At 41.1% G+C, this 288,358-nt stretch overlaps 2 protein-coding genes, 2 long non-coding RNA genes and 1 pseudogene across 9 annotated transcripts; 2 read left to right on the forward strand and 3 right to left on the reverse strand.

Moving 5' to 3' along the window:
• Positions 1–11,603: 11,603 nt before the first annotated feature.
• Positions 11,604–13,913, reverse strand: LOC127446068 (uncharacterized). Its single transcript, XR_007898139.1, has 3 exons — positions 12,785–13,913; positions 11,895–12,035; positions 11,604–11,744 (listed from the first exon to the last, which is right to left on the reverse strand). It is a non-coding gene; the product is annotated as an uncharacterized LOC127446068 (long non-coding RNA).
• A 10,207-nt stretch (positions 13,914–24,120) lies between these two features.
• Positions 24,121–56,661, forward strand: si:dkey-156n14.3 (zinc finger protein ZXDC). Its single transcript, XM_051706668.1, has 9 exons — positions 24,121–26,026; positions 26,158–26,310; positions 26,409–26,487; positions 26,585–26,715; positions 27,379–27,549; positions 38,078–38,949; positions 39,849–40,100; positions 48,382–48,483; positions 55,631–56,661. Exons 1-9 carry the CDS (start codon positions 24,217–24,219, stop codon positions 55,715–55,717), a joined length of 3,657 nt encoding a protein of 1,218 aa, XP_051562628.1. The 5' UTR covers positions 24,121–24,216; the 3' UTR covers positions 55,718–56,661.
• A 10,126-nt stretch (positions 56,662–66,787) lies between these two features.
• On the reverse strand, positions 66,788–196,923 carry cfap100 (cilia and flagella associated protein 100). Its single transcript, XM_051705903.1, has 12 exons — positions 196,719–196,923; positions 196,529–196,596; positions 196,191–196,354; positions 195,876–195,956; positions 195,558–195,772; positions 195,295–195,391; positions 180,141–180,174; positions 178,953–179,107; positions 178,739–178,868; positions 134,894–135,096; positions 134,717–134,810; positions 66,788–67,027 (listed from the first exon to the last, which is right to left on the reverse strand). The coding sequence occupies exons 1-12, from the start codon at positions 196,921–196,923 to the stop codon at positions 66,914–66,916; spliced, it is 1,560 nt and encodes a 519-aa protein (XP_051561863.1). The 3' UTR covers positions 66,788–66,913.
• LOC127445924 (F-box only protein 3-like) lies at positions 109,931–113,047 on the reverse strand (annotated as a pseudogene).
• A 69,855-nt stretch (positions 196,924–266,778) lies between the features above and the next one.
• LOC127446063 (uncharacterized) lies at positions 266,779–282,968 on the forward strand. 6 transcript variants are annotated; one of them, XR_007898127.1, is made up of 9 exons: positions 266,938–267,422; positions 267,522–267,564; positions 267,674–267,706; positions 267,807–267,846; positions 267,940–267,988; positions 268,092–268,130; positions 268,230–268,262; positions 268,368–268,501; positions 278,944–282,968. It is a non-coding gene; the product is annotated as an uncharacterized LOC127446063 (long non-coding RNA). The 6 variants fall into 6 exon arrangements; XR_007898128.1 differs by lacking the exon at positions 267,522–267,564; XR_007898129.1 differs by lacking the exons at positions 267,674–267,706; positions 267,807–267,846; positions 267,940–267,988; positions 268,092–268,130.
• The last annotated feature ends 5,390 nt before the right edge of the window (positions 282,969–288,358 follow it).

A 288,358-nucleotide genomic window follows, 5' to 3' on the forward strand; every position in this document is an offset into this window, starting at 1 on the left:
TTTTAATGAAGAAATCTGAAATTCAACTCAGATATGTGCCAACATCATTAAACAGATCTCACAGGCCCAAATGTATCTTTCTAAGCTTAGAAAAATATTTGGAGTTATTTCTCATCAGAATATACAGCATAATTTTTTAACAAAATAATACTATTCAGTAATTTAACTCATTGTCAGCTATGCATTAAAGAAGAAAGTATTAAAAAAGTCTAAATGCATTCATCCATGCTTGCATGCATGATAAGACATAGCCATTTTCATGAAGAAATCTGAACGTCAGCACAGAACTGTGCAATTTTCATTAAACAGACGATAAAGGGCCAAAAGAACAAGATTTAGCTATGAAATTCACTTATTTTTAACATGACTTTTCTCTAAATTCACTCATTGGCAAACATGCATTTCAAAAGAAAGCATTACAAGACAAGATACATCATAACATTATGTTAGCATGCATGATTATACAAAAACAATTATTTTAATGAAGAAATCTGAAATTGAACTCAGATATGTGCCAACATCATTAAACATATCTCATAGGCCCAAAAGTATCTTTCTAAGCTTAGAAAGCTGTTTGGAGTTATTTCTCATCAGAATATACAGCATTATTTTTTTTACGAAATATTACTATTCAATAATTTAACTCATTGGCAGCTATGAATTTTAAGAAGAAAGCATTAAAAAAATCTAAAAGCATTCATACATTTTTGCGTGCATGTACGAAAAAATCTGAATGTCAAACAGAACTCTGCAAATGTCATTAAACAGCACATAAAGGGCCAAAAGAATCTATTTTAGCTATGAAATTCACTTAGTTTTCAAAGAAACATGACTTTTTATGAATTCACTCATTGGCAAACATGCGTTTCAAAAGAAAGCATTGCAATACAAAATATATCATTACAACATGTTTGCATGCATGATAAGACATAGTCAGTTTAATGAAAAAATCTGAATGTCAACACAGAACTGTGCAATTTTCATGAAACAGCACATAAAGGGCCAATAGAAGCTGTATTACCTATGAAATTCACTTATATTTCAAAGAAACATGACTTTTCTCTAAAGTCACTCCTTAGCAAACATGCATTTCAGAATAAGGCATTAAAAAATCTAAATGCATTCATACAGCATGTTTGCATGCATGATAAGACAGTCATTTTAATGAAGAAATTTGAATGTCAACACAGGATTGTGCAATTTTCATTAAACAGATGATAAAGGGCCAAAAGAAGAAGATTTAGCTAAGAAATTCACTTATATTTAACATGACTTTTCTCTAACTTCACTCACTGGCAAACATGCATTTCAAAAGAAAGCATTACAAGACAAGATACATCATTACATCATGTTAGAATGCATGATAAAACATAGTCATTTTAATGAAGAAATCTGAATGTCAACACAGAACTGTGCAATTTTCAATTTTAATTAAACATCTGATAAAGGGACAAAAAATCTGTTTTAGCTGTGATATTCACTTATTTTTCAAGAAACATGACTTTTCTCTAAAGTCACTCCTTAGCAAACATGCATATCAGAATAAGGCATTAAAAAATCTAAATGCATTCATACAGCATGTTTGCATGCATAAGACATAGTCATTTTAACAAAGAAAACTGAATGTCAACACAGGACTGTGCAATTTTAATTAAACAGCACATAAAGGGCCAATAGAAGCAGTATTAGCTGTGATATTCACTTATATCTCAAGAAACCTGACTTTTCTCTAAATTCACTCATTGGCAAACATGCATTTCAAAAGAAAGCATTACAAGACAAGATACATCATTACATCATGTTAGCATGCATGATAAGACAAAAACAATTATTTTAATGAAGAAATCTGATATTCAACTCAGATATGTGCCAACATCATTAAACATATCTCAAAGGCCCAAAAGTATCTTTCTAAGCTTAGAAAGCTGTTTGGCATTATTTCTCATCAGAATGTACAGCATTATTTTTTACAAAATAATACTATTCAATAATTTAACTCATTGGCAGCTATGCATTTAAGAAGAAAGCATTTAAAAAATCTAAATGCATCCATACATGCTTGCATGCATGTACGAAAAATCTGAATGTCAAACAGAACTCTGCAGATTTCATTAAACAGCACATAAAAGGCCAAAAGAATCTATTTTAGCTATGAAATTCACTTTTTTTTTAAAGAAACATGACTTTTTCTAAATTCACTTATTGGCAAACATGCGTTTCAAAAAAAAGCATTGCAAGACTAAATATATCATTACAAAATGTTTTTATGCATGATAAGACATAGTCATTTTAATGAAGAAATCTGAATGTCAACACAGAACTGTGCAATTTTCATGAAACAGCTCATAAAGGGCCAGAAGAAGCTGTTTTAGCTAGAAATTCACTTATTTATCAAAGAAACATGACTTTTCTCTAAAGTCACTCTTTAGCAAACATGCATTTCAGAATAAGGCATTAAAAAATCTAAATGCATTCATACAGCATGTTTGCATGCATGATAAGACATAGTCATTTTAATGAAGAAATCTGAATGTCAACACAGGATTGTGCAATTTTCTTTAAACAGATGATAAAGGGCCAAAAGAAGAAGATTTAGCTAAGAAATTCACTTATATTTAACATGACTTTTCTCTAACTTCACTCATTGGCAAACATGCATTTCAAAAGAAAGCATTACAAGACAAGATACATCATGTTAGCATGCATGATAAGACAAAAACATTTATTTTAATGAAGAAATCTGAAATTCAACTCAGATATGTGCCATCATCATTAAACAGATCTCACAGGCCCAAAAGTATCTTTCTAAGCTTAGAAAGCTGTTTGGATTTATTTTACATCGGTATATACAGCATTATTTTTTACGAAATATCACTAATTTAACTCATTGGCATCTATGCATTTCAGAAGAAAGCATTAAAAAATCTAAATGCATTCATACAACATGTTTGAATGCATTCTTGACAGTCATTTTATTGAAAAATTCTGAATGTCAACACAGAACTGTGCAATATTCATTAAACAGCTCATACAGGGCCAAAAGAAGCTGTTTTAGCAATGAAATTCACTTATTTTTCAAAGAAACATGAATTTTTTTATAAATTCATTCATTGGCAAACATGCATTTCAAAAGACAGCATTACAAGACAAAATACATCATTACAACATGTTTGCATGCACGATAACTCAAAAACAATCATTTTAATGAAGAAATCTGAAATTCACACAAAACTGGACAAACTTACTGAAACAGCTCTCAAAGGCCCAAAACCATCTTTCTGAGCTTAGCAAGTTGTTTGGAGTCATTTTTCTCCCAAATTCACTTATTTTACTCTGAAACATGAATTTGCTATAATTTCACTCATTGGCAGCCATGCATTTCAAAAGCATTACAATACAATATTCATTATTACAATGTGTTTGCATGCATGATAAGACAAAAACAATCATTTTAAAGAAGAAATCTGAAATTCAACTCTGAAATGTGCCAACTTCATGAAACAAATCTCAAAGGTGCAAAAGCATCTTTCTAAGGTTAGAAAGCTGTTTGGAGTCATTTCTCTTCAGAATATACAGCATTATTTTTTACGAAAAATTACTATTCACTAATTTCACTCATTGGCAGCTATGCATTTCAAAAGAAAGCATTAAAAAAATCTAAATGTATTAATACAACATGTTTACATGATAAGACAATAGTCATTTTAATGAAGAAATCTGAATGTCAACACAGAATTGTGCAGTCTTCATTAAACAGTACCTGAAGGCCCAAAAGAAGCTGTTTTATCTAAGAAATTCACTTATTATTCAAAGAAACATGACTTTTCTCTAACTTCACTCATTAGCAAACATGCATTTCAAAAGAAAGCATTACAAGACAAAATACATCATTACAACATGTTTGTATGCATGACAAGACACAACAGTCATTTTAATGAAGAAATCTGAATGTCAATGCAAAACTGGGAAAACGTACTGAACAAGATCTCAAAGAGCCAAAACCATCTTTCTAAGCTTAGAAAGCTGTTAGGAGTCATTTTTCTTCCAAATTCATTTAATTTTACTCTGAAACATGACTTTTCTCTAATTTCACTCATTGGCAGCCATGCATTTCAGAAGAAATCAAAATGCATTAATGCAAAATGTTTGCATGCATGATAAGACATAGTCCTTTTAATGAAGAAATCTGAATGTCAACACAGAACTGAGCAATATTCATTAAACCGCACATGAAGGCCCAAAAGAAACGGTCTTAACTCAGAAAGCTGTTTGGATCCATTTTTCATTAGAATTCACTTATTTTTCAATAAAACTTACATTTATTCTAATTTCACTCACAGGTAGCTGTGCATTGAAAAAGAAAGCATTACAAGCCAAAATACATCATCACCACATGTATGCATGATAAGACAAAAACCATCATTTTAATGAAGAACTCTTAAATTCACACAAAACTGAACAAACTTACTGAAATAGATCTCAATGGCCCAAAACCTTCTTTCTAAGCTTAGAAAGCTGTTTGGAGTCATTTTTCGCCCAAATTCACTTAATTTACTCTGATTTTTCTATAATTTCACTCATTGGCAACTATGCATTTCAGAAGAAAGCATTAAAAAATCTAAATGCATTAATACAACATGTTTGCATGCATGATAAGTCATAGTCCTTTTAATGAAGAAATATGAATGTCAACACAGAACTGTGCAATCTTCATTAAACAGCACATGAAGGCCTAAAAGAAACTGTCTTAACTCAGAAAGCTTTTTGGATCCATTTTTCATCAGAATTCACTTATTTTTCAATGAAACATGAATTTTTTCTAATTTAATTCATAGGCAACTGTGCATTGCAAAATACATCATTACAACATGTTTGCATGCATGATAAGACAAAAACAATCATTTTAATGAAGAAATCGTCCTGTTTACTTTCGTAACCTCCTTTCATTGATGGAGGGAACGAGACGTTGTGTCGATGTAGTGACACTAGGGGTCACTCTTGGGAGCCCGAAACACCTCTGGTCTTTGAAAAAAGGCCAATTAATACTGACGCGTTGTATTTGCATACCACTCCCCCGAACATACGGGTATAAAAGGAGCTGGTATGCAACCACTCATTCAGGTTTTGTGCTGAGGAGCCGAGACAAGGTCCCAGCCATTTCAGCGGGTAGTCCAGCATTGTGGCAGGAGGGACACAACGTCTCGTTCCCTCCATCAGGGAACAGAGGTTGCGAAAGTAACCAGGACGTTCCCTATCTGTCACTCACTCGACGTTGTGTCGATGTAGTGACACTAGGGGTCCCCATACGAAATGCCACAACTAGCTGAACTTTGTTACGTGAACTGGCGGTGTGTGACAGGCAGACCACTGTGTGCCTCGTAGCCAGCGCACCAGGCCAACATGTAACCTCCCCCAATGTTGTGTTGAACGGCCCTTCGGGAACAAGTCGACTGCCTGTTGCATGGGGTTACCTATGGGGAACCAACACATGTGGAGCACCTACCCCAGTACAGGGCTTAGTTAGCACATGTACTGAGCTGGAGGAAGTCGGGCTCGGAGGAAGTCATCCAGTGAACACAGTTTGTGAACACTACTGGGAGTCAACAGCACATGTCTTCAGCTCAGGGGAGGTGAAAGGCGCTATGTGCAAGTGATACACACGGCCAGCTCTCCCGGACTTACCTGCTTGTGCCTGCCACTACACGGGAGAAAACCGGCTCCACCCGGAGATTGTAGAACCTCGCAAAGGTGTTGGGTGTTGCCCAGCCCACTGTTCTGCAAATGTCTGTTAGAGAGGCGCCACTGGTCAAGGCCCAGGAGGCCCCAGGTAGAATGGGCTCGTAGCCCTACTGGGGCGGCACGTCTTGAACGTGATATGCCATTGCTATGGTGTCAATGACCCAGTGGGCGATGCTCTGCTTGGAGACAGCGCTTCCTTTCCGCTGTCCACCAAAGCAGACAAAGAGCTGCTCATACACTCTAAAGCTCTGCGTACGATCCAAATAGATGCGTAAAGCGTGCACCGGACACAGCAACATCAGGCCTGTGTCTGCCTCCTCCTGAGGCAGCGCTTGCAGATTCACCACCTGATCCCTAAATGGGGTCGTGGGAACCTTGGGCACATAGCCCGGTCGGGGTCTCAGGATCACGTGATAGTAGCCCGGACCGAACTCCAGGCACGTTTCGCTGACAGAGAACGCTTGAAGGTCTCCTACCCTCTTGATGGAAGTGAGCGCAGTCAGGAAAGCAGTCTTTAAAGAGAGTGCCTTAAGCTCAACTGACTGCAGGGGCTCAAAGGGGGCTCCCCATAGACCCTGAAGAACTACAGAGAGGTCCCATGAGGGAATGAGGTGCGATCTGGAGGGATTCAATCTCCTGGCGCCTCTCAGGAACCTGATGATCAGATCATGCTTCCCTAAGGACTTACCGTCCACTGTGTCTTGGTGTGCCGCTATAGCGGCTACATACACCTGCAAGGTGGAGGGAGACAGCCGCCCTTCCAACCTCTCCTGCAGGAAGGAAAGCACCGACCCGACTGCGCATCTCTGGGGGTCTTCGTGTTGGGAAGTATGGCCAAACAAACACCAGTTCAAGGCATACAGGTGCCTCATAGAGGGGGCCCTAGCCTGAGTGATTGTGTCTACCACCGTGGGTGCAAACCGCAGGAAGCATCTATGTCGAGGTAGAATCGAGACGTGGAAGTACGCGTCCTTCAGGTCTACCACCGCAAACCAATCTTGATGCAGGACACTCGCTAGAATGCATTTTTGCATCAGCATCTTGAACTGGAGTCTGTGTAAAGCCCGGTTCAGTACTCGCAGGTCCAAAATTGGCTGCAACCCACCGCCTTTCTTCAGTAAAATTAAGTAGGGACTGTAAAGCCCCTTCTTCATCTCGGCCGGAGGGACAGGCTCTATCGCACCCTTCTGTAGGCTGACTGTAGGTAGAGATTTCCACGCGCAAGGTAGTGGTGTTCTCGCCCTTCACCGAGGTGAAGTGGACGTCGCTGAACCTGGGCAGATGCCTGGCGAACTGAATCGCATAGCTGAGTCAGACGGTCCGGACTAGCCATTGTGACGAGTTGGAAAGCGCAAGCCACGCGTCCAAGCTCCGGGCGAGGGGGACCAAGGGGGAAATCTTGTCGGACGTACAAGGTGGGTGGGGCCTCGCGGCGGGGCAGAGCCTGAGGTGCCACGTCGTGCCGTGGCCATGCTGAGTTCAGGGACATCAAAGCACTTGCCTGGCTCCTTGTGACCACCCCCGGAACAGCCTGGGACGGGGCAGGAAGAGGCTTATCCTCGTGACCCTTGGAGACCGTCACATTGGGGCGGATTTGTGGCACAGCTTTCTTTTTGGTGCGCAGGTGCGGGGAGACCGGCGCTGGAGCGCCAAACCTGCCGAAATGGAATGGTGGACGGTGGTCGTGATAACGGCCGTGTGCACTGGGTATGTGACCCAGGGAATAAGGAAACCGCTCTTTTGATAAACTCTTGGGTACCGCAGCCACTTGGGCATGCAGCAAAATTAAATGAAAAGGTAACAAAAGATTCTCCTCCCAGCCCTCCACAGGGGGATGGAGTGGTCTGCTTACCAGCTCCAGAGCAGTGGGTTTCTGCGTCCCTGGGTCGCCCATCTCAGGGGCGCTTCAAAGCCTTTCTCGGGTTCTTGGCGGCCGGTCGTGAGTCAGGTGGCATCTGCTTCCTGCAGTGGGGTCCACGCCGGGGCCGGGCTGAGGGGGCGGGCTGTGGCGGAGCCGGTGCAGTCACCACAGGAGGACACCCTTGGTGAAAAGCAGTGTGGGATCTTGAGCCGCTCCAGGGCAGGATGTGTTGGATAGCTTCCGTCTGCTGCTTCACCGGCAAGAACCTCGACGTGTCGCCGAACAGGCCAACCTGGGAAATGGGGACATAAGGAACCGTGCCTTGTCGGTCTCTCCCATCTCGACCAGGTTGAGCCAAAGGTGGCGCTCCTGGACCACCAAGGTGCACATCGCCCGCCCAAGAGTCCGTGATTTGACCTTCATCACCCGGAGGACGAGGTCGGTCAACGAGCGTAGTTCCTGCATCAATCCCGGGGTGAAACTACCCTCGTGCAGTTCCTTTAGCGCCTTGGCTTGGTGGACTTGCAGGAGAGCCATGGTGTTCAGGGCGGAGGCGGCTTGTCCAGCGGAACCATAGGCCTTGGCCATCAGGGATGACGTAAACCTACAGGCCTTGCATGGGAGCTTCGGGCACCTGCGCCACTAGGGGATCGCCGAATACCCCTTGGCCGCCCCACCATTGAGGGTAGTCAGGGCGGGGGAGCTGAAAGATCGGGACCGGGCAGTAAAAGGTGCCTCCCACAACCTTGTCAGCTCCTTGTGCACTTCCAGGAAAAAAGGAACTGTGGCGGGGCGTGGCTGTGAGCGGCGCCACGAGCCCAGGAACCAATCAATTAGCCGCGAGGGTTCTGGGGAGAGCGGAGGGTTCCACTCTAGCCCGACACTCGCGGCTGCCCGGGAAAGCATGTCCATCATCTCCATGTCAGCCTGTGACTGGGCGACCGTACCCGAGGGTGGGAACCCAGCTGAGGCTTTCGCGTCCGACTGGACGAGCCCGCTCTCCGATGCTTCGCTCGAGAGCTCATCAGCTTCGTGGGCTCCGAACAAGAGGTCAAACTCGTCATGAGACGAGCCGGCAGACTCATTCGGAAGCCCGATCGGGGCAGACGAGCATACTGGGGAATGGGAGGTCCGTGGGGGGATACCCGGCGGAGGTGGTCCCATTGGGGTCTCCAAATCGCCCCCAGTGCTAGCCGCGCTGGCCTCATACCCGTAGGTAGAAGGACCGAGGCGGGGAGCCGTTGGGGTGGATTGCGGTGCGAGATGGGCAGACTGCTGTGTGCCTCGTAGCCAGTGCACCAGGCCGTCACATAACCTCCCCCAACACCGTTATGAGCGTCGACTGCCTAAAAAATAGGGACAGGCTAGGCATCTTTTCCTCTTTTTTCTCCCCAAAAATAGTGGGATTTTTTTAAACAACTGGGGCCATAAATGTCCATGTCGGGGGGGGGGTGGGGTGTCACTCCGAAGGGGAAGACACTGCGAAGACCACACCCTGTCCTGGGGGGGGGGGGGGGGTATTTTGAGTGGAAATATGTCACATGGTCTTACCGAGTCTCGTCGGAAGTATGTCATGTGGAAAAGTCCCAAGGTAGGTCCTACCCAAGGGGGTAGGAGTTTCTACAAACATGGTGACCGTTGGCAGAGGGGCCTCTGCCAAAGGAAGATGCAGTTTACCAACAGGGAAACGATTTAGCGGAAAATATCACATGGGGTCACCTACGTGGGACCACCACATGTGGAGTACATACCTCTGGGTGCACAGGGGTGGGGTGGCTGCCACTGGAGCGCCAAACCTGCCGAAATGGAATGGTGGACGGTGGTCATGATGACAGCCGTGTGCACCGGATATGTGACCCAAAGAACGAGAAAACTGCTCTTTTGTTGAACTTTTGGATACCGTAGCCTCTTGGGCATGTGGTGAAATTAAATGAAAAGGAAACAAAAGATTCTCTTCCGGGGTGCGGGGTCTTGAGCCACACCGGGGCAGGATATACTGAATGGCCTCCATCTGCTGCTTCACCGCCAAGAACTGCTGGGCAAAGTCTTCGACGGTGTAACCGAACAGGCCAACCTGGGAGATGGGGGTGTCAAGGAACTGTGCCTTGTCAGCCTCTCTCATCTCACCCAGGTTGAGCCAAAGGTGGCATTCCTGGACCACCAGGGTGGACATCGCCTGCCCAAGAGACCGCGCCGTGACCTTCATCGCCTAGAGAGCGAGGTCGGTCACCGAGCGCAGTTCCTGCATCAATCCCGGGTCGGAATTCTCGTGCAGTTCTTTCAGTGTCTTGGCTTGGTGTACCTGCAGGAGAGCCATGGCATGCAGGGCGGAGGCGGCTTGTCCAGCGGCGCCATAGGCCTTAGCCGTCAGAGACGACGTGAACCTACAGGCCCTGGACAGGAGCTTCGGGCACCCGCGCCTTATCCACCTGGGGGATTCCTGAATAGCCCCTGGCCGCCCGACCATAGAAGGTAGTGAGGGCAGGGGAGCTGAGAGACCAGGATCAGGTCGTGAAAGGTGTCCTTCACGATCTTGTCAGCTCCTCATGCACCTCCGGGAAGAAAGGAACCGGGGCCGGGCGCGGCCGTGAGCGGCGGCCGTGAGCGGCGCTCCGAGCCGAGGAACCAATTGTCGAGCCGCTAGGGTTCAGGGGAGAGTGGAGGGTTGCACTCTAACCCGACATTCGCGGCTGCCCGGGCAAGCATGTCAGCCAATTCCACATTGGCCTACGACTTGGCAACCGTACCTGAGGGAGGAAGCCCAGCCGAAGCCTCCACGTCGGACTGAACGAGCCCGCTCTCCGATGCTGCATTCGAGAGCTCATCATCTTTCCGGGCCCCGAATAAGAGATCGAACTCGCCCTGAGACGAGTCAGCGGTCTCATCTGAGAGCCCGACCGAGGCAAGCGAGCGTGCTGAGGAATGGGAGGTCCGTGGGGGGATACCCGGTGGAGGTGCTCCCAATGAGGTCCCCAAATTGCCCCCAGTGCTAACCGCCGCAGCCTCATACCCGTAGGTAGAAGGACCGAGGAGGGGAGCCGTTGGGGTGGCTTGCTTTCTTACGAAGGCAAGCTGTGACCGCAATGTTGCCTTTGGTCATGTTCTCGCAATGAGGACAAGACCCATCCACGAACGATGTCTCCGCGTGGGCAGCGCCCAGACACGTAAGACAACGATCGTGGCTGTCAGAAGCCGAGTTAAACCTTGTTAAAATCCTTAAAATAGCATCTACTTCCACCTTCTTAAAAAAAAACTTAGAAAAAAATAACACTTTATTTCAGTGTCCTTGTCACATATGTTACATGTACTTACTGTTGTAATAACAGTAAATTATGCATAATTACATGCAACTAACCCTAAACCAAACCGTATTCCTAACCCTAACCTTGTAGTAAGTACATGTTGTTAATTAATATTACTCAGAACTTAAATGTATAAGTACACTGTAACAATGACACTAAAATAAAGTGTAACCAAACTTAATATGCAAATATTTTTCATTTCAAAAGTTGAACTGCAGAATGGAAGCTTTTTTCAGTGTAAAATCCATTCTCAGTGTTTATGAGGTTTTAGAGGCTTTAAATGTGGAGGCTTCCAAGTTTCACACTTGTGTACTGTAGGAGTTATGCTTTACCGTGATTGGCTCTAAACTATTTGTGACGGTCAAATCCTCCTCGCAGATACATGCCTTAAACTCAGATTTTAGGTGAGATCAGAGCCTTCTGGCAATACTGAACACTGTTTCAGCTTAAACATCTATATGAAGAAACAATGAGCAAAACAAACTGGAGTGGAGGGGGACTATAAGCTTAAACAAATTAGTTTATATTGGCCTTAAGAATTCTGAAAATATGTCAAGTTTACAAGGATTGAGGGTTTGGCCCTTTCACCCTCTTTTTTTTCATAGCATCCCCACCTACTACCCCATGTATTACCCCATGCCTACCCCATAACATCCATATGTGCTCTTTTTCCCCCCAAGTAAAAATGACACCATGAAAATATGAGAAATATGATAATTTATTTGAACCCTAACATTAACATACAGCTTTATATGAACTAGCAAAATGTGGCATGAACAAATGCAAAACAAACAACAAAAAAAAACTAGAAAACATCAGGACCCTCCTCAAGTAAGTGTACCCTAAAAGAGGGACAGATTGACAGAAAGAGAGAGATAAGAGGGGGCACAGACAATGACACATATGGTTAGTTAGTCAGATAGATCTCAGAAATCTCAGACTGAAGACATGAATGGTAACTCTGTTAAATGGTAACAACATTTGGAACATACCTTAGAAACAATTTGCTTGCTTTAGGGCCCGCTCTCTTCTTCCCCCATCTCTGTCAGATGCAAGCTGCAGCCATCTTTTTATGAACTTTTCAATGTCTCTGTCCGACGCACTGTCAGTACTTGCATTTCTTCGCACAGATTCTTTAAAAAAAAAAAAAGAAAGAAAGAAAGATAGAAAGAAAGAAAAAGAATTGATCGATCAGGTGAATATGGCACAAGTTTGCCTGTTCAAACATGAAGCTGGTTATCCTAACTTAGCATAAAGACTGGAAAAGATGGGAAAAAACTAGAACTTTACAGGGTTATATATAGTCATTTGAGAAAGTAGTCAGACCCCTTCACTTTTGGCAGACTTTATTGTGTTGTAGATTTAATTTTAAATGAATACAATTGACATATTTTATTGTTTCAAAATGACAAAAAAGAAAAGGCCCATAACAAAAGTTTGGGCACCCTGCATGGTCAGTACTTTGGCAAGTATCACAGCCTGTAAATGGGTACAGCTTACAGCTATTTTAGTAATCAAGTATTCTACCGATTATTATATCGATTAACCGAGTAATCTGATAAGAAATACTTTTACTTTATTAAAGAGCTGTGTATATTGTTAGAATTGTATCTTTATTTTATTGATATGCCGTATACGGTTCTTTATTGATACTCTTATTGGTTATTTTTCATTACTAAATTGTTTTTATTATTATTATTTACAAATGTATTATTATTTTACACTGTACTAAGTTAACCATCTCCTAGTTCCAGCTTCATATCTAGTATATAGACATGACAGTGTTATCAATCTTCTCATCTAACTCTCGGCAAGAAAGCGTAAATGTGTTTCCTATAATGCTTAAAATCAATTAACACTATGATACACAAATAAAACTTACTGAGGACAACATCTTTAATGGCAAATGTTTCAAAGCCATACTTCCTATTCACTCCGCGCCTGTTAATTTGCTTCGCCAGTTGGTTCGTCATTAGTTTTGACATTATTCTCCAGACAGTTTCTTTTACAGTCAGACCCCCTGCCAGACCTGAAAGACAATATTGTCTGTTACAAATGGTACAGTGTACTCGACTGCAACAGGGCTCGGAGGAAGTCAACCAGGGAACGTTTGTGAACACTACTGGGAATTAATGGCGCATGTCTTCAGCTCAGAGGGGGTGAAAGGCACTATGTCCAAGCGATACACCCGGCTGGCTATCCCGGGCTTATCCGCTTGTATTGCATGCCACTATGCGTTTTTGAGATGGGGGGCAGCAAGGAACCGTGTCTTGTCGGCCTCACCCATCTCAACCAGGTTGAGCCACAGGTGGCGCTCCTGGACCACTAATGTGGACATCGTCCACCCAAGAGACCGCGCTGTGACCTTCGTCACTCGGAGAGCGCGGTCAGTCGCTGAGCGCAGTTCCTGCATCAAATCTGGGGCGAAAATACCCTCGTGCAGTTCTTTTAGTGCCTTGGCTTGGTGGACCTGCAGGAGAGCCATGGCGTGCAGGGCAGAGGCTGCTTGTCCAGCAGCGCTGTAGGCTTTGGCCGTCAGGGATGATGTGAACCTACAGGGCTTGGACGGGAGCTTTGGGCGTCCACGCCAGGTGGCGGCGCTCTGCGGGCATAGGTGCACCGCAAGCGCCTTATAACCCCTGGCCGCCCCGCCATCGAGGGTATTGAGGGCGGGGGAACTGAGAAATCGGGACCGGGCAGAAAAAGGTGCCTCCCACAATTTTGTCAGCTCCTCGTGCACTTCCAGGAAGAAAGGAACTGGGGCGGGGCGTGGCTGTGAGCGGCGCCGCGAACCCAGGAACCAATCATCGAGCCGAGAGGGTTCAGGGGAGAGCGAAGGGTTCCACTCTAACCCGATGCTCACGGCCGCCCAGGAAAGCATGTCCGTCATCCCTGCATCAGCCTGTGACTGGGCAAACGACCCCGAAGGGGTGAGCCCTGCTGAGGCTTCTGTGTGCGACTGGACAAGCCCGCTCTCTGATGCTGCGCTCGAGAGCTCATCAGCTTCATACAGTATGCCTCATTCATCAAAAAATCCAAAGCACGAGAACTCGTGGAGTTGGAAGAGAATATTAAAAGTACAGAGACAGAACTGAAGCGCCGAATGTCGTCTGATGGCCTCAGATAATTGACCCGATTGAAATACAGATATAATTCTATTTTGTCGCAGAAGGTGGAGTTTGGGTTATTTAGGGCAAGACAGTCATATTTTGAGATGGGGACAAAGCAAGGAAGCTTTTGGCTAGATATATAAAGCAGAGAGAGTCTTTTTCTACCATTCCCTCAGTGAAATCTGCTGGTGGTGAAATTTTTTCATCGGCCATTAACATTAATAATGCTTTTAAAGAATTCTATCTTGATCTTTATAGTTCCATGTCTCCGTCTACTGATGAAGATATTAGATACTTTGTAGAACCATTAGATCTCCCTAAACTGATGACTGAGTAAACAAATTTTCTTGATTCTGAGATAACCTTGGAGGAGCTTGACGAGGTAATTAAGGCCCTGCCTACAGACAAGGCTTTGCCGGCTTTGCCGCTGAATTTTTTAGATCTTATGCTACAGAACTGGCTCCACTTTTGTTAGAAGTTTATACGGAATCACTAAAGGATGGAAAGCTTCCGCCAACCATGTCACAAGCCCGGATCAGTCTGATTTTGAAAAAGGACAAAGATCCAAGCGAGTGTGAAAAATACCGTCCAATTTCCCTCATCCAGCTAGACGTTAAAATTTTGTCACAAATTTTGGCAAACCGATTAAGTAAAGTTATGACATCTCTTATACATACAGATCAGGTGGGGCTCATTCGGGGCCACAGCTCCTCTGATAACATTAGGCGTTTCATCAATATCATGTGGTCAGGTGAATGATCAGATTCCGGTCACTGCGATCTCACTTGACACTGAAAAGGCGTTTGACATGGTAGAATGGGATTATCTTTTTAAGATTTTGGAAATATACAGGTTTGGGAATACTTTTATTGGATGGATTAAGTTACTTTATAGACACCTGGTTGCAGCAGTACAAACAAATGGATTAATTTTAGATTATTTTACTTTGGATAGGGGCACCCGGCAGGCTTGCCCTCTTTCCCCATTATTGTTCTGTCTTGCCCTGGTACCATTAGCAGCCACGATAAGGGAGCTGTGGCGCATAAGATTTTGCTTTACGCAGATGATATTTTATTATTCATCTCCGACCCCACTAGATCAATGCCTTGCCTCCACAGAATTATTAATTCCTTTTCTAAGTTCTCAGGATACAGAGTTAATCGGTCTAAATCCGAAGCTTTGGCTCTGACAGCGAACTGCCCAGTAACGGCTTTCCAGCTGGGTGCCTTCCAGTGGCCCAAACAGGGTACTAAGTATCTGGCCATTTTATTCCCAGCAAATTTGTCTGATTTAGTTAGAGTTAATTTTGATCCCCTAATAAAAACGTTTTCAAGCAATGTGTGCAGGTGGGCTTCATTACATTTATCTATGATTGGAAACGTTAATGTTATTAAAAGGAATTATATTCCAAAATTTAACTACCTGCTACAGTCTCTCCATGTAGATGTCCCCCTCTCTTATTTCAAGCAATTTGATAGCATAGCAAAGTCCTTCATTTGGAATGGTAAGTGTCCCAGGTTAAATTTCAATAAGTTAAGGCTCCATCCCCCAGACTCTGAATTAACAGGGAGTAGTACACTGATGCCTCATGACCTTTTCCAAAAGCTACAATCACCTCTCCCAAAGCAACTGCCTCCTTAGGGGGGTGTGTGCTACTCCCAAAAATAGTACAAAGCAGGTGGCGCAGTTGTAAATACCTATAAAACTAAGGTCTGGGGATCCCAAAATGTTGGACCAAATTTTCAAACGATCTCAACACTCTACTTTCATATAGGTCATCGAGTGTAGCAACCCCCCTCACAATCCACTCTGGCCAGTAAAAAGGGGACTTGCCAATACACAATCTTGGGTTCTACCATATGCTCGAGGCAACATTTAAATAAGTGTCCAATTTAAATAATGTGAGTTGAACAATGTCTGAGACTGAACGCATAGTAATAAAACAAAATCTTGGGTAGGCCTAGCCCACCTTTGTCTATCGGGCTATGTAACTTATTAAAATGCAATCTGGGACGTATTCCGTTCCAAATGAAGGACTTCACTATGCTATCAATTTGCTTGAAATAAGAGAGGGGGACATCTAATGGTTCCACAAAATTTCTAATATCTTCATCAGTAGACAAAGACGTGGAACTATAAAGATCAAGATAGAACTCTTTAAAGGCATTATTAATATCAATGACTGAGGTAACAATTTCACCACCAGCAGATTTCACTGAGGGAATGATAGAAAGAGACTCTCTCTGCTTATAATATCTAGCCAAAAACTTCCCTGATGTGTCACCCAACTCAAAGTGTGACTGTCTGAATAACCAAAACTCCACTTTCTGCGACAAAATAGTATTATATCTATATTTCAGTCGGGTCAATTCTCTGAGGTCATCAGCTGACATATGGCACTTCAGCTCTGCCTCTGCACTTTTAATATTTCCTTCCAACTCCACGAGTTCTCGTGCTTTGGATTTTTTGATGAATGAGACATACTGTATGATCCGACCCCTAAGAACCGCCTTAAGTGCCTTCCAAGCCACACCCACAGAGGATACTGAGGACCAGTTGGTCTCCATATAAACATTGATTTCAGTCTTTAACATTTGTTGGAAATCAGGATTTTGCAAAAGGGACACAGTAAGGCACCAACTATATGATTTCTTTTTCTCTATATGTGGCAACATCTCTAAACTCAGCAGGGCATGATCTGAGACTAAGATCACATCCTGTGAAGCATCAATGTTGCTCTAGGGGGTTTACACACTTTTGATTCACTGTGATCAAGGACTGAGTCCATCAAAAGATTAAAGTCTCCTCCCAATATTATATCATGAGGGGTGCCAGCGGTTTGCAGCATCCCTTCAAGATCTATAAATAAGCCCTGATCATCAGCATTAGGTGCGTATATATTAGCCAAAATCAACCTTTGCCCTTGAATTTCAGCTAAAACAATAATGACTCTCACTAATTTATCTTTAGTCTGTTTGAGACATTTGAATTGTAGATGTTTATTAATCAATATAATCAGCTTCCTGCGGGGAGAGATGTGTTTCTTGAAGAAACACTATATTATATTTCTTACGTTTAAGAAAAGAAATAACCTTCCTTCTTATTATGGGGTGCCCCAACCCATTCACATTCCATGTGGAGAGAGATAGTACACTCTATTAACATCTGACATTTTGATATAGTACAAAAAATATATTGTGTGTCAAAAACAAAATTATACAGACCACATTCCCCATTAGTGAAACAATCAAACTCCGAACTTCCCCCTGAACAAAACAAACAGAAAAAAGAAAAACATGCATATTAACCCCGTGCACGACTGCTCCAACCGGCGACAATCCCTCTAAACTCAAAAGGTCCATGAACGCCCACAAGCCCCCATGAAAACTTTGCCCTTTGGATTGCTCAATTTTGCCTTGTGAGGCAAAATTACATAACAGAAAATACTTTGTAAAATAACCCCAGCCAATAGGAAGATTAAACACAAAGAACGTGTAGATTCATTCACAGAACTCTCTCAAAGGTGTGATCTTCCACAAAATAAATTCCAGCTGATATAAAACCGTTCAGATATGTGCAGTGAGCCGGCTGTTATGAGTTCAACAGATGACGTAATAATTCCGTTGTCCTGTAAAAATACTCAACAAAACAAACTACAGCCAGCAGGAGGAATAAGCACAAATAAATGAACAGATTAATCCACAGCTGTTCCAAAGGAGTGTTATTCAATAGAACAAGCTCCAGCCGCTAGGCGGAACCAATACAAAAAGAAACAAAACCGGCATCCCGGTTCCCCGGATGGTCGAGTCAATTCACTCGGAGGCCGAATGAAAGTATATACCATGACTTACACAATCCGTCAACTTTATAAAAGACATCCTTTGTGTGAGCATGTAGATATTTTGCGGTCATCCATAGTGTTCACTCTCAAACTGGCCAGGAACTTCAATGCAAAAGTAATCTTTCATCAATGCAAAAGTTTCTTTAAGGAAAAGTGTTATTCACAAAACAAGCTCCAGCCGCTCAGCGGAGCCAACGCAAAAAGAAAAAAGAAACCAAAATGATGCCCAGCTTCCTCAAAAGCCAGAGTAAGTACAGCAAGTCGACCCACTCACATGAGAAACACGCAATGGTTTACTCACCCATTGATTCAATAAAAGACATTGCCTGATTGGGACATGTAAATACTTTGCGACCGTCCTTCGTTTCTATTCTCAGCCAGAATCGATCGGGGCCTATCTCCCTAAGCAAATCTGTGAGCTGGGACTCTGTGAGCTCGCTCGATTTCCAGCTTGTGGCCTGTTATGTCGAGCAGACTCGGGAAAAGCTCATCTAGGAATTTCACCATATCTCTGCCCTCCTCATGCTCAGGAATTCCAACGATTCGAACATTATTCCTGCGGCTTTTATTCTCAAGATCTTCAAGCTTTTCAAGATGTTCCAAATCAATTTTGGTCATGGGTGGATTAGCGGTTAATTCCCTCTCCGAACACCAGTCACTCTTGTAACTAACTCGCCGATCGATTGACGTATAACAGCGAGACGCCATGCAAGAAGCAGACATGTGAGCGACGAGCTCTGCGCACTTTGCTAAATTTTTAATTCTTTTCATGTTATAATCTGGTGAAATTTGATACACCCAGTTACACTTTTGCTCTTTGAGGCAAAACATGGCAAGGAAGTCAAAATCCTCAGGCTCTGGAGACATTAAAAGCCCCGACAGGCGTACAGATCAGGGACTCAATTTGGATGGTGCAGCGGAAGAGGTGATCCAGCGTCGGTTGTCCAACATGTCGGTGATGTTGTCGAAGGTTCTTGCTGACTTGGAGGATCTCGCTGTAATACGTTGATCGTTACAGCGATGGAAAAAATTATTTGAGATAGTTACAAGAGTGACTGATGTTGAGAGACAAATCGATTTTGTGGAATCTTCGGAGAAGGAATTAACCGCTCGATTCTGGCCAGATTTCTGAGATCATCCGATAAGGATCTTGTGTTGCGCCAGGCGAGGAGCAAAGGGAAGCTTTCAGAGTTAATTTTGATCCCTTAATAAAAAAGTTTTCGAATAATGTGGACAGGTGGGCTTCATTACTTCACACACTTATCGATGATTGGGAAGGTTAATGTTATTAAAATGAATTGTATTCCAAAATTCAACTACCTGCTACAGTCTCTCCCTGTAGATGTCCCCCTCTCTTATTTCAAGCAATTTGATAGCATAGCAAAGTCCTTCATTTGGAATGGTAAGTGTCCCAGGTTAAATTTCAATAAGTTACATAGGCCGATTGACAAAGGTGGGTTAGGCCTACCCAAGATTTTGTTTTATTATTATGCATTCAGTCTTAGACATTTGGCTCATTGGTCGCTTCCACCTGAGAGAGCCCCTCCCTGGTTTTGTATTGAAAAGGAAGTTCTTGCCCCTATCTTGCCACTGCAAAGCCTTTCGATTAAACTAGCCGGAGAGGTTAAGTCGCACCCAGTTATTTTGCATTTGCACTCGATATGTACAAATGTGTCCAGAGTGTTTAATTCTGATATTTATTTAAACATAGCCTTGAGCATATGGCTGAACCCTAAACTATGTATTAATAAGTCCCCTTTCTGTTTGTCAGATTGGATTGTGAGGGGGGTTAATACACTTGGTGACCGATATGAGAGTGGTGTATTGAGATCTTTTGAAAATTTGATTCAACATTTTGGGATTCCCAGATCTCAATTTTGTAAGTATTTACAGCTGCACCACCTGCTCTGCACTGTTTTTGGGAGTAGCACGCACCCCACTAGAGCGGCAGATACTCTGGGAGTGGTGATTGCTGCTTTTGGGAAGGGTCATGAGGCATCAGTGTATTACCCCCTGCTAATTCAGAGTCTGGAGGACGGAGATTTAAATTCTCTCAAAAGATTATGGGAGGAAGATTTAAATTTGTTATTGGAGGAGGGAGTGTGGGCTAGGATTCTAAAAAACATCAAGTCTGCATCTAGAGATGCAAGGGTTTGCCTTATGCAATTTAAGATTTTACATAGATTTTATTGGACCCCCTCTAAATTGTATAGGCTTGGTCTGAAGGACACGCCCATCTGCTGGCGATGTCATTCTGAAGATGGAGACACCACCCATGTTTTTGGGGGTGTCGTAAGATCCAAGAATTTTGGCTGAAGGTGCAAAGTTTTGTGTGTGATGTTTTGGGCACTCAGGTCTCGTTCTGCCCCAGACTCTGTATTTTGGGAGATGGGGAGGTCATGGATTTGGAGGATAAGTACATGAAGGACTGGGTTTTGACAAGTGTGATGATTGGTAGGCAGGTTATTTTGAGGAGTTGGAAGTCAGATGGAGCACCCTCGTTCCCAGAGTGGTGCGCAGAGATGGGGAGGGTGGCTGCCTTTGAGGAGGGGTTGAGCATAAGGATGGGAGTTAGGGATTTACAATAAGACACGGGGCAATTACTTAGCATTTTTGGGGGAATCTCGAGGAGGGGCGGTGGAGGGAGTAATTTAGAGTTTTTATTTTTTTTATTTTTTATTATTATACTTGATTATTGTATTTTATTGTATTTTTTTGTTGTTGTTTTAGTTTTGTGTTTTTTTTTTTGTCTGTGTGTCTATATTCTATTGACCACAGGGGTGTTCGTGGGGGGGCCAGGATGGGGTGGGAGTTTGGTAGGGGGAGGGGATATAGTGGGGGTTTAATGTTTAAAGTGACTGATTCAACATATATATATATATATATATATATATATATATATATATATATATATATATATATATGTTGTTGTATTTTTTGTGTTAATTTATGAATCAATAAAAATGTTAATAACAAAAACTCACCAGGGCATGATCTGAGACTAAGATGTTTCCAATTGAGCAATCAGCAACAGATGAAATGAGTGACTTAGATATATATATATATATATATATATATATATATATATATATATATATATATAAAATCTATTCTAGAATAAATCTTATGGTATGATAAAAAAAATTTATAGTCCCTACCAGATGGGTTCAAAAGTCTCCAAATATCTATAAGACCAAGATTTTTACACACCCTGTGAAGCATCAATGTTGCTCTAGGGGGCTTACACACTTTTGCTTCATTATGATCAAGGACTGAATCCATCAAAAGATTAAAGTCTCCTCCCAATATTATATAATGAGGGGTGCCAGCAACTTGCAACATCCCTTCAAGACCTATAAAAAAGCCCTGATCATCAGCAAATTGTAGATGTTTACTTATCAATGTAATGACTCCCCTGCTCTTACTCGAGCCAGTACTAAAGAAAACATGTCCACCCCATATCTTCCCAAATTTTTCAGCTTCCTCGGATGGTCAAGTGAATGTTCAGTGAGTCAGATCCACTAGGCTGCAAAGCGAGCGCCACTCAATGACTCACTCATTCCATAGACCCTATGAAGGATATCGCATGTTGGGGACAAGTAAACACTCTACGGCCATCCTTAGCATCTATTCTCAACCTGGCCAGGAACTTCAGTGCAAAGCGACCCTCCGTCGATGCAAAAGTTTCTTGAAGGAGTGTTATTCCACAAAACAGACTCCAGCCGCTAGGCGGAACCAGCACAAAAAGAAATAAAAAAGGTGCCTAGCTTCCTCGGACGGTCAAGTGAATGTTCAGTGAGTCAAGCTCACTTGGCTGCGACGTGAGAAACACATCATGACTTCCTCAGTCCACTGATTTTATGAAAGACATTTCTTGTTGTGGGCATGTAAATATTTTGCGGCCATCCTTAGTATCTATTCTCAATTTAGCCGGGAACATAATTGCAAAAGCGACCTTCCGTTGATGTAAGAGTTTCTTGCATTCCTTGAATCTATCACGTTTCTCTCTTGACGAATTCGCAAAGTCTGGGAACAAGAATATGCTGTGGTTCTTCCGAGAAAGCCTTCCTTTACTCCTCGCCTTGCGTAACATGAGATGTTTATCGGATGATCTCAGAAATTTGGCCAGAATTGATGTCTCCCTCAGCAGATCCCCCAGCTGGAGCTCACTCGATTTCTAGCTTACGACCTGTTATGTCGAGCAGACTCGGGAAGAGCTCGTCTAGGAATTTCACCATATCTTGGCCTTCTTCGTTCTCAGGAATTCCAACAATTCGGACATTGTTTCACCGATTGCAATTCTCAAGGTCTTCCAGTATTTCCCAAACACGTTCCAAATCTACTTTGGTCGCTAGCGGATTAGCAGCTAATTCCCTCTCCGATGACTCCAGATAATCGTTCCGTTTCTCGACGTCCCCATTCTTGTAACCAACTCAGTGAATTTCGTCTCCACGGAAGTGATCGATCGATGTATTACAGCAAGATCCTCTAAGTCTGCTACGACCTTCGCCAGCATCACTGACATACTCGACAGCTGATGCTGAATTTCTCCCACCGCACCGTCCAAACAGAGTCCCTGGTCTGCGACCCTATCAGGGGTATCGGCTTGAGCACATAAGTGTCTTTTAATGTCTCCAGAGCCTGAGGAATTTGAATTCTTTGACATATTGACCTCATAGAACAGTTATGGAACAGCGTGTACTGAATCTCACCGGTTTATGACACAAAAAGAATGAAAAACTAGCAAAGTGTGCAGAGCTCGCTGTTCACACATCCGACCCTTGCATGGCATCACGCGACTCCCCAGCATGTGTGTGTTTACACAACTTTATAGTGAGTGGATTATCTCCCTGTTTGTGCTTGGACGAAGTATCCTTTATCACTTGTGCATCTGTAACGCTATTGCATTGTTTTGTTTTTTATTGTGTGCAGTACATAAAGAATATAAAAAGCCATTTGCTTAGTGACATATTTTTCAAGACGCCATTCTGCAAATGTTTCCACCTTGTGAGCGATATATCCCTCTGTCAGATGGGAATGAGCGCTGTTTTCCATATACTCCTGTGGCAGCTGCAGAGGGTGCGAGGATGGGGCGGATCACGGATATTTAAAGAGGATTTGTTGGCGGTACAGCCTTGCGTGCCTCAGCCAGGGATGGAAGCATGCTGAGACAGAGCTCGCTGAGATTGTTTGTAAGCACATGAAAACTTGAAACGCTTCACTTTCGTTTTCTTCACTGCTACACTTCACTGCATTCATATTAACACAGCTTACTCATCTGCCATCGCCTCGATACGTGTCCTCAATGCCATGGTGGTTTGTTAGAGCGCATGTTCATTAGCTGACACAGCAACACACGTAAAATTACTAACATAGGAACTTAATACATTTTAAAATGCATTCTACTTAATTAATATTATTGTTTTAGCAATAAATGTGTAATCCAAGTAATTTAAGTTTATTCATGTCTGTAACTATAATCAGATTACTTAATTTGGTTAAGTAACGTGGTACATTACTGCATTACCGCAAAATGTAATCAGATTACAGTAACAAATTACTTTGTTACGCGTTACACCCAACACTCATTTTCTTTGGATTGTGTTTCAAATATGGCTGTATTGGAAGGGCTGAACAGTGGGTGTTTACGTTGAAGTCTTAAAGGGCCAGACATCTTAAAACCGAGCATTTCAGACAGAGGGCCAAAGACAGGGTGGAAAATTATTATATATTACTAAATTATTTTTTGTGCAAAATAATATACTAACATTATAAGTGGACCTCAGGGAAGATAATAAAATTATATATATAAGAGTATGTCATGACCTGGAGCATGTGCTTTTAAATTGCACAGCATATGAAAATGAAAGAACACAACTCAGAGAAGAATTAAGAGAAATGGGTATAGAACAGATATCATTGAAAATGTTATTGCACAGCGCCCCAAAGCAGAATAAAGTTTATGATGTTCTCTTAAATTAGATAAGAACAACAGGTGTGATCAATAGAATTTAGAGTGGTATGTATTTGTATATATAGATATGTATGTGTGTGTATATACATGCAAATGTACACCCACCCCCCCCAGAACCCCAACCCACTCCTTTTCCCCCCTTTCCAATTTTAAGGCTTCACACCCCAGATCACTAGGTGGCAGAAATTCATCTTTTGTGGGTTTGCCAACCGCCATAAAACGACAAAGAAGAAGAATATCATGACCCCTATAAGGGCGTAGTAGCTGTAAGTAGGCGAATGGAGACGCAGCCGTTTTGAATGACATAACATCTATAACGGCCTATTAGGATCAGGCTCTCATATGTGCAGGGCGGGCTTTTCACGTGCTGCTGCTACAGGGACACCAAGATGGAAATCCAGGGGCATACTGACACCCAAAACACTCGCTATCAACATGGCGTCCAGCCTCACGCTGAATTCTCTCAGCAGGGTACAGCTTTAGGGACTAATGAGAGCACCCGTGTGACTGAAAATGAGGTCTCAGATCTTTCCGGATCGCTCGGCTTGGAAAGCGACGACAACAACAACCGGGACAGGTCATATCCGCTTCGGCGGGCGGGAAATGGTAGCGGCTGCATTCTGTCTTCTAAAACCAAACAGGTTAAGACACATGATTTTCAGTCTGAAGATGCTGAGCTCAGTGACATGACAGCGCCCAAGAAGATTTTTAATGAATCAGAGCTTCTGCCTTCAGATTTTTACAGGGCTGAAGAAGATGAGGGCAGCGATCGGCAAATGGCGCTTCCCTTCCTGGTGAGCCGTGAACAAAGACATACGCCAGAGAAGACTCTCAACAAAACTGCTGTCTCTAATGGCACGAGCCCGGAGGAACTGTACGTGGTTTTTAACATAGTGCATAAAGAGGATCAAACTAAAGCTGAAGAGAATGAATCATCATCAAAATCGAAGACACAATTTTCTCGATCAGATTCAGATGAGAATTTTAGTAGAACTTCAAGATACGCACACAGCAGTTCAAGTACCAGATCTGAAAGAACACACCAAAGTGTTAGACAAGAGATTTGTCTCGAGGCAGTCAATCGAGACCCTACATTATCCGAAGATTATGTTGGGAGCAGACAAACACCAAAGATCTCCAAAGCAGGAATGACCAGCAATAATTTAGTATCAGCTGAACGCTCAACAGATGAATTGACACAGTGTGTGGTAAAAAATAGCTCTGCCTTTGTAACAGAAAACAAGACTGCTGAAATTAATATCGTAGACTTTGCAAGTCAGGAGTCCAGCAGTAATGAGGATTGCGTTTCTGATGGGAACCCGATGCTTGTGCATGAGACACTCTCCGGGACTATCATGATGAACAATCAGAGCATTATTGTGACTATTGAGAATGGATTATTGACCCTGGCCACCTCACCAGAGGGCTATGCTTACAAGGAGGATGGTATTATAAGCTTAAAAGAACATTTGGGGATGAAAGATGATGATGATCTTGTACTGCTCAACTACGATGGGGGATGTAAATCTATTGGAAAAATGAGCAATGTAAGCACAAGTCCACAAGTTGAGCCTAAAGCTGGACTGGCCAGCAGCGACTCAGTGTTGACTCTAGTTGATGATTGTTCACTGTCAGAAATGGGTGTCACTCTGGACTCTTGCCCACCAATCAAGCAAGAGATAGAAACCGTATGCGCTATAGATAATAGAAATACTATTTGTCAAAATTCAAAAATCAAACCAGTTATATGTGAGGAAGAACTACAGCCAATGAACCATTTAGCTGTGGTAGGTTTGGCCAAGAAAGGTTCAGTTGTAAAGTATAGATGTCCTCAGCCAGGCTGTTCTAACATGTTTGATACTCGGCAAAATCTCAAAATTCATTTGGTTCTGCATGCAGAGGACCAGCGTCCCTTCAAGTGCACAGTGGAGGGCTGCGGTTGGTCCTTCACAACATCATACAAACTGAAACGGCACCTACAGTCTCATGACAAAGTGCGTCCTTATAAATGTGAATGGGAAAACTGTGGTCGCTGTTTCACCACAGTCTATAATCTAAAAGCTCATGTTAGAGCCCATGACCAGGAAAATGCATTTATCTGTGAAGTATGCAGTGAGAGGTTTCGCACTGCCACAAAACTTGCTAATCATCAAAGAACACACTTTGAACCAGAGAGACCACATAAGTGTGAGTTCCCAGGTGAGTTTGAATATATGCTTGATTGCTTTCAACCAAATATGAGTCAGTGTTGACATTAAAGATAAAGATGAACATGTAAACACTAATACCAATTTAAATGTGGAGGTCTCTGTGTTTTTGTGTTTCTTCAGGATGTGAGAAGACCTTCATCACCTTCAGTGCCATGTTCTCCCACAACAGAACCCACTTCAGAGAAATGGGCGAGTTCACCTGCACCTACCCTGACTGTGACAAGAGATATGACAAGGCCTGTAGACTTAAAATACACCTCCGCAGTCACACAGGTATGCAAATGCTGCTCCTTGGAATAAAGTCATGTCATGAGTAATGACTTTATTCATGTCCAGTTTTCTACCAGTCCTCCCCAATTTGATCTTTCCAGGCGAGAGACCTTTTGTTTGTGATTCTGATTCCTGTGGATGGACTTTCACCAGCATGTCAAAATTACTTCGGCACAAACGGTGAGAAGATGAAAGATTAAAAATTATGTTTGACATTTTAAGTGTTTTAGAAGGTCTTGACAGTTTTCTATGTCTCATTTAAACCCTTTGTCTTCAGGAAGCATGATGATGACAGGCGTTTTGCTTGTCCAGAGGAAGGCTGTGGGAAGTCCTTCACACGGGCTGAGCACCTGAAGGGCCACTGTATTACACACCTGGGCACCAAGCCATTTGAATGCCCTGTAGAAGGTCAGCATCTTAGAAATTGGTTAACTTAATCTACTAGCTATAGAAACACTGCAATTATTCTCTTGTTTTTACACTTTGTTTTTCAAATTGTCTAAAATATTTTAAGCTTGAAATTAGTACTTTGAGACAAAGGTAATACATTTATTGTAATGCTCTGATCTGCTATGTATTTTGTAATGATTTTTGTAATTAAATTATTTTTGAAAGGTTACTTTATGGGAATACTGTGTGCTGCAACTTTTAGTGCTCTTATTAAAAAGTGATAAGAATCAGGTAAGGAAACATAGTTTGACAAACAAAAATGTTTCAATTCCTAGTCCTTTAGAAAAGGATATATTTGGTATCTTCCAATATACAGGAGCTACACATCTCTGTCAGAATTGCATAAGACACAGGATTTGATACTGTGTTGTGCAATAAGTGTGTTTTAGAGTCATGGATGCTGTGTTTTGAGATGTTGAATTGCATTGTTGGTTGTATTTTTGTTGAACTGGCAATCAACTTTATCTGTCAATTAAAATATAAAATGCTCCTGGCTTGTAAACATTTTCTTGATGTGACCACCATCCATATGTGTTTTTTTATCCCTCTACTATTAGTAACTTGAGATAAAAAGTTTACATTTGTAATTATATAATAATTTTTGTGTTTGTAAATGCGCAGGTTGTAATGCGAAGTTTTCAGCTCGCAGTAGTCTCTACATCCATTCTAAGAAACACAAGCAGAATGGAGTGAGTCTGAGGAGCCGTTGTCCTGTGGTTGGATGCACCAAACACTTCTCATCACGCAGCAGCCTAAAGACACACATGCTTAAACACCACAACTTCAGCCCAGGTACACATTTTTATATTATAAAAAGAGTTAAGGGCTGTGCAAGATTTTTGGATTAGTGATTTTGGGCTTTACTCACATGTAGGATATAATATCACTATGTCTTGAGCTCTTCAGGTTAAAGGTGCACTCAGAAATTTTTGTTTATGTCATCTTGGACTAAAGCCCAAAGTATACTTCGGTAAGACGCGAACGCTGAGCGTACAGGACACGTGACGCAAATCTTGTCATCAGTAGAGTGCTTGAGCACTGAACGTGTGCAGCCCGATTTTTCTAACCGCACGTCTTTGAACACGCAGACTGCGAATGCTCCTGGAATTATTTGCACAAATTAGTGGATCCACAAGGTGGCAGTACTCACATTTGAGCCATTTCTGTCACGAAGAAATGCTAGAAGACATAATCGTCGGTAAATAACATGAGACGAAGGTAAAAACATCCAGGGATGTGCCGTCCATATAAGCAAGGTAAGCAGTGCTTACCTAACAGAAGGGTGAAAAGAAAAATGACACTGAAATATTTAAATATAATTGTTAATATAAACTACTGTTTTCGTTCAAATTTGTCATCTTTCATCTCAGTTGAGCAGCACAGACAGTTATTCATTAATTCGCTTTGGCGCTACCCTCAGGTATAAGCTCTCTGTTATGCTTTCTCTGATTCAAAGCATTGTTTACCGCCCTTTCATTCAACACTGTATGTTCATTCAAATTGAATCACGCCCGCTACAAATGGCCAAGGTAAGCATGCTTACCAAAATGAGTAAGCCAATCCTTCTTCCTTCAGTCACCCTATCTGATACGCTCGATTTTTGTTTTCAACACATTCAAGTTGAAAAACATGCGTCAATATGTTCAAATTCACGTAACTAATGCGTTAAGCGCTAGGCATCGGCGACCTACCGGAATTTCGCAAAGTTGATTTCAGTGGAATCAAGAAAGAGGCTATCGAAACTTAAAGCAGGCAACTTTTACAACAGTGACTGAGATGTTATTTCGCAAGGAGAGATGCATAATTTTGTGTTCAAGTAAAGGTAAGTTAATATATTTATTAAACATCTGTGTTCTTTATACTAGGTCATAGATACTAGGTAATTGTTTCTGGTCAGTCTGAGGCTGTGAAGTGGTGATCTGCAATCTTGTCCTTCTTGTGTTATGATCTGTCTGCTTTATAGTTCTAATGTTAGGGCGCAGTGTCTGTTTAAAAAATTAAATATTAAGGGATGTCTACATTTTGCCTTGTGCATTCAGGTTAAGATTGTTGTCTTTGGTGGTCAGATTCAGGGGCGGACTGGTCATCGGGAGAACCGGGACTTTTCCCGAAGGGCCGGCCGCGAAACGGGGCCGAATGGGCGTTATGCAGAATGGGCCACAAAATGGCACCGCGATGTGCCGAAGGGAGCAGCGATATGCAGAAAAGGACAGCGACAACAAAACATATAGCCTGCTAGTAACTGGTTATATTTTTCTTTTTGTTGTATGTCAAAACAAGCTCTTCTGGCACTGTTGTTCATTGTATGATTTAATGGACTTAAACATGCTTGGCTCAATATATGACAATCTTTAACTGTGTGATACTGTGACTTAATTGTTTCCATTGACTGGTGGCTTCTAAGGCAACAATTTACATCTATAACATTTCCGCGACATTACACTCAGCTATATAATGTGTTTTGGGCACAGCGTTTAATAATGTGTATTAAAAATCAAAGCCTCAAAGCCCACGGCACGTGCCTGAAAACAAGAACAGTAGATATGCACGTCAAGGAGTGTGTGAGGAGGTCAGGAGATGCCTGCATTTGTATAACTTGAGTGTGAAGGAATTTCACCATATCTCTGCCACACATATCCTCCGACTAGCATCGCCAGCAGGTGGGTTTGTCTTTAAGACCAAGCCTATAAAATCTAGAGGGGGTCCAATAAAATCTATGCAAAATTTTGAAATGCAAAAGACGCACCCTTGCATCTCTAGGTGCATACTTAACGTTTTTAAGAATCCTAGCCCACACTTCCTCCTCCAATACCAAGTTGAAATCTTTCTCACATAGTCTCTTGAGAGAAGTTAAAGCTCCATCCCCCAGACTCTGAATTAAAAGGGAGTAATACACTATTGCTTCATGACATTTTCCAAAAGCAGTAATCACCTCTCCCAGAGTATCTGCCACTTTAGAGGGGTGTGTGCTACTTCCAAAAACAGTACAAAGCAGGTGGCGCAGTTGTAAATACCTATAAAACTGAGATCTGGGGATCCCAAAATGTTGAACCAAATTTTCAAACGATCTCAACACTCCACTCTCATATAGGTCACCGAGTGTAGTAACCCCCCTAACAGTCCACTCTGACCAGCAGAAAGGGGACTTACCAATACTCAATCTTGAATTCTGCCATATGCTCGAGGCAACATTTAAATAAATGTCAGATTTAAACATTCTGGACACTTTTGTCCATACCGAGTGCAAACGTGAAATAACGGGGTGTAACTTAACTTCTCCGCTTAGTTTCGATAGAGAGGCTTTGCAGTGGTGAAATAGGGGCAAGATCTTCTTGTTCAATACCAAACCAGGGAGGGACTCTCTCAGGTGGAAGTGACCAATGAGCCAAATGTCTGAGAATGAACGCATAGTAATAAAACAAAATCTTGGGTAGGCCTAGCCCACCTTTGTCAATCGGCCTATGTAACTTATTGAAATACAATCTGGGACGCTTACCATTCCAAATGAAGGAATTCGCTATGCTGTCAAATTGCTTGAAATAAGAGAGGGGACATTTACAGGGAGAGATTGTAGCAGGTAATTAAAGAGCACCTATTATGGTTTTTCAAATATTACCTTTCATGTAGTGTGTTATATATCTGTTTGTGAATGTAAAAAAGACTGCAAAGTTTCAAAAGTCAAAGTGCATGACAAATGGAATTATTGACACCCAAAAGAAAGAACCGATTCTGAACACCTGAAATGAGCCGTTAGTAATTCCTGTACTAACCTACGTAATTTGGTAACAAAAAACCCACCTCTGGTCTGTTTACATGTACAGCCAGTGCAGGCTGTTAGCCTGTTAGCCTCTGTTAACCGGCTAACTCACGTTATTGTCAAAGTATATATAAACTTACCACAAAGAAACGTCCTGTTCTCATCGTGCTTGCGTTGGTGGTTCGGGTTGATCTTGTAATGTATCGCTATCGGACTCAGGCTCAAACTGGTAAGGTAAAACTGACATTTCTTTCAGACGGAGCTGAAACTCGGATATGGTAGTGGGTGTTTCCTTTCCGACACGCGCTGTAAGCGGTAGACCAATCACAACAGACTAGGCTCCCTGAAAGGAGGAGTTTAGAATGAATCCTTTAGAACGGATCATTGAAGGAGTCGTTTTTGACACTGGGGGAAAAAAAGGTAATGCTGCAATTTAAATGTAAAAATATGACTATCTTGCCCCGAATAACCAAAACTCCACGTTCCACAACAAAATAGTATTATATCTGTATTTCAATCGGGTCAATTCTCTGAGGCCATCAGACGACATTCAGCACTTCAGCTCTGCCTCTGCACTCTTAATATTCCCATCCAACTCCATGAGTTCTCATGCTTTGTATTTTTTGATGAATGAGGCATACTGTATGATCCAACCCCTAAGAACCGCCTTAAGTGCCTCCCAAGCCACGCCCACAGAAGATACTGAAGACCAGTGGTCTCCATATAAACATTGATTTCAGTCTTTATCATTTGTTGGAAATCAGGATTTTGCAAAAGGGATACATTAAAGGGCCAACTATATGATTTATTTTTCTCCGTATGTGGCAACACTTCTAAACTCACCAGTTTGTGATCTGAGACTAAGATGTTTCCAATTGAGCAGTCCACTACAGACGAAATGATGGACTTGGAGATATATATATATATATATAAAAAAAAATCTATTCTAAAATAAATCTTATGGACTGATGAAAAAAAATTTATAGTCCCTACCAGATGGGTTCAGAAGTCGCCAAATATCTGCAAGACCAAGATTTTTACACATCCTGTAATGCGTCAGTGTTGCTCTTAGGGGCTTACACACTTTTGCTTCACTATGATCAAGGACTGAGTCCATCAATAGATTAAAGTCTCCTCCCAGTATTATATCATATCATATAAGGGGTGCCAGCGGCTTGCAACATCCCTTCGTGATCATTAATAAAGCCCTTATCATCAACTTTAGGTGTGTAAATATTAGCCAAAACCAACCTTTGCCCCTGAATTTCTGCTAAAACTATAATGATTCTCCCTAATTTCTTTAATCTGTTTGAGACATTTGACTTGTAGATGTTTACTTATCAATGTAATACAGCCCGACCGATACCGATTTTAAAGAGGGAAAATTCGCCGATTACCGATATTTTGGTTCATTCAGCTGGAATGAAAACAGACCTTTTCTATGTGGATTGTGCACCGATTTTGCATATGACTATGCAAAGGTACTCAGAAGGCTGCTTTCTTAAATATTTTTATCAAAGAACATTTGACATTATTATTATACGTTGTCAACAAATTCTAGAAATGAAAACTGAGAAAATAAAGAATAAATAAAAATACAATAAATAGCTTAATAAACATCAGTACTGTTAGTACAAGTCAATTGCTGACCATTTAAATAAAGAATAAAAATACAATAAATAGCTAAATAAAAATCAGTACTGTATGTTTAGTATCAGTCAAATGCTGACCATTTAAAATAAAGAATAAATAAAAATAAAATAAATAGCTAAATAAACATCAGGGGCCGGTTGCACCAGCTAGACGTACGTTACAACTTAGCCTAGTTGTGACTTAAATGGGCACTATGTCACAATTTACGCTCTACTAAATATCTGAGCGTTGCACCATTACATTTATATAGGACGTAACCCTATGTATAAACTAAATATATACGGCAGCCTCCGACCAGGAATAACTGATGGAATAAAAAAGCAGACTCATTTAATGACATCAATGAACTCAAGTTTTGCATGACAGGCTTCAATCCTTTTGACATATGATGATGTTGGCATTTACACTCATTTACATTTACGAGAGAGAAAAAAAAACATTTAAGTGGCTCTTCAGCATGAAACCATTCTAATGGTGCAGTTTTTGGGGTGCGTCGCCCAATGTCAAGTTTCAACACATTCAAAATATATTTATAAAGGACATTTAAAGAATAAATATCTATTTTTCCAGCCTGTTGTATTAGTATGTATCACCCCTCATTTATTTCAGATACAGTTCCTATATATTATTATTTACAAAGGGTAAATATACTATTTATTAAATCTACTTTTATTAGGTATCCTATTTTAATATCTGGAAAACCAGACTTTTAAATAATACTTTTTATAAATGCAACGACTGGAATTGTTCGGTTGAAGGGGTACCAATCTGTGAATCCTGAACGAAACATTTTGGTGAATACATGTTTACACATTAGCTTCCACTCAGCTGACAAGCAATGAAAGTAGCTACATGATTAGCTAGTTAGCTACAAGCTCGTCATCATGGAGAGTAAAAGATGGACTTTATTTACTTTCCAGCATTATGTCTCACCAACTAGGCAACAGCGAAGCGTGAAATCAACACTCACCACACACAATACACCACCGCACCGTTGTCTGCTGAGCTGCAAAAAGATGCTCTGATGTTTACCTTTCAATCTGCTGCATTACTGACTGCACTGACAAACTGTAGCTGGCTAACAGCAAACAGATGTGATAAACATGAGTGACATGGTTGTCAGGGACAGGGTTAACCTTATATTAGTTATATAAAATGATGGGGTAATTTTTTATTAACTTTCCAGTATGTATTTCACAAACTAGTTAGCAATTTAATGAGAAGAGACTGCTCAAATCCACACGGTTTAACTCCGCCCTGCCTGCAGAACCACGTCAGTTCAGAGTCAGCTCTGTAAACAATGGAGTCGGAGCGTGCTCTGCTGGACAAACTACGCTAAGACACCAATTCTAAAGCATTGCTTTCTGCATTATATGTTCTGAAAAATGCTCTGTTTTTATATTGGCGCATATCGGTAAAATATACGCCGATACCGATATATCGGTGAAAGGCTAATAAACCGATATATCGGTCGGGCACTAAAATGTAATGACTCCCATGCTCTTACTTGAGCCAGCACTAAAGAAAACATGTCCCACCCCATATCTTCCCAAATTTTTCAGCTTCCTGCGGGGAAAGATGTGTTTCTTGAAGAAACACTATATCATATTCCTTACGCTTATGAAAAGAAATAACCTTCCTTCTTTTTATGGGGTGCCCCAACCCATTCACATTCCACGTGGAGACAATAATCTCATATTAACATTTGACATTTTGACATATTAGAAAAAATTGATTGTCAAAAATAGAATTATAAAGACCACATTCCAACATTAGTGCAAACAACCCCCGAACTTCCCCAAGAACAAAAAAACAGAAAAACGTGGGCATTAACCCCACGCACGACAGTGCCAACTGGCGTCCATCCCTCTAAACTCAAACAGTCCATGTACGCCTACGAGAGCCCTCGTGACAACTTTGCCGTCGGATTGCTCAAGGATTACTTCTATACAAATTTTGTGAGACAGAATTACATAACAGAAAATAATCTATAAAACAAACTCCAGCCAATGGGAGGCATAAACGCAAGGAACCTGCAGATTCATCCACAACTGTCCCGAAGGAGTGTTATTCCACAAAACAATCTCCAGCCGCTAGGTGGAACCAGCACAAAAAGAAACAAAAAAGCACTCAGTTTCCTCGGACAGTCAAATGAATGTTCAGTGAGTCTGTCCATTTGGCTGCAATGTGAGTACCACAAAATAACTTACTCCACTGACTTATGGAGGACATCGCTTGCTGGGGACATGTGAATGTTTTATGGCCATCCTTAGCATCTATTCACAATTTGGTCGGGAACATAAGTGCAAGAGCGATTTTTCGTTGATGTAAGAGTTTCTTGCATTCCTTGAATCGATCACGTTTCTCTCTTGTCGAGTTCGCAAAGTCTAGGAACAAGAAAATGCTAAAGTCTTCCTTTACTCCTCGCCTTGCGTAACACAGGATCTGTATCGGATGATCTCAGAATTGATCGGTGCTTGTTTCCCTCAGCGGATCGCCGAGCCAAGGTTCGCCAGATTCGGAAAGAGCCCATCCAGGAATTTCACCATATCCTGACCCTCTTCGGCTTCAGGAATTTCGATGATTCGGACGTTATTCCGCCAGCTATGGTTCTCGATGTCCTCCAACTTCTCCCATACACAGATTAGCAACTAATTCCCTCTCCGATAACTCCAGATAATCGATCCGTTTCTCGACATCCCCTACTCTTGTAACCACCTCAGAGAACTTCGTCTCCGTGGCAGTGATCGATCGACGTATTACAGCAAGATCCAAGTCAGCAATGACCTTCGTCAGCATTGCCGACATGTTCAACATTTCTGGCCGAATTTCCCACATTTCTCCGACCAAATCGACTCTCGGGCTCGGGGCCTTCTCAGGGGTATCAGCTTGAGCACATAAGTGTCTTTTAATGTCTCCTGAGCCTGAGGTTTTTGAATTCTTTGACATATTGTCCCCCTAGAACAGTTATGGAACAGAGTGTATCGAATCTCACCGGTTTATGCCATTAATAGTGTTAAAACTAGCAAACTGCGCAGAGCTCGCCATTCACACGTCCAACCCTCGCATGGCGTCGCGCGATTCCCGCCTTCAGATATTCTTAAAAATTACTTAAATTATTGGAAGCCTACTGATAGGAAAATGATAACTGTTATGGAGTAGGAAAACAATATCTATTATGGAGTAGAAAACAAACATTTTCACTTGGCTGTTACTTGGATTAAGGGAGTAGTATGTCAGGATTATATGACCCGCCGAGGTCGTATGTTTGTAACATAGGATCACACGACCAGCCAAGGTTTTATTTTTTCAATTTACTTTTTTATTTACTACTACAATTTTTAAACCATTTCTAAAGTACAATTTTAACAACTTATATATATTAAAGTATATATTAAATATTAATTTATATATTAATCATAAGATAAATCATGGTGCTGCAACACCATTTCCTTTACTGGCACATTTGCCCCTACTACTACAGAATTTATATTTCCTGCAATTAATAAAACAATTTTAATATTCAATCAATTTTTTTAAACAATTGTATTTGACCACTATAAACCACATATCCATTGACCACTAAGCCTGTTTGAGGAACTCATCCCACTATGGTGTTTCTCTGAATCTCAGAAACATTCTGAATTCAGTGTCTTAAGCACCACTGTTTAGCTCATCCACTGGAAATCGAGCAAGTAGATTCTCACCGAGGGCAAACAGAATAATATCTTGAGTTTTATGGCACATTTAGTGCTCGAAATTTGGCAATAGCAAAGCACACTTCACTCTCATTGTAGGTGTTCTTTGTTCCAGCGCTCTTCCTAGGCAGAAATGACACATATTGCACACGTGCGAAGGAGTGAGTGGTGGTGGCGTAGTGGGCTAAAGCACATAACTGGTAATCAAAGTTGCTGGTTCAATCCCCTCAGCCATCACTATTGTGTCCTTTGAGCAAGGCACTTAACTCCAGGTTGCTCCAGGGGGATTGTCGCTGTAGTAAGTGCACTGTAAGTCACTTTGGATAAAAACGTCTGCCAAATGCAATCAAGAGTTTGAGATGGCATACAAGTAAGTAAATGATGAGAGAGTTATAATTTTTGGGTAAATTATTCCTTTAATGTGTAGGAGTACAGGAGCATGGTATCGGACTCAATAGCAATAAACAATGTTTTTAATACAAAACATATACTTGCAGCTAATTTTGATTTAGTGCTAGAGTTTGCTATGCTCAAACAGGGCCGTACAGTGCAACAATTTTGCTAGCAAACTCTAGCACTAAACTCTCTCATTTACTTGTATGCCATCTCAAACTCTTGATTTTCTTCTGTGGAGCACAAACGAAGATGTTTTGATAGATGTATTATGTTTCTATGTCCATACAATGCAAGTCAATGGGGTCCAAAACTTGTAAGCTCCAAAAAGGTCATAAAGGCAGCATAAAAGTAATCCATATGACTAGTGGTTTAATCTGTGTCTTCTAAAGTGATGCAATCGGTTTTAGGTGAGAAACGGACCACAATTTAAGTCCTTATTTACTTTATATAAATCTTGCCATCAGCAGTCTCCTTGGCATGTTAACACTATAACGCTGTATGTGTCAATTATGATACACAACGTTTGATGGCTGCTGTTTCACTCTCTGTTCAAGCTGACGAGCCAAATAACCTATGGTATGTAAGTTTCACATGTTTAAGGCACCATATAGTGGTTATTTGTGGAAAAAATGTTTTCAATGTTTATCAATCTATTTCAAATGGTGGCAGACTTGTGCGAAAAGTGACTTATGTTGATGAATGACAGCTTATTTTAATTAAGTAAAAATGACAGTAATGATTATATTGTTACTGATATTTTAAAATGAGTATTTGCTGAATATAAGCAACTTTTGTTTGGCTAAAATTTTAAATATATTTTATTGTAAACCCCCCTTTGAAATCCATGTATCAAATATGATACACTAGGCTTTTAAGGCATATCCCGCAATCCATTCCATTCATACCAACCACAAAAAAAAAAAAAATCACGAGCTTTGAAAATTCTGACATATATATTTTAAGTGTGAATTAACATTTATGTGTATTGTTTTTATAAATAACTAATATTTTCTTTATATTATTTTACATTAAAAGCAGATCCAGCGAAAACAGTTTTACAATTTCCCTTTTTTAAATGTCAAAGTGTTTGGTGCATAAAATACATAATGATAAAAATTGTTTATTGAAAAAATATCTTATTCATATTGTATTTGATGTGCTGAATTGAACTGATACATTTCAATCAGTATTTATAGACCAAGGAGAGAAAGTTGGCCAAACATTCAAACATTTGTTATCTCTGAAAAGCCCAGGGAGTCCTCTGAAAATACCTCAAGATTTACCAGTGTAGCATGTATTGGGCTAAGAAAAACTTTAACAAATGTACTTCACAAAAATTAATTGCTGGGCCTAATGTATCAAATATGATACGTAAAATTTTAGTTATTTTTATAGTTTGTCTAATGGTACTAAAACAGTTTAATTAAAAAAAATTCTAATTTTCTTACAATTCTTTTCATATGGTTAATAAGAGAAGCCTGTTCACACTTCCTCACACTTGACTCATGCAGAGCGATATATAACGATACCGATGTGTACTGATCGTATTGCTTCAGAAGACATGGATTAAAACACACGAGTCATATGGATTACTTTCATGCCTTTGTCCTTTTTAAAGCTTGACAGTTTTGGACTATTGACTGTACTGTAATTGAAAATCACAACATGACCTGTATTTTAGTATTGTTCTAATCCTCTGCCTCTTGGCGCAGCTCTAGTGTACACAACACCTCTGTGTAAGTCCAGAGAAATATATTCATTAGCACAGATGCTGTTGATCCAGCCAAGCTGATTGCATCTTTTTCCTCTTTCGCAGATGTATTGAGTCAGTTGGACAGCACAGCCACTCTAACCCCCAGCAACGAGCTGACAGGCACATCACAGGCTGTTAGCACCCCCCCAGGACCTGCAGGAGCAGAGATCAACAGTCTAGACCTGACCTCCCTCTTCTCCAGAGTCCCTGCATGTCCAGCAACTACTGCTGTCTCTTTGGGGTCTGTAGGTAGCTCTGGGCCAGCATCCTTCTCCATGGATCTGTCCCTGGTCAACACTGGAATCCTTACAATAGATTCAGTTTCAGCTGGATCGGCTCTTAATGGGGCAAAGACTGTAGATCCTCTCATTTTAGCACCCGGGCAAGATATGGGGGTACACATATTAGATGCGGGATTGGGCGCTGGAGGAGGTGGAGGGGTTTTACCACAGGCAACATTGCATTTGGATGATGTACAAACTGTCAACCCAGAAGAGCTGGGAACACTAACAGCTCTGGCTATCCAAAGTACTGCATCGTCAGAACAACTTCACACTCTGAGCTCCTGCAGTGCTTTGATAGTAGAATCACCATCTACTCTTATGCCAACACTTTCATCATCGCTCACTCCATCTCTTTCCTCTTTGACATCAGTTCTGCCTTCAGTGCTCGGTTCCTCTCTTGTTCCCTCTCTCTCTGCCCATCTCGCCTCCTCTCTCTCCTCTGCGGGAGCCCCTGTGACAGAGTTGCTTTCTCCGCAGGCCAAGGTGGCAGCCTTTGAGACCGCTGTGGGGCCCTTGCTGAGCAGAGCTGAGGTCATGCCCCCATCAGATGGCAATAAGGGGATGTGCCAGTTTGTGTTCCCCAGACACAGTGGATCCTACTGTGGGCAGAAAAACACAGAGCTGGCATCTGTCACCCCCTGCCCCATTATGGTTAGTTGGAGAGAGAGAGGAGATTTGTGAAATTGTTAGCCTTAACCCTCATGTTTTCTTTGGGGTCTGAGAGACCCAAGCAGTGTTAAGTTACTAAAAAAAAGTAATTCACTACAAATTACAAGTTACTACTGAAAAGTTGTAATTACATCACTGACTTCTGATTACTTAATAAAACGTAATCACATTACTAATTGCTTTTAAAGTTTCTTTCGAAAACAAGTTTTCACAGAAAAGTGGTTATTTTTCCACATTTAACAAATTTAAAATAATCTCTGTTTCCTCCTTGTTAGGGGGTGCATGCCCTTCAGCTGTCACAAAATGTTAAATATTAATGTAATACATGTATTAAATATATTCTACACATTGAATATTATTTGATATGTGTAGCCTAGTTAATTACCTTTATCGAAAGTCAGTCATTTTAATCTGATTACAAGAATTGGAAATGTAAAACGCTACACTACTTTTTGTACTTAAAGTAATTAGATTACAGTAATTGAGATGATAAAGATAATAAAACATGAATAAATTCAATGCATTTTCACATGCTAAGATTTTCTTACTGTTGTATGCACTGTTATGGTACTCTCCTGACAGATGTTTAATTTGATTTCTTGTGTTGTATTTTTCTACAATGTGTTTTGCTGTGGTCTGATTGACCCCTAACAGAAACGTTACCAGTCACATTTCGGAAAGTGCGCAACTGAACTGCAGAAAAACAAGGAAAATGGCTTCAATAATCCGTGCCTTATGAGTCAATCTTAACAGAACATGAGGGTTAAAGTAACATTTAAAATTTTTGGATTTGTTGATTTAAATGGTCCTTTGTTCACTAATTAAAAAACAAATGGACAAAAGTGTAAATATGAAATTAAGTTGATTTGTTCTGGTGTTAGGAGAGCAGTGGATCAGCACGCACAGACTACAGGGCCATCCATCTTGCCAAGAGGAGGAAACAGAAAGGTTCAGGGTCTTCCACATGTGCCTCAGAGACTGACCATAGAAAGACTAAAGGGTCAAAGGGTGCCAGCTCTGCACTGCAGAATACTTCAAGTGCTCATTTTGGAGGAGCTGCTACAGGAAATGGTGACCTACCCATTCGGGATCCAGTGACTGGTGCACAGTTTGTGCAGATTCAGCTGTTACAGGTGAGATTGCCACAGACCTCCCAATTAGATATTACAACAATATTTTGTTGCCGATTCAGTACATGATTTGCATTTTTTATTTATTTTAAGTATTGCGATTCTGTAAGTATTGCAGTTTAATGTTACAATATAATTAGCAGCGTAAAACCATATATTTTCTTACAAAAATGTTTATTGAAGAGCAGATGTGTATGACATGACAGTTTCTGACTAGGCGGTGCGTTGTCTGAGCTATTACTCAACTAGTCCATGTTAAGACACCTATCTATAGGTAGCGTGGCGCCATGCGAGGGTGAGCTCTGCACACTTTGCTAGTTTTTTTAATACTTTTTGTGTCATAAACCGGTGAGATTCGATACACCCTGATTCTTAACTGTCCTAGGAAGACAATATGTCAAAGACTTCAAAATCCTCGGCCTCTGGAGACATTAAAAGACACTTGCGTGCTCAAGCCGATACCCCTGACAGGGCCGCAGACCAGGGACTCAGTTTGGACGGTGCGGCGGGAGATATTCAGCGTCAACTGTCGAGCATGTCGGCAATGCTGGCGAAGGTCGTTGCTGACTTGGAGGATCTTGCTGTAATATGTCGAACGGTCACTGCCATGGAGAAGAAATTCTGAGTTGGTTACAAGAGTTGCGGATGTTGAGAAATGGATTGATTATCTGGAGTCATCGGAGAGGGAATTAGCTGCTAACCCCAAGATAGACTTGGAGCATGTTTTGGAAAAGTTGGTAGACCTTGAGAATCATAGCTGGTGAAACAACGTCAGAATTGTTGGAATTCCTGAGAACGAAGAAGGCCGAGATATGGTGAAAATCCTAGACAAGCTCTTCCCGAGTTTGCTGATCCGCTGAGGGAGACAGGCCCCGATCTATTCTGGCCAAATTTCTGAGATCATCTGATAAAGATCTCGTGTTACGTGAAGAAGAACAACAAAATGTTTTGTTCCAGACTGCTAATTCGACGAGAGAAACATGATCGACTCAAGGAATGCAAGAAACTCTTACGTCAACGGAAGGTCGCATTTGCACTGATGTTACCGGCCAAATTGAGAATAAATACTAAGGATGGCCGCAAAATATTTACATGCCCACAGCAAGCGATGTCCTTCATAAAGTCAATGGAATGAGTAAGTCATTGCGCGATGCTCTTGATGCAGTCGAGTGGACCTGACTCGCTGAACATTCACTCGACTGTCCGAGGAAACTGAGCACCGCCTACGTTTCTTTTTGTGTTGGTTCCACCTAGTGGCTGGAGTTTGTTTTGTGGAATAACACTCCTTTGGGACAGTTTGTGGATGAATCTGCACGTTTTTTGTGCTTATGCCTCCTATTGGATGGAGTTTGTTTAGTGGAATATTTCTTGCAAATCATTAGAGGGATTAGGGCATTTGGTACACTTTTGTAACAGCTGGCTCACTGAACATTCGTTTGACTGCCTGAGGAAACGGAACGTTTTTTTTTTTTTTTGCTGGTTCTGCTAGCGGCTGGAACTCTTTTTGTGGAGGAACACACCTTCTGGACAGTTATGTGGATGAATCTACACATTTTGTGTGCTTATTCTCCCTATTGGCTGGAGTTTGTTTTATAGATTTTCTATTGTGTAATTTTGTCTCACAAAATTTGTACAGAAACACCAGGCTTGAGCAATCCGACGGCAAAGTTGTCACGGGGGCTCTCGTAGGCGTACATGGACTGTTTGAGTTTAGAGGGATGGACGCCAGTTGGCGCTGTCATGCATGGGGTTAATGCACATGTTTTTCTTTTTTCTGTTTTTTTTTTTTTTTTTGTTCTGGGGGAAGTTCAGGGGTTGTTTTTTGCACTAATGTTGGAATTTGGTCTTTATAATTCTATTTTTGACACACAATCTATTTTTTCTAATATGTCAATGTCAAATGTTAATATGAGTAGATTGTCTCCACGTGGAATGTGAATGAGTTGGGGCACACCAAAAAAAGAAGGAAAGTTATTTCTTTTCTTAAACATAAGAAATATGATAGTGTTTCTTCAAGAAGTGCACTTTCCCCGCAGGAAGCTGAAAAATGTGGGAAGATATGGGGTAGACATGTTTTCTTTAGTGCTGGCTCAAGTAAGAGCAGGGGAGTCATTAAATTGTAGACCCCGACCGATATGGGATTTTTGAGACAGATACCGATTTTAGAGAGGGAAAATTCACAGATTGGTGGCCGATATATTAAATTTTCATTCCAGCTCAAACAGACCTTTTCTATGTGGATTTTTCACGGATTTTGCACCGATATGTCTATGCAAAGGTACTCAGAAGGCTGCTTTCTTAAATATGTTTATTATATTTACATTATTATTATACATTGTCAACAAATTCTAGAAATGAACACTGAGAAAATAAAGAATAAATAAAAATTAAATAAATAGCTAAATAAACATCAGTACTGTTTAGTATCAGTCAAATGCAGACCATTAAAATAAAGAATACAAATAAAATAAATAGCTATATAAACATCAGTACTGTTTAGTATCAGTCAAATGCTGACCAAGATTTTAACATTTTTTATTGATTCCAAGACAGACAAAAATACATGTAACCACAAAATTATGCATTAGGAATCAACTTGTAACCCCTCCATGCAACACAAATATAAAATAACTAAATACCCACATATAAACAGACACACAAATTGAAATACATAAGTACATAAAAGACAAAGTTCAACATATAGGGAAAAAAAGTAAAAAATAATTGTCTCCCTCCACTGCCCCACACTAGGACCTCTCCAAATGAGACAAATAACTGCCCCATTTTCTGCCATAACTCGACAGGTTCCCCAGCTATCTGGAAGTCATCTCCTCGAAAGCTGCCACTTGACCCAACTCGGTGCACCACTCACGAAATGAGGGTGCATCAGTTGACTTTCATCCCCTAAGGATTAGCTGTCTGCCAATTATCACGCTGGTTAGGACCCAGCTTTTCATATTTTTATCTCCTGTATTCAGGAGCCCTCCATCACCCAAAATACAAAGTCTGGGGCAAAATGAAAACTGAGTGTCCAGTACGTCACACCCAAAACGCTGGATCCTCAACCAAAATTCCTGAATCTTAATACAACCCCCAAAAAACATGGGTTGTGTTCCCGTCTTCTGACTGGCATCGCCAGCAGGTGGGTGAGTCTTTAAGACTAAGCCTATACAATCTAGAGGGGGTCTAGTAGAACCGATGCCAAATCTTAAATTGCATCAGACGGATCCTTGCATCTCTAGATGCAGACCTGATGATTTTTAGGATCCTAGCCCACTCTCCCTCCTCCAATACCAAGTTTAAATCTTTCTCCCATAATCTCTTGAGAGAAGACGAAGCTCCATCCCCCAGACTCCGAATTAACAGGGAGTAATACACAGAAGCTTCATGACCTTTCCCATAAGCCGTAATCACCATTTCCAAAGTATCTGCCGCTTTAGGGGGGTGTACACCACTCCCAAAAACAGTACAGAGCAGGTGGCGCAGCTGTTAAAACCTGAAGAACTGGGATCTAGGAATCTTAAAATGCTGAACCAAATTATCAAAAGATCTCAGTACTCCACTCTCATATAGGTCACCGAGTGTAGTAGCCCCCCTCCCAGTCCACTCTGACCAACAGAAAGGGTCTTATTAATATGTAATTTAGGGTTCAGCCATATGCTTGAGGCAATATTTAAATAAATGTCTCTGGACACTTTAGTCCAAACCATGTGCAAATGCGAAATAACGGGGTGTGACTTAACTTCTCTGGTTAGTTTGATCGAAAGGCTTTGCAATGGCGAAATAGGGGCAAGAACTTCTTGTTCAATAAGAAACCAGGGAGGGGCCCTCTCAGGTGGAAGTGTCCAGCGAGCCAAATGTCTAAGACTGAACGCATAATAATAAAACGAAATCTTGGGTAGGCCTAGTCCATCCTTGTCAATCGGCCTATGTAACTTATTGAAATGTAACCTGGGACATTTTCCATTCCAAATAAAGGACTTCGCTATGCTATCAAATTGTTTGAAATAAGAGAGGGGGACATCTACAGGGAGAAACTGTAGCAGGAAGTTGAATTTTGGAATACAATTCATTTTAATAACATTAACCTTCCCAATCATAGATAAATGTAATGAAGCCCACCTGCCCACATCGCTTGAAAACCTTTTAATTAAAGGGTCAAAATTAACTAACTAAATCACATAAATTTGCTGGGAATAAAATGCCCAAATACTTAATGCCCTGTTTGGGCCAATGAAAGGTGCCCGGTTGAAAAGCCGTCACTGGGCAGTACGCTGTCAGCGCCAATACTTCGGATTTAGACCAATTAACTCTATCCCCAAAAATTTAGAAAAGGAATTAATAATTCTGTGGAGGCAAGGCATAGATCTAGTAGGGTCGGAGACGAATAATAAAATATCATCTGCGTAAAGCAGAAGCTTATGTGCCACACCTCCTGCCACCACCCCTGGAAAATCACCATCCTTTATCGCGGCTGCTAATGGTTCTAGGGCAAGACAGAACAATAATGGGGAAAGAGGGCAACCCTGCCGAGTGCCCCTATTCAGAGTAAAATAATCTGAAATTAATCAATTTGTTTGTACCGCTGCTACAGGGTGTCTATAAAGTAACTTAATCCATCCAATAAAAGTATTCCCGCACCCATATATTTCCAAAATCTTAAAAAGATAAAACCATTCTACCATATCAAATGCCTTTTTGGCGTCAAGTGAGATGGCAGCGACCGGAGTCTGATCATTCGCTACTGACCACATGATATTGATAAGACACCTGATGTTATCAGAAGAGCTGCGGCCCCGAATAAACCCCACCTGATCTATATGTATAAGAGATGTCATAACTTAATCGGTTTGCCAGAATTTTTGACAAAATGTTTACATCTAGCTGGATAGGGAAATTGGACCGTAACTCTTACACTCACTTGGATCTTTGTCCTTTTTAAGAATCAGACTGATCTGGGCTTGTGTCATGGTTGGGGGAAGCTTTCCATTCTTTAATGATTCCGTATAAACTTCTAGCATAAGTGGAGCCAATTCTGTAGCATAAGATCTAATAAATTCAGTGGCAAAGCCGTCTGGCCCCGGAGCCTTGCCTGTAGGTAAGGCCTTAATTACCTTGTCAATCTCCTCCAAGGTTATTTCAGAATCAAGAGAATTGTTTTGCTCAGTCGTCAGTTTAGGGAGTTCTAATGGTTCCACAAAGTTCCTAATATCTTCATTAGTAGACGAAGACTTGGAAATATAGAGATCAATATAGAACTCTTTAAAGGCATTATTAATGTCAATGGCCGAGGTAAAAATTTCACCACCAGCAGATTTCACTGAGGGAATGGTAGAAAAAGACTCTCTTTGTTTTATATATCTAGCCAAAAGTTTTCTTGCTTTGTCCCCCGAATGAAAATATGACTGTCTTGCCCTGAATAACCAAAACTCCACTTTCCACTACAAAATAGTATTATATCTGTTTTTCAAATTGGTCAGTTCTCTGAGGCCATTAGACGACATTCGGCGCTTCAGCTCTGCCTTGACACTTTTAATATTCTCATCCAATTCCACGAGTTCTTGTGCTTTGGATTTTTTGATGAATGAGGCATACTGTATGATCCGACCCCTAAGAACCGCCTTAAGTGCCTCCCAAGCACGCCTACAGAGGATACTGAGGACTAGTTGGTCTCCATACAAACACTGAATTCAGCCTTTAACATTTGTTGAAAATCAGGATTTTGCAAAAGGGATACATTAAAGCGGCAACTATATGATTTATTTTCTCCGTATGAGGCAACACCTCTAAATTCACCAGGGTGTGATCTGAGACTAAAATGTTTCCAACTGAGCAGTCAACAACAGATGGATTTCAACAACAGCCTTTTCAGCCAGGCGCTTTCCAGTGGCCCAAACAGGGCATTAAATATTTGGGCATTTTATTCCCAGCAAATTTGTTTGATTTAGTTAGTTAATTTTGACCCCTTAATAAAAAAGTTTGAGCGACGTGTGCAGGTGGGCTTCATTACATTTATCTATGATTGGGAAGGTTAATGTTATTAAAATGAATTGTATTCCAAAATTCAACTTCCTGCTACAGTCTCTACCTGTAGATGCCCCCCTCTTTTTTTCAAGCAATTTGATAGCATAGCGAATTCCTTCATTTGTAATGGTAAGCGTCCCAGATTACATTTCAAGAAGTTACATTTGCCGATTGACAAATGTGGGCTAGGCTACCTAAGATTTTGTTTTATTATTATACATTCGATCTTTTGACATTTGGCTCATTGATCGCTTATATACTAATATACACAGGGATGTTTGTTGAGGGTCAGGGTGGGGTTGGGGATTGGGAGGGGTAATTGTGAGGGTTAAATGTTGATTCTGTGAATAAATACTTTGCTTTTCTTCGTTAACTGTTTGAATCAGTAAAAAATTTTAATCAGAAAAAAATTGGCGAGAGACTATGAGTTTTTATGCACACAACTTGATTGTTTCACAATATATTCTTATATATATATATTCTTATATTTGTTCAAGCCAAAAATATATAAAATGTTTTTATATCCAAAAACAGATTAAAGCTTACATGAACAGTCTCTTTATAGATTCTCCAGTGAAGACTCATTACGTGTTTTCTGGGTTGTGATTTTTATTTAGATTCACAAAACAGTTCATTCAGACTGCTTTGTGAATTGATTTAAAAGAATCAAATTGTTCAAAACATTCGATTCAAATTATTTGTTTGTGAATCGCTCATTACTCACTACACTGATCTGCATGTAGGGCCCTACATTTTTTCCTAAATTCCATGTTATTCATAATAATTTTTTTTGATTTCCATGTTTTAATTATATTTTAGTATCAAAACAGTGTAATCAATTGACAATCTTTAATCAAATATAAAAGTAAAAAAATAAAGTAATTTTCAACAAAACAATGGAGTTATTTTTGATCAAATAATGTGCTGCACAACAGCTTCACAGTATAAATGAGAACATTGACATAAAAAATATGTGATTACCTTTGCCACAAGGCTATTATGGATGAATCACATCATGCTAATATTCAGTACACTGTTGCTTGTGTGATGTTGCTTCAATATAATAATTATTGTTATTATTTATATATATATAATATAATTTAATAACTTAAACAACTTGATGTTAAATAAACTAATTATTAGAAGTGTTATTTTTATTAAATTGAATATTACATTTTTCTATACAATAATATATTCCTGTCATAATATCTTCAATTTCACACATCCAGTTGAATCGAGCTTTTATTTTGGTGGGGAACTGAGTGAAGACATTTGGGTGTGTATTTGACAGCAGTTTTTTTTTTTTTTTTTTTTTTTTAGCTCCTCATTCTAAATGAAATATTGGAATGTTCTAGAACTGAACCGAGAGCAGCACCAAAGATTTAATTCGTGTGGAGTGTTAACAGGTGGTCATACACTGAAAACACCACATCATGTACTTCACGCATGTGTGTGTTTGTGTGAGAGTGAAGTAATTTGTTCTGAAGCAGATTCAGAACACATTTTGTTGTTTAATCACACATTAATGTATCACGATTTGAATTTGATTAATTGTCCATTTGTCATCCCAAAATTGTTGAATTCTGTGAAATTCCATGTTTCACTCTTAATTCCATTTTTATAACTCAACTGTGTTTCCATCCACGATTTCCAATCGTGAAAAGCATAGGGCTCTACATTACATTTGATGCTGTTTTTTTTTTTTTTTTTTTTTTTTGCATTCACTAAAGTAATGAAAGGGTGTGGAGAAAAGAATTGCATTTTTGTCCAAATGTGGTTAAGTATTATATTCGAGGAGAGAAATTTAAAATATGTATAAAGTATTTTATAAATTTTTATGCCAGTTGGTGTTAAGCTGGCGCCACACTAGCTGATTTTTCCAGTGATTTTCAGATGTGAGCTGCATTTATATAAATGCCGGCCAGTAGGTGAGAGAAGGAACTACATTAGCATCTGCCAGTGTGAGGTCGTTAATCCCTTGAATGTTGGGACTCCCTGCTGAGTTAATGGTAACAGCGATCGGAAAAAAATGATCCAACATGACTAAAAAAAATGGTTCTGTTGCCGGGGCAGGCTCTTTGTGTTCTCGTCAAGTGACCAATGAGCTGCTTCTTTTACTAAAGAACTGACAAGACATCAAGTTGATCTGAGCATTTTCATTGCACTTAGCTGCATATGACTTTATTTATTTATTTATTTTTATTTTTTTTGGGTCAGTACTTTTGTAATTCAGTACACTGATTTATGTGTTTCTTTGCAGGATGATCCAGCTGCTGATGGAGAATTGGCTTTCCAGTTGAGTTCACAGACCTCATGTTCACACTCGCAGCTCACAGTGGATCTGCCTGTCAACATCCTACAGGTAACTGAAATGCTTTGTATTTTTATGTTCATGGTCTTGCTGAGTGTCAGTGAGCATGTGTATTTTTGAGTTTATTCTTTTTAAATTAGTTATGTGGGATTACTCCATGTCAATCCAAAGGATAAAGGAATAGTTAACCCAACATTTACTCACCCTTATGTCGTTTCAAACTCATATGACTTACTTTCTGCCGTGGAACACTAACTGAGATATTTTAATGGAGATACACTATATTGCCAAAAGTATTCGCTCACCCATCCAAATAATTGAATTCAGGTATTCCAATCACTTCCATGGCCACAGGTGTATAAAATGAAGCACCTAGGCATGCAGACTGCTTCTACAAACATTTGTGAAAGAATGGGCCGCTCTCAGGAGCTCAGTGAATTCCAGCGTGGTACTGTGATAGGATGCCACCTGTGCACCAAGTCCAGTCATGAAATTTCCTCACTACTAAATATTCCACAGTCAACTGTCAGTGGTATTATAACAAAGTGGAAGCGATTGGGAATGACAGCAACTCAGCCATGAAGTGGTAGGCCACGTAAAATGACAGAGCGGGGTCAGTGGATGCTGAGGCGATAGTGCGCAGAGGTCACCAATTTTCTGCAGAGTCAATCGCTACAGACCTCCAAAGATCATGTGGCCTTCAGATTAGCTCAAGAATAGTGCGTAGAGAGCTTCATGGAATGGGTTTCCATGGCCGAGCAGCTGCATCCAAGCCATACATCACCAAGTGCAATGCAAAGCGTCGGATGCAGTGGTGTAAAGCACGCCGCCACTGGACTCTAGAGCAGTGGAGACGCGTTCTCTGGAGTGACGAATCACGCTTCTCCATCTGGCAATCTGATGGACAAGTCTGGGTTTGGCAGTTGCCAGGAGAACGGTACTTGTCTGACTGCATTGTGCCAACTGTGAAGTTTGGTGGAGGGGGGATTATGGTGTGGGGTTGTTTTTCAGGAGCTGGGCTTGGCCCCTTAGTTCCAGTGAAAGGAACTCTGAATGCTTCAGCATACCAAGAGATTTTGGACAATTCCATGCTCCCAACTTTGTGGGAAAAGTTTGGGGATGGCCCCTTCCTGTTCCAACATGACTGCGCACCAGTGCACAAAGCAAGGTCCATAAAGACATGGATGAGCGAGTTTGGTGTGGAAGAACTTGACTGGCCTGCACAGAGTCCTGACCTCAACCCGATAGAGCACCTTTGGGATGAATTAGAGCGAAGACTGCGAGCCAGGCCTTCTCGTCCAACATCAGTGTCTGACCTCACAAATGCGCTTCTGGAAGAATGGTCAAAAATTCCCATAAACGCACTCCTAAACCTTGTGGAAAGCCTTCCCAGAAGAGTTGAAGCTGTTATAGCTGCAAAGGGTGGGCCGACATCATATTAAACCCTATGGATTAAGAATGGGATGTCACTTAAGTTCATATGCGTCTAAAAGCAGATGAGCGAATACTTTTTGCAATATAGTGTATGTTCTTAACAGATGTGGCTAATTTTTTGTTTTCTTATTAAAATCAAACAGAATATTAAAAAGTCACATGACTACTTTAAGCAGATGTTTGTTGTTATTAACAATTATTGATTCCATTCATTAGACAAACACAACATAAAATACAGAATCAATTATATACATTAAACTCCTCCCCCCGAACATCCCCCCTCCCCCCACCCGACACAAACATGCACTACAGTAGTCACCAACAATTGGAACATAAAAATAAAAAACATTTAAAAAATACATACTTTCAAAAACAACAAGAATGCACATACACATCAAACTAGAAATCCCTCTCCACTGCCCCTCCCCGAGAACCCTCCAAAAAAAGCCAAATATTCACCCCACTTCCTATCAAACAAATCTCTTTTTCTCAGCCTTCTAAAAAGCACCTCCTCGAATGCTGCCACCCTGCCGATCTCCCCGCACCATCCCAAAACGAGGGTGCCCCAGCCGACTTCCACTCCATGAGGATGATTTGTCTGCCAATCATAACTCTGTCTAGGACCCAACTTTTTAAATAACTATCCCCAATATTAATGACTGCCCCATTGCTTAAGATACAGAGTCTGGGGCAAAATGAAAATTGAGTGTCCAATACGTCACACACAAAGCTCTGAACCCTCAACCAAATTTCTTGGATCTTAACACATCCTCAAAAAACATGGGTTGTGTCCCCGTCTTCTGATTGGCGTCGCCAGCAGGTGGGTGAGTCTTTAAGACCAAGCCTATACAATCTAGAGGGGGGTCCAATAGACTCTATGTAAAATCTTAAATTGCATCATATGCACCCTTGCATCTCTAGATGTAGACTTGAACTTTTTTTAGAATCCTAACCCACAATCCCTCCTCCAATACCAAGTTGAAGCTCTGTCCCCCAGACACTGAATTAACAGGGAGTAATACACTGATGCATCATGACCTTTTCCAAAAGCAGTAATCACCACTTCCAGAGTATCTGCCGCTTTAGGGGGGTGTATGCTACTCCCAAAAATAGTACAGAGCAGGTGGTGCAGCTGTAAATACCTAAAGAACTGAGATCTGGGAATTCTAAAATGTTGAACCATATTTTCAAAGGATCTCAACACTCCACCGAGCATATTAGCCTCCCTCACACTCCACTCTGATCAGCTGAAAGGGGACTTATTAATACATAATTTTGGGGTCAGCCATATGCTTGAGGCAACATTTAAATAAATGTCCGAATTAAAAACTCTGGCCACTTTTGTCCATACCGCGTGCAGATGCGAGATAACTGGGTGTAACTTAACTTTTCCGGTTAGTTTAATAGAAAGGCTTTGCAATGGCAAAATAGGGGCAAGAGCTTCCTGTTCAATATGAAACCAGGGAGGGGCTCTCTCAGGTGGAAGCGACCAATGAGCCAAATGTCTGAGACCAAATGCATAATAATAAAACAAAATCTTGGGTAGGCCTAGCCCACCTTTGTCAATCAGCCTATGTAACTTGTTGAAATGTAATCTGGGATATTTACCATTCCAAATAAAAGACTTCATTATGCTATCAAATTGCTTGAAATAAGAGAGGGGGACATCTAGAGAGAGATTGTAGCAGGAAGTTGAATTTTGGAATACAATTCATTTTAATAATATTAACCTTCCCAATCATAGATAAATGAAATGAAGCCCACCTACTCGCATCACTCAAACCTTTTTATTAAAGGGTTGAAATTAACTCTAACTAAACTGGGAATAAAATGCCTAAATACTTAATGCTCTGTTTGGGCCACTGGATGGTGCCCAGCTGAAAAGGCGCTACTGGGCAGTATGCTGTCAAAGCCAAAGCTTCAGATTTAGACCAATTGACTCTGTATCCTGAGAACTTAGAAAAGGAATTATGGAGGCAAGGCATAGATCTAGTGGGGTCAGAGACGAATAATAAAATATTATCTGCGGAAAGCAAAAGCTTATGCGCCACACCTCCCACCATCACCCCTGGAAAATCATCCTCCTTTCTTATCGCGGCTGCTAATGGTTCCAGGGCAAGACAGAACAATAATGAGGAAAGAGGGCAACCCTGCCGAGTGCCCCTATTCAGAGTAAAATAATCTGAAATTAATAAATTTGTTTGTACCACCGCTATCGGGTGTCTATAAAATAACTTAATCCATCCCATAAAAGTATTCCCGAACCCATACATTTCCAGAATCTTAAAAAGATAATCCCATTCTACCATATCAAACGCTTTTTCGGCATCAAGTGAGATGGCAGTGACCGGAGTCTGATCTTCACTACTGACCACTTGATACTGATGAAACGCCTAATGTTGTCAGAAGAGCTGCGGCCCTGAATAAACCCCACCTGATCTATATGTATATGAGATGTAATAACTTAATCAATTAGCCAAAATATTTACATCTAACTGGATCAGGGAAATTGGACGTTAACTCTTACACTCGCTTGGATCTTTGTCCTTTTTAAGAATCAGACTGATCCAGGCTTGCGTCATGGTTGGAGGAAGCTTTCCATTCTTTAATGATTCCGTATAAACTTCTAACAAAAGTGGAGCTAGTTCTGTAGGGGGGGTACGTACGTAAGTGTCTTTTAATGTCTCCAGATCCCGAGGATTTTTAATTCTTTGACATATTGTCTTCCTAGAAAAGTTACGTGTCAGGGTGTATCGAATCATGACAAAAAATATTAAAACTAGCAAGGTGCGCAGAGCTTGCCGTTCACACGTCCGAACCTTTACCGTAATTCTTTATTTCCAGAATTACGGTGTGCACATAATAGGAGTGTAAAAATGCATTGATTACGGAATTTAAGAATCGATAAATACTATATTAATACCCAATGTGATACAGATACCATCTCAGATTACACAAGCTGTCTCGCAACAGATGCGAGATTGAAAAGAAAAAAGCGTACTTCAAAATGAAAAAGTTCATGCTGCCGAGTTATGTGGGTAAGGATAAGTGAGTAAATGGATAGATGGATGCTGCCAAGTTTGGCTTTGTGTCATTATTCATTTATTCATCTAACTGTTTTGTTAATTTGACCAAAGTAAATTAAGTTATGATATGTTATCTCCATAAAATGCATTATTTCTCCATTAAATAATTTCACCACATATAGAACACAGCCTAAATAAATCTGAATGAGCGAAAATCACTCACTCATTCACTCACTCTCTTTATAGTGAATTCCACATAGTGCATTATATAGGGAATGGGGAGCGATTTCAGACTGTTCTAAAGGGAACTAACAAGTTAAAAGCTGGATCCCGGTTGATTAAAGTTACCCATGTCAATGACACGTGGCAGCCACGAAAAGATAAAACATTCTCGTGAACATGCACTTGACAAGCAGAGCCGCTTCCGTTCTGCTGTGTCTCCCATTGAAAATGAATAAGGAACGTACAGGTACAACATATCGTGTAAAACCACCTTAATACGCTACTTATAGAGTTTTTAATTCTATGACTTTGCTTGATTTAAACATGGGCCTTATCTGTCTGCATAAGAAACATTTCATTTGTAAATAATGCTGCAATAAATGTTAACGTTATATGATATGCAAATCTATAACACTTCCATGGTTTACATACCGTCTGTTTGTGTGATTTGCATCAATGTTACATTGTTAACCTTTATTAATTTCAGATCAATAATGCATGTAACAGTAGTATTATTTTTCAGTTTATACAGTGCATCCGGAAAGTATTCACAGCGCTTCACTTTTTCCACATTTTGTTATATTACAGCCTTATTCCAAAATGGATTAAATTCATTATTTTCCTCAAAATTCTACAAACAATACCCCATAATGACAACGTGAAAGAAGTTTGTTTGATATCTTTGCAAATTTATTAAAAATAAAAAACAAAAAAAATCACATGTACATAAGTATTCACAGCCTTTGCCATGACACTCAAAATTGAGCTCAGGTGCATCCTGTTTCCACCGATCATCCATGGGATGTTTCTACAACTTGAGTGGAGCCCACCTGTGGTAAATTCAGTTGATTGGACATGATTTGGAAAGGCACACACCTGTCTATATAAGGTCCCGCAGTTAACAGTGCATGTCAGAGCACAAACCAAGCCATGAAGTCCAAGGAATTGTCTGTTGACCTCCGAGACAGGATTGTATCGAGGCACAGATCTGGGGAAGGGTACAGAAAAATTTCTGCAGCATTGAAGGTCCCAATGATCACAGTGGCCTCCATCCGTAAATGGAAGAAGTTTGGAACCACCAGGACTCTTCCTAGAGCTGGCCGCCTGGCCAAACTGAGCGATCGGGGGAGAAGGGCCTTAGTCAGGGAGGTGACCATGAACCCGATGGTCACTCTGACAGAGCTCCAGCATTTCTCTGTGGAGAGAGGAGAACCTTCCAGAAGAACAACCATCTCTGCAGCACTCCACCAATCAGGCCTGTATGGTAGAGTGGCCAGACGAAGCCACTCATCAGTAAAAGGCACATGACAGCCCGCCTGGAGTTTGCCAAAAGGCACCTGAAGGACTCTCAGACCATGAGAAACAAAGATTGAACTCTTTGGCCTGAATGGCAAGCGTCATGTCTGGAGGAAACCAGGCACCGCTCATCACCTGGCCAATACCATCCCTACAGTGAAGCATGGTGGTGACAGCATCATGCTGTGGGGATATTTTTCAGTGGCAGGAACTGGGAGACTAGTCAGGATCGAAGGAAAGATGAATGCAGCAATGTACAGAGACATCCTTGATGAAAACCTGCTCCAGAGCGCTCTGGACCTCAGACTGGGGCGAAGGTTCACAGGACAATGACCCTAAGCATACAGCCAAGATAACAAAGGAGTGGCTCCGGGACAACTCTGTGAATGTCCTTGAGTGGCCCAGCCAGAGCCCAGACTTGAACCCGATTGAACGTCTCTGGAGAGATCTGAAAATGACTGTGCACTGATGCTCCCCATCCAACCTGATGGAGCTTGAGAGGTCCTGCAAAGAAGAATGGGAGCAACTGCCCAAAAATAGGTGTGCCAAGCTTGTAGCATCATACTCAAAAAGACTTAATACTTTGTTGAAGCACCTTTGGCACCAATTACAGTCTTGAGCAAAGGCTGTGAATACTTACGTACATGTGATTTTATTTTATTTTGTTTTATTAATTTGCAAAGATTTCAAACAAACTACTTTCACGTTGTCATTATGGGGTATTATTTGTAGAATTTTGAGGAAAATAATGAATTTAATCCATTTTGGAATAAAGCTGTAACATAACAAAATGTGGAAAAAGTGAAGCGCTGTGAATACTTTCCGGATGCACTGTAAATGCAGCCACACAAAAGGCAAACCTTCTTAGTCCTAAATGCATCTGTGACTTTAGTGCTCAAGTGTGGTGTATGTCTGGGCTGTCTAAATTAAGAATGTTCAGTAAAAACTTTTAAATATTTTTTTCTGCATAATTTTGAAAATTACAAATTGTTCTAAAATAATCATATCGAATCTTGACTAAATTTAAGATTTCATCATGCATCCTAATTGTTAGGAAAAAAATCTTAATCGAATCGTTGTATACACCCATAGCACCTATAAACAATGCTTCTGTTCAATTACTGTTTTTAGTGCAAGAACACCACCTGTGTGAACAGCCCCTTAACACAGTTTGCTATAATCTTTCTTTGGGGGTATAATATAAACATTTTCACCTTTAGGAACCCACAGCCATAGCTGAAGATGAAAATGGATCTGAAAGCTCCCAATTCACTGGCAGCACCATCAACCTACAAGACCTGGAATGACAATAGAACCAGGAAAACCCTTGTGTCTCTTGCTCTCATAATCTTGCATCTTCCCTGAATGTTTCCACTGATGTTGTCATTACCATGTTTAATGCAACAAATCCCTTTCATGCATTCATGTTTAATACAGCAACATTGAGATCTTTTTCAGTAACTTTTTCCAAAAAATAATAACGGTTTCCAGACAAAATGCTAATTTGACGAAACAAATTTGTTTTTTTTGTTTTTTTACAATTTTTGATAACGCAAACTTGCTTGATTTATTTTAACTTATTTTTTTTATTATTGGTCTTTTGTGCGCACACTTATGAAACTAGCAGTAAATATGTCATCATAGATGTCTTGGTTTATGTTCTATTATTGAATGCTGGGCTGATCTGTGACAGAATCAGTTGTGTTATCGTGTTCAGAGTTTATTAGTTTGTAATTAAATTAGAGAATGTTACATGCAGAATAAATATACTATTGTACTATATAAATACTATTGGTGCATAAAAGCACTGCAAAGTGCCACAATAATGCCCCCCTAAATCAAAAATTAAAATTATTTTTAATTATAGTCATACTAAAGACTTTCATAACTAATGCAGACAGGTCACTCTAATTTTGAAACAGCAATTTGATGTGAAGTCTTGGGCATATTTACTATTAATGTGAATGTTCCTGGCAACTGACAACCAATTATGATCTTTTACTGTCTGTGTCATCTTTAGTCTATCTGGTTTTCCTGTCCTGTTTTACAGCTACAAAGTCTGACAGAACAAAATATGTTGTTTTCATGTTTATTTTTTTATGGCTTTGTAAAGTGCAGATACAATTATGTTCTATGTTTGTGAAAACGTTTGTTCTACTTTTTATAAATCATGCAGTTGTAACTTATTTATTAGGTTTGGTTCGAAACAGGTTATTAAAGTTTTACATTTAAATAAAATTCTTGGCTCTTGTTTGTGTCAGCAATTTTTTATTTCCCACAGAAGGTGTTGCGTGCTTTAATTTATATTAATGTCCATTCAAACTTGTTTAAAATCCTCTTTCAAAAGCAGGGAGTGCTATGGGGAGAACAGGCTAGTTTTCACACTTTACTCCAATGAAAATATCTTGGTGTAGATTTATTTTTTGAGTCAAGTCAGTTTCTATATAGCCACATACTTTTTAATCTAAACAATTCATCACTCAGAAAAAGAGAGTTTTTTTTTTTTTTTTTTTTACCTGTCAAAATGACAAAAAGCATTGGAATTATCCGTCAATGTTTTAAAAAATATTTTTTTTTATAAATGACTGAACATTTTGGGTTAATGTAACACCTGGATACAGCTGCCAACTCATTGCATGGCCTCTACTGAAAGTCAATGCTTTAATTGCAGGGAAACTTAGCCATTATTTTCTATGAGATAAAATAGTACCATTTACTGGCATTTGCATTGTTTAGTTGTGGACTTGAAATATTAAATACTTTTCTAGTTATGCTCAGCTCTAAAATATTGTTATAACTTTGCTGTATTCCATGTAGCCTGTATGTACATCTATTTAATGTTTTCTTTCAAGTTACTATTGGTAATAAACAATATTAAGTAGTTTGTCTTTTTCTTGCCAAAGACACATTAGGAAAAGTATTTAAAGAGTACTGTAAAAAATACAGAAACGAATAATTGATCAAATATAATTTAATACGAATCGGTCCGAATTTGGGGAAAACATTTTGTGAATCGAATCAATTTGCTTTCAACCCAAAGATTCACACATCCATTAACCGATAACCCAACAGTTACAGTGGGGGAAATAAGTATTGAACGTGTCAAAAAAAATTTCAGTAAATATATTTTTAATGAGGCAATTCACATGAAATTTTCACCAGACATCAATATTAACTCAAGAAATCCGCAAATGTAAAGAATTCACAACATTAAAGTCCATAAATAAAGTTATGTGTAATAAAGTGGAATGACACAGGAAAAAGTATTGAAGACGCTAAGAAAAAGCAGTTCTCCAAAGCAAGGAACCAGCTGAAATCCGTTAGTAGTTAGAAAGTAATTATACCATCTATCTGTACAAATTAATATTAGCTGTGTTAGTAAATTGATGGTCTATAAAAAGGCTTTTCGTTACCAAGGTGTCACACAAGAAACATCTCATGATGGGTAAAAGCAAAGAGCTCTCCCAAGACCTTTGCAATGTTATTGTTGCGAAACATATTGATGGAATAGGATACAGACGTATTTCAGAATTTCTGAATCTTCCAGTAAGCACCATTGGGGCCATTATCCACAAGTGGAAGCGACATCACTCTGTCATCAACCGGCCACGCACAGGAGCTCCTCGCAAGATTTCTGACCAGGGAGTCAGAAGAGTAGCCCAAGAGCCAAAGGACCACTTGGAAAGCGCTCCAGAAACACTTGGAGGCAGCAGGTACCATCGTCACAGAGAAAACAATAGGCAATGCACTCCACCGCCATGGCCTCTATGCACGCTCTCCCCGCAAGACTCCATTACTAAATAAAAGGCATGTCAAAGCTCGTTTAAAGTTTGCTACAACTCATTTGGACAAGCCTATGAAATACTGGGAGAGTGTAGTCTAGTCAGACAAGAGCAAAATTGAACTTTTTGACTGTCATACTACACACCATGTTTGGAGAAGAAATGACACCGCACATCACCCTAAAAACACTATCAACAGTGAAGTTTGGAGGTGGAAGCATCATGGTGTGGGGCTGTTTTACATCGCATGGTACTGGCAGACTTCATATAATTGAAGGAATGATGAATGGAGCCCTTTACCGGGAGATTCTTAAGAAGAATCTGCTGCCATCCACCAGGATGATGAAGATGAGATGTGGGTGGACCTTCCAGCAGGACAATGATCCAAAGCATACAGCAAAGGAAACTCTCAATTGGTTTCGGAGGAAAAAAATAAAGGTGTTAGAATGGCCCAGTCAATCACCTGATTTGAATCCAATTGAACATTTGTGGAAAGAGCTAAATATCAAGGTTCACAAGAGGGCCTCCCCGGAATCTTCAACAAGACAATATGTTTAGAAGAATGGGCCAAAATCACACCTGAATACTGCGGCCGATTAATTTCTTCATACAGGAAGTGTCTTGAAGCTGTCATTACAAACAAGGGCTTCTCCACTTAGCATTCAATTTCAGTTAGCGTGTTCAATACTTTTTTCCTGTGTCATTCCTCTTTATTACACATAACTTCATTTATGGACTTTAATGTTTGGATTTCTTTATGTGTGTGGATTTCTTGTGTTAATACCAAAGTCTGGTGAAAAGTTCATGTGAATAGCCTCATTGGAAATATATTTACTGAAAAAAATGTTGATGCGTTCAATACTTATTTCCCCCACTGTATTACCAAAATAAGATCATTTCCACCACATCTCAAATTATGTATTGTGTTTGATAATATTCTGTGGTGGAAATGACACACAGAATAGTAAAAATATTTTGTTTACAAATTGTATTTACCTTGATTTTTCTGTTTTCTTTACACATTGTGTCTCAAATTACACATTGTTCGTTGTGGTAGGAAAAAAGTGTGGGATAGTCGAATCTAAAAATATGGCTATAAATCAATTTCACAATAAATATTGAAATGTTTGTTTATTTGACTCTTTGTTTAGATCATCATAGTTTTAAACATGTAATACATTATTTTTTTTATGGATTGCATAGTTTAAGATTGAAAACTGGGATGCACCAATGTACTGGCTGCCTAAATTTATCAGCCAATTATTGAACAAATTAAAATAATTTGTTATAAGCATGAAAATGCAGATATGAAAAATGGATGGTTTATCTATAATTAGTAACGCATGTTGTAAAAACTGTGAATTCAAAAGCACAATCCAGAAATAATAATAGCCACAATATGTAGAAGGGTTGGCACTCCTAAGAACATGTAATACTTCATTTGTATTCTTTCTCGATTTCACATTAATGAAGAAAAACCAGTGTTACAGGTATAACAGTTGTGAAAGCAGCACTGGGCTAGTGGTTCCCAACCCTGTTCCTGGAGGCCCCCAAACACTGCACATTTTGTACATCTCCCTTATCTGTCACACCCAATTCTCTACTAGAGTCAGAGTCTCTACTAACAAGCTAATTAGTTGAATCAGGTGTGTTTGATTAGGGTGATATCCAAAATGTGTAGTGTTGGGGGGCCTCTAGGAACAGGGTTGGGAACCACTGTGCTACATGATGAGGGAAACTATCCAAAATGCCTGAAACCAGCAGACTTTGACTTCCGAGACATCAGTATGATATCCATTTATGCTGCATGATTGACTGAATTAAGACTGAAATTGCAATATGGCCTTGCATGATTACTAAACCTTAAAGGGCTGCATTTGAAAATATAGTATGCATTCAGCACTCCATTCAGCGCTGTATGCGCAAGCAGTGCTCTCTAGCGGTCTGGACGGCATTATCCGTTATACTACTATAATAAAGAATTTAAAACTTTGATTTCCCCTTTGGTTAAAACTTTACATTCTTCCATAATGTGGTTAACATTTCCATGGAATTGCCCATGGATTGCTGAATTTGTAATGTTCTGTGTGTAACTGTATCATATACTGTACATACATGCGAGTTCTGTTGAAGCAGAAAACTAAAAATGTTTTAGAAGTACAAAACCTTTTTGTCATATTTAGGTATTTTTTCTTTTTATCTTCTATTCATGTTTTATTGTCTCTCTTTAAAATTTTGGCATGTCATGTGTTCAACAGTTCCAATTTATGTTCAATGGAAATTATTTATTGTTAGAACAGTGAAAAAGTGTTTGTACCTCTTAGGAATTATGCTTAAAAAATGTACAAAGTAAAACAGTGATCTGATGACAAAATAAGGGGCAAAACATCTGTATCGGAATTGGCCTATAGGTTTTTATTTATATCAGTATCAGCCAAAAGTTTTCATATCGATGCATCCCTAATTGAAAGTCTAACAATCATAGAAGTATGAAAGAATTAAACCAAAACTTTTTATAAAGGCTATTTAAAATATGATATAATGATGAGGGCATGGTAAAATTTTCCTAGACATTTTCATGTGAGTTTTATAAAAATTAACCCCTGGGGAGAAAAATGGACGCCATGCACTTTCTTGGAAGAACCATAATGTTTTCTTGTTCCCAGACTTTGCGATCGGTTCAAGGAATGTAAGAAACTCTTACATCAGAAAAAGATCTCGTTTGCTCTGATGTTTCCTGCCAAACTGAGAATAGAACTGAAAAACGGTCGCAAAGTATTCACGTCCAAATCTGGCAATGTCTTTTATAGAATCAGTGACTGAGTAAACCATTGGATGTTTCTCATGTGAGTGAGCCTGACTCGCTGTACCTAACTCTTGAGGAAGCTGGGTGAAATTTTGGGTTTTTTGCATTGGCTTCGCTGTGCGGCTGGAGCTTGTTTTGTGAATAACACTTTTCCTTAAATAAACTTTCGCACTGATGGAAGATTACATTTGCATTGAAGTTCCCGGCCAGTTTGAGAGTGGACACTACGGATGACCGCAAAATATTTACATGCTCACACAAAGGATGTCTTTTATAAAGCTGACGGATTGTGTAAGTCATGGTATTTACTTTTATGCAGCCTCCGAGTGAATTGACTCAACCATCCGGGGATCCGGGATGCCGGTTTTGTTTCTTTTTGTATTGGTTCCGCCTAGCTGCTGGAGCTTGTTCTGTCGAATAACACTCCTTTGGAACAGCTGTGGATTAATCTGTTCGTTCTTCGTGCTTATTCCTCCTGCTGGCTGTAGTTTGTTTTGATTTTTTTTTTTTTTTTTTTTTACGGAAGATTGGAATGATTACGTCATCCACTGAACTCATAACAGCTGGCTCACGGAACATTCGTATGTCTGTCCGAGGAATCTGAACGGTTTTATATCAGCTGGAATTTGTTTTGTGGAAGATCAAAACCTTGAGACAGTTCCGTGAATGAATATACACATTTTTTGTGTTCATTCTTCCTATTAACTGGGTTTTTTCACAAAGTATTTTCTGTTATGTAATTTTGCCTCACAAATTTGTGAAAACTGAGCAAACCGATGGCAAAGTTGTCGTGGGGATTCGTGTGCGTTCATGGACCTTTTGAGTTTAAAGGGATTGTTGCCGGTTGGAGCTGTCGTGCGTGGGGTTAATGCGCACATTTTTCTTTTTACTGCTTGTTTTGTTCCGGGGGATGTTCGGGGGTTGATTGTTTCACTAATGGGGAATGTGGTCTTCATAATTTTGTTTTTCACACACAATTTTTTTTTTTATTATATCAATATGTCAAATGTTAATATGAGTGTACTATCTCTCTCCACATGGAATGTAAATGGGTTGGGGCACTCCATAAAAAGAAGGAAGGTTATTACTTTTCTTAAACGTAAGAAATATGATATAGTGTTTCTTCAAGAAACACATCTCTCCCCGCAGGAAGCTGAAAAATTCATACAGTATGCCTCATTCATCAAAAAATCCAATGCACGAGAACTTGTGGAGTTGGAAGGAAATATTAAAAGTGCAGAGGCAGAGCTGAAGCGCCGTATGTCAGCTGATGGCCTAAGAGAATTGACCCGATTGAAATATAGATATAATACTATTTTGTCGCGGAAAGTGGAGTTTTGGTTATTCAGGTCAAGACAGTCATACTTTGAGTCGGGTGACAAAGCAGGGAAGCTTTTGGCTAGATATATAAAGCAGAGAGAGTTTCTTTCTATCATTCCCTCAGTGAAATCTGCTGGTGGTGAAATATTTACCTCGGCCATTGATATTAATAATGCCTTTAAAGAATTCTATATTGATCTTTATAGTTCCACGTCTTCATCTACTGATGAAGATATTAGAAACTTTGTGGAACCATTAGATCTTCCTAAACTGACGACTGAGCAAAAAAACTCTCTTGATTCTGAGATAACCTTGGAGGAGCTTAACGAGGTAATTAAGTCCCTACCTACTGGCAAGGCTCCGGGGCCAGATGGTTTTGCCGCAGACTTTTTTAGATCCTATGCTACAGAACTGGCCCCACTTTTGTTAGAAGTTTATACTGAATCGTTAAAGAAGGGAAAACTTCCTCCAACCATGACACAAGCCCGGATCAGTCTGATTCTTAAAAAGGACAAAGATCCAAGTGAGTGTAAAAGTTACCGTCCAATCTCCCTGATCCAACTAGATGTAAAAATATTGTCAAAAATTTTGGCTAACCGATTAAGTAAGGTTATGACATCTCTTATACATATAGATCAGGTGGGGTTTATTCAGGGCCGCAGCTCTTCTGATAACATCAGGCTTCTCATCAATATCATGTGGTCAGTGGCGAATGAACAATCTCCGGTCATTGCCAGCTCACTTGACGCCGAAAAGGCATTTGATATGGTAGAATGGGATTATCTTTTTAAGATTTTGGAAATGTATGGGTTCGGTAGTACATTTATTGGTTGAATTAAGTTACTTTATAGACACCCTGTAGTGGCGGTACAAACAAATGGATTAATTTCAGATTATTTTACTCTGGATAGGGGCACTCGACAGGGTTGCCCACTTTCCCTGTTATTGTTCTGTCTTGCCCTGGAACCATTAGCAGCTGCGATAAGAAAGGAGGATGATTTTCCAGGGGTGACAGCGGGAGGTGCGGCGCATAAGCTTCTGCTTTACGCAGATGATATTTTATTATTTGTCTCTGACCCTACTAGATCTATGCCTTGCCTCCACAGAATTATTAATTCCTTTTCCAAGTTCTCAGGATACAAAGTCAATTGGTCTAAATCCGAAGCTTTGGCGCTGACAGCATACTGCCCAGAAACGGCTTTCCAGCCGGGCGCCTTCCAGTGGCCCAAACAGGGCATTAAGTATTTGGGGATTTTATTCCCAGCAAATTTGTCTGATTTAGTTAGAGTTAATTTTGACCCTTTAATAAAAAGGTTTTCGAGCGATGTCAGCAGGTGGGCTTCATTACATTTATCGATGATTGGGAAGGTTAATGTTATTAAAATGAATTGTATTCCAAAATTCAACTACCTGCTTCAGTCTCTCCCTGTAGATGTCCCCCTCTCTTATTTCAAGCAATTTGATAGCATAGCGAAGTCCTTTATTTGGAATGGTAAGCGCCCCAGGTTAAATTTCAATAAGTTACATAGGCCAATTGACAAAGGAGGGCTAGGCCTACCCAAGATTTTGTTTTATTATTATGCGTTCGGTCTTAGACATTTGGCTCATTGGTCGCTTCCACCTGAGAGAGCCCCTCCCTGGTTTTGTATTGAAAAGGAAGTTCTTGCCCCTATCTCGCCACTGCATAGCCTTTCGATTATACTAGCCGGAGAGGTTAAGTCGCATCCCGTTATTTTGCATTGGCACTCGATATGGACAAAAGTGTCCAGTGTTTAATTCTGATATTTATTTAAATGTTGCCTCGAGCATAAGGCGGAACCCTAAACTATGTATTAATAAGTCCCCTTTTTGTTGGTCAGATTGGATTGTGAGGGGGTTAATGCACTTGGTGACCTATATGAGGGTGGAGTATTGAGATCTTTTGAAAATTTGGTTCAACATTTTGGCATTCCCAGATCTTAGTTTTATAAGTATTTACAGCTCTGCACTATTTTTGGGAGTGGCACGCACCCCCCTAAAGCGGCAGGTGCTTTGGGAGAGGTGATTGCTGCTTTTGGAAAAGGCCATGAAGCATCAGTGTATTACTCCCTACTAATTCAGAGTCTTGACTTCTCTCAAGAGAGTATGGGAAAAAGATTTGAATTTGGTATTGGAGGATGGAGTGTGGACTAAGATTCTTAAAAATGTCAAGTCTGTATCTAGAGATGCAAGAGTTCGCCTTATGCAATTTAAGATTTTACATAGATTTTATTGGACCCCCTCTAGATTATATAGGCTTGATCTTAAAGACACACCCACTTGCTGGCGATGCCATTCAGAAGTTGGAGACACTACCCATGTCTTTTGGGGGTGTGTTAAGATCCAGGAGTTTTGGTTGAGTGTTCAGAGGTATTTGTGCGATGTTTTGAACACTCAGGTTTTGCTTTGTCCCAGACTCTGTATTTTGGGTGATGGGGCAGTCATGCATTTAGGGGACAATCATATAAAAAATTGGGTTATGACCAGTCTCATGATTGGCAGGCAAGTAATTTGGAAGGTTGGGTTTTGTACATTATTGTAATTTGGGGTTGGAAGTCAAATGGAGCTCCCTCTTTTTCGGAGTGGTGTGTGGAAATGGGGAGGGTAGCTGCATTTGAAGAGGCGGTAAGTAGAAGGCTGGGGTTGAGGGACTTATTTGCTAAAAAATGATTCAAATATTTAGTTTTTAGGGGGAATCTCGGGGAGGGGATGTGGAGAGTATAGTTTAATCATGTATGTTTATTATTTTATTTATTTGTGTGTATATATATATATATATATATATATATATATATATATATATATATATAAAATATATTTTATTTTATGTATGTATGTGTATCTGTGTATGTATGTACAGGTGCATCTCAATAAATTAGAATGTCGTGGAAAAGTTCATTTATTTCAGTAATTCAACTCAAATTGTGAAACTCGTGTATTAAATAAATTCAATGCACACAGACTGAAGTAGTTTAAGTCTTTGGTTCTTTTAATTGTGATGATTTTGGCTCACATTTAACAAAAACCCACCAATTCACTATCTCAAAAAATTAGAATATGGTGACATGCCAATCAGCTAATCAACTCAAAACACCTGCAAAGGTTTCCTGAGCCTTCAAAATGGTCTCTCAGTTTGGTTCACTAGGCTACACAATCATGGGGAAGACTGCTGATCTGACAGTTGTCCAGAAGACAATCATTGACACCCTTCACAAGGAGGGTAAGCCACAAACATTCATTGCCAAAGAAGCTGGCTGTTCACAGAGTGCTGTATCCAAGCATGTTAACAGAAAGTTGAGTGGAAGGAAAGTGTGGAAGAGCAAGTTTTGTATTTCATTTGGAAACCAAGGTCCTAGAGTCTGGAGGAAGGGTGGAGAAGCTCATAGCCCAAGTTGCTTGAAGTCCAGTGTTAAGTTTCCACAGTCTGTGATTTGGGGTGCAATGTCATCTGCTGGTGTTGGTCCATTGTGTTTTTTGAAAACCAAAGTCACTGCACCCGTTTACCAAGAAATTTTGGAGCACTTCATGCTTCCTTCTGCTGACCAGCTTTTTAAAGATGCTGATTTCATTTTCCAGCAGGATTTGGCACCTGCCCACACTGCCAAAATCACCAAAAGTTGGTTAAATGACCATGGTGTTGGTGTGCTTGACTGGCCAGCAAACTCACCAGACCTGAACCCCATAGAGAATCTATGGGGTATTGTCAAGAGGAAAATGAGAAACAAGAGACCAAAAAATGCAGATGAGCTGAAGGCCACTGTCAAAGAAACCTGGGCTTCCATACCACCTCAGCAGTGCCACAAACTGATCACCTCCATGCCACGCCGAATTGAGGTAGTAATTAAAGCAAAAGGAGCCCCTACCAAGTATTGAGTACATATACAGTAAATGAACATACTTTCCAGAAGGCCAACAATTCACTAAAAATATTTTTTTTTATTGGTCTTATGATGTATTCTAATTTTGAGATAGTTAATTGGTGGGTTTTTGTTAAATGGAGCCAAAATCATTGTGATTGTGTAGCCTAGTGAACCAAACAGAGACCATTTCGAAGGCTCAGGAAACCTTTGCAGGTGTTTTGAGTTGATTAGCTGATTGGCATGTCACCATATTCAAATTTTTTGAGAGAGTGAATTGGTGGGTTTTTGTTAAATGTGAGCCAAAATCGTCACAATTAAAAGAACCAACGACTTAAACTACTTCAGTCTGTGTGCATTGAATTTATTTAATACACGAGTTTCACAATTTGAGTTGAATTACTGAAATAAATGAACTTTTCCACGACATTCTAATTTATTGAGATGCACCTGTATATGTGTGTGTGTATTTTATTTTTTTTGGATTGTGTGGGTGTTATGTGGGACCACAGGGATGTTTGTTAGGGGTCAGGGTGGGATTGTATTAGTAGGGTTTAAATGTAAAATGTTGATTCATTATGTGTTGAGTTTTTTTTCACTGTCATATGCACATGAATCAATAATGTTAATTACAAAAAAAAACAAACCTGGGATCAAAAACTGCCTTAAGCAAAAGAAATATACACCTGCAATATATACTTTAAGTTATCAACATATAATTTAACTAAAGAAATACAGGAGCTCTTCCTTCTCCTGGGCTGTAATTTCAGTCTTCTTGTTGGTTTGGAGTTTGCAGACAGGTGGCGGAGAGCGTGGCATCATCTTCTTAACAGACTAGAAGGACACAGAAAGCATGTTCTCACTCTTACTTGCTTTGAAATTCAATGGCAGCAATCCTTTAAAGGGGTCATATCACGAAGAATCCAGTTTTCCTTTATCTTTTGAGATAAAAGAGCTTTATGTACTATGAAACTGAGCTGCAAAAACTACTTATTCTGTACTTTTGCAACTTTGTGACCTCAAACAGATGATTGCATCAATGCATGACAACCCACATTAACACACCAGTGATGCCAATTGGGTAATCAAAAACTTGGCCCAACAATGGTGAGATAATAAAGGAAAAAGCAGGATAGATACTATTGTTCCTAAATACCAAAAGATCTAATGATAAAAGTAAATGAGGGAAAGTTCTTTAATCTTCGTGCCGTTCCTGGCTAGGTTTTGCACCTGCCACTCAGCATATATCCTTTCAAAGGATCCCAAGTGCTGTTACAAATCTCACATGCGAAAGGTGCAGCAGAAAAAACCCCAGACCATTTTACATTTGGCAAACACTTTTATCCAAAGCAACTTACAGTACCCCATAAGCAACCTAGAGTTAAGTGCCTTGCTCAAGGACACAATGGTGGTGGCTGTGAGGACCTTCTGCTTACCTGTTCTGTGCTTTAGCCCACTACGCCACCACCACTCCATTTAATTCTAAGGCTCAGAGAGAGGGTGGAAAATTATCATTCAAATCTAAATTATAACAGGTTTAGAAAACTTGACTAATAATTTAAGTGGACCTCAGGGAGGAAAAATCAAATAAAAATAAAGCTGACAGTAGCAATTACGGGGCCAAGCACCTACACTGGTGGCCAAAAGTTTGGAATAATGTACAGCTTTTGCAGTTTTGGAAGGAAATTGGTACTTTAATTCACCAAAGGGGCATTCAACTGATCAGAAAAGTATAGTCAGGACATTATTGATGTAAAAAAACAGCACCATCGCTGTTTGAAAAAGTAATTTTTTATCAAATCTAGTAAGGCCCCATTTCCAGTAGCCATCACTCCATCACCTTATCCTTGAGTAATCATGCTAAATTGCTAATTTGGTACTAGAAAATCAAAAACATAGAAAACCATTACATCAAACACAGCTGAAAGCTATTTGGTTCGTTAAATGAAGCTTAACATTTTCTTTGTGTTTGTTTTTGAGTTGCCACAGTATGCAATAGACTGGCATGTCTTAAGATCAATATTAGGTCAAAAATGGCAAAAAAGAAACAGCTTTCTCTAGAAACTCGTCAGTCAATCATTGTTTTGAGGATAAAAGGCTATACAATGCTTGAAATTGCCAAAAAACTAAAGATTTCAAACAAAGGTGTACACTACAGTCTTCAAAGACAAAGGACAACTGGCTCTATCAAGGACAGAAAGACATGTGGAAGGCCAGATGTACAACTAAACAAGAGGATAAGTACATGAGAGTCTCTAGTTTGAGAAATAGACACCTCACATGTCATCTGCTGACAGCTTCATTGAATTCTACCCGCTCAACACCAGTTTCATGTACAACAGTAAAGAGAAGACTCAGGGGCGCAGGCCTTATGGGAAGAATTGCAAAGAAAATAACACTTTTGAAACAGAAAAACAAAAAGAAAAGGTTAGAGTAGGCAAAGAAACAGACATTGGACAACAGATAATTGGAAAAGAGTGTTATGGATCTTAACCCCATTGAGCTTTTGTTGGATCAGCTTGACTGTAAGGTGCATGAGAAATGCCTGACAAGACAGCCACATCTATGGCAAGTGCTACAGGAAGCGTGGGGTGAAATGTCACCTGAGTATCTAGAAAAACTGACAGCTAGAATACCAAGGATCTGCAAAGCTGTCATTGCTGCACGTGGTGTATTTTTTGATGAGAACTCTTTGAAGTAGTTTGAGAAGTTCTGAATGAAAAAAAAAATTGTAATAGAAATTGTTCATGTTATTAATGTCCTGACTATACATTGTGAACCAGAATGATCTTTACTAACGTGGCGACCCCCGCGGCGGTAAAAACGCACAAGCCACATGTGAAACTCATTCATAACATTGCCCCCAGGAGGTGCAAAGGGACACTTTTTGCACCATAGTTTAATGTGAAGAAAGAGAGTTATTATGGGGCCTGCTGGAACCCTATTGTAATTGTACTGATTTTCTTCTTTTTAGAGGGCGAAGCAGTGAAGATGCTGGAACATTATTGTAATTGTACTGATTTTCTTCTTTTTAGGGGGCCAAGCAGTGAAGCTGCTATTGTAATTGTACTGATTTTCTTCTTCTTTTTCTTCTTTTTTTTCTGCCCTAAAAGTGTCTGGGTGTCAGAGACCACAAGTTGTGGAGACACCAAACTTGGCAGGATGATCCCAAATCCCCCCACTACTCAGGCGCATAAATGGACACCCATCTGACCCTTGATGGTGCTATAATAAACACTTTTATGTTTTGACTCATATCTCTGCAACCATAAGGGCTAGAAAATTATTTTCCCTCTGATTCCTTGAGTAAAGCCCTAGAAAATTTATATCTCCGATTTCATTTCCGTCTATAATGTTTTCCATCTTTTTGAAATTTATGAAAAACCTAGACCGTTTGTCTGATCAGCACATAATTTAATCTACAGACCCCCCTGACAAAAACTTATCAAAAGAATTTCGATACATGAAATCGTTCCAAAGATATTAACAATACATTTCCTTCGGTTTAATGCAATTTGAATAATTGATCAATATCTACTCAATGCAAACTCCAAAATTATCAAAAATCCAAGATGTTTAGGAGATATCAACAAAGTTTCGTACAATTTCACACCTAGGGGGCGCTACAAAAAAAAAAAACTGTAATAACTTTACAGCCGTTTGAGCGACTAGGTTCAAATGAAATATGCATCTTCTTTGGTTCAAATGCTAACATATTCTTAGAAAATAGATTTGACAAATTAAAAAAAATGGCTGCCAATGGCCAATCAACTTTCAGCACCTTATAATACGTATTGGGAATGGCTGAGGGTTATGGAAATTACTATTCACAAGGAGGGTGTAAACTTGAAGCCGCATATCAAATTTTGTTACAATCGGCCACACGATGGTGGTATAATTAGCTAATTCGCATTTTTGCTCATAACTCCAGAACTGTATAGTACAAATTTGTAGCTTCACCAGTGCCCCACAATTTCACTTGAATTTTCATTTCCACAAGAAACTTTCTATTTTAATTAATTAATTAATTAATTAATTAATTTTTTTTCTCTAAGCTCTAAGTCCTCATGGTGGCATAGTGACTTGCCTCAATCTGGGTGGTGGAGGATGAATCTTTGTTGCCTCTGCATCTGAGACCGTCAATCCATGCATCTTATCACCTGGCTTGTTGAGTGCGTTACCACAGAGACATAGCGCGTGTGGAGGCTTTACGCTATTCTCTGCGGCATCCACGCACAATTCACCATGTGCCACACCGAGAGCGAGAACCACTTTATAGCAACCACGAGGAGGTTACTCCATGTGACTACCCTCCCTAGCAACTGGGCCAATTTGGTTGCTTAGGAAGCCTGGCTGGAGTCACTCAGCACACTCTGGGATTCGATCTAGCGAACTAGTGAACTCCAGGGGTGGTAGCCAGCGTATTTTACCACTGAGCTACCCAGGCCCCCACAATTTTGATTTATCAAAAAAACATACTTTTTCAAACTCGTCCTAGGCCGTTTTCCCGATTCTCAGGAAACTTGGTATATATCATCTACAGACCCTCCTGACAAAAAGCTATCAAAAGAATTTTGATGCATCGAATTGTTCCAAAGATATAAGCAAATATATTTTTGGCATGGCCTCTAATGACTAATTAGCCTGTATCTTGTGAGTGCAATTTTCAAATGTAACAAATTTTTAACACGGACAAGAGAACACTCTGAGATAACATAATGAGTTTCTTTCATTTTTGGTGCTAGGGGGCACTATAACTTAAGACAATCCTATTTTTGCAACTGTGCTCAAAGCAGGTGAAATGTCACACCAAAATAGCTGTCCATAGCATCCACAGGATCTCAATTTTGTCAAATTTGTTTGTTTTGGTCATCTCGCAAATAGTCGCTTTTGGCGATATTTGTACTGATTTTCATTTTAGGGGTCCAAGCACTGAAGGTGCAGGAACCTTAATTGTATTTGTTCCAATTTTCTTATTATTTTTCTTATTATGGGTTCAAGCCCGAAGGGCTAGAAACCCTATTGTTTTTGTAAGGATTTTTATTATTAGGGGACCAAGCACTGAAGGTGCAGGAACCCTATTGTATTTGTTCCGATTTTCGTATTATTTTAGTTCTTCTTCTTTGCATTATTATTATTATTAGGGGTCCAAGCAGCGAAGGTGCAGGAACCCTTTTTGTATTTGTTCCGATTTTCTTATTATTTTTAGGGGTGCAAGCACCGAAGGTGCAGGAACCCTATTGTATTTGTTCCTATTTTTTTATTATTTTTCTTATTATTAGGGGCCCAAGCACCAAATGTGCAGGAATCTTATTGTATTTGCTCTGAATTTCTTATTATTTTTAGGAGTCCAAGCACCGAATGTGCAGGAACCCTATTGTATTTTTTTCCAACTTTCTTTTTTTTTTTTTTTTTTTTTATTAAAATGTTTTATTGATTCAAAGAAAATAACACAACAGAGAAAAACACAACATATACACACCGAATCAGCATTTAACTTTTAACCCTCATTAATGTCCCTCCCCAAACATCAACCCCAACCTAACCCAAAGAACACCCCTGTGGTCACATAAAATAATACACACTCACACACAAACAATAAAATAAAAAATAAACAAATAAATAAAATATATAATAAACATGCATAATTAAACTAAACATCTCTCTCCTCATCCCTTCCCCTAGAGTCCCCCAAAACCGCCAAATACTCTAGCCCTAGCCTTCCATATGTCATTTTCTCAAAAGCCGCCGCCGTCCCAATCTCCGCACACCACTCTGGAAATGGAGCCGCTCCGTCTGACTTCCAACCCCTTAAAATAATGTGTCTGCCAATCATCATGCATCATGCCAGTCAGATGCAATTTTTTATATATTTGTCCCCCGAATTTATAACTTCCCAATTGCCCATATACAAAGTCTGAGGCAAAGTAAAATTTGAATGCCCAGAATATCACACAAATAATTCTGAACCTTTAACCAAAAGTCCTGGATCTTAACACATCCCCAACAAACATGGATTGTATCTCCAACTTCTGATTGGCATCGCCAGCAAGTGGGTGTGTCTTTAAGACCAAGCCTATATAATCTAGAGGGGGTCCAATAAAATCTTTGTAAAATCTTAAATTGCATAAGGTGAACCTTTGCATCTCTAGATGCAGACTTGATATTTTTCAGAATCTTAGTCCACACTCCATCCTCCAATACCAAGTTCAAATCTTTCTCACATAATCGCTTATAGAAGTTAAAGCTCCATCTCCCAGACTCTGAATCAGCAGGGAGTAATACATTGATGCCTCATGACCTTTTCCAAAAGCAGTAATCACCTCTCCCAAAGTATTTGTCATTTTAGGGAGTGTGTGCTACTCCCAAAAACAGTACAGAGCATGTGGCGCAGCTGTAAATACCTATAAAACTGAGATCTCGGAATCCCAGAATGATGACCCAATTTCTCAAAAGGTCTCAACACTCCGCTCTCATACAGGTTGCCAAGTGTAGCAACCCCAATCACAATCCACTCTGACCAACAGAAAGGGGACTTGTTAATACATAATTTTGGGTTAAGCCATATGCTCGAGGCAACATTTAAATAAATGCCCGAATTGAATACTCTGGCCACTCTTGTCCAAATCATGTGCAAATGTGAGATAACGGGGTGTAACTTAACTTCTCCAGTTAGTTTGATAGAAATGCTTTGCAATGGCGAAATAGGGGCAAGAACTTCCTGTTCAATAAAAAACCAGGGAGGGGCTCTTTCAGGTGGAAGCGACCAGTAAGCCAGATGCCTGAGACCGAATGCATAATAATAAAACAAAATCTTAGGTAGGCCTAGCCCACCTTTGTCAATCAAGCCTATGTAATTTGATTAAATGTAGTCTGGGATGTTTACCATTCCAAATGAAGTACTCTGCTATGTTATCAGATTGCTTGAAATAAGAGAGGGGTAATCTACAGGGAGAGATTGTAGCAGGTAGTTGAGTTTTGGAATACAGTTCATTTTAATAACATTAACCTTCCCAATCATCGATAAATGTAATGAAGCCCATCTGTCCACATCGCTCGAAAATCTTTTAATTAAAGGGTCAATCTATGTATAAGAGATGTCATAACTTTACTTAATCGGTTAGCCAAAATTTTTGACACAGTTTTCTAGCTGGATCAGGGAAATTGGACATTAACTTTTACACTTACTTGGATCTTTGTCCATTTTAAGAATCAGACTCATCTGGGCTTGCGTCATGGTTGGCGGAAGCTTTCCGTTCTTTAATGATTCTGTATAAACTTCTAACAAAAGTGGAGCCAATTCTATAGCATAAGATCTGAATAATTCAGCGGCAAAACCATCTGGCCCCGGAGCCTTGCCTATAGGTAGGGCCTTAATTACCTCATCAATCTCCTCCAAGGTTATCTCAGAATCAAGAGATTTTTTTGCTCAGTCGTCAATTTAGGAAGTTCTAATGGTTCCACAAAGTTTCTAATATCCTCATCAGTAGATGAAGATATGGAACTATAGAGATCAAGATAGAATTCTTTATTAATATCAATGGCCGATGTAAAAATTTCACCTCCAGCAGATTTCACTGAGGGAATGGTAGAAAAAGACTCTCTCTGTTTTATATATCTAGCCAAAAGCTTCCCTGCTTTGTCCTCCGACTCAAAGTATGACTGTCTTGCCCTGAATAACCAAAACTCCACCTTCCGTGACAAAATAGTATTATATCTGTATTTCAATCGGGGCCATCAGATGACATTTGGCGCTTCAGTTCTGCCTCTGCACTTTTAATATTCTCTTCCAACTCCACGAGTTCTCGTGCTTTGGATTTTTTGATGAATGAGGCATACTGTATGATCCGACCCCTAAGAACAGCCTTACTGTATGTGCCTCCCAAGCCATGCCCACAGAGGATACTGAGGACCAGTTGGTCTCCATATACAGGTGCATCTCAATAAATTAGAATGTCGTGGAAAAGTTCATTTATTTCAGTAATTCAACTCAAATTGTGAAACTCGTGTATTAAATAAATTCAATGCACACAGACTGAAGTAGTTTAAGTCTTTGGTTCTTTTAATTGTGATGATTTTGGCTCACATTTAACAAAAACCCACCAATTCACTATCTCATAAAATTAGAATATGGTGATATGCCAATCAGCTAATCAACTCAAAACACCTGCAAAGGTTTCCTGAGCCTTCAGAATGGTCTCTCAGTTTGGTTCACTAGGCTACACAATCATGGGGAAGACTGCTGATCTGACAGTTGTCCAGAAGACAATCATTGACACCCTTCACAAGGAGGGTAAGCCACAAACATTCATTGCCAAAGAAGCTGGCTGTTCACAGAGTGCTGTATCCAAGCATGTTAACAGAAAGTTGAGTGGAAGGAAAAAGTGTGGAAGAAAAAGATGCACAACCAACCGAGAGAACCGCAGCCTTACGATTGTCAAGCAAAATCGATTCAAGAATTTGGGTGAGCTTCACAAGGAATGGACTGAGGCTGGGGTCAAGGCATCAAGAGCCACCACACACAGACATTTCAAGGAATTTGGCTACAGTTGTCGTATTCCTCTTGTTAAGCCACTCCTGAACCACAGACAACGTCAGAGGCGTCTTACCTGGGCTAAGGAGAAGAAGAACTGGACTGTTGCCCAGTGTTCCAAAGTCCTCTTTTCAGATGAGAGCAAGTTTTGTATTTCATTTGGAAACCAAGGTCCTAGAGTCTGGAGGAAGGGTGGAGAAGCTCATAGCCCAAGTTGCTTGAAGTCCAGTGTTAAGTTTCCACAGTCTGTGATGATCTGGGGTACAATGTCATCTGCTGATGTTGGTCCATTGTGTTTTTTGAAAACCAAAGTCACTGCACCCGTTTACCAAGAAATTTTGGAGCACTTCATGCTTCCTTCTGCTGACCAGCTTTTTAAAGATGCTGATTTCATTTTCCAGCAGGATTTGGCACCTGCCCACACTGCCAAAAGCACCAAAAGTTGGTTAAATGACCATGGTGTTGGTGTGATTGACTGGCCAGCAAACTCACCAGACCTGAACCCCATAGAGAATCTATGGGGTATTGTCAAGAGGAAAATGAGAAACAAGAGACCAAAAAATGCAGATGAGCTGAAGGCCACTGTCAAAGAAACCTGGGCTTCCATACCACCTCAGCAGTGCCACAAACTGATCACCTCCATGCCACGCCGAATTGAGGCAGTAATTAAAGCAAAAGGAGCCCCTACCAAGTATTGAGTACATATACAGTAAATGAACATACTTTCCAGAAGGCCAACAATTCACTAAAAATGTTTTTTATTGGTCTTATGATGTATTCTAATTTTTTGAGATAGTGAATTGGTGGGTTTTTGTTAAATGTGAGCCAAAATCATCACAATTAAAAGAACCAAAGACTTAAACTACTTCAGTCTGTGTGCATTGAATTTATTTAATACACGAGTTTCACAATTTGAGTTGAATTACTGAAATAAATGAACTTTTCCACGACATTCTAATTTATTGAGATGCACCTGTAGACATTGATTTCAGTCTTTAACATATGTTGGAAATCAGGATTTTGCAAAAGGGATACATTAAAGTGCCAACTATATGATTTCCTTTTCCCCATATGTGGCAACACCTCTAAATTCACCAGGGTGTGATCTGAGACTAAAATGTTTCCAATTGTGCAATTGACAACAGATGAAATTAGGGATTTAGATATAAAAAAAAAATCTATTCTAGAATAAATCTTATGAACTGATGAAAAAAATGTATAGTCCCTACCAGATGGGTTCAAAAGACTCCAAATATCTGTAAGACCAAGATTTTTACACATCCTGTGAAGCGTCAATGAGCCAGCACTAAAGAAAACATGTCCACCCCATATCTTCCCAAATTTTTCAGCCTCCTGCGGAGAAAGGTGCGTTTCTTGAATAAACACTATATCATATTTCTTACGTTTAATAAAAGAAATAACATTCCTTATTTTTATGGGGTGCCCCAACCCATTCACATTCCATGTGGAGAGAGATAACCCACTTATACTAACATTTGACATTTTGGTATAATAAAAATAAATTAACTGTGTGTCAAAAACAAGATTACACAGACCACATTCCCCATTAGTGCAACAATCAAACCCCGAACAAAACAAACAGAAAAAAGAAAAACGTGCGCATGAACCCTGCGCACGACAGCACCAACCGGCGTCAATCCCTCTAAACTCAGAAGGTCCATGTATGCACACGAGAGTCCCCGCGACTACTTTGCCATCAGATTGCTCAAGTCCGGTGCTTCTATACAAATTTTGTGAGGCAAAATTACATAACAAAATATACTTTGTAAAACAGACCCCAGCCAACAGGCAGAACAAACACAAAAAACATGTAGATTCTTTCACAGAACTGTCTTGAAGGTGTGTTCCTCCACAAAACAAATTCCAGCTGATATAATGCCATTCAGTTTCCTTGGACAGACAGACAATTGTTCAGTGAGCCAGCCATTATAAGTGCAGCAGATAAAGTATTCATTCTACTGTCCCGTGAAAATAATCCAGAAAAACAAATACAAACTCCAGCCAACAGGAGGCATAAGCACAAAGAGCGAACAGATTCATCCACAACTGTCCCAAAGGAGTGTTATTCCACAAAACAAGCTCCAGCCACTAGGCGGAACTAGCACAAAAAGAGACAAAATAGGCATCCCGGTTCCTCAGATGTTCAAGTGTGTATTGAGCGAGTCAAATTCACTCAGAGGCCGCATAAAAAAAAATTACAAAAAATACACCATGACTTACTCAGTCCGTCAACTTTATAAAAGACGTCCTTTATGTGAGCATGTAGATATTTTGCGGTCATCCATAGTGTCCATTCTCAATCTGGCCGGGAATTTCAGTGTAAAAACGATCTTCCATCAATGCAAAAGTCATTCTACAAAACAAACTCCAGCTGCTAGTTGGAGCCAACGCAAAAAGAAACAAAAAATGGCGCCCAGCTTCCTCAGACAATCGAGTCACTGAACAGCGAGTCAGTCCACTAATATAAGAAACCTCAAATGGCTTAATCACTCCAATGTATTTATGAAGGAGAGTGCCTGTTTTGGACATGTAAATACTTTGCGACCATCCTTCGTTTCTATTCTCAGTTTGGCCGGAAACATCAGTGCAAAAGCGATCTTCCGTTGATGTAAAAGTTTCTTACATTCCCTGAACCGATCGCGTTTCTCTCGTCACATTCGCAAAGTCCAGGAGCAAGAAAATATTGTGATTCTTCCAAGAAAGCTTTCCTTTGCTCCTCGCCTGGCGCAGGAGCAAAGGAATCTTTGCTCCTGCGAGATCTTTATCGGATGATCTCAGAAATTTGGCCAGGATTGACACACGCCTATCTCTCTCAGCAGATCTGCGAGCCGGGACTCTGTGAGCTCGCTCAATTTCCAGCTTATGGCCTGTTATGTCGAGCAGGCTCAGGAAGAGTTCGTCAAGGAATTTCACCATATCTCTGCCCTCTTCATCCTCAGGAATTCCAACAATTTGAATACTGTTCCTTCAGTTCATATTTTCAAGATATTCCAGTTTTTCCAAAATGTGTTCCAAGTCTGTTTTGAACACAGGCGGATTACCGGATAATTCCCTTTCCAAAGACTTCATCACTGAGATGTTGGACAGTTGACGCTGGATTTCATCTCCCGACGTGCTTTCCAAATCGAGTCCCCGGTTCGGAGTCCCGTCAGAGGCCTCAGCTTGAACACGTAAGTGTCTTTTAATGTCTCCAGAGTCTGAGGATTTTTACTTCTTTGCCATGTTTACCTCAGAGAGCAAATATGTAATTGGGTGTATCGAATCTCACTGGATTATAACATGAAAATAATTTAAAAACTAGCAAAGTGCGCAGAGCTCGTGATTCACACGTCTGCTTCTCACATGGTGTCCCCAGCTTCTTTCTTATTATTAGGGGTCCAAGCACAGAAGGTGCAGGAACCCTATTGTATTTGTTCCCATTTTTTTCTTATTTTTTCTTCCCTAAAATTGTCTGGGCATCAGAAACCGTAGGTCTTAGAGACCCCAAACTTGGCAGGATAGTTCCAAATCACCCCCAATACCCAGGCATACAGACACATCCGTCGGACACTAGGTGTCGCTATTGTGAACAAAACAAACAAAAATCACATTTTGGGCCATAAGGGCTAGAAACAAAATTCAAAATTCTTTTTTCCTCTGATTCCTTGCGTTATGCTTTATTTTTGCTCCGCCCCTTTGTTTTCCCGCTATTTTGGATTGTTAAAAACGAACTCGTCCTATGCCTTTTGCCCAATCGGAACCAAACCAGTGCAGAAAGATTCAGCAAAGGAATTTTCTGATTTATCTTCAAATGGTACGCCAAAACGTTCGTAGTGGGTGTGTCTATTTTACTAAAATGGTTATAACTTTTGAACGGATTAAGGTATTCTTACCAAATTTGGTACACGTATGTATAGGCACACCTTTGCCTCTTGGTAGCACTATAATAATAATAAAAATAAAAATGGCTCTAACTAACCATGGAGGAGCTTGACGAGTTAATTAAGGCCTTGCCTACAGGCAAAGCTCCGGGGCCAGATGGTTTTGGCCATTCAGGGTAAGACTGTCATACTTTGAGTCAGGGGACAAAGCAGGGAAGCTTTTTAGCTAGATATATAAAGCAGAGAGAGTCTATTTCTACCATTCCCTCAGTGAAATCTGCTGGTGGTGACATTTTAACCTCAGCCATTGATATTAATAATGCTTTTATAAAGAATTCTGTCATGATCTTTATAGTTCCACATATATTCCAAGATATTAGAAACAGTGTGGAACCATTAGAACTCCCTAACCTAAGCAAAAAAAGTTTCTTGATTCTGAGATAACCTTGGAGGAGCTTGGCGAGGTAATTAAGGCCATGCCTACAGGCAAGGCTCCAGGGCCAGATGGCTTTGCCGCTGAATTTTTTAGATCTTATGCTACAGAACTGGCTCCACTTTTGTTAGAAGTTTATACGGAATCATTAAAGAATGGAAAGCTTCCTCCAACCATGACGCAAGCCTGGATCAGTCTGATTCTTAAAAAGGACAAAGATCCAAGCGAGTGTAAGAGTTAACGTCCAATTTCCCTGATCCAGCTAGATGTAAATATTTTGGCTAATCGATTAAGTAAAGTTATTACATCTCTTATACATATAGATCAGATGGGGTTTATTCAGGGCTGCAGCTCTTCTGACAACATTAGGCATTTCATCAGTATCAAGTGGTCAGTAGTTGATATGGTAGAATGGGATTATCTTTTTAAGATTCTGGAAATGTACGGGTTCGGGAATACTTTTATGGGATGGATTAAGTTACTTTATAGACACCCAATAGCGGTGGTACAAAGAAATGGATTAATTTCAGGTTATTTTACTCTGAGTAGGGGCACTCGGCAGGGTTGCCCTCTTTCCCCATTATTGTTCTGTCTTGCCCTGGAACCATTAGCATCCGCGATAAGAAAGGAGGGCGATTTTCCAGGGGTGGTGGTATGGTGCATAAACTTTTGCTTTACGCAGATGATATTTTATTATTCATCTCTGACCCATGGCCAACATCAACCAATTAGCTTTCAGCAGCTTTTATACAGGGTTAAATAAGGCCGATCGGACTGAAACCTGGAAGGCCTATTTATCTCTTGACCCAAGAGGTCTGTGCAAAATTTGAAAAAAATGGGTCAGCGCTATGCCGTTTTACATGCATGTAAATTATTGTATATACCGCTTTTTTCACAAAGAAACACTTTATTCATACCATACTGTAGATCTCCTAAAAAATGGAGATATTCATACATTTTGTGAGAATCAGCCACAAGGTGGCACTATAATAAGCAAATTTACGTTTGTGTTAATAACTCCGCATCCACTTGGTCCTATGAAATGTATATCTCTGTTTTATTCACATCTCAAAATGTTTTCCATCATTCTAATTTTCTGAAAAACATACTTTTTCTAACTCCTCCTAGGGCGTTTATTGCATCTTTACCAGTTTGGACAAATTTCGCCTATAGCGGGCGCTACAACTAAAAATATGCATGCAAAGTTTCTACCAATTTTGCCTACAGTGGGGGCTACAACTAAAACTGTGTTATGACTGTTATGACTATGTTTTACTGGTCTCCTTATTTTTCTTGGGATGTGCCAAGTGCAACAATACCATATTTGCAATGGTTTGCTCTATGGCTAGTTGGCATTTTGGATTTGGCGTGAAAAATGCTTTAGTGAATAACTTGTAGGCCGTTCACCTGATCGGAATGAAACCATCACCAGAAGATTTATGCTAAGCAAGTTCAATAATATTTTAAGGAAAATGGCAATCAAGTGCCAAAATGCAGTCAATGATTGTAAAAGTCGTCTCCTCTACATGAATGGATATAACTTTCATGGCACTATTATGTTTTACAGCTGTGTTAATGGTTTTATATATCACAGTTTTTATTTATGATTAACATTTTTATTCAAGCACAGAAAATCAAAACATAAATACACAGAATCAACTTTTAACAGTCACTATCACCCCTCCCCCTCCCCATCCCCAACCCCACCCCGACCCTCAACAAACACTGCTGTGATCATACATGAGCACATACACAAGATAACAAAACAAAACAACTAATAATAAAAAATAAAAAAATATATAAAATCACACACATTAATAACTACCCCTCTCTCTCCACTGATCCACCCCGAGAACCCTCCAAGAACGGCAAGTATCTACCCCATTTCCCAACAAACAAATCGAAATTCCCCAGTCTTCTATATGACCCCTCTTCTAAAGCCACCACCCTCCCCATCTCCGAGCACCACACCTGAAATGGGGGCGCTCCAGCCAACTTCCAACCCCTCAAAATCACCTGTCTGGCGACCATAACACTGGATAGGACCCAATCCTCCACATGCTTATTCCCCACATTGATGACCGCCCCATTTCCCAAAATACAGAGTCTGGGGCAGAACGAAACCCTAATCCCCAAGACGTCACATACAAAACTCTGAACCCAAAACCCTTGAATCTTAACACCCCCCCCAAAAATATGGGTTGTGTCTCCATCCTCCGATTGGCATCGCCAGCAGGTGGGTGTGTCTTTAAGACCAAGCCTATACAATCTAGAGGGGGTCCAATAGAATCTGTGAAAAATCTTGAAATGCATAAGGTGAACCCTTGCATCTCTAGATACAGACTTGACATTTTTTAGAATCCTAGCCCACACTCCCTCCTCCAATACCAAGTTTAAATCTTTCTCCATAATCTCTTGATAGAAGTTAGAGCTCCATCCCCCAGACTCTGAATTAACAGGGAGTAATACACTGATGCCTCGTGACCGTTTCCAAATGCAGTAATCACCTCTTCATGAGTATCTGCTGTTTTGGGGGGTGTATGCTACTGCCAAAAACAATAAAGTGCAGGTGGTGCAACTGTAAATACATATAGAACTGAGATCTGGGAATCTCAAAATGTTGAACCAAATTTTCAAAAGATCTCAACACTCCACTCTCATATAGGTCACCGAGTGTAGTAACCCCCCTTACAATCCACTCTGACAAGCAGAAAGGGGACTTATCAGTACATAATTTTGGGTTCAGCCATATGCTCGAGGCAACATTAAGATAAATGTCCAAATTAAACACTCTGGACACTCTAGTCCATACCGAGTGCAAGTGCGAGATAACGGGGTGTGACTTAACTTCTCCAATTAGTTTAATAGGAAGGCTTTGCAATGGCGAAATAGGGGCAAGAACTTCCTGTTCATTACAAAACCAGGGAGGAGCTCTCTCAGGTGGAAACGACTAATGAGCCAAATGTCTGAGACCGAATGCATAATAATAAAACAAAATCTTGGGTAGGCCTAGCCCACCTTTGTCAATCGGCATATGTATTAATAAAATGTAATCTAGGATGCTTACCATCCCAAATGAAGGTCTTCACTATGCTATCAAATTGCTTGAAATAAGAGAGGGGGACATCTACAGGGAGAGATAGTAGCAGGTAGTTAAATTTTGGAATACAATTCATTTTAATAACATTAACCTTCCCATTCATAGATAAATGTAATGAAGCCCACCTGCCCACATCACTCGAAAACCTTTTTATTAAGGGATCAAAATTAACTAACCAAATTAGACAAATTTGCTGGGAATAAAATGCCCAAATACATAATGCCCTGTTTGGGCCACTGGACGGCGCCTGGCTGGAAAGCCATTACTATGCAGTATGCTGTCAGAGCCAAAGCTTCGGATTTAGACCAATTAACTCTGTATCCTGAGAACTTAGAAAAGGAATTAGAACTAGTGGGGTCGGAGATGATAACAAAATATCATCAGCGTAAAGCAAAAGCTTTTGCGCCATACCTCCCACCACCACCCCTGGAAAATCATCTTCCCTTCTTATTGCGGCTGCTAATGGTTCCAGGGCAAGACAGAACAATAATGGGGAAAGAGGGCAACCCTGCTGGGTGCCCCTATCCAGATTAAAATAATCTGAAATTAATGAAATTTTTTTGTACCGCTGCTACCGGGTGTCTATAAAGTAACTTAATCCATCCAATAAAAGCATTCCTGAACCCATATATTTCAAAAATCTTAAAAAGATAATCCCATTCTACCATATCAAACGCCATTTCAGCGTCAAGTGAGATGGCTGCGACCGAAGTCTGATAATTTGCCACTGACCACATGATATTGATGAGACGCCTTGTGTTGTCAGAAGAGCTGCAGCCTCGAATAAACCCTACCTGATCAATATGTATAAGAGATGTTATAACTTTATTAATCAGTTAGCCAAAATTTTTGACAATATTTTAATGTCTAGCTGTATCAGGGAAACTGGACGATAACTCTTACTCTCACTTGGGTCTTTGTCTTTTTTAAGAATCAGACTTATCCGTGAGCAGACGTGTGAGCTGCTAGCTCTGCACACTTTTCTGTTTTTTTTTTATTATTTTCATGTTATAACCGGTGAGATTCGATACACCCAGTTACATATTTATACTCTGAGGTAAACATGGCAAAGAAGTAAAAATCCTCAGACTCTGGAGACATTAAAAGACACTTACATGTTCAAGCTGAGGCCTCTGGCTGGACTGCGAGCCGGGGACTCGATTTGGAAGGCATGTCGAGAGATGAAATCTAGCTTTACTTAATCGGTTAGCCAGAATTGTTGCCAAAATGTTTACATCTAGCTGGATCAGGGAAATTGGACAGTAACTCTTACACTTGCTTGGATCTTTGTCCTTTTTAAGAATCAGACTGATCTGGGCTTGTGTTATGGTTGGCAGAAGCTTTCCATTCTTTAATGATTCCGTATAAACTTCTAACAAAAGTGGAGCTAGTTCTGTAGCATAAGATCTAAAAAATTCAGCGGCAAAGCCATCTGGCCCCAGAGACTTGCCTGTAGACAGGGCCTTAATTACCTCGTCAAGCTCCTCCAAGTTTATCTCAGAATCAAGATATTTTTTTTGCTCAGTCGTCAGTTTAGGGAGATCTAATGGTTCCATAAAATTTCTAATATGAACGTGGAACTATAAAGATAAAGATCAGCATTGCCTCTGCACTTTTGGTGAATGAGGCATACTGTATAATCTGACCCCTAAGAACCGCCTTAAGTGCCTCCCAAGCCATGCCCACAGAGGATACTGAGGACCAGTTTGTCTCCATATAAACATTGATTTCAGACTTTAACATTTGTTGGAAATCAGGATTTTGCAAAAGAGATACATTAAGGCGCCAACTATATGATTTTTTTTCTCCGTATGTGGCAACACTAAACTCACCAGGGCGTGATCTGAGACCAATATATTTCCATTTGAGCAGTCAACAACAGATGAAATGAGGGATTTAGATATAAAAAAATAAAAAAATATATTCTAGAATAAATCTTATGGACTGATGAAAAAAATGTATAGTCCCTACCAGATGGGTTCAAAAGTCTCCAAATATCAGCAAAACCAAGATTTTTACACATCCTGTGAAGCGTCAGTGTTGCTCTAGGTGGCTTACACAATTTTGCTTCACTATGATCAAGGACTGAATCCATCAATAGATTAAAATCTCCTCCCAATATTATATCATGAGGGGTGCCAGCAGCTTGCAACATCCGTTCAAGATCTATATAAAAGCCCTGATCATCAGTGTTAGGTGCGTAAATATTAGCCAAAATCAACCTTTGCTCCTGAATTTCTCCTAAAACAATAATGATTCTAACTAATTTATCTTTAATCTGTTTGAGACATTTGAATTGTAGATGCTTACTTATCAGTGTAATGACTCCCCTGCTCTTACTTGAGCCAGCACTAAAGAAAACATGTCCACCCCATATCTTCCCAAATTTTTCCGCTTCCTGCGGGGAAAGATGTGTTTCTTGAAGAAACACTATATCATATTTTTTACGCTTAAGAAAATAAATAACCTTCCTTCTTTTTATGGGGTGCCCCAACCCATTCACATTCCATTACACCAGTTCCTCGGATGATCAAGAGCCAAACTCACTCGGAGGCCGCATAAAAAAGTACATCATGACTTACTCAGCCTGTCAACTTTATAAAAGACGTCCATTTTGTGAGCATGTAGATATTTTGGGGTTATCCATAGTGTTCATTCTCAATCTGGTCACAAAGTCATGCCACAAAGCAAACTCCAGCTGCTAGGCGGAACCAATGCAAAAAAATAAAATAAATGGTGCCCAGCTTCCTCAGACAATCGAGTCACTGAACAGCGAGTCAGTCTACTAATAAAAGAAACATCAAATGGCTTACTCACTCAAATGTATTTATAAAGGAGAGTGCCTGTTTGGGACACGTAAATACTTTGCTGCCATCCCTGGTATCTATTCTCAGTTTGGCAGGAAACATCAGTGCAAAAGCGATCTTCTGTTGATGTAAGAATTTCTTACACTCCTTGAACCGATCGCGTTTCTCTCTTGTCGAACTCGCAAAATCCGGGAACAAGATAATATTGTGACTCTACCAAGAAAGATTTCCTTTGCTCCTCGCCTGGCGCAACACGAGATCTTTATCGGATGATCTCAGAAATTTGGCCAGAATTGATTGGGGCCTGTCTCCCTCAGCCGATCTCCGAGCCGGGACTCTGTGAGCTTGCTCGATTTCCAGTTTATGGCCTGTTATGTCGAGCAGACTTGGGAAGAGCTCGTCCAGGAATTTCACCATATATCTGCCTTCTTCATGCTCAGGAATTCCAACAATTCGTATGTTATTCCTTCGGCTTATATTTTCGAAATATTCAAGTTTTTCCAAAATGTGTTCCAAGTCTGTTTTGGATAATGGTGGATAATTCCCTTTCCAATGACTCCAGGTAATCAATTAATTTCTCTGTGACCAATTCAGAGAATTTTGTTTCCATCGCCGTAATCGATCGACGTATTACAGCGAGATCCTCCAAGTCAGCAACAACCTTCATCAGCTTCACGAGATGTTGGACAGTTGATGCTGAATATCTTCTCCCGACACGCCATCCAAATCGAGTCCCCGGCTCGCAGTCCCATCAGAGGCCTCAGCTTGAACATGTAAGTGTCTTTTAATGTCTCCAGAGTCTGAGGATTTTGACTACTTTGCCATGTTTACCTCAAAGAGCAAATATGTAACTGGGTGTATCAAATATCACCGGATTATAACATGAAAATAATTTAAAAAACTAGCAAAGTGCGCAGAGCCAGTCACACACACGTCTGCTTCTCGCATGGCATCACCTAAATCCTACAATTCAAATTTCTTAAACAGATTAAAGATAAAATAGGAAGAGTCATTATTGTTTTAGCAGACATTCAGGGGCAAAGGTTGATTTTGGCTAATATTTACGCACATAACGCTGATGATCAAGGCTTTTTTATAGATCTTGAAGGGATGTTGCAAACCGCTAGCACCCCTCATGATATAATATTGGGAGGAGATTTTAATCTATTGATGGATTCAGTCCTTGATCATAGTGAAGCAAAAGTGTGTAAGCCCCCTAGAGCATCAGTGACACTTCACAGGATGTGTAAAAATCTTGGTCTTGCAGATATCTGGTGATTTTTGAACCCATCTGGTAGGGATTATAAATTTTTTTCATTAGTTTATAAGATTTATTGTAGAATAGATTTTTTCCCTCATTCCATCTGATGTTGATTGCTCAATTGGAAATATCTTAGTCTGAGATCACGCCCTGGTGAGTTTAGAGATGTTGCCACATACAGAGAAAAATAAATCATATAGTTGGTGCTGTAATGTATCCCTTTTGCAAAATCCTGATTTCCAACAAATGTTAAAGACTGAAATCAATGTTTATATGGAGACCAACTGGTCCTCAGTATCCTTTGTGGGCGTGGCTTGGGAGGCACTTAAGGCAGTTCTTAGGGGTCAGATCATACAGTGTGCCTCATTCATCAAAAAATCCAAGGCACGAGAACTCGTAGAGTTGGAAGAGAATATTAAAAGTGCCGAGGCAGAGCTGAAGTGCCGAATGTCATCTGATGGCCTCAGAGAATTGACCTGACTGAAATATAGATATAATACTATTTTGTCACAGAAAGTGGAGTTTTGGTTGTTCAGGGCACGACACTCATACTTTGAGTTGGGGGACAAAGCAGGGAAGCTCTGGCTAGATATATAAAACAGGGAGAGTCTTTTTCCACCATTTCTTCAGTGAAATCTGCTGGTGGTGAAATTTTTACCTCAGCCATTGATATTAATAATGCTTTTAAAGAGTTCTATCTTGATCTCTATAGTTCCACATCTTCGTCTCCTGATGAATATATTAGAAAATTTGTGGAACCATTAGAACTCCCTAAATTGACAACTGAGCAAAAAATTTCTCTTGATTCTGAGATAAACCTGGAGGAGCTTGACGAGGTAATTAAGGCCTTGCCTTCAGGCAAAGCTCCAGGGCCAGATGGTTTTGCCACTGAGTTTTTTAGATCTTATGCTACAGAACTGGCTCCACTTTTGTTAGAAGTTTTTACAGAATCATTGAAGAATGGAAAGCTTACGCCAACCATGACACAAGCCTGGATCAGACTGATTCTTAAGAAGGACAAAGATCCAAGCGAGTGTAAGAGTTACCATTCAATTTCCCTGATCCAGCTAGATGTAAATATATTGTCAAAAATTTTGGCTAATCGATTAAGTAAAGTTATGACATCTCTTATACATATACATCAGGTGGGGTTTATTTGGGGCCGCAGCTCTTCTAACAACATTAGGCGTTTCATCAATATCGTGTGGTCAGTGGCGAATAATCATACTCCGGTCACTGACATCTCACTTCGTCGAAAAGGCATTTGATATGGTAGAGTGGGTTCGGGAGTAAATTAATTGGTTGGATTAAGTTACTTTATAGACACCCTGTAGTGGCGGTACAAACAAATGGATTAATTTCAGATTATTTTACTTTGAATAGGGGCACAAGGCAGGGTTGCCCTCTTTCCCCATCATTGTTCTGTCTTGCCCTGGAACCTTTAGCAGCTGCGATAAGAAAGGAGGAGGATTTTCCAGGGGTGGTGGCAGGAGGTGTGGCGCATAAGCTTTTGCTTTACGGAGATAATATTTTATTATTCGTCTCTGACTCTACTAGATCTGTGCCTTGCCTCCACAGAATTATTAATTCCTTTTCTAAGTTTTCAGGATACGAAGTCAATTGGTCTAAATCCGAAGCTTTGGCTTTGACAGCGTACTGCCCAGCGACGGCTTTCCAGCCAGGCACTTTCCAGTGGCCCAAACAGGGCATTAAGTATATGGACATTTTATTCCCACCAAAATTGTGTGATTTAGTTAGAGTTAATTTTGACCCCTTAATAAAACGTTTTTCGAGCGATGTGGGCAGGTGGGCTTCATTGCATTTATCTATGATCGGGAAAGTTAATGTTATTAAATTGAATTGTATTCCAAAATTCAATTACTTGCTGCAGTCTCTCCCTATAGATGTCCCCCACTCTTATTTCAAGCAATTTGATAGCATAGCGAAGTCCTTCATTTGGAATGGTAAGCATCCCAAATTACATTTCAATAAGTTACATAGGCCAATTGACAAAGGTGGGCTAGGCCTACCCAAGATTTTATTTTATTATTTTGCATTCAGTCTCGACATTTGGCTCATTGGTCGCTTCCACCTGAGAGAGCCCCTCCCTGGTTCTGTATAGAACAGGAAGTTCTTGCCCCTATTTCACCATTGCAGAGCCTTTCTATCAAATTAATCGGAGAGGTTTAGTTTCATCCCGTTATCTTGCATTTGAACTCGGTATGGACAAAAGTGTCCAGAGTGTTAAATTCAGACATTTATTTAAATGTTGCCTCGAGCATATGGCTGAACCCCAAATTATGCATCAACAAGTCCCCTTTTTGCTGGTCAGAATGGATTGAGAGGGGGGTTACTACACTCGATGACCTATATGAGAGTGGAGTGCTGAGATCCTTTCAAAATTTGGTTAAACTTATTGGGATTCCCAGATGTTCTGTAAGTATTTACAGTTGCGCCACCTGCTTTGTACTGTTTTTGGGAGTGGTTTACACTCCCCTAAAGTGGCAGATACTCTGGGAGTGGTGATTACTGATTTTGGAAAAGGTCATGAGGCATCAGTGTATTACTCCCTGTTAATTCAGAGTCTGGGGGATGGAGCTCTAACTTCTATCAAGAGATTATGGGAGAAAGATCTAAACTTGGTATTGGAGGAGGGAGTGTGGGCTAGGATTCTAAAAAACATCAAATCTGCATCTAGAGATGCAAGGGTTTGCCTTATGCAATTTAGATTGCATAGGTTTGGTCTTAAAGACACACCCACCTGCTGGCGATGTCAATCAGAAGATGGAGACACAACCCATGTCTTTTGGGGATGTGTTAAGATTCAAGAGTTCTGGTTGAGGATTCAGAGTTTTATGTGTGACGTTTTGGCCTCTCAAATTTTATTCTGCCCTAGACTCTGTATCTTAGGAGATGGGGCAGTCATTAATTTGGAGAACAAACACGTGAAAAACTGAGTCCTAACTAGTATTATGATTGCCAGACAGATCATTCTAAGGAGTTGGAAGTCAGGTGGAGGGCCCCCATTTCAGTAGTGGTGTTCAGAGGTCGCCAGAGTGCCAGCTCTTGAGGAGGGGATATCCAGAACACTGGGGAGTCTAGACCCGTTTTGGATGAAATGGGGCAAATATCTGTATTTTTTGGAGGGCTCTCGGCGAGGGACAGTGGAGAGAGGTGTAGGGGATATGTGTGATTTAGTTTATTATTTATTTTATTTTTATTTATTTATTTATATACTTTTTTGTGTGTGTGTGTGTGTCTGTAATTATGTGACCGCCGGGGTGTTGATTGGGGGTCAGGTGAGGGATTGGGGGATGGGGATAGTTAGGGTAAAATATTGATTCTATTTATATATATGTTTTGCTGTTCCTTTTTAATAGATGAATCAATAAAAATGTTAATCACAAGAATCAGACTTATCCGGGCTTGTGTCATGGTTGGTATAAGCTTTCCATTCTTTAATGATTCTGTATAAACTTCTAACAAAAGCGGAGCCAGTTCTGTAGCATAAGATCTAAAGAACTCAGTGGCAAAGCCAATTAAGGCCTCGCCAAGCTCCTCCAAGGTTATCTCAGAATCAAGATATTTTTTTTGCTCAGTCATCAGTTTAGGGAGTTCTAAAGGTTCCATAGAATATCCTCATCAGTAGACGAAGACTTGGAACTATAGAGGTCAAGATAGAATTCTTTAAAACCATTAATATCAATGGCTGAGGTAAAAATTTCACCACCAGCAGATTTCACTGAGGGAATGGTAGAAAAAGACTCTCTCTGTTTTATATATCTAGCCAAAAAGCTTCCCTGCCTTGTCCCCCAACTCAGAGTATGACTGTCTTGCCCTGAATAACCAAAACTCCACCTTCTGCGACAAAATAGTATTACATCTGTATTTCAATCAGGTCAATTCTCTGAGGTCATCAGACGACATTCAGCGCTTCAGTTTCTGCCTCGGCACTTTTAATATTCCCTTCCAACTCCACGAGTTCTTGTGTTTTGGATTTTTTGATGAATGATGCATACTGTACGATCTGACCCTTAGGAACTGCCTTAAGTGCCTCCAAAGTCACGCCCACAGAGGATACTGAGGACCAGTTGGTCTCCATATAAACACTGATTTCAGCCTTTAACATTTGTTGGAAATCAGGATTTTGCAAAAGGGATACATTAAAGTAAGGGGGCTTACACACTTTTGCTTCACTATGATCAAGGACTGAATCCATAAATAGATTAAAGTCTCCTCCCAATATTATATCATGAGGGGTGCCAACGGCTTGCAACATCCCTTCACAATCTATAAAAAAGCCCTGATCACCAGCGTTAGGTGCATAAATATTAGCCAAAATCAACTTTTGCCCCTGAATTTCTGCTAAAACAATAATGACTCTTCCTAAGTTATCTTTAATCTGTTTAAGACATTTGAATTGTAGATGTTTACTTATCAATATAATGACTCCCCTGCTCTTACTTGAGCCAGCACTAAAGAAAACATGTCCACTCCATATCTTCCCAAATTTTTCAGCTTCCTGCGGGGAAAGATGGGTTTCTTGAAGAAACACATATCATATTTCTTATGTTAAAAAAAGAAATAACCTTCCTTCTTTTTATGGGGTGCTCCAACCCATTCACATTCCACGTGGAGAAAGACAATCCACTCATATTAACATTTGACATTTTGACATATTAGAAAAAATAGATTGTCAAAAATAAAATTATAAAGACCACATTCCAACATTAGTGCAACAGTCAAACCCCGAACTTCCCCCCGAACCAAACAAACAGTAAAAAGAAAAACTTGTGCATTAACCCTGCGCACGACAGCGCCAACCGGTGTCCATCCCTCTAAACTCAAACAGTCCACGCACGCCTACGAGAGTCCCCACGACAACTTTGCTGTCGGATTGCTCAAGTCCGGTGTTTCTATAAAAATGTTGTGAGACAGAATTACATAACAGAAAATCTATAAAATAAACTCCAGCCAATAGACGGAATAAAGACACAGAACCTGTAGATTCATCTGTTCCGAAGGTGTGTTCCTCCACAAAACAAACTCCAGCCACTAGCGGAACCAGCACAAAAAAAAAAATCCCTTTAGTTTCCTCGGACAGTCAAATGAGTGCTCAGTGAGCCGGCTGTTCATGAGTGCAGCAGATGACCTAATCCTTCCAATGTCCTGCAAAAAATACTCCACAAAACAAACTCAAGCCAATAGGAGGCATAAACACAAGGCACGTGCAGATTCATCCACAACTGTCCTGAAGGAGTGCTATTCCACAAAACATACTCCAGCCGCTAGGCGGAGCCAGCAAAAAAAGAGACAAAAAAGGTGCCTAGCTTCCTCGGACGGTCAAGTGAATGTTCAGTGAGTCAAGCTCACTTAGGGGCAATGTGAGAAACACACCATGACGTCCTCAGTCCATTGATTTTATGAAAGACATCACTTGTTGTGGGCATGTAAATATTTTGCGGCCATACTTAGTATCTATTCTCAATTTGGCTGGAAACATCAGTGCAAAAGCGACCTTCTGTTGATGTAAGTGTTTCTTGCATTACGTCGATGCAAAAGTTTCTTGAAGGAGTGTTTTTCCACAAAACAAACTCCAGCCGCTAGGCGGAACCAACACAAAAAGAAACAAAAAGGCACCCAGCTTCCTCAGACAGTCAAGTGTATGGTCAATGAGTCAAGCTCACTTGGGGGCAACATGAAAATCACCAAATGTCTTACTCACCCCATTGTTTCTATGAAAGACAATGCTTGCTATGGGCATGTAAATATTTTGCGGCCATCCTTAGTATCGATTCTCAATTTGGCTGGAAACATCAGTGCAAAAGCGATCTTCCGTTGATGTAAGAGTTTCTTGCATTCCTTGAATTGATCACGTTTCTCTTGTCAAATTCGCAAAGTCAAGGAACAAGAAAATGTTGTGGTTCTTCCAAGAAAGCTTTCCTTTACTCCTCACCTCGCGTAACACGAGATCTTTATGAGATGATCTCAGAAATTTGGCCAGAATTGATCGGGGCTTGTCTCCCTCCACAGATCTCCAATCCGGGACCCTGTGAGCTCGCTTGATTTCCAGCTTATGGCCTGTTATGTCAAGCAGACTCGGGAAGAGCTCATCTAGGAATTTTACCATATCTCGGCCTTCCTCATGCTCAGGAATTTGTATAATACTTTGGTCGCTAGCGGATTAGCAGCTAACTCCCACTCCAATGACTCCAGATAATCAATCTGTTTCTCGACATGCCCGATTCTTGTGACCAACTCAGAGAATTTTGCTTCCATGGAAGTGATCGATCGACATATTACCACAAGATCCTCCAAGTCTGCCACGACCTTCGTCGGCATCACAGACATGCTGGACAGCTGACGTTACATTTCTCCCACCGCACTGTCCAAACTGTCCCTGGTCTGCCGCTCTGTCTGGGTTATCAGCTCGAGCATGTAAGTGTCTTTTAATATCTCCAGAGCCCGAGGATTTTGAATTCTTTGACATGTTGACTTCTTAGAACAGTTATGTAGCAGAGTGTATCGAATCTCACTTAAGACACAAAAATAATTAAAAACTACCAAAGTGCTCAGAGCTTGCCGTTCACACGTCCGACCCCCGCATGGCGCCACGCGACTCCTATATCACAGTTTTTCACAAAACAGCACATCTTAAGTTTCGTATATTTTGTCATTCATACATTCAGTAAATTAAACTTTATTTCAATATTTACTACCAGACCTCACATAATACCACACCTCGTCTTTTTTTGTAGTATTTTCATATTCAAGGTAATGTACACAGTAAATCATGTCACACCAGGCTATATGTCTAAACCTTCAGTGGAGTCAGAAAGACTACATTAAACTAGGATTAACCTACTACTAACACGTCTGCAATAATATGACTATTTGTTCTGTGTTGTATTGTTGCACTGCCATATTACTGTATTATAATTTGTGTAAATTTTATTATATAAGTAAAATCATTTTTGCAGGCTCACATAACATGTAAGCATTCTGCAACAATTAACATTTCATTATGTTCTTCTGATGTGTTTCCTTTTTTCTTTTTTTTTTCTTTTTCCAACATTTGCAATATTGTGAGATAATACCTAGATAGGATCTATATGCAGTGATTATATCAATATGTATACTATATCTACATTGATTTCCATAAAACAATGCTTATGATGCTAAATTCTCTATTGCTCAATTTATAGAGCCTACATTTTCCTTCTGGAGTATCTTAGTACATTTATACAAATTTTAATAAATTATTATATTACCCCTATCAAGCCCCTGACTCCCCAAACCCAGTCTGTGCCCAACAAACATATTATTTTATTCAATTTCATACATTTAATGTCTCTCAGAGTATGTATTAGGTGTTTTATGCACACCAGTAAGCAGTTTCATTTGAGTTAGCAATGTACAAAAATTCAAAAGCTGTGTGTACCCAGTTGAGCTTATAATTTAGATATTAAATTGTTTATTTGGTTGTAGTCTTGTTCTATAAAAATATTGCACATTAGAGGTTAAACACAACAGTTCACAAAATTACATAGTTTTATAAGTTAGAGGGTCACATATGTTTATTATAGAAATACTTATTTGTCTAAAAAAACATGCTTAAGATAAATACTTGTTTTGAACTGCAAATTATGTCTACACATTGGTTACCGAAGGCTCATACATAGTGTATACACAGAATGCACAGTATCTATTCTTTCAAATTTTACTCTTATGGTTCCAAAACCTGCTTGGACCCCGATATTGCCGCTTGTGGCAATATTCTTATTAGGGGATCAAGCCCGAAGGGCTAGAAACCCTATTGTTTTTGTTAGGATTTTTAACCTATTGTGTTTTAGTGTTCTTTTTATTATTATTATTATTCTGCATATGGTTCCTATGGCAGCCCAATGGAATTTTGCACACAGGTCAAGGACAGTCTGAAGTGCTACCATAGCAAATTTGGAGTCTTTATCTCAAACCCTCTAGCGCCACCAACAGTTCAAATTTTCATGTTTGAACTAATAACTTCAAGTAAGTCAATCAAATTTCAGCAGCTAATAACATCAAAGCTGAATGCATTACGAAACTTGAGATATTCATACACTGTGTCAAAATGAGGCTGTGTACCAAGTTTTGTGAGAATTGGCCACAAGGTGGTGCTATAACAAAAAACATTTACGTTTTTGCTAATTACTCCGCATCCAAGCACATTAAAATCAAAATGCTTTTTACCTCTAAATCCTTGCATCAAGTCCTACAAAATGTATATCTTATAAAATGATATCTTATATTTTATAAAATGCTTCTGCCATTCTAATTGCCAATTCGAACTCCTCCTAGGGCGTTAATGAGATCTTCACCAAACTTGGCCTAGGTCAGCGCTAGACCATGCAGGCAAAAAATTATCAAAAGAATTTTGATCCATTCAGTCATCTAGAAGATACAATCCGATATAACTGACTAGTGTGGCCCATTATGACTAATATTCCTGTATCTTGTGAGCACAAATGCCATACTTTACAAAACTGTGTAAATATGGAAAACAGCACATTCTGAGGAATCATAGTAAATTTCATGGATTTATGATGAACGGGGGGGCTAAAAGCTAATTTTAAATAATCAGCCATTTATCTGACCAATGAAAGCTGTAATACAATTTTTTTTTGTCCACCAGAGGGAGCCACAGGATAAGAAATCCTTTTAAGTCTAAGGCTTTCATGAGTGTATGAATGCATATACATTTATTTGAAGAAACGTGGTATACTGACAATGTCTTCTGACTTTTATAATATTAGTTTGCAAATAAATCTGTGATTTCCAAAATGATTATAGATAATCAAATGTCACCTTAATTTTTACATGTCCTAAAAATATTGAAAACATATTTGTCAAGTTGCCAGACATGATTAACTGTCACAGTGTTATATTATAACAGTTACAGTTATATTATGTGTTTATTTTTCCATTATCCCCTTTCTGTCTCGGGAAAACAATTGTTCCCTATCTGTCACTCACTCGACGTTGTGTCAATGTAGTGATATTAAGGGTCACTCTTGGGAGCCCAAAACACCTCTGATTTTGAAAAAAGGCCAATGGGAATTGGTGAGTGGAATTTGCATGCCACTCCCCCGGACATACGGGTATAAAAGGAGCTGGCTCGCAACCACTCATTCAGATTTTCTTTTCGGAGCCAAGCGGTTGCGTTCAGTGCATTAAATTCAATCTCCCTACAATTCACCTCAAACTGCTGGATCTACGGCGCATTTCAGCGGCTTCTCCCCCTCTGCACCCGTGGAGTGCAGAGAACGCCCTTGGGTGCTTCGGCAGAAAAAAAAGTGTATATTCTAAAAGAGTATATTTTTTAACAAAAAGAGTGGTACTCACGGAACGTTTTTTTAAAGATGCCCTTCCGTTTGTGTATTATTCCTGGTTGCGGTCGTTATCTCTCCGCTTCTGACGGCCATGTCTTATGTGTCTGGGCGCTGCCCACGTGGAGACATCGTTCGTGGATGGGTCATGTCCTCATTGGGAGAACATGACTATGGCAACGTTGCGGTCACGGCTTTCCTTCGTAAGAGGGCAAGCCACCCCAATGGCTCCCCGCCTTGGTCCATCTACCTACAGGTACGAGGCCGCGTCGGTTAGCACTGTGGGCGATTTGGGGACTTCAGTCGGAGCACCTCCGCCGTGTAATCCCCCACGGACCTCCAATTCCTCAGCATGCTCGCTTGCCCCGATCGGGCTCGTCTAGTCTGACATGGAGGCTTCGGCTGGGCTTCCTCCTTCGGGTATGGGCACCCAGTCTCAGGCCAACGCGGAGCTGATGGACATGCTTTCCCGGGCGGCCGTGAGCGTCGGGTTAGAGTGGAACCCTCCACTCTCCCCTGAACCCTCGCAGCTTGATGATTGGTTCCTCGGCTCGGAGCGCTGCTCATGGCCACGACCGGCCCCGGTTCCTTTCTACCCGGAGGTGCATGAGGAGCTGGCAAGATCTAGGAGGGCACCTTTCACGACCCGATCCTGGTCTCTCAGCTCAAACTCCCTCAGTACCCTCGATGGTGGGGCGGCCAGGGGCTATTCGGGGATCCCCCAGGTGGATAAGGCGCTTGCGGTGCACTTGTGCCCACAGAACGCCACAACCTGGCATGGGTGCCCGAAGCTCCCGTCCAGGGCCTATAGGTTCATGTCGTCTCTGACAGCTAAGGCCTTCGGCGCCGCTGGACAAGCCACCTCCGCTCTGCATGCCATGGCTCTCCTGCACATACACCAAGCCAAGGCACTGAAAGAACTGCACGAGGTTAGTTCCGACCCGGGATTGATGCAGGAACTGCACTCGGCGACCGACCTCGCTCTCCGGGCGACAGAGGTCACGTCGCGGTCTCTCGGGCGGGCGATATCCACCCTGGTGGTCCAGGAATGCCACCTCTGGCTCAACCTGGTCGAGATGAGGGAGGCTGACAAGGCACGGTTCCTTGACGCCCCCATCTCCCATGTTGGCCTGTTCGGAGACACCGTCGAGGATTTTGCCCAGCAGTTCTCGGCGGTGAAGCAGCAGATGGAGGCCATTCAACATATCCTGCCCCAGCGCGGCTCAAGACCCGCACCCTGTCTGCTCGTCGCCAAGGGCATCCTCCTGCAGCAACAGCACTGGCTCCGCCATAGCACGCCCTCATGGCTCGGCCCCGGCGTGGAGCCCACCGCAGGAAGCAGACGCCACCTGTCTCACGGCTGGCTACCAAGAACCCGAGAAAGGCTTTGAAGCACCCCTGAGACGGGCAACCCAGGGACGAGGAGACCCATTGCTCTGGAGCTGGTGAACAGACCACTCCATCCCCTGGTGGACAGCCAGGAGAAGAATCTTTTGTTTTGTTTTCATTTAATTTCACCGCATGTCCAATAGGCTGTGGTACCCAAAAGTTTAACAAAAGAGCGGTTTTCTTGTTTCCTGGGTCACATATCCGGTGCGCACGGCCATCAACACGATGTCCCTCGACTCAGCACGGCCACGGGGCTCAAGCCCCCTCGATGTGGCGCCTCAGGTTCCGCCCAGCCACGAGGCCCCACCCGCCGGTACGTCCGACGAGATTGTCCCCTTGGTCCCCCTCGCCCGGAGCTTGGAGGAGAGGTTGAAGAGGCGGCTGTCCCCCTCCACCTTGAAGGTGTATGTAGCCACCATTTCGGCACATCACGATGCAGTGGATGGTAAGTATTTGGGGATGCACAACTTGATCATCAGGTTCCTGAGAGGTGCTAGGAGGTTGAACCCCCCCAGACCGTGCCTCATTCCCTCATGGGATCTCTCTGTAGTCTTTCGGGGACTACGGGAGCTCCCTTCGAGCCGTTGGAGTCAGCTGAGCTAAAGGCACTCTCTCTGAAGACTGCCCTCCTGACTGCGCTCACTTTGGGCAGTCGACTTGTTCCTGAAGGACCGTTTGACGCTCATAAGGGCGTTGGGGGAGGTTACGTGATGGCCTGGTGCACTGGCTACGAGGCACACAGTGGTCTGCCCGTCTAACACAGCCAGTCCACGTAACACAGTTCAGCTTATTGTGGCGTTTCGTATAGGGACCCCTAGTGTCACTACATCGACACAACATCGAGTGAGTGACAGATAGGGAACATCCTGTTTACTTTCTAAATGTCCTGGTTTCTTTCGTAACCTCCGTTCCCTAATGGGGGGAATGAGATGTTGTGTCCCTCCTGCCACAATACTGAACTACCCGCTGAAATGACTGGGACTTTGTCTCGGCTCCTCAGCACAAAACCTGAATGAGTGGTTGCATACCAGCTCCTTTTATACCCGTATGTCCGGGGGAGTGGCATGCAAATTCCACTCGCCAATTCCCATTGGCCTTTTTTCAAAGATTAGAGGTGTTTGGGGCTCCCAAGAGTGACCCTTAGTGTCACTACATCGACACAACGTCTTGTTCCATCCATCAGGGAATGGAGGTTACGAAAGTAACCAGGACATCTTCTTGTTCCCTGGGTCACATATCCGGTGCACACGGCCGCCATTCACCGTCCCATTTCAGCAGGTATGGTGCTCCAGCGGTGGGCCTCCCGCCCCTGCACGCCCAGCTGTGGCACAAACACGCCCACACTGGGTTGGTTCTGACGGACTGTGGGGACGATATTCCTCCTCCCCCCTCCCTGGCCAATCTTATAGTGGGTATCAGGAGCCAGGTAAGTGCTTCGATGCCCCTGGACTCAGCACGGCTATGGGGCTCGAGCCCCCTCGATGTGGCGCCTCAGGCTCCGCCCTGCCGCGAGGCCCCACCCGCTGGTATGTCCAATGTGATTGTCCCCTTGGTCCCCCTCGCCCGGAGTTTGGACGTGTGGCTTGCGCTCTCCAACCCCTTGTGATGGCTGACCCGGACCGTCCGACTCAGCTACGCAATTCAGTTCGCCAGGCGCCCGCCCAGGTTCAGCGGCATCCACTTCACTCGGTGAAGGGCGAGAGTGCCGCTACCTTGCATGCAGAGATCGCTACCCTTCTACGGAAGGGTGCGATAGAGCCTGTCCCTCCGGCCGAGATGAAGAAGGGGTTTTACAGCCCCTACTTCATCGTACCGTAGAAAGGCGGTGGGTTGCGGCCAATCTTGGACCTGCGAGTACTGAACCGGGCTTTGCACAAACTCCCGTTCAAGATGCTGACACAAAAAACGCATTCTAGCGAGCATCCGGCATCAAGATTTGGGTAGGACCTACCATGGGACTACTCCACATGACATACTTCCGACAAGACTCGGTAAGACCATGTGACGTATTTCCACTCAAAATACCCCCCACCCTCCAGGCGGGGTGTGGTCTCCGTAGTGTCTTCCCCTTGGGAGTGACACCCCCTCGACGTAGACACTTATGGCCCCCAGCCGGTAAACAAAATTCCAGGCTGGGCTAGCCTGTCCCTATTTGTTGGGCAAGTCGACTTGTTCCCAAAGGACCGTTCAAAGCTCATAAGAGCATTGGGGGAGGTTACATGACGGCTTGGTGTGCTGGCTACGAGGCACACAGTGGTCTGCCCGTCTCGCACCACCAGTCCACGTAACACAGTTCAGCTTATAGTGTTTCGTATAGGGACCCCGACACAACATCGAATGAGTGACAGATAGGGAATGTCCTGGTTACTTTCGTAACCTCGGTTTCCTGATGGAGGGAACGAGACGTTGTGTCCCTCTTGCCGCAATACTGAACAACCCGCTGAAATGGCCGGGACCTTGTCTCGGCTCCTCAGCACAAAACCTGAATGAGTGGTTGCGAGCCAGCTCCTTTTATACCCGTATGTCTGGGGGAGTGGCATGCAAATTCCACTCGCCAATTCCCATTGGCCTTTTTTCAAAATCAGAGGTGTTTGGGGCTCCCAAGTGTGTCTAGTGTCACTACATCGACACAATGTCTCATTCCCTCCATCAGGGAATGGAGGTTACGAAAGTAACCAGGACGTTTCCTACTATGACAAGACAAAGAATTTTGTGGGATCATATCTCCTAATCAGAATGTCATAGAGACATAGGGGTGGGCTCATTTCACTCGGGCTACCAATCAGTCTTTAAATATCATCTTGGAAATGGGGTAGCCACGCCCTAGCAACCATTTAGAGCACCCTAGCAACAAGCCCTATTGACTTCCATTCAAACTAGCTGAGAGTGATATCTTTGGATCAGAATGTCCTAAAGAAATGACAATTGGCTTGTTTTACTTGGGTGAGCAATCAGACTTCAGGTATCATCATAGATACTACGTAGCCATGCACAAGTAACCATTTAGAGCAACCTAGCAATCAAATCCCATTGACTTCCATTCAAAATAGGTTGTTGTACTTTTTGTCCCCCAGAGGGAGCCACACGACAAGAAATCTCTTCAAAGAGTATTAACAGTTAATATTGAAATATTTTGCCATTCAGCCATTCCTTGTAAAACAGACAAATAAATTGTTTGTTTTTTTTGTAATTACATTTTTTTATTAAATCATACAATAACAATGAAATGCAAAACATATACACTATAATGCCAAAAGTATTCCCTCATCTGCCTTTAGACGCATATGAACTTAAGTGACATCCCATTCTTAATCCATAGGGTTTAATATGATGTCGGCCCACCCTTTGCAGCTATAACAGCTTCAACTCTAATGGGAAGGCTTTCCACAAGGTTTAGGAGTGTGTTTATGGGAATTTTTGACCATTCTTCCAGAAGCGCATTTGTGAGGTCAGACACTGATGTTGGACGAGAAGGCCTGGCTCGCAGTCTTCGCTCTAATTCATCCCAAAGGTGCTCTATCGGGTTGAGGTCAGGACTCTGTGCAGGCCAGTCAAGTTCTTCCACACCAAACTCGCTCATCCATGTCTTTATGGACCTTGCTTTGTGCACTGGTGCGCAGTCGTGTTGGAACAGGAAGGGGCCATCCCCAAACTGTTCCCACAAAGTTGGGAGCATGGAATAGTCCAAAATCTCTTGGTATGCTGAAGCATTCAGAGTTCCTTTCACTGGAACTAAGGGGCCAAGCCCAGCTCCTGAAAAACAACCCCACATCATAATCCCCCCTCCACCAAACTTCACAGTTGGCACAATGCAGTCAGACAAGTACCATTCTCCTGGCAACCGCCAAACCCAGACTCGTCCATCAGATTGCCAGATGGAGAAGCGTGATTCGTCACTCCAGAGAACGCGTCTCCACTGCTCTAGAGTCCAGTGGCGGCGTGCTTTACACCACTGCATCTGACGCTTTGCATTGCACTTGGTGATGTATGGCTTGGATTCAGCTGCTCGGCCATGGAAACCCATTCCATGAAGCTCTCTATGCACTGTTCTTGAGCTAATCTGAAGGCCACATGAACTTTGGAGGTCTGTAGCGATTGACTCTGCAGAAAGTTGGCGACCTCTGCGCACTATGCGCCTCAGCATCCGCTGACCCCGCTCTGTCATTTTACGTGGCCTTACGAGTTGCTGTCATTCCCAATCGCTTCCACTTTGTTATAATACCACTGACAGTTGACTGTGGAATATTTAGTAGCGAGAAAATTTCACAACTGGACTTGTTGCACAGGTGGCATCCTATCACAGTACCACATTGGAATTCACTGAGCTCCTGAGAGCGGCCCGTTCTTTCACAAATGTTTGTAGAAGCAGTCTGCATGCCTAGGTGCTTCATTTTATACACCTGTGGCCATGGAAGTGATTGGAACACCTGAATTCAATTATTTGGATGGGTGAGCGAATACTTTTGGCAATATAGTGTATATATATATATATATATATATATATATATATATATATATATATATATATATACACATACATACGTATATATATATATATATATATATATATATATATATATATATATATAAATTAACATTTAAACCCTACAACCCCCCTCCCCCTCCCCAACCCCGCCCCCCCAAAAAACAACCCTGTGGTCAAACATAAGTAAATATATAGAAATAAAAATCAAACAGACACACATATATACACACATATATATACATACATATATATATATATATATATATATATATATATATATATATATATATATATATATATATTACATATACAAACATATACACATACACATATACATACATATACACACATAATAATCATACTAACTATATTACACTACTCTCTCCACACCCCACCCGAGAGCCCTCCAAAAACTCCAAATACCTGCCCCATTTCCATATAAATATATCCAAGCCACCCCGTCTTCCCGATGACACCTCCTCATAAGCTGCCACCCTCCCCACCTCCGTGCACCACTCCGGATATGGGACAAACCAGCTGAACTCCAACCCCTCAAAATAACCTGCCTGGCGATCATCACACAGGTCAGAACCCAGTTCTCTATATGGCCATCCCCCACATCGATGACCGCCCCATCACCCAGAACACAAAGTCTGGGACAAAACGAAACCTGAGTGCCAACCACGTCGCACACCAAATTCTGAACCTTCGACCAGAATTTCTGGATCTAGACACACTACCAAAAAACATGGGCCATGTCTCCATCCTCCAATTGGCATCTCCAGCAGGTGGGTGTGTCTTTAAGACCAAGCCTATCCAGTCTAGAGGGGGTCCAATAAAATCAGTGCAAAATTTGGAATTGTATAAGACACACCCTTGCATCTCCAGATGCAGACTTAACGTTTTTAAGAATCTTAGCCCACACTCCTTCCTCCAATGCCAAGTTGAAATCTTTCTCCCAAACTCTCTTGAGAGAAGTTAAGGCTCCGTCCCCCAGACTCTGAATTAACAGGGAGTAGTACACTGATGCCTCATGACCTTTTCCAAAAGCCGCAGTCACCTCTCCCAAAGCATCTGCCTCCTTAGCGGGGTGTGTGCTACTCCCAAAAATAGTACAAAGCAGGTGGCGCAGTTGTAAATACCTATAAAACTGAGGTCTGGGGATCCCAAAATGTTGGACCAAGTTTTCAAACAATCTCAACACTCCACTTTCATATAGGTCACCAAGTGTAGCAACCCCCCTCACAATCCACTCTGGCCAGCAGAAAGGGGACTTGCCAATACACAATCTTGGGTTCTGCCATATGCTTGAGGCAACATTTAAATGTGTCCAATTTAAACAATCTGGACACTTTAGTCCATACCGAGTGTAAATGCGAAATAACGGGGTGTAACTTAACTTTTCCGATTAGTTTGATAGAGATGCTTTGTAATGGCGAAATAGGGGCAAGAAATGCCTGTTCAATAACAAACCAGGGAGGGGCTCTCTCAGGGGAAGTGACCAATGAGCCAAATGTCTGAGACTGAATGCATAGTAATAAAACAAAATCTTGGGTAGGCCTAGCCCACCTTTGTCTATCGGCCTGTGTAACTTATTAAAATGCAATCTGGGACGTTTACCATTCCAAATGAAGGACTTCACTATGCTATCAAATTGCTTGAAATAAGAGAGGGGGACATCTACAGGGAGAGATTGTAGCAGGTAGTTACATTTTGGAATACAATTAATTTTAATAACATTAACCTTCCCAATCATCGATAAATTTAATGAAGCCCACCTGCCCACATCACTCGAAAAACTTTTTATTAAAGGGTCAAAATTAACACTAACTAAATCAGACAAATTTGCTGGGAATAAAATCCCCAAATACTTAATGCCCTGTTTGGGCCACTGGAAGGCGCCTGGCTGGAAAGCCGTTACTGGGCAGTACGCTGTCAGAACCAAAGCTTTGGATTTAGACCCATTGACTTTGTATCCTGAGAACTTGGAAAAGGAATTAATAATTCTGTGGAGGCAAGGCATAGATCTAGTAGGTTCAGAGACAAATAATAAAATATCATCTGTGTAAAGCAAAAGCTTATGCGCCACACCTCCCGCAACCACCCCTGGAAAATCATCCTCCTTTCTTATCGTGGCTGCTAATGGTTCCAGGGCATGACAGAACAATAATGGGGAAAGAGGGCAACCCTGCCGAGTGCCCCTATCCAGAGTAAAATAATCTGAAATTAATCTATTTGTTTGTACCGCTGCTACAGAATGTCTATAAAGTAACTTAATCCAACCAATAAATGTACTCCCGAACCCATACATTTCCAAAATCTTAAAAAGATAATCCCATTCTACCACATCAAATGCCTTTTTGGTGTCAAGCAAGATGGCAGTGACCGCAGACTGATCATTCGCTACTGACCACATGATGTTGATGAGACGCCAGATGTTAACAGAAGAGCTATGGCCCCAAATAAACCCCACCTGATCTATATGTATAAATGATGTCATAACCTTACTTAATCGGTTAGCCAAAATTTTTACATCTAGTTGGATCAGTGAGATTGGACGGTAACTTTTACACTCGCCTTTTTAAGAATCAGACTGATCCGGGCTTGTGTCATGGTTGGAGGAAGCTTTCCATTCTTTAATGATTCAGTATAAACTTTGAACAAAAGTGGAGCCAGTTCTGTAGCATAGGATCTAAAAAATTCTGCGGCAAAACCATCTGGCCCCGGAGACTTGCATGTAGGTAGGGACTTAATTACCTCATCAAGCTCCTCCAAGGTTATCTCAGAATCAAGAGCATTTTTTTGCTCAGTCTTCAGTTTAGGAAGATCTAATGGTTCCACAAAGTTTCTAATATCTTCATCAGTAGACGAAGATGTGGAACTATAAATATCAAGATAGAATTCTTTAAAAGCATTATTAATATCAATGGCTGAGGTAAAAATTTCACCACCAGCAGATTTGACTGAGGGAAAGATAGAAAGAGACTCTCTCTGCTTTACACATCTAGCCAAAAGCTTCCCTGCTTTGTCCCCCGACTCAAAGTATGACTGTCTTGCCCTGAATAACCAAAACTCTACTTTCTGTGACAAAATAGTATTATATCTATATTTCAATCGGGTCAATTCTCTGAGGCCATCAGATGACATACGGCGCTTCAGCTCTGCCTCTGTACTTTTGATATTTCCTTCCAACTCCACGAGTTCTCGTGCTTTGGGTTATTTGATGAATGAGGCATACTGTATGATCCGACCCCTAAGAACAGCCTTAAGTGCCTCCCAAGCTACGCCCACAGAGGATACCGAGGACCAGTTGGTCTCCATATAAACACTGATTTCAGTCTTTAACATTTGTTGGAAATCAGGATTTTGCAAAAGGGATACATTAAGGCGCCAACTATATGATTTCTTTTTCTCTATACGTGGCAACACCTCTAAACTCACCAGGGTGTTTTCCGAGACTAAAATGTTTCCAATTGAGCAATCAACAACAGATGAAATAAGGGTTTGGATATAAAAAAGAATAAATCTTATGGACTGATGAAAAAAATTTATAGTCTCTACCAGATGGGTTCAAAAGTCTCCAAATATCTGTAAGAACAAGATTTTTACACATCCTGTGAAGCATCAATGTTGCTCTAGGGGGCTTACACACTTTTGCTTCACTATGATCAAGGACCATCAAAAGATTAAAGTCTCCTCCCAAAATTATATCATGAGGGGTGCCAGCAGCTTACAACATCCCTTCAAGATCTATAAAAAAGCCCTGATACTCAGCGTTGGTGCGTAAATATTAGCCAAAATCAGACTTTGCCCCTGAATTTCTGCTAAAACAATAACAATTCTTCCTAATTTATTATTTAACTGTTTGAAATATCTGAATTGTAAATGTTTATTTACCAATATAATGACTCCCTTGCTCTTACTTGAGCCGACACTAAAGAAAACATGTCCACCCCATATCTTCCCAAATTTTTCAGCTTCCTGCAGGGAAAGATGTGTTCCCTGAAGAAACACTATAACATATTTCTTATGTTTACGAAAAGAAATAACCTTCCTTCTTTTTACGGGGTGCCCCAACCCATTCATATTCCATGTGGAGAGAGATAGTACACTCATATTAACATTTGACCTTTTGATATAATAGAAAATATAAATTGTGTGCCAAAAACAAAATTATGAAGACCACATTTCAATATTAATGCAACAATAAAACCCCAAACTTCCCCCCGAACAAAACAAAAAGAAAAAAACGTGCGCATTAACTCTGCGCATGAAAGCGCCAACTGGCGTCAATCCCTCTGAACTCAAAGAGTCCATGTACGCCTACAACAGACCCCGTGACATCTTTGCCATCGGATTGCTCAATTTTGCCTCAAAAATTTGTAAGGCAAAATTACATAACATCAAATATTTTTTAAAACAAACCCCAGCCAATAGGCAGAATAAACATAAAGAACATGTAGACTCATTCACAGAACTGTCTCAAAGGTGTGTTCCTCTACAAAACAAATTCCAGCCGATATAAAGCTTTTCAGTTTCCTCGGTCAGACAAACAAATCTTCAGTGAGCCAGCTGATGAGTGCAGCAGATGACATAATCATTCCAATGTCCCACAAAAATACTCCACAAATCATACTCCAGCCAACAGGAGGCATAAGCACAAGGAACTGACAGATTCATCCATTAACTGTCCCGAAGTAATGTTATTTAACAAACCAAACTCCAGCCGCTCGGCGGAGCCAATGCAAAAAGAAACAAAAATGGTGCACAGCTTTCTCTGAAAGCCAGAGTATGTACAGTGAGTCAATCCACTCACAAGAAAAACACCCAGTGGTTACTCACCCATTGTTTCAATAAAAGACATTGCCTGATTGGGACATGTAAATACTTTGCTGCCGTCCTTGGTGTTTATTCTCAGTCTGGCCGGAAACATCATAGCAAAAGTGATCTTCCGCTGATGTAAGAGTTTCTTTCATTCCTTAAACCGATCGCATTTCTCTTGTCGAATTCGCAAAGTCCGGGAACAAGACAATATTGTAATTCTTCCAAGAAAGCTTTCCTTTGCTCCTCGCCTGGCGCAACATGAGATCGCTCGATTTCCAGCTTGTGGCCTGTTATGTCGAGCAGAATCGGGAAGAGCTCATCAAGGAATTTCACCATATTTCTGCCCTCTTCATGCTCAGGAATTCCAACAATTCGAATGTTATTCCTGCGGCTTCTATTCTCAAGATCTTCAAGCTTTTCAAGAACACGTTCCAGATCAACTTTGGTTGCGGGCGGATTAGCGGCTAATTCCCTCTCTGATGATTCCAAATAATCGATTCATTTTTCAACACCTGTCACTCTTGTGACTAGCTCAGAGAATTTTTTTCCATCGCCGTAACCGATCGACGTATTACAGCGAGATCCTCCAAGTCCGCAAGTACCTTCGTCAACATCACTGACATGTTGGACAGTTGACGCTGGATTCCTTCTCCCGCCACGCCATCCAAATCAAGTCCCCACAGAACCTGTAAGTGTCTTTTAATGCGCAGAGCTGTCTCTCACACGTCTGCTCCTCAGACAAATTAAATTTACAGCTTTTTATTCTTAATTTCTCCTTTAGAAGAATAGCTTCTTTTTGTCAGTTGCTTCTGATAAAAGCATCTGCTTAATGAATAAAGGTAATAACAGGGTTCACACAAGGTCCTTAATGTGCTTATAGTGCTTGAATTTAGCTTTTAGAAATTAGTCTGGAAAACCTGGAAAATCGGCTTGTTTTGTGGAAATGTGTTTAATAGTGCTCGAAATTAAAAATGGAATGTGTATGTGATTTGTTCAAATGATAAAAAAAAGTAATTAAAGTTTATAATTATATTTTCAGTATTTCCCGAAGGCAGGACACAAACCGCCCTTGATTGGAAGGGCTGTGTGACTGACAGTACAGCTGCCTTCTAGCTTGAATTAGTCGTTAACAGTGGAGTCCCCTTCCCCCACCCTTTTACAACTACCACTGTGATGGATGAATTTTATAAAATTTTGTGACATTTTCTTGCTCAGATTCAGCTGATTTTTTGTGCTAATTTTTGCTAATCGGCTAATTTGAACCTTAGTAATGGTCATGGTTTAGATAACTATCATGCCTGGTCAGTGTAAATTCAATTGACACTTTATTATGGTTGGCTCTTGCCAGACACGAGCAATGTACATAGAGCTTGTTGTAAGTTATGCAAAAAAGACTTCGGGCTGTCAATTATGGGGAAGGCCACTGAAGAGCCACATGAAGGGGGCAAAACATTTGGCGGCAGTTTCTCAAGTTGGATCGTCTTCAGTTCATGACTTCGTGGGACCTCCATCACTTTTGAGAGAACAGGTAAGAATACGGAGCAGTTAAGTTAATACTGTGGGTGCAGTAGTAGTGTGACACGTCTATACTCTTAAAGTTGTGCATCTTTGTCAACAAGTAGTGGAGTACCGTAAGTATCAAATTACTACATCATGTTTAAGTGATGTTAATTTATAATGTGTTCCTAGTGTCGGGTTGTTCATGAATGATTAGTTCATTTTGAATGAATCTTTTATGACTCGGAAAAACGAGTAGTCTCAGAGAGTGATTCGTTCATTATTTTGTAGCTGCACATGCGTAAAATCCGTGCTCGTGTTTCTTTCATTTTAAAAACATTTGGGGAAAAAAAACATTCACTTCCATTTAGCTATTTATATTAATACATGAATGGTTGTATTATTTATATGAATTCATCTCATGTTCACATGGATTGTTATTAAAAGTATTTATAATCTGTTCAAGTGCTCTTGTATTTTGCAAGAATTTATTCATGTTGCTATGGATTATTAATATTAGTTGGAGTCCATTTTAAGTGCTCTTTTGTATTTTGCACTAATTCCATGTTGATATGAGGGAGGTAGATATAGACAGGGAACTAATGGCGATCAGGTGCCGCTCGTTGGCAGCAAGCTGGCATGATCAGCATTACTATGGAAACAATCACGGCTTCCATGGCAACGCAGATTATGCGAGTCAGCAACACATGAACTCAACAGAGAACATGATGACAAAAATAAAGCAGCGGACTCACCAAGACCGTGACAACAGATTCCTCACATCTCATTTCTACATCCTTTAATGATCATCATGGAAAGTACTTAGCCACACCCTAGCAACCATTTTGAGCACCCTAGCAACCAAACCCCATTGACTTCCATTCAAAAAGGCTGAGAGGGATATATTTGCATCAGGATGTCCTAGAGAAAAGACAGTTGGCTTGTTTTACTTGGGTGAGCAATCAGACTTAAGGTATCATCATGGAAACTACTTAGCCACGCCCTAGCAAACATTTAGAGCACCCAAGCAACCAAACCCCATTGACTTCCATTCAAAGTGTCTGAGAGTGATATCTTTGGATCTGAATGTCCTAGAGAAATGACAGTTGGCTTGTTTTACTTGGGTGAGCAATCAGACTTCAGGTATCATCATAGAAACTACTTAGCCACACCCTAGCAACCATTTAGAGCACCCTAGTAATCAAACCTCATTGACTTCCATCAAAATGCTTAGATGGGGATCTCAGGATCAGAATGTCGTAGAGACTTCTGGTTTCGTTCATTGGACTCAGGGTAGCAAGGAGCCTTTTGAGCATCACCTTGGTAACTGTGTAGCAACCAGATGGGGTTACCCTAGCAACCAAGTAACAAATCGCATATCTCTGCACCAGAACACAGGGTTCCGGCTCAGAGATCCACTGAGGTAGACAGGCCACGATCAATTCTGGCCAAATTTCTGAGATCATCTGCTAAAGATCTCGTGTTATGCGAGACGAGGAGTAAAGGAAGGCTTTCTTGGAAGAACCATAGCATTTTCTTGTTCCCAGACTTTGCGAATTCGACAAGAGAGAAATGTGATTGATTCAAGGAATGCAAGAAACTCTTACATCAACGGAAGGTTGCTTTTGCACTGATGTTCCTGGCCAAACTGAGAATAGATGCTAAGGATGTCTGTAAAACATTTACATAAATAAATATAAATATAAACATAAACATAAATTAAATATAAATAATTTATGGAATTATTTCTGAAGACATCCTTACTATGCAACATTTTTCACAAGTGCCTAAAACATTTGCACAGTACTGTACACAATAACTGAGGCCTTGTGGAGGAAATGAGACCGTATGAATGTTTCAATTTATTGTCACTTTTCTGTGCAGTATGCAATCGAACATAATATTCAATATTATATATACATATGTATATATATATATGCACACACACACACACACACACAGTGAGTATACCCAAATCAGCATGTATGTAGTTTTCTTTATTAGAAAACAGTATAAAAATAGTGTCAAACTCTACTCGCTCTCTTGAGGGTTCTGTAATTGTGTGGTCTAGAGCCATCTACTCTCATTCATACAATAAACTACTTTGCTTTCACTCAATAACAAAAACACACTTGCAGACTCAAACACACATTCAATGATTTCACACACATGTGCGCACACACAGCCCACCTAGACACATGCCCTCACAAACTGGAGAGAAATCTCAAGAGGTAACAGGCACAAAGGCACTGTACAATAAACAATGGCTACCTAAAAGCTTTGTTTGACCTCTAGCTCTCCCGTTTGTGTGAATATGTCTGTGTGTTTATGTGTGTGTGTGTTAGTATCTGTGGTGGGTGTTGGCCGGGGCCAACAAAAGTGTATCAGACGCGCCAAGAGCAGCGGGTCAGCCATGTTCATGCCACGCATTTCTCCCTCATCATAGTTATCGTTGTCAGATGAGTTCTCATCAATATGAGCAAACACCTCACTAACTGATGTTGGGCCTCATGTGTTCAGATAGAAGACAAAGGCAGGCCTAACAGTCATAAAAACATAACTCAAGCCCCCACCTTCTAAGTCGTAAATTTTACTGATAAAAATCGTGCCAAAATCAAACAAAGGGAGTCCAAAACAGACTACAGATCCATGAAGCCTTGCCCTCTCAACTCCTATCGGATGAGGCACACCACAGAACATCCCTCAAACATGACATCATCAGGACTTCAAATAATTCTGAAATGCTTCCAGAGTTGCTTCCAGCGACTTAGTTCACCGAATACAGACGTAGCTTTTTGCTGCTCTCCGGTGCAGCCTCGTGGCATAAGGAAGTAATGTCCGACTTGAAACTGTAGCCATACAATCTCCATCTCGCTGGACGAGTTGAGATTACTCTGTGTTCAACCGAACACTCTAACGGATCCGAAGGAGACTGCCAAGCAATTCGCATCTTCATCCGTTGGCCTACAGAAGTGAAGAGATTAAAGATTTCTCTTCCATCTTCAATCAAGTCGACATTTCTGAGTTCTCCGCCAGCCCGCCGAGAATCAACAGCCGTACCGCCCTCTGAGAATCAACAGCCGTACCGCCCGCCGACAGCGCGAGGAAACGGCCTCCCGTCATCACACGAGCCTCAAGGAACTGGGTCAAAGTTAAAGGACGGAGGAAAACACATTCTACCTGTGTCCTCATGCGATTCAAGTAAGAGGTTACGTCTGGGCAGAGATAGAATATTATAGCGTGTTATTCTTGTGTTTCAAGGTTTTTTTGCTTGTACAGTTTACGGATCACCATGTCCGCTCATTATTAATACTCAGGCTATTAATTATCACGAATTTGTTTGCTGTATTGTGGTCCAACCAAATTGGATTGGATTGTTGTGCATTACGAGCCCTGCTCGTAAAACCGCGTCTCTGAGTGATGAACACGGCTGCTTTATCTCCAGCTATCGCGAACTCAGCTTTCGGGCTGTCACTGAATAATCTCTCTCTCTCTCTCTCACTAACCACACTGACACACACACACACACACTGTCACACACACACCTTATGTGTTATAGGATTATTTTTATTTCCATATCTAATCATGTCACTGTTTAGTTTGTAGTTGTAAGTCGGACGTTTATTGACTGCATTGTATTAATTATTACTTGATATTACTGCATAAATAAACTTTGTTTATATTACAAAGAGAAGTGTTTTGGTTTGTTTTGCATACGCCTGTGTCATGCTGATGGGATGTCAGTGCTCGGATTCAAACCTTCATTCATTGTTTTTTTCCCGAAAATCGATATTCTTCGGATGTCGATTTTCCTAAGAAAACAATCTAATATTGAGACTGTTTTAATATTCGGTTATTAGTCCCTGATTCCAGGGTGGTGCCCCGTCAATGTTAATCCTTATTAATATTCTATTGACTTGATAATTGATAATTATCTTTGATTGAATTTGAATGATCAATAAGCTAGTGTTAATTTTAATGTTTCATCGATGTTAACAATTAACGATTATCTTTGATAAGTGTTGATTTTAAAGGATTAAAAAAAGCTAACATTGATTCTCATCAATGTTCTATTGATTTTTATAATTAATATTAACAACCAGTAAAGCCCTACACTGAGCTCGACCACACCATAGACTCACAGAATGGTGGACAAACCATGTGGAATCGAGGGATTAAAACATCAAACACATCCTCTTTGTTCTTGAGCCGGTGGAATGTGTAGTGGCCTTCCATGTGCTCGGATGTGGTTGAAAACGTGGTGCAGCTGGCGTACTCCTGAACTTTAGCATGTGTCATCATTGGAAACTCACCCACAACTCTGGGGCCACGGACCTCCTCCACATTTGCATTTGTGATCTTCCATTACTGACTGTCCAGCTGGCATGCATTCTCTGGCAGCGCTGACATTTCCATCTCAATCCTGATTCTATAAGTGAAGAAAAAGTGTGGGTGGAGAAAAAGTGTGATGGACTGGACTGAGTTCTGGCAGGAAGGAGGTAGAGACAGATATAGTGATGTCACCAGTGGTTGCCACACAACACTTGTCATGCACATACCTGAAAATCTGGTCCCGAATGATGGGGTACTTTCCTGTTACGACATTATCAACATAAGAAGTAAACCATTCAGTAAAGTTAGAGCCCATAATGAACATGTAAATAGCAGATGGATCTTGTGCCAGCTGATCCGGGCATTGATAGAAGATCTCACTGTGTGATCGTCCCTCTGTGCTCTCCAGGGCCATATACTGGCAGAGGCCAGGTCTCAATATCCAACAGGTCCTCTGAGTGATAGTGATTAGACAAAGCCATGCTGCCCATCAACTCAGGGACCACCAGTTTCTGCCCATTATGTATCCTATACGAGCAACATTAGGAAGCTTGCAGCCAATCTGAGCCTCAGTGGTGTCTAGCTTCTCCTCCTTCACTCCCTCTTTCAGTGAAGCTATCATTCGAGGGCATTTCTGAATCAGGTAGTTCTTCAGGTCATACCATGAATTCTTGAGAGTGCTGTAGTAGTCAATGTAATCGCCCAGATCAGTGGAATACTCCCGAAACAGCTCCTTCCAGGTCAGGCCTCTCTGCACTTTATCTGACTCCATAAGGAGCCAGTACTTCTGACAAAGCCTCTTCCATAGCAGGTTATGTCCTGTCAGCTCATTGAGTCGATGACTTACAAAACTGCAGCTGATCAGATCCCTGAAGTCCAGAAATGACAGCACTAGCATTAAAGGATCCAACAGTAAATTGTTCAGGCTTAGCGTTCGAACGGCCATTTAAAAATTTGTTTTTTATATATATATTCTTTTTGTGTGTGTGTGTGTGTGTATGTGTGTGTGCTTGTTCTGCTAGAGGCTGGAGTTTGCTTTGTGGAGGAACACACCTTCGGGACAGTTATGTGGATGAATCTACAAGTTCTTTGTGTAAAACAGAATTACACAACAGAAGATAATCTGGAGTTTGTTTTATAGATTATCTTCTGTTGTGTAATTCTGTTTTACAAATTTTGTACAGAAACACCGGATTTGAGCAATCCGATGGCAAAGTTGTCGTGTGGACTCTCATAGGCGTACATGGACTTTTTGAGTTTAGAGGGATAGATGCCAGTTGGTGCTGTCGTGTGTGGGGTTAATGCGCACGTTTTTCTTTTTTCTGTTTTTTTTGTTCTGGGGAACTTTCGGAGTTTGACTGTTGCACTAATGTTGTATGTGGTCTTTATAATTTTATTTTTGACACACAATCTATTTTTTTTCATATGTCAAAATGTCAGATGTTAATATGAGTGGATTATCTCTCTCCACGTGGAATGTGAATGGGTTGGGGCACCCCATAAAAAGAAGGAAGGATATTTATTTTCTTAAACAAAGGACATTTAATATAGTGTTTCTTCAAGAAACGCATCTTTCCCCGCAGGAAGCTGAAAATTTGGGAAGATATGGGGTGGACATGTTTTCTTTAGTGCTGGGGAGTCATTACATTGATAAGTAAACGTCTACAATTCAAATGTCTCAAACAGATTAAAGATAAATTAGGAAGAGTCATTGTTGTTTTAGCAGAAATTTAGGGGCAAAGTCTGGTTTTGGCTAATATTTATGCACCTAACGCTGATGATCAGGGATTTTTTATAGATCTTGAACGGATACTGCAAGCCGCTGGCACCCCTCATGATATAATACTGGGAGGAGACTTTAATCTTTTGATGGACTCAGTCCTCGATCATAGTGAAGCAAAAGTGTGTAAGCCCCCTAGTGCAACACTGACACATCACAGGATGTGTAAAAATCTTGTTCTTACAGATATTTGGAGACTTTTGAACCCATCTGGTAGGGACTATACATTTTTTTCATCAGTCCATAAGATTTATTCTAGAATAGATTTTTTATATCTAAGTCCCTCATTTCATCTGTTGTTGATTGCTCAATTGGAAACATCTTTGTCTCAGATCCCGCCCTGGTGAGTTTAGAGGTGTTGCCACATATGGAGAAAAGGAAATCATATAGTTGGCGCTTTAATCCCTTTTGCAAAATCCTGAATTCCAACAAATGTTAAAGGCTGAAATCAATGTTTATATGGAGACCAACTAGTCCTCAGTATCCTCTGTGGGCATGGCTTGGGAGGCACTTAAGGCGGTTCTTAGGGGCCGGATCATACAGTATGCCTCATTCATCAAAAAATCCAAAGAATGAGAACTCGTGGAGTTGGAAGGGACAGAGGCAGAGCTGAAGCACCGAATGTTGTCTGATGGCCTCAGAGAATTGACCCGATTAAAATACAGATATAATACTATTTTGTCACGGAAGGTGGAGTTTTGGCTATTCAGGGCAAGACAGTCATACTTTGAGTCGGGGGACAAAGCAGGGAAGCTTTTTAGCTAGATACATAAAGCAGAGAGAGACTTTTTCTACCATTCCCTTCGTGAAATCTGCTGGTGGTGAAATTTTTACCTCAGCCTTTGATATTAATAATGCTTTTATAAAGAATTATATCTTGATCTTTATAGTTCCACATATATTCCAAGATATTAGAAACTTTGTTTCCATTTAAATGGCATTTACCAATAAAATGGTGTGCATCACGATGTCATTCTTAAAAAAAAAACACACCTTGTCGCATAAGTTTTGGTTTAGCGCAAAGGAAATCTGCACTTGAGCTGTTTCCACACAGAATTTTGTTTATCGCAAGTGTCCCAGATGTCCCCACATTTGTTAAAATGGAGAGAATATTGAGACAACTTATTGAAATTGGCCAGCTTACTGTCATCTGAATTTCACATAATTGCAATAGTAAGAAATATAGCCCCAAGCAGCAATCATCGGCGTCCAAGCACATGTGAAGAAATAAACAAAATAATCCAAATTGACAGAAATTATCCAGTGGATGCCAAATAATACAAATTGACTATATAAAAGCTGCTGAAAGCTGACCGGTCGATGGCAGCCATGCTTTTCAAAATATACGACTCTCCTCACAGACCTTGATGACACCTTGGACAAATAAACTGCATGCAAAATTTCAAGTCGATCGGACCAACGGTTCTATAGTAAGAGCCATTTCTTTTAACCATTATAGTGCCACCAAGAGGCAGAGGTGTGCAATTTTTGTGTGTCCTCAGAATTACCACATACATAAGTTGTACCAAATTTGGTGATAATATCTCATTCCGTTCAAGAGTTATAACCATTCTAGTAAAAGTGGCCCCGCCCACTATGTACATTCTGGCATACTGTTTGACGATGAATCAATTTCAAAATTCCTTTGATAACTTTTCATACTGGGACATTGCTGAATCTACTGTACCTTCACTGGTTTGGTTCCGGTCAGGTGAATGGCTTTGTACGAGTTCGTTTTGAATTTTTTTCAAACAATCCAAAAAGAAGAAGGGGCAGAGCAAAAACTTGAAGGTCGCAAAACCCTTCGTCATGACACAAGGAATCAAACGAAAAAATAATTTGTTTCTAGCCTTTACGGTTCAGGAGTTATGGACAAAATTGTGATTTTTGTTTGGTTTGTTCACAATAGCACCACCTAGTGTCTGATGGATGTGTGTCTGTATGCCTCAGTAGTGGGGGGGATTTGGAACCATCCTGCCAATTTTGGGGCCTCTACGACCTATGGTCTCTGACGCCCAGACACTTATAGGGCAGAAAAAGTTTTTTTTTTACTAATATAATGCCACCAAGAGGAGGAGATGCACAGTTGTTTTTGTGTGTCCTTAGAAAGACTCTACATATGTGTACCAAATTTGGTGACAATATCTGATTCTGTTAAAGAGTTATAACCATATGATTTGTTTCAAACCAATAGTACTTAGGGCAAAGTTGTTCAGAATGAGGAGGTTACAGCATGGTCTGAATAACATGTTTCTTTTTGAAACACAGCAGTATATACAACAATTTACATGCATGTAAAACACGATAGCGCCTCCTGTTGGCCAATTTGTGTAGAATTTTGCACAGACAAATAGGCCTACCAAGTTTAGTTCAGATCAGCCTTATTTAACCCTATATAAAAGCTGCTGAAAGCTGATTGGTCGATGGCAGCCATGTTTTAAAGAAGTACGACTGACCTCATAGACCTTGATGGCAAATTAGACAAATACACTGAATGCAAAATTTCAAGTCGATCGGAACTACGGTTCCATAGTTAGAGACATTTTTAGTTTTTTAATTATTATAGCGCCACCAAGAGGCAAAGGTGTGCAATTTTTTGTGTGTCCTCAGAATGAGCCCACACATACGTGTACCAAATTTGGTGATATCTCAATCCATTCAAAAGTTATAAATGTTTTAGTAAAATGGACACCCCCACTACAAACATTTTGACATACCGTTTGACGATAAATCAGAATTTCAAAATTCCTTTGATAACGTTTCATAATGGAACTCTGCTGAATCTTTCTGCACTGGTTTGGTTCCGATCGGGCAAATGGCCTAGAACCAGTATGTTTTTTAATTTTTTTTCAGTGAGGCAGTGAAGGATGCATCGAATCTGACTTCAAAAATTGTCCAGATGAAGGTATCTCAGGAGACAGAATGTGTTTCAAACATTGGATTCGGACGTGCCTTGATGCCTTCTTACCTTAGAATTCAGCCTCCGAAGGCAGCATTTTACAGTTTTCGGACGCAGCCATATAGAAATGAGGCGAGACAGAAATGGGGATAATGGAAAAATAAACACATAATATAATTCCAGACATATGTAAACATATCCCTAAAACAATGTGACATTTAATCATGTCTGGCAACTTGACAAATATGTTTTCAATATTTTTAGGATATGTAAAAATCAAGGTGACATTTGATTATCTATAATCATTTTGGAAATCATAGATTTATTTGCAAACTAATATGATAAAAGTCAGAAGACATTGTCAGTGTACCATGTTTCTCCAAATAAATGTATATACATTCATACACTCATGAAAGCCTTAGACTTAAAAGGATTTCTTATCCTGTGGCTCCTTCTGGTGGACAAAAATATTATTATAGCTTTCATTGGTCAGTTGAAATGGCCGATTATTTAAAATTTGCTGTTAGCCTCCCGTTCATCATAAATCCATGAAATTTAGTATGATTCCTAAGAATGTCCCGTTTTCCATATTTACACAGTTTTGTGAAGTTTGACCTTTGTGCACACAAGATACAGGAATATTAGTCATAATGGGCCACACTAGTCAAATATATCGGATTGTATCTTCTAGACGATTTAATGGATCAAAATTCTTTTAACAACTTTTTGCCTGCATGGTCTAGCGCTGACCTGGGCCAAGTTTGGTGAAGATCTGATTAACGCCCTATTAGGAGTTCGAAAAAGTAGAGTTTTCAGAAAATTAGAATGGCAGGAACACATTATAAAATTAAATAAAACTGAGATATACATTTTGTAGGACTGATGCAAGGATTTACAGGTAAAAAGCATTTTGATTTTAATGTGCTTGGATGCGGAGTTATTAGCAAAAACTTAAATGTTCTTGTTATAGCGCCACCTTCTGGCCGATTCTCACAAAACTTGGTACATAGCCTCATTTTGACACTGTGTACTAATATCTCAAGTTTTGTAATGGCTGGCCATTCAGATTTGATGTTATTAGCTGCTGAAATTTAATTGGCTGCTGGCGGCCATGTTTGTTGTTTTTTCCAAATTATATTTGTGTGATATATTTGCCTTTGGGCCATAGAAGATGCATACCAGTTTTCAACATAATTGATCATACAGCTGTGGAGTAATGAGTGTTTTTCAGTTGAAGCGCCCCCTATAGGCGGAATTTGATGCGGCTTGGCATGCAGCCTTAGAATGTCATTTTGTCTAAGTGTATCAAGATTCGTTACATTTGGACTTTTAGTTTGGTAGATATAGGTCAATTTCGATTACATGGACGACACCTGACCAGTTTGTTGGCTTATATCTTCATAACGCTTTGACGAAATAAAATTATTTTTATAACATTTTGTTTCGTGCGAATCGGACATATGGCCTTGGAGGTGTTCGAAAAAGTTAATTTTCCCGAAAATTAAAAATGTCGGAAAAATTTTAAAGGCAAAGGTGCTTATTATAGTGCCACCTAGTGTCCAATGGGTGTGAGTGTGGGTGCCTGAGTAGTAGGGGGGATCTGAGACCATCCTGCCAAGTTTGGGGTCTGTGCAACTTACGGTCTCTGACGCCCAGACTCTTTTAAGGCAGGAAAAGAATAATAAAAAGAAAATCAGTACGAATACAATAGGGTTCCAGCACTTCATGCTTGGACCCATAATAAAAAGAAAATCAGTACAAGACGACATCATAGAAATGGAGAAGTAGCATCTGTATCTGGGATAATTAGAAGAAACTGATTGGAATACCTGGTAAAATACAACAGAACTGGTGGCATTAGCGAGCCTGTAATCCCATATTACACTCTTGAATTAAAAATATGGAAATATCCATTCACATTTTGTAATTTTATTTGTCCCTGCAGAAAATATGTTGTTAAACGCAGGGCTGCAGTGTCTGAAGAACACATAAAAACTCCTCTTCACTCTTTTCAAATTACACAATTACCTGCTTGTGTTCTTTTCTAATTTTTCTAACCAAAAGAAAATGCACTAGCTTCTTTCTCTTTTACATGAGTAAATAAACACTAAAAAGCATGATATGCGTGAGACAAACATGCATTAGTCCATACACAATAGCCAGCGTTATCTGCAGTCCTTTTTTTAAAGACATGTTGGAATTTACATTAAAACTCTGTCCACCTCTTCCAACAAAAATGTAATCAAAACTTTTATTTATTTTGGCACTTCTGTTTAATCTCCTTAGCACTAAATGTTATTTATCTTTTTGATTTTCTGTTCTGAAAACTCTGTTATTGCAATAAAAAAAAAAAAGACGTTTTTTCTGGTGTATTCTAATTGGCCAACATCCACTTCAGACACTCGGAGAACTTAACTTACAGGCTGGACAGTGTAGATTCATTGTTTTGTTTTGTTTTGTTACCAGCATGTCAATTGCACAGGATTAGTATAACCTGGGGTTACTTTTACCAGGCATTTTAGTAAAAGACATCATCTTTACCGGCACGCAAATGCGCAGCCCATAAAAAGTCTGAAAAAACTTAAAGAATGAAGGTAACGTTTAATGAAATTGAGGAAAACGTCATGGTTACTGGTGTAACCTCCGTTCCCTGATGGAGAGAACGAGACGTTGTGTCGATGTAGTGACACTAGGGGTCACTCTTGGGAGCCCGAGACACCTCTGGTCTTTGATAGAAGGCCAATGAAAATTGGCGAGTGGTATTTGCATGCCACTCCCCCGGACATACAAAAGTACATATAAAAGTAGCTGGTATGCAACCACTCATTCAGGTTTTATGCTGAGGAGCCGATATAAGGTCCGGCCATTTCAGCGGGTAGTTCAGCATTGTGGCAGGAAGGACACAACGTCTCGTTCCCTCCATCAGGGAATGGAAGTTACACCAGTAACCATGACGTTCCCTATCTGTCACTCACTGGACGTTGTGTCGATGTAGTGACACTAGGGGCCCCTATACGAAACAGCACAACTGGCTGAACTGTGTTACGTGAACTGGCGGTGTGTGGTGGGCAGACTGATGTGTGCCTCATAGCCAGCACACCAGGTCGACACGTAACCTCCCCCAACATAGTTATGAGTGTCGAACGGCCCTTTTTGGGGACAAGTCGACTACCCAAAGATAGAGACAGGCTTAACCCAGTCGTGGTCTCTTTTCCCCTTCTCTTTTTCCACTCCCTAAAAAAGAAGGGGGATTATCCGACTGGGCCGCCAGGTCTAGTCGGGGGGTGTCCCTCCCAAGGGGAAGACACCGCGGAGACCACACCTCGCCCAAAGAGAGGGGGGGATATTTAAGTGGAAGAATACGTCGCACAGTCTTTCCAACCATGTGGAGAGCCTTCAAGGTAGATCCTGCCCAATGGGGAGGAGTTACTACAAACATGGAGACTGGGGCTCTGCCCAAGGAAGACGCAGTTTTCCAGTAGGGAAACGAACTAGCGGAAGATATATATCGCATGGGGTTAGCCTTACAGGGAACCGCCACATGCGAAGCACCTACCCCAGAACAGGGCTCTTAGTTAGCGCGTGTACTGGGCCGGCAGCGAGTCTCTCCGAAAACTCGACTGCCACAGGGCTCAGAGGAAGTCAACCAGGGAACAAAGTTTGTGAACACTACTGGGAATTAATGGTGCACGTCTTCAGCTCCAAGGGAGGTGGAAGGCGCTATGCGCAAGCGATACACCCGGCCAGCTATCCCGGGCTTGTCCGCTTGTGTTGCGTGCCACTACCTGGGACGAAACCGGTTCCACCCGGAGGTTGTAGAACCTTGCACAGGTGTTGGGTGTTGCCCAGCCTGCTGCTCTGCAAATGTCTGTTAGAGAGGCACCCCTGGCCAGGGCCCAGGGAGCCGCTACACCCCTGGTAGAATGGGCTGGTAGCCCTACCGGGGGCAGCATGTCCTAGGTGACATATGCCATAGTTATGGCATCAATGAGCCAGTGGGCAATCCTCTGCTTGGAGACAGCACTTCCTTTCCGCTGTGCACCAAAGCAGACAAAGAGCTGCTCAGAGATCCTAAAGCTCTGCGTGCGATCCAAATAGATGCGTAAAGCGCGCACCGGACACAGCAACGACAGGGCTGGGTCTGCCTCCTCCTGAGGCAGCGCTTGCAGGTTCACCACCTGGTCCCTAAAGGGGTGGTGGGAACCTTGGGCACATAGCCCGGTCAGGGTCTCAGGATCATGTGAGAGTAACTTGGACCGAACTCCAGGCACATTTCGCTGACAGAGAACGCTTGCAGTTCACCTACCCTCTTGATGGAATTGAGCGCAGTCAGGAGGGCAGTCTTCAAGGAGAATGCCTAAAGCTTGGCTGACTGCAAAGGCTCAAAGGGGGTTCTCTGTAGACCCTGAAGAACTACAGAGGTCCGATGAGGGAACGAGGCGCGGTCTGGAGGGATTCAGCCTCCTGGCGCCTCTTAGGAACCTGATGATCAGGTCGTGCTTCCCTATGGACTTTCCGTCGACTGCGTTGTGGTGTGCTATGGCGGCAATGTACACCTTCAAGGTGGAAGGGGACAGCCTCCCTTCCAACCTCTTCTGCAGGAAGGAAAGCAATGATCTGACTGCACATCTCTGGGGGTCTTCCCGACGGGAAGAACACCACTTAGTGAACAGACGCCACTTCAAGGCATACAGGCACCTCGTAGAGGGGGCCCTAGCCTGAGTGATTGTATCTACCATCGCAGGTGGTCTTCCGCGTCCCATCCAGGGACCAGACATGGAGATTCCAGAGGTCTGGGTGCGGGTGCCAGATGGTGCCCCGTCCCTGAGAAAGAAGGTCCTTCCTCAGGGGAATTCGCCAGGGGGGAGCTGTCACGAGGAGCGTGAGGTCCAAGCACCACGTCTGGGTGGGCCAGTAGGGTGCTACCAGGACGACCTGCTCCTCATCCTCCCTGACTTTGTACAGGGTCTGTGCAAGCAGGCTCACTGGGGGAAACGCATATTTGCGCATGCCAGGGGGCCAGCTGTGTGCCAGCGCGTCTATGCCGAGGGGGGCCTCGGTCAGGGCGTACCAGAGCGGGCAGTGGGGAGGCTTCTTGGGAGGCAAACAGGTGCACCTGTGCTTGTCAAATCAACTCCAAATCAGCTGGACCACCTGAAGGTGGAGTCTCCAGTATCTCCTGAGGGTAACCTGTCGTGACAGCGCGTCCGCTGTAATGTTGAGGTTGCCTGGGATGTGAGTGGCTTGCAGTGACTTGAAGTGCTGCTGACTCCAGAGGAGGAGACATACATACGAGTTGTGACATACAACGAGAGCGCAAACCGCCTTGACGGTTAACATATGCTACCATTGTCATGTTGTCTGTCTGAACTAACACATGCTTGCCCTGGATCAATGGCCGAAACCTCCGCAGGGTGAGCAGAACTGCCAACAACTCGAGGCAGTTGATGTGCCAATGCAATCGCGGACCCGTCCAGAGGCCGGCGGCTGCATGCCCATTGCAAACAGTGCCCCAGCCCATTTTGGAGGCATCTGTCGTGACCACGACGCGCCTGGGGACCAGTTCTAGAGGAACGCCTGCCCGTAGAAACGAGAGGTCGGTCCAAGGGCTGAAAAGACGGTAACAGACCGGCGTGATGACCACGCAACGTGTCCCGTAGCGCCATGCCCAACTCGGGACTCGAGTCTGGAGCCAGTGCTGAAGCGGCCTCATATGCATCAACCCAAGCGGGGTGGCCACCGCCGAGGATGCCATATGCCCCAGGAGCCTCTGAAAATGTTTCAGTGGAACCGCTGTTTTCTGTTTGAACGCCTTCAAACAGGCCAACACCGACTGGGTGCGCTCATTCGTAAGGCGCGCCATCAAGGAGACTGAGTCCAACTCCAAACCGAGAAAAGAGATGCTCTGAACTGCTCTTTTCCTAGTTGACCTGAAGCCCTAGTCGGCTGAGGTGTGAGAGCACCAGGTCCCTGTGTGCGCATGACATGTCTCGAGAATGAGCTAGGATTAGCCAGTCATCGAGATAGTTGAGAACGCGAATGCCCACCTCCCTTAACGGGGCAAGGGCAGCCTCTGTGACCTCCGTAAAGACGCGAGGAGACAGGGACAGGCCGAAAGGGAGGACTTTGTACTGATACGCATGACTCTCGGATGCAAACCACAGGAAGGGTCTGTGTCGAGGAAGGATCGAGACATGGAAGTATGTATCCTTCGGGTCTACCACCATGAACCAATCTTGATGCCGGGCACTCACCAGAATGCGTTTTTGCATCAGCATCTTGAACGGGAGTCTAGTGTAAAGCCTAGTTCAGAACTCACAAGTCCAAGATTGGCCTCAACTCACCGCCTTTTTTCGGTACAATGAAGTAGGGGATGAAAAACCCCTTCTTCATCTCGGCTAGAGGGACAGGTTCTATCGCGCCCTTCCGTAGGAGGGTAGCGATCTCCGCGCAAGGTAGCAGCGTTTTCGTCTTTCACCAAGGTGAAGTGGACACCGCTGAACCTGGGCGGATGCCCGGCAAAGTGAATCGCGCAGCCGAGTTGGACGGTCCGGACCAGCCCTCGCGACGGATTGGAAAGCGCAAGCCAAGTTCTGCGCAAGGGGGACCAAAGGGACAACGTTATCAGACGTACCGGCAGGTGGGGCCTCGCGGCGGGGCGGAGCTCGAGGTGCCACACCACGTCGTGGCCGTGCTGAGTCTAAGGACATCGAAGCACTTACCTGGCTCCTTGTGACCACCCCGGAACAGCCTGGGATGGGGGAGGAAGAGGCCTGTCCTCGTGACCCGTGGAGACTGTCACATCGGGGACGGATCTGTGCCACAGCTGGACGCTCAGGGCCGGGAGACCGCTGCTGGAGAGCCAAACCTGCCAAATAGAGTGGTGGACGGTGGTCGTGATGACGGCCGTGCACACTGGATACGTGACCCAGGGAACAAGGAAACTGCTCTTGCTGAGCTCTTGAGTACTGCAGCCACTTGGGCATGCAGCGCAATTAAATGCAAAAGGTAACAAAAAGATGGAGATCTGCTTACCAGCTACAGAGCAGTGGGTTTCGTTGTCCCTGGGTCGCCCATCTCAAGGGCGCTTTGAAGCCTTTCACGGGTTCTGGGCGGCTGCGAGACGGGTGGCGTCTGCTTCCTGCGGTGGGCTCCACGCCGGGACCGGGCCAAAGGGGCGGGCTGCGGCGGAGCCGGTGCAGTCACCGCAGGGGGACGCCCATGGCAATGAGTAGACGGGGTGCGGGATCTTGAGCCGCGCCGGGGCAGGATATGCCGGCTAGCATCCATCTACTGCTTTAGAACCTGTGGGTAAAAGGACCGAGGCGGTAGCCTCTGGGGTGGCTCGCTTTCTTACGAAGGCGAGCTGTGACCGCAATGTTGCCATGGACATATTGTCTCAATGAGAACATGACCATCCACGAACGTTGTCTCCACGTGAGTAGTGCCCAGACATGAAAGACAATGATTGTGACCGTCAGAAGGCGAGAGATAACGAGCACAACCAGGAATAACACACAATTGGAAAGCATCTTTAAAAAGATGCGTCTTTAAAAAGACGTTCCGTGTGTGCTGCTCTTTTAGAGAAATATACTCTTTTAGAGAAATATACTCTTTTATTTCTGCCGAAGCGCCCAGGGGCATTCTCTGCAGTGCACCAGTGCAGAGGGGGGAGAAGCCGCTGAAATGCGCCGTCAGATCCAGCAGAGGTGAATGAACAGTAGCATTCAGCTCAGTGAGCATGACCGTTCGGCTCCGAAGAGAAAATCTGAATGAGTGGTTGCATACCAGCTCCTTTTATACCCATATGTCCGGGGGAGTGGCATGCAAATACCACTCGCCAATTTTCATTGGCCTTTTATCAAAGATCAGAGGTGTCTTGGGCTCCCAAGAGTGACCCCTAGTGTCACTACATCGACACAACGTCGAGTGAGTGACAGATAGGGAACTCTAGTCTCCTCATCAGTCCAAGTGTCCCTCCCTTAATGCCATTTTTCTCGACAAAAAGGGTTTCCAAACTAGTTTTTCACAACCTTTGACATATCGGCATAGGATTTATGCACTAAAGTTAAACAAAAAAGTATACTGTCGAAACGTACTAAATTTCATTGCTTATTTTCATTCCATCAGCTATAACGGTAAACATTTTGATGCGCTAAACCTTTTTTCACTAAAAAATACTTGGAAACTTAGTTAATGTTGGTGGTGTTCTTGTTCTTATTTAGTTTTCTTCTTGTTTTTCTTCTGTTTTATGGCAGTTGGCAAAACAAGCTTAACATGCATTTCTGCCTCCAACTGAGTAGTCATGATGTTGCGAGAAAGAGCTTTGAGGCGCTCAGCTCTGGCCTATTGAAATGTTATAGTTATAGCACTTAGCAGTTTAGAGCTGCTAATGATTAATCCTCATGGTGACTGCGGCAGTACTAGGCCTATTCTGGTTGAGTACCATCTGTAAGTGGTTATGAATTGAAGCAGGTATTATGCAGTGAATTACCATCTACATTGTAGTAAGCACAATACAAAGGCCTCCGGCACAATAGAAAATCTACTGAAAGACTTTCCTAGGTGGGGATCGAACCACAAACCTTTAAAACTGTAGTCCACAGCTTTACACACTGCACCATTCAATTGGCACATCTCAACAATGGCAAAGAGACATCCCAAGTTTATATTCAGCACATAAAAGTGTTAGTTATCTTTTGAACTATAGGTGGCACTGTCTCCAAATTCCAAAAATTCTGTTTGGTCAGTTCTGTGCGGCTCGGTCTGAAGATCATTTGGACAAAGTTTGTTGGATGTGAAACGAAAAAAAAGATAAACATCACAATCAAAGATGGCAAACACTGTAATGGGAAGAGTTTTAATGTAAGGGGTCCATTACAATTAGCAGTAAGAGAGTAATCAAAGGCAAAAAGATTATAGTTTCTAGGCCACATGGTTCAAAAGATACGTGCAAAAGAAAAGTGAATTTTTGAACTGGTGGTGGTGCTATTGAGTTTGTTCTAGAGACCCCTATTTTTGTCAGTGTGCCAAATTCCATAATTTTCCTATGTACAGCCATACACTCGCAGCCAGAATAATGAGAAGAATATAGCAATTGCCTGGGCTAAGCACTTAAATGGCAGAGTAAGCAGCTAAGCAAGCATAGCTGGATAATCCAATGAGTCCAAAATCATCATTTTAAATCAAGCAGTTTGAAGGTTATTTGTAGATATGACTATTTTTTAAAAGGTTTTGACCACTAGGTGCACATCCAGAAACTTCACATGGAATCTCAGGACATGAACATGAGTCAACTGCCAATTTTGGAATAGGTATTATGATTTTACCCCAAAGTATTCAAAAATTATAAGCAAAAATAGCAGTTTTCTAGATTTATGCACCACTAGGTGGTGCTGGGCCCAAACTGCTCAGGTAACCTTAGGTGGTAATGAGGTATACCAAGTTTTGTTTTAATACTTCAAAGTGTTTTAGAGACACAGCTTCATATTTTTTTTCTTTTTTTTTTTTTTGTCGTCATGCCATCTATTTTGTTGATGCGTTATTCGAGAAGCTTTTGATACCTTTTTGTTGTGAGTGTCCTGAGATGAAACATGCCAAATTTTGTGCGAATCTGATTTACGGCCTAGGAGGAGTTGAAAAAAGTAGGTTGTTAATAATATTCAAATTGCCAGAAAGGAAGTATGGCCGACCATGTCAAATTGGGTATCACGTACTTGGCATGACCCAAGGAATCTAAAGAGAGCAGTCACAGGATGATAGACCAAATAAATCAAACGTTATAAGCATTTTTAATGATTTCTTTTTTTTTTTTAACCACAACGTGAAGTTTTGCATATCAAATGTTGTAACGATATGCCATTGCATTTGTAAAATACAGCAGTATATGACCATTCAAAATGGCTGACGCCCAATATGGCCAACCTATGAATATTGGGTATCATTTGAATTTGCATGCACTACGGAATCTAAAGAGATCAGTCTCATGATTTAACGCCAAACTATTCAGAAGTTATAAGCAAAAATAGCAATTTTTCATATCCCTTGACCAATAGGTGTTCCTGCAGATCAAATGGTAGAGCATGGCACTAGCAACGGCAAGATCATGGGTTTGATTCCCAGGGAACATATAAACTTATGCAGTGTATTCCTTAAATGTGAGATGTAAGTAGCTTTAGTTAAAAGCCAAATGCATAAATGTAAATTTAGGTGGTGCTGTGCCAAAAATGTTCCAATACGCCATATACTACAAATTTTGTTTCTAGGCCTTAACGTTCAAAAGTTATAGGCTGAAACATATATGCAACTTTCAACTCTTGGTGGTGCTGGAGAGAGACCCCATATTTGCCATGAGATATGTTGGGACTGGCTTGTTTCTGTGTGGCAAATTTCACAACTCTCCTCTGCATGGTTCTATGGGCTGCCAAAGAATTCAAGGCAGAATAATAATAATAATAATAATAATAATAATAATAATAATAAATTTAGCTGCATGAAGCAATTAAAGGGGTAAAGACATGAGGAATCAAATTTTCCTTGATCTTTTTATATATAAAAGGTCATTGTACTATAAAAACATACTGTACATTTCAGAACTGAAAACTTCCACATAGAAAATGAGCATTTGTAGGGCTTTACTGGTTGTTTAGATCAGTGTTACTATCAGAAATAATTAATAATTATTTCTGTAGTTATTAATTAATATTTAAATTAATCAATTGAATCTAACTCATTAAAACCTCCTATGGGGCTCCAGTAAATGTAGTGTGCTACATTTAGGAGCAAGTTTGGTTATTAGCAATAATTAATAATTATCAAAGATAATTATTAATTATTAAAATCAATAGAACATTGATGAGAATCAATGTTAGCTTTTTTTAATCCTTTAAATCAACAATTATCAAAGATAATCGTTAATTGTTAACATCGATGAAACATTAAAATTAGCACTAGCTTATTGATCATTCAAATTCAACAATCAAAGATAATTATCAATTATCAATAGAATATTAATAAGGATTAACATTGACGGGGCACCACCCTGGAATTAGGGACTAATAACCAGATAGTAAAACAGTCTCAATATTAAATTGTTTTCTTAGGAAAATCGACATACGAAGAATATCGATTTTCGGGAAAAAAAACAATGAATGTAGGTTTGAATCCGAGCACTGACATCCCGTCAGCATGACACAGGTGTATGCAAAACAAACCAAAACACTTCTCTTTGTAATATAAACAAAGTTTATTTATGCAGTAATATCAATTAATAATTAATACAATGCAGTCAATAAACTTCCGACTTACAACTACAAACTAAACAGTGATATGATTAGATATGGAAATCAAAATAATCCTATAACACATAAGGTGTGTGTGTGTATGTGTGTGTGTGTGTGTGTGTGTGTGTGTGATTAGTAAGAGAGAGAGAGAGAGAGATGATTAAGTGACAGCCCTAAAGCTGATTTCGCGATAGTGGGAGAGAAAGCAGCTGTGTTTATCACTCAGAGACGCGGTGGACGGCTCGTAAAAGTCCCGCGTTATTTGACTCTTTAATGGATGAACTCAGTTGCTGTCTCACCCACGATGGTGAAATTGCACAACAGTCCAATTTGGTTGGACCACAATACAGCAAACAAATTCGTGATAATTAATAGCCTGAGTATTAATAATGAGCGGACATGGCGGTCCGTAAACTGTACAAGCAAAAACCTTGAAACACGAGAATAACACACTATAATATTCTATCTCTGCCCAGACATAAACCTCTTACTTGAATCGCATGAGGACACAGGTAGAATGTGTTTTCCTCTGTCCTTTAACTCTGACCCGGTTCCTTGAGGCTCGGGTGATGACGGGAGGCCGTTTCCTCGCTCTGTCGGCGGGCAGTACGGCTGTTGATTCTCGGCAGGCTGGCGGAGAACTCAGAAATGTTGACTTGATTGAAGATGGAAGAGAAATCTTTAATCTCTTCACTTCTGTAGGCAAATGGATGAAGATGCGAATTGCTCGGCAGTCTCCTTCGGATCCGTTAGAGTGTTCGGTTGAACACAGAGTAATCTCAACTCGTCCAGCGAGATGGAGATTGTATGGCCACAGTTTCAAGTCGGACGTTACTTCCTTGTGCCACGAGGTTGCACCTGAGAGCAGCAAAGAGCTACGTCTATATTCGGTGAACAAAGTCGCTGGAAGTAAATTCTGGAAGCATTTCAGAGGTATTTCAACTCCTGATGATGTCATGTTTGAGGGACGTTCTGTTATGTGCCTCATCCAATAGGAGTTGAGAGTTCGATCCTTTAGTGAGCAAGGCTTCATGGATTTGTAGTCTGTTTTGGACTCCCTTTGTTTGATTTTGGCACGATTTTTTATCAGTAAGATTTACGACTTGGAAGGTGGGGGCTTGAGTTAGGTTTTTACGACTGTTAGGCCTGCCTTTGTCTTCTATCTGAATACATGAGGCCCAACACATTTGTTTAAACCAAGCTGCAAAAACGACTCGTTTGGAATTTGTGGAACTTTTGACATCACAAGGACCAAACATATCAGCATATGTCTGCATCTTCAGCAAGATATCAATGCCTATTTTTCGTCATTGCACCCTTGGCCCCTCCCACTGGTGCTCAGTCAGTCACATAGGTGAAGAGGAGAGAGATGGGCCTGTCATGGGTGATTCATCCATAGTGGACTTACACATGACACCTTAATGTGCCTATTTGGATTTAAATGTTTTTCTACACTAGACAGTCGGCTTTGACCTCTATCATACATCTCACGCCACTTTTAAAAGATGAAATGTCAAGTAATAACTCTAAAATGGAGACCCCCACTGTGTTTCATTCAGCTGCGCTGTCATGCTGTTGTGCTGTTTTTAAGGTGTCCTGGACCGTTTTTGCACCCATCTGTGCTATTTTTAATTGTTGGTCTTTTGTAAACACAGACATCTTTGATCGTATTGATGCATTTCCACACAACACCGCCGATGTGCGTCACGTTTTAAGAGTGGTACAAGCACAACTAAAAACGTGTCTCATTCTGCTGCTGCCACTGACTGGGAGAAACACATATGGTCCTGTGGGTAAACAAACAAGAAAGATGTGAGATGTGAAAACCAGCGTCTTTGCTTTGGCCTGTTGAAGCTGGCTTTGGCCCACATCACCGTGGATTGTATTTTGTTTGCGTTTTTAGAACATTTCAGCATGGATTGAATGTTTTCAGCTCATATAAGCATGGATTGCTTGTAAAACAGTCACAGGAACTGTTACTGAAGGATGGGTAAGTAAACAATTTCATTCATGAATATTTCATACCATGACTGTTTGATAGTTTATGGTGCTGCTAGTGTGAACAGTTTAATATATTCAGATGAAATGTGTTGGATGTGGGATATATGTTAATCCTGAAATTTGGTTTTAGAAATGTCTTGTGGAGTTTGTTCAGATTGCGTTTCAAATATGCCCTGTATTGGAAGTGCTGCACAATGTTAGCCAATCACAACAGTGGGCATTTACATTGAAGTCTTAAAGGGCCAGACAGCTTAAAACCGAGTGTTTCAGACAGGGGACCAGAGACAGGGTGGAAAATTATTATATATGACTAAATTATGAATGTTTTTGTGAAAAAAATAAATAAATAAAATAAATAAATAAATAAATACTATCAGAGAAGATAATAAAATGATCAAAATAGAGTGTCATGCACAATTTAAGCATTTTAGAACTTTATGCCATGACCTTTATATATTGTATATTGTATTATATTGTAAAAAGAATTTTGTTTCTAGATGTGAGAAATCAAAAGTTACAAGAATAAAAGAAAATTAAAGAAAAATTGAGCTGATGGTGGCCCTGGCCTAAAGGTTTCATCTGAGGCAGGGCAAATCATTTTATAGAGGCTAAATTTTATAGACGCTTAATCAAATTAAAAGAGCACATTTCGTACTCTATGTTCACAATGATGGTTTTGCTACACAGACTCACTGGCCAATTTTACCTGAACATAGCAATGATGACACAGAGAGGGACTTTTGACATTTAACCCTTTTGCATGCACGATCAAACCAGTGTAATTACACTAGGCTGAGCTCAGAGGCGTATGATCAAATTGGTTTCGACCTGCATTCGTACTGCAGTTTACCAGCAAAGAGGTACTGAAGCGGTTGTCATAATGAACCAACTAATCAAATAGTCTTTTTAACATCACAATATCTTTATTTTTTTATGTTACAAACATTCAATCAATCACTAAATAAAAGTTTAAACAACAAACCTTAGAGCTGATGGCCTATGCCATGGCCATTACCCCTCTGGGCTTATTGCATATAAGGCCTCTCCAGTGCTGGGTCAAGTTGAGAGTACCTTGTCACGCATGGCGGCACGGTCACCTGCTTCTTGTGTTGATGTGCTGCTGTCTAGCCAAGCTGGCCATTTGGAAAACGCCTACATTCTATCAGAAAGGTGTTGCCCTCACTCAAGTGACCAAGCACAAATTTGTCACGACGGACGAATCCAACACAGGCTGGGGAGCCTTGTGTGATACGTGCGACACACTTCCCTGGTTACCTGAACTGGTGCAGATCTGCTGTCGTGACAGGGTGTAATACAAGGGGAGTGGAGACTTCATCCTCACACAGTTCTGATGATTTGGGATCTGTTTGGGGAAGACAAAGTTGACTTGTTTGCCTCCCCGGAGATGACACATTGTCACCTGTATTACTCCCTGGTGCAGGCTCCACTAGGCTTGGATGCCCTAGCTCACAAGTGGTAGGCAAAACTCAAATACGTATTCCCTCTCGTTCATTTCAAGTATAGGAAAACATGGAAACTGTGCAGTTGATTTCGCCGGTGTGACCCAACCGCCCTTGGACCTTTGGCCCAAAGGTCCTTTGGTGTAGTGGGACAATGCTTTGCACATTATGCCACTAAGTTGACATGGCTGAAGGATATTTCAACTGATTTTATTGGTCTGAGTTTAAGGTAGGCAGGGCAAATAATTTTTTAGAGGCTGGATCAGGAAAGAAAAAGATAAGTGACCTGGCAATTTAATATTTCACATTTCTTCACAGGGCAGCATGCTTCCCACACTAAACAAAACTAAAAGATAGCACAGGATGGATATGACATACTGTATATTTCAAATTCTCAATGGTTCACAAGCTGCCCCAAACTGGGCTTGAAACGGCATCCTTTTGATGTGCCACACTGACACAAGTTTGACAGGTGCTAAAGAAAAATACCAACACTGTCACAAGTTTGACAGGTGCTAAAGAAAAATGCCAAGCTAAGTATACCCACCGCTATCAGTGTGCCAAATTTCAGCATTTTCCTACATATAGTTCTATGGGCTCCAATGTGGAATAATAATAATAAGAAGAAAAATGACAAATACAATAGGGGCTTTGCCCCTAATCATAAGAAATGGAACAGATACAACAGGTGCCTGCACACCTTGGTGCTTGGCCCCTTATAACAAAACTAACAGATACAATAGGGGCTACACCCCTCTGGGGCTAATGCCGCATAAAAGCCAGACTAAATTATGCCTGCTCTGACCCATCTCAGCCCCTAGTTTCAAAGGCAGTTCTGATGCTGCTTTGGTTCTGTATAAACAAAATCAGAGCAGCCTGGCTTGGCTGTTGTCATGATAGAGCATATGTTTCATACTCATAATTTTAGATTTAAAACATTATCTCATAACATTATTTATGCAATTGTAATTGCTGTGTAAATGCCACACAACTTCTTGTTCAGCCTGCTGTCATATCTAGACTGGATTACTGCATTGATTTTTTAGCTGGTCTTCCTGCATGCGTAATTACGCCTCTGCAAATGATCCAGAATGCAGCAGCACGTCTGGTCTTCAACGAACCCAAGAGAGTGCATGTTATACCTCCCTTTGTCTCTCTACACTGGCTGCCAGTTGCTGCACGTATCAATTTTAAAGCTCTGATGCTGGCATACAGAACAGTCACTGGCTGCGGCAGTTTACCTTAAATCACTCCTGCAGAGCTACGTTCCCAACAAGGCTGCAATTGAGTGGTGCCTTATGTAACCGACACAAAGAGGCACAAAATCACTTTCCCGTACTTTCAGCTTCACTGAACCTCGATGGTGGAATGACCTTCCCAACTTCATCCATGAAGCACACTCCCTCTCTGTCTTCAGAAAACTTTTTCATGAGCACTTGACCCTAAACTCATAACATATATATGTGTGTGTATATATATATATATAAAGAAAACTTGTTGCACTCTAATCTCTGTTTTGGCTAGTACTTTTCTAATACAGTTGAAACTTTGGAATGCAGCACTTCCAGGGTTCCCACTCTTTTCATGGCACAATTTTCCAGGACAGTTCCAGAACATTTTATGAACTCATTGGATGTAAAATTTAAGCAAAAGCACATGAGAGGTCATGATGTATATTGTGGTTATTGGATGATTATTTTTTCTGAATTCTGTATTCGACAGTTTAATTACATTTTATTATATTACAAAACAGTGTAAATAGAATTACTTTAATTAAAATGCAAAGCACAAAGGGAACATTACTTTGAGCCTGAAAACACGTCCATGACCATATGCTGAAATTTGAGCTTTTGAGATTTCGCCATAGCAAAGTTGACATCAGACTTATTTTACATGTTCTTTGTTGCAGCACTGTTAATAGGCGTCATTTGTGGATTTTCCAAGAGCTAACACTTGTGGCACACGTGCGAATGGGTTAACATTTCTATTAGCTTTTTAATCGCAAATGCGAGCAAAACTGTCGCACTGTACAGCCCTACATCTACTACACGCACACAGAGCGCACGTGATACTAATGAATCTGTTAGTGTTTTAGCGGCAAGCTTCAAACATTCTTTTCAAAGCACACAGCACATGCAGATTATTTATTGATTTAATTCTCACCTTTTTGCGCTTCAATTATCACACAAGAACATTATGCATTCCAATCATACATTTTCGTCCCAATTATGTCAAATTCCGTGACATACAGCGTATTATAGCTAATGCTATTTTTATGACTGAATTCAGTGATTCCGTCCACGTTTTCCACATCGTGGAAATGTGCTAACTGCTATACTTATTGTATAAGCGGTCTCCGATTGTTGAATTATTGAAAATTAATTCATATGTGTAAAGACTTCATCACCATGCTACCACCTTGGGGTGTGAAATTTATTTATTATTATTATTATTATTATTATCGTTTCGACCGTCATCATTGTCTAAAGTTTACAACTCAGATGTTTTTGTTGTTTACACAACAGCAATGTTGGAGTTAAAAAATAATATTTTGCACTTCATCAAAACTTACTTAAACTATTACGTCAGAGCAAAGCAAAGACGACATCAGATGTGCAGAGAATGTACCTGACAGGACTTTGTTCATGACAATCATCCGTTGACAATCATCCGCTTCAAAACGCGCAGCCACCAGCAGTGACAAAGCGATACGAATTAGTGTATTTGACACCTGTCCTGAATTCTGATCATTACCATGTTTTTTGTACATGTAACAAAAACCTTGTTACAGTTTTATTATACTAAAATATTTTCCAGGACAGATTGTTTTGGACATATAGAATTTTTTTCATTTTCAATTATTTTTCCATGACTGGAAAACTGCATTGCAGAATTCCAGGTTTTCCAGGACGCTTGGGAACCCTGTTTTCATGTTACTGTCTCCTTAGGATGAATCGCTTATGTTGTATCCTTCCTCATTTTGGAAGTCGCTTTGGATAAAAGTGTCTGCTAAATGAATAAGTGTAATATGTAAATGAAATGCATTTATGCCACTTCTGAGCAGCAGTAAATACACCTAAATTCTACTTCAGATGCCTTCTGTGCCACCTTTGCGGTGTTAAGATGGCTTTGGACAACATCTAACATAGTAAAACTTTAGCTCATTATCTTCAAAGTCTATTGTTTGCCTCACCATTTTCTTAATCTCAGCATGAGATCTTTCCAGGGCTTTTTTCTGCCTTTCCTCCTGGTGCTTCATCTGTAAAAGTATCTTCTCATCACGCAGTCTAAATAAGGAAATGGAAATAGTAAAACAGATTAGATACAGATGATTCTGTAAATAGTTTAATGTAGATCTAGATGTCGTCACCTGATTCTCCTCTGTTTCTCTTTGACACGTTCAGCTATAGTCATGCAGTTTCTTGAAATCCTATCTGCATTTTCTAGAAGCTCCCCCAATTTGTCCTCAATGGCAGTCAGCATCAGCAAAGTGCTCAGTTTTGCCTCAGTTTCCCCCACACAGCTGTGATATGCTTCCTCTACCTTACGGCTTATTATGTCAAGAGTCTTGTCCTGAGAGAGAGAAAAAGGCTTTTCACTGTGCTTAACAACTATGGAAGCCCAGGAGTGTCATTTATGAATGAAGGAATAAATTATCAATCTATTAATTTGAAAATAAAAATGTGAATAAATAAACCAATTTATAAATTGACATATAAATAGACGCATTTAAATGTGAATAAACCAATTTAAAAATGGACAAATAAATAGACACATTTAAACATTCATGCTTTGAAATGTCATTACATTTAACAATAAAATTGTGCATTAATAAATCATATTTATTTCATCTTTAAAATGTCATTGAATGAAGCAATAAATGAGTACATTAAGGAGTCTTTTAAATGCACTTTTTAATGCTAAACTTTGCTAAACTGTTTCTGTTTATAAAGCTTAATAAAGTGTTATCTTTCGTTTTAGTTCCTTTATTCTTCCTATAGTAAAAGTTTTTAAGTGACTGTGCAGTGAAGGTGTTAAACACTTGTTGGTTATTTGTTTTTTCTCGGAAAATGTCTGGCCTAAATCTTGGACATTTTACTTCAAACATCTTTGACATGTTAATTGCCATTATCTGTGTCAGTTAAATTTTGCCTATAACTTAATCGATTCAGGTACAATTAAAATGTAAATTCATTCAAAATTCAAATTCAAATAGTTACATCCATAAGACCCAACCTACAATTGTAAAAGAGCAATGTGATAAAAGTATGTGTACATTGTGTATTTACTGTGTGTATAGCTCCTGTCAGTCAATAAACACCTTTATGAAGATGAGCACAACAAAAGATGAAGCACAAACCTTATTTGCAATGTTATAAACAGATATACACAGCAGGTATATATATATAATTTTTTTTTATTTATTTATTTTTTTTTGAAAGAGAAACTTTTGTAATACACATAAGTAATACACAACATTAGTTTAAACACTACCATTTGTTCCACAAAAGTCTGTATCCTCATTCCGAGAGTCCACCTTTTCTCAGTCATACACTGGCAATTATTTTAATACAAATAAAATATTTAAAGATGATCATACAGTGTTTTTAAAATGAATATGATATAACTGAAAGGGGATGTGCGTTTTCTTCAGTATAAGTTCTGGAAAGTCCATTGGCTTTCTCCATGCTCACCTCCGTCATGTGTTTCAGTTCAGGGTGTGGGTCGGGAGGCTGGTTCTGTTCACAGCATCACAATTACCAGCTCCCATCCTGAACACATATCAATGTGCACGCTCAGGTAGAGCCGCATTCAGTATTTCACAGTAACAGTGAACGAGCCACCAGATTTTAGGGTCAAGTGCTCATGAAAAAGTTTTTTGAAGACAGAGAGGGAGTGTGCTTCATGGATGGAGTTGGGAAGGTTGTTCCACCATCGAGGTACAGTGAAGCTGAAAGTATGGGAAAGTGATTTTGTGCCTCTTTGTGTCGGTTACATAAGGCACCACTCATTTGCAGACCACAGCCTTCTGTTGGGAACGTAGCTCTGCAGGAGTGATTTAAGGTAAACTGCCGCAGCCAGTGACTGTTCTGTATGCCAGCATCAGAGCTTTATAATTGATACGTGCAGCAACCAGCAGCAAGTTTAGAGAGACAAGGAGAGGTATAACATGCACTCTCTTGGGTTCGTTGAAGACCAGACGTGCTGCTGCATTCTGGATCATTTGCAGAGGCGTAATTACGCATGCAGGAAGACCAGCTAAAAGATCAATGCAGTAATCCAGTCTAGACATTTTTTAAACATTAATTAAATAAACACATTTAAATGTGTCTTTTTATTTGTCCATTTATAAATTGATTAATTTATTCAAGTTTCTATTTTCAAATTAATCGATTGATAATTTTTTCCTTCATTCTTTTTTAAATGGCACCCCTGGGCTTCAGTTCATATGGTCTGACAAATGGTAAAAGAATAACAGTCAAACAATAAAGAAAAGCAATTGGCAAATGGATGAAGAAAAGCAACTGGCAAATTGATGAAGAAAAACAATTGCCAAATGCTTTTTAAAAATGCAATTTAAAAGGTGCATTTAAAAATGACTTATTAATGTGCTGTTTTATTGCTAAATATAAGTACATTTTAAAGCATGAATTAAATAAACATATTTAAATGTGTCTATTTAATTGTCCATTTTTAAATTGGTTTATTTATTCACATTTAAATGAGTCTATTTATTTGTCAATTTATAAATTGGTTTATTTTATTCACATTGCATTTTCAAATTAATATATTGATAATTTATTCCATCATTCTTTTGTAAATGGCACTCTTGGGCTTCCATAAACAACAGGTTACCATTTTTATAAACCCCACTTTTAACCCCAGGTAAAGCAACATTTCACACTTGTAATTTTGAAAAGGAGTTAGCAACGCAGAGTTAGCACCGCTTTTGCGGGGTTAACCCCTCACTGTGCTGCCAAAGGTATACAGAGTGAAAGGATGTGGCGTCAGAATGTTTCAGAAAGTTCTTTAGCAACAGAGTGCTTACTTCATTAAATATTAATGCACTTTGGGGACCTGGGTAGCTAAGTGGTAAAGACACTGGCTACCACCCCTGGCGTTCGCTAGTTCGAATCCCAGGGCGTGCTTAGTGACTCCAGCCAGGTCTCCAAAGCAACCAAATTGGCCCGGTTGCTAGGGAGGGTAGAGTCACATGGGGTAACCTCCTCGTGGTAGCTATAATGTGGTTCGTTCTCAGTGGGGAGCGTAGTGAGTTGAGCGTGGATGCCACGGTGGATGGCGTGAAGCCTCCACACTCTATGTCTCCGTGGCAACACGCTCAACAAGCCGGGTTGACAGTCTCAGATGCAGAGGCAGCTGGGATTCGTCCTCCGCCACCCGGATTGAGGTGAATCACTATGCGACCACGAGGACTTAAAAGCACATTGGGAATTGGGCATTCCAAATTGGGAGAAAAAAAAAAAAAAAAAAAAAATATATATATATATATATATATATATATATATATATATTAATGCAATTTGTACAGTAGCAGAAACATTCACACACTATTTACGTTCTCTGTAAACCGGTAAAGTGTTGAACAGTGATGGCAAATGTGATAACTGCCGTGAAGAAGAGACACTCTTTTTTGCATGTGTTTTCGGGGTATGTTTCAGAAGATGAAAAACAAACAGCTGATTTGCATGCCGACATTTCCACAGAAGAGCTGCTCCATTGTTGGTTGCATGTCTGTCGTGAGCTGTATTTATCCAATCATTGTTACTGACACCGGAAATATGTAAATAAAAATGTTAACCCGGGAAGCACTGAGAGTGCCACCGCTTGTCAGATTTGTTCACAAGAATTTGCCACATTGTCTTAAACGTCTGCTTGTGGCACATACTCTGCAAGATAAAAATATTTTATCTTTTCACTGCCGCTGTCATTGACCAATCTTACATGACTTTAATCAAACGGTATTTAGCTTTTTTGTGGCAAGTTCCCTTCAGAACAGCCTGAAATAGCTCCCTATATAGTGCACTATGTGGCTTTTGCTACAGTATATGTGTAATAGAGAACGAATTAGCAATTTCGGGTACAGCAAATGTCCGCCCTCAAATCACACTTAATTAGACTAAGGTCTATTCGTGGTTAAATTATTTAATAAAGAAATAACACATTTATGGAGAAATAAAAACAACTTTATTGTGTTACCTTTGTTAGTTTTATTAGCTATCACTTTCATGTAGCTTACACAGAATAGCCTACAATATTTATAGTAATCGTCTCATTCAGAGTTACGTTTTTGTTCTCTTTTACTGAAATTTTCGCCATGGTGTATTTTTATCCTATTGTTACGTTTCACCATTATTTTGTATGGAGGTAGCGCGTTAGGATACTTTTGCATTATTATCGAATTAAAAGTGCCTTTTTCTCACGTTTACTTTCCACGCCAAGAAGGTTAAAATGAAAACGGATGTGCTTATTTTAAATGTTACCAATTTAAATGACTAAATAAATGTTTCCAGCAACATAACACAAACAGCAAACTTAAACTAACCTCATTCATCTGAACAATTCCTTTTGAAATTATTCCTTGTGGAATAGTGCTTTTTTTTTTTTTTTTTGACAGAGTGCTGTCCAGTGTTAAAGAATAAGCTGATGAGTAGGAAACAAAGGCCTGCTTCTCTCTATAAATTGTAGTGTGACCATACGAAGATAAGCCTGTCAAGGACCCAAAACAAAACTATAAGGTGAACTTCCTTAACCAAGTGTTCGTTCTGTGGATGAGTGCTACCTGCAGTGGTGCATGGGGACATATTTTGACTTTTATATCACACTGCATACAGAGGTCTCAAGAGTACCCTAAACATAAATGCCGTTTTAACGTTTTTCGGATCAAGAGTGTTTTGCCTACAGCATCATTTGTGTGTGGTAATTTCCCTTCAAAACAGCCTGAAATAGCTCCCTATATAGTGCACTATGTGGCATTTGTTACAGTATATAGGTAATTGATAACGAATGAGCAATTTCAAACCACACTTATTTAGACTAAGTTCTACTCGTGGTTAAATTATTTTATAAAGAAATAACATATTATGGAGAAATAAAAACGTCATGGTTACTGGTGTAACCTCCGTTCCCTGATGGAGGGAACGAGACATTGGTGTCGATGTAGTGACACTAGGGGTCACTCTTGGGAGCCCGAGACACCTCTGGTCTTTGATAAAAGGCCAATGAAAATTGGCGAGTGGTATTTGCATGCCACTCCCCCGAACATACAGGTATAAAAGGAGCTGGTATGCAACCACTCATTCAGGTTTTACGCTGAGGAGCCGATATAAGGTCCGGCCATTTCAGCGGGTAGTTCAGCGTTGTGGCAGGAGGGACCAACATCTCGTTCCCTCCATCAGGGAACGGAGGTTACACCAGTAACCATGACGTTCCCTATCTGTCACTCACTCGACGTTGGTGTTGATGTAGTGACACTAGGGGTCCCTATACAAAACGCCACAAGGCTGAATGGTGTTACGCGAACTGGCGGTGTGCAGTGGGCAGACTTGCTGTGTGCCTCCCAAGGGGAGGACACCGCGGAGACCACACTTCGCCCCAAGAGAGGGGGGGCATATTTAAGTGGAAGAATACATCACATGGTCTTTCCAATCATGTGGAGAGCTTTCAAGGTAGATCCTGCCCAATGGGGGAGGAGTTACTACAACATGGAGACTGGGGCAGAGGAGCTCTGCCCAAGGAAGATGCAGTTTGCCAGCAGGGAAATGAATTAGCGGAAGATATACATCGCATGGGGTTAGCCTTACAGGGAACTGCCACATGCGGAGCACCTACCCCAGAACCGGGCTCTTAGTTAGCGCATGTACTGGGCCGGCAGCGAGTCTCTCCGAAAACTCGACTGCCACAGGGCTCGGAGGAAGTCAACCAGGGAACAACTTTTGTGAACACTACTGGGAATTAACAGCGCACATCTTCAGCTCAAAAGGAGGTGGAAGGCGCTATGTGCAAGCGATACACCCGGCCGGCTATCCTGGGCTTATCCGCTTGTGTTGCTTGCCACTACCTGGGATGAAACCGGTTCCACCCGGAGGTTGTAGAACCTTGCAAAGGTGTTGGGTGTTGCCCAGCCTGCTGCTCTGCAAATGTCTGTTAGAGAGGCACCTCTGGCCAGGGCCCAAGAAGCCGCTACACTACGGGTAGAATGGGCTCGTAGCCCTACTGGGGGCGGCATGTTTTGGGTGAGATATGCCATAGTTATGGCGTCAACGAGCCAGTGGGTGATCCTCTGCTTGGAGACAGCGCTTCCTTTCCGCTGTGCACCAAAAGCAGACAAAGAGCTGCTCAGAGATTCTAAAGCTCTGCGTGCGATCCAAATAGATGTGTAAAGCACGCACCGGACACAGCGACGACAGGGCTGGGTCTGCGTCCTCCTGGGGCAGCACTTGCAGGTTCACCACCTAGTCCCTAAAGGGGTGGTGGGAACCTTGGGCACATAGCCCGGTCAGGGTCTCAAGATCACGTGAGAGTAACCTAGACCGAACTCCAGGCATGTTTCGCTGACAGAGAACGCTTGCAGGTCACCTACCCTCTTGATGGAAGTGAGCGCAGTCAGGAGGGCAGTCTTCAAGGAGAGTGCCTTAAGCTCGGCTGACTGCAAAGGCTCAAAGGGGGCTCTCTGTAGACCCTGAGAACTACAGAGGTCCACTGAGGGAACGAGGCATGGCCTGGAGGGATTCAGCCTCCTGGCGCCTCTTAGGAACCTGATGATCAGATCATGCTTCCCTAAGGACTTACCGTCGACTGCGTCATGGTGTGCTGCTATGGCAGCAATGTACACCTTCAAGGTGGAAGGGGACAGCCTCCCTTCCAACCTTTCTTGCAGGAAGGAAAGCACTGATCTGACTGCGCAAATCTGGGGGTCTTCCCGACGGGAAGAACACCACTTAGCGAACAGACGCCACTTAAAAGGCATACAGGCACCTCATAGAGGGAGCCCTAGCCTGAGTGAACGTGTCTACCATCGCAGGTGGGAGACAGCTTAGGTCTTCTGCGTCCCGTCCAGGGGCCAGACATGGAGATTCCAGAGGTCTGGTTGCGGGTGCCGGATGGTGCCCCTTCCCTGAGAAAGAAGGTCCTTCCTCAGGGGAATTTGCCCGAGGGGAGCTGTTGTGAGGTGCATGAGGTACGAGCACCACGTCTGGGCGGGCCAGTAGGGTGCTTACCAGGACGACCTTCTCCTCATCCTCCCTGACCTTGTACAGGATCTGTGCAAGCAGGCTCACTGGGGGAAAACACATATTTGCGAATGCCAGGAGACCAGCTGTGTGCCAGCGCGTCTATGCTGAGGAAGGCCTCGGTCAGGGCGTACCAGAGCGGGCAGTGGGGAGGATTCTTGGGAGGCGAACAGGTGCACCTGTGCCTGTCAAATCGACTCCAAATCAGCAGGACCACCTGAAGGTGGAGTCTCCACTCTCGACCCAGGAGAGGGGACGCCCTTGGCGATAAGTAGATGGGGTGCGGGATCTTGAGCCGCGCCGGGGCAGGATATGCCGGCTAGCATCCATCTACTGCTCTACCATCGAGAACTGCTGGGCAAAGTCCTCGACGGTGTCGCCGAATAGGCCCGCCTGGGAAATGGGGGCAGCAAGGAATCGTGTCTTGTCGCATGTGGCAAAAAAATGAAACAAAGGATTCTCCTCCCGGCCCTCCACCGGGGGATGGAGTGGTCTTTTCACCAGCTCCAGAGAAGCAGGTCTCCTCTCCTGGGTCGCCCGTCTCAGGAGTGCTTCGAAGCCTTCCTGGGGTTCTTAGCGGCCGGCCGTGAGACAGGTGGCATCTGCTTCCTGTGTTGGGCTCCACGCCGGGGCCGGGCCACGGAGGCGGGCTGCGTCGGAGCCGGTGTTGTTGCTGCAGGAGGACGCCCTTGGCGATGATCAGACAGGGTGCAGGGTCTTGAGCCTCCATCTGCTTCTTCACCGCTGAGAACTGCTGGGCAAAGTCCTGATCGTGCCGTGACCTTCGTCGCCCGGAGAGCGAGGTCGGTCGCCAAGCGCAGTTCCTGCATCAATCCCGGGTCAGAAATACCCTCGTGCAGCTCTTTTAGTGCCTTGGCTTGGTGTACTTGCAGGAGAGCCATGGCATGCAGGGCGGAGATGGCTTGTCCAGCGTCACCGTAGGCCCTAGTCATCAGGGACGATGTAAACCTACAGGCCCTGGACAGGAGCTTCGGATGCCCGTGCCAGGTGGTGGTGCTCTGCGGACACAAGTGCACCACGAGCGCCTTATCCACCTGGTGGATCACCGAATACCCCCTGGCCGCTCCACCATCGAGGATAGTGAAAGCGGGGGAGCTGAAAGACTGGGACCAGGCAGTAAAAGGTGCCTCACACGATCTTGTCAGCTCCTCATGCACTTCCAGAAAGAAAGGAAGCAGGGCAGGGCAGGGCGTGGCCGTGGGTAGTGCCCTGAGCCCAGGAACCAATCGTCGAGCCGCGAGGGTTCAGGGGAGAGTGGAGGGTGGAGGCGACCATTCCCGAAGGAGGAAGCCCAGCCGAAGCCTCTGTGTCCGACTGGACGAGCCCGCTCTCTGATGCTGCGCTCGATAACTCATCGTCTTCCCAGGCTCCGAACAAGAGGTCGAACTCGCCCTGAGACGAGCCGGCGGTCTCGTCCGAGCGCCCGACAGGGGCAAGCAAGCGTGCTGGGGAATGGGAGGTCCATGGGGGGATACCCGGCGGAGATGGTCCCATTGATGTCCTCAAATCACCCCCAGTGCTAACCGACACGGCCTCAAACCCGTAGGTAGAAGGACCAGTGCAGGGAGCCGCTGGAGTGGCTTGCTTTCTTACGAAAGCTACATGGTAACATCGCAATGAGAACATGACCCATCCACAAACGATGTCTCTGCATGGCCAGCGCCCAGACACGTAAGACAGCAATCGTGGCAGTCAGAAGAGGAGAGATAATGACCGCAACCAGGAAAAACTGACATATTTGTGAATGAAAATATACTCTTTTAGAATATACTCTCTTTTTTTCACTCTGCCGAAGCGCCCAGGGGTGTTCTCTGCACTCCACAGGCACAGAGGGGCAGAAGCCGCTGAAACGCGCCGTAAATCCAGCAGTTTTCCGAGGTGAATTGGAGAAATTGCATTCAGTGCACTGAATGCAACCGCTCGGCTCCGAAGAGAAAATCGGAATGAGTGGTTGCATACCAGCTCCTTTTATACCCGTATGCCCGGGGGAGTGGCATGCAAATTCCACTCGCCAATTCCCATTGGCCTTTTTTCAAAAAAGCAGAGCTGTTTAGGGCTCTCAAGAGTGACCCCTAGTGTCACTACATTGACACAACGTCAAGTGAGTGACAGATAGGGAACTCTGAACCCTCAACCCAAATTCTTGGATCTTAACACACCACCAAAAAACAAGGGTTGTGTCCCCCATCTTCTGATTGGCATCGCCAGCAGGTGGGTGTGTTTTTTAGATCAAGCCAATACAATCTACAGGGGGTCCAATAGAATCAATGTAAAATCTTGAATTGCATAAGGCGCACCCTTGCGTCTCTAGATGCAGACTTGACGTTCTTTAGAATCCTAGCCCACTCTCCCTCCTCCAATACCAACTTTAAATCTTTCTCCCATAATCTCTTGAAAGAAGTTGAAGTTGAAGCTCCATCCCCCAGACTGAATTAGTAGGGAGTAATACATTGATGCCTCATGACCTTTTCCAAAAACAGTAATCACCACTGCCAGAGTATCTGCCGCTTTAGGGGGCATGTATGCTACTCCCAAAAATGATACAGAGCAAGTGGTGCAGCTGTAAATACCTAATAAACTGAGATCTGCGGATCCCAAAATGTTTAACCAAATTTTCAAAGGATCTCAACGCTCCGTTCTCATATAGGTCACCAAGCGTATTAACCTCCCTCACAATCCACTCTGACCAGTAGAAAGGGGACTTATTTATACATAATTTGGGGTTCAGCCATAAGCTCGAGGCAACATTTGAATAAATGTCTGACTGCAAATGCGAGATAACGGGGTGTAATTTAACTTCTCCGGTTAGTTTGATAAAAAAGCTTTGCCATGACGAAATAGGGGCAAGAACTTCCTGTTCAATACAAAACCAGGAAGGGGCTCTCTCAGGTGGAAGTGACCAATGAGCCAAATGTCTGAGACCGTAAGCATAATAATAAAACAAAATCTTGGGTAGGCCTAGCCCACCTTTGACAATCGGCCTATGCAGCTTACTGAAATGTAATATGGGATGTTTCCCATTCCAAATGAAGGACTTTGCTATGCTATCAAACTGCTTGAAATAAGACAGTGGGACATCTATAGGGAGAGACTGTAGCAGGTAGTTGAATATTGGAATAATTAATTTGTTTGTACTGCTGCTACCAGGTGTCTATAAAGTAACTTAATCCATCCAGTAAACATACTCCAAAACCCATACATTTCCAAAATCTTAAAAAGATAATCCCATTCTACCATATCAAATGCCTTTTCAGCATCAAGTGAGATGGCAGCGACCGGAGTCTGATCATATGCCACTGACCACATGATATTGATGAAACGCCTAATGTTATCAAAAGAGCTGCAGCCCAGAATAAACCCCACCTGATCTATATGTATAAGAGATGTCATTACTTTACTTAATCGATTAGCCAAAATTTGTGACAATATTTTAAAGTCTAGCTGGATCAGGGAAATTGGACGGTAAATCTTATACTCGCTTGGATCTTTGTCGTTTTTAAGAATCACACTGATCCGGGCTTGCGTCATGGTTGGTGGAAGCTTTCCATTCTTTAATGATTCTGTATAAACTTCGAGCAAAAGTGGAGCCAGTTCTGTAGCATAAGATCTAAAAAACTCAGCAGCAAAGCCATCTGGCCCCGGAGCCTTGCCTGTAGGCAAGGCCTTAATGACCTCGCCAAGCTCCTCCAAAGTTATCTCAGAATCAAGAGAATTTTTTTGCTCAGTCATCAGTTTAGGGAGTTCTAAAGGTTCCACAACATTTCTAATATCTTCATCAATAGACAAAGACGTGGAACTATAAAGATCAAGATAGAATTCTTTAAAAGCATTATTAATATCAATAGCCAAGGTATAGATTTCACCATCAGCAGATTTCACTGAGGGAATGGTAGAAAAAGACTCTCTCTGCTTTATATTGAATATCTAGCCAAAAGCTTCCCTGCTTTGTCTTACAAAGTATGACTGTCTTGCCCTGAATATCCAAACTCCACCTTCCGTGACAAAATAGTATTATATCTGTATTTCATTCGGGTCGATTTTCTGAGGCCATCAGGCAACATTTGGTGCTTCAGTTCTGCCTCGCCACTTTTAATATTCCCTTCCAATTCCACGAGTTCTTGTGCTTTGGATTTTTTGATGAATGCGGCATACTGTATAATCCAGCCCCTAAGAACCACCTTAAGTGCCTCCCAAGCCACACCCACAGAGGTACTGAGGACCAGTTGGTCTGCATATAGACATTGATTTCAGTCTTTAGCATTTGTTGGAAATCAGGATTTTGCAAAAGGGATACATTAAAATGCCAACTATATGATTTATTTTTCTCCGTATGTGGCAACACCTCTAAACACAACAGGGTGTGATCTAAGACTAAAATGTTTCTGATTGAGCAATCACTAACAGATGAAATGAGGGACTTAGATATATATATATAAAAAAATCTATTCTAGAGTAAATCTTATGGACTGATGAAAAAAATTAATAGTCCCTACCAGATGGGTTCAAAATCTCCAAATATCTATCAAGTGTTGCTCTAGGGGGCTTACACACTTTTGCTTCACTATGATCAAGGACTGAGTCCATCAAAAGATTAAAGTCTCCTCCCAATATTATATCATGAGGGGTGCCAGCGGCTTGCAACATCCCTTCAAGATCTATAAAAAAGCCCTGATCATCAACGTTAGGTGCATAAATATTAGCCAAAATAAGACTTTGCCCCTGAATTTCAGCTAAAACAATAGTTACTCTTCCTAATTTATCTTTACTCTGTTTGAGACATTTGAATTGTAGATGTTTACTTATCAGTGTAATGACTCCCCTGCTCTTAATCGAGCAGCACTATAAAAAAATGCTCACCCCATATCTTCCCAAATTTTTCAGTTTCTTGAAGAAACACTATATCATATTTCTTACGCTTAAGAAGAGAAATATCCTTCCTTCTTTTTATGGGGTGCCCCAACCTATTCACATTCCACGTGGAGAAAGACAATCCACTCATATTAACATTTAACATTTTGACATATAAGAAAAAAATAGATAGTGTGTCAAAAACAAGATTATAAAGACCACATTCCAACATTGGTGCGACCATTAAAAGCCGAACTTCCCCCAGAACAAAACAACAGAAAAAAGAAAAACGTGCTCATTAACCCTGCACCAACTGGTATCCATCCCTCCAAACTCAAACAGTCCATGTACGCCTACGAGAACCCCCGTAACAACTTTGCTGTTGGATTGCTCAAGTCTATACACATTTTGTGAGACTTGCACAGGAAAAGATAATCTATAAAACAAACTCCAGCCAACAGGCAGAATAAACTCAAAGAGCATGTAGATTCATCCACAAAACTTTCCCAAAGGTGTGCCACTCTGCAAAATAAACTCCAGCCGCTAGGCGGAACAGCACACACAAAAAAAAAACGCTCAGTTTCCTCAAACACTCAAGTGAATATTCAGTGAGTCGGCCCACTCGGCTGCAACGTGAGTACCATAAAATGACTTACTCCATTGACTTTATGAAGGACATCTCTTGCTGTGGGCATGTGAATGTTTTATGGCCCTCCTTAGCATCTATTCTCAATTTGTCCAGGAATATCAGTGCAAAAGTGACCTTCCGTTGATGTAAAAGTTTCTTGCATTCCTTGAATCAATCACGTTTCTCTCTTGTCGAATTCGCAAAGTCTGGGAACAAGAAAATGCTGTGGTTTTTCCAAGAAAGCATTCCTTTACTCCTCGCCTCGTGTAACACAAGATCTTTATTGGATGATCTCAGAAATTTGGCAAGGATTGATCGGGGCCTGTCTCCCTCAGCAGATCTGCGAGCCGGGACTCTGTGAGCTCGCTCGATTTCCAGCTTATAGCCTGTTATGTCGAGCAGACTCGGGAAGAGCTCGTCTAGGAATTTCACCATATCTCTGCCCTCCTCATGCTCAGGAATTCCAACAATTCGGATGTTATTCCTGCAGCTCCTATTCTCAAGATCTTTTTTCAAGAACGTGTTCCAGATCAATTTTGGTCGCCAGCGGATTATCAGATAATTCCTTCTCCAATGACTCCAGATAATCGATCCGCTTCTCAACACCTGCCACTCTTGTAACCAACTCAGAGAATTTTGTTTCCATTGCCATAATCGTTTGACATATTACAGTGAGATCTTCTAAATCAGCAACAACTTTCGCCAGCATCACAAACATGTTGGACAGTTGACACTGGATTTCCCCAGCCGCACCATTCAAATCGAGTCCCCAGTCAGCAGGCCCATCAGAGGTTTCAGCTTGAGCACGTAAGTGTCTTTTAATATCTCCAGAGCCCGAGGATTTTGAATTCTTTGACATATTGACTTTAAAGAGCAAATATGTAGCAGGGTGTATCAAATCAAAACACAAAAATAACTAAAAACTAACAATGTGCGCAGAGCTCGTTGCCTACACGTCCGTTCCTCGCATGGCGTCATGTGACTTCTCGCAAGGAGCCTTTTTGAGTATCACCTTGGTAACTGCCTAGCAACCAGATGGGGTTAGCCTAGCAACCATATCACAACCATATCACAATTTCTGCACCAGAACATTGTAGAAACTTCCGGTTTCGTTCATTTGTCACAGGGTAGCAAGGAGCCTTTTGATTATCACTTTGGTAACTGCCTAGCAACCAGATGGGGTAACCCTAGCAACCAAGTAACAAATCACATTTTTCCCAATTTTCAACAAATTTTGTTTAGGCAGGATCTATTCTGTCAATTTGTATTATTTGTCATCCACTGGATCATTTCTGTCAATTCTGCTTATTTTGGTTATTTCTTCACATGCTTGGACCCCGATGATTGCTGCTTGCGGCTATATTTAGAGGTCCAAGCACCTTTGGTGCAGGAACCCTATTGTATTCGTACTGATTTTCTAATTATTATTTAAGGGTCCAAGCACCAAAGGTGCAGGAACCTATTATATTTGTTCTGATTTTCTTATTATTAGGGGTCCAAGCACCAAAGGTGCAGGAACCCTATTGTATTCGTACTAATTTTCTGTTTATTATTATTATTAGGGGTCCAAGCACCGAAGGTGCAGGAACCCTATTGTATTCGTACTGATTTTCTGATTATTAGTGGTCCAAGCACTGAAGGTGCTGGAACCCTATTGTTTTTGTTCCGATTTTCTTATTATTTTTCTTCTTATTAGGGGTTCAAGCCCGAAGGGCTGAAACCCTATTGTAATTGTAAGGATTTTTATTTGTATTATTATTCTGCCCTAAAACTGATCGTGCAGACCAAACCGTAAGTCGTAGAGAGCTGAAACTTTGAGGGGAAACTTTGAGGGAAGGTAGTCCCCCAGTATCAAAGGGGGACCTTTGAGTATCAAAGTTTCACTCCGATTGGCCTCAAGGTGGCGCTATAGTGATCATGTTTACATTTTGGCCCATAACTCCTAAACCGTTTGTCGCACATCAATGGATTCCCTGGCTCAAGACGAACAAAACACATCTCCGTACATCTCCGATTTCATTTCCAGCATGAAAATCTTTGCGCTAATTTGCATAATTCGAAAAACCTACTTTTTAGAACTCCTAGGCCGTATATCCGATTCGCACAAAAATTGAGGGGTGTCTAATATGAACCCAAAGGAATTTTGATTCGTCGAAGCGTTGCGAAGGTATACGCCAACGAATTGGTCAGATGTCATCCATTTTGTACATATTGACCAATATCTACTAAACGAAAAGGCCAAATGTTATGAAACTTGATAAACATATATAAAAGCACATTTTGAGTCTGCATGCAAAATCGCGAAAAAAATTCGCCAATAGGGGGTGCTACAACTAAAAAATGCTAATAACTCCGCAACTGTATTATCAATGAAGTTGAAAATTAGTATGCTTCTTGTACAGGTCAAATGATAACAAATTCTACATATTCTACAAATTTGTGAGGCAAAATTGAGCAATCCGATGGCAAATTTGTCATGGGGGCTCGTGGGTGTTCATGGACCTTTTGAGTTTAGAGGGACTGTTGCCAGTTGGTGCTTTCGTGCGCGGGGTTAATGTGCACGCTTTTTGTTTTTCTGTTTGTTTTGTTCGGGGGAAGTTCGGGGTTTGATTGTATCACTAATGGGGAATGTGGTCTGTATAATTTTGTTTTTGACACACAATTTATTTTTTCTACTTTATCAAAATGTCAAATGTTAATATGAGTGTACTATCTCTCTCCACATGGAATGCAAATGGGTTGGGGCACCCCATAAAAAGAAGGAAGGTTATTACTTTTCTTAAACGTAAGACATACGATATTGTGTTTCTTCAAGAAACACATCTCTCCCTGCAGGAAGCTGAAAAATTTGGGAAGATATGGGGTGGACATGTTTTTTTTTAGTGCTGGCTCAAGTAAGAGCAAGGGAGTCATTATATTGATAAATAAACATCTACAATTCAAATGTCTCAAACAGACTAAAGATAAATTAGGGAGAGTCATTATTGTTTTAGCTGAAATTCAAGGGCAAAGGTTGATTTTAGCTAATATTTATGCACCTAACTCTGATGATCAGGACTTTTTTATAGATCTTGAAGGGATGCTGCAAACCGCTGGCACCCCTCATGATGTAATATTGGGAGGAGACTTTAATCTTTTGATGGACACAGTCCTTGATCACAGTTAAGCAAAAGTGTGTAAACCCCCTAGAGCAACACTGACGCTTCACAGGATGTGTAAAAATCTTGTTCTTACAGATATTTGGAGACTTTTGAACCCATCTGGTAGGGACTATACATTTCTTTCATCAGTCCATAAGATTTATTCTAGAATAGATTTTTTTTTTATATCCAAATCCCTCATTTCATCTGTTGTTGATTGTTCAGTTGGAAACATCTTAGTCTCAGATCATGCCCTGGTGAGTTTAGAGATGTTGCCAAATACAGAGAAAAAGAAATCATATAGTTGGCGCCTTAATGTGTCCCTTTTGCAAAATCCTGATTTCCAACAAATGTTAAAGACTGAAATCAATGTTTATATGGAGACCAACTGGTCCTCAGTATCCTCTGTGGGCGTGGCTTGGGAGGCACTTAAGGCGGTTCTTAAGGGTCGGATCATACAGTATGCCTCATTCATCAAAAAATCCAAAGCATGAGAACTTGTGAAGTTGGAAGGAAATATTAAAAGTGCAGAGGCCTCAGAGAATTGACCCAATTGAAATATAGATATAATATTATTTTGTCGCTGAAAGTGAAGTTTTGGTTATTCAGGGCAAGACCGTCATACTTTGAGTCGGGTGAAAAAGCAGGGAAGCTTTTGGCTAGATATGTAAAGCAGAGAGAGTCTCTTTCTATCATTCCCTCAGTGAAATCTGCTGGTGGTGAAATTTTTACCTCAGCCATTGATATTAATAATGCCTTTAAAGGGGTCATGTGACGCCATGCAAGGAGCAGACGTGTGAGCGACGAGCTCTGCGCACTTTGCTGAATTTTCGATTATTTTCATGTTATAATCTGGTGAATTTTGAAATACCCAGTTACACATTTGTCCTTTGTTGCAAAACATGGCAAAGAAGTCAAAATCTTCGAGCTCTGGAGACATTAAAAGACACTTACGTGTTCAGGATGAAAGCCCCGACAGGCCTACAGACCGGGGACTCAATTTGGATGGCGCGGCGGGAGAGGAGATCCAGCGTCAGTTGTCCAACATGCCGGTGATGTTGACGAAGATTCTTGCTGACTTGGAGGATCTCGCTGTAATACGTTGATCGATTACGGCAATGGAAATAAAATTCTCTGAGTTAGCTACAAGAGTGACTGATGTTGAAAAACGAATCGATTTTCTGGAATCTTCGGAGAGGGAATTAACCGTTAATCCACCCGCGACCAAAGTTGATTTGGAACATCTTCTTGAAAAGCTTGAAGATCTTGAGAATAGAAACCGCAGGAATAGCGTCAGAATTGTTGGAATTCCAGAGCATGAGGAGGGCAGAGATATGGTGAAATTCCTAGATGAGTTTTTCCCAAGTCTGCCTGACATGACAGGCCACAAGCTGGAAATCGAGCGAGCTCATAGAGTACCAGCTCATAGATCTGCTGAGGGAGACAGGCCCAGATCGATTCTGGCCAGATTTCTGAGATCATCCGATAAAGATCTTGTGTTGCACCAGGCGAGGAGCAAAGGGAAGCTTTCTTGGAAGAACCATAATATTTTCTTATTCCCGGACTTTGCGAGTTCGACAAGAGAGAAACGCGATCGGTTCAAGGAATGTAAGAAACTCTTACATCAGAAAAAGATCTCGTTTGCTCTGATGTTTCCGGCCAAACTGAGAATAGAAACGAAGGTCGGTCGCAAAGTATTTACATGTCCAAAACAGGCAATATCTTTTATAGAATCAATGTTTGAGTAAACTATTGGATGTTTCTTATGTGAGTGGGCCTGACTCGCTGTACTTACTCTTGAGGAAGCTGGGCGACATTGTGGGTTTTTTGCGTTGGCTCCGCCTAGCGGCTAGAGTTTGTTTTGTGATTAACACTTTTCCTTAAAGAAACTTTTGCATTGATGAAAGATTACTTTTGCATTGAAGTTCCCGGACAGTTTGAGAATGGACACTACTTATGACAACAAAATATCTACATGCTCACACTAAGGATGTCTTTTATAAAGTTGATGGATTGTGTAAGTCATGGTATATATGTTTATGCGGCCTCCGAGTGAATTGACTCGACCATCTGGGGAACCGGGATGCCGGTTTTGTTTCTTTTTGTATTGGTTCCGCCTAGCGGCTGGAGCTTGTTCTGTTGAATAACACTCCTTTGGAACAGCTGTGGATTAATCTGTTCGTTCTTCATGCTTATTCCTCCTGCTGGCTGTAGTTTGTTTTGTTGAGTTTTTTTTTTTTTTTTACGAGACATTGGAATGATTACATCATCTGCTGAACTCATAACAGCCGGCTCACTGAACATTCGTTTGTCTGTCCGAGGAATCTGATCGGTTTTATATCAGCTGGAATTTGTTTTGTGGATGATCACACCTTTGAGACAGTTCTGTGAATGAATATACACATTCTTTGTGTTCATTCTTCCTATTTGCTGGGTTTATTGTACAAAGTACTTTCTGTTATGTAATTTGTGAGGCAAAATTGAGCAATCCGATGGCAAAGTTGTCATGGGGACTCGTGGGCGTTCATGGACCTTTTGAGTTTAAAGGGACTGTCGCCGGTTGGCACTTCGTGCGTGGGGTTAATGTGCATGTTTTTCTTTTTTCTGTTTGTTTTGTTCAGGGGGATGTTCGGGGGTTGATTGTTTCACTAATGGGGAATGTGGTCTGTATAATTGTGTTTTTCACACACAATTTATTTTTTTTATTATTATATCAATATGTCAAATGTTAATATGAGTGTACTATCTCTCTCCACATGGAATGTAAATGGGTTGGGGCACCCCATAAAAAGAAGGAAGGTTATTTTTTTTCTTAAATGTAAGAAATATGATATAGTGTTTCTTCAAGAAACACATCTCTCCCCACAGGAAGCTGAAAAATTTGGGAAGATATGGGGTGGACATGTTTTTTTTTAGTGTTGGCACAAGTAAGAGAAAGGGAGTCATTATATTGATTAATAAACATTTACAATTCAAATTTCTCAAACAGATTACAGATAAATTAGGAAGAGTCATTAATGTGTTAGTTGAAATTCAAGGGCAAAGGTTGATTTTGGCTAATATATACGCACCTAACGCTGATGATCAGGGCTTTTTTATAGATCTTGAAGGGATGTTGCAAGCCGCTGGCACCCCTCATGATATAATATTGGGAGGGGACTTTAATCTTTTGATGGACTCAGTCCTTGATCATAGTGAAGCAAAAGTGTGTAAGCCCCCTAGAGCAACATTGACGCTTCACAGGATGTGTAAAAATCTTGGTCTTACAGATATTTGGAGACTTTTGAACCCATCTGGTTGGGACTATACATTTTTTTTATCAGTCCATAAGATTTATTCTAGAATAGATTTTTTTTTTTGATATCCAAATCCCTAATTTCATCTGTTGTGGATTGCTCAATTGGAAACATTTTAGTCTCAGATCATGCCCTGGTGAGTTTAGAGGTGATGCCACATATAGAGAAAAAGAAATCATATAGTTGGCGCCTTAATGTGTCCCTTTTGCAAAATCCTGATTTCCAACAAATGTTAAAGACTGAAATCAATGTTTATAAGGAGAACAACTGGTCCTCGGTATCCTCTGTGGGCGTGGCTTGGGAGGCACTTAAGGCGGTTCTTAGGGGTCGTATCATACAGTATGCCTCATTCATCAAAAAATCCAATGCACGCGAACTTGTGGAGTTGGAAGAGAATATTAAAAGTGCTGAGGCAGAGCTGAAGCGCCGTATGTCAGCTGATGGCCTCAGAGAATTGACCCAATTGAAATATAGATATAATACTATTTTGTCACAGACAGTGGAGTTTTGGTTATTCAGGGCAAGACAGTCATACTTTGAGTCAGGGGACAAAGCAGGAAAGCTTTTGGCTAGATATATAAAGCAGAGAGAGTCTCTTTCTATCATTCCCTCAGTGAAATCTGCTGGTTGTGAAATTTTTACTTCAGCCATTGATATTAATAATGCCTTTAAAGAGTTCTATATTGATCTTTATATTTCCACGTCTTCGTCTACTGGTGAAGGTATTAGAAACTTTGTGGAACCATTAGAACTCCCTAAACTGACGATTGAACAAAAAAACTCTCTTGATTCTGAGATAACCTTGGAGGAGCTTGATGAGGTAATTAAGTCCCTACCTACTGGCAAGGCTCCGGGGCCAGATGGTTTTGCCGCTGAATTTTTCAAATCTTATGCTACAGAACTGGCTCCACTTTTGTTAGAAGTTTATACTGAATCATTAAAGAATGGAAAGCTTCCGCCAACCATGACACAAGCCCGGATCAGTCTGATTCTTAAAAAAGACAAAGATCCAAGTGAGTGTAATAGTTACCGTCCAATCTTCCTGATCCAACTAGATGTAAAAATATTGTTAAAAATTCTGGCTAATAGATTAAGTAAAATTATGACAACTCTTATACATATAGATCAGGTGGGGTTTATTAAGGGCCGTAGCTCTTCTGAAAACATCAGGCGTCTTATCAATATTATGTGGTCAGTGGCGAATGATCAGTCTCCGGTCGCTGCCATCTCACTTGACGCTGAAAAGGCATTTGATATGGTAGAATGGGATTATCTTTTTAAGGTTTTGGAAATGTATGGGTACGGAAATACTTTTATTGGATGGATTAAGTTACTTTATAGACACCCTGTAGCAGCGGTACAAACAAATGGATTAATTTCAGATTATTTTACTTTGGATAGGGGAACTCGGCAGGGCTGCCCTCTTTCCCCATTATCGTTCTGTCTTGCCCTGGAACCATTAGCAGCCGCGATAAGAAAGGAGGATGATTTTCCAGGGGTGGTGGCGGGAGGTGTGGCGCATAAACTTCTGCTTTTATTATTTGTCTCTGAACCTACTAGATCTATGCCTTGCCTCCACAGAATTATTAATTCCTTTTCTAAATCCTCAGGATACAAAGTTAACTGGTCTAAATCCGAAGCTTTGGCTCTGACAGCATACTGTCCAGTAACGGCTTTCCAGCCGGGCGCCTTCCAGTGGCCCAAACAGGGCATTAAGTATTTGGGGATTTTATTCCCAGCAAATTTGTCTGATTTAGTTAGTGTTAATTTTGACCCTTTAATAAAAATGTTTTCGAGCGATGTGGGCAGGTGGGCTTCATTACATTTATCGATGATTTTTTCGTTAATGTTATTAAAGGTTAATGTTATTAAAATGAATTGTATTCCAAAATTTAACTACCTGCTACAATATCTCCCTGTATATGTGCCCCTCTCTTATTTCAAGCAATTTGATAGCATAGTGAAGTCCTTCATTTTGTCGGGCTTTACTGGTTGTTTATATCAGTGTTACTATCAGAAATAATTAATAATTATTTCTGTAGTTATTAATTAATATTTAAATTAATCAATTGAATCTAACTCATTAAAACCTCCTATGGGGCTCCAGTAAATATAGTGTGCTACGTTTAGGAGCAAGTTTGGTTATTAGCAATAATTAATAATTATCAAAGATAATTATTAATTATTAAAATCAATAGAACATTGATGAGAATCAATGTTAGTTTTTTTTAAATCCTTTAAATCAACAATTATCAAAGATAATTGTTAATTGTTAACATCGATGAAACATTAATTAAAATTAACACTAGCTTATTGATCATTCAAATTCAAAAATCATTAAAGATAATTATCAATTATCAAAAATCATTAGAGTATTAATAAGGATTAACATTGACGGGGCACCACCCTGAAATCAGGGACTAATAACCAAATAGTGAAACAGTCTCAATATCAGATTGTTTTCTTAGGAAAATCGACATCCGAAGAATATCGATTTTCGGGGAAAAAAAAAACAGTGAATGAAGGTTTGAATCTGAGCACTGACATCCCATCCGCATGACACAGGCGTATGCAGAACAAACCAAAACACTTCTCTTTGTAATATAAACAAAGTTTATTTATGCAGTAATATTAATTAATAATTAATACAATGCAGTCAATAAACTTCCGATTTACAACTACAAACTAAACAGTGATATGATTAGATATGGAAATAAAATAATCAGTGTGGTTAGTACGAGAGAGAGAGAGAGAGAGAGAGAGAGAGAGAGAAAAGTGACAGCCCTAAAGCCGATTTCGCGATAGTGGGAGAGAAAGCAGCTCTCAGTTTATCACTCAGAGACGCGGTTTTACGAGCGGGGCTCGTAAAAGTCCCGCGTTATTTGACTCTTTAATGGATGAAATGAGTTGCTGTCTCACCCGCGATGGCGAAATTGCACAATCCAATTTGGTTGGACCACAATACAGCAAAACGAATTTGTGATAATTAATATCCTGAGTATTAATAATGAGCGGACATAGCGGTCTGTAAACTGTACAAGCAAAAACCTTGAAACACAAGAATAACACACTATAATATTCTATCTCTGCCCAGACGTAAACCTCTTACTTGAATCGCATGAGGACACAGGTAGAATGTGTTTTCCTCCGTCCTTTAACTCTGACCCGGTTCCTTGAGGCTCGGGTGATGACGGGAGGCCGTTTCCTCGCTCTGTCAGCGGGCGGTACAGCTGTTGATTCTCAGCGGGCTGGTGGAGAACTCAGAAATGTCGACTTGATCGAAGATGGAAGAGAAATCTTTAATCTCTTCACTTCTGTAGGCAAACGGATGAAGATGCGAATTGCTCGGCAGTCTCCTTCGGATCCGTTAGGGTGTTCGGTTGAACACAGAGTAATCTCAACTCGTCCAGCGAGATGGAGATTGTATGGCCACAGTTTCAAGTCGGACGTTACTTCCTTGTGCCACGAGGTTGCACCGGAGAGCAGCGAAGAGCTGCGTCCACACGCTGCAAACAAAGTCGCTGGAAGCAAATTCTGGAAGCATTTCAGAGGTATTTCAACTCCTGATGATGTCATGTTTGAGGGACGTTCTGTTGTGTGCCTCATCCAATAGTTGAGAGTTCGATCCTTTAGTGAGCAAATGCTTCATGGATTTGTAGTCTGTTTTGGACTCCCTTTGTTTGATTTTGGCATGATTTTTATCAGGAAGATTTACGACTTGGAAGGTGGGGGCTTGAGTTAGGTTTTTATGACTGTTAGGCCTGCCTTTGTCTTCTATCTGAATACATGAGGCCCAACATTCCCCCCTTTGTTCTGAAGAGTTGGTTGTTGTCCAGCATCTTTAGAGCAACTGAAGGGCCGAACAGTTCTTGTCGGTTCACAGTAACCTGTGGGTTACGCCATCCATGTATTCCTGATAGGAAAGAAAAATGTTTGTACAGTCCATACAGTTCATTAGAGTTCACAGAGGCTTTATCGTCTGGACAGAGATTGAGGCACATCTGGGCATAGAACTTCTAGCTAATTCTAAAACTACATTCATCACACATAAACATTTCAAGTTACTGGAAGGCACAGCATTAACCATAACACAATCCTTTGTTGTTCTTTGGTCATAACACAAAATCAAAGCAGAACCTGACATTGGTTACTAGGAGCAAAATGTTAGAGGAAAGGAGGGTTAAAGGTTAAAAGGCTTATCCTTGGAAATGATTGGGGTTAACCTGTGGGATGGGCTCAGACTGGTGTGTAAAATGCGGCTGTATGAGAAGAGAGTCCAGTCTGGCCTGTAGGTGTTGAATGTACCTGTACATGGCGTGTGCAATAATTGCGATGATGATCCAACCACTAAGGAGGAGCCAGAGGGCAACCAAACTGATAGGGTGTTCTCGGTAAGATGACGATCTGCTTATGTGACTATGAAATATAGTGGTCAAGCCAGTCGGTTTGAGACTGAACTTCACTAACTCCATCCCTTCAGCCTGAAGCTGCTGTTGAAGGGTGTCATCAACGGTGAGGCTGTGACCTCTAAATGCGTCCATGATCTCAATTTCTGCGTCATTTTTGTCGACGTTGAGATGATGAGGACAATATTGTCAATGTGCACGGTGGCTCCTTGGGGAACCATTAAGAACACCGTTTGGTTTGGTAGCCTTAGTTTAGTGGCTGTATCATGGCAGTCGTATGCCTTCGGTGGCTGGTGTTAATGAGCCAGCAATTGCCTGCTCGCTCTACCCTTGTCTCTGTTCCTTCATCTTTGATGGACATGCTACCATGACACTTGTTCAGTGAGGTAGTTAGTCACCTCTCTAACAAAGGGGTTGCATTTTGACAAACCCAATGAATGTTCTTTGTCTTGGTACACATGTTTAGGTTAGAGATATGGTAGAGTGAGGGATCCTCATCATGGTCAGCGAGTGTTGGTGGTGTTTTGAGGTGAATGTGTGCATTACCTCTCTGAAAACCAACATTAAATACAGATTTTAGTCTATATATATTCTGCCTATGATGGTAGATTGAGGATAAATCCTATTTTGAGGTTCTGAGGATTTACATGGATTGGAATTGCAATGCCAAAACTATATGCCATGTGTATCTGTGAAGGTTACACAATGGAGATAGTAGCAGATCTAAGGATTTGTTCGACAAGGTCTAGGGATACCAGGTAAGCTGGAATCCTTCCACCACTCAGACTGTTGACTGAGGAACTAATTTCCCTGAGGAGGTCCTGCATTAGATCTCTAATGATACACGCATAAATTGTTTTCTCTGACAAAGTCCCTAGAGCGTGCAAAGTGTTATTGATAAGAACGGATTGCAAATTTACAGTGACTATAGTACCCTGAAGGGTTTTACCCAGGCCCTGTAATTGTTCTTATTGGAGTCATCGTCTCTGCTGGATTTTTGGACGATGGCGACATGTGCATCTGAAGCTGGTGAACTGTTTTCTGGACCAAGTGGTCTCGGTATGTCAACCTGAGCCCACATGTGTCCACGACGGCAGTCAATGAGCGGAGCCAATCGGTTCAGTAGGTCCTGGCCAACTAACAGTGGTTCTGTATTAATGGGACATATGTAAACAGGGTGTACTAGCGTCATCCCTTGAAAGGTGTCAATCCAGGCCTGTTTTGTGAAAGACAACCTATCTTGCGTGTAGCTTGTGACGCTTACGTTGCAGGTCTTTGTCTATAACGGTTTGCCAAGGGAGAGCTTTGCTCTAGTCACCTCTGCGAAGGTGTTGGATCCCATTAGACTTATTTCGGAACTGGTGTCGCGTAGTGTGTGGGAGCTGAATGACCCATGTGTCAGGCGTTGCCTTTACAGTACAGATCGCCCAAGAAGGTCAGAAAAGGAGGGTGTGGCATGTTAGGAGTGACTGTTTTGGGGAGCAACTTGGACACTGTTCCCCTTTTCCCGACCTACAAAGTAAACTTTGGTGTTAACGGGAGGGGGTACATCGTCTAGTCATACTGACGGGGTTTCAGTGCCGTGTTCCTTTGAGGAGGTCGACGGACCTGGTGAAAAATGGAGCACGTCAAGCTTAGTTACTAACTCAGTCAAGCATCTCCTTATATCCTCCATTTCCTCTCTCAAATCTTGTTCTCTGAGGGGATTTGAAACCTTGCCTACCCACTCACCTTCTTGTTTGGGTTTTCGTTCGAACCACGCATTTCCTTTCGGCCGGCAAACGTTTTGTTGTTTAGGCCTGCCGTGACCCTGGGGGTGTGTCTGGTCACCACCCCCCTGGTTCTGTTGCTTACCCTGCTGGCGGGGTGATCGGCGCCTTTGGGGTCCTGTTCTAGCATTCACCTTAACGCGAGGCATTTTGTTGCCTTCAAGCGCTAGGTCTGCATATTCTGAGGCTTGGATCCCCAGGGCTCTGGCGTCACCTTCGTGCCCTCGGGCAGGGCGCATGCGTGTCTCCCATGCCAGTTGCGCGTACTTTCTGATTTCCTGCATGGTGGGGTTGCCCATTCTGCAGTGCATTGTGACGTCATATCGCACGCACTCGTGGAGGTTGTGAAGGAAAAGAGACTTGAAAGCTCATTCCTCCTCCAGACCTGGTTCATTACTTCCTTGGAAGTACGTTCTCAGGTGTCTATAATACTCACGCGGAGGCTCGTGCCTCTTCTGGGTGATGGCGAAAGCAGCTATGGTAGCGGAGGCTTCGTCGATATACAGCGAATACTCCTTGCATAGAGCTTTACACAGAGCTGAGTAGCGGTTAGGTGTACCAGTCGGTAGCGTTTCCATGAACGCATGGACACTCCTTACCGTGGTCTTCCATATAAGCTTGAGTTTTTCACGCGACGAAGCATAAGGCAAATCAACCAGGCAGTGCTCAATTTCCCTAAGATAATTGTCGATGTTTGAATCTCGATTACTTGGGTCAAAGCGTTCTATGTCCCCTGTGAGGGACTCGAGTTGTTGGATGTGCAAGTGTTGGTGTCGGTATGACCACGGGTCGTCCGAGTCATCCGAAACATCATAGTCACTCAGATCACTATAGCGATGAGGACGACTTCCTCCCCTTCGTGGTGGGGAAGGAGTCCAGTCGACGCATGGGGGTGGACCCCGGGTTGCGTACAGCTCCCTGGCTAATGGGATATTCGAGCCGCTTACACCACTCTGGGCTTGAAAATAATTGTCCCCCCTCCGTGGTGTGGAATCAGTCAGTTTGAAACACACGGTGGCGTGACTGAAAACTGACTGAGGAGGGCAACTATAAGGAGGGGCACCTGCATCCAACCAGCGGGCCGCTGGAGGATTTTGAAAGGCGTCTTGGAGGATGAAATCAGAGACTGTACCACTAGGGGCAGCTCGGCTCCTAGCGTGTGTCCCTGGGTTTCTCAGGGGCACATTTCTACACGTATTGCTAAAAAGGGGGCACTCTTCTATGTCAGATGTCGTGTGGTGCGTTTCAGCTGCACTTACCTGATCTGACTCTACTTTTAGCTGAGCAGCTTGAAGCTGCCTGCGCAGGGTTTTGTTTTCCTCCTGCATCCGGGCATTATCTTCCTGTGCCTGGACTTTCTCAGCTTGGGTGCACCTAATTTCTTGGTGCAGGCTGAGATTTTCATTCTGCACCGCTTGATAGCTGCTCTGCAGCTGTGCGAGCTGGGCCTGGTGCTCGTCGGTTTGCAGTTGGGTTTTGCGGTGATGAAAAAGGAACATTTGGCCCACAAGGTCCAGGATTGTGCGCATTGGCTTTCCGACCGGGTTGTTGACATAATCAACTAGTTCCTGCAATGCTTCATCACAACGACTAATATTGTAGCTGTTAAGGTTATCTCTCTCCTCTATGGAGAGATGGAGGACCGCAGCAACTACATCTTGCAGTGCTAGGTTGACTAACCTCTGTGGAGCTTCAGCTAAAGTCACGCAGGGTGATTTGTGTCTCATTTTACTGGGGCCGTAAAAATTCTTATGACAGTGGCTCTGATAGCTTGTTGTTTTACAGTTGCTATAATGCTAACACAAAAGCACAGGTGCTTCGACCTGTGGCTTACGGTCTGCTGTTATGTAATGTGCAAATTTCACTGCGTTCTCTCTTTGGTGGACATCAATGTAGTGACTTGGCATCTCTCTGTAACATTTAGATGAAAGTGTTAGGAGTTAAATAACAACAACAGCTGGTTTTAAGCAGACTATAGTAAATTTACCAACCCCTAATTCACTCTTAAGCGCACTTTCACACCACACTGGCTTATGTTTGGCAAGTTTTGAGAATTGTCAAACAGAACCAAACTTTGAAGTAAGGATTCAAGTTATTACTTTGGATTCTTACGCATACACACTGTGACAGAACTGGCACATAGGATGCCTCACACGGGGTACCAATTATTATGTCGGGCTTTACTGGTTGTTTAGATCAGTGTTACTATCAGAAATAATTAATAATTATTTCTGTAGTTATTAATTAATATTTAAATTAATCAATTGAATCTAACTCATTAAAACCTCCTATGGGGCTCCAGTAAATGTAGTGTGCTACGTTTAGGAGCAAGTTTGGTTATTAGCAATAATTAATCATTATCAAAGATAATGATTAATTATTAAAATCAATAGAACACTGATGAAAATCAATGTTAGCTTTTTTTTAATCCTTTAAATCAACAATTATCAAAGATAATCGTTAATTGTTAACATCGATGAAACATTAATTAAAATTAACACTAGCTTACTGATCATTCAAATTCAAAAATCATCAAAGATAATTATCAATTATCAAAAATCAATAGAGTATTAATAAGGATTAACATTGACGGGGCACCACCCTGAAATCAGGGACTAATAACCAAATAGTAAAACAGTCTCAATATTAGATTGTTTGCTTAGGAAAATCGACATCCGAAGAATATCGATTTTCGGGAAAAAAAAAAAACAATGAATGAAGGTTTGAATCTGAGCACTGACATCCCGTCAGCATAACACAGGCGTATGCAAAACAAACCAAAACACTTCTCTTTGTAATATAATCAAAGTTTATTTATGCAGTAATATGAATTAATAATTAATACAATGCAGTCAATAAACTTCCGATTTACAACTACAAACTAAACAGTGATATGATTAGATATGAAATAAAATAATCCTGTAACACATAAGGCGTGTGTGTGACAGTGTGTGTGTGTCAGTGTGGTTAGTACGAAAGAGAGAGAGAGAGAGAGAGAAAAGTGACAGCCCTAAAGCCGATTTCGCGATAGTGGGAGAGAAAGCAGCTCTCAGTTTATCACTCAGAGACGCGGTTTTACGAGTGGGGCTCGTAAAAGTCCCGCGTTATTTGACTCTTTAAAGGATGAACTCAGTTGCTGTCTCACCCGCGATGGCGAAATTGCACAATCCAATTTGGTTGGACCACAATACAGCAAAACAAATTTGTGATAATTAATACCCTGAGTATTAATAATGAGCGGACATAGCGGTCCGTAAACTGTACAAGCAAAAACCTTGAAACACAAGAATAACACACTATAATATTCTATCTCTGCCCAGACGTAAACCTCTTACTTGAATCGCATGAGGACACAGGTAGAATGTGTTTTCCTCCATCTTTTAACTCTGACCCGGTTCCTTGAGGCTCGGGTGATGACGGGAGGCCGTTTCTTTGCTCTGTTGGCGGGTGGTACAGCTGTTGATTTTCGGCGGGCTGGCAGAAATGTCGACTTGATCGAAGATGGAAGAGAAATCTTTAATCTCTTCACTTCTGTAGGCAAACGGATGAAGATGCGAATTGCTCGGCAGTCTCCTTCGGATCCGTTAGGGTGTTCGGTTGAACACAGAGTAATCTCAACCCATCCAGCGAGATGGAGATTGTATGGCCACAGTTTCAAGTCGGACGTTACTTCCTTGTGCCACGAGGTTGCACCGGAGAGCAGCGAAGAGCACGTCCACACGCTGCAAACAAAGTCGCTGGAAGCAAATTCTGGAAGCATTTCAGAGGTATTTCAACTCCTGATGATGTCATGTTTGAGGGACGTTCTGTTGTGTGCCTCATCCAATAGGAGTTGAGAGTTCGATCCTTTAGTGAGCAAGGCTTCATGGATTTGTAGTCTGTTTTGAACTCCCTTTGTTTGATTTTGGCATGATTTTTATCAGGAAGATTTACGACTTGGAAGGTGGGGGCTTGAGTTTTTGGGTTTTTATGACTGTTAGGCCTGCCTTTGTCTTCTATCTGAATACATGAGGCCCAACAATTTGGAATGGTAAACATCCCAGATTGCATTTTAATAAGTTACATAGGCCGACAGACAAAGGTGGGCTAGGCCTACCCAAGATTTTGTTTTATTACTATGCATTCAGTCTCAGACATTTGGCTCATTGGTCACTTCCACCTGAGAGAGCCCCTCCCTGGTTGTTATTGAACAGGCAGTTCTTGCCCCTATTTCGCCATTACAAAGCATCTCTATCAAACTAATCGGAAAAGTTAAGTTACACCCCGTTATTTCGCATTTACGCTTGGTATGGACTAAAGTGTCCAAATTGTTTAAATTGGACAATTATTTAAATGTTGCCTCGAGCATATGGCAGAACCCAAATTGTGTATTGGCAAGTCCCCTTTCTGCTGGCCAGAGTGGATTGTGAGGGGGGTTGCTACACTCGGTGACCTATATGTGAGTGGAGTGTTGAGATCATTTGAAAACTTGGTCCAACATTTTGGGATCCCCAGACCTCAGTTTTATAGGTATTTACAACTGTGCCACCTGCTTTGTACTATTTTTGGGAGTAGCATACACCCCCCTAAGGAGGCAGATGCTTTGGGAGAGGTGATTGCGGCTTTTGGAAAAGGTCATGAGGCATCAGTGTACTACTCCCTGTTAATTCAGAGCATGGGGGACGGAGCCTTAACTTCTCTCAAGAGAGTATGGGAGAAAGATTTCAACTTGGCACTGGAGGAAGGAGTGTGGGCTAAGATTCTTAAAAACATTAAAGTCTGCATCTAGAGATGCAAGTGTGCGTCTTATACAATTCAAAATTTTGCATAGATTTTATTGGACCCCCTCTAGACTGTATAGGCTTGGTCTTAAAAACACACCCACCTGCTGGAGATGCCAATCGGAGGATGGAGACATGGCCCATGTTTTTTGGTGGTGTGTCAAGTTCCAGAAATTCTGGTCAAAGGTTCAGAATTTTGTGTGCGACGTGGTGGGCACACAGGTTTCGTTTTCCCCCAGACATTGTGTTCTGGGCGATGGGGTGGTCATCGATGTGGGGGAAAGCCATATAGAGAACTGGGTTCTGACCTGTGTGTTGATCGCCAGGCAGGTTATTTTGAGGGGTTGGAGGTCAGCTGGTGCGCCCCCATATCGGGAGTGGTGCACGGAGGTGGGGAGGGTGGCAGCTTATGAGGAGGTGTCATCGGGAAGACAGGGTGGCTTGGATATGTTTATATGGAAATGGGGCAGGTATTTGGAGTTTTTGGAGGGCTCTTGGGTGGGGTGTGGAGAGAGTAGTATAATATAGTTAGTATGATTATTATATGTGTGTGTATATGTGTATGTATTTATGTTTGTATATATATATATATATATATATATATATATATATATGTCTATATATTTTTTATATATGTATATATGTGTGTCTGTTTGATTTTTATTTCTATATATTTACTTAAGTTTGACCACAGGGTTGTTTTTCGGGGGGGCAGGGACGGGGAGGGGTTGTTGTGGGATTTAAATGTTGATTTTATAAATATATATGTTTTACATTTCATTGTTATTGTATGATTTAATAAAAAATGTTAATTACAAAAAGATTCTTATATTGTTAACACAAGGTTAACAATGACTGATCGGAATGAAACTTGGTGGACCTATTTGACTCTTGGTCTGAGAGGGTTGTGCAAAGTTTTAAAACAATCGGCCACTAGGTAGTGCTATCAAGATTTTTGTAGGTGTTAATATATAATGCAGTGTTGTGAAAAAACACAAGTAATATATATCACCTGGTAGCTCTTCTCATTCTAAACAACTTTGCCTCAAGAAGCATTGGTGTCTGTCAAACCGTTCAGTTAACATTTCAGATAATGTTAAAAACCTACTTTTGCGAACTAGTCCTAGGTTTTCCACCTGATCAGAACCAAACCAGTGCAGAAATATACTCTGGAGTCTGATTATCAATAATTATCAAAAAAAAGGTTGAAATTTTGACTCACGGTCAATAAGGGGTGCCAAAACGTTCGAAAAGGGTGGGACATTTTTACTTAAATGGCTATAATGCCTGAACATACACATGTATGAGCTCAATCTGAGGTCATAGTAAAAAAACCGCGGAGTTTGGCCACTTGGTGGCGCTATAACAGGAAATTAACATGAAAACAGCTCTAATTACGCAACCGTTAGTCTGATTGAGTTGGCATGCGGTGTCTTTGTCCAAGGTCCCAAGACTGTCTTTGGGGATATTGGCGTATCTCAAAAAACATGGCCGCCACTGGCCAATGAAATTGAGCACCTATTAGACAAGGTTAACGGAAGCCGATCGGCTCAGCCTCAGTGGGCCTGTTCAACTCCTGGCCCTAGAGGTCTGTGAGAAATTTGAAAGAAATCGGCCAATGGATGGCGCTAACGAGTTTTATGCCTCTGTAATCACGTGGTGTTTCACACATACACACAATGGCTGTGTCCCAATTCAAAGGCTGCAACCTTCGAAGGACTCAGGTAAAGCAGAGGTGGTGGTGTATGTTTTATGATTAACAAATCCTGGTTTGATCAGAGGAACGTACATTCTATCAAGTCTTTCTGCTCTCCTGATCTGGAATTTCTCATGCTTCTGTGTCGACCATTCTGGCTACCGAGGGAATTCACAGTGGTCATTATCACTGCTGTGTACATCCCCCCACAAGCCGACACAGACCGGGCACTCAAGGAACTGTATGGGATTATAAGCAAGCAGGAAACCGTGCACCCTGAGGCCACGGGACTTTAATAAAGCCAGTTTCAAATCAGTCGCACCAAAATACCACCAGCACATTAGTTTCAACACACGAGGGGACCGGGTTTTGGACCATTGCTACTCTCTCTTCCGGGATGGCTACAAATCCCTCCCCCACCCACCATTTGGCAAATCATACCACTCTTCCATTCTGCTTCTGCCCGCTTACAGGCAGAAATTGAAACAGGAAGCACCCACTCTCAGAATGATCCAGCGCTGGTCGGACCAATCAGACTCTACGCTACAAGATTGTTTTGATCACACGGACTGGGAGATGTTCCGGTCCGCCTCTGATGACGACATCGAGCTTTACGCTGATAGCGTAATGTGTTTCATCAGAAAGTGCGTAGAGCATGTCGTTCCGACCAGAACAACACGGATTTATCCGAACCAGAAGCCATGGATTAATAGCGATGTTCGCGCGGCACTCAATGTGCGGACCTCCATTTTTAATTCCGGGAGCATAAACAAGCCAGTTATGCCCTCAGAAAATCAGAACAGCAAAACGCCAGTACAGGAACAAGATTGAAGGACAGTTTAACACCACCAACTCTAGAAGCATGTGGCAGGGAATTAACATCATCACGGACTTTAAAGGGAATAAAAACTCCGCCATGAACACCGCTGCCTCTCTCCCGGATGAGCTAAATACTTTTTATGCTCGTTTTGAGGGAAATAACACCGCCCTCGCGGAGAGAGCTCTCGCGGTCGAAGCTACAGAGGTTAGTTCACTCTCGGTCTCTGTAGCGGATGTATCCCGATCCTTCCGACGGATGAATATCCACAAAGCCGCGGGCCCAGACGGCATTCTGGGCCGTGTCATCAGAGCGTGTGCGAACCAGCTGGCTGGTGTTTTTACGGACATTTTCAACCTTTCCCTCTCTTTGTCTGTAGTCCCCACATGCTTTAAAACATCCACCATTGTGCCTGTTCCAAAGCAATCAAAAATAACTTGCTTAAATGACTGGCATCCTGTTGCTCTGACCCCCATCATCAGCAAATGCTTTGAGAGACTAATCAGAGATTACATCTGCTCTGTGCTGCCTCTCTCTCTTGACCCGTTGCAGTTTGCTTACTGCAACAACCGCTCCACTGATAATGCCATTGCATCTACAATACACACTGCTCTCTCCCACCTGGAAAAAAAGAACACTTATGTGAGAATGTTGTTTGTAGACTACAGCTCAGCATTCAACACCATAGTGCCCTCCAAGCTAGATGAGAAACTCAGGGCTCTGGGCTTAAACAGCTCACTGTGCAGCTGGATCCTGGACTTCTTGTCAAGCAGACGCCAGGTGGTTAGAATAGGCAGAAACATCTCCTCATCACTAACCCTCAACACTGGAGCCCCACAGGGCTGTGTTCTCAGCCCACTACTGCATTTCTTGTAAACACATGACTGTGTGGCAACACATAGCTCCAATGCCATAATTAAGTTTGCTGATGACACGACGGTGGTAGGTCTGATCACTGACAATGATGAAACAGCCTACAGAGAGGAGGTGCACACTCTGACACACTGGTGTTAGGAGCACAACCTCTCCCTCAATGTCAGTAAGACAAAGGAGCTTGTGGTGGACTTCAGAAGAAAAGACAGAGAACACAGTCCCATCACCATCAATGGAGCACCAGTGGAGAGAGTCAGCAGCTTCAAGTTCCTGGGTGTCCACATCACTGAGGAACTCACATGGTCCATCCACACTGAAGTCGTTGTGAAGAAGGCTCATCAGCGCCTCTTCTTCCTGAGATGGCTGAGGAAGTTTGGAATGAACCGCCACATCCTCACACGGTTCTACACCTGCACTGTAGAGAGCATCCTGACTGGCTGCATCTCCTCCTGGTACGGCAATAGCACCGCCCACAACCGCAAAGCACTGCAAAGGGTGGTGCGAACTGCCAGACACATCATCAGAGCTGAGATTCCCTCCCTCCAGGACATATATACAAGGCGGTGTGTGAAAAAAGCGCGGAGGATCATCAGAGACTCCAGCCACCTGAGCCATGGGCTGTTCTCACTGCTACCATCAGGCAGGCGGTATCGCAGCATCAGGACCCGCACCAGCCGACTTCATGACAGCTTCTTTCCCCAAGCAATCAGACTTTTGAACTCTTGATCTCCCACGACCAAAATACATCAGCACTGCACTTTATTACTCTTACTCTTATATCTCACACCGGACTGTCATAAATTATATTATTATTATATTATATTCTCTCTTAACAACTGACTACCAACCGACAGCTTGAATGTCAATATAGTACAATACTGTACATTCTATATATACTACTATATATACTTTTTTATATATTTTTATTTTTTATTTTTATTGAATAATGTGTATCTATATAGTGCATATTGTATACTGTACAGTGTATGTTATTATTTGTATATTGTTGAGTGTAATTATGTGTACATCAGATGTTTAAATTGTGCAGTGTTAATTTGATGTTATTGTAAATTGGTACTGTCTCATCACTGTCACGACTGCTATGTTGATCAGAACTGCACCATTGCACTTGTGTATATGGCTGTGTGACAATAAAGTGATTTGATTTGATTTGATTGTCTTTCACAAAGAAACACAGTATTCATATCTATGATAGACCTCCTCGTTCTGAACAACTTTGCCTCAAGAATCAATTGTGTGAATCAAATTGTTCGTTAAATATTTTAGATTATTTAACAAAAATACTTTTTCGAACTAGACCTAGGTGCCCGATCAGAACCAGACCAGTGCAGAAAGACTCTCTGGAGTCCCAGTATTAATAATTATCAAAAAAAGGTTTGAACTTTCGATTCATCATCACAAAAGTACGCTGAAATATACGTATTGGGCATGGCCACTCTTACTAAAATGGTAAAAACTCTTGAATGGAATGAGAGTTTATCACCAAATTTGGTAACATATGTATGGGATCTTTCTGAGGACACACAAAAAATTGCTTGCTTCTGCCTCTCGGTGGCGCTATAATAATTATAAATGTCAAAATGGCTCTAACTATGGAACCGTTAATTTTGCATGCGGTGTTGTAGGGCCTTGGCCCACTCAAAATGGCAGCAGAGACCACATGGCCCTTTGTTCTATAATCAAAGGAGAGACATTGAACTCAGTTTCCCAGGATCCTTCACAAATTCACAACTGGATGCGAAGTCCTGCCCATGGACCCAGTCTCAAATGCCATTGGTCAAAATCGGCCTATGACCGATGACGTCATCTTGTCAATAAAACCAGCGGACAGATGAAGTTCGGCCTCTCTGTGCTAAGCTCTGCCTGGCTGTTAAGGGACATCTGTATTGTGCACGTACTGAAGGAGTTTTCCCTCTGTTTTGGACTGAGAACAAAGAGACCACGTTTTTCTAACCTCACCATTTAGCCACGGTAGAGTAAGATTAACTTAGCTTTGTTCAAGTCTTATAGTATACTTATAACAACCGGTTCAGTTTCACTGTAAAGCAACAGTGAATTTATTTTGAAAAACGGAAAGGCGACCAGTTTCCCTTCTCCCTCTTTTTCATTCAACGTAGACTACTCTCTGCATTCTTCTCCATCACTGGATCCGAAGAATAAAGCAGAGACACGTCTTTTCGCTGACGAGCGTAAGACAAGGGACCATCTAGACTCTTTCTCCTGACTGCTCAATACAACAGGAATTCCAACGGACAACCCTACTGAAATCACACAGGATTTCCCAAGTAAGGCTTGATATCTGGGCAGATTTAGTTTAGAAACTGTGATTTTTCTTGTGAAACTAAATCGTATTTTTGATTCTAAATGCTGATGTTTTGAGTATATTTGTATGTTAAACTCTGCTCACTGTTTCGAGTTGGGAGATTTGTATTTAGTTTTCTTTTGGGGTTACGTTTGTTTTATTGAGTGATCTGAACTAGTAATTCAGTCCCGCTGTTACGAGCGGTTACCCTTAATTAAATTGCATGCACTTTTCCTCTCTCTCTAGCTCTCATTCTCTCTCTCTCACTGATATTCATTGAGTGAGCGGCGCCGCGGTTTATGTTCGACTCAGGCTGGTGAACCAAATTATCCCGCCTGTTTAGTCAGTTCCTTTGTGTGTCCGCTCATTTCCACCCTCATGTGGTATCAGCTCCATTTTGGATCTAACCCTCCATTTTGAACCTGATCCTCCATTTTGATTCGTTTGTTACCACATCTGGACACACACACACACACACACACACACACACACACACACACTAGCATATAGCTCCACTGTTAGTTTAGGATTTCCTTGATTTATTTTTGGTATATATTCGAATATTTATAATATACAGTATTGGCTGTGTTCACTACTGCTTGATTATAATAAATCTTGTTATATTATAATAAGTACTCCGGTTTGTTTTTGTTTGAATATTGTGTTGAAGCCAACCTCTGCCACATGAAGAACTCCCAAGTTACCTCAGAGTACTGTTATTTTATTGGTGTTAGAAACTAACTGTAACTAGATTACTATTAGATTTGTATAGCAATAATTTAACTAGTTTTTCCCCTTTTTGATTATTTTGATTAACAATTAAGATATTCAACCTACAGGGTAGATTTTGTTTTGTGAGACTCAATCAGTAACTTGCTATCATTTTTCTCTTTTCAAAGAGTGGTGTCCCGAGAATAGAATTTAATGAGTTAAATTCTATTTATTATTATTTAATTGTTATTTAATTATTCCATAATTAATAACAATTAATTATTGATTATTTCTGATAGTAAAACTGATTTAAACAACCAGTAGCACCTACAGTGTCTTCGTCCAAGGTGCCATCAACGTCTATGAGGAAAGTTACATATCTTGAAAAACATGGTAGACCTCATCTACCAATCAACTTATAGCAGCTATTTGAACTAGTCGGAACCAAACCAGTCCCAATATCAATAATTATCAAAAAAAGAAAAATGTTTACTTTCGATGCACTGTTGCAACAGTATGCCAAAACGTACAAAGTGGGCGTAGCCACTTTTTCTTAAATGGTTAAAACTCTTGAACGGAATGAGATATTATCACAAAATGTAAAACACTTATGTAGGAGGTCAATTTAAGGACACAAAAACAACTGCATACCTATGCCTCTTGGTAGCGTTAGAACAGTCAGGAATGTAAAAAAGACCATATCTGTGTGCTACCTAACCTGATGTTTCTGAAAATTAAGGCACTTTATCATTGTTTTAGGTGTTAACAGACTGTCTAATTAATACTTAATATCTGTTACATGTGTACTTAAAGGACCTTAAAGGCTTGAACCCTGTTAATTGCTGCTTGCAGCTATATTTGTATTTGATTTTGTTCATGTCCACAGTCCTGCTTAACCAGCATGCAATTCCCATGCGTTTCATTCTGACTGAGCTATCAGTCGGATTACAAATTATTAGTATGCAAGTAACCATAGCTAGTGTTGACATTAAGTACTGGTTCCTAATTAACAGTTATATATGGCAGATAAACCTTCAAACCATAAAATAAAATTGTTTCTCTAATGCTGGGGTTGCATTAGATAAGTAGATGTGCTCTTTGTATGAAACAACTACACGATCCAAACACTACACTACAACACTGTGAGGGAGACTTGACGAACTTCTTTTTGTTTTTATTAAAAGTATTTTATTGTAATTTTAAATGTAATTATCTCTATTTTGTGTTATTGTTTCATTGATAAGTTTATCACTATTTTGAAATGTAAATGCATGTTTTGCATAGGGTGCGATTTGATGGGGGTATTTCCCTGCCTCTACTTTTGATATCCCCCCTTGCTGGTCGTTCATTTTTTTTTATCCGGAGGGGAAACATTTTATCCCTGCTTCTGGTCAGACTGAATGCATTTCCCATATCTGATAGTAGATGGTGCTTAAAAAAAACTGTTACAGATTCTTCCAAGTGAACTGAATCAGTGGGCTTATGCATATGGTATATTAGTAATAGTTTGATGGCAGCTGCTTAAATGACAAAATCAATCCAGTTCCATAGTCTGTCGCTGTCTTTGTTAAAACATTAACGGCCATCCTTAGCACCTATTCTCAATTTGGCCAGGAATATCAGTGCAAAAGGGACCTTCCGTTGGTGTAAAAGTTTCTTTTGCACTCATATTCCTGGCCAAATTGAGAATAGATGCTAAGGATGGCCGTAAAACATTCACATGCCCACAGAAAGCGATGTCCTTCATAAAGTCAATGGAGTGAGCAAGTCATCTTGTTGAACTCACGTTGCAGCTGAGTGGACCAGCTCACTGAACATTCGCTTGACTGTTTGAAGATTCTGCACGCTCTTTTTTTTTGTGCTGGTTCCGCCTAGCGTCTAGAGTTAGTTTTTTTGAGTAGTTCTTGCAAAGACATTGGAGTATTTATGTCATTTGTTTGCACTCATGTTGCAGCCGAGTGGACCGGCTCACTGAACATTTGTTTGACTGGTTTCCGCCTAGCTGCTGGAGTATTTTTTTGTGGAGTGGCACACCTTCGGGACAGTTTTGTGGATGAATCTACCTGCTCTTTGTGCTTATTTCTTCTGTTGGCTGGAGTTTATTTTATAGATTATCTTTTGCTGTGTAATTCTGTCTCACAACATTTTTATAGATACACCGGACTTGAGCAATCTGATGGCAAAGTTGTCGCAGGGGTTCTCGTAGGCGTACATGGACTGTTTGAGTTTGGAGGGATGGACGCCAGTTGGTGCTTTCGTGTGCGGGGTTAATGCACACGTTTTTCTTTTTTCTGTTTGTTTGGTTCTGGGGGATGTTCAGGTTTTGATGGTTGCACTAATGTTGGAATGTGGTCTTATAATCTTGTTTTTGACACACGATTTATTTTTTCTATTATATCAAAATGTCAAATGTTATTTATGAGTAGGTTATCTCTCTCCACATTGAACGTCAATGGGTTGGGGCACCCCATATAAAGAAGGAAAGTTATTTATTTTCTTAAGCGTAAAAAATATGATATAGTGTTTCTTCAAGAAACGCATCTTTCCCCACAGGAAGCTGAAAAAATTGCGAAGATATGGGGTGGACATGTTTTCTTTAGCGCTGGCTCAAGTAAGAGCGGAGGGGTCATTATACTGATAAATAAACATCTACAATTCAAATTTCTCAAACAGATTAAAGATAAAATAGGAAGAGTCTTTATTGTTTTAGCAGAAATTCAGGGGCAAAGGTTGATTTTGGCTGATATTTATGCACCTAACGCTGATGATCAGGGCTTTTTTAAAGATCTTAAAGGGATATTGCAAGCCGCTGGCACCCCTCATGGTATAATATTGGCAGGAGACTTTAATCTTTTGATGGACTCAGTCCTTGATCATAGTGAAGCAAAAGTGTGTAAGCCCCCTAGAGCAACAGCGACGCTTCACAGGATGTGTAAAAATCTTGGTCTTGCAGATATTTGGAGACTTTTGAACCCATCTGGTAGGGACTATACATTTTTTTCATCAGTCCATAATATTTATTCAAGAATAGATTTTTTTTTTTTATATCTAAGTCCTCATTTCATCTGTTGTCGATCGCTCAATTGGAAACATCTTAGTCTCAGATCAAGTCCTGGTGAGTTTAGAGATGTTGCCACATACGGAGAAAAAGAAATCATACAGCTGGCACTTTATTGTATCCCTTTTGCAAAATCCTGATTTCCAACAAATGTTAAAGGTTGAAATCAATGTTTATATGGAGACCAACTGGTCCTCAGTATCCTCTGTGTGTGTGGCTTGGGAGGCACTTAAGGTGGTTCTTAAGGGTCGGATCATACAGTATGACTCATTCACCAAAAAATCCAAAGCACGAGAACTCGTGGAGTTGGAAGAGAACATTAAAAGTGCAGAGGCACAGCTGAAGCGCCCAATGTCGTCTAATGGCTCAGAGAATTGACCCATTTGAAATACAGATATAATAATATTTTGTCGCGGAAGGTGGAGTTTTGGTTATTCAGGGCAAGACAGTCATACTTTGAGTCGGGAGACAAAGCAGGGAAGCTTTTGGGTAGATATATAAAGCAGAGAGAGTCTTTTTCTATCATTCCCTCAGTGAAATCTGCTGGTGGTGAAATTTTTACCTCGGCCATTGATATTAATAATGCTTTTAAAGAATTCTATCTTGATCTTTATAGTTCCACGTCTTTGTCTACTGATGAAGATATTAGAAACTTTGTGGAACAATTAGAACTCTCTAAATTGACAACTGAGCAAAAAGATTCTCTTGAATCTGAGATAACCTTGGAGGAGCTTGATGAGGCAATTAAGGCCCTGGGGCCAGATGGCTTTGCCGCAGAATGTTTTAGATCTTATACTACAGAACTGGCTCCACTTTTGTTAGAAGTTTATACAGAATCATTAAAGAATGGAAAGCTTCCACCAACCATGACACAAGCCCGGATCAGACTGATTCTTAAAAAGGACAAAGATCCAAGCGAGTGTAAAAGTTACCGTCCAGTTTCTCTGATCCAGCTAGATGTAAAAATTCTGGCAAAAATTCTGGCTAACCGATTAAGTAAATTTATGACATCTCTTATATATATATATAGATCAGGTGGGATTTATTCGGGGCCGCAGCTTTTCTGACAACATTAGGTGTCTCATTAATATCATGTGGTCAGTGGCGAATGATCAGACTCCGGTCGCTGCCATCTCACTTGATGCCAAAAAGGCGTTTGATATGGTAGATTGGGATTATCTTTTTAAGATGCTGGAAATATACGGGTTTGGAAATACTTTTATTGGATGGATTAAGTTACTTTATAGACACGCAGTTGCGGCGGTACAAACATATGGATTAATTTCAGATTATTTTACTATTTTTCAGATTATACCAGATTATTTTACCTCTTTCCCCATTATTGTTCTGTCTTGCCCTGGAACCATTAGCAGCCGCGATAAGAAAGGAGGATGATTTCCCAGGGGTGGTGGCAGGAGGTGTGGCGCATAAGCTTTTACTTTACGCAGATGATATTTTATTATTTTTCTTTGACCCCACTAGATCTATGCCTTGCCTCCACAGAATTATTAATTCCTTTTCTTAATTTTCGGGATATAAAGTTAATTGGTCTAAATCCGAAGCTTTGGCTCTGACAGCGTACTGCCCAGTAACGGCTTTTCAACCGGGCACCTTTCAAAGTTAATTTTGACCCTTTAATAAAAAGTTTTTCGAGTGATGTGAGTAGGTGGGCTTCATTACATTTATCGATGATTGGAAAGGTTAATGTTATTAAAATGAATTGTATTCCAAAATTCAACTACCTACTACAATCTCTCCCTGTAGATGTCCCCCTCTCTTATTTCAAGCAATTTGATAGCATAGCGAAGTCTTTCATTTGGAATGGTAAACGTCCCAGATTACATTTCAGTAAATTACATAGGCCGATTGACAAAGGTGGGCTAGGCCTACCCAAGATTTTGTTTTATTATTATGCATTCGGTCTCAGACATTTGGCTCATTGGTCGCTTCCACCTGAGAGAGCCCCTCCCTTGTTTTGTATTGAACAGGAAGTTCTTGCCCCTATTTCACCACTGCAAAGCCTTTCTATCAAACTAACCAGAGAAGTTAAGTTATACTCCGTTATCTCACATTTGCACGCGGTATGGACAAAAGTGTCCACAGTTTTTAATTCGGACATTTATTTAAATGTTGCTTCGAGCATATGGCTGAACCCAAAATTATGTATTAATAAGTCCCCTTTCTGCTGGACAGAGTGGATTGTGAGGGAGGTTACCTATATGAGAGTGGAGTGTTGAGATCCTTTGAAAATATGGTTCAAAATTTTGGGATTACCAGATCTCAATTCTTCAGGTACTTACAGTTTCGCCATCTACACTGTACCACCTTTGGGAGTAGTACGCAGCCCCCTAAAGCGGCAGATAGATGCCTGCTGCTTTTAGAAAAGGTTATGAAGCTTCAGCGTATTATTCCTTATTGATCCAGAGTCTTGGGGATGGGACGTTAACATCTCTTAAGAGGTTACTGGAAAAAGGTTTGAATTTGATATTGGAAGATGGGGTGTGGGGACGGATTTTGAAAAATGTTAAGATCATTTCCAGAGATGCAAGAGTTCGCCTTATGCAATTTAAGATATTACACTGTTTCTACTGGACTCCCTCCAGATTATTTAGGCTTGGTCTAAAAGATACTCCCATCTGCTGGCAATGCCAGTTGGAGGATGGAGATATAACCCATGATTTCTGGTCTTGTCCTAGGATTCAGGAGTTTTGGTTGAGAGTCCAGAATTTTGTTTGCGAGGTCCTGGGCACTCAAATTCTGTTCTGTCCCAGACTTTGTGATGGGTGATAGGGCGGTTATTGATATAACCGATAAATATGTAAAAAGGTTAGTCCTCACCAGGGTGATGATCGGGAGGGGATGGAAATCAGCAGGCACTCCCTCTTTTTATGAATGGTGCACCGAATTGGGCAAGGTAGCGTCATTTGAAGGGATGTCGTATAGACGGCTTGGCAGTTCGGATGCATATGACAAGAAATGGGTCAGTTTAGAGTGTGCTCAGTGAGGTGTTAGAGGGTGTTCAAGAGGAGGGACATATCATTTGATATAATTTGATTCTGTGTGTGTATGTTCTGTTTGTTTAATCCTGTTTTTGAATCAATAAAATGTTAATATAAAAAATAAATAAAAAATATTAGGTCTAATGTTTTAGTGGCAGTCATCATTGTGTTTTTTGTTAGCTATTGCTGTTCTCGATATTTGGCAAGATTAATCTAGTCAATGCAGCGCATCGTTGCTGCCATCTCTGTTTCACCAGCTGCCACCTCTGTTTCACCAGACCAATACTGATTTTTATTTTATTTTGTGTCACAGATTTTCTTTTCAGTGTTAAAACAGGTGTGCAATTTATCCTGGACTAAGATGGAATTAGCATGTTACAGATTTATTGGGATAGATGATGATCAGTTTTTTCCTTATCTGTAAAGTAGCAAACGTTAGCCCTGCAGCAAAACATTTGATAGCTTATCCTAATGCTTCAGGGGCATGTTAATTGTTAAATTTAATTTCAGTAAATAAAACAGTTAATTGTTAATACAGTTAATTATTTTAATTCATTTACATGCAGTTAATTCAGTTAAAACAATTATTTTCTGTGGTTTTAGTCTACAGTTTAAGAATTTATACTGTGCATTTGATAGTACATTGTCGTCTAAATTTCTATATTAAAATTTAAATAACATTCACATTCAAACGTACAAAAAGTAGTGAAACTGCCAAAGATAACGAGTTATAATGTATGAAATTAATTAAATATGATTCATGTCATTAAATTTATTTTTGCGCCGTTAACATATTTATTCAATTTGACATTAAACCGGCTTCATTCTGTACTGTGTGATTTTTTTAAAACTGGACAGAGTAAGAGAACGGTTTGTTTTATAAATCAAATCCATATGGGACATTTAACAAAAGAAAAGTCATTTGCAATAGTTGTATGGTGGAATTTAGTTATTGCTGAAGCTCAACAGGTATGATATCACCATTGAATAAAATGATTTATTATTCAGGAGCTGAGTGAACATTTGGAAAGGAATACAAATATATTTAGAGGGCAAATTGAAAATTTGAGATCAGTCATGTTAATGCCAAAAGCAATATTCATTGTTATATTCAAATGACAGCCCTAAAAAGTAGTAATAATATGCCTTTCCATTAATAAATTTCTGCATGCGCTAAACGTTGCTACCGGAAACGCCTGAGGACTAAGCACTAAGTAAAATGCAGAAGCAGTTGTGCAAGTAGTCCATTTTCCATTGTTTTTACTTAGTATAATAACACTTGTTGAATGTGTGTTGGTCAGACAAAGTCAGACTGAGCACTGAGAAAGACACAACTAAGATTATTCAATATACTCTGCTAATTTTTACCATCACTTCATCTCTCTCCTCCAGCCCTGTCTCTGCCTGCCTCATGGGCTTGTAGAATAGTTAACATGACAAGGTGTTGACTGGTTTAGGAAATATTCTGGCAGAGAGAGAGAGAGATCTAGTAAAGTGCCTGGATCTCATCTCAAGTCAGAATTGCTATAAACATCTTACAAAGTTTGCAATTAAGGAAGTTTACAAAGAAAATGGCAAAATAACATAAGGGAGGAAAAAGACCAAATATATTTTTCCCACCTGGTCCTCCAGTTTGTACTTTCTAAAGCTGAGAAGTCTGGATCTCAGTTCCAGCTCTGCTGTTTTCTCCCTCTGAATGGTGTCAGTCATGATATCAATATGCTGTTTCAGCTGCTTTGTCTCAGACTCCCTACATATACACAAACAAACATGAGCATGCATCTAAGGCAATTAGTCTACATACAAGCTATGTTGTAGGCAGGCAAGTTCACACATGTTTTTGCAAGTCAACTCGGCAGACTTTCTGAACTCCTCCAAAGCCTCTTCTCTCTCTTTGGAGTTTTGGATGAGGGAAATATTTTGCTCCTCTAGCTCAGTTATCAGGTTCAGCAACTCCTGAGGATCAGTGAAGAACAGCTCTGGGTCCTCCTAAATTAAAGCATCACAGCCCGGTGGCCATTTCAAATAAATGGATTCAGGTTAATATAAAACATAAAAGTGAACATCAGAAGCAAAATTTTACACACATTACTATAAATATAAATAAGTGGATAAACATTAATGAATAATGAATTATAAGAGTATAGGGGAAAGTGGTGTAAGCTGTGCCATTTTATACTTCAGTTGTTCTCTAGGCAATGAGAAATGAGATGGAGATAAAATGAATAAACCTAATTGTATTTCACAATATTTGCTATCAAATGAAATTAGAAGAAAGTGTCTATAACATAGGGCTATAGAAATATAATTCCCCCCCCCCAAAAAAAAGTGGTCCAGTGAAAAACTGGTTAGTGGGCTGCAGGCTGTGACATGTCAAAGGGGTAAATGGAATATGGAATCTGTGAACAATTTACATTAAGCAAATATACAGTCAGCACCATGGTGCAGTGGGTGGTACTCAAGAAATGTAAGAACTTTTGGTTCATGGGGATCTACGTTTGAGTCTGGACTGGGTCATGTCCTGATCCCAAACCCCCTTTCTCCCTCAACCTTCCTGTCTTTTTCTCTCAACTGTCCAAAGAAAATAAAGGCTAAGTAAAATATTGTAATTGTACTTGTAATAGTAGTTGGAATAGTATTTTCTGCATTTGAAGGCAAATATTACTATGACTATTAGTTAAGCAACCAACACAATGTACCTCACTGCTACAGTTTAGGGGGGAAAAACTGTTATCATCAATATTTCTAAAATTTTAGAACAGAATAAATTTGCTTGACATAAAGCTTCTTTACCTGCCCTGCAAAGAATTTACTTTGACATGCAAAACCATGTTTATAACTTGTCTTATGTGCTCCACTTAATCACAGGCAGCTATATGGTGGGCCCTTTTTAAATACATGGTCATGTAACAAAAATTGTGCAGTTTGCTAGACTGAGGGTGCGACATCTTACCCCACTCTCCCCTTTAAAAGGATGCTTAATTTAGATGGTTCAGCAATCCATCTAAAAGTGAATATTGACCTTGTTATCTGAGCTGTCAGTCCCAAATGCAGCTCTACAATGAAAACAAACCATTATTAATCATGAGTCATGTAAAGTAGAGGGTATTGTTGTGTTCAGACTTGCATTGTCTCACTTGTATTACTTCAGGTGTGAGAAGCCAAAGAACTTGTCAAAAAAAAAATAAAAAAAAAAAAAAATAAAATTGCTGTCTGCACACTAAATTAAGATACAGACTAGAAAAAAGGTCTAGCAAAAATATATTACTTATTAAGTTTTATATTTGCATGGTGAAAAAGTACAAAGTGCAAGTGAATTAAAAGCCAGACCAACAGGAGTAAAAGTTTCAGCACATCGCTTTCTTCAATACTCCCTAGTTTCCGAAACTCCAATAAAATTTGTGTTTGGAAAAATATTTAAAAGTCCAGACATTTTCAGAGACAGGAAACACAAATTCTGAAGATTACTGTTGACAGCGTGTTTAAAATTCAGTGGAATAAAAGTTGTCAAAGCTTAAATTCAGCCTGAGCTGATCTGAGAAAGCAATGGCTGCTAAATACTCAGCTCATTTCAATGTTTCTCCTTACATGAGGTCTGTGGGAAGCAGACCCACAGATCCTCACACAGACCCACAGAGAGAACTGAAGAAAATGATGTGCTGAAAAGTTTACTCCTGTTGGTCTGGGTTTTAATTCACTTGCACTTTGCACTTTTTCACCATGCAAATGTAAAACGTAATAAATAATGCATTTTGGGGGGTCACGTGACGCCATGTAAGAAGCAGACATGAGCGACGAGCTCTGAGCACTTTGCAAAATTTAATTATTTTCATGTTATAATCTGGTGAAATTTGATACCAAATTTGCTCTTTGAGGCAAAACATGGCAAAGAAGTCAAAATCCTCCGGCTCTGGAGACATTAAAAGACACTTACGTGTTCAAGATGAAAGCCCCGACAGGCCTACAGACCAGGGACTCGATTTGGATGGCGCGGCGGGAGGGGTGATCCAGTGTCATTTGTCCAACATGTCGGTGATGTTGACGAAGGTTCTTGCTGACTTGGAGGATCTTGCTGTAATACATCGATCGATTTTAAAATTATCTGAGTTAGTTACAAGAGTGACTGATGTTGAGAGACGAATTGATTGTCTGAAGTCTTCGGAGAGGGAATTAACCACTAATCCGCCCGTGACCAAAGTTGATTTGGAATATCTCCTTGAAAAGCTTGAAGATCTTGAGAATAGAAGCCGCAGGAATAACGTTCGAATTGTTGGAATTCCTGAGCATGAGGATGGCAGAGATATGGTGAAATTCCTAGACGAGCTTTTCCCGAGTCTGCTCGACATAACAGGCCACAAGCTAGAAATCGAGTGAGCTCATAGAGGCCAGATTTCTGAGATCATCCGATAAAGATCTTGTGTTGTGCCAGGCGAGGAGCAAAGGGAACCTCTCTTGGAAGAACCATAATATTTTCTTGTTCCCGGACTTTGCGAGTTCGACAAGAGAGAAACGCGATCGGTTCAAGGAATGTAAGAAACTCTTACATCAGCGAAAGATCACTTTTGCTCTGATGTTTCCGGCCAAACTGAGAGTAGAAACGAAGGACGGTCACAAAGTATTTACATGTCCCAATCAGGCAATGTCTTTTGTTGAATCAATGGGTGAGTAAACCATTGGGTGTTTCTCATGTGAGTGGGTCGACTTGCTGTACTTACTCTGGCTTCTGAAGAAGCTGGGCGTCATTTTGGTTTGAGTTTGTTTTGTGAATAACACTTTTCCTTAAAGAAACTTCTGCATTGACGAAAGATTACATTTGCATTGAAGTTCCCGGCCAGTTTGAGAGTGGACACTATGGATGACCGCAAAATATCTACATGCTCACACAAAGGATGTCTTTTATAAAGTTGACAGATTGTGTAAGTCATGGTATATACTTTTATGCGGCCTCCGAGTGAATTGACTCCACCATCCGGGGAACCGGGATGCCGGTTTTGTTTCTTTTTGCATTGGTTCCGCCTAGCGGCTGGAGCTTGTTCTATTGAATAACACTCCTTTGGAACAGCTGTGAATTAATCTGTTTGTTCTTCGTGCTTATTCCTCCTGCTGGCTGGAGTTTGTTTTGTTGAGTGTTTTTACCGGACATTGGAATGATTATGTCATCCACTGAACTCATAAAAGCCGGCTCACTGAAAATTCGTTTGTCTGTCCGAGGAATCTGATCGGTTTTATATCAGCTGGAATTTGTTTTGTGGAAGATCACACCTTTGAGACAGTTCTGTGAATAAATCTACACATTCTTTGTGTTCATTCTTCCTATTGGCTGGGGTTTATTTTACAAAGTATTTTCTGTTATGTAATTTGTGAAGCAAAATTGAGTAATCCGATGGCAAAGTTGTCGTGGGGGCTCGTGGGTGTTCATGGACCTTTTTGAATTTAGAGGGATTGTCGCCGGTTGGCGCTTTTGTGCGCGGGGTTAATGCACATGTTTTTCTTTTTTCTGTTTGTTTTGTTCGGGGGGAAGTTCGGGGTTTGATTGTTTCACTAATGGGGAATGTGGTCTGTATAATTTTGTTTTTGACACACAATTAATTTTTTCTACTATATCAAAATGTCAAATGGTAATATGAGTGTACTATCTCTTTCCACATGGAATGTAAATGGGTTGGGGCACCCCATAAAAAGAAGGTAGGTTATTACTTTTCTTAAACGTAAGAAATATGATATTGTGTTTCTTCAAGAAACACATCTCTCCCCGCAGGAAGTTGAAAAATTTGGGAAGATATGGTGTGGACATGTTTTTTTTAGTGCTGGCATAAGTAAGAGCAAGGGAGTCATTATATTGATTAATAAACATCTACAATTCAAATGTCTCAAACAGACTAAAGATAAATTAGGGAGAGTCATTATTGTTTTAGCTGAAATTCAAGGGCAAAGGTTGATTTTGGCTAATATTTACGCACCTAACGCTGATAATCAGGGCTTTTTTATAGATCTTGAAGGGATGTTGCAAACCGCTGGCACCCCTCATGATATAATATTGGGAGGAGACTTTAATATTTTGATGGACTCAGTCCTTGATCACAGTGAAGCAAAAGTGTGTAAACCCCCTAGAGCAACATTGACGCGTCACAGGATGTGTAAAAATCTTGGTCTTATGGATATTTGGAAACTTTTGAACCCATCTGGTAGGGACTATAATTTTTTTTCATCAGTCCATAAGATTTATTCTAGAATAAATTTTTTTTTTTTTTTTGCTATCCAAATCCCTCATTTCATCTGTTGTTGATTGCTCAATTGGAAATATCTTAGTCTCAGATCATGCCCTGGTGAGTTTAGAGGTGTTGCCATATACAGAGAAAAAGAAATCATATAGTTGGTGCCTTAATGTGTCCCTTTTGCAAAAACCTGATTTCCAACAAATGTTAAAGTCTGAAATCAATGTTTATATGGAGACAAACTGGTCCTCAGTATCCTCTGTGAGTGTGGCTTGGGAGGCACTTAAGGCGGTTCTTAGGGGTCGGATCATACAGTATGCCTCATTCATCAAAAAATCCAAAGCACGAGAACTTGTGGAGTTGGAAGAGAATATTAAAAGTGCAGAGGCAGAGCTGAAGCACCGTATGTCAGCTGATGGCCTCAGAGAATTGACCCGAAATATAGATGAAATATAGATATAATACTATTTTGTCACAGAAAGTGGAGTTTTGGTTATTCAGGGCAAGACAGTCATACTTTGAGTTGGGTGACAAAGCAGGGAAGCTTTTGGCTAGATATATAAAGCAGAGAGAGTCTCTTTCTATCATTCCCTCAGTGAAATCTGCTGGTGGTGAAATTTTTACCTCAGCCATTGATATTAATAATGCCTTTAAAGAGTTCTATCTTGATCTTTATAGTTCCATGTCTTTGTCTACTGATGAAGATATTAGAAACTTTGTGGAACCATTAGATCTTCCTAAACTGACGATTGAGCAAAAAAACTCTCTTGATTCTGAGATAACCTTGGAGGAGCTTGACGAGGTATGTCCCTACCTACTGGCAAGGCTCCGGGGACAGTTGGTTTTGCCGCAGACTTTTTTAGATCCTATGCTACAGAACTGGCTCCAATTTTGTTAGAAGTTTATACTGAATCATTAAAGAATGTAAAGCTTCCTCCAACCATGACACAAGCCCGGATCAGTCTGATTCTTAAAAAGGACAAAGATCCAAGTGAGTGTAAAAGTTACCATCCAATCTCCCTGATACAACTAGATGTTAAAATATTGTCAAAATTCTGGCTAACCGATTAAGTAAGGTTATGACATCAAATCAAATCAAATCAAATCACTTTATTGTCACACAGCCATATACACAAGTGCAATGGTGTGTGAAATTCTTGGGTGCAGTTCCGATCAACATAGCAGTCGTGACAGTGATGAGACATATACCAATTTACAATAACATCAAATTAACACAACACAATTTAAACATCTGTTATACATAATTACACAACTTAAAACATCAAATTAACACAACACAATTTAAACATCTGTTATACACATAATTACACTCAACAATATACAAATAATAACATACACTGTACAGTATACAATATGCTGTTTTTGTTTTTTTGTTTTTTACTATATAGATACTATATAGATACACATTATTCAATAAAAATTAAAAATTAAAATATATATAAAAAAAGTATATATATATATATATATATATATATATATATATATATATATAGAATGTACAGTATTGTACTGTATTGACATTCAGGCTGTCGGTTGATAGTCAGTTGTTAAGAGAGACATAATATAATAACAGTAATATAATTTATGACAGTCCGGTGTGAGATAAAAGAGTAATAAAGTGCAGGGCTGATGTATTTTGATCGTGGGAGATCAAGAGTTCAGAAGTCTGATTGCTTGGGGGAAGAAGCTGTCATGGAGTCGGCTGGTGCGGGTCCTGATGCTGCGATACCGCCTACCTGATGGTAGCAGTGAGAACAGCCCATGGCTCGGGTGGCTGGAGTCTCTGATGATCCTCCGAGCTTTTTTCACACACTGCCTTGTATATATTTCCTGGAGGGAGGGAAGCTCACCTCCGATGATGTGTTTGGCAGTTCGCACCACCCTTTGCAGGGCTTTGCGGTTGTGGGCGGTGCTATTGCCGTACCAGGCGGAGATACAGCCAGTCAGGATGCTCTCCACAGTGCAGGTGTAGAACCGTGTGAGGTTGTGGCGGTTCATTCCAAACTTCCTCAGCCGTCTCAGGAAGAAGAGGCGCTGATGAGCCTTCTTCACAACGACTTCAGTGTGGACGGACCATGTGAGTTCCTCAGTGATGTGGACACCCAGGAACTTGAAGCTGCTGACTCTCTCCACTGGTGCTCCATTGATGGTGATTGGACTGTGTTCTCTGTCTTTTCTTCTGAAGTCCACCACAAGCTCCTTTGTCTTACTGACGTTGAGGGAGAGGTTGTGCTCCTGACACCAGTGTGTCAGAGTGTGCACCTCCTCTCTGTAGGCTGTTTCATCATTGTCAGTGATCAGACCTACCACCGTCGTGTCATCAGCAAACTTAATGATGGCATTGGAGTTATGTGTTGCCACACAGTCATGTGTGTACAGGGAATACAGTAGTGGGCTGAGAACACAGCCCTGTGGGGCTCCAGTGTTGAGGGTCAGTGATGAGGAGATGTTGCTGCCTATTCTAACCACCTGGCGTCTGCTTGACAGGAAGTCCAGGATCCAGCTGCACAGCGAGCTGTTTAAGCCCAGAGCCCGGAGTTTCTCATCTAGCTTGGAGGGCACTATGGTGTTGAATGCTGAGCTGTAGTCTACAAACAACATTCTCACATAAGTGTTCTTTTTTCCAGGTGGGAGAGAGCAGTGTGTATTGTAGATGCAATGGCATTATCAGTGGAGCGGTTGTTGCAGTATGCAAACTGCAGCGGGTCAAGATTGAGTGGTAATACAGAGCAGATGTAATCTCTGATTAGTCTCTCAAAACATTTGCTGATGATGGGGGTCAGAGCAACAGGACGCCAGTCATTTAAACACGTTATTTTTGATTGTTTTGGAACAGGCACAATGGTGGATGTTTTAAAGCATGTGGGGACTACAGACAAAGAGAGGGAAAGGTTGAAAATGTCCGTAAAAACACCAGCCAGCTGGTTCGCGCACGCTCTGATGACGCGGCCCGGAATGCCGTCTGGACCCGCGGCTTTGCGGATATTCACCCGTCGGAAGGATCGGGTTACATCCGCTACAGAGACGGAGAGTGAACTAACCTCTGTAGCTTCAGCCGCGAGAGCTCTCTCCGCGAGGTCGGTGTTATTTCCCTCGAAACGAGCATAAAAAGTATTTAGCTCATCCGGTAGAGAGGCAGCGGTGTTCATGGCGGAGTTGTTATTCCCTTTAAAGTCCGTGATGATGTTAATTCCCTGCCACATGCTTCTAGAGTTGGTGGTGTTAAACTGTCCTTCAATCTTGCTCCTGTACTGGCGTTTTGCTGTTTTGATAGTTTTTCGGAGGGCATAACTGGCTTGTTTATGCTCCTCCGCGTTCCCGGAATTAAAAGCGGAGGTCCGCACATTAAGTGCCGCGCGAACATCGCTATTGATCCACGGCTTCTGATTCGGATAGATTCGCACAGTTCTGGTCGGAATCACTTCCTCTACACACGTTCTGATGAAACACATTACGCTATCAGCGTAAAGCTCGATGTCGTCATCAGAGGCGGACCGGAACATCTCCCAGTCCGTGCGATCAAAACAGTCTTGTAGCGTAGAGTCTGATTGGTCCGACCAGCACTGGATCGTTCTGAGGGTGGGTGCTTCCTGTTTCAATTTCTGCCTGTAAGCGGGCAGAAGCAGAATGGAAGAGTGGTCCGATTTGCCAAATGGTGGGCGGGGGAGGGATTTGTAGCCATCCCGGAACGGAGAGTAGCAATGATCCAAAACCCGGTCCCCTCGTGTGTTGAAACTAATGTGCTGGTGATATTTTGGTGTGACTGATTTTAAACTGGCTTTATTAAAGTCCCCGGTCACAATGAACGCGGCCTCAGGGTGCGCGGTTTCCTGCTCACTTATACTCCCATACAGTTCCTTGAGTGCCCGGTCTGTGTCGGCTTGTGGGGGAATGTACACAGCAGTGATAATGACCGCTGTGAATTCCCTCGGTAGCCAGAATGGTCGACACAGAAGCATAAGAAATTCCAGATCAGGAGAACAGAAAGACTTGATGGAATGTATGTTCCTCTGATCACACCAGGATTTGTTGATCATAAAACATACACCACCTCCTCTAGTTTTACCTGAGAGGTCTTTCGCTCTGTCCGCTCGGAGCATGGAGAACCCCGCGGGTTCAATGGCTGAGTCTGGAATCTCCGCAGACATCCAAGTTTCCGTAAGGCAGATAATGCAGCAGTCCCTCATCTCTCGTTGGAAAGAGATCTGCGCTTTCAGCTCGCAGAGCTTGTTATCCAGAGACTGAACATTTGCCAGTAGAATAGTGGGTAGCGGGGGTCGATTTGCGCGGCGTCTTACTCTGATGAGAACGCCGGCTCTGTTTCCCCTTTAATTCCTGCGTTTCCGCGGCCGTGCTGCCAAGACAAAGGGCTCCGCTTGCGTGTTTGTAAACAGCGGGTCGGCATTGAGGAATGTGAAGTCCAGTTTTCGGTGTGAGATCGCTGAACAAATGTCCAAAAGTGTTTGTCTGTTGTAGACAATAAGGCAGACAACATCCAAGACAAAAAACATAAGAATTGTAAACAAAACAAACAAACCATTGCTATGTTGTGTCGGAGCTCGCAACGCTGCAGCCATACTCGGCGCCATCTTGAGTCCGTAAATCTCTTATACATATAGATCAGGTGGGGTTTATTCGGGGCCGTAGCTCTTCTGATAACATCAGGTGTCTCATCAATATCATGTGGTCAGTAGCGAATGATCAGTCTCCGGTCGCTGCCATCTCACTTGATGCCGAAAAGGCATTTGATATGGTAGAATGGGATTATCTTTTTAAGATTTTGGAAATGTATGGGTTCAGGAGTACATTTATTGGTTGGAATAAGTTACTTTATAGACACCCTGTAGCAGCGGTACAAACAAATGGATTAATTTCAGATTATTTTACTCTGGATAGGGGCACTCGGCAGGGTTGCCCTCTTTCCCCTTTATTGTTCTGTCTTGCCCTGGAACCATTAGCAGCCGCGATAAGAAAGGAGTATGATTTTGCAGGGGTGGTTGTGGGAGGTGTGGCGCATAAGCTTCTGCTTTACGCAGATGATATTTTATTATTTGTCTCTGAACCTACTAGATCTATGCCTTGCCTCCACAGAATTATTAATTCTTTTTCCAAGTTCTCAGGATACAAAGTAAATTGGTCTAAATCCAAAGCTTTGGCTCTGACAGCCTACTGTCCAGTAACGGCTTTCCAGCCGGGCGCCTTCCAGTGGCCCAAACAGGGCATTAAGTATTTGGGGATTTTATTCCCAGCAAATTTGTCTGATTTGGTTAGTGTTGATTTTGACCCTTTAATAAAAAGGTTTTCGAGTGATGTGGGCAGGTGGGCTTCATTACATTTATCAATGATTGGGAAGGTTAATGTTATTAAAATTAATTGCATTCCAAAATGTAACTACCTGCTACAGTCTCTCCCTGTAGATGTCCCCCTCTCCAAAGTAAAATAATCTGAAATTAGTCCATTTGTTTGTACCGCCACTACTGGGTGTCTATAAAGTAACTTAATCCATCCAATAAACGTACTCCCGAACCTGTATATTTCCAAAACCTTAAATAGATAATCCCATTCTACCATATCAAACGCCTTTTCGGCATCAAGTGAGATGGCAGCGACCGGAGACAGATCATTCGCCACTGACCACATGATATTGATGAGATGCCTAATGTTATCAGAAGAGCTACGGCCCCGAATAAACCCCACCTGATCTATATGTATAAGTGATGTCATAACTTTGGATCATTTGGATCAGGGAAATTGGACGGTAACTTTTACACTCGCTTGGATCTTTGTCCTTTTTAAGAATCAGACTGATCCAGGCTTGTGTCATGGTTGGAAGAAGCTTTCCGTTCTTTAATGATTCTGTATAAACTTCTAGCAAAAGTGGAGCCAGTTCTGTAGCATAAGATCTAAAAAATTCAGCAGCAAAACCATCTGGCCCCGGAGACTTGCCAGTAAGTAAAGCCTTAATTACCTCATCAAGCTCCTCCGAGTTTATCTCAGAATCAAGACAATTTCTTTGCTCAGTCATCAGTTTAGGAAGTTTTAATGGTTCCACAAAGTTTCTAATATCTTCATCAGTAGACGAAGACGTAGAACTATAAAGATCAATATAGAATTCTTTAAAAGCATTATTAATATCAGTGGCCGAGGTAAATATTTCACCACCAGCAGATTTCACTGAGGGAATCGTAGAAAAAGACTCTCTCTGCTTTATATATCTAGCCAAAACCTTCCCTGCTTTGTCTCCTGACTCAAAGTATGACTGTCTTGCCCTAAATAACCAAAACTCCACTTTCCGTGACAAAATAGCATTATATCTGTATTTCAGTCTAGTCAATTCTCTGAGGCCATCAGACGACATTCTGCGCTTCAGCTCTGCCTCTGCACTTTTAATATTCTCTTCCAACTCCACGAGTTCTCGTGCTTTGGATTTTTTGGTGAATGAGGCATACTGTATGATCCGACCCCTAAGAACTGCCTTAAGTGCCTCCCAAGCCATGCCCACAGAGGATACTGAGGACCAGTTGGTCTCCATATAAACATTGATTTCAGTCTTTAACATCTGTTGGAATTCAGGATTTTGCAACAGGGACATATTAAAGCACCAGCTATATGATTTCTTTTTCTCTGTATATGGCAACATCTCCAAACTCATCAGGGCGTGATCTGAGACTAAGATGTTTCCAATTGAGCAATCTGCAACAGATGAAATGAGGGACTTCGATATCAAAAATAAGTCTATTCTAGAATAAATCTTATGGACTGATGAAAAAAATGTATAGTCCCTCCCAGATGGGTTCAAAAGTCGCCAAATATCCGCAAGACCAAGATTTTTACACATCTTGTGAAGTCTCACTGTTGCTCTAGGGGGCTTACACACTTTTGCTTCACTATGATCAAGGACTGAGTCCATCAAAAGATTAAAGTCTCCTCCCAATATTATATCATGAGGGGTGCCAGCAGCTTGCAACATCCCTTCAAGATCTATAAAAAAGCCCTGATCATCAGCGTTAGGTGCATAAATATTAGCCAAAATCAACCTTTGCCCCTGAATTTCAGCTAAAACAATAATGACTCTTCCTAATTTATCTTTAATCTGTTTGAGAAATTTGAATTGTAGATGTTTATTTACCAATATAATGACTCCCTTGCTTTTACTTGAGCCAGCATTAAAGAAGACATGTCCACCCCATATCTTCCCAAATTTTTCAGCTTCCTGCGGGGAAAGATGTGTTTCTTGAAGAAACACAATATCATATTTCTTACGTTTAAGAAAAGAAATAACCTTCCTTCTTTTTATGGGGTGCCCCAACCGATTTACCATGTGGAGAGAAATAGTACACTCATATTAACATTTGACATTTTGATATAATAGAAATAATTAAATTGTGTGTCAAAAACAAGATTATACAGACCACATTCCCCATTAATGCAACAATCAAACCCTGAACTTCCCCCCGAAAAAAACATACAGATAAAAGAAAAACGTATGCATTAACCCCGCACACGACAGTGCCTACGAGAGCCCCCGTGACAACTTTGCCATCGGATTGCTCAAGTCCGGTGCTTCTATACAAATTTTGTAAGGCAAAATTACATAACAGAAAATACTTTGTAAAACAGACCCCAGCCAACAGGCAGAATAACAGAAAAAACATGTAGATTAATTCACAGAACCATCTCGAAGGTGTGTTCCTCCACAAAATAAACTCCAGCTGATATAAAGCCGTTCAGTTTTCTCTGACAGACAAACAACTGTTCAGTGAGCCAGCTGTTATGATTCCAACGGATGACATAATCATTCCATTGTCCTGCAAAAATACTCAACAAAACAGACTCCAGCCAGCAGGAGGAATAAGCACGAAGAACAAACAGATTTATCCACAGCTGTTCCAAAGGAGTGATATTCAACAGAACAAGCTCCAGCCACTAGGTGGAGTCAGCATGAAAAACAAAACCGGCATCCCGGTTCCTCGGATGATCAAGAGCCAAACTAACTGGGAGGCCGCAAAAAAAAAAAAAAGAAAAGAAAAATACACCATAACTTTCTCAGCCCGTCAACTTTATAAAAGACGTCCTTTATGTGAGCACTGTAGATATTTTGCGGTCATCCATAGTGTCCACTCTCAATCAGACCGGAAACTACAGTGTAGAAAAGATCTTCCGTCAATGCAAAAGTTTCTTGGAGTCATGCCACAAAACAAGCTCCAGCCGCTAGGCGGAGCCAGGGCAAAAATAAATAAAAATGGCACCCAGCTTCCTCAGATAATACAGTCCCTGAACCGCGAGTCAGTCCACCAATATAAGAAACATCAAATGGCTTACTCACTCCAATGTATTTATGAAGGAGAGTGCCAGTTTTGGACAAGTAAATACTTTGCAACCATTCTTCGTTTCTATTCTCAGTTTGGCCGGAAACATCAGAGCAAACGAGATCTTTTTCTGATGTAAGTGTTTCTTACATTCCTTGAACCGATCGCATTTCTCTCTTGTCGAGTTTGCAAAGTCCGGGAACAAGAAAATATTATGGTTCTTCCAAGAAAGCTTTCCTTTGCTCCTCGCCTGGCGCAACACGAGATCTTAATCGGATGATCTCAGAAATTTGGCCAGAATGCATCGGGGCCTATCTCACTCAGCAGATCTGCGAGCCGGCACTCTGTGAGTTCGCTTGATTTCCAGCTTGTGGCCTGTTATGTCGAGCAGATTCGGGAAGAGCTCGTTCAGGAATTTCACCATATCTCTGCCCTCCTCATGCTCAGGAATTCCAACAATTCGTATGTTATTCCTTCGGCTCATATTTTCAAAATATTCCAGTTTTTCCAAAATTAATTCTAAATCTGTTTTTGTTGCGGGCGGATTAGCGGTTAATTCCCTTTCCGATGACTCAAGATAATCGATTCGTTTTTCAACTTCTGTCACTCTTATAAACAACTCAGAGAATTTTGTTTCCATCGCCGTAATCGTTGGGCCTCATGTATTCAGATAGAAGACAAAGGCAGGCCTTACACAGTCGTAAAACCTAACTCAGCCCCCACACACCAAGTCGTAAATCTTACTGATAAAAATCGCGCCAAAATCAAACAAAGGGAGTCCAAAACAGACTACAAATCCCATGAAGCCTTGCTCACTAAAGGATCGAACTCTCAACTCCTATTGGATGAGGCACACTACAGAACATCCCTCAAACCATGACATCATGCGGAGTAGAAATACCTCTGAAATGCTTCCGGGATTTGCTTCCAGCAACTTTGTTTGCAGTGTGTAGATGCAGCTCATCGCTGTTCTCAGGTGCAACCTCGTGGCACAAGGAAGTAACATCCGACTTGAAACTGTGGCCATACAATCTCCATCTCGCTGGACGAGTTGAGATTACTCTGTGTTCAACCGAACACTCTAATGGATCCGAAGGAGACCGCCGAGTATCAACAGCCATGCCCGCCAACAGAGTGAGGAAACAGCCTCCCATCATCACACGAGCCTCAAGGAACCGGGTCGGATTTAAAGGACGGATGAACACACATTTTGCATCCTCATGTGATTCAAGTAAGAGGTTTATGTCTGTGCAGAGATAGAATATTATAGTGTGTTATTCTTGTGTTTCAAGGTTTTTGCTTGTACAGTTTACGGACCGCCATGTCCGCTCATTATTAATATTCAAGGTATTAATTATCACAAATTTGTTTTGCTGTATTGTAGTCCAACCAAATTGGACTGTTGTGCATTTTCGCCATCGCGGGTGAAACCGGCAAACTGAGTTATCCATTAAAGAGTCAAAGAACACGCGACTTTTACGAGCCGTCCACCTCGTCTCTGAGCGATAAACTAACAGCTGCTTTCTCTCCCACGATCGCGAAATCGGCTTTAGGGCTGTCACTTTATTCTCTCTCTCTCTCTCTCTCTCTCTCTCTCTCGTACTACACACACACACACACACACACACACGCACGCACGTGACCCTCACAAACATTCTGGCACACATTTTTGACTCGTAGATAGCTTAATGCTAAAGCCCAGCTTTGTCCCTAAGCTATCGTACAAGCGGATATACGAGGTAACTGGTAGACGCCATTGACTTGTTTCTCTTCGCCCCCATTCGTGGTCATATTCCCTGGCCGGACGTCTCACGTGACATACTCTCCACGAGAGTCACATCTGCCATTTTGTGCGCGTCCCTCCTTACACACACACACACACACACACTGTCTCACACACACACACCTTATGTGTTATAGGATTATTTTAGTTTCCATATCTAATCATATCACTGTTTAGTTTGTAGTTGTAAGTCGGAAGTTTATTGACTGCATTGTATTAATTATTAATTGATATTACTGCATAAATAAACTTTGTTTATATTACAAAGAGAAGTGTTTTGGTTTGTTTTGCATACACCTGTGTCATGCTGACGGGATGTCAGTGCTCGGATTCAAGCCTTCATTCATTGTTTTTTTACCGAAAATCGATATTCTTCGGATGTCGATTTTCCTAAGAAAACAATCTAATATTGAGACTGTTTTACTATCTGGTTATTAGTCCCTGATTCCAGGGTGGTGCCCCATCAATGTTAATCCTTATTAATATTCTGTTGATTTTTGATAATTGATAATTATCTTTGATTGTTGAATTTGAATGATCAATAAGCTAGTGTTAATTTTAATTAATGTTTCATCGATGTTAACAATTAACAATTATCTTTGATAATTGTTGATTTAAAGGATTAAAAAAAAAAAAGCTAACATTGATTCTCATCAATGTTCTATTGATTTTAATAATTAATAATTATCTTTGATAATTATTAATTATTGCTAATAACCAAACTTGCTCCTAAACGTAGCACACTACATTTACTGGAGCCTCATATGAGGTTTTAATGAGTTAGATTCAATTAATTAATTTAAATATTAATTAATAACTAAAGAAATAATTATTAATTATTTCTGATAGTAACACTGATCTAAACAACCAGTAAAGCCCTACATAATCGATCGACGTATTACAGCGAGATCTTCCAAGTCAGCAAGAACCTTTGTCAGCATCACCGACATGCTGGACAACTGACACTGAATTTCATCTACCGACGTGCTGTCCAAATCGAGTCCCTGTCTTGCAGTCCCGTCAGAGGCCTCAGCTTGAACACGTAAGTGTCTTTTCATGTCTCCAGAGTCTGAGGATTTTGACTTCTTTGCCATGTTTACCTCAAAGAGCAAGTATGTAATTGGGTGTATTGAATCTAACTAGATTATAACATGAAAATAATAAAAAAAACTAGCAAAGTTCGCAGAGCTCATGTCTCACACGTCTGCTTCTCGCATGGCGTCCCCGGAAACTCCCAGGGTATAATCACATTAAAAATTGGGTTCTGACCAGTCTCATGATCGGCAGGCAAGTAATTTTAAAGGGTTGGAAGTCAAGTGGAGCACCCTCTTTTTTGGAGTGGTGTGTGGAAATGGGGAGAGTAGCTGCATTTGAGGAAGCGGTAAGTAGAAGGGTGGGGTTTAGGGACTTATTTGTTAAAAAATAGGGCAAAAATTTAGTTTTTTGGGGGGACTCTCGGGGAGGGGATGTGGAGAGTGTAATTTAGTTTAATCATGTATGCTTATTATTATTTTATTTATTTATTTTATTTTTTTGGATTGTGTGTGTGTTATGTGGGACCACAGGGGTGTTCGTTGGGGGTCAGGGTGGGATTGTATTAGTGGGGTTTAAATGTAAAATGTTGATTCTTTACATATGTGTTGAGTTTTTCACTGTCATGGGCATATGAATGAATAAAAATTTTAATTACAAAAATAAAATAAAATAATAATAATAATGCATTTTTGCTAGACCTTTTTTATAGTCTGTATCTTAATTCAGTGTGCAGACAACTATTTTTGTGTTTATTTAATCATGAGTCATGCAAATATGCAAAGCTATGCACTCAATGTCAAGGTTTGTATGTACATTTTGCTGTTCTGATGGCTGGACTTCACAACCTGTCTAGATTGAACTCTGGCCTCCCGAGTGGAAGAAAGTTCACAAGTCACTCTGCTTTCTCCACCTGTATGTATTTGACACCATATATATAAATAAAACCAGCTTGTTAAAACATTTATAGCAAATTTATGACACAATGATTTATGATATGTGTATCTACATTTGTTGCATCACCAGTAACTGCTTTTGCTCAAACATGTAAATTTGGGAAGCATTTTATGTTGCCATACTTCTGCTGTCAGGAGGACTTGTTTTCCTCTCTCTGTTCTTCTTGAATTTTTCTGTCTGTTTCCCATCACTCTCAATATTTGTGGCAGCAGGAAAATCAGTGAGGGATCTGCTTCTAGATCTCTGTTTCTCCTGCCATTCTGGGGGTGAGAGCTTCATCAGAAACTCTTTATACTTTGTATGCTCCTTCAGGATGTCCTCATACTTAGAGATGTCACTAAATGAAAGAGTGAGAAAGATTAATAATTCTTTTGGAAATTGGAAGGTTTAACAGAGTGAAAGAATTATAGAAAGCATATTACTGTCAGATTAGTACATACCTTTTGATTGACCCCATTTTGCAAGTGATCTTCTTTATCTCGGCTATTTTCTCCAGCTTTACCTTGGTCTCCTGTTCAGCACTAAAAAGTATTTGATGGTTTTAACACAACAACATAAATCTAGGCAACTAATTCTGCCTTCCTAAAGTATGCCAATGTAATTTCTTTCTTGCAATCCAAACTTTTGAAGATTTGTATTATTTTAGTGCTGTACATTGATGATAATATTAATACAACTCTATGCTTTATTACATCAGTTTTTAAAATGTTTCTTTTTAATGTTTTGTTAGAAATGCATGTTTGTAAGAATGTTACATCTTGATAGCATCCACCGCATTCTTGTCATGTTCTTTTAGAAACTCTTCAAACAAGATGGCATCGTCATTCAGGAGCTTCTCAACTCTTATCAATTTCTTCTCTTCTTCTGTAGTCATCTGCTCCAGTAGCTGAATCTCTCCTCTCTTTACTGCCAGTGAATACTAAGAAAGAGAGAGAGAGAGAGAGAGAGAGAGAGAGAGAGAGAGCAGAAAAGAAGGAAACACAAACACAGAGATTAAGTAAAGACAGGTCAAAATGGCAAATGACAAATATGCTGTGGATCAAAGAAGATGATGAATAAATGTCTAACTGGCTAAGTAGGGAAATCTTCTTACCTCCAGTAAGAACAGCTCACGTTTCTTAGCGATATATTTAGCCATGCTTTCATTATGAATATTAAGATCTATAAAAAAAAAAAAGTCAGCAACAACATATAACACTTACAGAGGTTATTTTAGGCTAAATTGAGTAACTTGCCATGGGTTTACATATTTGATACAGGCAGGTGTGGTATTTGTGTCTTACCATTAATCATAGATACTCTCCATGCAGGTGTGTCTTGGAGCTGTAATTGAGTATGTGTGAGCAGTGTGTTACTCTTCCCCTCTATCAGTTTCTCCCTCAGTCTGTTTTGTCTGGTCCTCATTCTGCCTGTAAATGTCAGCTTTTCGTGGACTGGTAAAGACAACACTTTCTGAAGCCCCTGCCATGACAGAGAGCACAATTTCATGTTTGGATGCTCACTATCCCTTTTTTATATGCATGCTGGATAATTAACATGTTTTAATTTCTGAGCTACTGTACTGCACTTCGCAACATGAAACGTCAAGCCAGTGCTTGAAGTGGGAAAAAAACAGGTGCCGGTATTCCCCTTAAAAATACTCCAGGTATTTGACTGAATTACATTTTTTTATTTATTTATTTTTGTGTGGATTTTTCCCCTTTTTCTCCCAATTTATATGTAAATGTATTATATATACTGCTTTATAAGTTTGCTGTCTCTTTAAGAAAAGCATAATGTAAACAGGCATGTGATCGACAAAGGACAAAACAGCAGTAAAAATGCAGAGCAAACCAACATTTGGGAAGGGATCTCTATGAAAAGCTTTGAATTGTAATATGGTAAATGTTGGATCATCTATTTTTTTTTTTTTTTTTGTATAATGAAATTATAAAGGAGGGGAACCAGGGCAACTTTAATATTTTAATATAAAACATACAGAGCCTGAAATTCGGTGCGGGATTGCGGCTATTGTGAACAATTTTAATAATTCCTGCAATTTCCACATTCATAATGTGGGAAATTCCCGCACACTTTTATTCACTTTACAGTGCAGCTGCAAATTAGTCTCTATATTAGTAAACCAATAGATACAGATAAAGAAATCAAATCAATAAATTTGTTTATGTATCAAACTGTAATTCCAGAAGCTGCACAAATATATCCGCTCTCTCTCTCTCTCTCTCTCTTGCAGCTGTGTACAGTGTCAGAAGTGAGAGCGTGCAAAGTGAAAAAGTGCTTTGTCACAGTTACTGAACTTAAAATGTTATAGATGTATAAACCTTTCTAAACCTGTTAATTCGACATGCAAATGGCGTTATACCACATCTCCGTAAGTGAGCAACGCGATAAAACTATATCATTCCTGTTTATAATCAACAAAGCTGTTAACATTGCAAGCGCGTGACAGCAAACGCCTTTCATATCTTGGTGCTCCCTCGTTATTCATAATGCAGCACATTTGCAAGAAAGGCAGAAATATTTATGAATAATATATTATGTTGCCGTGTTAGTGGCGGATGCTCGCGCCATAAACACGCATAGGCCGGCACTCCGCTTCTCACGCTTCAGTTCGGTGTCATGCTCAGGCTAAAATTATCAAATGCTACAATGTACTTAATAATAATATTAACAAAAATAATATCTGGATGTGTTAAATAGCCTTGATGTTAAATAAAACATTATTAATGATATAAGAATCATTTTACAGAACATTAACCACTGTATGAATCATATCTCTGACTAAAGTTCATTGTTTCATTAAATTGGCTTTAAGGAAAGTTTTATTTTTTATTTTTTATAAGCTCCTCATTCCAAATCTGGAGAAATGCTTTCATCTACTCGTCTATGTCGGTGCATTTGTTGTGTAGGCTATGTTAATTTAATAACCAAAATATTTGGAAATATGTGAATGATCATTTTCAGAAATAAATTCCAGGCCCTGTGTTTGTTATTATGCAATGTTCGTTTTTGGCCCACAACCCACAATCAAGATTGATTTTTGGCCCTTCCTAGGAAAAAGTTTGGGCACCTCTGCACTAGAGGGTGCCGCTCGCTCACGCAGAGCTGACTGAACTGGACAATGCAGACAATTTTTGTAAAAAGCAGTGTTGTGTGTAATGCATTACTAAGTAATTAACTACTGTAATTAAATTACTTTTTCATTGAAAAAAGTGGGATTACTCTTAATTTTTCAGTACTTTAATTACAGTTACTTCTGATTTAATTGTGTTAAATACTGTATAGACTATAAAAAAATTCTATATAAAACAAGGGTTAATTAAAATTGAAATTTAACGTCTAATGTTCAAATATATGTTTTCTAATTTAACGCTGCCCCCTTAAATTCTTTGGCCAGTTCATGAATAATTTATTTGATTTTATATGATTTATTTGAAAGAATTAAAAGAACAGTTTCATGTCTATCCTTGTATTTTTCATCTGGTCGAGGTTGATAAGTGTTTTAGAAAGTAATTAGTAATAAGTAATGGAATTAATTTTCAGAGAGAGTAATTAATTCAGTAATCTAATTTCACTGCTTTTCTCTCACAGAACAACCTACTCGACAGACATCAGTCTGGCTTCAAAAAAGGACACTCAACAGAGACTGCCCTCTTGTCAGTAGCTGAAACCCTGCAACTGGTGAGAGCCAACTCCAAATCATCCGTCCTCATCCTCCTTGACTTGTCTGCTGCCTTGTGTGAACCACAAGATCCTCCTGTTCACCCTCTCTGACCCGGGCATCACAGGAGCTGCGCTTGGATGGTTTAAGTCATATCTCACTGGCAGATTGTTCAGGGTCTCCTGGAGAGGTATCCAAGACACACCAGCTGACCACTGGGGTTCCTCAAGGATCAGTGCTTAGACCCCTACTCTTCTCGATGTACACACATCACTGAGGCACATGGCTTTTCCTAAAACTGCTATGCATCTCTATCTGTCCTTTCAGCCTGATGACCCTACATTTCAGCCTGGATGAAGGAACGACACCTTCATCTCAACCTGGCCAAAACGGAACTCCTTGTGATCCTAGCCAACCCATCTGTTGACCACAACCTCACTATTCATCTTGGTTCAACTACACCAACACAAACCAGAACAGCCCGGAACCTGGGAGTGGTGGTAGATGAGCAGCTTAATTTTACTGCACACATCTCATCAACTGCCCGGTCTTGCTCTGTGGTGGAATGAACTTCCAACCACCACCTGATCTGCTGTTACCTTCTCAATTTTCAAGAAACAGTTGAAAACACATCTGTTCCGCAAGCACTTAACCAACCCACACTAATTGCACTTACCACTGCATTTAACCTGCACTTTCTTCTGTGCTAGCATCTTTAATATTCTAGCCACTGTGAGAACTTGGGAGTCTTATACTGCAGATGTTGTTAAAATTTGTATGACAAATTGCTTGCTATGTGCTCATTTGTAAGTCATTTTGGATAAAAGCATCTGCCAAATAACTAAATGTAACATAAATGTAACCTTGGTTCCTTGAAGAAGGGAGCGAGATGATATATCAGTAGCTGACAATATGGGAAACTCCTTTCTGAAGCCCTATGAAATCACGCCAATCAGGGTTCGTACAAGGTGCTTGAAGTGCTTGAGATACTTTCATTTGGCTTTTTCAAATTTAAGTCCTTGAAAACCCTTGAAAATAGCCATTTTTACCAAGAGGTGCTTAAAAAGTGCTTGAATTATAGAAAAACGTAAAATACGTTGCTTAAATCATTTAATAAATTAAATGTATTTATTTTCAGAAAAACACGACGACAGACAACTAGACCGCTGCTGAAGCTGGCAGCACATAGATGCCACTGTCACGTGGCACCTGTTACTTTTGGCAGCGCTGTTCAGAATGGGCCAATCACAATCAATTGTTACTGGAGGATTTTGAAAATATACATTTTATAGATACTGCTGTGGCAGATTTAACAAGTATAAATTCTTGCAACTATCAGTTTTAATTAAAAATTACTCCCCAGAATGAAAAAATTAGATGAGATGTAAAACATTTTGAGATTTGAATGTAGATCAATGGAGGATTCAGTTTTGTTTAGCCGTCTAGCGCCCCCTGGTGTAAAGATAGCTTTGTGTCTCACAAAATAGGTTAACATTTGGGTCAATATCAAAATATGTTGACAAACATGTCCCTTAACTTTATTAGTCATGAAATAGCTTTCAAATAGCGAAAACATAAAATAAAAGGTATCATTCTATAACCTAACCTTTAATGATTTGAAATGGCTTGAATCTGTTTTGATTTCTTTTTTAAGAAAATATATTTGAAATCAATTGCCTGAAAAAAAAAAAATGCTTGTCCCCTTCTTCTGGTACACCACTTCTATGACATTTAAAGTTATTTACATATTTATTTTGTACTTATTTTTAATACAAGCATTAGTGCAAGGCCGAACAGTGTGCAAAAAAGCAAAACAAAATCATTATTAATAATTTGAATAATTTAAAAAGAATGTTTGTCCCTTAATTTCATGGCATTGGTGTTATCAATGTTAAAACATTTTTTTTTATGTTTTAAAAATATTTTCAGAGTCTGCTTAAATATGCATATAGTGATTTTTCCCAGCATGTTAAAAAGTTATTATTTCACATTTTAACTGTAATATTTTCACACAAAATTTTTTTGGTGTTGTACCCCACTGAACCCTCAAAATTTGGTGTTGTAACCCATTTAACCCTCATTAGTGTTCATTTAGTGTTAACTTGCTTCGTTTGTGAAACAAAATTAAATAATAAAAGAAAGAACAACAGCCAAGTTGTTCTTTATGAATAAAAATAATGTCAACATGTTACAAAATGTTTACCCTCAGCGTTTATGGGCAAAAACTGAACTGAACGGGAAATTTCAATATTTTGTAAGTTGGAAAGTCAAAAGGTTTTGAGAATGACCCATTTGCAGTTTGGGTCAGTTCCTCACAAAAATCTGTTGTGTGACTTTAGAAAATATGGAACACAGCACGAGTCATATGGACTACTGTTTACGGATTATTATTATTCACTTTTGTTGGAAAGAAAATGTGCGTTTTAAGGGAGCACACTACAATAACACATCAATTTCGTCATGAATGAACCAAGAACTGTTACTGAGAATATGTAGTTAAAGATGGACACCGAAATATGTTGTACTTGTAATAAGTGGTGTTTTATAAAAATAAACTGAGTGAATAAAATATTTGTATTTAAAATTAACAATTAAAGAATTAGTTTTAATGACATCTCGAGCATAGTCCTTTTTGTGATTAACATTTTTATTGATTTTCCAAAGCAAAGAAACACAAAACACATATACCATGAATCAACATTAACTCCCACTACTTCCCCTCCCCAATCAAGAATCCCACCCAACCCCAAATGAACATCCCAGTGGTCTTACATAAGTACACACATATACAGAGAATAAAATAATAATAAATATATATATATACATATATATATATATATATATATATATATATATATATATATATATATATATATATATATATACACATACACATATACATACATACACATACACATACATACACACATACAATAAACTTACAACTCTAAACTATACCTCTCTCTCCACAGACCCACTCTGAGAGCCCCCCAAAAACATAAAATATCTACCCCATTTCCCAATAAAAGAATCCCATATCCCCAGCCTTCTACACATTACCTCTCGAAGGCTGCCTCCCTTCCCATCTCCTCGCACCACTCCCGAATTGAGGGTGCTCCCACCGACTTCCAACCCCTTAAAACAATCTGCCTGCCTATCATCGCACTGGTGAGGACCCAATTGTTTATGTATTTGTCACCTACATTGATGACCGCCCCATCACCCAAAACACAGAGTCCAGGGCAAAACGAAATCCGAATGCCCAACACATCACACACAACACTCTGTACCTTCAACCAAAATTCCTGAATCTCAGTGCACCACCAAAAAACATGGGCCATGTCTCCATCCTCTGATTGGCATCGCCAGCAGGTGGGTGTGTCTTTAAGACCAAGTCTATACAATTTAAAGGGGGTCCAATAGAACCGATGTAAAATCTTGAATTGTATAAGGCGCATCCTTGCATCTCTTGATGCAGTTTTTATGTTTTTTAAAATCCTAGCCCATTCTCCCTCCTCCAATTCCAGGTTTAAATCTTTCCCCCATAATCTCTTGAGAGTGGTTGAGACTCTGTCCCCCAGACTCTGAATTAATAAGGAGTAATACACTGATGTCTCATGGCCCTTTCCAAAAGCAGAAATCACCTCTCCTAGAGTATCTGCTGCTTTAGGGGGGTGTATGCTACTCCCAAATATAGTACAGAGCATAACTGAAGATACCTAAAAAACTGAGATCTGGAGATCCCAAAATATTGAACCAAATTTTCAAAGGATCTCATCACACCACTCTCATAAAGATCACCGAGTGAATTAACCCCCCTCGCAATCCACTCTGACCAACAAAAAGGGGACTTATTAATGCATAGTTTGGGGTTTAGCCATAGGCTCGAGGCAACATTTAGATAAACATCTGAATTAAACACTCTGGACACTTTTGTCCATACTGAGTGCAAATGTGAAATAATGGGGTGTAACTTAACTTTAGTTTGGTGGAAAGGCTTTGCAATGGTAAAATAGGGGCAAGAAGTTCTTGTTCAATGTAGAACCAGGGAGGGGCTCTTTCAGGTGGAAGCGACCAATGAGCCAAATGTCTGAGACCGAATGCATAATAATAAAACAAAATCTTGGGTAGGCCTAGCCCACCTTTGTCAATCGGCCTATGTAACTTATTGAAATGTAATCTGGGGCGCTTACCACTCCAAATGAAAGACTTCGCTATGCTATCAAATTGCTTGAAATAAGAGAGGGGGACATCTTCCGGGAGAGACTGTAGCAAGTAGTTAAATTTTGGAATACAGTTCATTTTAATAACATTAACCTTCCCAGTCATCGATAAATGTGTAAGGCTGGCACCAGAATGTCTACAACCAAAAGGCGCCATTTCCGGTAAAAGTCAAAGAACTCTGCGAGAATCAACGTCATAGAACTCTCTCACAAAAGCTGAAATCTACACCTGAATATCACCACAGTGTGATAAATTGCAAATCACCTTGCTGCTCCCCCTTCTCCCCCTTCATCAGCTCTGGACCAACACAAAAGACACAAGATTTATATGTAAAAATATAACAAATACCATGAAAACAAAGAATGCAACTGTATGTGTTTGATGTCATTTAAGAGGTCTCTGTGCAACTGGTATAGTGGTCTCTTTCCCATGTTGATAAAACTAATGGTAACAAAGTTATAAGGTCTTTGCCAAATACTGCATAATTCTGGAGGTGTCTCCCCCTCCTTGACCTACAATTGAAATTATCTCCTGTATGTTAACAAGGTTAAACCCCAGGAAGTCAAGAACCCATTCACCCCCAAATCCTCTTTGTTCAAAGGATAATACCATTTGGTACACAATGTTTATTCTGTCTAGATATTTAAGGAAAGTTGGCATGAAGCTCGGGGAATCTGTATGCAGATCTCCCATGCTGTACCACTGCATGTAGTTTTGTCAGGTATGTTTCTTTGACTTGTCTTTTATTTTTAGTAATGCTTGTTTATTCTGATCATGTGAAATTGGCTTTGATTTGAATTTCTGCAACAATGTTTTATATCCTACCTGACAAATAAATTGTTATTATTTGATTTATTCTGAATTCCTCTGAAATCATTACTTGAGCTTTAATATAGGAGGAAGCCATTTAAAGACTCTAAGTTTGAATTTAAACCACTCAGGACAACCAGGTAGGACAACCACCTAGGACAACCAGGTAGGACAACCACCTAGGACAGCCGGGTAGGATTTGAATTTCAATAGACCAGGGTAGACCATACTGGAGCTTTAATATAGGAGAAACCACTCAGGACAACCAGGTAGGAGAAAGCCATTTAAAGACTCTCAGTCACTGCTCACTGCCTGTCTTAGCAAGTTGTATGTACGTGACTAAGCAGCAATATCGTCTGGTTATGAGACAAGCCAAACCAGACGATATTAGTTAACCCTACAACCGCTGACTAAGAACGGAACTGGCTATCCATTTTCGGGAGGTTTACGTAATTTAATAACGGCTGGCATAAGTCTCCAAAGATCAAAAGGACAATGAATAGAAGAGGATTTAGAGTAATCAATAACCTAAAAATGTTAAATTAAAAGAATGATCAGAAATTAATTAGAGCTTAAATATAAATTAGAGGTCAACTTAAAATTGGAGTCAGATTAATATAAAATTGGAGTCAGATAAAATGAATAACGGAATTAAATGTGTGGATTAACAATAATTGATTTACTTAAACGCTCAGAAAAGACAGAACAACGCAGAGACCTTCAAGGGCAATTTATTGAAGTTCCACTCTGGAACGGACAGAAAATTATCCTTTTTCTCTTTTTTACAAATGTAAAGAAGCCCACCTGTCTACATCACTCGAAAGCCTTTTTATTAAAGGGTCAAAATTAACTCTGACTAAATCAGACAAATTTGTTGGGAATAAAATGCCCAAATACTTAATGCCCTGTTTGGGCCACTGGAAGGCGCCTGGCTGGAAGGCCATTACTGGACAGTACGCTGTCAAAGCCAAATCTTCGGATTTAGACCAGTTGACTTTGTATCCAGAGAACTTAAAAAGGAATGAATAATTCTTTGGAGGCAAGGCATAAATTTAGTAGGGTCAGAGACGAATAATAAAATATCATCTGCATAAAGCAGAAGCTTATACGCCACGCCTCCCGCCGTCACTCCTGGAAAATCATCCTTCTTTCTTATCGCGGCTGCTAATGGTTCCAGGGCAAGACAGAACAATAATGGGGAAAGAGGGCAACCCTGACGGATGCCCCTATCCAAAGTAAAATAATCTGAAATTAATCCATTTGTTTGTACCGCTGCTACAGGGTGTTTATAAAGTAACTTGATCCAACCAATAAACATACTCCTGAACCCATACATTTCCAAAATCTTAAAAAGATAATCCCATTCTACCATATCAAACGCCTTTTCGGCATCAAGTGAGATGGCAGCGACCGGAGACTGATCATTCGCTACTGACCACATGATATTGTTGAAACGCCTAATGTTATCAGTAGAGCTGCGGCCTTGAATAAACCCCACCTGATCTATATGTATAAGAGATGTCATAAATGTACTTAATCGGTTAGCCAAAATTGTAGCCAAAATTTTGACATCTAGCTGGATCACGGAAATTGGACCGTTTGGATCTTTGTCTTTTTTAAGAATCAGAGGGGGGGTTGTGGGGTTTAAATGTTGATTTTATATATATATCATATATATCATATATATATATATATATATATATATATATATATATATATATATATATATATATACACTATATTGCCAAAAGTATTCGCTCACCCATCCAAATAATTGAATTCAGGTGTTTCCATCACTTCCATGGCCACAGGTGTATAAAATGAAGCACCTAGGCATGCAGACTGCTTCTACAAACATTTGTGAAAGAATGGGCCGCTCTCAGGAGCTCAGTGAATTCCAGCGTGGTACTGTGATAGGATGCCACCTGTGCAACAAGTCCAGTCGTGAAATTTCCTCGCTACTAAATATTCCACAGTCAACTGTCAGTGGTATTATAACAAAGTGGAAGTGATTGGGAATGACAGCAACTCAGCCACGAAGTGGTAGGCCACGTAAAATGACAGAGCGGGGTCAGCGGATGCTGGGGCGCATACTGCGCAGAGGTCGCCAACTTTCTGCAGAGTCAATCGCTACAGACCTCCAAAGTTCATGTGGCCTTCAGATTAGCTCAAGAACAGTGCGTAGAGAGCTTCATGGAATGGGTTTCCATGGCCGAGCAGCTGCATCCAAGCGCAATGTGCAATGCATCACCAAGTGCAATGCAAAGTGTCGGATGCAGTGGTGTAAAGCAGGCCGCCACTGGACTCTAGAGCAGTGGAGACGCGTTCTCTGGAGTGACGACTCACGCTTCTCCATCTGGCAATCTGATGGACGAGTCTGGGTTTGGCGGTTGCCAGGAGAACGGTACTTGTCTGACTGCATTGTGCCAACTGTGAAGTTTGGTGGAGGGGGGATTATGGTGTGGGGTTGTTTTTCAGGAGCTGGGCTTGGCCCCTTAGTTCCAGTGAAAGGAACTCTGAATGCTTCAGCATACCAAGAGATTTTGGACAATTCCATGCTCCCAACTTTGTGGGAACAGTTTGGGGATGGCCCCTTCCTGTTCCAACATGACTGCGCACCAGTGCACATAGCAAGGTACATAAAGACATGGATGAGCGAGTTTGGTGTGGAAGAACTTGACTGGCCTGCACAGAGTCCTGACCTCAACCCGATAGAGCACCTTTGGGATGAATTAGAGCGAAGACTGCGAGCCAGGCCTTCTCGTCCAACATCAGTGTCTGACCTCACAAATGCGCTTCTGGAAGAATGGTCAAAAATTCCCATAAACACACTCCTAAGCCTTGTGGAAAGCCTTCCCAGAAGAGCTGAAGCTGTTATAGCTGCAAAGGGTGGGCCGACGTCATATTAAACCCTATGGATTAAGAATGGGATGTTCACAAGTTCATATGCATCTAAAGGCAGGTGAGCGAATACTTTTGGCAATATAGTGTATATGTTTACAATTCATTGTAAAAAAAAAAAAAAAAAAGAATCAGACTGATCCGGACTTGTGTCATGGTTGGCGGAAGCTTCCCATTCTTTAATGATTCAGAATAGTCTTCTAACAAAAGTGGAGCCAGTTCTGTAGCATAGGATCTAAAAAAATTCAGCAGCAAAACCATCTGGCCCCGGAGACTTGCCTGTGGGTAAGGACTTAATTACCTTGTCAAGTTAATGGAAGCATTAGAACTTCCTAAACTGTCGGTAGAGCAAAAAAATTCTCTTGATTCTGAGATAATCTTGGAGGAGTTTGGCGAGGTAATTAAGGCCTTGCCTACAGGCAAGGCTCCAGGGCCAGACGGCTTTGCCGCTGATTTTTTTTTCCAATTAACATTTTTTATTGATTCAAAAATACACAACAGAGAAAAACACAACACATACACATTGAATCAAAATTTAACATTTAATCCCCACTAATATCCCTCCCCAAACCCAACCCCACCCTGACCCCCAACGAACACCCCTGTGGTGACATATCATAATACACACACACAAAAAATAAATACAAAATAAAATATAATAAACATACACAATTAAACTAAACTTCTCTCTCCATATCCCCTCCTCGAGAGTCCCCAAAAAATGCCAAATAACTGCCCCACTTCCTAACAAACAAGTCCCCAAACCCCAACCTTCTACTTGCCACCTCCTCGGAAGCTGCCTCCCTCCCCATCTCTGCACACCACTCCGGAAACGAGGGCGCTCCATCCAACTTCCATCCCCTTAAAATAATTTGTCTGCCAATCATGATACTGGTCAGAACACAATTTTATATGTGTTTATCCCCAAAATTTATGACCGCCCCATCACCCAAAATACAGAGCCAAGTAAAATTTGAGTGCCCAAAATGTCACACATACAACTCTGAACCTTCAACCAAAATTCTTGGATCTTAACATACCCCCAAAAAACATGGCTTATGTCTCCATCTTCTGATTGGCATCACCGGCAGGTGGGTGTGTCTTTAAGACCAAGCCTATACAATCTAGAGGGGGTCCAATAGAATCTATGTAAAATCTGCATCTCTAGATGCAGACTTGATGTTTTTTACAATCTTAGCCCACACTCCCTCCTCCAATACCAAGTTTAAATCTTTCTCCCATAATCTCTTGATAGAAGTTAAAGCTCCGACCCCCAGACTCTGAATTAGCAAAGATTAATACACTATGCCTCACGAACTTTTTCCAAAAGCAGTAATCACCCAGAGTATCTGCCGCTTTAGGGGATGTGTGCTTGTGATGAGGAAGAGGGCGGGGCCGGCCCGTGAGTGCGAACGGCCGGCCCCCAATCGGGCTAATCAGCTGAGGAGAGGGATAAGGCCGAGCCGGATGCAGCAGTTCAGGAAAGGGAGAGCCACACACAGCTACCTTGTGTGTTTATGTTTGTGTCTTTTTAAGTTTTCATTAAACATTATTTGGACTGTTTAGCCGGTTCCCGCCTCCTCCTTGCCCATTTTAAACACTTGTTACAGTGCTACTACCAAAAACAATACAGAGCAGGTGGCGCAGCTGTAAATACCTATAGGACTGAGATCTGGGAATCCCAAAATGTTGAACCAAATTTTCAAAAGATCTCAACACTCCACTCTTATATAGGTCACCGAGTGTAGTAACCCCCCTCACAATCCACTCCGACCAGCAGAAAGGGGACTTATTAATACATAATTCAGGGTTCAGCCATATGCTTGAGGCAACATTTAAATAAATGTCCGAATTAAACACTCTGGACACTTTTGTCCATATCGAGTGCAAATGAGAGATAACGGGGTGTAACTTAACTTCTCCGATTAGTTTGATAGAAAGAATTTACAATGGCGAAAAAGAGGCAAGAACTTCCTGTTCAATACAAAACCAGGGAGGGGCTCTCTCAGGTGGAAGCGACCAATGAGCCAAATGTCTGAGACCAAATGCATAATAATAAAACAAAATCTTGGGTAGGCCTAACCCACCTTTGTCAATCGGCCTATGTAACTTAATAAAATGTAATCTAGGATGCTTACCATTCCAAATGAAGGACCTCGCTATGCTATCAAATTGCTTGAAATAAGGGATTGTAACAATTAGTTAAATTTTGGAATACAATTCATTTTAATAACATTAAATAAACTTTTTATTAAGGGGTCAATATTAACTCTAACTAAATCAGACAAAATAGCTGGGAATAAAATGCCGAAATACTTAATGCCCTGTTTGGGCCACTGGAAGGCGCCCGGCTGGAAAGCTGTCAGAGCCAAAGCTTCGGATTTAGTCCAATTCACTCTGTATCCTGAGAACTTAGAAAAGGAATTAATAATCCTATGAAGGCAAGGCATAGATCTAATGGTGTCGGAGATGAATAATAAATATCATCTGCATAAAGCAAAAGCTTATGCGCCACACCACCACCCCTGGAAAATCATCTTCCCTTCTTACCGCGGCTGCTAATGGTTCCAGGGCAAGACAGAACAATAATGGGGAAAGAGCGCAACCTTGCTGGGTGCCCCTATCCGGAGTAAATTTGCCGCTGAATTTTTTAGATCTTATGTTACAGAACTGGCTCCACTTTTGCTAGAAGTTTATATTGAATCATTAAAGAATGGAACTCCGCCAACCATGACACAAGCCCGGATCAGTCTGATACTTAAAAAGGACAAAGATCCAAGCGAGTGTAAGTTACCATCCAATTTCCCTGATCCAGCTAGAAGTTAAAATATTGTCAAAAATTTTGGCTAACCGATTGAGTAAAGTTATGACATCTCTTATACATATAGATCAGGTTGGGTTCATTCAGGGCCATAGCTCTTCTGATAACATTAAGCGTTTCATCAATATCATGTGGTCAGTGGCGTATGATCAGACTCCGGTCGCTGCCATCTCGCTTGACACTGAAAAAGTGTTTGATATGGTAGAATGGGATTATCTTTTTAAGATTTTGGAAATGGGTGACACCATGTGAAGGGCAGACGTGTGAGAGACAGCTCTGCGCATTTTGCTAATTTTTTAAAATTATTTTCATGATATAATCTGCTGAAAATTGATACGTCCAGTTACACATTTGCTGTTAGAGGTAAACATGGCAAAGAAGTCAAAATCATCGGGCTCTGGAGACTTTAAAAGACACTTACGGGTTCAAGATGAAAGCCCAGACAGGCTTGTGGACCGGGGACTCGATTTGGATGGCGCAGCGGGAGAAGAAATCCAACGTCAAATGTCAAACATGTTAGTGATGATGACAAAGGTACTTGCGGACTTGGAGGATCTCGCTGTAATACGTCGATCGATTACGGCGTTGGAAAAAAAATTATCTGAGTTATTCACAAGAGTGACAGATGTTGAGAGACAAATCGATTATTTGGAGTCATCAGAGAGGGAATTAGCCACTAATCCGACCGCGACCAAAGTTGATTTGGAACGTGTTCTTGAAAAGCTTGAAGATTTTGAGAATAGAAGCCACAGGAATAACGTTTGAATTGTGGGAATTCCTGAGCATGAGGAGGGCAGAGATATGGTGAAATTCCTAGATGAGCTTTTCCTGAGTCTGCTCGACATAACAGGCCATAAACTGGAAATCGAGCGAGCTCACGGAGTCCCGGCTCGCAGATCTGCTGAGGGAGACAGGCCCCGATCAATCCTGGCCAAATTTTTGAGATCATCCGATAAAGATCTCGTGTTGCACCAGGAGAGGAGCAAAGGAAAGCTTTTTTGGAAGAATCACAATATTTTCTTGTTTCCAGACTTTGCGAACTCGACAAGAGTGAAACGCGATCTGTTTAAGGAATGCAAGAAACTCTTACATCAGTGGAAGATCGCTTTTGCTCTGATGTTTCGGGCCAGACTGAAAATAAACACCAAGGATGGCAGCAAAGTATTTACATGTCCCAAACAGGCAATGTCTTTTATTGAAACAATGGGTGAGTAACCATTGGGTGTTTTTCTTGAGAGTGGATTGGCTTAATGTACATACTCTGGCTTTCGGAGGAAGCTGGGCACCATTTTTGTTTCTTTTTGCATTGGCTCCACAGAGTGGTTGGAGTTTGTTTTGTTTTGTGGATTAACACTTTTCCTTAAAGAAACTTTTGCATTGACGGAAGATTACTTTTACAATGAAGTTCCCGGGCAGATTGAAAATAGACACTATGGATGACCGCAAAATATCTACATGCCCACACAAAGGATGTCTTTTATAAAGTTGGTGGACTGTGTAAATCATGGGATATACTTTTATGCGGCCTCCGAGTGAATTGACTCTTGGGATGTGTGTTTTGTTTCCTTTTGTGCTGGTCCCGCCAAGTGGTTGGAGCTTGTTTTGTTAACTAACACTACTTCGGGACAGTTATGGATGAATCTGTCAGTTCCTTGTGCTTTTGCCTCTTGTTGGCTGGAATATGATTTGTGGAGTATTTTCGTGGGACATTGGAATGATTATGTCATCTGCTGCACTCATCAGCTGGCTCACTGAAGATTAATTTGTCTGACCGAGGAAACTGAACGGCTTTATATCAGATGGAATGTCTTTTGTGAAGGAACACACCTTCGAAAATTCTGTGAATGAGTCTACAAGTTCTTTGTGTTTATTCTGCCTATTGGCTGGAGTTTGTTTTACAAAATATTTGATGTTATGTAATTTTGCCTTACAAATTTGTGAGGCAAAATTGAGCAATCTGATGGCAAAGTTGTCACGGGGGCTCTCGTAGGTGTACATGGACTCTTTGAGTTTAAAGGGATTGACGCCAGTTGGCACTGTCGTGTGCGGGGTTAATGCACACATTTTTCTTCTTCTGTTTGTTTTGTTCGGGGGGAAGTTCGGGGTTTTATTGTTGTATTATTGTTGAAATGTGGTCTTCATATATTTTGTCTTTGGCACATAATTTATTTTTTCTATTATATCAAAATGTCAAATGTTAATATGAATGTACAATCTCTCTCCACATGGAATGTGATTGGGTTGGGGCACCCCATAAAAAGAAGGAAGGTTATTTCTTTTCTTAAACGTAAGAAATATGATATAGTGTTTCTTCAAGAAACGCATCTTTCCCCGCAGGAAGCTGAAAAATTTGGGAAGATATGGGGTGGACATGTTTTCTTTAGTGTTGCCTCAAGTAAGAGCAAGGGAGTCATTATATTGGTAAATAAACATTTACAATTCAAATGTCTCAAACAGATTAATGATAAATTAGGAAGAGTCATTATTGTTTTAGCAGAAATTCAGGGGCAAAGTCTGATTTTGGCTAATATTTACGCACCTAACGCTGATGATCAGGACTTTTTTATAGATCTTGAAGGGATGTTGCAAGCTGCTGGCACCCCTCATGATATAATTTTGGGAGGAGACTTTAATCTTTTGATGGACTCAGTCCTTGATCATAGTGAAGCAAAAGTGTGTAAGCCCCCAAGAGCAACACTGACGCTTCACAGGATGTGTAAAAATCTTGGTCTTACAGATATTTGGAGACTTTTGAACCCATATGGTAGAGACTATAAATTTTTTTCATCAGTCCATAAGATTTATTCTAGAATAGATTTTTTTTATTATATCCAAATCCCTCATTCCATCTGTTGTTGATTGCTCAATTGGAAACATTTTAGTCTCAGATCATGCCCTGGTGAGTTTAGAGGTGCTGCCACATATAGAGAAAAAGAAATCATATAGTTGGCGCCTTAATGTATCCCTTTTGGAAAATCCTGATTTCCAACCAATGTTAAATACTGAAATCAATATTTATATGGAGACCAACTGGTCCTCGGTATCCTCTGTGGGCGTAGCTTGGGAGGCACTTAAGGTGGTTCTTAGGGGCCGGATCATACAGTATGCCTCATTCATCAAAAAATCCAAAGCATGAGAACTCGTGGAGTTGGAAGGAAATATTAAAAGTGCAGAGGCAGAGCTGAAGCGCCGTATGTCATCTGATGGCCTCAGAGAATTGACCCAATTGAAATATAGATATAATACTACTTTGTCGCAGAAAGTGGAGTTTTGGTTATTCAGGGCAAGACAGTCATACTTTGAGTCAGGGGACAAAGCAAGCAAGCTTTTGGCTAGATAGATAAAGCAGAGAGAGTCTCTTTCTATCATTCCCTCAGTGAAATCTGCTGGTTGTGAAATTTTTACCTCAGCCATTGATATTAATAATGCCTTTAAAGAATTCTATCTTGATCTTTATAGTTCCACGTCTTCGTCTACTGATGAAGATATTAGAAACTTTGTGGAACAATTAGATCTTCCTAAACTGAAGACTGAGCAAAAAAACCTCTCTTGATTCTGAGATAACCTTGGAGGAGCTTGACGAGGTAATTAAGTCCCTACCTACTGGCAAGGCTCTGGGGCCAGATCCTATGCTACAGAACTGGCTCCACTTTTGTTAGAAGTTTATACTGAATCATTAAAGAATGGAAAGCTTCCTCCAACCATGACACAAGCCCGGATCAGTCTGATTCTTAAAAAGGACAAAGATCCAAGCGAATGTAAAAGTTACCGTCCAATCTCCCTTATCCAACTAGATGTAAAAATTTTGTCAAAAATTTTGGCTAACCGATTAAGTAAGGTTATGACATCTCTTATACATATAAATCAGGTGGGGTTTATTCGGGGCCACAGCTCTTCTGATAACATTAGGCATCTCATCAATATCATGTGGTCAGTAGCGAATGATCAGCCTCCTGTCGCTGCCATCTCACTGACGCCGAAAAGGCGTTTGATATGGTAGAATGGGATTATCTTTTTAAGATTTTGGAAATGTATGCGTTCAGGAGTACATTTATTGGTTGTATTAAGTTACTTTATAGACACCATGTAGCAGCGGTACAAACAAATGGATTAATTTCAGATTATTTTACTCTGGATAGGGGCACTCGGCAGGGTTGCCCTCTTTCCCCATTATTGTTCTGTCTTGCCCTGGAACCATTAGCAGCTGCAATAAGAAAGGAGGATGATTTTCCAGGGGTGGTGGCAGGAGGTGTGGCGCATAGCTTCTGCTTTATGCAGACGATATTTTATTATTTGTCTCTGAACCTACTAGATCTATGCCTTGCCTCCACAGAATTATTAATTCCTTTTCCAAGTTCTCAGGATACAAAGTCAATTGGTCTAAATCCGAAGCTTTGGCACTGACAGCGTACTGTCCAGTAACGGCTTTCCGGCTTTCCAGCCGAGCGCCTTCCAGTGGCCCAAACAGGGCATTAAGTATTTGAGGATTTTATTCCCAGCAAATTTGTCTGATTTAGTTAGTTAATTTTGACCCCTTAATAAAAAGGTTTTTGAATGATGTGGACAGGTGAGCTTCATTACATTTAGCGATGATTTGGAAGGTTAATATTATTAAAATTAATTGTATTCCAAAATTTAACTACCTGCTACAATCTCTCCCTGTAGATGTCCCCCTCTCTTATTTCAAGCAATTTGATAGCATAGCGAAGTCCTTCATTTGGAATGGTAAACGTCCCAGATTGCATTTTAATAAGTTACATAGGCCGATAGACAAAGGTGGGCTATGCTTACCCAAGGTTTGTTTTATTACTATGCGTTCAGTCTCAGACATTTGGCTCATTGGTCACTTCCACCTGAGAGAACCCCTCCCTGGTTTGTTATTGAACAGGCATTTCTTGCCCCTATTTCGCCATTACAAAGCATCTCTATCAAACTAATCGGAAAAGTTAAGTTATACCCCGTTATTTCGCATTTACACTTGGTATGGACTAAATTTTGTTTTTTGTTTTTTATCAATAAAAATTTTAATATAAAAAAAATAATTCTGCTTAGAAACTATTCAGATTGATATGGTTTGGAATTATATAAATATGCTTGGAAATAAATAAACAAATGCACTACAGATGACAGATCCCACATCACTAACCCTCATCTCTATCTATTTCAGTCAATCTCCACAGACTTCACTGACCTCATCTATGCTATCCATATGTCTTTTTTATGCTGGCTGTGCTCTCTAAATCACACTAGCTGATTTTTCCAGCAATTTTTAGATGTGAGCTTCATTAACGTAATCACCAGCCAGTAGGTGAGTGACGAAGCATGCATTAGCATCTGCCATTGGGAGGTCATTAATCCCTTGATTGTCGGGACTCCCTCCTGAGTTAATAGTTCCAGCAACGAGAAATAAGGATCCAACATGACAGAAAAAATCATTTTGTGGCCGGGGCGGGCTCATGTTCTCTTAAAGTGACCAATGTGTTTCTTATTTTACTAAAGAACTGACAAGATGTCAAGTTGATCTGAATGTTTTTTATCGCACTCAGCTGCATATCGTCACAAACACTGACATAATCCATACAATCAAGTGATTCAGTCACCAAGCCTTTTTTCACACTAAAATGAAAATCAGAAAGCAGAGGCACAACCATCCTGATTTCTTCTGTTTTTGTGTATATCTCGTACTAAATTGTAAAAAAAAAAATAAAACAAAATCTAACATAAAACAAAGACAATCAAAGTAAACACAAAATACAGTTTTTAAATGAAATTGTTATTTATTGAAGTAAAAAAGTTATCCAATACAGACTGGGCCTGTGTGAAAAAGTATTTGCCCCTTAGTTACTAAATCCCCAAATCTATGAAAATGCATTCATAATGGGGTTCAGCTGGAACTTTTTCAGCAGCATGAAGTTGGCAAAAAGGTCTCACCCAGTAGTACACTATGCCAAGGTCGAAAGAAATTTCAGAAATTATGAGGAAATAGGTGATTGAAATACATCAGTCTTGGAAGGGTTACAAAGCTATTTCAAAGGCTCTGGGACTGCAAAGAACCACAGTGAGAGCCAATATCTCCAAATGGAGAACACTTGGCACAGTAGTGAACCTTCCCTGGCCAACCTTCCAAAATTCCTCCAAGAGCACAGTGACGACTCATCCAGGAAGTCCCAAAAAAGCCAAGGACAACATCCAAGGAACTGCAGGCCTCTCTCGCATCAATAAAGGTCACTGTTCATGACTCAACTATCAGAAAGACACTGGCCAAAAATGCCATCCATGGAAGAGTGGCGAGGCGAAAACCACTGCTAACCCAGAAGAACATTAAGGCTCGTCTGAATTTTGCCAAAACACACTTTGATGATCCTCAAACCTTTTGGGAGAATGTTCTGTCGAAAGTGGAACTGTTTGGAAGACAGGGGTCCTGTTACATCTGGCGTAAATCAAACACAGATTTCCACAAAAAGAACATCATACCTACGGTAAAGCATGGTGGTGGTAGTGTGATGGTGTGGGGTGCTTTGCTGCTTCAGGGCCAGGGTGACTTGCAATAATTGAGGGAAACATGAATTCTGCTCACTACCAGAAAATCCTAAAGGAGAATGTCAGGTCAACAGTCCGTGAGTTGAAGCTCAAGCGCAACTGGATTATGCAGCAAGACAGTGATCCAAAACATCCAAATCCACCTCTGAATGGCTCAAAATAACCAAAACTCCACTTTCCGTGACAAAATAGTATATATCTATATTTCAATCGGGTCAATTCTCTGAGGCCATCAGATGACATACGGCGCTTCAGCTCTGCCTCGGCACTTTTAATATTTCCTTCCAACTCCACAAGTTCTTGTGCTTTGGATTTTTTGGTGAATGAGGCATACTGTATGATCTGACCCCTAAGAACCGCCTTAAGTGCCTCCCAAGCCATGCCCACAGAGGATACTGAGGACCAGCTGGTCTCCATATAAACATTGATTTCAGTCTTTAACATTTGTTGGAAATCAGGATTTTGCAAAAGGGACACATTAAGGTGGCAACTATATGATTTCTTTTTCTCTGTATGTGGCAACACCTCTAAACTCACCAGGGCGTGATCTGAGACTAAGATATTTCCAATTGAGCAATCAACAACAGATGAAATGAGGAATTTGGAAATAAAAAATAAAAAAAATCTATTCTAGAATAAATCTTATGGACTGATGAAAAAAATGTATAGTCCCTACCAGATGGGTTCAAAGGTCTCCAAATATCCATAAGACCAAGATTTTTACACATCCTGTGAAGCGTCAATGTTGCTCTAGGGGGTTTATACACTTTTGCTTCACTGTGATCAAGAGTCCATCAAAAGATTAAAGTCTCCTCCCAATATTATATCATGAGGGGTGCCAGCGGCTTGCAGCATCCCTTCAAAATCTATAAAAAAAGCCCTGATCATCAGTGTTAGGTGCGTAAATATTAGCCAAAATCAACCTTTGCCCTTGAATTTCAGCTAAAACAATAATGACTCTCCCTAATTTATCTTTAGTCTGTTTGAGACATTTGAATTGTAGATGTTTATTAATCAATATAATGACTCCCTTGCTCTTACTTAAGCCAGCACTAAAAAAAACATGTCCACCCCATATCTTCCCAACTTGTTCAGCTTCCTGCTGGGAAATATGCATTTCTTGAAGAAACACTATATCATATTTCTTACGTTTAAGAAAATTAATAACCTTCCTTCTTTTTATGGGGTGCCCCAACCATTTACATTCCATGTGGAGAGAGACAATCTACTCATATTAACATTTGACATTTTGATATAGTAGAAAAAATGAATTGTGTGTCAAAAACAAAATTATACAGACCACATTACCCATTAGTGAAACAATCAAACCCCGAACTTCCCCCCGAACAAAACAAACAGAAAAAGAAAAACATGCGCATTAACCCCGCGCACGAAAGCGCCAACCGGCGACAATCCCTCTAAACAAAACAAACTTCAGCCAGCGGGGGGGAATAAGCACGAAGAACGAACAGATTAATCCACAGCTGTTCCAAAGGAGTGTTATTCAATAGAACAAGCTCCAGTCGCTAGGCAGAGCCAATACAAAAAGAAACAAAACCAGCATCCCGGTTCCCCGGATGGTCGAGTCAATTCAATGATGGTATGTACTTTTGAGGCCGCATAAAAGTACATACCATGACTTACATAATCCGTCAACTTTATAAAAGACATCCTTTGTGTGATCATGTAGATATTTTGCGGTCATCCGTAGTGTCCACTCTCAAACTGGCCGGGAACTTCAAAGCAAAAGTAATCTTTCATCAATGCAAAAGTTTCTTTAAGGAAAAGTGTTATTCACAAAACAGGCTCCAGCCGTTCGGCGGAGCCAATGCAAAAAGAAAAAAGAAACCAAAATGATGCCCAGCTTCCTCAAAAGCCAGAGTAAGTACAACGAGTTGACCCACTCACATGAGAAACACCCAATGATTGGGACATGTAAATACTTTGTGACCGTCCTTCGTTTCTATTCTCAGTTTGGCAGGAAACATCAGAGCAAACGAGATCTTTTTCTGATGTAAGAGTTTCTTACATTCCTTGAACCGATTGTGTTTCTCTCTTGTCGAACTCGCAAAGTCCGGGAACAAGAAAATATTATGGTTCTTCCAAGAAAGCTTCCTTTTGCTCCTCGCCTGGCGCAACACAAGATCTTTATCGGATGATCTCAGAAATCTGGCCAGAATCGATCGGGGCCTGTCTCCCTCAGCAAATCTGTGAGCTGTAACTCTGTGAGCTCGCTCGATTTCCAGCTTGTGGCCTGTTATGTCGAGCAGACTCGGGAAAAGCTCATCTAGGAATTTCACCATGTCTCTGCTCTCCTCATGCTCAGGAATTCCAACAATTAAACGTTATTCCTGCGGCTTCTATTCTCAAGATCTTCAAGCTTTTCAAGGAGATGTTCCAAATCAACTTTGGTCACGGGCGGATTAGCGGTTAATTCCCTCTCCGAAGATTCCAGACAATCGATTCTTCTCTCAACATCAGACACTCTGGTAACTAAATCAGAGAATTTTATTTCCATCGCATAATCGATCGACGTATTACAGCGAGATCCTCCAAGTCAGCAAGAACCTTCGTCAACATCACCGACATGCTGGACAACTGACGCTGGATCTCCTCTCCCGCCGCGCCATCCAAATCGAGTCCCCGGTCTGTAGTCCTGTCGGGGCTTTCATCCTGAACACGTAAGTGTCTTTTAATGTCTCCACAGCCCGAGGATTTTGACCTCTTTGCCATGTTTTGCCTCAAAGAGCAAATGTTTAACTGGGTGTATCTAATTTCACCAGATTATAACATGAAAATAATAATAAAATTTAGCAAAGTGCGCAGAGCTCGTCGCTCACACATCTGCTTCTTGCATGGCGTCACGTGACCCCCCGGCCACTTCGATATCTTAGGGTGATCATCCTTCAGACCCCTGAAGCACCTGTTCATTATTTCCAATGAAGGGGCGCCCCAAACTTTTATTCTTGTTCTTATTTTGTTGTTCTTAAGTGATTTTAAAATGAACTTTTTTGTATAATTTTATGTTCCCTATAATTTCCATGTAAAGCACTTTAACAGTGTGTATGAAATGTGCTATATACAGTGCTGTGAAAATCCTGCCCCATCCTGATTTCTTCTGTTTTTGCGTGTATCATACTAAATTGTTAACAAAATTCAAACAAAATCTAACATAAAACAAAGGCAATCCGAGTAAACACAAAATACAGTTTTTAAATGATAATGTTATTCACCAAAGCAAAAAAGCCCAAATCTATGAAACTGCATTCATAATGGGGTTCAGCTGGACTAGACACACCCAGGCCTGATTACTGCCAGCCTTGTTCAATTAAATCAACACCTAAATAGAACTTTTTCAGCAGCATGAAGTTGGCTAAAAGGTCTCACCCTGTAGCACACTATACCAAGGTTGAAAGAAATTCCAGAAATGATGAGGAAAAAGGTGATTGAAATACATCAGCCTAGGAAGGGTTACAAAGCTGTTTCAAAGTCTCTGGGACTCCAAAGAACCACAGTGAGAGCCAATATCTCCAAATGGAGAACACTTGGCACAGTGGTGAACCTTCCCAGAAGTGGCCGACCTTCCAAAATTCCTCCAAGAGCACAGTAATGACTCATCTAGGAAGTCACAAAAAAGCCAAGGACAACATCCAAGGAACTGCATGCCTCTCTCACATCAATAAAGGTACTGCTCATGACTCCACTATCAGAAAGTCATTGGGCAAAAATGCCATCCATAGGAGAGTGGCGAAAACCACTGCTAACCCAGAAGAACATTAAGGCTCATCTGAATTTTGCCAAAACACACCCTGACGATCCTCAAAGCTTTTGGGTGGATGTTCTGTGGACTGATGAGTCAAAAGTGGAACTGTTTGGAAGACAGGGGTCCTGTTACATCTGGCGTAAATCAAGCACAGAATTCCACAAAAAGAACATCATGCCTACAGCCAAGCATGGTGGTGGTAGCGTGATGGTGTGAGGATGCTTTGCTGCTTCAGGGCTAGGGTGACTTGCAATAATTGAGGGAAACATGAATTCCCAGAAAATCCTAAAGGAGAACATCCGGTCATCAGTCTGTGAGTTGAAGCTCAAGCACAACTCGATTATGCATCAAGACAATGATCCAAAGCATAGGAGTAAGTCCACCTCTGAATGGCACAAAAGAAGCTAAATTAAAGTTTTGGAGTGGCCTAGTCAAAGTCCTGACTTGAACCCAATTGAGATGCTGTGGCAGGACCTTAAATGGGCAGTTCATGATTGTAAACCCTTCAATGTGGCTGAACTAAAGCAGTTCTGCAAAGAAGAGTAGGCCAAAATTCCACCACAGCATTGTGAAAGACTGATCTTCAGGTATCAGAAGCATTTGGTTGCAGCTGTTGCTGCTAAAGGTGGCATAACCAGCTATTAAGTTTAAGGGGGCAGTTCGTTTTTCATATGGGTGATACAGGTGTTGGATTTTTTGCTTCAATAAATACCATCATATAAAAACTGCATTTTGTGTTTACTCAGATTACCTTTGTTTTATGTAAGATTTTGTTTGAATTTTTGAAACAATTTAGTATGAGATATACACAAAAACAGAAGAAATCAATCAATACTTTTTCACAGCACTGTACAAGCTACCTATACAAACCCATGTGTTTAACATGCAAAATCAAAGGTTTAATATTTCATTTCATATATTTATACTACTACCTGTACAAACCCATACATATTTAGACAATTTCATTTGCAAAACCTGCATAACAACTCCACATACTCATCTTAACCTATATTTATGTATGTACTGGAAGCTTCTGTTCAGAGGCCAAATTCCTGGGCACACCTGGGCATTAACCCTCCAATATCTGATGGTATCAGATGATAATACCATGGTACTTTGATACACAATTACCATATTTATGTAGCATTCTGTATTTACATTATGCTTTAAAGAATACATCAAAGTAGTACCATGGTACTTTGATATATGATTACAATATTTCTATACTATTGTATTTAGATGGTGCCTTAAGGAAATTCAAAGAAAACCAATTGTACCACCATGGTACTTAGCTACCCAGCTAACAAAGTTGTGAAGACATAACCAGACTGGACCACATTCGTCGCAACATTGTACCAAATAACTTTGAAGTGACGTAACTTTTTGATTCCCATATTCGACATGGCGATGTTATTGTTGTACGTTGAAGGAACGTGGTGAGTGCTTTCTAATGACCTAACACAATTACATTATGAAGACGTAACAAGACTGTTCCATATTTGTCGCAGTGACGTACCAAATAACATTGTACTGATGCAACTTTGTGATTCCAATATTCGTCGTGGTGACATTATTATTGTGCATTGTTGGAACATGGTAAGTACATTCCAATGACCAAAATATATTTTCGTACCAGCAATGTCACCAGTATGTTTGTCATTGCATTGTACTTTCTACATATTTAGTCATATGTTTTAAATACCACCTTACCTGCAGATAAACAGGGTTGACCTTAGATGGTTGGTTCTTCATTTAATTTTCCATTTTATCCTTTTTCTACTAAAATCTTAATTATTTGACTAAATTAATGAATCAGCCTGTATAGTGTAGGGCTTTACTGGTTGTTTAGATCAGTGTTACTATCAGAAATAATTAATAATTATTTCTTTAGTTATTAATTAATATTTAAATTAATTAATTGAATCTAACTCATTAAAACCTCATATGGGACTCCAGTAAATGTAGTGCACTACGTTTAGGAGCGGGTTTGGTTATTAGCAATAATTAATAATTATCAAAGACAATTATTAATTATTAAAATCAATAGAACATTTATGAGAATCAATGTTAGCTTTTTCTAATCCTTTAAATCAACAATTATCAAAGATAATCGTTAATTGTTAACATCGATGAAACATTAATGAAAATTAACACTAGCTTATTGATCATTCAAATTCAACAATCATCAAAGATAATTATCAATTATCAAAAATCAATAGAATATTAATATGGATTAACATTGACGGGGCACCACCCTGGAATCGGGGACTAACAACCAGATAGTAAAACAGTCTCAATATTAGATTGTTTTCTTAGGAAAATCGACATCCGAAGAATATCGATTTTTGGGAAAAAAAACAATGAATGAAGGTTTGAATCCGAGCACTGACATCCCGTCAGCATAACACAGGTGTATGCAAAACAAACCAAAACACTTGTCTTTGTAATATAACAAAGTTTATTTATGCAGTAATATCAATTAATAATTAATACAATGCAGTCAATAAACTTCCGACTTACAACTACAAACTAAACAGTGATATGATTAGATATGGAAATAAAAATAATTATATAACACATGAGGGTGTGTGTGTGTGTGTGTGTGTGTGTGTGTGTGTGTGTGAGAGCGAGTGTGTGTGTGTGTGTGTGTGTGTGTGTGTGTGTGTGTGTGGTTAGTATGAGAGAGAGAGAGAGAGACAGAATAAAGTGACGGCCCTAAAGCCGATTTCACGATCGTGGGAGAGAAAGCAGCTGTTAGTTTATCGCTCAGAGATGTGGTCGACGGCTCGTAAAAGTCCTGCGTTCTTTGACTCTTTAATGGATAAACTCAGTTTGCCGGTCTCACCCGCGATGGTGAAAATGCACAACAGTCCGGTTTGGTTGGACCACAATAAAGCAAAACAAATTCGTGATAATTAGTACCCTGAGTATTAATAATGAGCGGACATGGCGGTCAGTAAACTGTACAAGCAAAAACCTTGAAACACAAGAATAACACACTATAATATTCTATCTCTGCCCAGACGTAAACCTCTTACTTGAATCGCATGAGGATGCAGAATGTGTGTTCATCCGTCCTTTAACTCTGATCTGGTTCCTTGAGGCTCGGGTGATGACGGGAGGCCATTTCCTCGCTCTGTCTGCGGGCGGTACGGCTGCTGATTCTCGGCGGGCTGGTGGAGAAATCAGAAATGTCGACTTGATTGAAGATGGAAGAGAAATCTTTAATCTCTTCACTTCTGCAGGCAAACGGATGAAGATGCGGATTGCTCGGCGGTCTCCTTCGGATCCGTTAGAGTGTTCGGTTGAACACAGAGTAATCTCAACTCGTCCAGTGAGATGGAGATTGTATGGCCACAGTTTCAAGTCGGACGTTACTTCCTTGTGCCACGAGGTTGCACCTGAGAGCAGCGATGAGCTGCGTCTATACACTGCGAACAAAGTTGCTGGAAGCAAATCCCGGTTAGCATTTCAGAGGCATTTCTACTCCTGATGATGTCATAGTTGAGGGACGTTCTGTTGTGTACCTCATCCAATAGGAGTTGAGAGTTCGATCCTTTAGTGAGCAAGGCTTCACGGGATTTGTAGTCTGTTTTGGACTCCCTTTGTTTGATTTTGGCGCGATTTTTATCAGTAAGATTTACGACTTGGTATGTGGGGGCTGAGTTAGGTTTTATGACTGTGTTAGGCTTGCCTTTGTCTTCTATCTGAATACATGAGGCCCAACAATAAGCATAGAAAATATATATAACCACAGAACTCATTTCGTTATTCACAGTATTTATTCTGAGAATATAAAGCTAAAATATAATAACTGTAATAAGTGAAACAGTTAAGATCATTTAAACCTTTTAATGGAAACAAGAAACAAATAATGATTATTATAGGGCTCAGTATGTACACATACAGAACACTAACTACAGGGGCAATTCCCTATAGAGTTAACTGAGGTTACTGTATGTCCCTGGCTCGAGGGTACAATGGTTATGACGTCTTGGGTCATCCTCTGTGAGCTTCAAACCTTCAGCCTTTCAATGAGCAGCTCAGATTTTTATGTTACCAGAAAATCATGTTTCCATGAGACACCAAGTTGAACGTTATTACAATACTGCTGCTGCTGTTACAGGGAAACGGTTTTGAATGCATCATATCAATTTAATCACTTTTGTAAGGCATGTTCTGAATATAATCCATTTTGGTGAGGATTGGATGGAATTTGTAGAATTATTACTTAAATGACATTTAGCAGTTTGTCAGGTGTATTCTGTTGATTCATGTCTTTTATTTTGAAATTCTAGTTCCTGTTTCATGTCATGTGTTCCTGTTTCCCTAGTCATGTGATTTCTGTTTTCCCTCCATGTTCATGTGTCATGTTTTCATTGGTTTATTGTTTAATTATCTTGTTATCAGTTCTGTTTGTTCATTGGTTTATGTTCTCCCATGTCTTGTATTTAAGCCCTCATGTTTGCATTGTCTATTGGTCGTGTATTGAATGTTATCGTATGTGTTTGTCAAGCCATGGCCAAGCCAAGCCAAGCCAAGTCAAGTCTAGTCTAGTCTGGTTATAGTCAAGTTTCATGTTATGATTGCTTCATGTTTGTAGTCAGGGTTAATGGTTTTCACGGTCTCTAAATAAACTGCACTTGGGTTCTTCATCTTCACATCCTCGTCATCGTCATCATTGTCAGCAGTTCCAGCCTACGTTACACAGTTTTGCAGTAGTATACAGCATTCTCTTTTCCTTACATTGAGACCCACTGTCCATCACAATAGACATCCAATTAAGAAAAAAAAAAAATCCTGTGTAATGATGCAACGTCATTGTTACTTGTGTAACCTCCATTCCCTGATGGAGGGAATGAGACGTTGTGTCGATGTAGTGACTCATAGCCAGCACACCAGGTCGACACGTAACCTCCCCCAACATATTTATGAGTGTCGAACGGCCATTTTTGGGGACAAGTCGACTACCCAAAAGAAAGAGACAGGCTTAACCCAGCCGTGGCCTCTTTTCCCCTTCTTTTTTTTCCTCTCCTTAAAAAAGAAGGGGGATTATCCAACCGGGCCGCCAGGTCTGGTCGGGGGGTGTCCCTCCCAAGGGGAAGACACAGCGGAGACCACACCTCGCCCAAAGAGAGGGGGGGATATTTAAGTGGAAGTATACATCACATGGTCTTTCCAACCATGTGGAGAGCCTTCAAGGTAGATCCTGCCCAATGGGGGAGGAGTTACTACAAACATGGAGACTGGGGCAGAGGGGCTAGGAAGACGCAGTTTGCCAACAGGGAAACTAATTAGCGGAAGATATATAATCGCATGGGGTTAGCCTTACAGGGAACTGCCACATGCGGAGCACCTACCCCAGAACAGGACTCTTAATTAGCATGTGTACTGGGCCGGCAGCGAGTCTCTCCGAAAACTCGACTGCCACAGGGCTCAGAGGAAGTCAACCAGGGAACAAAGTTTGTGAAAACTACTGGGAATTAATGGCGCACGTCTTCAGCTCCAAGGGAGGTGGAAGGCACTATGTGCAAGCGATACACCCAGCCAGCTATCCCGGGCTTATCCGTTTGTGTTGCGTGCCACTACCTGGGACGAAACCGGTTCCACCCGGAGGTTGTAGAACCTTGCAAAGGTGTTGGGTGTTGCCCAAATGTCTGTTAGAGAGGCACCTCTGGCCAGGGCCCAGGAAGCCACTACACCCCTGGTAGAATGGGCTTGTAGCCCTACCAGGGGCGGCATGTTCTGGGCGAGATATGCCATAGTTATGGCATCAATGAGCCAGTGGGCGATCCTCTGCTTGGAGACAGCGCTTCCTTTCCGCTGTGCACCAAAGCAGACAAAGAGCTGCTCAGAGATTCTAAAGCTCTGCATGCGATCCAAATAGATGCGTAAAGCACGTCCCGGACACAGCAACGACAGGGTTAGGGTTAGGGGAAGGTCCTTCCTCAGGGGAATTCGCCAGGGGGGAGCTGTTGCGAGGAGCGTGAGGTCCAAGAACCACATCTGGTTGGGCCAGTAGTGTGCTACCAGGACGACCTGCTCCTCATTCTCCCTGACCTTGCACAGGGTCTGTGCAAGCAGGCTCACTGGGGGAAATGCATATTTGCGTAGGCCAGGGGGCCAGCTGTGTGCCAGCGCGTCTATGCCGAGGGGAGCCTCGGTGAGGGGGTACCAGAGCAGGCAGTGGGAGGATTCTTGGGAGGCGAACAGGTCCACCTGTGCCCATCTGAATCGGCTCCAAATCAGCTGGACCACCTGAGGGTGGAGTCTCCACTCTCCCCTGAGGGTAACCTGCCATGACAGCTGCAGTGTTGAGGTTGCCCGGGATTGAGTGGCTCACAGCGACTTGAAGTGCTGCTGACTCCAGAGGAGGAGACGGGGGGCGAGTTGTGACATACAACGAGAGCGCAGACCGCCTTGGCGGTTGACATATTCTACCATTGCCATGCTGTCTGTCTGAACTAACACGTGCTTGAGACGAGCCGGCGAACTCATCCGGAAGCCCGATAGGGCTTTTCTTACAAAAGCAAGCCGCGACCGCAACGTTGCCATGGTCATATTCTCGCAGTGAGACAGCGATCATGACCATCCGAAAGTGAGAGATAACGACCGCAACCAGGAATAACACACATTCGGAAAGGCATCTTTGAAAAACGCATCTTTAAAAAGACGTTCCGTGTGTGCACTCTTTTAGAGAAATATATACTCTTTTAGAGGGGAAAAAGGCTCTTTCAGAAAATATACTCTCTAGTTTTTCTGCCGAAGCACCGAGGGGCGTTATCTGCACCAGTGCAGAGGAAGGTGAAGCCACTGAAATGCGCCGTCAGATCCAGCAGAGGTGAATGAACAGTAATATTCAGCTCAATGAGTATGACCGTTCGGCTCTGAAGAGAAAATCTGAATGAGTGGTTGCATACCAGCTCCTTTTATACCAATATGTCCAGGGGAGTGGCATGCAAATACCACTCGCCAATTTTCATTGGCCTTTTATCAAAGACCAGAGGTGTCTCGGGCTCCCAAGAGTGACCCCTAGTGTCACTACATCGACACAACGTCGAGTGAGTGACAGATAGGGAACTATTTTTTTCTCCCCTTTTTCTCCCCAATTTGGAATGCCCAATTCCTAATGTGCTCTAAGTCCTCGTGGTGGTGTAGTGACTCAATCCGGGTGGCAGAGGATGAATCTCAGTTGCCTTTGCGTCTGAGACCGTCAACCCGTGCATCTTATCATGTGGCTTGTTGAGCTTTTTTGCATTTCACCATGAGGTCCGGACAGTTATCCGGTATGACATTGTGTGAATATAATGTCTAATAATTCTTAAACTTTGTAAAACCCTCATTACATGTTCATATCATTTGATAAACAGAGATTAATAGATTCAATAAATGTGTTTTTTATCAACATTTTCCTTATTTTTACTCCATAAAGGGGTTTGGACATCAAAATTGCACGTCACGTCATTGGTCCAACCGCCGACACACTTTTTACACGCTTCACTCATTACAGTTATTATATTTTAGCTTTATCTACTTTTAACAGTGGAATTCAATATCAAAACTTAAATTCCAGCTGTAAGTCTATAAATATATTTTTTAAACTATTTCATTTCTTACAAACAACTATAATCCACAAAGAGCTAGCATTAACTTAACTTATTAAAACATTACCATAAACTGAATTTTTGGATTGATTATCATTTATTGCTGCATTTAGATTAGAAATAAAGCATGGTCACACTTTTTTTTTTTTGTCCCTGGAACATGTTTAGATTCTGAAAGGGTTAAGAATTGTTAATTGCACTGAAATTATAACAATTTCACAATGTAAGTGTAACATTTCAATGTTTAAGTTTATAAATTTGATTAGAATAGTTAAATCTGCTATAATTTCATATTTTTACATTTTTCCACATTTGGCTGTTTACTTTTAAGATTCCTTATATTCTTTATATTCTTTTGAATAGATACTGTGAATAATGAAATATATTCTGTAGTTAAATATATTTTCTATGCTTACACAGGCTGATTTATTAATTTAGTTAAGTAAATGAGATTTTAGGAGAAAAAAGGATAAAATGGGAAATTAAATGAAGAACCAACAATCTAAGGTCAATCCTGGTTATCTGCAGGTAAGGTGGTATTTAAAACATATGACTGAATAAGCAGAATGCAATGACAAACTGTAAGGGGGTTCAGTGGAAAGGAGGAGGCGAGAACCGGCTTGACAATTTAAATAATAATAATTTAATAAACAACTTAAACAAAAACACACAACTATAAACACACAGTACAGCTGCCTGTCATTCTCTCTCTCTCGAACCGTCATCCCCGGCCGCCTTTACCCCTCGCGTGCCCCATTAGGCTTATTGGGGACCAGGCGTGCATCATTCCAGCCCGGCCCCGCCCTCCTCGGCTCTACACAAACATACTGGCGACATTACTGGTACTAAAATATATTTTGGTCATTGCAACAACGTACAATAATTACATCGCCACGATGAATATGGGAATCACAATGTTATGTCAGTACAATATTATTTGGTATGTCACGGCAATGAATATGGTACAATCCGGTTACATCTTCACAACGTAACTGTGTTAAGTCGTTGGAATGTGCTCACCACATTCCTACAACGAACAACAATAATGGCCTTTGCACACCAAACGCTTATTCTCGCCACGATTTCTAACCGCGATCAACATTTTGAATCGAAACAATGGATTCCTAACGAGCCATTCACAACTGGAGCGAATATTTGCGCCGAACTGCGCGCCGACTAAGCAAAGTTTTTTTTATTTTTATGGTGTGTCAATTTTTTTCTTCTCCCAGCAATGAAATGCCCTGACCAATAAAATATCAGCTTTAGATCACGTGTCAGAAGCCGTTGCAGCTACCAGAACCAGAGCAGCTGGTGGCTCTAAGGCACAGAAAGCTGTTTTGACCACAGGCATTAACGCTAAGCCCTGTCCCAATACCCACACTTGCGGTCTTGGCCACCTGAGTGCGTGTGCACGTGACAGGAAGTAAGTGTTCAAGACTGTCCCGTGTCTAAAACATGCCAAAGATCAGTGCACTTAACACACACTAAATCCACACTAGTGCGAATACCGCTTCGAAGCTGTCTTTCAGGCTAAGTGTATCCCAGATTTCATCATGTTCAGGAGTTCACACCCCGCCTACCCGAGTGATCGGTGTATTTTTGCCATGATGACATCAAGGAAAGCTTTTCAACATAACTTATTTATTATAATCAGATAGTGAAACGTAAGTGAAGCATATATTTATTTTAGTATAAATGAATATATTCAACATTAAATAACGTGTTTGGAATGACTTAGCAGTATCATAATTACAAAATATTATTTATGTGTATATTTATATACCTCTTTGTTATCCTTCTCGCCCAGTAATCACCTTATTTAGTTTGTTCTTGCCTAATACAGCTGGTCATACAATATGCGGTCTAGTAAAAGTTGTTTTAAAATTACTACTACCCACAGGCTCTTTCTCATCTTTATGTATTTAAAATATACGTTTTAATGCTTTTTATTTGTTGTATGAAACCACATACTAAGTCTTTGGTCGTCTTATATAAATGACAAGCCAAAGCATATAATTTAAATGGTTTATATTAGTAGCTATTAATGGATCACACAGGTTTCTAGAATTTTTTTTTTTTTACTTTTTTTTTTTTAATTAATTTTTTTATTACGTTTTATACAGTGTACTGAGAAACAAAGTAGAAAGAAATGGTTTATATTTCATATTTTACAGCAGTTATGGATGACGCAATTTTACAGTTAAACATTTTTTAATGTGCAAAGTATTGAAAATCAAAATGAGTAAAAATAATTAACTTTTACAATTATTTTCACACAATAAATACATTATAAAAAATTTTACTTACATATTTTCTACAGCACAATACACTTCCATCAACCAGCAGTGTATAAATAAATGAAAAGATGGGTAAAAATTTTTATTTTTTGGGTAAAAGTAAAAGTTATTTATTATTTTAAGTAGGCTATAACAGTCACTGCTACCAAAAACAATCAGTCTTCAGCTGAGTGAAAAGACAAAAACAGCTGTCGCAACCGGCACCAACAGCTTTAAGTCTACAAGTGTCCAAACGTACAATCAAAAGTCATCCACACACTCACAGTCTTCACATCTACTTCTATCACAAACACCGGAAATACGTAAGACAAGTGGTTAAATAGGCAAGGCCAAAACTGCAAGTGGGGGTATTGGGACAGGGCCTAACTCGAGGAAGAAATCTTGGACAAGTAGTGAGGATGTGTAGTGAATTTGCATCAGATGCCTTAAAAATCCTGTGTACCCTTTAAAAATTATCTGATCTTATGCGGATTGTCTTAATAATTTATTCCATATAGCTGCATTTTTCCCCCTTTGCATTTAATCTTACATGAGTTCTCTTATATCTCTTATATAACACTGTGCTTTGAAAAAGTATGTGCCCTCTTCCTGATTTCTTGTATTTTTTCATACTAAATTGTTTTAGATCTTCAAACGAGATAACATAAAACAAAGGCAACCTGAGTAAACACAAAATACAGTTTTCAAATGGATATCTTTTTTTGCTTCAATATCACCCATGTGAAAAACTAACTGCTCCCTGGTTGTGCCACATTTAGCAGCAACAACTGCAACCAAATTCTTCCGATAACTGGAGATCAGTCTTTCACAACGCTGTGGTGGAATTTTGGCCCACTCTTCTTTGCAGAACTGCTTTAGTTCAGCCACATTGGAGGGTTTTTGAGCAAGAACTGCCCGTTTAAGGTCCTGCCACAGCATGTCAATGGGGTTCAAGTCAGGACTCTCCTCTGTTTGATGTGTGTGTTTACATCCGGAAGACATTTTGCTCATCTGCAATTCATTTATAAGACGTTTCCTCTCGAATGTCAATAAGAAATTCAGCAGATGTCTTTGAGATGTTTATGATTTAGAATGTTGGTAAATCTGATCTTTTTAAGATGTTTAGCAGATGTTAATTAGAATGTGATGCTTTCCAGATGAAACGCTCTTAAACAGACATCTCAGAGATGTATGTGTGCTATCTGGGATGGAACTACCATGATTTTTCGCAATATAATTGCCATATTCATATACCAAACATGGTGCTTCCAGGTGGTAAATATCCAAAACACGTCATGGTACCTTTTTTTAATGTATTTTCGTGAATGTTACTTAAGGGTTTTGATACTCTTTTGGTTGGAAAATGTCTTTACCTGCATTAGTCATTCACAAGCTGCACACGTGTTGAACTTAAAGCTACACTGTGTAAGATTTTTTAGTTATAAATGAACAATTTAATTAATGAGCAAGTACACCAACAATCCATCTTCCAAACCATGTTTGTGCCTTACCCCGATTCACTATGGTAAGCCTAAAATAATGGTTTATACATTAGAGCTGTCGGGGCGGATTTGGCAGGAAATTGCATGCTTCCGTCATTCGTCCGTGCGTGTTTACGTAATGTCTGTAAAAAAAAGTTCTAGCTATTACAGCACATGTACATGTGCACTGATAGGTGTGGTAGTAGTTTGAAGCTGAAAGCTTGTAGCCACAACAACTGAGCAACATCGACTATGGTTCATTCAAAAAGGCAACCCTCTGAGGAATCACCCATTTTCAAAATAAAGAAACAGAGAACCGAGAAGAGTCTGCAAGCAAAAAGGGAAAGCGTCAGAGACCGTAATAAAACACGAAACAACATTAAATTGGGTTTTCAGAGGTGGCGACAACTCAGAGATCTTAAAGGATTTAAAACCAACCCAGAGATGAGGTTTTTTTGCTGGACAGGCAAGATATATTATTGGACTGATAGTGAGCCAGGTAGCTCTCTTAGCGTGTTAGTTCGTTTTTTTTTATGGATTGTGATACTGCAGTGCTTTCAATTTCATTTGAGGAAGGACAATGTGCTTTTATGCTGGTAACATAACCTTGGTCTATTTGCCTGCTAGCTTTGTTATAATAGTTTCCGTTAGATTTTATCTGATATGACTAGCAATCATCATGTCAAATGTCATTGTCGCCTAACTTTTGTAACACTATTTATTTAAAAAAATCTGTTTTCAATAAGTAAAAAAACCCAGCAGAATATATGCTACATACCTGCTCATAAGACATATTTATTTGGATATCCATATTTTTTTCCTTTTGATATTTATTTATTTTTTGAGGGGAGGGGGGTGAGTTTTGTTGTTGTTCATTTGCTCTAATAAGATGATCACCTGTAAACATGGTTACACCAGTACTCCTCAAACCATCAGATTCATCTGCACTGATGAGCAGAGTCGAAGCCCAACTCACATAATTACAAAAACAATGTTCCTCCGCAAGTAAATTGCAGTTTTACGCTTCAACTGCTAGAGGGCCAAAAGTTCCATAGTGTAGCTTTAATAAAGACTTTCTTCATCACTGGCAAATGATAGGGTGCATTTAAAGGTTTGTTTGTTTTTTTACTGATTGTAGATAAATGTCCGCTGCAACCAGTTTTGTCTTTGTTTTCCATTTTAAAATATTCAATTTGCGCGTTGGCGAGTGAGAACTCAAATGATACAGCAGCGAACGCGTGAACATTTGGATTAATTCAGACTGAATCGTGAACCATCTCAAACCGCTTTGCTATCACGTCTGACCAATTCATTGTAAAGAACCAGCCCATAAGAGGGATTCATTTGTGAGTCTGACATCTTTAGTTCTGATTCAAAGCTGGCAACAGTAAACATCTGCATCCTTATTTTTAGGGCCCAAGCACCGAAAGTGCTGTGGCACCTAATGTACAGAATTTAGATTTTGTACCTCGTCAACACTTTTTCCTATCGAAACAAAAAAAGACAATGGTCTGAGGGCACATGCAGAGTTTCACAACACAGTGCCACCTATGGGTCAAGAATTGTTAATTATTTTATTTTTTTAAATTTTAAATTAAGTTTTGAATTGTATGTCCTAAAATTATGGGTGTCTTGGATATTAGTTTTTCCCATATTGGCCGTACTGCCTCTCCACCATATTAAATTTAGTTAAAAAGTGATAAATATTTTAAATGCATTGTCGGATTTTAAAGAAAATAGGTATGTATCATCAACATCATGTCCTGAGAATACCTGAACAGTTTTAAGAGAGTGCATCCTATAGTTCAAAGGATAACCCAAACTTGTGCTGACTCTAAACTTGGCTTGTATTTCTCCCTTGGCTGAGATGTGGCATAGTGGTTAGGGTATCAGACTATAGTTCTAAAGGTTGTAAGTTCAAATACAACAAAGACTGATTTTTAAAAAATTGTATTTCTGTTGACCTCTGAGTCTTCATCTTGATACTACATAGGCTGTACTACACTGAATAATTCCTTCTTGAATTCAAAACCTCTTAGCATTAAAATCAAGATGTTCTCCGCTATGGTTTTGTACTCTTTACTTGGAGTCTCTTTGGCAGTGTTAAGCTGTGTCAGCTGAATGGCCCAGTGGTTAATACATTGGAATGATGTTCAAAAGGTTGTGTGTTTGAATCCAACAATGTGCAGTTTCAAAATGTTTACTGCTGTTGATCTCTGAGTCTTCATGTTGTGCTAAGAACAATGTAGGCTGTACTTCACTTCATAATCCCTGCTTCAATTCAAAACTCCTTGGCTGTAACTACATTTTCTCAGCAAGCGTTATGTGCTCTCAACTTCTAATGTCCCTTTGGCATCAGACAGACTTGTCAATTGTGTGGCACAGTGGTTAGTGATTTTGACTACTATTACAAAGAATGTGAGTTCGAGTCCACCAAAGGATGGGTTTTAAAAATTTTACTTTGGTTGACCTTTGAGTCTTCATGTTTTGTGTTCTTTTGTTTCCTTATTTCACTGCGTAATTCCTGCTTCAATTCAAACCACTTTGATATACTAAAAACATTTTCTTAGCAACAATTTTGTACTCTCAATTTTGTACTCTCAATTTTGAATGCAAATACTAAGCTGACTGTTCTTTTGTTTCCTTATTTCACTGCGTAATTCCTGCTTCAATTCAAACCACTTTGATATACCAAAAACATTTTCTTAGCAACAATTTTGTACTCTCAATTTTGAATGCAAATACTAAGCTGACTGTGGTGACCACTGTGCTTAGGTGTACTGATTCTCAGCTTGGTATGTCCCTTTGGCGGCTGTTCACCTTGAGGCAGCGTGGTGTGCTTAAGTTCGACACAGAAAGCCATCGGTTCAATCCCGCTGTGTGGCGACTTGTGTCATATACATACAGGGTCATCCTTTGGGTAATGCAACCGGGGTGACCTTAGGGGGCCCCACAGCCCATGGAAATTAAATAAAAATGAAGCAATCTAATCATTTTTTTGGTTTTTCTTTATTTTATGAAGACTCAATTTTAAAACACTATCTGAGTTACAAAAGACCTATGTTTTTTCTTTAAAAAAAAGTCTTACGCCACTTTGTGCCAGAACACTGCCTAACATAACACTTAGTAGAGTAACACAAGTAGAGAACGGGACAGGTTTAGGAAGTACATATCTGGAGCAGAAAAAAGGAGTAACAAAAAGAAAAAGCAAGAATTAAAGGTGTCTTTGGAAGGTGCGTTGGATCAATTTGTAAGAAAACCTGTAGAAGCAAGGATTGAGGAGGAGTACGAAAGAGAGCTGGATGGAGAGTGGGAGGAGGAGCAGGTGCGAGACGGCGAGCGGGAAGAGAAGTTTGTGGGTTTAGCTGAGGCTGTCATTCCTGCTGCTGAGGAGAGAGGTTAGTGGTGCTGCTGCTGGTAGTACCGTGTCAGACGACAACTCAGAGTCAACTTCAGCCACATTTGCCTGTGATAAAATTGTGGAAGACATCAGCAACCCTGTTAACTGGACAGAAAAGCTTCCAAGTAAGATGATCGACATGCTAGCTGAAAGAGGGCCCTTGAAAATGTCTAGCGAAGAGTATGTCTTTCCTAGAAACAACAAAAACCGATGTTTCTCAGAGGAATTCTACTGCAGGATATTGCCCAGTGGAGAAAGGAAACAAACTAGTTGGTATATTCTAAAAAAGCAGATGCAGTTTTTTGCTTTTGCTGCAAATTGTTTGGTTCGAAAACAACAACCGAACTGGCAAAAGGTGGCATTAATGACTGGAGACACTTACTCACCACCATGCTTGACCATAGGTATGATGTTCTTTTTGTGGAATTCTGTGTTTGATTTACGGCAGATGTAACGGAACCCCTGTCTTCCAATCAGTTCCACTTTCGATTCATCAGTCCACAGAACATTCTCCCCAAAGGTTTGAGAATCATCAAGGTGTGTTTTGGCAAAATTCAGATGAGCCTTAATGTTCTTCTGGGTTAGCAGTGGTTTTCGCCTTGCCACTCTTCCATGGATGCCATTTTTGGCTCGTATCTTTCTGATAGTGGAGTCATGAATAGTGACCTTTATTGATGCGACAGAGCCTGCAGTTCCTAGTATGTTGTCCTTGGCTTTTTTGTGACTTCCTGGATGAGTTGTCGCTGTGCTCTTGGATGAATTTATGAAGGTCGGACACTTTTGGGAAGGTTCACTACCAGGGGCGGAACGGCCATCGGGAGAACCGGGACTTTTCGCGAAACAGGGCCGAATGGGCCATGATAAGCTGATATGGGCCGCTGCGTTATGCAGAATGGACCACAAAATGGTGCCACGACATGCCGAAGGGGGCAGCGACATGCAGAAAAGGACCATTCAACAACTTTTGGGCCAGTTTCTATGTAAAATCCCGAGCCAATTTCTCTTCCCAGTCCGCCCCTGTTCACTACAGTGCCAAGTTTCCTATATTTGACGATAATGGCTCTCACTGTGGTTCTCTGCAGTCCCAGAGCCTTTGAAATAGCTTTGTATCCCTTCCCAGACTGATGTATTTTAATCACCTTTTTCCTTATTATTTAAGGAATTTCTATTGACCTTGGCATAGTGTGCTACTGGGTGAGACCTTTTAGCCAACTTCATGCTGCTTCTAAAAGTTCTATTTAGGTGTTGATTTGATTGAACAGGGTTGGCAGTAATCAGGCCTGGATATGTCTAGTACAGCTGAACCCTATTATGAATGCGGTTTCATAGATTTGGGGATTTAGTAACTAAATACTTTTTCACACAGGCCCAGTTGGTATTGGATCACTGTTTTGCTTTAATAAATAAAATTACCATATAAAAACTGTATTTTGTGATTACTCAGATTGCTTTTTGTTTTATGTTAGATTTTGTTTGAATGTTTTTTTTTTTCAATTTAGTATGAGATATACACAAAAACAGAAGAAATCAGGATGGGGGCAAATACTTTTCATAGCACTATATGTTACGTTAGAGTAATGTGCTGTGCTTAAATGTATGTTAAAAACAAAACCAAACCTCTGTTGGTTAATTTTCTCACTGGCAGTTTTCCGTGAGGTAAAATCTGAGGTAAATTTATATAGTTCACTTTTAGTTGTTTTAAATTAGAGACTTCAAAACTATTAACTTAACCAGAATTACTTACATATTTTCTAAATGTTAACTTTAGTAAAGTGTCTGTTCATTTTGAATGACTCTCGCTCACCTGTTGAAGAAGGCAATGCTGCATGACGTTAAAACTGTCACTACACTCTCAAGGACTGTTTACATTTAAATCCTGTAGATTTTTCTGCACTAATGTTCACCACAGAGGCCAACATGAGCATATTATAAAAGTTAAAGCCGATCGTGATAAATTCATAATAATCACTATTGATGTTTGATTTTCATTGTCTGTATTTTAGGAATGCTGTAAGCCCTCAGTTCGTGCTGTGTCCACCTGGACAGAAGCCTGTTCCATTTCCACCTACACCACACCAGACTTCTCTGTACCTGTAAATGGATGGCTGTCTACATGTATGTTGTTATCCTAAAAAGATCCACATTTTTAATACTGCCCTTCAGAAGCTACATAACAACATTTACATTTATCCCACGAGAAAAAATAATAACAATTTACACATCAACCTGTTTAGAAGTTTACATCCCCTTGGATCCTAATATGGTGTGTTGCCTTCTTGAGCATCAATGAATTTTTCCACCTTTTGTAATAGTTGTGTTTTATAGTTGCCAGGCAGTACTTAAAGGAATAGTTCACCCAAAAATTACAATTTCCTATCTGTCACTCACTTGAAGTTGTGTCGATGTTGTGTCAAACACCTCTGATCTTTGAAAAAAGGCCAGTGGGAATTGGTGATTGGAATTTGCATGCCACTCCTCCAGACATACGGGTATAAAAGGAGCTGGGTCGCAACCACTCGTTCAGATTTTCTCTTCGGAGCCGAGTGGTTGTGCTCAGTGAGCTGAATTCCTCCGCTGCCTGTACTCACCTCAATCTGCTGGATTTTACGGCACACTTCATCGGCTTCTCCCCCTCTGCACCCGTGGAGTGCAGAGAACACCCCTGTGTGCTTCGGCAAACTAAAAGAGTATATTCTCTAGAAGAGTATATTATCTTCTCCTAAAAGAGTGGCACTTACGGGAACGTCTTTTTAAAGATGCCTTTCCATTTGTGTATTATTCCTGGTTGCGGTCTTTAACTCTCCACTTCTGATGGCCACAATCGCTGTCTTACGTGTCTGGGCACTGCCCACACGGAGACATAATTTGTGGATGGGTCATGTCCTCATTGCAAGAACATGACTATGGCAACGTTGCGGTCGCTGTTTTCCTTCGTAAGAGGGAATGCCACCCCAGCGGCTCCCCGCCTCGGTCCTTCTACCTACGGGTATGAGGCCGCATCGGTTAGCACTGGGGGCTATTTGGGGACTTCAATGGGAGCACCTCCGCCGGGTAACCCCCCACGGACCTCCCATTCCTCAGCACGCTCGCTTGCCCCGATCGGGCTCTCAGATGTGACCGCCAGCTCATCTCAGGGTGAGTTCGACCTCTGATTCGGAGCTTGGGAAAATGATGAGCTCTCGATCACAGCATCGGAGAGCGGGCTCGTCCAGTCTGACACGGAGGCTTCAGCTAGGCTTCCTCCTTTGGGTATGGTTGTCCAGTCTCAGGCCCACGCAGAGCTGACGGACATGCTTGCCCGGGCGGCCGCGAGCGTCGGGCTAGAGTGGAACCCTCCACTCTCCCCTGAACCCTTGCGGCTCGATGATTGGTTCCTGGGCCCAGAGAGCGCCGCTCATGCCGCGCCCCACCCCCTTTCTTCCCGGAGGTGCATGAAGAGCTGACAAGATCATGGAGGGCACCTTTTACTACCTGATCCCGGTCTTTCAGCTCCCCCGCTCTCACTACCCTCGATGGTGGGGCGGCCAGGGAGTATTCAGTGATTCCCCAGGTGGATAAGGCACTCGCAGTGCACTTGTACCCGCAGAGCGCCACCACCTGGTGCGGTCGCCCGAAGCTCCCGTCCAAGGCCTATGGTGCCTCTGGACAAGCCATGGCTCTCCTGCAGGTACACCAAGCCAAGGTGCTAAAAGAACTGCACGAGGGTAGTTCTGACCCAGGATTGATACAGAAACTGCACTCGGTGACCAACCTTGCTCTCTGGGCGACAAAGGTCACGGCGCGGTCTCTAGGGCAGGCGATGTCCACCCTGGTGGTCCAGGAGTGCCACTTTTGCCTCAACCTGGTCGAGATGAGGGAGGCTGACAAGGCACGGTTCCTTGACGCCCCCATCTCCTAGGTTGGCCTGTTCGGAGAGATTTTGCCCAGCAGTTCTCGGCGGTGAAGCAACTGATGGAGGCTATCCAACATATCCTGCCCCGGCGCAGTTCAAGACCCCACACCCCGTCTGCTTGTCGTCAAGGGCGTCCTCCTGCAGCAACAGCACCGGCTCCGCCGGAGCCTGCCCCCGCGGCCCGACCCCGGCGTGGAGCCCACCGCAGGAAGCAGACGCCACCCAACTCATGGCCGGCTGCCAAGAACCCGAGGAAGGCATCAAAGCACCCCTGAGATGGGCGACCAAGGGACGAGGAGACCCACTGCTCTGGAGCTGGTGGACAGACCACTCCATCCCCCGGTGGAGGGCCGGGAGGAGAATCTTTTGTTTCATTTTCATTTAATTTCACCGCATGTCCAAGAGGCTGCGGTACCCAAAAGTTCAATAAAAGAGCAGTTTTCTTGTTCCCTGGGTCAATATCCGGTGCGTACGGCCGTTGTCACGACCGCCGTCCACCGTCTCATTTTGGCAGGTTTGGCGCTCCAGCGGCGGGCCCCCCACCCCTGCGCGCCCAGCTGTGGCACAAACACGCCCACACCAGGTTGGTTCTGACGGACTGCGGGGACGATATTCCTCCTCCCCCCTCCCCGGCCGATCCTATGGTGGGTATCAGGAGCCAGGTAAGCGCTTCGATGTCCCTGGACTCAGCACGGCCACGGGGCTCGAGGCCTCTCGACGTGGCACCTCAGGCTCCACTCTGCTGCGAGGCCCCACCCACCGGTAGGTCCAATGAGATTGTCCCCTTGGTCCCCTTCGCCCGGAGCTTGGATACATGGCTTGCGCTTCCCAACCCGTCGCGATGGCTGACCCGGACCGTCCGACTCAGCTACACGATTCAGTTCGCCAGGCGCCCACTCGGGTTCAGCGGCGTCCGCTTCACCTCGGTGAAGGGCAAGAACGCCGCTACCCTGCGTGCGGAGATCACTACCCTTCTGCGGAAGGGTGCAGTAGAGCCTGTCCCTCCGGCCAAAATGAAGAAAGTGTTTTACAGCCCCTACTTCATCGTACCGAAGGAAGGCAGTGGGTTGCGGCCAATCTTGCACATGTGAGTACTGAACCGGGTTTTTCACAGACTCCCGTTCAAGATGCTGATGCAAAAACGTGGCGTGCCTCACGAATGAGCGTGCACAGTCGATGCTGAACTGTCTGAAGGCGTTCAGACGGAGGACAGCGGTTCCACTGAAACTTTTTCAGAGGCTCCTGGGGCATATGGCATCCTCAGCGGTGGCCACACCACTCGGGTTGATGCATATGAGACCGCTTCAGCACTGGCTTCAGACTCGAGTCCCGAGATGGGCATGGCGCCACTCATATCCTGGGTGACCTCAACACCGCAGCGGACGTGCTGTCACAACAGGTTACACTCAGGGGAGAGTGGAGACTCCACCCCCAGGTGGTCCAGCTGAACTGAAGTCAATTCGGTCAAGCGCAGGTAGACCTGTTTTCTTCCAGGGAATCCTCCCACTGCCCTCTATAGTATGCCCTGACCGAGGCACCCCTCGATATAGATGTGCTGGCACACAGCTGACACACAGCTGGCCCCCAGGACTACGCAAATATGCATTTCCTCCAGTGAGCCTACTTGCACAGACCCTATGCAAGGTCAGGGAGGATAAGGAGCAGGTTGTCCTAGTAGCACCCTACTGGCCCACCCAGATGTGGTTCTCGGACCTCACGGTCCTCGCGACAGCCCCCTGGCGAATTCCCCTGAGGAAGGACCTTCTTTCTCAGGGATGGGGCACCATCTGGCACCCACGATCAGACCTCTGGAATCTCCACGTCTGGCCCTTGGACGGGACATGGAAGACCTAAGTGGCCTACAGCTTGCGGTGGCAGACATGATCACTCAGGCTAGGGCTCCCTCTATGAGGCGTCTGTATGCCTTGAAGTGGCGTCTGTTCGCTAAGTGGTGTTCTTCCTGACGCGAAGACCCCCAGAGATGTGCGGTCGGATCGGTGCTTTCCTTCCTGCAGGAGAGGCTGGAGGGTGGCTGTCCCCCTCCACCTTGATGGTGTATGTAGCTGCCATTTTGGCACATCACTAGATGGTAAGTATTTGGGGAAGCACGACTTGATCATCAGGTTCCTGAGAGAAACTAGGAGGTTGAATCCCCCCAGACCACGCCTCATCCCCTCGTGGGACCTCTCGGTAGTCCTTCGGGGTCTACGGGGAGCTCCCTTCGAGCCCCTGGAGTCAGTTGAGCTAAAGGTACTCTCTTTGAAGACTGCCCTCCTGACTGTGCTCATTTTCATCAAGAGGGTAGGGGACCTGCAGGTGTTCTCTGTCAGCGAAACATGCCTGGAGTTCGGTCCGGGCTACTCTCATGTGATCCTGAGACCCCGACCGGGCTATGTGCCCAAGGTTACCACAACCCCGTTTAGGGATCAGGTGGTGAACCTGCAAGCTCTGCCCCAGGAGGAGGCAGACCCAGCCTTGGCATTGCTGTGTCCGGTGCGTGCTTTACGCATCTATTTGGATCGCACGCAGAGCTTTAGAAGCTCCAAGCAGCTCTTTGTCTGCTTTGGCGGTCAGCGGAAAAGGAGCACTGTATCCAAACAGAGAATCGCCCACTGGGTCACTGACGCCATCATGATGGCATATCATGCTCAGGACGTGCCACCCCCGTGGGGCTACGAGCTCACTCTACTAGGAGTGTGCCGGCCTCCTGGGCCCTGACCAATGGCGCCTCTTTAGCAGACATCTGCAGAGCAGCGGGCTGGGCAACACCCAACACTTTGTGAGGTTCTACAATCTCCGGGTGGAGCCTGTCTCATCCCGTGTATTTTCAGGTACGAGCAGGTAAGTTCCGGGACAGCTGGATGGGTGCACTGCTTGCACATAGTGCCTTTCCCCTCCCCTGAGGTGAAGACGTGCGCTTTGACTCCCAGTCGTGTTCACAAAGTTGTGATCCCTGGAAGACTTTCCTTCTTAGCCCAGAGAAACTCACTGCCGGCCCAGTACATGCCCATGTACTAGGGGAAGTGGTGGCTCAGTGGTTAAGGCTCTGTGTTACTGATCAGAAGGTTGGGGGTTCAAGCCCCAACATTGCCAAGATGCCACTGTTGGGCCCTTGAGCAAGGCCCTTGACCCTATCTGTTCCAGGGGTGTCATATCCTGCACTCTGACCCCAGCTTAGCTGGGATATGTGAAAAAAAGAATTTCACTGTATATGTGCAAATGTATAATGTGCAAATGTGTGATAAATAAATAAAAATTAAATTAAAAAAAATACATGTGTTAACTAAGCCCTGTACTGGGGTAGGTGCTCCATGGTGACCCCATGTGATATATCTTCCACTAAATTGTTTCCCTGTCAGTACACTGCATCTTCCTTGGGCAGAGTTTCCTCTGCCCCCTATCACCATGTTTGTAGAGCTCCTCCCCCCTCAGGTAGGACCTACCATGGGACTTCTCCATAAGACATACTTCTGACAAGACTTGGTAAGACCATGTGACATATTTCCACTCAAAATACTCTCCACAGTGTCTTCCCCTTGGGAGTGACACCCCCCCCCCCCGATGTAGACACTCATGGCCCCCAGTCAGTAAACAATATTCCACTCTTTTTGGGAGAAAAAAGAGGAAAAGAGGCCACAGCTGGTCTAGCCTGTCCCTATTTTTTGGGCAGTCGACTTATCCCCGAAGGGACCGTTCGACGCTCATAAGAGCGTTGGGGGAGGTTACGTGACAGCCTGGTGCACTGGCTACGAGGCACACAGCGGTCTGCCCATCTCGCACCACCAGTCCACGTAACACAGTTCAGTTATTGTGGCGTTTTGTATAGGGACCCCTAGTGTCACTACATCGACACAACGTCAAGTGAGTGACAGACAGGGAACGTCCTGGTTACTTTCGTAACCTCCATTCCCTGATGGAAGGAACGAGACGTTGTGTCTCTCTCGCCACAACACTGAACTAGCCGCTGAAATGGCCGGGACCTTGACTCGGCTCCTCAGCACAAAACCTGAGTGAGTGGTTGCGAGCCAGCTCCTTTTATACCCGTATGTCCGGGGGAGTGGCATGCAAATTTTTTCAAAGATCAGAGGTGTTTGGGATTCCCAAGAGTGACCCCTAGTGTCACTACATCGACACAACGTCTCGTTCCCTCCATCAGTGAACGGAGATTACGAAAGTAACCAGGACATTCACTCATCATTTACTCATCCTCACGCCATCCCAGCTGTGTATGACTTTCTTTCTTCAGCAGAACACAAACAAAGATTTTTAGAAAACTATCTCAGCTCTGTAGGTCCATACAATGCAGGTGAATTGTGATCAGGTCCAAAAAGCAGATAAAGCAGCATAAAATTAATCCATCAGACTCCAGTGGTTAAATCAATGTCTTCTGAAGTGATCCAGTTGGTTTTGGGTGAGAACAGACCAAAATGTTCATGAAAACTCCTTTTTCACTGTACATCTTGACAGCAGTCTTCTTGGCGATCGTGATTTCAGTGAAGTACATGAAATCATGATTGTACCAAGTAGGGATGCTCTGATCAGGATTTTTACAGCCGATACGATCAGTGATATTTTTGTCACCTGATCAGCCGATACTGATACCGATCATTTCACCTTTTCTCAAGATCTCTGTCATAACTGGCTATATGTAAGCTTTCTCCACACTGTCACTATTAATTTAATTTTCCTCTTCCCAGTATTATCACTTTGCCTAGTTTTTGCAGACAAAAAAAGTTTAAAAGGCTTATTAAAAGCTTTTTTAATAAGACTTTTAAAACAGTAGAGGCTAACAAAATATTCTCTATATTAAGATAGATAGGCTTTTGAAATTAAGCTTAATGTCAAACTGAAGACAAACTGATAACCCATAGGTGCAATTAAACTTAATGTGACATTTCTGATTATTGATTCATTGTCATTATTCCTCATTTTATTTCCATTTTATTTTTGCATGATATTTAATACATTATATTGTGGTATCTTAATATTGCATGAAGAATTATTATTATATTTATAAATTCCTTACCTGCCTTTTCATTTAGTTGGAGGATTGTAGTAATAGTTCATTTTTCACTTGTTGCTGCTTGAACTTCAATGAGGAAAATACGCGCTCTCTCACGAGGGCAAGAGACGAAAGGTAAGCGGAGAAACAGCGCATGTTTCTGGACTCTACGGGTGCTACTATTTTTAATGCGGTTTAATCAGGAGATATTTAGTAAACATGTTTGAATTACACAACATCTTGTTACTTGCGTTATTACTAAGATGTCCTGGCAGAGACTGAGAACTGCAGCCATGAACGATAAGACCGTTTCACAGCTCGCAATTTTTTCCCTTTGCCTTGTCGTGTGTGAAATGTCACATTAACAGTACAGTACACAAGCTTTTCATATTCGTCATCCCTCTCCTACTGCATTATTCTTATCTGCTGAATCAAGTTTGTTGTCTTACAACACTATGGCTGTGTCTCGTTTGGAAGGCTGCGTCCTCCGGAGGTCGCATTTGTCAGCCGCATACGTCATCGAGGCTGTCTCGTTTCAGAAAAGCGAATAGGACACTTCGAATGCAGTCTTCCAATGCGACCTTCTTTCACAGGAATTTGGAGGATGCATGAGGTGTATCCTTCGTGGGCACTCACAGCCCACAATTCTTTGCATCAACGGAAATGTCTAAAGAAAATTGACGCCAATTTGCCCATAAATATGATGTTCAAACGCAAGGAATGTTAATTCTCAAGTTGAAGTACCTCAGTAGATGGGTGCAGAGTATATAATATGTATAATTGTATTAATATATAATTAAAATAAAGTATTAGACTAAAAGTACACCTGTAAAATCTATTTTCTTTTCTCTTGACATCATTATAACTCTCCTAAAATGTACGTCATACACCCCCTTCCAGAGGGACTTTGTTCCCTTCTCGCTCAAAGCGCTCGCGCTTGTTAATGAGTGGCGTGCTGTCATAGCAACTATGTTACGATACGTTTCCGTTTGTCCTACGAAGGCCGTCTCGTTTAAACGAGGCTTGTTTAAAGGAGGACAGTCGGTATACTGCAACCTTCAAAGCGTCCTACCTAGCACGCAGCCTTCAAAATGAGACACAGCCTATGTCAGTATTCCCCATACTCCGTGATGTCATGACAGTGCTGCTCAAGTCTTAAAGGAGCTGTGCATCTTCTTCTATATGAGCGATCGGTTTAAGGTGGTTTTACACGGGACATGGTGGGCGGCAGACTTTGCTAGCAATCTTGCCGCCTCTCATGTGTACAGGCGTTTTCCATTTACATGAGAGGCTGTGCAAAGCGTGCCAGCGCAAGCGCACTGATGCCCCCTACTGTTTCCGTTCAAACAATGCTAGCGAGCGCTAAGATGCTGTCTCTGAGGCGATTACTGTAAATATTGTATTCTATGTCTCCGGTGAGTTGTACATTTACTTTAACAAATGGTTAAAGAAATAGACTTTGATATTTTATCTTTTTATTGGCAAATTCGTATACATTCTATAAATACCTTAAATAACATATAAATAACAATAATCACATTGTACTACATTTAAGTTTGTGTTATAAAGTTCACGAAAATCTGCCACAGCGAGTACTACGTTCTCCTCCATGATGTATTTGACTATGTAAAACTCCATTCCATTTGATTGGTTGTGAAAAAAATCCCCTCTGATTGGTCAATGACAAGCGGCAGCTGCAGAGAGATAAAATATTTTTATCTTGTGCGGTGTGCACCACAAGCAGTTGTGCACATCAAAGCGGCAGGATTCTCATGAGCAAGCTTGGAAAGCGGTGCCGCTTTGACTGCCGCTTCCGTCTTGCCACCTGCCGCCTCTCTCTCATTGAAAATGAATAGGGAGCGTGCGGTGACCGCGTCCCGTGTAAAACCGCCTTTATGCTATCGCCAAATAACCAATCACCGATCGAGTCATATTACGTGAATATCGGCCAATTGCGATCAGTAGCCGATCGATCGGAGCTTCCCTAGTACCTATAGACTGCAATGGCAATATGTACATTTTGGTCATTTTGCTCACCTAAAACCAACTTTATCGCTTCAGAAAACAATGATTAAAGGCCTGATCACCATTCACTTGCATTGTATGGACCTACAGAGCTGAAATATATTTCTTAAGATCTTCATTTGTGTTCAGCAGAAGAAAGTCATACACATCTTAGATGCCATGAGGGTTAGTAAATGATGAGGGAATTTTCATTTTTGGATTAACTATCCCTTTAATAAAAAAAAAAATAAATAAATAAATAAATAAATAAATAAATAAATATATATATATATATATATATATATATATATATATATATATATATATATATATATATATATATATATATAATTTATGAGCCCTCGATTTTGTTTTAATGATAAACATCTTGACGATTCTTCAAGGTGGATGCAAACTAATGCTCTAAACTGTATGCAAATATTACACATGAACATGAACACCCGAATACTGCAAGAGTAAGGAACATTACTTATTTTAGAAGTGGATGTTAAATGCAGTGAAATGAAAATGTATCCAGTTTTTACATTTAAAGTGTAACATTTCTTTTAAAGTGCTTACTATGTTATGTAACTTTGAAATTTGTTTGTCTAGTTTATTTGCTATTATAGGGGAGACCAAGGCTAGTTGTCACTTTTTACTCCAGTGAATAATTCCTCAAATCAATTTCTGAATAGCCACATACCATAAAGTCTTGGCTACGATAAAGAAAAACCTTTGAACATTTTCACCATTAATGCCCAGGTAAATATATACTATTCATTAAATTAGTTAAATAAGGTTTGCTGGAGAAAACACATATTTGTGCAATTGTACCTTTGACTCCAAATCAGTATCTTCAAGTATTTAGATCTAGCCCCTGTGACAACTTCCTCTTGGTACAGCTAGAACTGGTCTCTCCTACAACAGTGCACAAGTGTTTAGGCAAATTTTCTTTTTTTATGTTGTGAATAAATACAGTAAATAAATGTGTTTTGTGTTAAACCTTATCACATAAGCTGGTGTAGCTTATTTGAAGTCTGCAAAATAATAAGTAATAAAAAAAGACACCTCTTCGGTCTCATATTTGATCTTTTTCTCTCACTAGTACTGTTTGTTGTTAGTAAAGCTTTGGAAGATAACGTGGTAAATAAAAAAAAAATTTGACGACTTCCCAGCAAACACAGAACGTTCCCCTAAAGTTAGCATTTGTTCCCCGTTTGGTTATTTTTTTGGGAACCAATTCCTAACATTCTAGGAACGTTCTCTCTAGGTTCTATTTTTTGCAATAAACTAACGTTCCCAGAACGATGCAGGGAAGTTTTTGTGTGACAACATAATAAGAACTTACACAGAACATTTGGTTATTGTGGTTATTTTTAGGTATTTTTTTTTTATAACTATCTTTGTGGGATAACCTAAAAATAACTTATACAAAACATTCTCTAATGGTTACTTTTAGGGGGGTTTTTTAACCATAAACTCACGTCCCAGAACGTTGCAGGGTGGTTTTTGAGGGCTAACCTAATAAGAACTATATAACGTTCTCTAATTGTTATTTTTAGGTTTTATATTTTGTTCACAATTTTCATTCTTTTTCATTATATTAGAAAAAACAATTTTGACAACAGCACATGAAGTACTACTAGGCTGGACATGGTAAGTAGGAGATTTGTGGACATGATAAAAATGTTATAACAATGTTTCTAAAATGTTGCTGGTGTACGGTAACCTGTCAGGGTCAAACATGTATGGAATTACGCTTAAGAGAAAATTAAGCTTCGTGTTCACAATGCACGTTATTAGCGAACCGAACTGCAGGCTGCAAGCGAACCGTACTCAGACCACCTCCCGAGATGGTCTTGGTTCGGTTCGCTTTTAAGGGGACTGAGATCGTTTGGATTGTACAAATATGGACCAAAAATCCAGCAAACCATGCTCAGACCCCTGAAACGGACCAAGTGTGAAAACACCCGGGGGAGTGACTTCATTGTGTCGGAGATGTCAGTTTAATCATAACTGATTTGTTCAGCATCTGTTAGTGATCTGTTACCCAGGGGCGGTGCCAGGATTTTTTCACAGGGGGGGCCAGGCAGGGTAACGTGATCAGTCTGTGGTGGCAATTAAATTCCGTCCGACTGGACCCCACTCTAGAACCACCACTGCTGTTACCCAGAACAAAACCTGCTACGGAGCAGTTTAGCCATGTAGCGTAAGTTACTATGGCGATGAAGACCATTAAAAGCTGACCCACCTTCAAGGTACCTAAAACACAAGGTTGAGGCAAATTAAACAGAAACTTACCTCGCTAGCTACCTGAATCGGCTTCATGGTAGAAGACACAGGTTGTTACATGCCATAAATACAATTTCTCATTTACAATATTTGTTGGTCAAAACAAATGGCTGTTTAATGCAGGTATCGTTTTAAAGGGATGTATAGGCCTTTAATTTGTTTTGGTATTTGTGATGGGGAGGTGACGAAAGGATGTGAGTCCCACAATGTTCACATGAAACCAACGTCTCTGGTTGCATGGTGCAAGTTACCCCATGTAGTCTGACAACAAGCCCGGCTATTGGTATTATACTGATAATGAACAGTATCTTTTTCCTGCATTAAAGACATATTCTGGGTTCAATACAAGTTAAGCTCAATCAACAGCATTTGTGACATAATATTGATTATTTTTAGTCGTTCTATAGTTTGTTGACATTATATCGTCATTGACTAAAACTTTTTACAGCAAAAGTGATTTTGTGACTAAAATCATGTTAACACACATGCTGTTTATGTCTTATGGCTATACTTTTGAAATAGTGAATTTCAAAAGTATAAAGTATATTTTAACGTTTAAAAACAGGCCCCCATTCACTTCCATTGTAAGTGCCAAATTTTGTAATCCAGATTTTTGCTTTTTTTTTTTTTTTTTTTAAAGAAAAGGAGGTGCAAGTCAAGATTAATTTAGGTGGTAATCAATATTATGCCACAGATGCTGTCGATTGAGCTTAACTTGAACCTGGAAAATTCTGTTAAAGGTGGAAATTTTCAAAGGCTTTTTTGTAGACAAGAATTGATGGTATGTATACAGAAATTGACTTGAGGAAATATTCACTGGAGTAAAAAGTGTGACAACTAGCCCTGGTCTTCCCTATACAAACAAACTATAGACAAGCTTAACCAATCTTAAAGTTACATATTTAACACACTTTTTAAAAAATGTACTCTTGAAACGTAATAATTGTTGATATTGTTTTAATTTTAGAGCAATTAACATTCATTCCTTAAGGTATTTTCCTTACTCTTGCAGTATTCAGGTGTTCATGTCCCTGAGTAATATTTGCCTACAGTTACAGAGTGCATAGGTTTGCATCCACCTTGAAGAATCATCAAGATGTTTATCATAAGAGGTAAAAAAATAAATAAAATGCATTTTGTTTTTTATTTAGTACTGCCAGGATGAAGCTAAAAGCAGATATTTACATATATTCCACAAATAATAATTGAATTTACACAAAAGATCCTTTTCAAATGTTTACATCTCCTTGGTTCTTAATGTGTTGCTTCCTTGATGATCAATGACTGTTTGTGTTTTTGTGATAGTGCATGAGTCCCTGCTTTGTCCTGAGCAGCTGCCAAACTTTTTCTTAAATCCTCTAGGTACTGCACTTTGTAAGGTTTCCCAGCTTCATCTGCACATTTGAATTCTTCCCAACAGTGGCTTCTGGGATCCAGATTTGATACTTGCGACAATTTAGGGACTTGAACACAACTATTAAAAAAGTTGGAAACAGTCATTGATGCTCAAGAAGAAAACACGACTCGCGTGGCACCATGTGGGGTTCGGACGTGTGAATGGTGAGCTCTGTGCACTTTGCTAGTTTTAATACTTTTTGTGTCATAAACCGGTGAGATTCAATACACCCTGTTCCATAACTGTTCTCTGAAGACAATATGTCAAAGAATTCAAAATCCTTGGGCTCTGGAGACATTAAAGTGGACCTGTTATGCAAAATTCACTTTTACATTGTGTTTGAACATAAATGTGAGTCAGCAGTGTGTGTACACAACCACCCTACAATGTTAAAAGTCCACCCACTCCTCTTTCTTGTATTTCTATTAATCAAAAACAGTGTCTCAAAATGACTGGTTTTCATATCCGCTCTAAAGTGACATCACTTTAGAGCAGGCCACGCCCACGACTGGTGACGGACTCCACCCTATTATCATAGATCCTCACCTGAGTGATCGACACACAGTCTGCCATTTTTTTCCGCGCTGGAGCAGCTACAGTGAGAAGAATAATGTCTCAGCTTCATAAGCGTCATATGTGTTCTGTTGTAGGCTGTAAATGTGAACATAAGAGTCTTCATGTACTCCCGGGATCAGAGCCACTGAAGACGCAGTGGACAAGTTTTGTTTTTGAAGAAAATGTGCCCCAAAACATACCAAAATTTGTGTATGTTTGTGCAAATCATTTTACACCGGACTGCTTTGTGAATGAGGGTCAATATAAAGCAGGATTTTCAAAAAATGTTACTCTCAAGCATGGATCAGTACCAACTGTTCATGTTCCAGCTTTATATCCTGAAGATGTAAGTATCGCACTTTATATTTTGTGAATGTTTGCAAATCGCCTTTCCGAATGTGTTTGTTAGCTGTTCCCTATCTGTCACTCACTCGACGTTGGTGTCGATGTAGTGACACTAGGTGTCACTCCTGGGAGCCCGAGACACCTCTGGTCTTTGATAAAAAGCCAATGAAAATTGGTGAGTGGTATTTGCATGCCACTCCCCCGGACATACGGGTATAAAAGGAGCTGGTATGCAACCACTCATTCAGATTTTCTCTTCGGAGCCGAACGGTCATGCTCATTGAGCTGAATACTACTGTTCATTCACCTCTGCTGGATCTGACGGCGCATTTCAGCGGCTTCTCCCTCCTCTGCACTGGTGCACTGCAGAGAACTCTTCGGCAGAAAAACTAGAGAGTATATTTTCTGAAAGAGCATTTTTCCCCTCTAAAAGAGTATATATTTCTCTAAAAGAGCGCACACACGGAACGTCTTTTTAAAGATGCTTTTCCGATTGTGTGTTATTCCTGGTCTTTCATGTCTGGGCACTGCTCACACGGAGATAGCGTTCATGGATGGTCATGTTCTCATTGCGAGAATATGTCCATGGCAACGTTGCGGTCGCGGCTCACCTTCGTAAGAAAGCGAGCCACCCCAGAGGCTCCCGCCTCGGTCCTTTTACCCACGGGTATGAGACCAGTGCGGCTAGCACTGGGGGTGATTTGGGGACCCCAATGGGACCGCCTCCGCCGGGTATCCCCCCGCGGACCTCCCATTCCCCAGCACGCTCTTCTGCCCCGATTGGGCTTCCGGATGAGTCCGCCGGCTCATCTCATGGCGAGTTCGACCTCTAATTCGGAGCCCGCGAAAGTGATGAGCTCTCGAACGCAGCATCGGAGAGCGGGTTCGTCCAGTCGGAAGCCTCAGCTGGGTTCCTCCTTTCGGGGTCGATTGACCAGTCACAGGCTGACGCAGAGATGACGACATTCTTTCCCAGGCAGCCGCGAGCGTCGGCTAGAATGGAACTCACGGCTCTTCCCTGAACCCTCGCGGCTCGGTGATTGGTTCCTGGGCTCACGGCGCCGCTCAAAGCCATGCCCCGCCCCCGTTCCTTTCTTCCCGGAAGTGCATGAAGAGCTGACAAGGTCGCGGGAGGCACCTTTTACTGCCCGGTCCCGATCTTTTCAGCTTCCCCGCCCTCACTACCCTCGATGGTGGGGCGGCCAAGGGCTATTCGGCAATCCCCCGGTGGATAAAGGCGCTCGCGGTGCACCTATGCCCACAGAGCGCCGCCACCTGGCGCGGGTGCCCAAAGCCCCCATCCAAGGCCTGTAGGTTCACGTCGTCTCTGACGGCCAAGGCCTACGGTGCCACAGGACAAGCCGCCTCCACCCTGCAAGCCATGGCTTTCCTGCAAGTCCACAAAGGCGATAAAGGAACTGCACAAGGGTTGTTCCGCCCCGGGATTGACTGCGCTCGGCGACCGACTTCGCTCTCCGAGTGACGGAGGTCACGGCGCGGTCTCTCGGGCAGACGATGGCTACACTAGTGGTCCAGGAGCGCCACCTTTGGCTCAACCTGGTCGAGATGGGTGAGGCTGACAAGACACAATTCCTTGCTGCCCCCATTTCCCAGGCGGGCCTATTCGGCGACACCGTCGAGGACTTTGCCCAGCAGTTTTCGATGGTAGAGCAGTAGATGGATGCTAGCCGGCATATCCTGCCCCGGCGCGGCTCAAGATCCCGCACCTCATCTACTCATCGCCAAGGGCATCCCCCTGCGGTGACTGCACCGGCTCCGCCGCAGCCCGCCCCTTCGGCCCGGCCCTGGCGTGGAGCCCACCGCAGGAAGCAGACGCCACCCGTCTCGCGGCCGCCCAAAACCCGTGTAAAGCTTCAAAGCGCCCTTGAGACGGGCGACCCAGGGACAACGAAACCCACTGCTCTGGAGCTGGTAAGCAGATCTCCATCTTTTTGTTACCTTTTGCATTTAATTGCGCTGCATGCCCAAGTGGCTGCAGTACTTAAGAGCTCAGCAAGAGTGGTTTCCTTGTTCCCTGGGTCACGTATCTGGTGTGCACAGCCGTCATCACGACCACCGTCCACCACTCTATTTGGCAGGTTTGGCGCTCCAGCGGCAATCTCTTGCCCCTGAGCGCCAAGCTGTGGCACAAATCTGCCCCCGATGTGACAGTCTCCACGGGTCACGAGGACAGGCCTCTTCCTCCCCCGTCTCAGGCTGTTCCGGGGGTGGACACAAGGAGCCAGGTAAGTGCTTCGATGTCCTTAGACTTAGCACGGCCACGACGTGGTGTGGCATCTCAAGCTCCACCCAGCCGCGAGGCCCCACCTGCCGGTATGTCCGATGACGTTGTCCCTTTGGTCCCCCTTGCGCGGAACTTGGACGCATGGCTTGCACTTTCCAATCCGTCGCGAGGGCTGGTCCGGACCGTCCGACTCGGCTGCGCGATTCACTTCGCCGGTAGAACCTGTTTCTCCAGCCGAGATGAAGAAGGGGTTTTTCAGCCCCTACTTCATTGTACCGAAAAAGGCAGTGGGTTGAGGCCAATCTTGGACCTGTGAGTTCTGAACTAGGCTTTACACAGACTCCCATTCAAGATGCTGACGCAAAAATGCATTCTGGTGAGTGTCCGGCATCAAGATTGGTTTGCGGCGGTAGACCTGAAGGATGCATACTTCCACGTCTCGATCCTTCCTCGACACAGACCCTTCCTGTGGTTTGCGTCCGAGAGTCAGGCGAATCAGTACAAAGTCCTCCCTTTCGGCCTGTCCCTGTCTCCTCGCGTCTTTACGAAGGTCGCAGAGGCTGCCCTTTTCAGAGGCTCCTGGGGCATATGGCATCCACGGCGGTGGCCACCCTGCTCGGGTTGATGCATATGAGGCCGCTTCAGCACTGGCTCCAGACTCGAGTCCCAAGATGGGCATGGCGCCACAGGACACGTCGCGTGGTCATCACGCCGGTCTGTCACCATCTTTTCATCCCTGCGGTGGTAGACACAATCACTCAGGCTAGGGCCCCCTCTACGAGGTGCCTGTATGCCTTTAAGTGGCGTCTGTTCGCTAAGTGGTGTTCTTCCCGTCGGGAAGACCCCAGAGATGCGCAGTCAGATCAGTGCTTTCCTTCCTGCAGGAGAGGTTGGAAGGGAGGCTGTCCCCTTCCACCTTGAAGGTGTACATTGCCGCCATAGCAGCACACCATGATGCAGTCGACGGTAAGTCCTTAGGGAAGCATGACCTGATCATCAGGTTCCTAAGAGGCGCCAGGAGGCTGAATCCCTCCAGACCACGCCTCATTCCTTCACTGGACCTCTGTATTTCTTCAGGGTCTACAGAGAGCCCCCTTTGAGGCTTTGCAGTCAGCCGAGCTTAAGGCACTCTCTTGAAGACCGCCCTCCTGACTGCGCTCACTTCCATCAAGAGGGTAGGTGACCTGCAAGCGTTCTCTGTCAGTGAAATGTGCCTGGAGTTCAGTCCAGGTTACTCTCACATGATCCTGAGACCCTGACCGGGCTATGTGCCCAAGGTTCCCACCACCCCTTTAGGGACCAGGTGGTGAACCTGCAAGCGCTGCCCCAGGAGGAGGCAGACCCAGCCCTGTCATCATTGTGTCCAGTGCGTGCTTTACGCATCTATTTGGATCGCACGCAGAGCTTTAGCATCTCTGAGCAGCTCTTTGTCTGCTTTGGTGCACAGCGGAAAGGAAGTGCTGTCTCCAAGCAGAGGATCGCCCACTGGCTCACTGATGCCATATCTATGGCATATGTCACCTAGGACATGCCGCCCCAGGTAGGGCTACCAGCCCATTTTACCCAAGGTGTAGCGGCTTCTTGGGCCCTGTCCAGAGGTGCCTCTCTAACAGACATTTGCAGAGCAGCAGGCTGGGCAACACCCAACACCTTTGCAAGGTTCTACAACCTCCGGGTGGAACCGGTTTCGTCCCAGGTAGTGGCATACAACACAAGTGGATAAGCCCGGGATAGCTGGCCGGGTGTATCGCTTGCATATAGCGCCTTCCACCTCCCTTGGAGCTGAAGACGTGTGCCATTAGGGAACGGAGGTTACACAAGTAACCATGACGATTCCACGGCTAATGCAGCTAAAGTTACCATTGTCTCTGATTGTATTCACAGAGACCAGAGCTATGTCATTATAGCTTGTTTGCACATGACGTCACGTCACTGCATTGTTGTGGTGTGAAATGCAGATGGAGGACAGGAAGTGATTTTCTACATAAGAAGCACTATCACAAACTCAAAAAAAAAAAGTTTTGCGTTGTTTACGGTTGCTCATACATATATGGCTGAACTCCGTATGTATTTACGGTGTCAGTCATATTGGTTCTGATTTGTTGTTGCTATAGTATCCGAAGCATGAGCTGTAAAGGCACAGCCCTGTTCCAGAAAGGGGGCGGGGAGCAGCAGCTCATTTGCATTTAAAGAGACACACACGAGAACAGCGTGTTTTGATTCCACCCAAAAAGAGGCATTTACAACATGGTATAATAAATGATCCGTGGGGTATTTTGAGCTGAAACTTCATAGACACATTTTGGGGACACCTGAGACTTATATTACATCTTGTAAAAAGGGGCATAATAGGTCTCTTTTAAAAGACACTTACGTGCTCAAGCTGAAGCCCTTGAGCAGCAGGCTGAAAACCCGGGACTCAATTTGGCCAGTGAAGTGAAAGAGATTCAGCGTCAACTGTTGAACATGTCTGCAATGCTGACAAAGGTCATTGCTGACTTCGAGGATCTTGCTGTAATACGTCGATCGATCACTGCCATGGAGACAAATTGTTTGCAAGAGTGGATGTTGAGAAAGGGATTGATTATCTGGAGTCATCGGAGAGGGAATTAGCTGCTAATCCACTAGCAACCAAGGTGGACTTGGAACACGTCTGGGAAAAGTTGGAAGACCTTGAGAATCGTAACCGCCAAAACAACGTCCGATTTGTTTAAATTCCTGAGGAAGAAGAAGGCAGAGATATGGTGAAATTCCTAGACAAGCTCTTTCTGAGTCTGACATAACAGGTCATAAGCTGGAAATCGAGCGAGCTCACAGAGTTCTGGCTCAGAGATCCGCAGAAGGAGACAGGCCCCGATCAATTCTGGCCAAATTTCTGAGATCATCCGATAAAGATCTTGTGTTATGCGAGGCGAGGAGTAAAGGAAGGATTTCTTGGAAGAACCACAGCATTTTCTTTTTCCCAGACTTTGCGAATTCGACAAGAGAGAAATGTGATCGATTCAAGGAATGCAAGAAACTCTTACATCAACTGAAGGTCGCTTTTGCACTGATGTTCCCGGCCAAACTGAGAATAGATACTAAGGATGGCCACAAAATATTTACATGCCCACAGCAAGCAATGTCCTTCATAAAGTCAATGACTGAGTAAGTTATTTCTTGTTCTCATGTTGCAGCCGAGTGGGCCTGACTCACTGAACATTCACTTGACTGTTCAAGGAACTGAGTGCATTGAGCAATCCGACAGCAAAGTTGTCGCAGGGACTCTCGTAAGCATACGTTGACTATTTGATTTTAGAGGGATGGATGACGATTGCCGCTGTCGTACGCAGGGTTAATGCGCAATTGTTTTTAATTCTGTTTTTTTTTTTTGTTCAGGGGGATGTTCGGGGTTTGACTGTTGCACTAATGTTGAAATGTGGTTGTTATAATTTTATTTTTGACACACAATCTATTTTTTCTAATATGTCAAAATGTCAAATGTTAATATGAGTGGATTGTCTCTCTCCACGTGGAATGTGAATGGGTTGGGGCACCCCATAAAAAGAAGGAAGGTTATTTATTTTATTAAACGTAAGAAATATGATATTGTGTTTCTTCAAGAAACGCATTTTTCCCCGCAGGAAGCTGAAAAATTTGGGAAGATATGTGGTGGACATGTTTTCTTTAGTGCTGGCTCAAGTAAGAGCAGGGGAGTCATTATATTGATAAGTAAGCATCTACAATTCAGATGTCTCAAACAGATTAAAGATAAAGTAGGAAGAGTCATTATTGTTTTAGCAGAAATTCAGGGGCTACGGTTGATTTTGGCTAATATTTGCACACCTAACGCTGATGATCAGGGCTTTTTTATAGATCTTGAAGGGATGTAGCAAGCCGCTGGCACCCCTCATGATATAATATTGGGAAGAGACTTTAATCTTTTGATGGACTCAGTCCTTGATCATAGCGAAGAAAAAGTGTGTAAGCCCCCTAGAGCAACAGTGACGCTCCACAGGATGTGTAAAAATCTTGGTCTTACAGATATTTGGAGACTTTTGAACCCATCTGGTAGGGACTATACATTTTTTCATCAGTCCATAAGATTTATCAATGCTAAAGGCTGAAATCAATGTTTATATAGAGACCAACTGGTCCTCAGTATCCTCTGTGGGTGTGGCTTGGGAGGTACTTAAGGCGGTTCTTAGGAGCCGGATCATACTGTATATTCATCAAAAAATCCAAAGCACAGAGCTGAAGTGCCGAATGTCGTCTGATGGCCTCAGAGAATTGACCCGACTGAAATACAGATATAATACTATTTTGTCACGGAAGGTGGAGTTTTGGCTATTCAGGGCAAGACAGTCATATTTTGAGTCGGGGGACAAAGCAGGGAAGCTTTTGGCTAGATATAATGCAGAGAGAGTCTTTTTCTACCATTCCTTCAGTGAAATCTGCTGGTGGTGAAATATTTACCTCAGCCATTGATATTAATAATGCTTTTAAAGAATTTTATCTTGATCTCTATAGTTCCACGTCTTCTTCTACTGATGAAGACATTAGAAACTTTGTAGAACCATTAGAACTCCCTAAACTGACGACTGAGCAAACAATTATCTTGATTCTGAGATAACCTTGGAGGAGCTTGGCGAGATAATTAAGACCTTGCCTACAAGCAAGGCTCCAGGGCCAGATGGCTTTGCCGCTGAATTTTTTAGATCTTATGCTACAGAACTGGCTCCACTTAGGTTAAAAGTTTATCCGGAATCATTAAAGAATGGAAAGCTTCCGCCAACCATGACACAAGCCCGGATCAGTCTGATTCTTAAAAAGGACAAAGATCCAAGCAAGTGTAAGAGTTATTGTCCAATTTCCCTGATCCAGCTAGATGTAAAAATATTGTCAAAAATTCTGGCTAACTGATTAAGTAAAGTTATGACATCTCTTATAAATTTAGATCAGGTGGGGTTTATTCAGGGCCACAGCTCTTCTGATAACATTAGGTGTTTCATCAGTATTATGTGGTCAGTGGCGAATGATCAGACTCCAGTCGCGGACATCTCACTTGATGCAGAAAATGCGTTTGATATGACAGAAAGGGATTATCATTTTAAGATTTTGGAAATATATGGGTTCGTGAATACTTTTATTGGATAGATTAAGTTACTTTATATACACCCGGCAGCGGTGGTACAAACAAATGGATTAATTTCAGATTATTTTACTCTGGATAGGGGCACCCGGCAGGGTTGCCCTCTTACCCCATTATTGTTCTGTCTTTCCCTGGAACCATTAGCAGCCACGATAAGAAGGGAAGATGATTTTCCAGGGGTGGTGGAGGGAGGTGTGACGCATAAGCTTTTGCTTTACGCAGATGATATTTTATTATTCGTCTCCGACCACGTTAGATCTATGCCTTGACTCAGGATACAGACTCAATTGGTCTAAATCCAAAGCTTTGGATCTGACACCGTACTGCCCAGTAATGGCTTTCCAGCCAGGCGCCTTCCAGTGGCCCAAACAGGGCATTAAGTATTTGGGCATTTAGTCCCTGCAAATTTGTCTGATTTAGTTAAGAGTTAATTTTGACTCCTTAATAAAAAGGTTTTCATTACATTTATCTATGATTGGGAAGGTTAATGTTTTTAAAATTAATTTTATTCATAATTTTACTACCTGTTACAAACTCTCCTTGTAGATGTCCCCCTCTCTTATTTCAAGCAATTTGATAGCATAGCGAAGTCCTTCATTTGGAATGGTAAGCATCCTAGATTACATTTTAATATGATACATAGGCCGATTGACAAAGGTGGGCTAGGCCTACCCAAGATTTTGTTTTATTATTATGCATTCAGTCTCAGACATTTGGCTCATTGGTCGCTTCCACCTGAGAGAGCCCCTCCCTGGTTTTGTATTGAACAGGAATTTCTTGCCCCTGTTTTGCCATTGCAAAGCCTTTCTATCAAACTAATTGGAGAAGTTAAGTTTCACCTTTTTATCTCGCATTTGCACTCTGTATGGCCAAAAATGTCCAGAGTGTTTAATTCAGATATTTATTTAAATGTTGCCTCAAGCATATGGCTGAACCCTAAATTCTGTATTATTAAGTACCCTTTCTGCTGGTCAGAGTGGATTGTTAGGGGGGTTACTACACTTGGTGACCTATATGAGAGTGGAGTGTTGAGATCTTTTGAAAATTTGGTTCAACATTTTGGGATTTCCAGATCTCAGTTCTATAGGTATTTACAGCTGCGCTACCTGCTCTGTGTTGTTTTGGGAGTAGCATACACCCCCCTAAAGCAGCAGATACTCTGGGAGAGGTGATTACTGCTTTTGGAAAAGGTCATGTGGTATCAGTGTATTACTCCCTGATAATTCAGAGTCTGGGTGTTGGAGCTTTAACTTCTATCAAGAGATTATGGGAGAAAGATTTAAACTTGGTATTGGAGGAGGGAGTGTGGGCTAGGATTCTAAAAAAACATTATGTCTGCATCTAGAGATGCAAGGGTGCGCCTTATGCAATTCAAGATTTACATAGATTCTATTGGACCCCCTCTAGATTGTATAGGCTTGTTATAAAGACACACCCACCTGCTGGCGATGCCAATCAGAAGATGGAGACACAACCCATGTTTTTTGGGGGTGTGTTAAGATCCAAGAATTTTGGTTGAAGGGAGTTGTATGTGTGATGTTTGGGCACTCAAATTTACTTTGCCCCAGACTCTGTATTTTGGGTGATGGGGGGGGGGGGGGTTAAATGTTGATTTGATGTGTGTGTTGTGTTTTTCTTTGTTGTGTATTTATGAATCAATAAAAAATTGTTAATTGAAAAAAAAAATAAGAAAACACAATGTTAAGAACCAAGGGGGTGTAAACTTTTGAACGGGATGATTTGTGTATACTGTTATTTTGACATATGTGAATATTTGTTGTAGCTTCTGAAGGGCAGTACTAAAAATATGATCTTTTATCTCTTAAAATTGTAAAGATCCTAAACGGGTGTAAACTTATTCACTTAACTGTACATCTAAGTCTGGGAAGATCATAAAATGCTAGTTGACAGTCATCCATTTACAGGCAGAGAGAATTCTGGTGCGGTGTAGGTGGAACTGGAAAAGGCTTCTGTCCAGGTGGACACAACACCCTCGCGAACTGAAGGCTTACAGCGTTCCTTGAAACACAGCTAGTAAAATTCAAACATCAATAACGATTATTATAAATTTATCGTAGGGCATTAAAAATTGTTAAATGCTCATTTTGGCCTTAGAGGTGAACATTAGTAATGAACAAACAGTATTTGATAGTGTAATCACAGTTTAAAAGTCTATTCATCTCTTTGTGGCACGTGAGCGTCATGGACCAAGCATGAGCTTGGAATGAACTGACACATTACTAATGTTAACATTTAGGAAACATGTAAGTGGTTATTGTGAAGTTGGCAGTTTTGAATTGGCTCATTTAAAACAACTAAAAGGGAACTTCATAAATTTACCTAAGACCGCCTCAAAGCTTTGATCTTGTTTTTAAAAAACGTTAGAACACAACACATTACTCTAACATAACTTTAAAGTGACATTTTGACATTAACTTTTCCTCAGTGTCCCTGCGCTGACCGTAGTGATGTCCAGTTCGTGAACGAATTGTTCTTTTGAACTGGTTCACCAAATCGGACCGAATCGTTTGAAACAGTTCGCGTCTCGAGTCAACACTGATCCACAAGTTACTCTATATTAACCTGTCTCTCGGATGTGCCTGACACTCCGAATCGAAATGAGCCGATAACCGCTCCCGGTTAATATGGTCCTAGAACTGGTGATATCTGCTTTTGCCAACTCTTCTTTGCAATTAACCACTCCAACTAGTTCACAAATCGGACTGAATGCTCGGGTCACAACAGCTCTTGAGTCAACAGTACGAGTTGTTCGTAACAGTTCTTGAGTCAACAGTACACTGAACTGAGAATCGCCTCTTTTGGAGGTGTCCAACATACTGAGAACTGATGAGCTGCTGACATTGAGCATATGTGTGATTAAGGGGTGAAATGTACGTTTCAGGTGTATTTTGCTGAACAACACAGAGTGTAACAAATAAAACACTGGAAATATGTTTATGACTTGATTGTATTACCCTTTTATCAACGTATGAAGATGATCCAGTCTACAGCTCTCGAGTCAACAGTACATTGAGTCGTTTACAGCAATTCTTGAGTCAACAGTACCCTGATCAGAGAACAGCAGCTCTTGAGTCAACAGTACATTGAATCGATCACAGCAGTTTGCGAGTCACCAGTTCACTGAACTGAGAGTCGCCTCTTTCGGACATAATACTGAGAACTGCTGATCAGTGAGCAGCTGATGACCATGCATGAACCGAGGACTTGAATGAGGGGGCGAAACATTTCAGTTGAGAGATGTAAACAAATTTTACTATAGAGTATTGTGCATGCAGATTATATCTGAAGTTGTGATGAGCTGGATCATGGTTTCTGTAAAAAAGGGTGAGTTGATTAAGACTAGTTTAATCACTTTTTATGCTTTAAACGTGTAGAACATCCACGTTTGCATATCAGTGTCACTATTGGGTGCTTTAGGTGCAAAACTTTAATGTAGGATGTATTGTAAGATCACTGAATGAAACACTGATGACAATAAACACCCTTGTTATTATAACTGAATTAAATAAAATGTTATAATCAGCAATATGTCCTTACATATGGCTTTACTGAATGTGTTTGCATGTATTCTACGACGCCGGCGTATTAGCATTATATACAGTGACGTCATTACGTGATGACGTAAATTAACTGGTGAATCGGTTTTTTGAACCAGTTCATTGAAACGAACCGTCCAAAAGAACCGGTTCTCGGAAAAGAATCGGACTTCCCATCACTAGTTGACCAACAGTTACAGATTCAAAAGTAGCGCGTGCGCAGTACTCAAATTCTCTGTGTTACTAAACACACTCCCCCCAGAATTGTTCAAAATGTACTATGCGCTCAGCCATGTAGTGTATGAATTTTCAAAGTGTAGTCCGCCACTTCCGCTATGTATGACAAGCCGCATGCGCTGAATGTATGAGGTGTTCAACATTCCACACTCCGTTTTGACAGTTAAAAAAGTGCATCATCCAGGTACTCATAGTACACTTCTTTTTGTTGCATTTTCAGTGTAAACACCCTACTCGCACTACTTACACTTCAAAATGATGTAAAATAGTGCAGAAGTGTGCGGTTTGGGACTCACAATTCGATTCAGTAAAGCACGTGAACCAACATAAGCCTCAAAAACTTTACATAAAACAAATCTAAGCAGTTACCATTATCAGACACCTCTGTCCATAAACCTTAGGCTACAGTGGTGACGTATGGCTCTAGCTCAGCCTCCAATGTCCGCACCGAGGCTGCCTACCAGAGTTTTTTATTTATTTAATTTAACTTCAGTAGTAACAACAACATTGTCGCAACAACAAGCCATAATGACAGAGGGAAAAATATATAAATACTTTTTCACAGAACATATAAATATATGCACTTTATAAGTCCAAGTATGTGTCTGTTCTTACAGTTCTTACATTTTTAATTTGAAAAATAGACTAATAGTACAATTTTGATTCATGTTTAAAGATCAAAAAGAGACATTTGCTTCTGAGAATTTACATTTATGAATAGGCTTGTATTTAGCTAACAAAAAAATTATTTCTAATTTTAAAAAAAGCACAGTTTCTTTTTTCATATTCAGGAAATCCAAACTTGACATTTCTGTAAGTAAATACAAAATTGAGATTCACATACCTGTAACATGAAATGAATTAAAAAATGTCAGACCAAAATTTCACTGGACGGGCACAACTCCAACACTGTCCTGAAGCTGACAAACGGCTCTGCAGATGGATATGTGTTGTACGTGCTCCTCTGGCCAAATGCATGTCTTGGGTGGCCATTCAAAAATTATCTTCCAGTCACAAGGTAAAATAAAACATAGACAAATAACTCTCACAAACGTTGTATTTTGATATTTTCCTGACATATTTTAAAAGTCTTATTCACATGTATAAATTACGTTATTTTAGCATCTAAATAAAGCATCCAAAAAATGTTTTTATTTGGCCTGGTTGTATTTAGGAATTTTTATGACGTATTTTAAAGGTCTCATTCAAACATACAAATTACGTTATTTAGACATCTAAATAAAATGTCACACGTTGTAATTTGGCCTGGTTGTATTTTGGTATTTTCATGACTTCTTATTCAAATGTACTAATTATGTTGTTTTAACCCACAAAAGTCGCAGTATGGTCTAGATATATTTTCGTATTAAAACACGTTATATTTACGATTCGTAGCTACCTAAAGAAAACATACTAGGTTGGTACTTTCACAACATTTTATGCTATTCAGGTGTCATTTCTGACATTTTTAAAAATGTTGGACTGCAACATTACCTAACTGCAACCAAACTGCAATGTTGTGAAACGTTTTGTGTTTGCTGGGTAGTTCTGATTCTACACAGCTGACTGAAATATGGGACACGTGTCATAATCGCTGATATTGTCAATCAGAAAATGTTTGTTAGATAAGTCGAATCTGTATATTTTTGGAAATGGGACACTTGTTCGAGTCCGAGTCAAGACCGATTCCATGCAAATGCTTACAAGTTTAAAGACCATGAAAATATGTAGTTTGGTCTCGAGTACAACAGCACTGCTATGTCACTACTTAATCAATAAAATAGCTTCGCTACTGAAAAGCTAATTGATTTAAAAACTAGCGAAGCTACCACCTTGCTACTGAAAAATGTAGTTAAGCTACTGCCCATCACTGTGTATCAACTACAAGCGCTATCCCACCATCGGGCTGAACAGTTCTCATTGCAAAACCGTACCATTCCGTGCCGATCTGGGCCATTTGGCGCGGTTACAGTTTCTTTTTCCACTGTGGTGCAGTGAAATCAGGAGAATGTCCATAAACAGGGTGTGATTTGCCAGGGGGATTTCCCTGCCTCTGCTTTTGATATCCCCCCTTCTGGTCATTAATTTTTTTTTTATACGTTTTAGCGGTTTCTAGTCAGACTGAATGCATACACATCCAACAGTAGATGGTGCTATTAACTAAAGCCCTATTTGGACGTGATTAGTTTTCCAGACAAATATCTGACTGTAGATTCATTATTACTGCGGACATCTGTAATGTTAACTTTCGATTCACACAGGATAAGGGATGTCTGTAGAGATCCCAGAGATGCATAAACTCACTGCATTTACACACTGACGTCACACATACTTAACCCATCAGTAAATGTATAGCTGTGCTGATTAATTATCAAGAAATATTAAACATAATCATATGCTGTAGCCTATCAGGGATTATTAGAAGAAATTGATTGAAATACCTGTAATGCCTGTAAAAATATGGACAATCCACTCACATTATGTATTTTATTTATGAACCTTCCGAAAATATTTTCCGAAATGAGAAACTGTAGTGTTTGAACTTTACTATTCATGTTCAACACACTCCAAGTAAGATTCGAACCACAGTCTCTGCCACCGAAAATAGCTGCGCTAACGAAGTGGCTAAAGCCTATAATCCCTAATAGCAGTCGCTAGTGTTCCTCTTGAGGCTAGGGGAGTGAGTGTTTACATACTGCATAGCTACCCATTGGCTACAGTTACACGAGCAACACTTAAAAACACAACTTCTTCCCTTCACTCTGTTCAAATAACAAAATTACATGCTTATGTTGTGTACTAATTTCCCTAATCAAAAGAAAAAAATGCTGGTTTGTTTCTCTTTTACATGGGTAAACAAATACCCACTTAATTGCATTAAATGCTTGAGAAAAACATGCATCCGTCCATACGCAACAGCCAGCGTTAACGTAAGCTGAGACGCGCGTCTTTTTTCTGACACATGGAGAACTTGAAAAATAACTATAATTAAAGCCAAGCGCTCACATACGGTGTAGATTCACAACATTTTAACCTTAATCTGGAACTATTTTTATCGGGTGTTTTATAGAAGGTAAAAACCGCTGAAATCTTTATACCGGTGCGGCCGCGCGGGAACGCGCAATATCAGAAAAAATAACAGATGGCTGATGATCAAATTTGATATTTGTTATCTAATGTTAGCCCTGCAGCAAAATATTTGAAAGACAATCCTAATGCCTCATGTTAATTGTTTAACATAATTTACAGTTAATAAGATTGTCAATACTGTTAATTATTTTGATTAAAATAAATTCAGTTAAAATGATTATTTTCTGTGGTTTTGTCTACAGTTTAAGAATTTAATACTGCTTTTGATATGAATTACACTGTCACCTGAATTTCTACATTAAAATTCAAGTGATGACATTCACACTGACTTCAGCCAAATTTTAGCACACTTGGCAAGATAGAAACAACTAAACGCACAATAAGTTACACTGGCGTTGGCAAATTGACAATTGTCAGTAACCACGTACTAAAACCAGAACGGTTAGCTAACTGTGCATAGAATTCCAGGCCACGAGCGGTTTTTAATCATGCCGTGTTGAAACGTGCTCAAGTGGAAATGCTACTGTAACTGTTCCATACCATGCTTAGAACCGTTAGGCCCGATGGTGGAAAAGCGTCTTACCATTCAGTTAATTATTGGCCAACTAAATTACAAACCAGCTTCCTCGGAGTTCTTACATTATTCCTCACCAGGAAGAGATTGTTGTGTTCAGGGATTCTGAAGGGGTTTACATCATCACTGCTGCACACTAGACAAAATCATACCCCAATTTAAACAGCAAAAAAAAAAAAAAAAAAAAAAAAAAATAAATAAATAAATAAATAAATAAATATATATATATATATATATATATATATATATATATATATATATATATATATATATATAAATACGAAGAATCCTTGTCAAACTTACAAGACAGGCCCTTCGTGCCCTTAGAATTGTTTCAGATGTAACAGAAACAGATTTTTCTTTACATTTTGTACTTTCCACATGACGTGGCTGCTTGTAATTTAATCATGCAAGTATTAATCAATAAATCTTACTGTGTGCGGATGACTCAGCTGAGAATGACGCTCTACAGGTAATTAGATCATTGCTATAAGATCCTTTTTAAATTACAAGCTTCATTTTTCTTCAAGGGCACGTAGTTTGTCCTGGGAAGTTTTAAGCAGCTGTCTGTTTTGCCCAAAACCGTTGTAATATATTGGTTATTGACAGAGGTCAAATCAGTTTAGATCTTTAAACCCGTAGATGGTTCAGAACGAACGAGTAAACCAGTTCCGAGGTACCGGTTTGAAAAGACTTAGCCGTGTATGTTTTTGGTTGTCCTGGCAACTTTGTTTGTTACATTATTTCCATGAAGAATAGGTGACAGTAATGGTTCTCAACCGGTACGTTTGTGCAGCGCCGCCAGGTGGTAGGAGTCTAGAAATGCATAATACCAAACATTTTAAACTGATTTTCTTATCATATATTTTCTTCTCAAATGTAATATTTCAACAATTCAGAACAAATATAAAGCCATGCCATCTAATCAAAATGTTCCAGGATGTGCCCACTTTAGATTTTTACCTAATAAAACATCAATAAACATCTCATCTTGTAATCTGCTGTGGTGTGGTATTATTTTCTTCAACATTCTCTCCATCAGTGGCGTTTGGTGGACTTTTAAAATGAGGCAGATATTTTTATTAATACTTAATATCCATTTGACATTTAGGAATCTGATATTTGACAGTATTACATAAAAAGTAGGCCTACATAAAAATATACAATATAAAAAGTAAAATACTCGCACATACAAGCAACAACATATATTTTATATACTAAAAAATGCCTGTTAACATGTATGAAACATACATTTTCCTATCATAGTGGGATTTGAATAGCCTAACTAGTTGTTCGTGCCATATATCACATTTCTGTAAGCAAAGGCATATGAAATACATTTATCTTATTCTGTTGATAAGCATACAAATATATTTTGTATGTTCATAGCAGGCAATATTAAATCAAGTCACTTTCCAATCATTACCCATGGTTAGGGGTGCACCGATCGATCGGCCATCGATTGAAATTGGCTGATATTCGTCTTAAATCCGTGATCGGCAATCGTGCCTAGAATCAGTGTCGTACTGTTTTGCAGCATGCTGGGAATCACACACAGATACTCTACTAAATGAGCGCTTGCTTAGCCCTTGAAGCATGACGGGGTGGCTTTTGGAGGGTGAGTTGTTGGCAATTCTAAGCATTCACGAATGTAAACTTTCGGACATTATATAATTCATATGAATATGCCGTTTTGTTTTAAAAAATGTGTAAGAATTACACATTTGTCCATTTTCTAGAGTCATTACGGTAGTTTTCTGACTCATTGCACAGTGAGAAGGAAACTGCGGTAAAGTTAGTTTGACTTTCGACATTCGTTAGATATTCGGTTTCGCTTACCCGCGCTCTCTTCAGTCGACAATCTTACAAAGATGTCATTAGCACACTTTGTTTAAAGGGAGTACAACTATACTATATGGGCATAAAAATTGGATTCTGAACAGTCAACGCTTGGTGTGGCTGAAAATTATGCCTGAAATGCTCCGATGCGCTTTCACTGCCTAGCAGATGTAAGGGACCGTCTGAAAACTCCACCCACTAAGCTAAATCATAGGAGATGTCTACTCATTCGTTCAATTGACGTGCAAGTTATACATAGGAAAGAAAAATCAAAACAAACAGTAAAATACCTTTTCACATTCAGAATGTTCTAATAACTTCCCAGAGGATAGATGGACTTACTACAGGTGAGATTATTACAGTATCATCAATTATATAAGTACAGTAATCAATTATTTTAGAAAAATATTCACTAAAATTCACCAAAATTATATTTTCACATTCAGAATGTTGTAGTAACTTCCCAGAGGATAGATGGACTTACTACAGGTGAGATTATTACAGTATGATCAATTATATAAGTACAGTAATCAATTATTTTAGAAAAGAAATCACTAAAATTTACCAAAATTATATTTTAATATTCTAACGACTGTAGTAACTTCCCAGAGGATAGATGAATTTACTACAGGTGAGATTATTACAGTATGATTAATTATAAGTACAGTATTCAATTAATTTAGAAATAAATTAACCAAAATTCACCAAATTGATATTTTCTCATTCTAAAGGCTGTAGTAACTTCCTAGAGGATAGATGGATTTACTACAGGTGAGATTATTACAGTATCATCAATTATATAAGTACAGTATTCAATTATTTCAGAAAAAAAATCACAAACATTCACAGAAATTATATTTTAAGATTCCAAAGGCTGTAGTAACTTCTCAGAGGATAGATGGACTTAATACAGGTGAGAGTATTACAGTATGATCAATTACATAAATACAGTAATCAATTATTTTAGAAATATATTAACAAAAAATCACCAAGAGGATATTTTCTCATTCTAAAAGCTGTAGTAACTTCCCAGAGGATAGATGGACTTACTACAGGTGAGATTATTACAGTATGATCAATTATATAAGTACAGTAATCAATTATTTTAGAAAAATATTCACCAAAATGATATTTTCTCATTTTAAATGTTGTAGTAACCTTTCAGAGGATATACAGACTTACAACAGGTGAGATTATTACAGTATGTTCTATTATATGAATACAGAAATCAATTATTTTAGAAATAATTCTATAAATTTCTGTTAATACTGTATCTGCTTCCTGTTATATAGGCTTAACAGGAGAGATGACATAATAAAGTCTGATTGCTGACAGCAAGAGAGATCTCCACTATCGCTTCCTTGAGCACGGGGCTCATAAAATCGCTGTTGTGGAGAGGATGCTTTATCATCTGACTTCAGTAAATGTATATCAAGTCTAGTATAGCTGTCGTTACTTCTAATTTCCTTTACATATTTTTAGTCATCTGCTCTGATGTACTGTTGTGTCCTCAATGATAGTCAAACTCAAGTGTTCCTTCAAAGTCCACCACCAGCTTTTTTATATTTGTGATATTCAGCTGCAGTTGTTTTCTACAATACAAGACAAAGTCATCCACCAGCTTTTTGTATTCGGAGTCTTCTCCATTTTCAATGCAACATCCAGTTGAAGTTTCGACTGCAAACTTAATGCAAGGAAACTGTGTTTGTATGAGTATTTCTCCAACTGGATGTTTCATCAGATATTTCATTTTATATGACGTGAGATAAGACCTGATATAAAAGTAATTGTAACATTGAGACAGGCTGAAGACAGGAACAGACAATGACGAGTGAACCCAAGTGCAGTATTTATTAACAATGTGAAATCCAAAACGAAACAAACATAAGCAACTTGACAATGTTACACCAAAACAATACTCGACAAAAGATACATGAACATGGGTAACCACATGGGTAACCACATGACAGAGACAACCAATGACGACACTAAACTAATGAACATGATAACAAGGCAATGAAACAAGAGCTATGATAAAACAGAACTGATAACAAGCCTCATAAACATAGACCAATGAAGAGACAGGACTAATAAACATGGTGGAACAAGTGGGTCACATGACAGTCACATTACAAGGAACCAATAAGAACAAAACGCATGAAACATGGTGGGAACAGGAAATCACATGACAAGAAAGAGGAAACGGGAAAAACTAAATTTTCTAAATAAAAGACATGAACAAAAACACATTAAAACATGACATATCCCCGATGCCCTAACATAAACTAACAGAGTTCAATAGGGAGCTGGGAGGGTGGGGTCCTTGAGGCATGGCCTGGCGAGACAGGGCGTGGAGCAGGAGACCAGGGCAGAGCCGTGGGTGGGTTTGGTGGCAGCTCCAGGAAGGGAGCGGAGTCTGGCAGTTTGGGGGGTTACCACAGGGCAAGGACAGGAGGCCTTGGAGGCGGCCACAGGACAGAGTCAGGAGGCCTGGGAGGTGGCCACGGGGCAGAGGGGACAGAGTTCTGGACTACGGCCGCTGGACAGGGTTCCGGAGGGAGCGGCTCAGAGGCAGAGCCGTGGAAAACTCGGGCACTGGCCATGACAGGGGGACAGTCTTAGTGGCTGTGAGCACAGACAGTGACGAGGGAACGATCTCCATGGTCATGGGCACTGGCATTGACGAGGGAACAGCCTTTGTGGCTGTGAGTACAGGAAGGGACAGGGGAACGATCTCTGTGGTCATGCAAACTGGCAGTGACAGAGGAACGACCTCCATGGCCGTGAACACTGGCAGTGACAGGGGAACGACCTTCGTGGTCATGAGCACAGGCTGTAATGGGAACGGTCTCCGTTGCCATGAACACAGGCAGTGCCTGGGGAGTAGGAGTCCTCCTTCTACTCTTCCGCTTCTGGACAGCAATGAGCACAGCTGTGGGAGAATCGGAAGGTGGAGCCGTGGGAGGCTCGATGAAGGAAGGCGGAGCTGTGGGAGACTCAGAGGACGGAGCCATGGTGGGCTCAGGGGACGAAGATGTGACAATATGGCAAGGCAGGGCCTCTTGACTAGGCATAGCAGGCGTGGTAACATGGCACGATGTGGCAACATGGCATGATTAGGTAGGAATGGCAGGCGTGGCAACATGGCATGACGAGGTAGGAATGGCAGGTGTGGCAACCTGGGATGACGAGGTAGGAATGGCAGGCATGGCAGCATGGCATGACGAGGTAGGAATGGCAGGTGTGGCAACATGGCATGACGTGGCAGACATGGCAACATGGCATGATGAGGCAGACGTGGTGGCTGAGGCTTGCAACGCTGGCTCTGGGACAGACAAGGCTTGCAACGCTGGCTCCTGGAATGTGGCGGCCATGACGGGGGACACTGGCATGGTGGCAACTGTAGGAGTGCATAGTTTTCTTTCATCATCTCGTGTTCGAGATCCACCTAAGGGAATGGCATCCATACATGACCTCTGCAGAAGCATCCAATTGCACCAAGTCTGGCTAGACAGACATGTGACCTATGCCCGGTAAGGACCTGCCCCCTTACCTAAGAGCATATAAGGATCTGCACGCGCTGCTGTTCCTCATTAAGTATATTCGCTTCTCATGCAGCAAGCGAGGCAAGCTTGGTGGATCTCTCCACTCGATGTTTCAGAGAACCGGGGTTATGCTAGTAACCTATTGTTCTCTTTCATCATCTCGTGTTCGAGATCCACCTATGGGAGATATTAACAGCTCCCCGATTTCCCAATACACTCACAGTGAGGCCCTGCAAGCCAGTTAAGGGAACGGTCATCTCAAAGAGGCGGTGCTTGACACGTCCCATAATCACACACCTGGCAACCCTGAAGCACACAAGTGAGAACTGTGCACAGGCAGAGCATGAATAACATGTTAGTGGCACAAACATAAAAATCAGCCCAGCAGCATATACAGTGAAAATAGCACCCAGGCAGGAATGTAAATGCATGCTTGGTGACATGAATGTGTACGGCCAACCGGCCCATAACCCCTTTTTCTTACTCTTTATATTTATATATATAAAAGAAAGAAAAGGAGCTAACAGGGGAAGGGCAATGAAGAACCCACCCCCAAGACAGAATGAGCTACCGGGCGAGTGAGCAAGTGTGCCGTGTGTTAACATTCTGAAATTGTATTTCCTCAAATGTTTGTTCAACACTCTAAGATCCAGAATAGGACGGAGAGAGCCAACTTTCTTCAGAACTAGAAAATAACGGGAGTAAAACCCCTGATTGCATTGATCTAGGGGTACTACATGAATCGCCCCCTTCCCGAGGAGGGAGATTTCCTCTTTCAGAATGTGAGCAGCGCTCTCCTCTGTGTGAGAGGAGATAATACCACCGAAAGGCGGGGGTTTCTTTGCAAACTGCGGTCTGTACCCGTTCATTATGGTTCGAATCACCCACTCGGGAGCCGACACAGCCTGCCAAGCTGTTGTGTGACTCGCAAGTGACCCCACATGAACTGGGGAAGTGCTCATAGCTGCGTTTATGCCTGATTTGCTCATTTTTGATGTAATGGCGCCATCTAGTGGACAACATAGGGGCGACATGTGGGGTTGCAGAGAGATATTCTCTCTCTAACGAATTCATTTGATTTGTTTGTGTTTTTTTGTGTGTTGGGAAACACTGGGGCCGAGGCCTTTATTGAATGGGTGAGAGAAATGTAATAGAGGTGGTGTGGTGACACTGCTTATGTACTTTTTCTCAATATAAACACCTCCAGCATGGGAAGGCTCCCCGACATGAGCTGGACGGGGGAACACACATTGTTCTGCACTGAACACACAGGCTGGGCACCCACGTGTGGGGTGGAGGTACCTGACCCCACCGGGAGAAAACCTCTTTTTTTTTTTTTAACGGGTGAACTAGGAGGACAGGATAGGACTCTGGGGGGCCCGAGAACGTGGACTCAAAGCCCCTTGAGGCCGTGCATCAGGCCGGCCGTTTACATTTAGAGTCGGAGGGGGTAGAGTTGGGGGTTAACGGAGGGTGGGTTACTCTGCTGAGGAGGTGGTTTGTTACGTGGCTTTGCCTTACCAGGGTGCTGGAAAGGACGCCTGTGGCAGGAGGGTTGGGTGGCCGCGTGGGGAGCACCTGGTGCGGTGCCACTTTCCTAGGAAGGCATAATTTAAGTGCTTTGTCCTCCTTTTTCTTGTCGTCGCAACGTTGTTGCATCAAGGTGACGGCAGGGCCAAAGAGAGCTTGGCCAGGCTCTACTGGGGCACCCACAATGCGCCACTTCTCACTGTCAGGGGGGCCCGACAGATTAAGCCAGTTCACATGTTCTCCGGGCACTGAGAGCCATGGAACGCCCGCAGGCTTGGACGGCCTGACGGGGGTTACGGAGGACAAGGTCATTAACTGTGACAATCTCCTTCCACAGAGAAGGCGTGGGGGTCCCTTTCTCTAGTTGCTGCCCCATGTTGACCAGGAGTTCAGCTTGGTATGCAGAGAGGAGGGAGGAGACATTGAGGGCCCTGACAGCCAAGGCTGGGGCTTTGTAAGAGGCCTGGTGGATGGAGGCAGAAAAGTGGCCCATTTTGTTGGGGAGAACAGGCTTGGGGGGGCAAGTAGGCCACCTTGAGAGGGATTAAGGTGTCTGGTGATAGAGAGCTCGATGACGAGGGGTCACCCATGCCAAGGGCCGTCATATCCTTCACTTCGAAGCCCGCGAGACCGTGTTTGAGGTCGAGCGGGTCTCCCCAACAATGCCTCATATGCCTAGCACATGCAGGGAGGACAGGGAGAAGTTGTTTTCTCGGGCCGGGAAGGGGTCCCAGGAGTTTCCCATCTTACATGTCCCTCTCTTGGTCAGTGGCACTTTGTAGGGCTGGCCATTTGATATTGAGGCGAGCGGCCGTTCGCTCACAAACTTCGATGAGGACGGACTGGGGTAAGGCCACGGGGGCGTTAGCCTGGGGAGTCATGGAAGACGGGATGGCCTCCTCGTCCTCCGAACCCTCGAAAAGGCCCACATCATCCACGTCACCAGAACCAGCCAGCTCATTGGCGAATGAGGGATCTCCTGAGAAAATGTCCTCAGGGAACGCCGGGTTGCTTTGATCGGCCCAGCAGAGAGACCGCGCACCGGGAGGCACCCAGGAGTGCGTCGTCATCACCGTTTCCCCTGTCAGAGTTGGAAAGTTTGGGGTCGGCACACTGGGTAGCGGCAACCTTGAGCCTCCGGCACCGGAGTTTTTTTGGGCAGCGCCAGGCAATGGCTACAGTTTTCCGGGAATTCTAGAGCCTCCTCTGCGTGTTTGAGACCCATGCAAACGACACAGAGAGGATGAGGGTCTCTGGTGGTGATGAGGGCGCCGCACACGGCCAGGCAGGCACGTGATAGTTTGTCCCCGGGAGTAGCCATAGGTTTGGAAAGCGCCATATTAGAGAAGAGCTCTGTAAAATCCGTGGCGAGCAGTCGTGGAGCATGGGAAGTGGTGAGAGAGAAAGGCGGGCAGCCTGACGAATAGTTTGAGCGAGCGTGGGCGGCTTGCAGCAAACAGAAACAGCTAACCTGGCTGAAGCAAGACAGTCACGTCTGGCGGATGCTGATCTGAACGATATGTCCTCCTGTAGACAAAATTGTTAAAGTCCAATTCCAACCGAGCTGAGAGAAACAGAGGTCATGAGAAGCGAATGTCAACTGAGGAACAGCAGCACATGCTGGTCCTTATATGTTCTTAGATAAGGGGGCGGGTCCTTACTGGGCATAGGTCGCGTGCTTCTCTCTGTCTAGCCAGACTTGGTGCAATTGGATGCCTCTGCAGAGGTCAGGTACGGATGCCCTTCCCATAGGTGGATCTCTCCGCTTGATGTGCCATCAGCCATCATCAGTCACTCCTACAGTGAAAGATGAACCGCTCAGTTGCAGGGCAAAATCGATGTATTGAGCCAGATTGAAAGTTATCCGACTGCCAGGCATCATGAAGTAGACAGGCTCATTCAAAGTCCTTGAGGGCGATCTCATTAAAATCCTCCTTGCTGGCCAGAGCGCAGAAGTCTTCCACATATTCCTCTATAGTTTCCCTGGCGTAAACGCAGTAGCTGAACTGCTGGGTTCATTTTGTGGTCGAGTATTCTGTAATGTTGAGACAGGCTGAAGACAGGAACAGACGATGACGATGAAGAGTGAACCCAAGTGCAGTATTTATTAACAATGTGAAATCCAAAACGAAACAAACATAAATGACTTGACAATGTTACACCAAAACAGTACTTGACAAAAGACAATGGCAAACATGAGGGCTTAAATACATGAACATGTGTAACCACATGACAGAGACAACCAATGACGAGACTAAACTAATGAACATGATAACAAGGCAATGAAACAAGAACCAATGATAAAACAGAACTGGTAACAAGACTCATAAACATAGACCAATGAAGAGACAGGACTAATAAACATGGTGGAAAATGTTTAAAACACATTAAAACATGACAGTAATATTACTGTGGTAATTCCCAGTAACAAATAAGTAGGACATTTGTGGTATTTTATTTTTCAAAAACTCTTTTATAATGATCCCCAAGTTGTTATGTTAATGCTGTCATAAATTGTTTTCTAAACTTATATTCACTACATTTCCATTAACAAAATTTATAACAAATTCATAAATTTTCCACCAAACAAGTTTATTGCTATTATTCTATATTTTTATTCCTTCTGTAAGACTATTTTAAATTAATTTGGGATCTTCTTTAAAGAATGTGACAGGCAAGTCAATTTGCAGTGTTTTTCATTTTATTTCAGTAAATAACTGAATAAGTTGTTGCTAATTAATTGGCTTTGAGTGACATTGGAGATTTTAAGGGATTACATTTTAATCAATGGTTGTTTCAGTCAGGACCATTTGCATCAACTGTATCAGTTTTACTTTCATTTGAAGTAAAAATTTCATTGTATGCTTCTTTTCTAGGCTCTCACTGCCCAGCCATTCATGGGTAGATCAGGGAGAACAGAACTGAATTTATAGTGAACGTCCAATCAGAGGGCAAATTCATTAAATCAGGGCAAGAAAAACGTAAAGTAGCATTGGTCGCAACAGACAGGGAGGCAGAAAACCAGATGAAAAAAGCCTTAATTTAGAGACACACAAGGAACATACAAAACTCCCTGAACAAGTAGCAGGAACAGATAGAAAGCAGATGATCTAACACATGATGATCTAGCAAAAAGCTAAATAACAGGCAAAGTATAAATTCATAGGGGAAAAGAAGACACTAGCACAATAATTATGTGGGTGGATGTGGAAAAGCACAACAATTTTTTTTTTTCTAAATTAATTATTGTACTCATATTTTTATAAATACTGTAATAATCGCACCTGTATGAAGTCCGGCTATCCTCTGGGAAGTTACTACAACCTTTAGAATGAGAAAATATAATTTTGGTGATTTTAAGTGAATATTGTCCTTAAATAATTGAATACTGTACTCATATAATTGACCATACTGTAATAATCTCATCTGTAGTAAGTCCGTCTATCCTCTGGGAAGTTACTACAGCCTTTAGAATGTGAAAATATCATTTTGGTGAATTTTAGTGAATATTTTTCTAAAATAATTGATTATTGTACTCATATAATTGACCATACTGTAATAATCTCATCTGTAGTAAGTCCGACTATCCTCTGGGAAGTTACTACAGCTTTTAGAATGAGAAAATATCATTTTGGTGAATTTTACTGAATATTTTTATAAGATAATTGAATACTGTACTTATATAATTGATCATACTGTAATAATCTTACCTGTAGCAAGTTCATCTATCCTCTAGGAAGTTACTACACCCTTTAGAATGTTAAAATATCATTTTGGTGAATTTTTGTGATTTTTTTTTTTTTTTTTTTTCAAAAATCATTGATTACTGTACTTATGTAATTGATGATACTGTAATAATCTCACCTGTAGTAAATCCGTCTATCCTCTAGGAAGTTACTACAGACTTTAGAATGTGAAAATATCATTTTGGTGAATTTAAGTGATTTTTTTCTAAAATAATTGATTACTGTACTCATGTAATTGATGATACTGTAATAATCTCACCTGTAGTAAATTAATTTATCCTCTGGGAAGTTCTTACAGTCTTTAGAATGAGAAAATATCATTTTGGTGAATTTTAGTGATTTTGTTTCTAAAATAATTGATTACTGTACTTATATAATTGATGATACTGTAATAATCTCACCTGTAGTAAGCCCATATATCCTCTGGGAAGTTATTAGAACATTTTGAATGTGAAAATGTATTTTACTGTTTTTTTCCCATGCGCGTCAATTGAACGAATGAGTGGACTTCTCCTGTGTTTTAGCGTAGTGGGTGGAGTTTTCAGACGGTCCCTTACATCTGCTAGGCAGTGAAAGCGCATCGGAGCATTTCAGGAATAATTTTGCAACCACACCGATCGTTGACTGTTATGAGTCCAATTTGTATGCCCATATAGTATAGTTGTACTCCCTTTAAACCAAGTGTGCTAATGACATCTTTGTAAGATTGTCGACTGAAGAGAACGCGGGTAAGCGAAACCGAATATCTAACGAATGTCGAAGGTCAAACTAACTTTACCGCGGTGAGCAGGAAGAGGATAAAGAGGCTGCTAAGTGGTATAAAAAAAAATTAAACAACAAATAAACATGCGAATACAACTCTTTGAGTACACGTGATGTAACATTAGTCGTGACAATCAGACGTTGTGTGGAGCGATAGAGACTGTTTGAGACTTCTTGAGTATGAGGTGTGATAGCTGACATAGAACTGGATTACTTAGCTAACTGACAGGATAACTGATGTGTCTACATTCGCCAGCGCCTGGGGAAAAATCCTTAAGTTTTGATTGTGTTGATGGAGTATACAGGCGATATCACGGCCACGTGTCAGAGGTGAGCTTAATGTGCACGGTGGCGTGGCAGCAAGGTAGCTGAGAATTATTTGTTTGTTTTTGATTTTACTCTGCGCCTGGATAATGTACCTATGGATAAACGCATGGATTAGCATAGCATTACATTAGCCTATATTAACCTATTAGATTGACTACTATTCTGCCCCAAGGAAGGGTTTAAGGTGGTAATGAGCATAAAGCCTGGAGGAAGCATTACGAATCCATCTATCTAGGCCTAGGACTATGATCATGGAAGGCTTTTGTATAACACCTCTGCATGTCGGCAAACACAGCTAATTACTAGTAGATCTTTATTGCAAAGTTATTATTTCCAGTAGACTATTTTTCTTGATGAGCTAGATATGTAGGCTACAGGAGACAGTGGTGGAAGAAATATTCAGATTCTTTACTTGCGTAAAAGTACTAATAGCACACTATGAAAATACTCCACTATAAGTAAAAGTCTTGTATTCAAAAACTTATATAAGTATTATCAGCAAAATGTACTTAAAGAATCAAAAGTAAAAGTACTCATTGTGCAGTAAAATGGTCCCTGACAGTGTGTTACTATTATAGCCTAATTTTTGGATTAATATCACTGCTGAATAAATGTTGCATTTTACTGCTGTAGATGTTTAAGGTTGAGCTAATTTTAACTACTTTATATACTGTTGGGTAGTTTAATCTACAGAAATGCATCATATTCTATGAGATCGTGTTTATGAAAAATTGTAACCCGAAAAGTAACTAGTAACTAAAGCTGTCAGACAAATGTGGAGTAAAAAGTACAATATTTGCCTCTGTGATATAGTGGAGTAGAAGTATGAAGTTGCATGAAATGGAAATACTCAAGTTATTTATGGTCAAATTGATTGTAGATGGTGTTGTGGTTAATAATTTCTACTAACACTGTAACCTAGTTTAGGTTATGTAGTGTTAGCATTATTACATTTATGGTATTTTATAAGTGGCCTCGAGTTTGCTAGAATGGGGCATTAGGGCAAAAAGCAAAGGCTATCCTCTCAGAATGTGCTCACCCCCTTGACTCAGACTTTTAAGTTGTTACCATCTGGTCTACATTTTAGTGCCCCTGTGGCCATGAACACAAGTTGCCATCAGGGCCCTAAATTATACTGGTTGAGGAGAAAAATGCTGCCAGTAGTTAGTAGTAGTGATGATGATGAATAGGGCTGGGAAAAAATATAGAACAAAATCCATATGAAATCATTTCATTTTAATTGAATCTTAAAATCCCAAGATCGATCTTCAAATCAATCCTGTTTTTCAGTGAATGTGTGAAGAATTTCAGTTAACGTTATTTCTAGCAGCAGATGTCTCTAGTTTGCCTTATGCTGATTTTCAGCTGAACTACTTCGGAAACTGTTCACCAAATTTAACCTTTTGAAATGATGATGATGATGCAGTGACAATCATGTTTTGGTGTATAGGTGGTGACTACATATCCGATTACACCATTCTCAACATACACTCTAATGTTGCATATTTTTGTCCCTTGCTCATTATCTTTCCCACTGTGGTGTGGCTGGGATATGTTGTCATTTTTGGTGTTGTGTTTTTGATTAAGTAGGGAAAAGTTTTAACCAGGGCTTAAAATCAGAAAACCCAGAGCATCAGATTTGTTTTGTTTTTTAATTATCAACCTCCCTACTATTCACCACACAGTCCTCCAAAAAATTTGCACGATGGACTGACTTCAATGATACATCTTTATTCCATTAGTTTCACACAAAAAAAGAACAGTGCATTTTGCAAATGTGCTTCATCAGGTTCATTGTGTGTGTTTGGTCCTTTCCTATGGATGTGAATCCTGAGAAGAAGGTTTAATTCTTAATGTTTTCACTTTTTCTTGCTATGACCAGCACCTCCCACTCTTGTGCACGAGTGCTCTCTAAATGAATTAATGTCAACTACAGTTGTATTTGTATGTGTGTGCAGATGACTAAATCTGGCAGATGAGAAGGAGGGAGAAGGCGAGGAAGAGGCATCAGTGGGCCCCAGAGACCATGGACGAGGCCGTGGCAGAGGTCAGAGCAGGCAGGCAACCAAGGTGTTTGATGTTCTTTAAGTCCAACTCGTATTGACTGGGGCTGTCACGTTTTCCTCAAATCATGCTTGAATGAATGCAAAGTACACGAGAATTCATTCAAACTATTTCAAACTTTTATGTAATTAGAAATGATCACATTTTCACAGTCTTATACCTTTTGAAATGTTTTATGTTTTTGGGGGTGGGAAAACAGCAAAGACACCAACTCATTATTTAACCATTTGTATCACCTCGGAGCATTTTGGACTGATTGAATGTGTGGAATGATTTGTAGACACACCAATTGGATCGCACATACTGAAAATCCATAGGAAAATTGTGTTGATTACTGAGTGACTGACACTGTCTATGCGACAATTTATATGAGAGATCCACGAACAGGCAAGCATCAAATTTTTTTAAACTCCTTGCACCCTTGATTTCCCCATGTTTTTCCCCTTCTGCCTTAGCTGTTGCATTTTCATAGTTAACTATTTAAATAATTCTGTGTGATATGCCACATTTTGCAATTGTGACTAGTCTTTGTCTGTGTTCACTGAGTTGGCAGTCTAAAAGCTATGCATGTTAACAATACTGTATCATAACCACATCAACTGTATTATTTACTTCTAATTGTGTATTCATGTGAAGTGGAGAATGGATAGAATGGACAAGGATTTTAAGCTAAATTACCATTTCAAGATGTATAGTAAATATAAACTCAGCAAAAAATGAAATGTCCCTTTTTCAGGACACTGTATTTTAGAGATAATTTTGTAAAAATCCAAATAACTTCACAGATCTTTATTGTAAAGGGTTTAAACAATGTTTTCCATGCTTGTTCAATGAACCATAATTAATGAACATGCACCTGTGGAATGGTCTTTAAGACACTATCTTACAGATGGTAGGCGATTAAGGTCACAGTTATAAAAACTAAAGAGACCTTTCTGCTGACTCTGGAAAAACACCAAAAGAAAGATGCATAGGGTCCCTGCTCATCTGCGTGAACGTGCCTTAGGCGTGCTGCATTGAGGCATGAGGACTGCAGATGTGGCGAGGGCAATAAATTGCAATGTTCGTACTGTGAGACGCATAAGACAGCGCTACAGGGAGACAAGAAGGACAGCTGATCGTCCTCGCAGTGGCAGACCACTTGTAACAACACCTGCACAGGATCTGTACATCCGAATATCACACCTGCGGGACAGGTACAGGATGGCAACAAAAACTGCCCGAGTTACACTAGGAATGCACAGTCCCTCCATCAGTGCTCAGGCTGTCCGCAATAGGCTGAGAGAGCCTGGACTGAGGGCTTGTAGGCCTGTTGTAAGGCAGGTCCTTACCAGACATCGCCTATGGGCACAAACCCACCTTCACTGGACCAGACAGGACTGGCAAAAAGTGCTCTTCACTGACGAGTTGCAGTTTTGCCTCACCAGGGGTGATGGTCAGACTCGCGTTTATCGTCGAAGGAATGAGCGTTACACCGAGGCCTGTACTCTGGAGCGGGATCAGTTTGGAGGTTGAGGGTCTGTCATGGTCTGGGGTGGTGTGTCACAGCATCATCGGACTGAGCTTGTTGTCATTGCAGGCAATCTCAACGCTGTGCGTTACAGGGAAGACATCCTCCTCCCTCATGTGGTACCCTTCCTGCAGGCTTATTCTGACATGACACTCCAGCATAACAATGGCACCAGCCATACTGCTTGTTCTGTGTGTGATTTCCTGCAAGACAGGAATGTCAGTGTTCTGCCTTGGCCAGCGAAGAGCCCGGATCTCAATCCCATTGAGCACGTCTGGGACCTGTTGGATCGGAGTGTGAGGGCTAGGGCCATTCCCCCCAGAAGTGTCTGGGAACTTGCAAGTGCCTTGGTGGAAATGTGGGGTAACTTCTCACAGCAAATCTGGTGCAGTCCATGAGGAGGAGATGCACTGCAGTACTTAATTCAGCTGGAGGCCACACCAGATACTGATTGTTACTTTTGGTTTTGAACCTCCCCACCCCCTTTGTTCAGGGACACATTATTCCATTTCCGTTAGTCACATGTCTGTGAAACTTGTTCAGTTTATGTCTTAGTTGTTGAATCTTTTCATGTTCATACAAATATTTACACATGCTAAGTTTGCTAAAAATAAAAGCAGTTGAAAGTGAGAGAACATTTCTTTTTTTGCTGCGTTCATTTTGTAAAATGGTTGCAAGCTCTGCAAATAAAAAGAAAGAAAAGAAACTCCCTGCTTAGTGCATCTTTAATAAATAATGCAAATAAGAACATATTGAGGCATTAGCCTTCCCATAACCTCTTTACATTCCCAACATGGTTGTTACCACTGGGCATCATGAAAACTATGACCAATAGATCCCCACAGGCAACAAGCATAAATCCAGTTGCTTTGGTTATTCTTTGCATTTGTTATTTTTGTAATTATTATCTAAGTCAGTAGCTTCACACCTCATGACTTAGTGATTAATCCAGTCATTCTTGCCAGAAGAAATTGTTTTATGAAAAGTAATGTTTGTAGTCCATTATCAAGTAATCCTGCTTGGTGCAATACCCCCACCTGGGCTCTAGTTTCTTGAAGGCAGGTGTCTGACTGACAGACATACAAAACCAAAGCTGACATTCCTCGCACTTTCCCATGGTTGGGTATTTTAGTTTTTTGGTTTATGTATGACCTGTGGACAAGGGGGCACTTTCTGTGTGGCATTTTTGCTGGCATGTGACTTTTTTTTTAAATTATGTTTTGTTATAATTTCATATCATATGTACATTGTCAATTTGATCTTTTTTTCTTTTTTTTTTTTTTTTTTTTTTTACAAAGTAGTTTAAACTATTTTTTCTAAGTAGCTTTAGTTAACCAAACTAGATTTCTCCATAGGATAGGTTTGCTGTAGTTCAACTTCTTCCATTGTGAAGTAGTTGGTAGCTTGCAAAGCTATGCTTTCAAAGTAGCTTCCCCAACACTTACCCCAACATGCACCTGGAAGCAAACTGCAGCGGGTCCTTATACTGTATATTGTCCTCCATCTACAAATCAAAGTCTGCAATATTCTATGTGCATACAGCCAAAATTCATAATGTTGTGCCAGTAAACCTATATTGGTGATTTATTCTTTACAATTTTACTATTGTGGATTAGTCATGGTATTTGACTTGCCTTTTACTGCCTTTTTTTCTTTTCATTTTTATGTTCTGATTGAGTTCTGTGACATCAATTAAAAGAAGATATTGGTTGAAATTGTGTTGTATTACTGCGCTTACTGAAATGCAAAAGCCAATTGAATTATAGATAGCTTTCTGTACATCAGGCTTAGAGCATTGATTACTGACTTCTTGAAGATGTTTAATGACTGTGTAGGAGCTAATTTGTAGTTTGTTGTCTAATAGAATTTGAGTTTGATTACTATAGATCCTTGTTTATTTTGATGAGTATTTTCATTTCTTAGTTATTTGGTTTATTTCTTTTTTGTTTTAGTTTATTTTGATTATTGTTTGTTTTATTTTTGTTTTTGTAAGAGCAGGTTAATGCTATGGGTATCTCATTTTGTATAAATGGGTAGGCAAGAATAGGACCAGCATGCACTGGAGGAGGGCCCATGAATTTTTTTTTTTTTTGTGTTTTACCAGAGCAATAGAGCCAGCAGGAGCCAGGATTCTTTTTTTATTTGTTTGCTTTCTGGCATTGGATAAATAAACCAGCAAACGCACAGATTGTGTTTGGACAATGGACTTCTTTTGCCTGTGTACATTACATGCCTGTGGTACATCAGTGGCTCTTTGACTATGAGTTTGAATTTGATTTTTGACAAATAGCTATTACAGACTCATTGGCTATGTAATTATATATTATGATGTTGGCCCAGGCCACAATAATGCAGCCATTTTCTGGCCAATTAAACCAGATTAGGAGATGGACAAATATTTTGTGATTGGGAGATGCTGAAAATATGTTACAACATATTGTCTTTTCTTTTTGCCATTAAAGTCTTTATTAATTTATTTTCAATCAGTCATTCTACATATATATGACTCATGAATGTCTTATAAGTATTATATGTCAACTTTTCCAAACTTACACTCCCCAAAAGGGAGGAAAAACAAAACACACAAAAACCCTAAACAAAACAGAAAGGCAGTCATTTACAGCACTTAAGACATTTACAAAAGCACATGTATTATATCGATCATTGCTCCTCTCACAAACTTTTAATGAACTGAGCCCTTAATGTACAGGAAGAAATGATCCCATACTTGCTAAAAATTCCCCTTTTGTGTTGTTCTAGATATCGAGTATTCAAAGGAAGGTGTTTCAGTCATAAATTTAACCCATTCAGTGATTTCTGATGTTTTTATGTTCTTCCCATAGTTAGTTGTCTTACTGTAATAATGAAGCCTGTCAGTATTAATCCGAAATGTGCTTTGCTGACACCCTGTGGTAGAAGTGTTTTATCACCAAGAACACATAACTGAGGGGAGTCTGGTAAGGGTTGTTATTAGGGTTGCCACTTTTGAAGTTTTAAAATAAGGGACATATAAGTAAAGGTGGGGTTGGGGGGAATCATGGCCCCTAACCACATCCTCCACAGTTTTAGCAATAAATGTGTTGAGTTAATATGCGTTATTAGAAAAAGTTGTATACCCTTTCTTATATGCTGAAGTTAGAACTTTCCTGACCCCTGACTGATTAAAAAAAAAAAAAACAAAAAAAAAAACATCTTTTATATGTTAAAAATATATTTTTATCTTTTCAATTATTTGTCTCCTTTATCTTATGTATACATTTTGGTTGGTTTATACATATTTTGTTTTCTTCCTTTACCTGTACTTGTCTTTATGACTCAGTGATTGTATTCATACATTGTTTGATCTTATTGAACATTTATATAGAACAAATCCAGTTTTAGCACCATTTGTGGACGGTCCTTTACCCACCATAAGCACATCTTCCAACTTATATCAATGTTAAATTAGCGATCTGGAATGATTTCATCATGACGCCATCTGACCAGCTTAATTACGGGACAAATTGCGTCCCGTATTGATTTGATACGGGATGCATAATTTTATTATATTATACGGGACGATCCCGTATTTTATGGGAAGGGTGGCAACACTAGTTGTTATATTTGTTAAATCCATTTTCCAAGTTTCGCCAGCACTTCCTTCCAAAAGGGAAGAACCCTGGAGCATTCCCATATATTGCATGTAAGAAGGTGATACTGTGTCTTTTCAACATCTTGAGCACTACTAGAAATGTTTGTGCTTGATGGCCTAATGCTTTCAAAGGTGTACGACCAGCTACAGCCTTTAATAGCTTGTTACTACCTCCATCTAATAGCTGGTAGTCCCTGTGCTACAATATCTTCATTTTCTAAATTTCTTTTAAAAAACTGGATTACAGTGAGCACTCAAATATATGGTTGTGTCAAATAACTTGTAAGAAAATCCCCTTCAATGTGCCTAGACAAACTATACACACAGTGTCCCGAGTTAGTTTCTGGGTGTAAAGTTTTGTGAGGCTGTTGTGCTATGACTACTCACATTACACCTAAATGCAATTATGGCCGTTGGATTCACAAGTTTATCAAATTTACAGCCATACCCCCGAATTTATGCAATTCTCACTGTTTGGGACAACATTATTTTTAAATATTAGGGGAAAACAGAGTTATGGAAATCACATCTCTATACAAAACTGCATAGTTTTTGCCTTAAAATACATGGTATCAACAAACTGGCCACAGTTGTAAAAGCTGAGGCTGTTGTGGTTCCAATAAGCCCAATTTCATTTGGTCATTTTTTTTGGGTAAAAGATTGCCAATTCGGATCTATTACCTTAACCTATTTATCCCCTTTCCATATAAGATAGCATGGCATTGTGATCTTCACTCTCTACTAAGCCCGATGATGAAAGAAAGGCTCACTGTTGGCAAGCAGGTATAACCAAATCAACCAGGTAGCTTTAAATTTGCTGGGTCATTTGGTGATAACTGGCAAAATAAAGTTACTGCAGACAACATGTGGCAGCCGTCACGTAGCTTCTCACACCCATTCTCTGACGAGAAGGTAGACGACGAGAGTGTCACGCTTCTTCTCTAACGGCATTGGTCACGGCGTCAGTTCACAGCAAGGTAAGCGACGATCGACACGATTGGCTGCTTAGTTAACAAAGTGTTAGCTTTCACACTCCATATTCCAGCGGACATTCGGGGAATTTAAGGGACGTTCGCTACCAGTCATTTGAACGTCACGTTGAATCAACGTTATTAACGCCATTGAAAGCAAAATCGATCCAAATGATTTGCTTAACTTATGTTGAAACTATGTTGATTTCAGTTGGGTAAAACTATCCATTTAAAAATACCAAATGCTTTAATGAATAAATCAGACTTTATATGTAATAATCACACACAGCAAGTGTAGTTCATTTTATTTATGCAAAATATACATTTACAAATACATTAAAATCTTTAGAGTAAACTTTTTTCTGCAATACATAAATCTTAAGTCTACTGTAAACAGTCAAATCACACTGGTGCTATTGCAGATGAATGTATTATAATAATCAAATTACAGGCTAATTTAACAAGTCTCAAAGTTACAGATTTAAAGAGTTCACCCCCAAAAAATGTAACCTGTCATCATATACTTGTTGTTTTGAACCTTATTGACTTTTTATTCTGTGAAATGCAAAAGGCAGAAGGGACAGAGTATCTCAGTCAACATTAAAATTTCATTGCATCTTTTTTCTATAAAAGTGAATGGTGACTGAAACTGAATATTTCCACTAAAGACACAGGTTTGGAACATACTGAGACCCTCAGAGTACAGGGAGGGTTTTTTCCTTTCCCTGAATTTTTTTTATTTAAAAAATGTGCAGTCCCTTGCAATAAGTTTTGTGCTCTTTCTTTAACTATTGAACTATGGTATTTGTAGTGAAACCATAACCAACAAATGTATCATGGTCTCGCTATAATGACCATATTTCTAGTGAAATCACAATAATAATACAGGACAATGAAAACCAAGGTTAAAAAAATAAAATAAAAAATAAATTGTGGTTCCTCTGGTTTTACTTAATATACCATAGTTTAACTTTGGTTACTGTATGAAACCATGGATAGCTGTTATGAAAATTAAACATGATTTTACTACAGAAACCATAGTTTAACCATGGTATTTGTAGGAATTTTGGTAGTATAAATGTACACGGGATAGGTTAAAATGCCCACGTACCCCACCATTATATGCAAGGAAATTTAGTATGTGTGAGCTAGGAATTAAATTAAACTGTCCTTATACTACATTATTATGTAAGGAAAGTTATAATGGAATTAGTTGCGTTTGACAACCATCATAAATTAGATAAATGACAAATAACTAGATTATTTGTTACCATTAAATTCGTAATACAACATCTCGTTGTATCCGCTCACAATTTCTATTGTAAGGAATTAGCTTTATTAGAATTATGATTAATTCACTTATTGGAGTAATTATTCTCATGGCTTATTGAAAATAATATTACACATATTTAGGTATAGCTTTGAAGTGAAATCTTTTGAAAACAGGGATGGGATTATTTATCATAATATACTGTATCACAGTCAAATTATCTTTGAATACAGACAAACTTTATTGCTATTCTAAACATAAAACTAATCTAACACATACAACATGAAACAGGTTGGTGAGTAAAGTGACAGTGATCAATACAGAGGAAATTAACTTTATGGAGTCTGCTGACAATGCCTTAAGAACCATTTAAACTTCTTTGACTAATATTCTAAGTATTTAACTAATACACCAGCAATTTGAGCAAAAGTCTGGAGATGTACTTGCGTGTCGTTGCATTTCCTTGTGTCACTTGGTTCTTTGGCTCTTTGTCGAAAGTTCGTTCCGTCAATGTTTTGGACCTCGATTATGATCGGATAGTTATTGTCTAAATGAAGCGAGGCCTTCTGCAAGAAGAACTCGTGACTCCTGTTGGGTGTCTGGATCGTAGAGCAGAAAGTGAGAGGCTTCCTCGGGACTTTGTGGCCTGAGGACTCGGACTGTACATGGCACGGAGGATCTGGAAGAGGCACGAGAGGATTCGAAGAGCAGAAAACGGTACAAGAGAGGCAGAAGTGTAGAGAGCTGTGTTCTTCCTGTTTAGGTACTTTTGAACTGAAATTGTCCGCACCCCAAAGGTGTCCTGAGCCAATCAGAAGTGGCTTTTCAGAGTCACATGGTCGACTGGTCTGTCCTTTTCACAGTTGATTTAAAACCCTTTGTGTGAAGAATCCTTACATTCTTCCCGCTCCAAAAATAGTGAATGTTTAATCATGACCTTTTATATCTTGAAAGCAGTGCAAGAGACATGACATTCATCGTCACCAAAATTCTCTACGTAAACAAGCAAGCATTTATATACTAAACATGACATACTTTCATAAATATTACATGTGTAAGTGACAAAACATGAAAATCCTGGTTACAAATCATACTGGTTAATTCATTGGCTTTACAACATTACACGTTATGAGAAACCTGGTTGTCAGAGTATAGTTACTTGAATAGTTACCATTCTTAGTAGAATGAGACGAATAATACAAGATTGACGATTATACTTATTGATTTGTCAGTTATAAGTGATTACAAATCACTACACATATTTTAAAAAGGTACATCAGGCTATAATTAATTTGTCAGTTATAAAATTTATCACAGGTCAAAGTAATTTTCAGGATAATCTAGCAAGGCTAGGTATTGTGTACATTGTGGATCTAAATGCATTCTGTACATCTTACAACATTCATGGATTTCTTTTAGATGCTGTTTGCGGAATAATGAGAATCTCATGAAGATCTCATGACTAATTATCGTCCAGAATAGAGTCATCGAATTGGCGTCGACAAGACGGTGTGTTCTGAGTCTTTCCCGGGAGTTCCAGGGAATGTGTCCTCCTGTCTTTTATTGCTTGTGACCTCTGCACTTAGGGGTCTCTTTGCAGATAAGTTCTTAATAGCAGTGTCAGCCCAGAACCATTGAATGTGGGGGCATTTCTTCAGAAGCATGAAGTTCTCAAGTCATGCGCTATTTAGACAAGTCTCTTTTGTTAGTTTATTGGCCAGATATGAGCGTCAGCTAGGCTTCTTGACGTCAGCTCAAGCAGAGTCTTTTAATTTATGACGTTGAGGTTAGAAGGTTGGGTTTCAAGTCATATGGCTGCAATTCTTCTGGATCTAATATCCTACATATTTTTAGATACACCATAACCACAAAATTAACAATTTTTACTCCAATATTTCTAAATTAAAACCATGGTCAATGCTTTGCA

The sequence above is a fragment of the Myxocyprinus asiaticus genome, chromosome 9, assembly GCF_019703515.2.
Source record: "Myxocyprinus asiaticus isolate MX2 ecotype Aquarium Trade chromosome 9, UBuf_Myxa_2, whole genome shotgun sequence".
Taxonomy (NCBI): domain Eukaryota; kingdom Metazoa; phylum Chordata; class Actinopteri; order Cypriniformes; family Catostomidae; genus Myxocyprinus; species Myxocyprinus asiaticus.

Coding starts and splice junctions, on each gene's coding strand:
- cfap100 (XM_051705903.1), bottom strand. CDS start 196,923: ATGAAATTGTGCTCTCTGTCATGGCAGGGGCTTCAGAAAGTGTTGTCT. Junction 196,597..196,718: donor GAGAGTATCTATGATTAATG/GTAAGACACAAA, acceptor TTTTTTTTATAG/ATCTTAATATTCATAATGAA. Junction 195,957..196,190: donor GCGGTGGATGCTATCAAGAT/GTAACATTCTTA, acceptor AATACTTTTTAG/TGCTGAACAGGAGACCAAGG.
- si:dkey-156n14.3 (XM_051706668.1), top strand. CDS start 24,217: ATGGAAATCCAGGGGCATACTGACACCCAAAACACTCGCTATCAACAT. Junction 26,716..27,378: donor ATTTGAATGCCCTGTAGAAG/GTCAGCATCTTA, acceptor GTAAATGCGCAG/GTTGTAATGCGAAGTTTTCA. Junction 48,484..55,630: donor TGCCTGTCAACATCCTACAG/GTAACTGAAATG, acceptor TTTCACCTTTAG/GAACCCACAGCCATAGCTGA.